Genomic DNA, 288,358 nt, shown 5'->3' with positions numbered 1-288,358 from the left:
GAAGGCTTGTGGCTGACTGACTGGCAGCTGGGATCCGAGCTTTAAAAAGCCGGTTGTTCTTTGCTACCTCCTTGAGAAATCCTGACATCTATGGCTGCTAAAGGGATGAATCTGTGTAACGTGTGCTGCCTGCTTCTTTATGCTACTACGGCGGTGCTTGCCGGGTAAGTGGTGTTCGCTCGGACAGCGGCGAAACAGCATCGCCAGCTGGTACACATGTTTCACTGTGATTGGTCTAGACGTGCTCTCCATGCGTGGAACAGTCTGACACACAGAGCTAACTTGCTAATAAGTGCTTTCGTTGTCTTTTCCCCACTCAGTAAAAAGTGTATCCACCACTTGTAAGGGCCGTGTTTTAAGTGACTACCTAGCTTAGTTAGCTTGGAGCTAGCCATTACGACAGATGAAGCTGCTGCATACTGTCTATGGAAGCCACACTGGCTTACCCCCCCGGAGATTGTAAAACACCGAGTTAGCTACAATCTAAAAGTAGCATCATTGCCATTTGATAACGGTTTCCCGTTTTTCTTCTACCTCTGTGCCTCCTGTGTCTGCCTCATTTGTGCCATCTTCCTCTCTCCTGTAGGCGAGATTTCTATAAAATCTTGGGGGTGAGCAAGAGTGCATCAATCAGGGACATCAAGAAGGCCTACAGAAAGCTGGCTTTGCAGTTACACCCCGACAGAAACCAAGACGACCCGCAAGCCCAGGACAAGTTCGCAGACTTGGGGGCAGCCTATGAGGTAGATGTGTAGCCATTGTTGTGTTCTTGATGCTAGTGATATCCGAGATGAGCAACAATGAAATTGTTTTTGAGTTAAAAGACTGTTATATTTTCATAGTATCAGCTGTGTTCGGGGACAGTAGCGCAGATTTAATCCTATGTGAGTATAAAAGCGCCCAAGACGCCGATACAACTGTTTTATAAGCCTGAAATTTGGTTGTTGTTGGTAAGATCTCTGCGATTGGACGATTAGACCGTGTGGCTGAATCTGATTGGCTGTCAGGCAGCACAGCTGGTGTATTGAAAATTCAGACGTGGATGAGTGGGAGTGGATTCGGATAAGCGCTGCAGGTGTTTCCGTGTCAAACGTTCACGTTTCTTTTAAAAACGGAAGGATGCCGCAGCGAGTTCACTGATTTGTAACACAAAACTGAAATTGGTTATTAATCGAGTTTCATTAGTCGAGGTGGGTCTATAAATGTATCTCTAAATGAATGACAATATAATAAAAATAATAGAAAATAATTGACAAGATCTACATAAATTCTTTTGAGTTTTTTTTTTTTTTTTTTTTTTTTAGTTTTTAGTTTTTTTAGTTTTTTTTTTTATTGTTATTGTTGCTATTGAGGTACCTCAGGCACCAAAACGATAACAATCTCAACCATAAAGTTCAGTAGGTATTTGTTTAAAGAAATCTAAAGTGGTGGTACAATATATAACAAATAAAAATATTTCAAAACCAGAGTTTGAAATGGCTTACTAAATGTAGGAACAGCAACATATCCAACATGCTTTGGTAGTCTCTTCAGGTGCTCACCTTGAAGTTGAGAAAAGTTTAACTTGGGACCTCCCCACTTGGATTTTTTGCCTGTTGTTGCTGAATGAGGGAAGAGCGCTCTCTGTCACCTCAGTAAACACCTTCTTCGTTGGTTGAGGAGCTCACTTACTAGTTTCAAGTCCTGTTACAACATAATCTTCATGTTGTAAATTATGCTCACTGTTAGTCAAGAAGATTATTTCCCAGTACAGTCTGATCTGCCTCTCACTTATATCTAGTTTCAAAAAGGTTGACAAAAAGAAATGAGGTTCAGCTTGATGCTTAATGATGCGAGATAATCTTTTATCTATAGTCTGTGGTTGAAACAACGGGAGATAATGACAAACTGATTAGCAGTAGTAACAGCCGTAAAAGTTTTCTATGAATTTCCAAAATCTCATCATCTTCTAAGAATGGAGCCATTGCTGCTTTTCTCAGGTGAAGGCACTTCTAGAGCCACAATGTAATTGCTGGCTGTTCCTTCTAATGGGTCAACTGTTTGTATTCTCATATTTGAAAAAGTATATATTTTATACGTAAGCTTTAAGATTGTTTCAGTAGTAACAGTTCACTGACTTTTCATTTCATTCTTTAATGAATCAGTCAATTTCAAAAACTAACACAGCTTTCAAGAGCCCATCGACTTTTTTTTTTTCTTGTGTTTTTTTTACATTGAATTATGACACTCACACGTTGTATCAGCGGAGAGAACAAAGACTGCGGCATGTGGCCATTGTGTGATTGACAGGTTGTCTGTTTGTAGGTCCTCTCAGATGAGGAGAAAAGGAAACAATATGACATGTATGGAGAGGACGGGCTCAAAGAGGGTCACCACAGCTCTCACAACGATATCTTCTCCAGGTTGGTTTCATGAGCTCAGCTGGATTTTATGCCAGGTTCAGCTAAATGCATGTATAATGTCCACTCATGCTACTGTTCCTCCCTCTGTAGCTTCTTTGGTGACTTTGGGTTCATGTTTGGTGGCAACCGACAGCAGCAGGACAGGAATATTCCCAGAGGAAATGACATAGTACTGGACCTGGAGGTTACACTGGAAGAAGTTTACTCTGGGAACTTTGTGGAGGTGTGGAGAAACTCCTGGTTTCCAAACGAACAGTCTTTACCGTCCTTTATTCACATTTCAAGTTTGTTCCACAAATAGGAGCTAGCTATAGTGTCACTTCATTCAGTCATCAAACTGCAAGGCTTACCGATGAATCGTCTAATTTACTACCTGTAGATTTTCATGTTATCAACACTTATTTTTCCCGCTGTATGCAGGTTGTACGTAACAAGCCTGTAGCTAAAGAAGCTCCTGGTAAAAGGAAGTGTAATTGCAGACAGGAAATGAGGACGACCCAGCTTGGACCTGGACGTTTCCAGATGACTCAGGAAATGGTGTGCGATGAGTGTCCCAATGTGAAGTAAGTCAGCTCCTGTTGTCATCATTAAATGGGGCCTATTATGCTTTTCCTTATTTTCTATGCTACATGGCTGTGACATCATAGAAAATGTCCCTAATGTGGTCATCTCAGGCACACAGCTCTGGTGCAGAAGCCCCACCCACCTGCTGTTTGTGAGGCATTATGAGGAATATGTTGAACTCTCAATCAAACAAAGCAACTCTGCTGCACCAGTAAAACAAATGGACTGATATTGAGCAACACAAGTCCACAGTACAGATGTTACTACTCAATTTTATAAATGATAACCCCATTTTGGACACCAATGAAAATGAGATGAAGCATCTGAAGTCGTAAATTTGAATGTCTCTAACCCAAGTTTGGACTTGGCCACCGATTGTACAGCTACAGGGTTTGAATCTGCGATGCTTCCATTTTAATTTTTGATAACTGCTTCAGGTTGTATGTTGGTCTAGCTCTCTCAGAATGACATTGATCTGTTGCTGCAGATGTCAGGTGTGTTTATTACATGTATCAAAGTCAGTACTGATTTTTAGATCATGTATTGCTTCTCGTTTCAAGCACTTCTGGTTCTTATTTCCTGATGTGCGAAGTTTCTGGCAGAGTTGATCTTCTTTCTCCATCAGGGTGTGTTTTAGTTGCCAAGACCTTATGATTGGATTTGAAATGAACCCGAGAATACAGATCCAGATCTCAAGATAGACGATCAAGCTACATTATTACACTGTTACCAACAAAACCTGTTAATGTGATGTAAACAAATATGCCACCCACCCATCCATTTTCTTCCATGTATCCGTGACTGGGTTGTGGGGGCAGGAGTCTAGGCAGAGAACCCTGGACCTTCCTCTCCCTAGCCAACTGCTCCTGCTTATCCAGGGGAGCTTCAGCATGTCCTCCTCCCCATGGGCATGCCCAAACCACCTCAACTTGCACCTTTCGATGTGGAGGTGTAGCAGCTCTGCTCTTAGCCCCTCTTCAATTATTGGCTTTCTCACACTCTAAGGCAGTGGTTCCCAACCTTTTTTGCGCCACGGACCGGCCTTTAAGGTGTCGCGGATAAATACAACAAAATAAAACCAGTACCAAAAAAAAAGATTTATTCATAACACACGGGAAGAGACCCAGGGACACCGAATTAACGATAAAAAATGATAAAAAAAATAATGCTAAAAACTGTGAATTTCACACCCGAGCCTCTACTCTCACAGTCTAGTACCAAACGACTCACAGCGGTTCCCAGCGGTTGGGGACCGCTGCTCTAAGGGACAGGCCAGATGATCTTTGGAAAGCTCATTTCTGCCACTTGTGTCTTGTTCTTTCAATCACTGCTAAGTTTATGACCATAGGCGAGGGTAGGCACGTAGATCAACTAGTAAACTGAGATCTTTGCTTTTACACTCGGCTCTCCCTTCACCATGATGGACTGGTACAGCGTCCACATGACTGCATTCCACTAGAACAAGTTCTGAGTCACAAAGTTCAACAGCAGACTGAAAGAAATGGGGGGGGGGGGATGCTTATGGGATATTTTGAAAAACACATCAGGAATCCTAGATTTCATCTTAACGTACTTAATAAATTGACCAATAAATTGTATTAACAAATACATCCTCTGATGTTATCTTATCTGCAGGCTGGTGAATGAAGAGAGGACCTTAGAGGTAGAGATCGAGCAAGGAGTGAGAGATGAGATGGAGTACCCTTTTATTGGAGAAGGTAACTGCTTTGTAAATCTTAATTTGTTAGCTTTTTGTCACTCCCTGTTTCTAACATTTTACTCTGACCACAGGGGAACCTCACATCGATGGAGAGCCTGGAGACCTTCGATTTCGCATCAAAGTGTTGAAGTATGAACAGATTTCTGTGTGTGAGAGAGAGAGAGAGGCGTGCACCAATTAGAATATAAGTATAGTGACAGACAAGTGATGTGGGGATGTTTCTACTTTATAGACATCCTGTGTTTGAGCGCAGAGGAGATGATCTCTACACTAATGTCACCATCTCTCTGGTGGAGGCACTGGTTGGCTTTGAGATGGATATAGTACATTTGGATGGACACAAGGTTCTGTATATGCTTCTTGTTTTGAAAGATTAGATTATTTGGGGAAAAATAAAAACATGTATAAGATTGATAGTAAATGTTTGTCTGTCTTTGCCTGGCAGGTCCACATAGTGAGGGATAAGATCACAAAGCCCGGTGCTCGAATGTGGAAGAAAGGAGAGGGACTGCCCAACTTTGACAACGTCAACATTCGAGGTTCCCTCATCATCACCTTCGATGTAGACTTTCCTCAGACACAGCTCGACGACCAGCAGAGAGAAGGTCAGCGTGTGGCAGTGTTAAAGGGTGGTCTGGGAGAAGTTAAGGACACGTCATATCTTAAGGGGACCTACTGTATTCTGCTCATTTAGTCCTTATTTATCTTACAAGGCTTTCCTGCTTCTCTTTTAAACGAGGCATGTTAGCTCTTTCAAGTTCTTCTGATTGGCTGCCCCTCCTAAGCAAAAGATTTGAAGAGCAGGTGACTGAATGTCTGAGTTGACCAAACTTGGGCCGTGTCAACCATAAGAACACTACGTACATAACAGAAAATAAGGATTGGTCCCCTGTCAGTGATTCAAATTTACAAAGAGAGATGCCAAAAACAAATAGTTGAATTTAGAGTTTATAAATTAAAGTTATACCTTTTTTTTTTTATTTTTTAAAGTTTGTCTTCAGAAAAGGTTTATATGCCAAGTAGTTATTCTATATGCATTTTAATTTAATTGAATGGGACAGAAGAACAGTCTTTGTTACATGTTCTCATTTCTGAACAGGATCAATGATGTTGTAGTTCGATCTGCTCGCGGGGAAAGGTTTTTAACAGCAGCTGTCACCGTGTCGTTGCAGGTATTCGGAATCTTCTGAAACAGGGATCTGTACAGAAGGTTTACAACGGACTACAAGGATACTAACGCACCGAGCAACAGCGCCTGAACTGATTCACATACCACCCAAACACACACACACACACACAGACACACTTGTTCAGTCAGCAGGAGCGTGATCTGTAATCCTAGCCAGGGTGTATTTATTATTTTTCAGATTTGTCTCAGGATGGCTTGAATCCAATTTGTTTTTACTTTTTAAATGTTCTACATCTTCTCAGCAGTAGCACAACAGCAGATGTTTTATGTGAGGTGTAAAAATGGACACTCTGAACCTTTTCATTCCCTGCATTACCCTGTAACAGTAGGTCTTTTTGTCCATATTTGTATGTCAAGTTTACTTCTTTGTATCTGAAAGCACCTACACATGTGTCAACCGCTGCTCCTTTGTGGAGAGGACACCGTTACAGCCCTCTGCGTCTGCTGAAGGATGAGCTACTGACAAACTGGATATCTGAAGAATGTTCAACCTGTGCAAGAGCAGAAGTTTCTCCATTTCTGGTCTTTTTGTTTTAGATGAGTTTTATGAATGTAACAGCATCACTTGTTGAGTGATGGAACTGTTGTTGCTCTGGCCTGACTCCTGTTCAATAATACTCTGTCAATAGGAAAGAACAAATCCAAACCTGTTTGTTGTGTTTGAGTTTTCCTAACTTATGTTGGCGCGTTTCTGTTTGACATGATGTGACTGAAGAACTGTCAGCATTGCACAGCCCCACGTTCACTGTGACAGGAGTTGACCTCTTAAGTTAAACAGTGAAGGCAGTTTGCTCCAGCGTGTATTTTCCACACCTCTGACACTCTATAGCTCAAAGGGACTTCACTCTATGAAGTAACAGCGTCCCTGTTGACTATAATGGGCTTTTCTGATTTACCTTGACTCTTAAGCCTGATGCTGCCTCCCACTTCTGAGTGTCGTGGCCTTAAATGTAAATTATTTGGCAGTTTTTACATTTCCTAGGGGATATTGTACTTTTGATTGACAATATAAATAAAGATTTCTACAAATTCTGTTGGCATGTTGTACCCCAGATTCACCAGTAGATGATGTCAGAGTCAAGTAAATAACAAGCTTAGAAAGCCTAAAAGTTAAAGCTCTAAAGTTACAAGGAAGGAGGAAAAACTAAAAGGTTTTTGTTTTTTTTCCACACACAAGAATTGGATGTATTGGATGTACTGATGTGTAGAAATGGTTGCATCTTTGGGTGCTTTGGGAGAATTTGGTGCTGACATGAATTTACATATGGGGGTAAGTTGCATTACAGGGCAATGGGTTTGTAAAAATAATCAGTTTGTATTGTGGTCGTAATTCTGAGATCTTGGTGAGATAATCGCATAAATTTGGGAAATCACAATTGATAATAAAACATGTTAAAATACAAGTCTTGATATGTAGAATTGATAATGAGATTTTAAAGTCTAGAGTCAAACTAAAGTAATAATGTTAACACCTTCATAAAAAAGACCTGTGTCTAATAGACACATAAATCAACCTGTTCACTTGTTATAAGGCTGTGGTTCAAGTTTTTAACAGGACATTGCTGTCAAGTTCCACTGTGATGGTGACAAATACAGCATCGTTTTTCATCTACTATTCTGAAGTATTTATCGTATTCAAAAAGTAGTTTTCTCAGCATAAAACTATGCATGCACTGGAAGTCTGCTGTGGCAGACGGTTCCTCGATGAGGAAACTGGCGGGTTGGTTAGTCGCTACTTTGGACAAATGGACTAAACCCTGATCAAACACTCAATTCTTTTTTTAGATTGGTTTTCATCTGATTAGGAAGATTCATACTGCAGTAGGATAATACATCCATCAATTCTCTTCTGCCTATCCAATCCAGCTTGGAGTGGGAGGTGGGGCACACCCTGGACAGGTTAGGATAATACAGCCATGTGAAAAAGAAAGTTTTAAAAATGCACCCGTGACTCGAAATGTTGTAGAAGCACCTTCAGGAATAATAACTGCAGTTCTTTTCTGAATGACTTTATCGCTGTGGAGGAATTTTCTTTACAGCGTTGCTTCAGTTGAGATTTGCAGACATTCATTTATGAAAGCTCTCTTAAGGTCCCAGCATAGCATTTCAGTCAGGTTCAACAGCTTCTTTTCTTTTTCAGCCACCTTATTGTAGATGTGCTGCTGTACTTGGGATCACTGTCTTGTTGTATGACCCAATTTGAGGAAAGTTGGCCTCAGATTTGATCTACAATACTTTGGTACACAGAGAAGTGAATTTGGTGCGATGTCCACTTCTAGGAAGATTATGTTAACACACACCTGAATGCTTCAAACTGGCAAACCGCCAAAAGTTCACCTTTTATAGGTGCTGACACACAGGACTTCTTGGAGTCCCGTAAAAAGTTTCTTTTCCACACGACTGTCTAAATGCACTCTGTTAAATTACAGTGAAATACCACCAGACTGATTTACTAACATTAAACAGTTTTTTTTTCATAGCATTTTTGATTGTTTAGTACAGTTTTTTTTAGTATTCTTACTGCAATTGCCACAAACAATTTATTGCTGTAAGACACAACAGCAGGCATGTAGCCTAAATTCACCGTCTTCATTTAGTCATTAGACAACTTAAGTTACTGGAACAGTGCTGTATTCAATGATAATAAGCAGCCCGACGATGAATGCTGCTTTAGCTAAACGTTAACACTCAGTCTAACATACACTGAAACACTGCAGCCCACAATCAGCAGCAGAACTAGAGATAACTATTTTACTAACTATACCAGCACGACTAAGTTAAGGATTTAAAGTCAAAGGGTTTGTTTTTTTTGCTGAAGAGAAACTACTGTATGATACTGTAAAATTACACAGTAGCTTCTTGGTAATATTTACATTAATCATGAGAATTTGAAGCAGTCACATGTATTCATAAAAGGCAGGAAATAACTGTATAGGTTTCCTGTATTTGTACAGCAGTTTGTTTTAGTGTAGTGAAGAACTTTTCATTATAAAGGCAACGTTTGAGTCACTCTAGCATTGGAAGCATGAAGGTCCCCACATCTGTACAGATGTGCATGTATGTGTGGTCCATGTGACATATTCTCACCCTATGACCCCTCTACGGCTTTACTATAACGGCTTCCACGTTCACCCCTTTATCCCACAGCCGCTGACCTTGTGGGTGGAACTCTGCAGGGGAGTCTGCCTGCATGGGTGGGGCAGGGGATGCCCACAGAATCATATTTATAATGTGGTGAATGGTGTACACATCTGCCCCACAGGGTTCACATCTCAGACTGCATGTGTGTAATAGTCTCCCACAGTGGATATTGCATGCATATGAATGACTGTGTGTATGCGTGTGTGCTCATGTGTGTGGCCAGTCTGTGTGTATAATGAACTCCCACAGAGATAGCAGGGCTGTGGTAAAGGGAGTTTCCTCTTCAGCCCACCACACATCCCTTAGTCATTTTCAGAGTGATGAGGCTCTGGAGAGGAGACGAGAAGCTTTGACATCAGGCTCAGATAAAACATCTCACTGTTTCACCTCAACACTGCCTCCTTCTGCAACATCCTGATAGCACCACTGAGGCTCAGGTCATTTAAGGAACCATAGCAGACGAAGAAATTGTTTCTCAGTTGGATCAGTTGCTGCAGTTGGGTTTTCACAGCAATATCAAGTAGCTCCTGTTGTCATAATTGTTCAGGACTGAAAAGAAGTGAAAGAGTGAAAAGTAGCATGAGGTAACTTTTGGTCACCCACTTTGTGAGATGTGGTTCTGAGAGGAGATGCCTGAGTGAGTTATGTTGGGGATTTACCATCCATCCACAAATAATCAGTTTTAACCACTTGTAATTACAAATTGCAGAGCACATGAGGGCAGCATTGCCTCTTCAATCACATCCTTCACTAAATCACTTTTTATTACTCCCAGTGCTCACCAGAGGCCTGTAAGATTTGTGTGTAAAATGTGTGTGCATGCAAAAGCACGCCTACACTTGCCAGTTGTTGATGCAGATAAGCACAGGGATCACACTTGACCCTGAGTGTAATGGCTTCTAAGCGTAGCTGCAGGGTTAAGAGAGGCACAGGCTAAAGGAGGGCTAATTGAGCAATCTGTTCTGCGTGTGTGTCTGTGTGTGTGTGTGTGGTGGCGCCAACGGGTGTTGTGACCTGCTCTGACTCGGCAGTGTGCTTGGTTAATGGTGCCTGACCTGTCAGACGCAGGGTTTGTAAAAAGGCTTAAAATGACGCCGAGGCATTACTCAGAGCAGAACATGAAACTTTTCTTCTAAAAAATGATTCTGTCTCTGAAAGCATTTTAAACACAGCATGAAACTGGAATCGGCTGAGGAGTATGAAAGCTTTGTGGTGTATTAACAACTCCGCTGTGATTTGATGCTTTGGTGCTTCGCTGTAAAAACCATAAACTGTATATAAAAAACGGATGTAGCCATCTGACATCACCCAAGGATTTGTGGAGTGGCAGTACGAAGCCTTCGACAGCATTACTTTGTGCAGACAGGATTAGGATGGATGATCTGATATCCTCGTGTTGGTGTTGTTCCCAGATCATCATGAAAATGTTGTTCCAGGTTCAACATTGCAAGTGACCAATCACATTGTTGTGACGTTATTCTTTTGCGCGCCAAGCCATTCGTGCATTTATGAAATTCCAATGTTGCAAGGACAATATCAATTCTGCTTACTGTTTATTAAAGGGTTACGGTTAGGGTTAGGGTTAGGGTCAGAGTCCGTTGATCGGCGGACAGAGGCGGTTTCACGCAGCTTTAGTACAGTTTTTTGTTTTACGCCGGTTTTTTCCGAAGTCGCAAAAGTATGACGTCACAACATTCTGATTGGTCACTTGCAATGTTGATCCTGGAACCGGATTGGATGGGATGGAGAGCTAATGCTAACTAGTTTGGTTAGCAAGCTGCATCCATAAGCTGTGCAGGCGCAACACAGAGACACAGATATCGGCTAATTAGTGCTAAACAACATATAAATAAAAGCTATCCAGCTACTATTGAGCGGGTCGTACACCCTAGACAGGTCACCAGGGCTATTATTTGACCAGCAAATGAAAGTATTGAGCAAAGTTGCCAGAAGCACAGGAAATAATTGGAGCCATAGCTGAATACATTTCTATGAACCAGTGTTGTTTTGATTTTTCTTTAACAAAAAAACCTTTTGAAACCTTAAAAGAGTAAAAGGGTATGTGATAGAAAATTCACCCTACAAAATATTCATGAAGGCAGAAATGACCGATAAATAAGGTTTTTATCTTGGGTATTTTAGCATTGGAGGCTATGAAGATTGAATCAATTCACATGAATCATATCTTCTGAAATGTATAAATTCCCATCAATACAACTTGAAAAACAAACAAACAAAAAAAACCCCAAAAGAATAAATGATCCATCCTGTATTTATTTTTGGTTAACTGTTTGAAAGTAGTCATGTTTTAATGCTAGGTTATTTTCTTACACGCCTTACAAATCCTGCCCAAACCAGAATAGTTTACACCTGTTAATAAAAAAGGTCAGCAGGAAGGTTATGTGTCATCTACATTTGACCTGTGTGAACGGATCGCAGACTGACAACAAAAAAAGGTCAGTGGACTTGTTCTTTTTACAGTGTCATTGTTTTAAGTGTGCGTGTGTTTTTGGCGTTATCAATGCAGTAAAGCACAAACACATGCCAAGGCCAGGAAGGACAGCAGGAGGGGGGCTGGGGGGGGCAAGGAGGAGAAAAAAGGACTGAAATAAGAAATGTTGACGGACGAAGCCTACAATTTGTGGGATCTGAGCGTAAAGCAAACAAAGGGCAGCTTTTGTAAGGAATAATGCATGTCAGCCGTGTCCTTATCCCGCCACAGCTTTGAACACTGCTGGGGATGTCCATTGCTCCACTGTGTATGCCGTGTTTCTATATTAAAGCCAGTCACCTCAAAGGCAAAAGCCTCAACTATTCAACAATTGAATGTTGGGGCTCTCATTATGGCTGATGTGGGCAGGAAAAAGTGGCTTTGGGGGTTTCAATTCAGCGACTTAAAGCCGTCCTGTTAGCTAGGACAAGCTGCTGTTTATCCCAGTGCCTTTCTGGGGGCTAAACATAGTCAACTGTCATTATGGATCTCACTCTCTCTCCTCTTCTGTCTGTCTGTCTCTCTCTTTCTCTGTCCTCCCCTCACTAACATTTATTTATTTCAATCCCAATTTTGTCTTCTAATGACCCGTGTTGTGTTGTTGTTTGAAGGGGTGATGACTCTCCCCTCTCCCACATCCTGTGAGGAAGAGAAGGGGCAGCCGGCACATAGGAGGGTGAGTGCAGGACAAACAATGCTGCGGACCACCTATATGGATGAAAGCCACAAGTCTATGGATGACGTTCCATAAGCTGATGAAGTAGCGCTGTATGTCCTGTGGTTGTGAGTTTGACTGGATTGTATGTGATCCCAGATACGCTTTCATAAAATAACCTTCTTCACAGATATTTTTTAAAATAAAATTCCATGCACCAAATCAGGTCAGGTTCCCAGCAGCTCCGGGCTAACACAGACAGCAAATATTAGGAAAGAGTGCACGTAGTGCATATTAAATTATGTGAATATGTATTAGCGAGTGCGGGAAGGGTATAGGCTCTACGGTGGAGTGCAGAGGAAACTGAGAGCAAAGTGAAAGCAGTCTTTGTGTTTAGAGCAGAGCCCTCTGGTGGACCCTCCCCTCGGCGCAGGGTTGCCCAGGCCCCGTGGTGGCGGATCACAGTTAATAACTGTGTGGTGGGCTGTCAGAGGCACTTAGCCTGACGCTGGGCAGGCCGGGGCCAGGCTGGGCCCACATACACAGCCGAATCTGCCTCTTGAGCTTGGACTGAAGCACTCAGCCAGAGGGGTAGACAGAAAAAGAGAAAGAGAGAGATAGTCAGAGAAAACATGCAAAAGAAAGAAATATTACAGAAAAAAATTGATGGTTTTCAAAAGGCATGAAAAGGGTAAACAACTGAGGTAACTGAGGTAAGTTTTCAACACTGAACTTTGGATGCAGGACTTTGCGCCGGGAGGAAAGCTCAGCCTATTTTATCCCAACTCACAAAGAAAAACAGCATCAAAAACTTGGATTAAAAACAGTGAAAAGACAGTAAAGATGACTTTGCCAGATGTCTAAAGAACATTGAGATGTGGCTAAAAAGTGAGAGGTGACAAGCAGTCTCCTTGGGTTCTTGAAAAGACGTCTAAAAAAAGCCCAGTTTGGTTCAAAACAAACAATTCCCACAACAAGAGAATAATTCTCCTCAGACAAGCAGCACATCTGAAACCCCTGCAAAACCACTCCATCACCGTGCCACCCTAGCATGTGGGAACAATACGTTTCAACTGTCCAGAGACTCATAAGTAAGCTCACTAGTACACAACACAATGGGATATAACCCCATGAGAATCATCATTTACATGGCACAAACATGCCATTTTTAAAAACTGCTGTCTGGCAATACTAGTTTGTGTCTGTCAGATTACAAAACAACCAAAAATGTCAGTCAAATGTCATAAAAATAGAATTAAAAAAAGGGCTGCATGTGATTTGAACCCATTTTAGACATTTTCATGACAGCTGTATGTACTGTTTGCATAATTTCCAAACCCCTAATAAGCAGAATATTGCTGAGGATGAATGTGAATTGGTGAATGACTGACACTGGGTTGAATTCAAGTCTTTCCAATAGCAGAAAAGGCAGGGCCATGATTGGCCAGCACAGATGGATGTAGCCGCTGTGACATCACCAACTGGTCAGTGAAGTCTCACTGGGAAGTGTTTTTCAGTTTTTGCTGTCACTGTGTTCGTGTTCATCAGTTTGCTTGCTATGTGTTGCAGGAAAGGGTTCAGCCATGCCGCTCTGCTCCTGTGTTTCCTCACAGAGCAGAAAATGCGCATATTTGCCTGAAATATCACACCACCGCTAGTCGCTACTGGCAACAATTCCACACTGATGTGTCCTGATAAACGTGGCTGCAGAAATTTCACACAGAATAATCATATATTCAAACTCAACAATAGTTTGTGTGTACTCTCTATATATTTTAGTGCAAAAAAGAAAGCTAGCAGCCCACTTTGATGCAGTCTTCACCAGCCTTCATATTTCAGCCAGTACAGACAATATAATAGCTGTAATTAAGGCAACATATTTATTGCAGTCCATTTTAAGCAAAGAAGCTGATATTTATCCAGTAATTACAGGTACTAAAGCTCAGCCCAGCTTTGTTTCCCTGTGTTGTTTGGCCATTGCCATGACACTGCGTGGGCCTCCACTGTCAACAAGCAGGTCGCAATCTCCCATTAGATCAGATGCTATTAGTGCAGAGAGGAGTCACTGAGCAAACAGTATCCCTGCCTTTAAAACCAGGTTATCTAATCTAGTGAACGGGGATGAACTGGACTTTGGAGTTCACAGACAGAAAGGGCAGTTTGTCCACAAGGATTGTTTGGCTCGGGAATGAAAACGCCACTCAAGATCAGACAGGTCCTCATTGGTCGATACCCGTGACAGCACTCATTCGAAGCTTTACGAGAGAGGATCAGATAAGAGGTTGTGGAGATTCTTTGTTGAAGGTCAGAAAATGTCTGGTGCTGATGATCGGAGATGGTGCTGAGGTCCGAGCTGCGTTAGCTGAGCTTCAGCGGAAGGTGGTCATAAAGGCCGGATAGCTGCCTTTATTTTATGTTTACATTTCTTATGTGGAACAAAAGGAACAGCATTTGTTCTCCTTTTTTGTTACATTGTATATCACAAACAGTTAGAATTTTTAATGTAAAAAAAATTAAAAAAAATCCCACTTCTGTGCTGTGATGGAGACATAGACACTTGGGGTGGGAATTTTAAACATAGCTGAAATTTTAAGAACCTTCAAAGGCTAAAAACAATGTTAGAATTCAGGCCACCTAATAAGTCCAATATTTACTCACGTCTCTGCCAACGTGTGAGGCAAACATCTGCTTTAGGTGCTAAATGTTGCAGTAATTATCAGGTAGTTGATGACGTCCTGTGCAGATAGAGGCACTATCAAGCAGCAACCTTGAGGGCTTGCAAATTAAGCCAATGTGCAAGGTCCAAAAACTTGCTGTACTTTAAGTGGACAAATGAGGTCAACTTCAAAACCAAGTCAAGTCTTAGCCCTTCATAGCAACTGTGCAGCAGGTAAATATTTGATAAGTGTTTTAGATTTTATTACAGTTTGAATTATTGGGGGTGTGACTTCTTTCACTGACAGCATCTGTAGCTGACTGCTGTCTGCTGAGCCTCTCCTATTCTCAGGGGAGTGAATGAAGCAACCCTCTGGGGTCTGATTTAGAGTTCTGCTGTGAATCTTTGTAGAGTGTACCACGTAATCTACGTAAATGCCGACATTGTTCCCAGCATTTATGCTTGTGCTGGTGCATTATGCGTCAATTACCTTGTGGTCATGTCCTGGTGTTTTATATGTGGTGCCAGTCGACAGAAACAAATAAAAAACTGGGACTTTTTTCCCTCCCGGGTACCCGCTCTTTGTTGTGGTCAGCTTTTTGTTTTTTTTCCAGGGGCAAACATATTTGTCGCTCAAGATTTTCCACTTCTTTCTACATTCCCTCATGTCTCTCCAATCTTGCCCCAGGAATTTTATTTTTACATTTGTGAGTCCCTTTATTGATGCTATGATTGTTATTCCTTATACTGAGACAACGATTGTTATTCTCTCACTGGTACAAAAAAATAAAAAATGGCCAGAAATGTACAGCAGAAGTCAACAGGCTAATCACAATAGTAAGTAAGTAAAATTAAGTAATTAAAGTAAGTAACATTTTATTTATATAGGACCTTTCAAGATAAAAATCACAAAGTGCTTCACAGAAGCTAAAACATTAAAAAGATGAGTTTTTAGCTGCTTTTATAAAAGCGACCACTGAGTCCACAGATCTCAGGCTCAAAGGGAGAGACTTCACAGTCTGGGGGCCACAGTTACAAAAGCTTTGTCGCCTTTTGTTTTCAGCCTCGTGTGTTGGACAACCAGCAAGCCCTGATCACATGACCTCAGGGACCTGCTGGGAATGTATGGATGTAAAAGGTCACTGATATATGTTGGTGCTTGTCCTTGCAGAGCTCTGAATGTCAAAGTCAAAACCTTAAAGTGGATTCTGAATTTAATAGGGAGGCAGTGCAGCTGAATCAGTAGGGGTGTGACATGGGAATATTTGGAGGACTTAGTCAGAAGCTTTGCAGCAGCAACAACTTGCAGAGGCTTTACATAAACAAGTAAACAAAGAATTACAATAATCCAGACGAGATGAAACAAATGCATGAATGCCAATTTCTAATTCGGAGTGCGATACAATGGGACTCCGCTTAGCAATGTTTCTCAAGTGATAAAAACAGGAGCGGACCAGAGATTTAGCGTCCAAAGTCAGAGCTGAGTCAAAAGTTACACTGAGGTTCCTGATAAAAGGTTTGTCAAAAGTAGCAAGTGGACCCAAGTTTTCCATAACACTAGGCACAAGTTTTTAGGAGCACAAACGAGGACTTCAGTCTTCTCCTCATTTAGTTGAAGAAAGTTTTCAGCCATCCAACCTGTAATGGAGTCTATGCACCTATGCAAAATCTGTAGCTTGGAAACATCTTGGGGCTTAAAGGAGATATATAGCTGAATATCATCTGCATAGCAGTGATAAGTAGTGTAGGTTACAGCGTAGGGTTTCAAAGGGCTTTGTGATTACAATGTAACTATGGCATAGATTTCCTGCTGAAGAATGACTCCTAGAAAGTCATCTTCAATGATGATCCTAACCCTATGTTCTCAGTTTAAAAAAAACATTCTTGAAGGTCCTAGCAATCAGGGGAGAAGCAAGTAATCTAGGCTAGCAATGACTAAGACTACTTAGGATTCAGGACTGGAGTTGGGGTCATTGGAATGATGGCTGCAATATGGAAATGTCCTCATGAGGAGTCTGTGCTTCAGTTTTGGTGAGTGAAATTCTAATATTTTATTTGTATATTAATCAGTTAGGTGCTAACTAATTAGCATGTATTTGTGCAAGTGCAGTGTGCCCGCACAGTCCATGATGGCTGCTTCCAAACCAGTCTTTGTAGTGTTAGCCAATAGCTTAGCACTCTCATCCAAACATGGCCATTCCAGGCTCCAGCATAGTGGTGGAGGGGTCATGATCGTTTTGTTGTGTCACACCAAACTCCTGTGTATGTGGAGTTTACCTCCGTACATCCTGCAGACTCCCTCACCTGTCTGTCACCTTCATGTAATGCCCACCTTAAACTGTGACTAGCACCAGTTAACGTGGGCGTGTTTCCTAAATCAGCTGCCAGTGAAGGCGAAGCCGTGAACAGGATGCATGGAGATGTTTTGTGAACTGATTAGTGGTGTTGTGGGGAAAATATCAGCTCATGATTTAGATTACAGAATCACAGGTGAAAGGCTTTTTTGTTTTTTTAATACAAATAATTTTATCATCAGATAAAATGCATTTGCACGAGCTGGAGATGGAAACTTTTTTTTATGTTGTCTTTAATCTTGTCAAACCGTGTGACACACTGGCAAACAGAGTGAAAGTGACAAATCTGTGGATGTAACATCTGGAACAAGGAGAGTGGAATATGTAAACAAGTCTAACCAGTTAATGTAAAAACTAGCTAACACCAGCTAAACAACAACATAGCATCACAAGCTAATGTAATGTCAGTTAATTTTATACTCTAGCATCCTAAAACTCTTTCCTCTGATCAATAGTTTAAATTACTTTCCCATTTTGCGTCAATATCAAAATGTGTTAAAATCAGGTCCGCTGACTCTTTCTTACAAAAACTACTGATAAGTTTCCAAACCTTTGTAGGGCTTCAGGTCCAGCATAATTTAAAGGGGGTTGCTGATAGCATAATGAGTGGTACCAGAGTCGCACTTCACAGCATCAACAAAGTTGGGGGGAGTAAGTAAGCATCCATCTCCAGGCCTAATTTCCCCATATAACGAACAAGATGTTTGCCATTAAAGTGTTTTAATTCCTCCGACAGAGTATAAACACTTGTTTGTTTGCTCATAGTTGCTATAGTTTATCTCATCAATGTAATGTTTAGTAGGTTTTTCACTGAATTGATGTGCCAAGTTTGTTATATGTCCAAAATGGCCGACAAATTAATGTCACGCGGTAAGCGGTCACGGCTGCAAAACATCAATAAACAAATGCTTGCAAACCAACGAACCTCCGCAATCAATGAACTGAAACAGCGTACAGAAGAGAGGGCCAGAAATCCTACTCATGGGGTGAGAAACTGATAAAATCGTACAAAACACTTTGTGATTTAAGTGCAAAATTCCCAGTAATTAATTGTAATTCCAATATACTTTATTTGAAATTACAATATAATTATTTTTAACTTCATATATTTATACTGCATATACTACATAAAGATAGGTACACTGGAACGAAGCAGTAACAAGTCAAGTAATTAAGTAAATATACCGTAAGAACCATTGAATAATATGTAAATCATTTTTTCATGATGCATGAGCAATTTTAGGTGTCGCATAACTAAGGAAATGTGACACAAATGCTACTGTAAGCAATTTTAAGTACAGCTTAAGTCATTTTAAGCAGTGTGTTAATTCAATTCAATTTTAATTTATATAGCGCCATATAACAACAACAGATGCCTCAATGTCTTTATACTGTAAGGTAAAGACCTTACAATGATGCAAGGAAAACAGAGGAAACCCCAACAATCACATGACCCCTATGAGCAAGCACTTTGGTGACACTGGAAGGAAAAACTCCAGTTTAACAGGAAGAAACCTCCAGCAGAACTGGGCTCAGCGATGGGCGGCCATCCATTTGGTAATATGTCCCCATCTTATATTGTAAATATGCTGTACTTTTCAGAGCATGGAGAATATAGAGTAGAGTGTACAAAAGTCTTTGTTCTTATATCAAACCATAGGCTCATTTTTTTGTACTTAAAATTACTTGCAGTATAATTTCGGTCTCATTTTCTGTAAAATACCCAGAAGTCGGGCACTATATAAAATTACACTACTTAAATCTACATACAATGTAATTCGTTCTTCTTTCACTGTAAAATACAGGAAGCTATGCATTACTTAAAATTGCTTACAGAATCATTTATCTCCTTTCCAGTAAAATACTTGATGTTTTACAATACTTAAATTTACTCATGCACTAACTTCACCCTGTCCTGTTGGCTTGTGTCTTTCTTAGAACTTTGCATACATGAAAACCTCCCGAATGGTTCAAAGAGTGCAGATTTAAGAAGAAGACTGCTCTGCAGCATATGACTGATTTTTAGGTTTTTAAAGCCTTAAAGTAAAGGCACTTACCAAATTAGAAAACAGTATCAAGTATAATAGCAAAGTGGGACAAAAATCAAACAATTAGCTGAAATATGCTAAAAGAAAAAAACAGGAGAACTGCAGACTTGAGCAGTCATGTGATATGCTGTTGATCCAATGGTACATTGATGACTTTGTACTGACGACATGTCTGTGAAACATATATCTCAGCGCTTACCTTTTCCTTCCACATTCATGTTTCTTACTTAGTGGAGAGGGTAGAGTTCAGTCACTGGCATAGCTGTTTAAATCATCACTTCCTGTTCTCAATCCCCACGTCTGCTTATCCATCACTCCATAGGCACGCATGTTAATGTGTGTGTGTGTGTGTGTGTGTGTGTGTGTGTGTGTGTGTGTGTGTGTTGATATGCCCGGGGTCTTATTGCACCGACTCCAGCTCCTCCCAGGGGTGGCGGTGGTAGGTGCAAAGGGGACTGCTCCAACAAGATACCCCTGAAATTATGGCCTAATCAGTTAGCCCCAAGAGCAGAGTCTTCCACAGCTTCCAGACACTCACACACACACACACACACACACACACACACACACACAGACAAACAGACGAGCCCTCAGGCCGACAACAGCTTTACCCTCCCTCCTCCTCTACCCACCACACAACCCTAGACCTGGCCTTGTCCCTGCAAGGACCCTTCTCCCTCTTTCTCTCATCACGATGAGATAAAACAGGTCCAGCTCCAGTTTAAGAAAAGTGTCAGCTCTTAACTTCCCTAAACATTGCTCTTGTCTAGTCTGCCTGGCCAACTGCTCTCTCTTCACATGCACACACTTTTTCCTGTATTTGCAGACACAGTATAGAAGATGTAGTTTCATGCTCTTTACAGACTGAACCAGCATATTTTATCCAGAAAAAGGACTCAGCTACCAACTGGAGTGGATTTACACACTTTTAAGAGCTGAGTAAGGTCCATAAACTTGAAGTACATGAAACCATTTCCAGCTGCACCGTAGAATAAAAAGAAAGGCACGTCTCCCTGGGTGGAAAATAGAAAGTTCTCTTGTTGTTTCTGACACTGACACTAGTGGCACGACACTAATCAGCTGAATTATATTAGGCTTCTATTGCAGTTACCACACTTTCTATCAAAATGACCAAACATGCCAGTTTCCTGATTTCTGTTTTAATATTTATTGTTGCTGCAAAGTGTTTTTGCATAAATCATCACAAAAGTATTGCAGCCGTTCCCCCAGTTATAAAAGACGAATAGCACCGTGAGAAATAAAACAATGGCATGATATCACTTTGGCACCTCATTTTATTTCAACAAGTATCTGGTTTTCCCTGGATCATTAATCTAAACACACACACACTCACACACACACACATATTTGGATCCATAGCACTAATGTGATGCTTTGTCAACTAAATCATTGCAACTCTGCGTGGTTAATCAATGACACATGGCAGGTTCTGGCAGCGTCAGACTTTCACCATTCCCCTCATCTGCCTTGTCATTCCAACTCCTCCACTACCAGCCCCCTGACACACACACACACACACACACACACACACACACACACACACACACACACACACACACACACACACACACATACACGCTCACGTGCCAAACCAGACCGCTCGGCATACATATTAATGCTTCTGTTTCCTTTGAGCAGCTCCATCAGTCATTATCGCCTCACTCAGGATTCCCATTTCTTTTCATTTCACAGCTTTTGCAAAACATTTCACACACTCATGCAAATATTTGTGTGCACGCGTGTGTATATACACACAGATTTACACAAGCAAAGAATTTTATTAAATGTAACCGTTTTTCTTGAACATTTATGTGAGCTTATAAAGTCTGTCATATGTAAAAGAGGCAAAGAAAAGCAGGTGCTGCATCCACTCAGAAAAGGAACTGCACACGATAAATCGTTTTATTAGTTGGGAGGGACATTAGAAAATAACCTGAAGGGCGTGGCTGAGGAAAGGAGGTGAAGGAGGCAGGAGTTGAGGAGGAATTATCCGTATCTGGTATCTGTGTTGTGATTATTTGAACAGCAGTTATAAAGCCATAAGGTCTGGCCCTGGTTCCTGAACATGTTGATTTTAAACCTCCCTGGACTGTAAATAATGACTGATTAAGTGGATACTCTCTTTTTCTTTCAATCTCTCATACATGTTCACCTCTGTGGTCCACCACACCCCCCTAAATATGTTCTGTATTAGAGGGTACTTGTTGAGTGATTGAAGTATGAAAATGGAAGAGGTGGGTGGCCAGCCGACCACCACACTCAGAGGAGACCTGTGACGCACACAGAACTATCCTCTGACACCACTAGCATACCTCTGCTGGCACAGCTACAGTCAGCACCACGGCCTCCACAGCTCTCTAATGTGGCTGCACCACAGAAGGGTCTGGAGGCCAAAGCTGATAGACACAGCAGATCAGTGGACATGTTTAATACACGTCCACATCATTCATACAACCTGAAATATCGCTGTGCTGAAAATAAAATAACTGATAGATGAAATTCGCATTCTATGTGCTTAATTTGCATGTTTCACCTGTGAGACATCTGAGGACCAAATATACATAAATGTAAGTTTACCACATGTATAATAAGTGTTATGTACGTGTATGTGTTATGTGTTATTACATTTTGTAATAAATACAAATTCAATTAAAATGAATTTGACCTCATAAGAGGTCAAACTCTTAACATCGACCAGCTCACTGGTGACCTGGCTTTTATAGATTTCAATATTTCGCTAACTACGAGATGTTACATTTGAAATAATAATCACAAACATTTTGGCATCACAGTATTTCTGTTAAAGGGATTTCCACCACTTTTTATAGGATGTCAGTCAAACTCAAATCCAAACTGGATCATCACAATCCCAGTAGTCCAGTTCCTTGGATTGTTAGCTGCTTGCCTGTCGATCCCTCTTATCGTTTCCACTCACACTTGAGCTACAATCAGCTGATTTCAGTTTGTATGTTGGAGGAATAGCTGTACTATGCTGCTAACACAACTTTGGCTCATTGCAAGCACCTGCACACACAGCATGCTAACGCTAACAATATAGCTGAGTAAATATCAACCCAGCAACCAGACCCAGAACTTCAAAGGTAACAATCAGCCTCTGTTTCTACCTGTTCATGTTTCTAAAGTAGACTCACTGTGGCACTCACCTTAGTATGTTTGTGCTGGTTTTCATCTTTGATGCAGGTTTTGTGAAATATAACAGATAGGACTGTATCTTCATTTTCTTGGAATAACATGGGGCATTTTGGGTTAAATATTACTTCAGCTATTTAAGCCTCTGAGTTTTATCTGTTTCATTTTAATGATTTCATCAATTTTAGCTTTTTTAGCATTAGAGGATTTTTGTTATCGTGGTTTGAAATTCCCCTGTGTGACAGTAATAAAGTATCTATCTGTTTTTAAAAAGAATATAAATAGCTGTTGACGTGTGTCAATTAGAATGATTATTTTAAGACTTAGGAGAACGATTAAAAAAACACACATTACATGTTCTAATGAGTTAGAGTTGGAGTTTGGGGTCATCGCTAAGTCTTTAACTCCTCTTCTGCTGCCGCCAGTTTGAACCTGCTCACTCATAGAAACCAATGACACGAAGCTCCCAGGACACAGTTTTGGTGCTTGGAACTCTGCAGCTCCGCTCTGTAATGATGTGGTCAAAGTACTGTGGTTCCTCAACACGTCCACTTTGCAATCTCACCAAAATTTCGCTAGCTGAGCTGGTGAAATGGGGGCATCCTGTTAACAGTACCACACTTAAATTCAATGATCCTTTTAGAATGAGCCAATTCTTTCGAAACTAACTGTAAAGACATTTCTAAGGGACTGAAAATCAGAATCACAATACTTTATTAAGGAAATTATGTGGTTAGAGCTGCTCCAACACAAGAAGAACAGTAACAGACAGAACTATATTAAATAATACAATATATTACAAAGTTACAAAATATGAGAAATAGCTCTAATATAGTCAAATAGCTTAATTATAAATATCCAGAATAATACAGAGATTAAACATGTACCACTGACATTTTACTTTAACCTGTAAAATGTTGTTATTTGTTTTTTCCCTGTATAGTTTGTGCAAAAGGGTGTAACTATCACAGTGTGGAAGGTGCATTAGATGGAGGAGTTGTACAGGATGATGATTTCCTGCCTGTGGCTGATTTTCCTCTCACTGAACGCGCTCCTGAAAACACCAGAATTCAAAGATTAAGAGAAGTAAGTTTTACTTTACACACTTTTATCCATGTGATATATTTAACAAAGATTTAATTAATAAATACATTTGCTTTTCATTTTTTGAAAATGTGACAGAATCACAGGCAATGGCAGAAGATAAGTGTAGGACTGGGGTGTGGAGTGGCACACTGAATCACATAGATTTTATTATTAGAGCCTGATTTTTGATTTATTCGTGAAATAATAAATAATATTAATTGTTTAATGAAGTACAAATGCAGCATAGCAAAAACAATACAAATTAATAAATAAATGAAATCAGGAAATAACTTTCAAGTGTATTAAAACTGTACTTCAGTAAAGTGCACGAGAAGCCCTCCTCTGTGGTCTCAGATCAAACTGCAGCCACTCGCTTGAGATTCCACCAAACACAAAAACAGTCACAGAAGTGACTTTCCACTCTGTCTATTTTTTTTTACTGAAGCCGCTTCGAGCTGCATAACTCAGGTAAGCATGGCAGGAAGTCAGGGACAGAAAAAGGACACCAGGAGTGTTTTGCTGGTGTGAATTAAAGCTGCACAAAGAATGGAACAAATATAATTCCAGGTAGCAACATGCAAACAGTGAATTTCAGATGTATTTATTTAAAATAATGTCAGGCATTTAAATACTTTTATCCTAAAAAAAAAAGTCAGGCATTGACAACACATTTTTAAAGTGAAGTTAAATATTTCTTAATAAATGTTTTTATTTCCTGCATGTCATTTGCTAGTTGCCCAGCCCTAACCCTGCCTCTTAACCTGCATAACTAGTAATATGTAATTTTAGTTTTTAGTAAATTGTTCTGCCAAGTTTTGGAAGTGAGGGAGCAATGAAAAAAATCATGTCAGCGGACACGCGTCCACATTTACACGCAAAAAACCCTCCCCTCCAAAATATGGGTTTATGGTAAAATCGCCTAATTACACTTCAGAGAATTAATTCAGGAAAAACACATTTAAAAAAAAAAATCAAATAAAAATAAACAATAAAACAAATAAACTGATGTTGATATCTAATTAAAAGATAAATTCCTTTCATTTACACACGGTGCTTTTAAAAAGGATTTGGCTTTTGGGAGGTGTGTTTATTTACTGCATTATCACACACCTGTTGCTTATAGTTAAATGCAAAATACTGTGTAATGGTCACGCTGTAGATGCTGGTGTCCACATGTGCCCAGGAACTGCTGCAGACAGGTGACTAAAATATTGGGTTTGTTTTGTTACATTAAAGAAATTAAAGGTAAAAATGTTCCAACAAACCAACAAAATCTAAGATTTTAAAATGAAAGAGTAAGAGGAAGCAGTCCATGTCCCAGTTAGCTCAAACTAGCAACTATGGATCCAAACCTGTGTTTTCTGGAAAATATCTTAAATGAAAATGTAAAAAAAGTGACAAGGTAAAATATTCCACTGAACCACAGTAACATGCATAACTAAATCTCTCCATGTTCTCCTGCACATTAGAGGATGAAGAGAGCAGCAGTGGGGGCCAGCTGAGCTCCTGTCCTCCCTGTAGTAGGATAACATTTCACCAGTTTAGATTAGCTCACTCAGGGCCCATCAACACATGTGGAAGTGACCCTCAGACGGCTCTCACAGGCCTTGTGGCTGAGCAGTGTGTGTGTGTGTGTGTGTGTGTGTGTGTGTGTGTGTGTGTGTGTGTGTGAGCGAGACAGGAAGTGCACAGACCAGCTGATGCAGTGTGTGCTATGTTAACCCGTCCAAGGGCAGCACAGCAATAACAAACACAAGATCACAGCACCGAGGTCACCTCTGACCCCGCAGACTCGGCGCAGCCAGGCTGATCGCTCTGACGGCCGCTCAGGAATCCCACAGAACACACACAGACACACACATTTGCGTATTTACACACACTAAATACTCGACGGCCCAGTATAGGTTTCCTTCGGTGCGTGTTTTCAATCATTGACTTCCTTTAGACAAATCAAAGGGATTTACTCTAAGAGACAAAAGCTTCTCTGCTGGTGTCTGACAGTAAATGATTGACATTTACTTTGAATGCAGTGGCTCCACCCACCCAGGGGGGAGACCTGCAAAGTGAAACCATCCACTACACTATACCCCACACACCCTTGTTTACCCGCAAGGCTGTTTGCTCGTCTGTGTCCTGGTGGTCGAGGAGTCAGAGACGAGATGTGTGGGAAAGCTGTGACAGGGACCGTGGAGCACGCATGTCCAGCAGCCTCCGAGGACCAGCATGCTTCATGGTAAGAGCCCGTATGCGTGTTTTGTGGGCGGGCTTTTCGTATGTACAGTTTTACCCCCAACCCTGTTGTTTCAGTTGGTAGCAGTGTGACCTGTGACCTCTCTCTGATTCCATTTTTCACTCTCTCCTCTGCCCCAGCAGACACTTTTAAAGCATATCCATTTCCTGCACACATCAGGCCGCTCTGGACACGGGGCTCGCAGGAATACGAGGCCGACCGCCTTGTTTATTAGTACAGACAGCTTGACGTGGGGAGTGTTTGCCAGCGTGATTGTGTCAGCCTTAGAGCGACGCAGAAACGCAGCTGAAGTTAAAGTGGTTTTACGAGTCAGTGTGAGTGCAAGGACAAATGATCTTAGAGGCAGAGAGCATTTTGTTTTACTGGCGTGGCTGTCCTGTATGTTGGGTGTCTCAATCTAGGGGCTACAAGGGATACATTTCATGGTGGGGGGAAAACAAAAAGGCAGCGAGAGGGCTTAATTTTTTATTTCACCGAGGCTAAATATTAAGGGCCAAGCTGCAGGAGGAATTAGGCTCACCTTTTTTGATGAGTCCACCTCATTTGTCTGCGGCCCTTAGAGAAGCTCGGGTACTCTTTCCCATATTTCCTAACAGATTTAGTGTAGCTGGTGGTGAACGCCTGGACAGCTGAGCTCTGCGTCTGGCTCTCTGTCCATTTTGGAAGAGAATCCCTCTGGCAGGTCAAGTAAACCCTGGCCCCTCAAACACTGAACACACTTTCCAAACCTCATTACAGAGACCCCATGTTTTGTTGCTCATGGGCGCCAATCAAACCCCCCTCTCCTCCTCCTCCTCCAATTCTTTTCAAATGAGAATTGAATTTCTTTTTCTTTTTTTTGTTTATGTTATCATTTGTAAATCTTACCAGAAGTGGACCATGAGGCACAAGAGAAGGGAGCTCGTACACACTTTAATGAAGTATTTATAGATCATTCCAGCTGTCAAATACTTGTGCCCAATGACATAGTGCAGAGTGCTGACGCTCACAATTGCCTTTCTCCCTCCAACTCGCTCTCCCCTCGTTAAGCAGCCGGATTTGATTTCAGGTAAGAACTTATTGGGAGGAAAAGAGGTGGCGGGGGCTGCCAGCGAGGGCCACGGCTTTTACCGAAAGGAAAACAGTCCTCTGTGTTGCATATCGGAGCTCAAGGAGCCCAGACGCTGAGACCCCGAGATAGGCATGAGGGCATTATAGCTGGTGTAGCTGATAGATGCAATTTGCTCCCACGACGAACCTCCTGCACTTTGTTTTGTAATCTAAAGGTCAACCTGTTACTGCCAAGTCTGTTAAATGATTCTGACTTGATTTTCCTTGGATATGTGTGCCTCAAAGGAAAATAAAAAGTTGAATCTGCTGTTGAATTCCTTAATAATACTGGAAAAGGTAAAATCTGCAAAGGGTTTCTATGTTTGGATGTCATTTTCTAAAGCTGGTCAGTGCAAAAGCATTTTAGCCACTTTCAGTAGAAATAGCAGCATTGACAGCAGTGATTATGCTTAATCAGCTGCTATTAGGAAGATTTTGTTCCTCTGATCCTTCTGCAACACTTTTCCATCATCATAAGATCTAATCAGCCCAGGATTCTTAGAAGTTATTAGAGCTTTTCTCATTTTTATAATGTTCATAATATGACAGTATATAGTATAAAATAATCATATTACATATATAATATGACACTAGCTGTTCTATCTATCTAATTGGTTATTAATATTAAAGAGTCGGCATTTTTTAATATATGTATTTTTATTTTAAAAGAATCCCCCCCCCCCCCTCCAAACTGGTGTTTGTGGTGCTAATGCTTTCAGAGTAAAAGCAGTGATCCAGTGAGAAATGGTGTGAAGGTGCAATAATGGACTCGTGAGTCGTGACCTCTGCATGGAAGCAATTTGGAAAAAAGGGTTGAAAGTGCCGTAAAAGACAAATTAATCCTCGACGGAAAGGAGATACATCCTTAAAAATAAGCCATTTGGGCCTCATTGGCTCATACTTTACGCTTTAAATCTCACAGCATTTTTGGAGCTGACGTATTAGACAGAGTCAAAAAAAAAGTAAAACAAAAACAACCCAAACTTAAATACTCCGTTCATTAAGTGTCTTAACGGGATACTGTTGGAGCAGTGAGGAGGTGGCCTGCTTTAAGCTTCAGGCCCGTACCTTTCATTTCCCCTCATTCGCTCCAATCAAGCAAAGCGCAAACAAACAAATGTGAAATGGGTGTTTGTGAAAAACGTATTTATGTTCGCTCGGAGCTTTTTGTTTAATGGTCTGCTTCGGGTCACAGGCCTGCTGTTCGTTAGGGCTGACTTACTTTCGTTTTCAATTAGCGCTGATTCGAAACATGGCCGCTTAATTTAGCGGAAAAACTGGAAAACGCAAGTTACAACACGTTTGAGTCGGCCCTAACAGAACGCCGCAATGTAGTAATAATACTAATACTACAACTATTCCCACTAATAATAATAAATCCAAATAACATTCAGCAAAACAAGCGAGTTTATAAATATTTTTAAATGATATTAATGACGCAATATTAGTTTGGACTTTTACATTTTATTATTGTTATTAACAACAACAACAACAACAACAATAAGAATAATAATTATTATTCTTATTGTTATTATTATTAGTATCGTCAATATTATTACTTATACTACTGTTCCAGTTAATATTATTATTATTATTATTATTATTATTATTATTATTATTATTATTATTATTATTAAATACTATGCCGGTTCGATTTTGTTGTCATAAAATGAGCAATTCCGGCATTTTGGAATTTTAACTTTAATATTTCCGACATCATTTCTGCCTCTTAAATTCACAATTTTTCTTCTCTTTTTAATTTTGGGGTCAGTTTATATCTGAGAGAATTATTTCCACCCTTCTTTCACCATTCACGTCAATAAATGATCTTTTCTGTGGAGTTAAGAAACACGTGGTCTCATCAGGAAGTCCAGAAGAAGCTCCAGTCAAGAGTTTCCCTTATGTTTTGTATATATTTTCTAAAAACTTATATTTTATTTATTCGTTTTATGTTTTTAAGAAAAGAATGTACGACAGCCTGATAGGTGATCAGCGTCATGCTGTCAGTCAGTTCGTACTCCGTGTTGCTTTTGTGTGTATTGATCCTAATTTGTCATTATGGCAGTACTTTCTATTAAGGATCAGACAGTTACATTTAAATATTAGTGTTTGTCTTGCAAACGGTTTTTTTTAAACAATTAAAGCAAATCTTTATTTCAAAAGAAAAAAAAAGAATTTAAAACTATTTCAGATTTATTTGTTTTTCAGAAAGAAAAAAAAGTCAGTATCCAGTCAGTGTTTGGCGCTTAGTTCTAACAATTTTTTTAAGCGTTTCTAAACTAGCTGAAATCCATCTCACGACTCAACCGCGACACATAACCGCTGACGGCTTCCCATCAGGACTCGAGCCTCTGCTGCGTCTCTTTTCTTCTTCGCCACACAGCTGCGCTGTTCGCACAAATGACGCCTCCGCTCCCCTCTGGCCCGCACTTAACAAGGTGACAACAGGCGGCTGGAAAGCCATACGGAACCAGATGGCAAATGCACGGCACAGCCTGAGTGGTGCACGAAGAGCGATGTGAAACATGCACTCGTGATCAAACACAGAAATATGACTACGTCTAAGCAAAACAGCTCAGAGGAGCACTTAGATGCTGTCACTGAGCTTAAGGGCAAGAAACGGCTTTGTATTTGGTTGCGCAGGGGCGTTTCCAGAATATTTTGAAATGGGGTGACACGGGTGGGGGCCAATAACAAAACATTTGATAAGGAATAAATACAATGCCAAGAACTGGAAGGCAGTGGGCTTTATATTGAGTATTTGTTTTACAAAGTGATTGTTCAATTTTGATTGAACAATTTTCTCAAGCAAAACCATCATCCTGCTTAAGCTCCATAATAATGGAACGCTACAGGCTTCAAATATATAAATATACTGCAAGTACCTAAAGTAGAAGTGCTCATTAAATCATATGTGTATTATTTCATCATGAATATTGATTCATCAATGTATAGAAGTTTTTATATAGTTGTTGGCAGCTTCATCTCTACATGTATTACACATATTAGCATATTTACTCTTTGAAATGTGTAAACATAATCTGTGAATAAAGCTATAAAAATAATAAATGATATTAAGTACACAGTAGAACATTAGAATCCAAAAATAGATGAGTGGGAGTATAAAGCCGCAGTAATGTGAGTAACTGTCCGCCGATACATTCCATCAGCGGCTCTTTGTGCGCGCTCATCAGGTGGCACCGGACACTGTGAGATTAATGACGCTCTGGTGCAAGGCCCTTGCTAACCCCACTGTCCCCACAGCGGACATGCTCCTGCGCCTATAAGCTTCCACTGTGTAAACTCGAGGCTGAAACAAACCGCGCTTATTTATTAATGCGTCATTTTCGCCTGATCCAAGCCAGACGCATTCTTCTCCAAATGATTCCGCTGACTTCTTGAATTTGAAATGAGTTTTGTGCCGGAGGTCTGCTCTGTTTAAAATCACAAGATCACTTTCTATAAATTGCTCTGCTCCCTAGATGTGAAACAAGGAAAATGCATATATTTATTTATTTATTTATTTTGGGGTGGGTGTGGGGATCCTCGGGGCCTTTACCTGCCCGACAGATGCGCTCTCGCTCAGTAATGATACCTGCAGCACATTAGTCTCTAATCACTCGCGTTCTTCTTGAGCTTTTCGATCTGCGGAATCAATTATTCACTCCAGTCCCTTGAATTCGTTTCCATCAGGAATATTTCAGGGATCAATTTTTCATACTATTCCACATATTTTTTTATTTTATTTTTTGCGCTTGTTTGGCTTCGTTCCTAGATTCCCAGTTCCCCGAGAAGTGGAAAACAGATAGAGGGAAGAATCTGAGTGAGTGATGCAGCGGAGAGTCTCTGTCCCCACGGCCTTTAATAATTCAGAGCGCCTGCTCCAGCCCGGTGTCTTCGCATGAGGAGGTGAAAGCCACATGATGCGGCTTATTAACGGGACAGTTCTTTGGGTAAACACAACACGCTCGGGCCCCGTTTAACTGCGGAAAAAAACTCGGAATTTAACTACACAATAAGGACCCATTATATCTGTTTTGTTTTTTTCTTGAGCCAAACGAAGTACTTTAAATATTTAGATACGCGGAGAACTCTGACTCTATTCTGGTGATCCTTGTTCCACATCTGCAGTGATTACACATTATATTTTGTTTTATGCAACTTTCCTTTGAACAGCCTGGTTCAAAGGATGGATTTTTAAAAAACTGCGAACACGACACTGCTCACATCAGCGATTAAAAAAACAAAAACAAAAAATAGCTGACAAAGGGGAATAAAAATCGAAAAACGAAGAGAAATTCAGACGAAGTTCGTCGTGTATCCAAGACTTTAATTAATTTCAAAATAACATTCTGACATAAATAAAGATAATAGCTCAGGGCGCATGCGTTTTTTTTGGTATTGAGGGGAAAGTTTGGAGCGCGTTATTATCCAAAACCGCGCTCACTCTGCATCCAGCAGCCTGCATGTCTGGTAAGAAACAAAGCTTTAAACGGACTTTAACGCTCCTGTTTTGAACGTCTAACGAGCTCTGCGAGAATCCAGCACACCCAGTATAAACCAACAAATGTGCTCGTTTTCAACAACCGTCTGACATTTCATGAAATGTTCAATAAGCTCTTATCACTCTCGCTTTTATGCACACACGTTTTGTCATATCGCCTCTAAGAGGCCTGCATTTCTTGCAGTCCCACGCTGTTGCCGGCTACTCCCCCCCCATCGCGAGCGCAGACATCACCGTCATTATCATATTTAATATTATTGACGAATGAGCGCCGAGAAGCGGACTGGCTCTCTGCCACTTAATTCTCGCTTCGCTTCTCTGGTCCCGCTTAATTCTCGCTGCGCGTCGGCGGGAGCTGGCGGTGCTGCCAGGTGTCTTCACGTTCCCGTCGAGGTCTCGGAGGAAAGGTGAGTGAAAGGATGTGTCTGTTGTTGTTTTATGGTTTTTGGGAGAGTGTTAAAGATAATCGCCCTCTTGATGGAGAGTGGGGAAGAACCAACCGGCGTCTCTCTCTTAATGAAGCCCTGCGGGGTTTAGTGTCTTTTCCACGATTGATCTTCGCTATAAATCTGTGGTCACGCGCCACTTTTTACCTGTTACTAACAGATCTCCAGTATGCAGGCCCGTGCCGTCTCCTTTCCCCAGCAGGCAGGCGTACTGCTTGCGCACACTTTATGTCTGTTTTTTTCGTGTTGTTGTTGGACCCCGCTGCCTCCCCCAGTACTGAACCCATAGGCCGAGAGTGAGAGAGAGCAGTAAATGCGTGACCCCGCCTCCCCTTCTCCTCACCCACTTCTTCTCCTCACCGGTGCCGCACGGTTACTTGCTCCATGAAAAAGCTGCAGCCAGCAGTGCGTTCCTGTTGCAGATGTTGTAAACCGATGGCTTCATTTCTCTCAGTTCGAATGGGCTTGCAACAATGTGCGCGAGAGCCTCGACATGTTTGCAGTTTACAGTGAGGCTGCATGCAAATGTGCGCGCACGCAGGCCGGATAGGACGCGGAGAGCAGAAACAGTAGTGCCTTTAAAATAGTTCAAAAACAGCATTAATATAAACATCAGAAATACAATCTTGAAGGTTTTCACGCAGAACTTCAGCACAGCTAAAACAAACAAAAAACAAATCTCATTCTCACCTACATTTGTTCCACATTTTTTTTGTCTTGCGTGACTTCGTGACAACGATATTTTCAAAACAAAGGTTAAAAAAAAAGCCTTTAGGCCATTTGACCCTAGCTGGCTCCCTTATCTATTAGACAGGGCGCAGTGGCATCTGTCTGTCAAGTCGCAGGTTTATCATTAACAGGGATCCCACAGCACTGCCCACTGCTGTTCTATTGAGCCATCTAATAAGAACAGAGAGAGAGGGAGAGAGCTCATCCTTGACTTATTATTAGGCTACTTATTAACATGTATCAGCACATGGACTTCAGCTCGGATGATACTGACATGCCTGAGGGTATTAGAGGAAAGCTGCGGCGCTGATAGCAGCGCGATAAGTTACTGCTGCGTGAGGCACAATCATTCTAATCGAAGAAAAGGTGACAGCAGAGCGCACGCGTCAAGGTCGCTCTGATAGGTGTGCGCTTGTTATGGCACAGAGATCTGAGGGAGATATGAGTCAGGAAAACTCAGCTGCTCCTCTTTGCAAGGAGAGATCATAAAGTCCGAACAACCCCACCCCCTTCCCTTCATCTGAATCTCCAAATACTTCAAATATGAAGGAGGAAGAAGAAGAAGAAGAGCTGTATGTCCTGTGAGAGAGATCCGGCCCACAAAACGCGTTCATGGGTTAGATTAGCCGCTTTTGACGCCCCCTCTCCACCCTCCCTCGCTTCCCTCCGCTTTTGTCTCTCCTCCCTTCTCTCCTCCCTCTTACAAGTCAGCGCGCCCGTTGGCACAGGAAAGATTGAAAGTGACATACACTGATTAGAAACCGGTCCTCTGCGTTGTTAAACCCCGCTGTGACACCGCAACTCGAACTTCGCTGGTTGTTTTCTTTTCTTGCTTTTCGGTCAGATTGCTTTTCTTTGCCCGGACTGTATAGCGTTTTTTTCGCGGTGCGTCGCGCTGTTTGTGAACATTTTCTCTCTCTCTCTCTTCCGAGGATGATGCCATGAGTTTAAAGGAGAGCACACTTGTGCCACAGAGACTCCTTTTGAGCTAAAAGGCGGGCAGACGCTTTAAAGAGGGGACGAAGATTTACAAAAAGAGCCGAACACATTTACGTGTGTGCGCTGCTGTCCACAAACTCTCCCTTTTCTTTCCTTCTCATCTCCGCTCGCTCCGCTGCTTTGGGCGCTATCCACACACACACACACACACACACACTCAAACCCTTCAGCCTTCACTACCAATAAATCAACTTTTCTTCTCTGTGGATCTCCTGCGCGGTCTCGACTCCAGACCCAGCAGCACAGGACCCGCGTGACCCAGGAGTCGAATCAAAGCCCAGCCCTGGATTCAATACTCCTGATCAATGGACAAAGCCTCCTCAGCGGGCAGCAGCGCTACAGACACGTCGTAAACAGTGAGTACACACACACACACACACACACACACACACACACACACACACACACACACACACACACACACACGGACTGTCAGCAGCAAGTCTGTACTGAAGACTGTAAGATCATGTAGAGATTTCTCTGCAAAGTCCAAACAAATGCTACACAATCCAACCAGCCGACAGGAAACTCCAGGGACTTTGATTTTATGCTTCCTTGCGAAAAGTGAGTGATTCATAATAACATAATAAAAATAGCTATGATAATTAGTAAAAGTTGTACTTGTAATCATTCCATTTAAGGACTAATAATGTACTAATTATTGCATACTCAAGGCTATTGGCATTACGTTATCTTTAACAGTATTTATAGTAATAATTAAGTAGAAGTAAGTATAATAAGTAAATAAAATTAGAGAGTGAAAATCATATTTCTGCCTCAAAAAGTGTCGAAAATTACAGCTCACGGCTTCCTATAATTTCCTTAATGTAGAAAAACGCTCTGCTTTCTAATTACATACGGGTTATTTCTCCTAATTAGTCTTCGTGTTTGACGGGAGGTCACTTTCATAAGAAGTGTTTGAAATATTATCCATAGAGAAATATTATATATGTCTATAAAATTACGTACTATTATTTTATATTTTCATTTTTGAACGAGCTATTCTTCAAACATATTTAGATATTAAAAAAAAAATGTTTGCCTTTAGTTCACATCTTCCCTTTATTAATTAATTAATTGGCGCTTAGATAAAAACACAAACAGCGTGAAAATAACGCAATGTTTAATTTTATTTTTAAAGTAAAGGATCAGGATAACTCACCCCTGTGTGTGTGTGTGTGTGTGTGTGTGTGTGTGTGTGTGTGTGTGTGTGTGTGTGTTTAAGTGTGCTCAGGTTTAAAATACACAGACAAAAAATGAAGTTATATTTTCAGTAAACTAGAGAGAAGGAAAATAGAATGCGTCACAGGATTTCTTCACTTTGTAACTTTTTAACCTCTAAAAAATATAATTCATGACGAATTACTTTGAGAGGTGTTACAAATTAACACGTGCTGAGCTTAAATAACCCCTTACCACCACCCCTCGTTAGTTTTACACTGTTTCGTTTGCAGAGAGACACATATTCACCAGAAAACGGGACGAGTGATGAATAAAACATAGCGAGGGGAGCAGAGAGGTGTACGACAGCGTCCAAGTGTTTCCTGCTGCTACAGGGGCCTTCTAACCTCTGCGACACATCGCACACTCAGAATCTAAAAGTTACCTGCTGCTTTAGAGGTCTGTAAAATATTGGGGGGGGATTCAGATTCAAGTATTCAGATATAGGAAGAGGTTTGGGAGTAAAAGGCCTCCATGTCTGCTGCGCGTAATCAGAAGAAACCAGAGCCAAATGCGTTTGGCTCCAAATGAGAAACAGTCCCTCTGCAGACCGTCATGTCAGGAGCAATAGTTTGTCCTGCTAAACACAAACGCTTTTTAAAAAGCTTTTCCCCCCCAAGACAAAGCCACACTTCTTCTGTTTCCACGTCACAGTTAACAGTGTTGTGTATGTGTTGTTAATAAAGCAAAGTTCATATCTAAAAGAAAGGCAGTGCTCTGTCCCCCTTTCCCCTCGCTTGATTTTAAAGTGATTCCTTTTATTTCGGCTCTGTGCGTAAAAGCCGAGGTTCCTCATGCTGGAGTCTGTCCGTCCTCTCTGACCTTTAAGAAACTGCAGGCTGACTCAGTTCCTTCTTCGTCTCCAAACCACCAAGAATCCAAAGCAGCGCTCGTGTTTAGAGTGTTTTTCTCATGGAGTTTGACTCGCGTGAAGTGCCAGCTTCCCTTCGCACACACGTCAGGTTTTCTTTTTTAATATATATATGTATACACACACACACACACACACACACACATATATGTATGTGTGTGTGTGTGTGTGTGTGTGTGATCTACGTTTTCTTATTTTGTTGTTTTGGTTGGTCAAGCTAACTAATATTAATATTAATATTTAGAATATTTACATTTTATGAGTTGCAGTTTCTAATTATGAAATAACGAAAACTGCCGACAGCAAGGTGCGCGCAAGCTGCACCTCAGTGTCCACCTTTTCTCATTCTCTCAAGACAGCAGAGCTCCTTTAAAATATGTGTATGTGAAAGGGGGAAAGGGGGGGGGGGGAATGCAGGATTTTATATATTTATTTATATATTTTAGCCAACCGCGAGGAAAAATGAATTCGTTTCGGCTGCAGTGATGGCCGCTTTCTGGGGCTGCCTGTCTGCTCAGAGTTTACTCACAGGTTCAAAAAGTTGAAGAGAGAGGAGGAGATAGTGTGGAACTCTAACTCTGTTTTTGTATATTTAAAAAATAAAAATAAAAACCTGATGGTGATGCTTTTTAAAGCTTGGCCCGAACACCTAAAAATAGCCATTCTTTCATTTATTGAGAAGTCTTTATTTCTCTTAACTTTAATATCTGGATATACTTTGGGCTTTCAGGAGTTATCCAGCTATAAGAAACTGAAGTTTCATCTACCCTTAAATGGTCCACTGGAAATATTTCAGGGACTCTCTTTCTCCATGAACCCGACTATCTGTTCACATATATTATAGGTGTGCTATTGAACCGTAGATTAGATTAGAAAATGTGTGTGGGCGCTGATGATGATGCTATGGGCGTCACTGCTGCTCTGTGCGCTCACATATACACTGTTATATCTCCCATTCAGCCTGTTTCATAATGGTCTCACTGACCTGGTGATCATAAATGAAGCTCTTAAAGCCTGAGGAACCCCCCACCCCCTAAAGTAATACCTACAGTTATTCTCATTCTGGTGAGGCCTGCGTGAGCTGTGGTGAATGGTTTGGCATCAGTGTGTGTGTGGATGTCACAGTAAAATTTTACCATTTCCCTCCAGCTACTTCTCTCCTCTGCGGGCAAAGTAACAGTAACTTTTTTTTTATGATGTAGTGCAGTTTGAATCTACACCTCCTCACTGTTACAAGAACCTGGTTGTGTCCAGCATCGTCGTTTTGGATGAGCACGCGCATGTGTTTGCGTCTCGTGCACCGCATTCGTCCCCGCTGTGAGTGGCTGTGCTCTGAGTCAGTGTGTGGTCCCTGGATGTGTTAAAGCAGAGTCTGTGTAGCACGCTGGCTGTGGTTTGTGTGGCTCCGCGTCTGTCTTTACGCGGAAGAGCGTGCGCATCCTCCCAAATGGAAGGGCGAGGCAGTAAATGCTCGCTCTTCATCCTCGCGTTATCGAATGAGATGTTTACGAGAGAGCCAAAAATGTTTGCCAGAAGGGCCATCGTCTCGCCCCCTCACTCTGCTTGCTTTCTTCACTCCGTCTGCGCGGATGTGAGTTTGCGTGTGTCTGAGTGCGTGGAACCACCTCAGAGCTTCAAAATAGTTGTGTTTCTCTTAAAGGTCCGCCTCCCCCCTCACACCAATGCTCTCCACATCACAGTAACACATCTGATGGCCATAAACAGCAAATTCTGCACTAATGTAACCTTCCCGAACAGCAATCATTCCTCATAATCCGCCACATAAAAATGTTCATGTAGTTCCTCATGTTGCTTTCAGACTTTCAAAAACACATTTAGAAAGTGACACTTTTTAAACTTCCCCCTCAGTGTATTTTTTATTCCTTTGCATTGTCTCACGTATTAATTATTAGTGTCAGTAAAAGTGATGCAAAATTAACAGATTGACTTCCTAATGCCGGTGCCGTCATTTAGGGATGCACTGATACATCAGTGAAGAAAACACTAGCCATGTTTACTGATAAATAAGATAATATTTACTGATATCTGTAGTCGATATTTAGCTGTTGTGTTACATCAACTTTTATTTCGGCCAAATAATCCAAAACTCTTTAATAAAGAGCTGAAAATCTACAAAAAAATTCTGTTACTTTTTCAACATGAACATTTTCTTTTGTCTCCAGGGAGCAAAGTAGAAAATAACAAACCACAAAAAATAAGTAATAGGTAAATAAAAAGTCTCTATGGGTATTTATAATCCATGCTTCACAATAGGTCTAGCTCTAATTTAATTATTTCTGCAGACATCCAGGAACCAGATTGATTAATAAATAAATATCTGGCCACATGGATCTGAATACATTTCTGCAGCACTGTCTGTTGGTAGTTTCAGCTGGGATACTGGTCTAACTGATTGATATTGACATCGACATTTCCCACCATCACTGGCTGATATTTATCTGCTGTGTTGCATAAATTTTGAGCTCACTAAATTATTTTTAAAACTGTGTAACAAAGAGCCAGAAGACTTTAATACAGTTTGGTTACTTTTTAAATGAAAGATTTTTCAATTTCCTTCAAACAAAGAGGGGGAAGAAATGACGTGAAAGATGTGTTCTATTTAGTGTCAGTGCCGGGTTACAATCCCAGATTCACTGCATCCCTGTAGTTTCATTAATTCCACAGACATTCAGAATGTAAGCTGATAACTTGAGCTAAAATGATCTGTTCATTGATCAACGATAAATAAATAAATACTTTGAATAAATTGGCAACAATTCTAGTCATTGATTTATTTCATTTTTTTTTAAAGGCGTGAACTAATTCAGCTCAGTTTTATTTTTTATAGCAACAATCCACAACAACAGTTGCCTCAAAGTGTGACTAAGGACTCGAGAGTATCAGAAAGATAAGTAACCCTATATTTTGGGGAAAGGGAAAACTTTTTCTCTAACAATTTAAAACATAAAAGACACTCTGAGGGCCTCGGATTAGGGTTAGGGTAAGGTCGTCATAGATTAGTTGTCACATTGGCAGCAACCTCGGCCGGTGTACCTCTGTGTTGGAACAATGTTACTTTACCCAAATCAGAATCTCAGAAGTTCTTTAAGGAAACACAACTTTGACTACAATATGTCACTTCAAGGCACTTTCTATTGTAAGGTAAAGACCCTACAACATTAGAAAGAAAACCAGACTCAGGGAGGGGCGGCCATCTGCCGAGACAGGCTGAGGGCGAGGGAGACGGGACAAAAGTAACACCATGAAGTCAAACAGTTCAGACGTTTAAAATCCGAGTCGGTGGATCCACAGGATCAGATCCACATCAATCCACTTGAACCGAACCAAACTGGCTTTTTGGGGGGAGTGGCTCGCTTCTCTCTGTGGGTAATGTTCAGGCAGTCTTTGCGTCACATGCCGTGTTCATGCCTCCCTGCATATACGTGTGTGTACATTCTGAACATCTTTGACGACAGGGCTTTTAATTTTGCCCCCTCCTCTTCCTACTCCTCCTCCTCCTCCTGCCTGCTTGCCTTCTTTTATCTGTGCTGCAGAGCCAAGCATTAACCAATAGCTTGATAGCCCTGCTATAAAACTGGATGTCAAACGGGAAGAACAGCCGTATCTGTGGATATTTCCCTATAGGTGACGCCTCTCTCTTTCTCCCCTGTTATCATTGCTAATAATGCCCTCATAGGTCACTTTTTCTCTTCCTCCCTCTTGCTCTCTCTCTCTCTCTGGCTGGTTTTGCATGTTGAAGGCAGAAACCTTCATTAGCAGACACATATCATAACGGTAAAGAGAGATATCGGACAGGCAGTTACAGGAGAGACTCGCAAGTCTGTGTAAGTTTGGCTTCTCTTCTATAAGCGTCTCTACGACGGCAGTCTTAGAGGTCAGGAGGATTTCCTGCTAATGCTTTCATACGCGTACGGAGGACTGAGCAGCTTATCCCGCTGCTTGGCTCACTCTGTAACTTTTTAACAACTTTTTGCCTTTGTTTAAAATCTCAACGTGTGCATGTGTGTGTGTATGTGTGAGTGAGTGAGTGAGTGCTGGGGCTGTGGTGTTTACTGCCCTGTTTCCTGTAACACTTATCACAATGGGATTAACTGTGTGTGTGTGTGTGTGTGTGTGTGTGTGTGTGTGTGTGTGTGTGAAGGTGGGAGGCAGGAGGTTCCTTCTTTTGGTCCATCTTCTAAACATTCGTTGCTCTGACATTTTGAGCACGCGTCCACACTTTTAAACAAGCCTTACAATCCAGGTGAGACAAAAATAAAAACCCACATGATGCAGCGATCATCTTTAAAAAGTAGAATTAAACGGTGACCAGAGGCTCCCGGCTTACCCCAGCCACCCTTCGGTGTGTGTTTCACATGGACGGGACTACCAGTCAGTGTTTGTCATCTGTCTTGATTTGCAGAGTTTAGGCTGGCTTTGAATTACACGTTAGCCTCTGTTTGTGTGTGTTTACGTCTTTGAGCTGGACACATTGTTTATAGGTGTGTTTGTTGTCGTGTCCTACTCTTCTATTTCTCTGGGTGTGTCCTCATTTTTGCTCTGCAATCTCGTCCTTGGCCTCCAGTATGTATTTGTTATGTCTAGAACAGAGTAATAATGTGGAATTTGATAGTGGCTTATCATCAAAACATGAGGTTGTCCCACTATCAAAGATTACGCGGGACAAACAGAACTCTTTCTGACACTCTCAGAGCACGCATTAAAGGGTGAGATTAAAAAAAGAAGGAGAAATACTTACGTCTGCTAAAATAAAATCAGCTGTTATAAAAACAAGTCATTTTACAGTTTTCCAAGAGCTCTGACAGTTGGCCAGAGAAGCAGTAAATTGGTAAATGTGTCATGACCCTCTCCTTATCAAAAAGACATTACATTTGATCCTTGTCTCCATAGCAGAAAGATGTAACAGCCCATCTTATCGCCTCTTTATTAACTGCTTTAACTATCACACACCTTATCACACAATGCACCGCAGATGAATTTAGGATGCGGATGATAACGATCTGACTTTCTGAAGGCTAAATCCATGATTTTAATGACAGTCTAAGCCATTAACATGTGATGCATTGTAAAGACACTCACTTAAAGACATTCTTCAGAATAAAAGGCTATTGTGAAACCAGCCTGTAATAATTGCATAAAATAGATTAGCATTTATCAGTCTGTTGCAGGATGTTTACGTGATACAGTGACACAAACACACACACACACACACACACACACACACACACACACACACACACACACACACACACACACACACACACACACACACACACCCAAGTTATTTTCACCACTTGACACAGTTTTAGGGTTTTTACAAGGAAGACAGCTGAAATAAAAACTGAGGGAACAGTGTGTTAATGATGAACATCGCTGTCTGCTCCAGTTTGGTGCTTTGAGTACATTTAGATTGAAATACTATTAAATTAAGCAAGTATGGAGTGTTTTCACACAGTGGAGCTTTACCTAGGATACACCCAGCATATCATCTGCAGTCTTTCTGCACGATGCCTCAATTAAAATCTAAATACCTAAATATAATTGCACATTTGCTCTACATATATTATAAAGTAGATTACCCTGCACAAAGCTTTACTGCTGATATGAGCTGCAGCTGTCATAAATTTGCAAGTTAGATTTTTTTTTATCCTAAAAGAAATGAATAAACCGAATTATTCAAACTCATAGCAGCTACTATAATATAGGAGCATACAAACATATATATATATATATATATTGTTTTAAAAGGTGCTTACAGTGTCACTGTCATTGTGTAACAGTTCTGCATTTAACCCTCAAACTGTTGACAACGAGAATATTGATTTTTTTCTTATCTTGGGTTTTGGCAAGCACGCAACAAAGAAAGTGATCAGTCTAACTGAGACATATCAAAATCTATTCACACTTTTCCAAAAACTCTTCTGCAGAATGCAAAAGGGCAAAAGGGTTAGAGCCCCTCGATGACTTAGATCTCATAAGATTGAAACTCCTGGTCTTGCTTATCTCAGCAGGACAATGTCGAACCACACGATGCACTTATTACAGAAACATCTGGATCTGGGACCAGAGCATAAGTGTGAGGGCTAAACTGGCATGTATCTGTCATCTGTTTAAAACACTCAGTGCATTATGAAATGATGACAAAGGAGGGCTTGAAGGGCTGAATTGCTGAAACACTATATCAAGCCTTTCAAAACTACTTAGCGCTGAGTTGATGGAAGACAACTCCACCAACCCCACCCTAAATCTGTATTTTGGTAGAAGGCAAAACTGAGTATTCGGTGCAAAAAAAAAAAAAAGTTGGATTAAAGAATTGAGAGAAAAGTTTGTTTCTGGTCTTCAATAACATTGACTCAGACCCTAAATGTATCATTTAAATGACTTGTAGTCATTACACTCTGTTAGTAAGACTAATATTTAGTTATTTTTTGGCTAACAGAGTTGTGGAAAAGTTGAACTCTCTCAGAAATACAACTCAGTGTAATGCTATATTCCTAAAAGACATTCTGCTGTCGTCCTAACGGGAGTGTCTTATCTCAGGCACGCCACCAAGTGAGTGAGTAAGGTTAACAAGAAAGAAAAAAATGCATGGCTCAGTAACATTATCTCCTGCATCAAATGAAGTATAATTGAGGCAGAATGCATTTAGAGATTAAGAAACTGGTCATAGATTGTGTGTTCTTGCATGTAAGTCTTAGGTGAGATGGTGAGATGTCGGCATGTGCAGGTCTCGATAGAGATCACTAGTAGCAGTGTGGGGAGCTTAAGCAGGATGGGACCTGTTGGTGATGAAATCAGACTCTTTGGAGGATTATTTGTAAATGAGAGGCAGAACAAGTGAAATGAAATAGTTTCATCCTTCGAACCCTCTGACGTCAAAGACAAAAACACCAACAAGCCCTAGCTCCAAAACAATAAGTCAGACGCACAATCACACCTCATAAATGAATGAATGAGAAAAAAAAGCCAAAAAATAGAAATGACATATTGTGATAGCCTCTGTGTCACGGTTAGGACCAGCACCCACGATCCTTATAAGGTGTGGGTGTGCACTCCTATGGCTAGAATTTCTACATACTTTTCTACCTAAAGCCAAGCTTAATGTGATAATTAATGTATGAGAGTTGGATTAAAAGGTAACGTTTTCACATTTTCTACTTTCTGAAATGTTGCTTGTCTCTCAGAATATCAACAATCACAGAATCCCAAACCCTAAACTCTTGACCCCCACCATTCAAAATACATTTCCACTCAGGATAAAATATTTGCCTATAACCTAACCTATGATCAGTGACACAGATACTGCAGCAACTAAATAAATAGATAAAACAGTTGACTTCATTATTTGTTGCACTTTGTGACCAAATAGGAGAGATAAATGTGCTAAATGTGACAAATTACTTGTGCTGTTGGAGGTCTGCAAGGTGGAGTAAACAGTATGAAAATCCCGTCGGATGCACGTGACTTGAATCAAACCAAACCCCTGCCATTCAGACGGCACTTCCACTCAGGACGTGTAGGTGCAAACCGATCAAACGGGTGAATGGAAAAAATTGCATCATTAATGATTTTGATAAGTACAGTAACACTTATCATCTGCAGCTGCCAGCAGCCACTGAATTGATCTCAGTCTTGTGTTATATTCAGTTGTTTTTCATCGCTGGTAGTGGTTAGATTTATTTGCAAAGCCTCTTGTTTTTCTCAGGAAGCCTCACACTGAGAATTACAGCTACCATTGTACTCGTATTTAAACCCACTGCTTTCCACTCTGTGTAACTCTCTGAACTTGTCTTTCTCTTTCTTTTTTTTGTTGTCCTTTAAGCCACTTTTATTGAACTCTGCCGCTTACATTTTTGGCCTCTGTGCCTCCCACCCACACTTTTTAATCACTCCAAAGCTAATGTTTTTAATTTATTATTCATTTTGAAATTTAGCCCAGGCTCTTAAAACGTCTCAGATTGTCAGTATGTTTACTTTTTTTTCTTCTTCTTGTGGTGGTTGCTTGTTTTCTTTTCAGCTGTTGTTGTGTAAGAAGGAAAGCTTGGTAGTGAAGGTAGAGAAAAGACGAGGCGGAACGAAAGAGGAGGAAGAAGAGTGAGTGACACCACCACAATAAAAACAGCGCCAGTAAAGCCTGCAGAAATATTAAGAAATTCAAACAATAATCATGGATTCTCCCTCATTTGTTCTGGTGAATTTCTGTCCAGTGTCCAAAAACCAAAGACCCTGTGTTTCTGTTGGGCTTGCAAATCTGCCCACAGCATAGTTACAGTATGGAAAATAGTGCAGTAAATTAAAAAAAAGCCTCACGTTTGCCTTTTTCTACTGACAGTTTCTAATCTCTGTGTTCACTGAGGGTCACACATGCCGGCTGATAGTGTCCAGGGCTCTTATGTAAATAAAAGCAGTCCATTTGGCCTGAGTGAGCTGGCTGCTCTTTGATACTTTGGCATGTGTCCCCTGTCAGGCTTGGAAGCAGAGCTAATGGCATTATCCTATATTAGACTTTTGGCTGACACGCGCTCATCAGGGGATGGAAGCCCACGAGGCTCACGCTCTCATCAGTATATCAGCACATGGAGGCCTACATGTTAAAGGTAGCAATGTTATGAGGTACTGACCATGTGATAGCACGGGTAGTGTGAAGCTCCCAGATATACAATCTGCCCATCTCTCTTTTCCTTTGTTTATTCGTTTGCTTTTAAATATAATTTATGAATATATTTATTACATTATTTACTGCAACATGGAATGGGAAATTTAATTAGTTCATTGTGTAATACAAAAAGTTTACAGTTTACCTTTAAAATGACATCTGTTCTCTTGGCTAGAGTTTTATTTCTGCTGATAAAAGCTTTATACTGTAAGCTAAAGGCCACGGGGAGGACTCTCCTTTAAGAGCAACCGACCTCCGGCAGAACCAAGTTCAGGGAGGGGCAGCCACCCCATCAGGTGAGGGGTGAGGGGAAAGAGGAGCACGGGGAAACTATGACAACAAACGGGATAAAAAAAGGATCTATGAGATAGATAGTAAGCAAAAGATAACGTTGTGGCATAAAAATCCATGAAGAGTTCAAACGGGTGGTGGAGAGGAGGTGCTGTGTGCATCACAGGAGGCCACCCAACAGCCTGAGATAACATTCAACATAAATAGGTGCTGTGAACTGCCTCTTAGAGCTTCCTGACTTCTTTGTTTTCCTGCCCGTAGCGCTCAGTCCCAAGCCCTTTAATTACTGAAGATATAAATCTTTGAAAATGGTTGACAAATATTTAACACTCACACAGCACTAAATTGTGCATTTGTTAGCCACAAATCAATATAGATTTAGTGTAGCAGTGTGTGTTTACAGCAGCAGGAAAGTGGATTTCTATGGCACAAAGAAACATGATACATCAGGCTTTGACTTGTATATACACAAACTTGCAGGAGAACAAACTCCTCGTTTTGCCCGTCTGAAAAATACAGATATCAATGTCTTATTTTTGAAATTCTGCTAATCATACTGTAAAACTTTTTTTTTGCAGACTCATTCTCTCTGGCTGGAGATCCTCTGGGAGCCTGGAGGAGGATGGAGCGAGGAGGGGAGAGTCCCATCACCCAGGACAGTCCCGAGCAGAGGGGGGGCAGCCCAGATCTCAGCGGCCTCCCGCCACCGGGGAAGAAAGGCCGGTTGGAGCTCAACGGGAGTCCCACTGGGCCACGAATACGCCACAACGGAGCCCCACTGAGACCCCTCGGAGGTAAGGCTCATATTGATCACGAGGCGTGAATAAAAGAAAGCAAATTTCTATCAGAAGATAGATTTTTCAAAAAACAAACACTACTTCTAGAGTCTTGGCAATCAGGCAACAAAGAAAGTAACTTGTACTGATGCATAAATTATTAGCACGTTACCCCCAAAATTGGCTTTTCCTTTTTCAAAATATAGAAATAGAAGTCATAGAAATACATTAATTAGTTTGGATTAAACTGTCAAAGTTAAACGCTGTCATCTTTTATTTAATGAAAACAAATGATCATCAAGCTATTGATTACTGCAATTATTTAAAATCCATAAATCCCTGAGTTTGTGGATCATTCGATTATAAAAAAATATATATCAGAGAAAGCTGTGTGATCACGGTGTCAGAGGTTTTAAAGCGCTTACGTTAATCAAACCCCAAAAGCAGCTTTTGGCTTTACAGTGAACCACATCCCGCCCATGAGTGGAGTTTGGCACAGTGTGCCATGTAGTAATGTGGCGGTGCTGAGGGGAGATGCTCAAGCTGCTTCTGTCCAGTTAATGTATAAGTCTGGGGGGAACGGTATAACACAGGCTTACCAAATAAAGGAGATTGCTCCATATAAACAAGATTTATACAAGTCACCGTGGCTTATTGATCCCTGCATTCATTGTCAAAGTTGGTTCTTGTTAATGTGCAGCTGCACGAGGGGATGCAGTTCCCCGTCTGTGTTTTGGGGTTTCATGTTGCCGGGTGTTTGCAGTTTTTTTAATCTCTTAAACTCACTTTTACACACTTTGTCTGGTTGAGATTTTAAAACATTTGCACATCATGAATTTCAATTTACTCCTTTTATTCATTACTCGTTTTATGTTAACTGAAAATTCTAATGACCAAGATATTATTTGAAGTGTGCACTTTGATATCAAATGAAGGTATTTAGTTGAAAACAGGCTGGATGAGATTTGGTGGTGTACTTGAATGAAAATGTAAAATTGTCAGATTGCAAAGCTGCTCTGGAGCATAGAGATAAGTAAGTGAAAGAGCAGCTCCTCGTGGACTACAGAGCTTAGTCTAGACAAAACATTCAGAACAATCAGCCTGATCTTTGCATCTTTGGGACGCCCCACACCGTTAGTTATTTAGGTCACGATGTGTACCCTCTTACTCGCTCTGGGAAAATTCAGGTCAGAGAATTATTTTCTTTTTTTAGAGTCTCTGTATTAATGTTTAAATGATACATGTTATGAGAATTGTGAGAATTACTTTTTGAGTACCACTAAAGGGAAAAATGGAAACACTGTTTAATTTTAGGGTCTACATAGTGGACCTTATTTGCTTTTACTTATTTTCTGCCATGTATAATATAATTCAAGTGTAATTCTATTTTATTTATATAAATAAATAATGAGCAATTAGTAATGTAGAATGCAAAAGTGAAAATTTGCTAGACTTTATGCAAATTTGCATCAAAAGTCATGCTGCATATTTCTGCAAAACTCTAGGATCCAGCATAAATATCTGTGGCTTTGAGCAGTGCTTGGCTACAAACTGTGAGTTAGTAGCGATGAATCTGCGTGAGGTTTTTGGAAGAGCAGCTAACAAATCAACAAGAAGCTCAGGTTTGACCACAGTAAGAAGAGAAGAAGAAAGAAAGTGTTGAAGCAAGAATGGATGATAAAGTGTAAAAAAGGAAGGAGACAGGGGGCGGGCTTTTCTGAGCTGAACGGATGGATGGTTGGTTGGACTGCAGTAATGATGGGTTGTTTTCAAAGACAGGAAACTCAACGTGTCTCCTCCAAACCACTGCTGCCATGAGGAGGGGGCCACACACACACAAACACCATATGTCCACCAACTTCCAGGCTGCGACACTCACAACAAAGAAAAGCTGCCAAGATACACACACCCCCTTCCACTGCTTGCATACACATATCTTATTTTAATATCCCTGTTCACTCATCCCTATACATATTAGAGGGATTAGAGGTTTGAGGCTACATCACATCGTCCAAACCAGATCATACAGTCGGCGGGCAAATCACAGGACACTGCATATGAGAGAAGACAGATTGAGGTGGAGACGGAGGAAAGAGCGAGATAGAGGCAGAGAGAGAGGGAGAGAGGAGTGCTGGTCGGAGGGAGCTGCTCTGTGTTGACAGTTATATTTCCCTGTTGGGGGAAATTCACTTACTTGAATTGGCATGGTGCTCCAGTGTGTAATTCACTCCATGAGAGCCTGGAGGACTGGGAGCAGAGTGATTAATGAGGAGGAAATAGAAATATAGAAATTGACTGATTAAAACAACGGGTGGGATGGATCGGGGTGCAGGGGGAGCTAATGCTGCATGCACCCTAAAGTGTTTGTATGGATGTGTGTGTGTGCCGGGAAAAGGAGACAAGCATGCCTCCGTGTGTCTGTGTGTGTTATTGTGTGGTATTCATGCAGTAAAACACACGCCATGCTGAGCATTATTAGTGCTGGGACGCTGCCTAATGCCACAGTCCGTCATTTCTTCAGAGGGCTTTAATTAATTGCTGGTTGACAGGTGGTTGACAAAACCAAAAGCCTTTTAGGAAAAAGGCGGATATTGGAGAGGACGGATTGATATTCCACTAAAGAGCTGAGAGGAAGAAATTTTGGGATTGGATTCTTACCTTAAGCAGATAATGAAGAAAGAGGAAGAAGCACATGAATAATCAAGACCTGGATGACAGTGTTACAGGGGCGTCAGACAAAAAGTTTGAGAGGAAACAAAATAAAAGAGAACTACAGGATTTTAAAATAAAAGGCATCCACCAATTAGCCGTGGAGTAAGAGAGACATCAGCTGTTATCGTCAGAAGCTATAGATGTTGTCATAAGTCACTCAGACCTGTAAGGCTTATATTTTTCTGTCTTTAAGCCTTTTCTCCAAGCTATTTAAAAATAAAATCCATTTGGTTTAATGCAATCCAGTTCAGATTACAACATTTCTCACCTTAGAGCCCCTTTAACCTACTAAAATTGAAACATGGCAGTATTACAGAAGAAAACTAACAAGTTCTCCTTCAGCAGATCTTTTTCTTTAGTGAGAAAAATCCAAATCTTGCCTACTGAACTTCAGCTCTTTCACATGCATGAACTGCTGCTCAGTGAAGTAGGTGTGAGTGTTGAATTGTTGGTTTTAGACAACAGACAACCCCAGCTCAGTTCTGAAGAGAATGTGACAGATGAAAATCATGCAGATGCTGTTAGTCTGTCACTGTCTCTATCTATCTATGTGTATATATGATGTGATAAAAACTTTAAACTTGCACATGTATTGCAGCGATGTGGTTCAAAGCATTGCTGCTGATGGCATTAAAACCAAGTCAAGGATTTTGCTTTCATGAATGCATGCATGCGCGTCTGTGTATGCGTGTGTGGTATTAATGAGGGACAAGAACTTCTTCACTTGATGTGTGTGTGTGTGTGTGTGTGTGTGTGTGTGTGTGTGTGTGTGTGTGTGTGTGTGTGTGTGTGTGTGTGTGTGTGTGTGTGTGGTAGAATTTTCCAGAGAATCTGGTTTGAGTTTTTCACCTGGTTTAAATTTGCATACTCGAGTAAGACTTATCATGTTAATTCAAGAAGCTGTGACCCTACACCTCTCTTTTACCATATATTAATCATCTTTTGCCACAGCTCTTCCACTTTTTCTGGTTGCGACACTGTTGTCACATTTTTATTTTTATGTTATTAATAAACTAAGATAAGCAGCTGCTGCTTTCACCCTTAAGTCTTTTGTATATTGGTTTTGCATACGTGCTATGGGAACCATTATTATGACTACTTATCTAATAGTCCGTTAGATGCAATGCCTGTGAGCGTGCAGCGTGCAGGGAACAACACTGTTAGAGTCTATGTAAGATTGCATATCATTTTCCATTCCTAGCTGGTTGCCGCATATTGAGAGTTTCAGGTGTTGCAATACTCAACAGTGTGAAAGAAAAAGGATGAATTGATTACAAGCTTAACCCGCAGTGAATATAATCCACATGTTTTCTATCTATGAGGGATGAAATGCCATGTGATCGCAGACAATTAAAGCCAGGCATTAAAAAATCTTCCTGTTGCTTTTCTCCTTCTTCTTTTTATTGTCCTCCACAACAGGTCTGATGATTCCAGTCTTCTGTGTGGTGGAGCAGTCAGATGGAGGGATCCAGACAGACGGATGTGAGGGACGAGAGGAGCACGCAGAGTTTGTCCTGGTCAGGAAGGATATACTCTTCTCTCAGCTGGTGGAGACAGCTCTGCTGGCCCTCGGGTACTCCCACAGCTCTGCAGCACAAGCCCACGGTCAGTCAAAGACATGCTGTTACATCTGTAATGCGCCTATTCTCTCCATGTTTTAAAAGACACACGTTCTTACACTGAGACAAATTCTTGAAAGTGAACGGTGTAATTGTATAAGACACTTGTCAGAATATCTACATGCTACACTGTATAAATGTGACTGTGCTAACGCTAACAGGTTTGCTGTCCTCTCAAAGACCAAAACCCCCAAACTAAAGTATAACTACGCAGCAAATGATTATTTGTTTGTCAGCCAAGACGCAGACAAACCATCAAAGTTTGAGAGCATGAATGGGCAGAGTATGAGTTTGGTAAGCCTCAGGCTGCAGTAGGTTCATACGTAAAATACACCTGTTCATGTGTGTAAAACTAGATTATATATTACAAATATGCTGCAAACAGCTATCTCAAAGGCAAACCTACATCTGTTTCCAGTCTTTATGCGAGGCTAACTAGCAGCTAGGTAGCTGCTAACTAACTAGCAGCTAGTTAGCCTTTCATGTAGCCTGAGATTAATACTTGTAAATGAGTATTCCTCCTTAACTAAGGGTTAGAAACTAAATAAGAGTGATGATTATCAGTCATTTTTAGTCTATTTGAAAAGCTACAACAAGCAGCCTATTAGCTTAGCTTAACGTAAAGACTGGAAAGCTCAAAGGTAGCCTAAAATGAGTGTAACTTAGATTATTAATAGTGTTATAACAGTTGAACCAAAAAACCCCTCCTTTATCAAATTCAAAATCAAACTCCAGACATTAAGTCAACATCAAAAGGAACCCAAACGCAACAACAACGATGCTGCTAAACAAAGTAAAACACTAGGTAAATACAGAAAGACTAATCCTGTCACTATACTATTACTTAGATTCTTAACATGCTATGTCATGCTGACTCTTGTTGATAGCATGACAAAAGTTTCACTGAGGCTCACAGTGTAAACTATAATACTGTGTCAGAGTTAAATGTCCTGCAGCTCAAAGGTCAAGACAAGAATGAAAGAAGACTCTCCCTCTAATCAGTGGTCTGAGAACAAAAGTGGATGTGAGGTTGCCTATTTGGAGCAGACACTGAACTATTACAGTGGCAATAAGCTAAAGAATGCTTCAAAAACACAACTGAAGCACAGACAGAGCCTGTAAAACTCATTAAAGACACAACAAAGAGCTGGACAGGAATGTCTCCCGAGACAAAAATATATTGTCTATGTGTGTGTGTGCGTGTGTGTGTGTGTGTGTGTGCGTACAGTATGTGTGAGAATGTTTATGAAGCAGAGAAAAAGAAAAAAAACTATAATTTATTGTTGCACACATGGTAGTCATCTGAAACAGGACAGTGTCATTTACTGCTGTCTTTTCTCAAGTATGCAGAATATTCCATCTGCGGGAGTTGCCTCACATCACTATAAAATGGTAACAACAGAGTGACAGTGAGCAACACAGCTATTGCAATACTTTGAAAATGGTGGGAGATCCCCATCTGTTTGAAATCTCGATTGTTTGTGTGTGTATGCATCTGCCATATAAGGTCCTGGTATTCAGGACAAAAAGAAATCTTGTTTTGCATATCGTCCTAAATATGATACATCATCTGGTGACCGCATATGCTACTGTTTGTGCAGTAGCATATGCAGCAATGCATGCAATATTAATAATATAGTATAATACGTTTTTTTCTTTTAAGCTGACCTTCCTGTAGGAGTTTAATTTAAATGATCTGATTTGCTCCACTGTACATGTTTGGAAATCACTGTCCTATAATATGTCTACTATAGATTTCTGTGATTTAACTGACTGTGCCTGCTAAGGTAGCTCACAGCACCAAAAAACCAGATGAGGATAAGTCTATACAGGAAGTACTGCTGCATATTCAGGTTAAAAAAGATGACATTAAATAAAGAAAACTAAAAAACGGCTTATGTGAGTTGTGGAAATCTGGATCTAATGTTTACAGTGTTGCAAGTAGCCATCTCTAAGCTGGTTTATTGCTAGCTGATGCTCCAGGCTGTGGTTGTTCAGGTACAGCTGTGGTCTAAAGCAGCAGTCCCCAACCTTTTTTGCGCCACGGACCGGTTTATGCCCGACAATATTTTCACGGACCGGCCTTTAAGGTGTCGCGGATAAATACAACAAAATAAAATGGTAAATGGCCTGTATTTATATAGCGCTTTACTAGTCCCTAAGGACCCCAAAGCGCTTTACATATCCAGTCATCCACCCATTCACACACACATTCACACACACATTCACACACTGGTGATGGCAAGCTACATTGTAGTACCGGTACTGAAAAAAAGAAGATTTATTCATAACACACGTGAAAAGACCCAGGAAAACAGAGTTAACGCTAAAAACGATAACAAAATAACGCTGAAAACCGATAAAAACCCTGGAAACTATACATTTCACACCTGAGCCTCAACTCTCGCGGCCCGGTACCGGTCCGAGGCCCGGGGGTTGGGGACCGCTGGTCTAAAGCTTACATACGCTCATCACAGTAATTTGGGGATTTTAATGATTTCTTTGAACGCTTCTTTTTCTTGGTGGTATAATTTTACAACATACATCTTTAATGACTTGGGTGCATAAGTTAGAATTTATTTGGGGTTTTCTTTAAAAGTATGCATATAGGCTCAAATAAACACACTCACTTGAATCTTTTAATAAATGGCTGAAGTGACTTGTATTTTCACGAGGCCAAGTCCAATTAAATAGTGATTATGAGTGACTAAAACTGGTAGTTTCTCTTTGCCAACAAAAAAAAAGAGATTTGTTTGCTAGTACTCACTGGATTAATCAATACACAAAACAATGGGAAAATCACTGGAACTTGGTATATGGACTGGTTCTCATATACTGCTTTACTGCTCCACTTGAACACTTTATACAACATATCTCATCCACTCAGTCACACTTTCATTCATAGAAGCACTTTTTTGTGTAATTTCTTTCTATCTAACGCTCACACTCTGATGGTGAAGATGCTGAACTGCCGATTTGCACAAGTTGGAGCAATTTCTAAACAATGCCAATTCCATGATGATCACTTCAAACAGCTGCATGTACGTACATGTCATTTGGATGTGTTGCCACTTTGCCAAGGTCTTGAAAAAGACGAAAAACGAAAAGTAACTGGCAACCCAGAAAACCCCAAGATGCAATGAAGTCGACACTGCTGGAACACCAGTATCACCAGTATCACTGACCACAGTGAAGCATGTTTTGTGCCATGTATAAGTACATGACACAAAGTAGATGGAATATTGAAGGTGAAGAAGGAATGCCTCCAAATTCTTCAACTTAACAGGTAGAAAGTTGAAACTTTGACTGGAATTATGCTAGAAGATTGTTAATAGCTATCAAGAGAGGTGGAATTTGAAAAGGAAATATTAGTGTGAGCCTGTATGCAAACCCAAAATAAATTCAAACTTCTGCACCCAATCCTTGATTTTTCAAGTCACTATAGATGAATACTTTTTTGAGTGTGAGTGAACTTCTGACCACGGCTGTGACCCTCTAATGTCATATGTCAGTCAACAGTAACCTTTGCTCTCATTGGAAGTTGGTTCAATTGCTCACCTCAAAGTCAGATGAAGTCACTGACTGTCACTGACATCTCTGTGTTAAAGCCTGCTAAGATGTTTCCATCAGCTCAATTAGTTATAATTGCAATAGCTTTCTTTGGTGAGAAAAAATAACAATGGAAAAATGGAACATCTTAATCCCGCTGTGTATTATTAGTGGTACTGTCTATGCCAAAGCATAAAATGAAATCATATAGAAAGGCCCAGGTGATTTGAGAGTGTAGAAAATATTTTATTTCCTTTATAAGATAATAGTGAGGTGATCTTAAACCAATTGGCCAATCTGCTTCACTGATATTAGTCTGTTTGTATTCAAAGTGTAAAGAAGAGCATTTATAAACTGATTGTTGTGAGCTGCTTATGCTGCTCGTCTTTTGTTCTTCTGGTTGGAAAGATTCAGAGCTACAATTGAAGCCTTGTTAAATTAGTTAGAAAAATAAACTTTACTCACATGCACATCATCCAACACTGATGCACTGAAATAGCACGCTAACTGCTATACCAAGTGTTTGCTGTGGTCTGCAGATGAATGCCATTAGTAGCATCAGGGGAGTAGTATCAGGGGAGGTCTCTCTCTGTCTGTCTCATCAGTGTGCATGGAAAACAGTGAGACCACATTGGTCTCCTGTCCACATCAATGAACAAACAACAATAAAAAAAAAAAAGCTAGACTGAATGGGACATCCCAACTCCACACAAACTAAACTCCTGCAGCTGACTTGAGCAACGTTCACGTGTTACTTGTAAACTCTCTTTAACCCCTGCAAGGATCCACTGGCATAGAATCGCACTTAAACTGGCATGCACGCTTGGCATGGAATACCATGTAGTCATGCAGTATCACAGACACAACACACTCTCTCTGTTAGACACACACACACACACACACACACACACACACACACACACACACACACACACACACACACACACACACACACACACTTCTCCTCAGCTTCTCTCAAATGAATACTTTTTGTTTTTTAAAACAAGCGTTTATGTTAAATGAATAATTTCTGGCTTAAATTATACATTTTTTCCCCTGCGGTCCACAACCAAAATTACACAGAGTCCCAGCTATTTTCTCCCTGTTTGAATTGTGTCCTGCATTCTTGCGTCCCGGCGTTGTATTTAAAGTCCCCGGCAAGGACCACGGCCTTTCTTTAATTAGCTTAGCCCAGTAATTAACTGGGAGATATTGTTTATTTCAATTATAAGGGTTTGAAGGCTTTTATAGATTGGATGAGAGCAGACCTGTATTTTAAGGATTTAGTGAGCAAACAGTTAACAGTGGTCACTGAGAGAGAGCGAGAGAGAGAGCATTGTTGCTGTGCCACGTCTAACAGGCCAAAAAGGGTCAGTGCTGCAGAGCTGCAGTTTACTGGACATATGACTTTAAACTGGCTGTGAATTGCTTCTGACAGCATGTCGTTACATTTTGGACACCACTTTGTTATAACACATTCTTATCAGTTAAAAGCTAAGCTTTACTGCTTAATAAATTACTTATTAGTGCTTTGTGAATCTGTGAAAAGCAATTATTAAGGACACCTTTTGATTTGTAGGTTTGCCAGGTCTATTTTCGACCCTTTTATTAGAAATGATCATAGCAGCCCTTGCAAAAAATGTTTGATTTACCGAAATGAGAAAATTTTGCTTTTTGCAGCTGGCGAGTCACAGACAGGATCATAATAAAATCAGCGTATTAGTCAAAATTCACAAGTACAATATGTATCTTTAAAGAAACTTTTCAAAGGTTTTACTGCAACTGTGAGTTGAGGTTAAGAAAAGATCCTGTTGAGTTTAAACACACAGAGAGCCCACAGTGACCTGAGACACAACGTGTTTATTTACATAAAACCAAAATCATCGTCTTTTTTTAACTGAAACCAAACCGAGTCTTTCCATTCGAGAGCTCCATCCCAAACACCATCTAGCTTTAAAGTCATGTCTGTGAACATCACTCTAAAACTGGACTCACTGCTTCATAAAGGCAGATGATCAAAATCAGTTTTTAACTTGTTAGTATTTATCAGGCTAGCAGTGAAACACTCGGGGTAGTGTTAGGGTCATGGTTGTATTTTAGCCACACAGTCCATAACCAGTTTGCCCAAATATTCCACATAAATGGAAATTTATGTATCCAGCACCATCTCGACCTCTAACTAGGTCACAGGCAACCTATAGGATTGTAAGAGGAACACAGAGATAGAAGTCAGCGTACTACCTACAGACGACTGAGTGTATGCTGTGTTTGAACAGTTGCAACTTGCAGTCAGGATTGTCTTTACAACCAAACCTGAAGCCTTTATATCACTGGCTTGTTGACAGAAATAATAATTTTACCTCATAGAATATGTAAGTTTAGATATCTTTCAATTTGAATGCCAAGACTTTGGAGAACGATAAAGAGCCTGGTGCCTCATAAGAGTTCATGATTGTATATACTCAATCAGTGGCACTGGCAATAACCCAAATCCTAGTTGTGAACTAAAACCCCAAATTTTTTGGAAAAAAAATATAACTTTTGAGAGTGACTACTTTGTGGTTCCCAATTTTCAATACTTGGGGGAGTGAAAAGGAAAAAAAATACATCCTCTGATTTCAAAGGGTTAGGATTAGGGTCATCACTGGTGAGAACGTAGAGCTCAGAGAGTTCTGTATCCAGTGAGTTGCATCATAAGACCAACTGGTGCCGTTACTGAAGCTTTCGCTCCCGCTGGGCCGTTAGAGTAGACAGAAGACGTGTTTCACTCCCTGAAATGACAGCCTGATGGATTTTTATTTAGAGGAGTACCTCAAATGATAGACATCAGAGTCTGACGTGTGCGGTTTCAGTCAGTGTGTTTCCAGGGGCAGAACCTGGAACCATTTTCGAGGTCTCACATGTGTGTGCCGGCTTCGGCCTCTCTAAAATGCCGAATTGGATTAACATGTGTATATCTGAGTGTGCGCGCGCATAGTGGCATCCAGTGGCGTGCAGGGCTGTACGGGTGTCGACACAAGGAGTCAGAGACATTAAGTGTGTGTTTGGATTTGCATTTGTGTGGATGGGCACCCTTAGACATGAGCCAAGCCACCAGCCGACCACATAAAAGCGTGTCTCTGGGAGGCGGAATTTTAATGTGGAAATGGGAACAATGATTTCTACTTTTAAATGTAGACGAGAAGCAGAGCCCATTGAACAGCAGACCAAAAAAAAGAAAAGATGAATCAATTATTAATGTATTTACCGTCACACTGAGCGTGAGTGTGTGAGTGTTTGCATGTGAACTGCTGCATGCATGCGTCCACGTCTCTGCATGCTGTCATGTGTCCTGTGTGAGTTTGTGTTTGTCTGCTTATTCACCCGTTTGCTTCCACCCAACTTGGCATCAGTGGAATTGTTGGCTTGTTCTCAGATGTGCTGATGCTACATGCAGAAAATTAGTAGCCAGGGGGTGAGGCTGTTCTCTGCTGCTGTTGTTGTTTGGGTTTTAGAAAAGAACATGTCACATATTATATAGTGCTGCATTATTTCCGGTTTGATTTCCTCCCTTAGCTCGTTTTCCCTCTTCTTTATTGCGTGCCACACCCTCATTAGTCTCACCTGTTTTCTTCCACACCTGTTCCCTGCCTGTGTCCAGTGAGTTGATCGCATACCTCTCTGTATAAACTCTGCAGTTTCTTTCTCCTAACAGATCACCTTGTCTGTTTAATTGGGTCTTCGAGCAATCCCTGTATTCCTGATGCATTTCTTATTTTTCCCATGATCCTTTTGGGCTGTGAAATGGAGATTGCCCTTTGCCTGCTCCCTCACTGCCAGCCTTTCTCTACTTCTGACTAAAGATTTGGATTTTAGACTTCTGTGTATCTTGCATTTAGCTCCTCTGCCTTGCCTTCCTTATACATGTATTTTTATAGGCGCACAATATACATGCGATTGCATGATTGATGAGTGCAGATTTTAAAAGCGTGATTGTTCATTTCTTTTAACGTTGCATTAACATTTTCCGTTAGAAGCACCGTAAGCCTCCCTCATCCGAACTGTGCGTGCACGTGTGGGAAGTGAGAGCACGCCAATCTTTTTAACCTTCTTTATTGCTTCTGTCTGCATATGTAAACATGTTCTTAGCAGATTCAAAGCCGTATGACCATGAGGCAGTTTTAACTTCCATCTTTACGCCTTTTCCTCTTATTTACATCTTTGTTCTCGTTCCTCTAATTCCACGTCCGATGATGGCAGGTGGCTGCTCTTTCCCAGGCCTGCTTCTGCAGACGTCTCTTGCTATCATCACCAAGTGCTGCTCACGGGATTGGCTGATTGTTGGAACTTTCTCTAATATCATAGGGCCTCTACTTACAATATAAGGCACCTTAAGATGACTGTTGTTGTAATTAGCACTATATTGATGAGACTATTTTGAACGAGGGAAGCTTTCAGATAAGATAGTCATTGATTGGCCTGTTAGGAATATTAGCTTGGATGCCATAATTGAAGAAATCCAAACATATGGATGCGTGGCATTTCTGATACATTTGATTAAAACTTGGTTTATTGTACGTGAAATAACTCAAGAAAAAAGCATTTTAGAAATACAATTAAAGCTTTCATATAGAAAAAGAAGCTTTTTCATGTGCTGCAGATTCACTTTAGCTCACTGTGCTGCTAAAATCTAACTATTTAGTTCTGTTTGAGTCCTTAAATGTCTCCATGCTGGTCTTTAGCTCCTCTAGGGCAGCGGTCCCCAACCCCCGGGCCTCGGACCGGTACCGGTCCGTGAGTCGTTTGGTGCCGGGCCGCGAGAGTTGAAGCTCAGGTGTGAAATGTATGGTTTTCAGGGTTTTTATCGGTTTTCAGGGTTATTTTGTTATCGTTTTTAATGTTAACTCGGTTTTCCTGGGTCTTTTCAGGTGCGTTATGAATAAATCTTCTTTTTTTCGGTACCGGTACTAGTTTTATTTTGTTGTATTTATCCGCGACACCTTAAAGGCCGGTCCGTGAAAATAATGTCGGGCATAAACCGGTCCGTGGCGCAAAAAAGGTTGGGGACTGCTGCTCTAGGGTTCTTTTCCTCCCTTAAGGGGGTTCAGACTTTTTTGTGCATAGGGTTTTAATGATGCTCTCTCTGTATGACCAAATAATTAACAACACAGCTCTGCCTGAGTGGAATCAAAGATATAACTGAGCTGTAATCACAGCTAAAGGAGAGAGGGAGATCAGAGAGGACAACTCAGAGAAAGGCGGGAGGAAAGGACAGGGGGAGATATGGAGGAGAGGTGGGAGGGAATAAGGGGATGAAAAAAGAGAGCGAGAGAGCGAGGGAGCTTCTCAGGACCCGTCTGGATCTCATTTAGAGGATAGTAATGCGATTAGCTTTGTTTAGTTTTCACAGCTCCAGCCAGTCCGCATGAAAAACCCATGTGAGTGAGTGCGGTACTGTGTGTGTCTGCTCGTGTGTTCTGGTAAAGGTGAAATGCTCGTGTGACTGTGCGTATTACGCTAATATTCTTAAAGAGATTCAACTAGATTGTCATGGTCGGCTGTGTGGCAGGCAGGATGAGGACCCAATCGCAAAACTCACGGACTCAAGGGATGAACTCAAAAGGCAGCTTTATTGCTGACAGGATGACATCGATTCCTTAAATCAAGAGATCAACAGTATCGTGGCAGTGCAGACCCGCAGAAACACGAGTGCCTCATAATTCAAAAAGAAAAAGCATGTTTCTGTTTGCGCTGACAAAGACCCCAGAATGTTTCAAACATCAGCCGAAATCCAATTTAGCCCAGTCCGGCAGCAGAATTTCTCACAGATCTATTTGCAGAGGGGTTTATGATGTTGTGTCTCTTGACTCTGTATCCATGTAACCAGAACACTGAGAGATGGTGATGTGTAGATTTGAAAAAATAATTGCAATTTTTGAGCAACAGAAATAAAATCAACATGTAGGGATAAATATTGCATGGCCTGAATGATCTAAACTGGCTGTTTAGATCATATGCTTAGCTTCTGGGTGGGAAAATGATGCCTGTGTGAAAGTACCTTAAAAATGCTTCTTTCTCATGGCCAGCAGAAGAGACTCCTTTGGTTGGGAAAAGAAATTTGGAAATCTAAAAGAAAATTGTCATTTTGTAAACGATGGTCTCCATTAAGTTGTACAGGAAGATCAATCGGGCTATACTTTTGATTTCTCAGTCAGAGCCACTTGGCAAGGCAGGACTTTCCTAACTAGTGGGTGTCTCCAGAGCATTTTAAATGTACATTATCCCAGTCTTCAAAGTGTCTGTTAACATTCCCATCCATCTAACATTCTCAGAATAAAACAAGGGCAATAAACAGTAAATTGAACAGTAGGTGAAGGTGGTGTGTTCAATTCAATTCAATTTTATTTGCACAGCACCAAATCACAAGAACAGTCACCTCAAGGTGCTTTATATTGTAAGGTAGACCCTAGAATAATACATACAGAGAAAAAACCAACAATCATATGACCCCTTATGAGCAAACACTTTGGTGACAGTGGGAAGGAAAAACTCCCTTTTAACAGGAAGAAACCTCCGTCAGAACCAGGCTCAGGGAGGGGCGGGGCCATCTGCTCCGACTGGTTGGGGAGAGAGAAGGAAGACAGGATAAAGACATGCTGTGGACGAGAGACAGTCTTTTCAATCTGACTGCAACTGCTGTCTTTAAAGAAAAACACCAGTCAATAGAGTGATGGCCATCCAACACTCAGGAGGCCACTCTTTATTTAAACACCACTTCTCATGGTTAATAACAATCAAAGCCAAGCCGTCTAAAATGTACAACACTTTTCTAAGCTACAGTTAGCGTGCAGCACTGTAGAGATGAAACACTTTACTAGTCACAGTGAGTGCTTGGGTGAAAATCTCTTTTGCTGCTTTCCATCATAGTCTGCTGAGTTTTGTACTTCCTCTGTTGTGTGATGTCAAAAGGTTGTTTAACAATGATTGAAAATTGACAGAAGTATGTGCTCTCTCTTTTCAGGCATCATAAAGGTGGGAAAGTGGAATCCTCTTCCCATTCACTTTTTGACTGATGCTCCAGAAGCAACAGTTGCTGACATGTTGATGGAGGTTTACCACATGGTCACATTACGCATTCAACTACAAAGGTCAGACTGTGTTTTGAAAGACAGATGTGAGAGGATGTTTTTTTTTCTCATTCATTAGACTTTAGAACAAACTGTGTGCAGCACTGTAGCAGAGACTTGTAAGTCTGTATTTTATGGGTACAGTGTGTATGTGTGTGTGTGTGTGTGTGTGTGTTAGATCAGATACTTGGTCCACTGGGCTGCTGATGTCATTGCAGCTGATTGCAGTTCAGGAATTTACCATATATATCAAATTTGAAAGCAACAATATTGAAACACTAAAGTTCTATTTAAACAACCCGGTAGGGAATTATCTATTATCTGTCTCCGTCAGGGAGAGCCCGCGTGCCAGGAACTGTCGGTTCCCGAGAAATGGTGAAGCAGAATCTTGATGGGTAGATAAAACCAGATAAACTCCAGATGAGAGGGTTATTATTGTTATTGTCTTGGCGCATACCAGCCAGGTTTGTTTACATGTTTATTCATGTATCCATGGCAAAGGCAGACGTTTCACATGCTTCGTGCTCCGAGTTGAAATTATTTATTTGAGGTTAAAATTAAATAAAACCAGAAAGATTAAAAGGAGATAGACCCTAGATGGGAAGTAGTGGTTTGTGGTTGATGTTAATACATGATGCTTGGATTATGGTTGGGGTTATGTGTTCATTCCGGTTTACATTTCTTTTCTTGCTTAGAGTTACATGAGCAAATATGAATCTAATGGTGGCTTAGTTTAACATTAAACTACTTTTTAAACTTAAATAAACCTTGTAGGATTTAAACCAACCAGTCGTTGGCGATAAGTAATCTAACCCCTGACCTTATGTGTCAAAAGAGGTGACTGTGACAGAATAAAATATGCTAACTGATACAAGTGCAAAACTACTTTTGTCTCCCTCTATAACCTACAGGTAGATGTGGAGGTAGGTTAGTGGTTGTGCTCCTGTCCAAAAATGAGCCTAACAAACTGATGTGTGGTTTTGGTTTGTATAGTTTTTCAAAGCTGGAGGATCTGCCCTGCGAACAGTGGAACCATGCAACTGTCAGGAATGCTCTCAAAGAGCTTCTAAAGGAAATGAACCAAAGTACTCTGGCCAGAGAGTGTCCTCTATCACAGGTATGACTCACCAGAATGTAGCATCTCTACTGCGTCTTCATATCAAGGAGTTAATCTGCATGCAAAAAGTGCTCTAAGTACAATGATCCTCTACAAGAGATATCTTTACACATGTATTTTAGTGACAAGCTCTTCACACACCCTGGCTACAGACAGCCCTCACGAGATCCATTTGGGCACATTTAGAAACAGCCACGAGCTATTGTTGCAAGCTTTTAATCAAACTCCACCCCAAAAGTTTAAGTGCCGTGTTAAAGTCCTCAGCTGTATGTTTGGCCCTCTAGCCTGGTCCTATTCTCACTCGTGTCTGAGAAGTGTTTGCATACTGTGTCTAAATGGATCTCTGGTGGGGGTGTCGATCACTGCATCAATTGCAAGCATATGTGTATGTGGCTGGAGATTCCCTCGCTGCACCGTACTGGCTCGAGTTTCCATGGGTGGCTTCCAGTCATGATTAATGTTTGTCTGTTTCTATTGTGTGCGCGCAAGAGTGCATGTTGTATGTGTTTATGTGTGCATGCCATGTGGTTGTTGCGTGAGTCTAAGCATTTCATATTATGCTGGTTATTAATTATCTTTCCCCTCTTGTTCCCTCTCAGAGCATGATTTCCTCCATAGTGAACAGTTCCTACTATGCCAACGTATCCACTGCCAAATGTCAAGAATTCGGTCGTTGGTACAAGAAGTATAAAAAAATCAAAGGTGAGGCTAATAGAGTTTGAGCCAGAGTTCTTAAATCATCTGGTAGTTGGACCAGTGGCCAAGGAGTTGTAAAATGATTTCTGGAGTAAAATAATAAAAACATACAAATCTGTCTACTTTTCTGGTGAAATGATAACACAGTTTTACTTCTTCTGCAATATACTTTGAAATAAGTCACACAAGATTATCTGAGAGTGCAAACTCTTGAGCGAGAGCTGCAATGAAGAGCATTAAATGAGTGCTCCACTGATGCAACACTGCACTCCTATAACATTAAATGGACAAAAGATGATCGAAACCATTTTTTCAACATCTAATCCCACATTGTCTATAATGCAGCTCTGAAGACAGCAGAATTTTATAACTAGCTACTAAAAGGCCCAACTCACTTTTATTTTAGCCATGCAGCTACAACATATGTGAGCTACATGTAACCACACATCTTTATGGCAACCCTTGATACACCACATGAGGAGTGCAAGAAGCGTGACTGGTCAGCTTGGGCTGAGTTTCGTAAGCCATAGAGAGGGACAGTAGCATAGGTGGGCGAAAAGGTTCAGTGGTTTATTCCAGAATGTACTTCTAGCAAAGACTTAACACTGCAAGCCATCCAGGTGCCACTTGCCCTCTATGTGAATAAACAAACACTCACACAAGCCCTGAATATTGAGAGCTTGCTCAGTATTCCAGCTGCTGGTGTATCCAGCAAAAACTAATAAATAAAATAAAATATTGGATACAAGTCAGAGCAAAACCTTAGATTTGAGAAAGGATGAAGCCCTCAGTAACTCTGTCACTCTCTCGGTCAGGGTGTTGCAGGTTTGAAGTCACTCACAAGAGCCATTTTCAGCCTCTCACTTTCCAGAAAGATGCTCACAGGTTAGATTGTCGTAGCTAAAAGGTCCAGTTGACTGATTAGAAGCAGTAGATTAGTTCCATCCATGAGGTCTGCCTTGGTAATGGGACCTATGCTAATGTTAAGTGTTAAATGTCAAGTCATTGTTACTATTATTTTGTCTCACAGTTATTAAAACAATTGTTGCTGCTATATCCAATATATATATAAAAGTATCACTTTTAATTGTTACAGCCTGACTTAGAGTTATACATGCGTATCTGTGTTTAATATCTACAACTGGAGTCCAGTCCAACTTGTGAATCATGCATCTTAGAAGATGTGGAGGAGTAGAAATCAGGATGGCTTTATGTAAATGGTTACAGTGACACTGATTGGATGTGATATTCAGTCATATAGTCCCCATAATATCCCTTCTTTTACTTAACCACACCAGCTTGTCCCACTCCCAAAAGCTACATTATAATAATGTAATAATAACAGAATAAACACTAGGCCAGAAGAGGAGAGAGGATGTAAGAAGAAAGTGAGAGAGGATGGAGTTATGCCGGAGCCTGCTGCGCTCCTGCTACGAGCTGGTGTTAAGTTACATTCAACATTTCCTCCATCAGTCCTGCTCCACAGATGTTGACATGACAGTTTCTTCAGAGCTGTTGTGGAGCTTTCAGCCGAGAACCCATGACACAATCAGCATCAGCATATGTAAATGTATATACTTACATTGATTTTTGGACACGTTAGGAACTTTAACTTTGGCTCAAAAGCTTAGCTCTCTTCTTTAAATGGATGCTGACGCAAAGTCATAGCTTTACACCAGCAGCATCATGTCACTCTTCTGATCTTCCGTTTGTTTTGTTGAGCAGGAGATTACTTGGAGAAGATGTGGTCTGGACGAGATGCTGCTGACATAAAAAGTAAGGAATATAATCCATTTTTCTGATACTGTGCTTAAATGAAGATATTTATTTGAACACACTCTCTGATTATCTCCAGTTGAGAGAGACAACATGGCCGACTTCTGTGTGTTGGGCCAGAGACCTCCACCTCATCTGGCTGGCCTGGCACAGCTTGGTCACCTGGGAGCCAGCAGTCCCCTCCTCAAATCTCCAGATTCGCAGGCACCCTCCCAGACACCTCAGCAACCACCTCCTCCTCCTCCTCAGCAGCAGCCCTCACCTCATGGTCCCCTCCATCACAGCCCTCCTCTCCGTACAGGGCAGGTGCCTCCTCCTCCCCCACCTCCACCGCCTGGTGCCCTGCAGCCCCTGCTGGGCCCAGGTGGCCTGCTCTCTCCTCAACTCTCCCCGCAGCTGGTACGGCAACAGCTCGCCATGGCCCACCTCATCAACCAGCAGCTAGCCGTGAGCCGCCTGCTGGCTCACCAGCACCCTCAAGCTCTCAACCAACAGTTTCTGAACCACCCGCCGATCCCACGTGGTCCATCCAAAGCTGGCGGTGACCACCCTGGAAGCAACCCCTCTGCTTCTGAAGTCTCCTCTGAAATCTACCAGCAGGTCAGGGATGAGCTGAAGAGAGCTAGCGTGTCCCAGGCTGTGTTCGCCCGTGTGGCTTTCAACCGTACACAGGTAGGAACGCAGAGAAAGGTCAAGGCTAAGGCGTCAGGAGAGGAAGTTGTAAGGGGAAAATGAGAGGAAGAGGAGGAAGGCGATGTGACAGAGAAAGGAAATCAAGTTTCTAGTTGAATAAAACGTATGCAGAGGTTTTTAAATCTAAAAACTGAAATATGGCATTCAATGGCGTTAATCCGTCAGACGAGACCAAAAATACCCACACACGTTTCTTACATTATATGGATCATATCAGGTGAGAAGAGGTTTACTGGGTAGAAACAAATGCCAGTTGCCCTTACTGGTCTGATTTTCACAAACACACACACTCAGAAAAACAACTCGGCTAATTTATGGTCACCCACCTTTTGGTATTTTTGGTGGGCTTATCAGAAGCGTGGCTGGGTTGCTCGCTGCGTCATTCAGTCTCCTCCTCCACCATCGCAGCAGCACAAACACCTGATGCATTCAGGCTGTGCTAAACTGGTTACTGCACGGCCCATTAGATCAAAGTAATGGGAGGTGGCTGATAGACCTATTGGTCTAGAGGCCAGGTGTTTTTCACTGGTGCATCACTTTGTGGTCGGTAGCCTCTGTATTTGAGAAGCTCAAACCAATATGCAAATACTTTTAAGTGTCTAGTTGTACGTTTATACGAGAAAACGAGCAGCTTCAAAGTGATTTACATTTGACAAAATCTATTTTTCAAGTCAAAATGATAAACATGTCTTTGTGTCAGCTTAATAAAAGTGAGGATTGTCTAGTTTTGAACATTTGGTTTAGAGGTTTTAAAAAAAAAAAAAAATTCTGGATACTTTTGATATGCATTTGTGAAATGAAAGGAAAAAGCAAATTGCCAGTCTGGGTTTAAACAAAGAAGCCAAACGAGTCCAAGAATAGCATTAATGGAGCTTCAACAGTACACTTGAAGCATGGGAAAGGGACCATATATTTCAATTTTCCATGCTAGGGAGATGCAATAACATATCCTGCTGTGTGCGTTTGTGTTGGTCAGGGCCTGCTCTCAGAGATCCTGAGGAAGGAGGAGGACCCTCGCACGGCCTCGCAGTCTCTGCTGGTGAATTTGAAGGCCATGCAGAACTTCCTCAACCTGCCTGAGAGCGAGCGAGACCGAATCTACCAGGAAGAGAGAGAGCGCACTATGAACCCTTCAGTCGGCCTTCCCCCCTCCAACTCCTCCAACCCCGGCGCACCACGCCTTTCACAGGTTAGTGTGCCCAACGGGCCATAAACTGCGGTTGCCATAGCAGTGCATCGAGCGAGAAAACAGCGGTGTTTTGTATGAGTAATCATATGTGATGCTAACATGCCTTGTGTCATGTATGAGCTTAGAAAGTGTGGGAGAGGAGCTTGGAGGACCAGAAAATCCCAGATACCTGGGCCTCAATCTGGAAGAACAAGGCCAAGATCTGTAACTCTGTGAGTTATCTACCATCTTTAACTTGCCCTCACAAAGTAGACTGCAGCATGTCATGTGCTTCATCCTAAAACCTGCGCTGGGATTTGAAAGTTTTTATCTTAACAAATTCCATTTATAATGGAAAACAGCTTCAAAGCCATCAGAGGGACATATTGTAAACATAAAGGACATTATACAGTATTTGGAAATTTCCTTCCACAAGCACGTGGAGCAACATCAGTGATAAGAAGTACCCCTGATGTCAGGACAAATGCCCATTCATGGATCTGGGTGAATTGGTGCGCTATTCTTATTATGGCTATGTAAAATTATCTCAGCATCGTTTACACTGGGGGAATGTAAGCTAGCTGGTCTCTACATGTCTTGTGGATGACTTCAAACGCTGTGTATACAAGCTTTCTGAGAGCCAATACATGTTCATTCAAACAGAAACAACAAAGAAAGACAAAAGAGGAGGACTTAATGACTTTGATCTGTAAACACAACTCATGTGGGGACATGCGCTGCAGATGTGCAGCTGATGCTTGTACTGGGAACACTGCATGTCTGTTCTCAGAGCGACTTGGCCTGATCATCAGCTGATAACCTCTCCTCATATGTGTTTGTTTTTGTGGTTAAATTTCATAGTAGATTCATAAAGTAAATAACAAGCCTTAAACAATACGCGGTACGCCTCTGTGACTGTTTATCACTCATCTTGTTCTGTCGAAGCACAATAAAGTTCCTTTTTAAAAAATTGTGCTCTGCATTACATCATTATCCTGTCTCCCAGCCCAAGCCGTCTGGCCCGCCCTCCGACCTCCCACTGAAGCTGGAGTCACTGGTCAACATTACATCAGGCATCTATGATGAAATTCAGCAAGAGATGAAGCGAGCCAAAGTGTCCCAAGCTCTGTTCGCAAAGGTGGCGGCCAACAAAAGCCAGGTGAGGAGACTGTTGGGGAAAACAAGCCTACAAAATGACTTAAAGTGTTTGTTTTTCAGGTCAGATTCCAAGTGCAGTCACATATTTATATGTACTGCGATAGCGTAGCTGATATTTTTTGTACCCTGTGAGTTAGATAGTCAACTTGTTAGTGAGCATCACGATTGAACCAAAATCATTTGAATTAATAATGATTTATTACAAACTACAAAAGTTGTGGGACTGAGTAGAGCCAGCAAAGCTGGTACTCTGCCGGTAACACGATCTAAATGTTCATCAGCTGTTTCACCATCACTTCAAACCGGACGTGTGTGATCAGTTATGCTCTTAAAGCTCTGGTGACATAATGTTTGACATTAACACTGGCTGCAATTATTTATACCTCTATTGTTTTTTTTTAATTTTGAATCTTGGCCGCACGCATTAAGACATTATTTATATTTATATGTATTTACTTCTAATTTTTGGATAAAAATGAAAAAGGAAACACTTCAGTTTTTGCTTCTTGGTCTTAATTTCAGACCACGATGACTGAAACAATAATAGGAATTCTTTAAAAAAATAGTTTTTTAAATTTGTAGCAACTTGATGTTGCAGGATGTGACTCACATGGGATGTAGGTGGTCTATAAAGAAGGCTTGACAACATGTATACAGTATGTGCGTTGCTTTTGTGTGTATTTAGCGAGGTACCCCTGGTTGGTGGGTCTGGGGGTGGCTGAGGGTCATGGCTCACTGCACCCATCTGCTGCAGCTGGCCAGCAAGCAAGGACAGCAAGCAAGCGGGGGAGAGAGAGAGAGCGAGAGATGATCAGGCGATTAGCGGTGCATGCTGCCCGAGGTGGCTGGTTGAACACAACAGCTGGTGTCACAAACTGAACCAGTCTAGCAGATATAATTGAATCTTCTCCGTCTCTCCTTCCTCCGTCTTCCTTTACCTCACACATCCTGCATCCTTCCAACTTTTACAACTTTTTATTTTAATTTGAGCTTCCCTCCCCGGGGTGGAGGGTGTCAGGTTAGGTGGTCTCACGATCTTGTCTGTGCTTGTCGCAGATGATGTGGTTGTGTCAGCCTCGTTGAGCCGTGACTCTCAATGGGGGGGTGGGATGAGAATGCTATAGATCTCAGCCAAGGACGAGGTGCTGCCCCAAGTGGACAAGTTTAAGTATCTTTGATTCTCGTTCATGATCGAGTGGAGTGGAGCACATTGACAGACGGATTGGCGCAGCTTCACCACTCTGTTGTGAAGAGAGCTGGCTGTGAAAGCAATGCTGTTAGTTTATGGGTGAATTTGCATTCCCACCTTCATCTTAGCCGTAAGCTCTGCATACTAATCAAAAGAATTAGATTGTAGATGTAAGCAGATGAAATACGTTTCCTCTAAAGGGTACCTGGGCTCTTCTTTAGGGATAGGGTGAGGAGCTTGGGGTTCAAAACACACATCAAAAGGAACCAACAGATTTAGTTCAGGCATCTGATCAGGAGGTCTTCTGGGCACTTGCTGAGTGAGGTGTTTCCAATTTGTCCTGCCAGGAGGAGGCCCTAGGGCTGAGAGAGATGCTGGAGAGATTATGTCTCTCAGTTGGCTTGGGAACACATAGGAGTTGGAGGTGGTGGCTGTGGAGAGGCAGATCTGCTTCCACTGCTGTAACACAGACTCAGATAATGGATGAATAAACTCATTCATGTCTATCTCAGTTGCCACTTGTCATGCTCATCCCTGCTGCCACTTTCCAAACAGAGTAGATGCAGAGTCATCTGCTCTGCATGCACGTGTGTGAGAGAGAAAGGTCATAAAAAATTGCATAACAATTCTTTCTCACTGTGTATGACACAGTAGCAGAAGTCACCCATTAACATCCCTGTCAGCTATCGCACAGTCCACACTTCCTTTCTTTTTAACCTCACCTTTCCCCCCCCCCACGCATACATCTTTGTCTCCTCTTCAGGGCTGGCTGTGCGAGCTACTTCGGTGGAAGGAGAACCCCAGCCCTGAGAACCGCACTCTGTGGGAGAACCTGTGCACCATCAGGAGGTTCCTGACGCTGCCGCAGGCCGACAGAGATCTTGCGTACGAGGAGGAGTCCAGACACCATCATAGCGAGAGGCTGCACACCGTCCTCCACATGCCACAGGACACACAGGTAAGTGTTTGCATGTGGAGGTAACGTGCACCTCGACACTCCATATCCAGATGCGGTATACAATGGGTGGATTTTATTTACAGCTGGCACAAAGACGGTGTCTCTAGTAAACACACTGAACAGATTTCCTGCACATCACCTCATCTCATAATATTTACAACTTGAAATCGGGAGAAAGTGCTTGGTCTTCATACCTACAAACACGTGTGTCCTAAAATCTATTTTTGATGGATTACTCGATTATTTCAGAACTGTTTCTTTAAAACATGGCCACCCCTTCTAATTACAATCTCCTAAAAAGTACGCAGATATGAATGTGCTGAACACACAGTACGGTATAAACACTGACTGATAAGGATGACTAAGATGCTGTAAAGAATGATATTAGAAATAGTTGTTACTGAGCTCCATTTTCATGGCACTTCTCACGTATTAAAACAGATGGAAGTGTATTCCTCTACCTTCAGAGACCAAATCTGTCATTATTATTGAGTCATTATATTTATTTAATCTAAGTTTGCGCAGTGCTGTTTGATCTTGTGGTGGGTGCACATGTGTTTGTGTGTCCCTGTGTGCCCCAGTGGAATGAAGAGTAAACAGAGTTGCTGGGTGGTGTGGCACTGGAGGAAATGCCCCATTAGTTTTTGAGGAGGGAGGCAGAGGCTGAAGGAGGCTTGAGAGAGAAGGGAGATCGATGGAGGAAGCACAGAAACGTGTTGGCATCTTTGGTTACTGTGAGCGCTCCAGTTGGACACACGCTGAAGCCGCCCCACCTAACTTTATCTGCATGCCTGGGTTTTGCTTTTTCTTCTAGTGCAAAGCTTAAATAAATTAGAAATGTAAGTCAAGTCCAATTAAAAAGTAGGATAGCACTTTATAATACGGCCCGTGACAAAGGTCTTTATTTCTCTGCAATTAAATTGAATTTAGGTGTATTTTATTTGAAAGAATAATGCAGTTATATTAACATGCAGATGCTTAAAGGTAGAATAAAGGGGTAACAAAGCAACAGTTATGCTCTAAATCAATTTAAGTAGTCCTCAGTAATTTTAAGTATTTTACAGGAAGGAGACAGAAATTATACGGAAAGCAATTTCAAGTATTTACTTTTAATTTTAGGTATAGCATAACAAATTTCACTGGTGTGTAATGAACAGGTAATGTTGTGCAATATTTTTCGTATTATGGTGTGAGTTAAACGTGCCTTCATTATTAAATCTTTTTTAATCCATGAAGGATTTTCCATTCATCAGTTGTCATTTTACACTCAGGCTGTTTTGTACATTACTTACAGTACAATTATTCTCTTCTTTCCTGTAAAATACCCAGTTATGCGAGGTAAAGTCACAGCATGACAAGACCCACGCCCTGAAAAGAACTGTGTACTTATGGTGTCAGATAAAATGCACTTATAGCTTAATTATTTCCTGACTTGTAGCCCCCCCCCCCATTGTAATTATGCATTAAGTTGCAGGCCTTCCACAGCATGTCTTTATCCTGTCTTCCTTCTCTCTCCCCAACCAGTCGGAGCAGATGGCCCCGCCCCTCCCTGAGCCTGGTTCTGCTGGAGGTTTCTTCCTGTTAAAAGGGAGTTTTTCCTTCCCACTGTCACCAAAGTGCTTGCTCATAAGGGGTCATATGATTGTTTGGTTTTTCTCTGTATCTATTATTGTAGGGTCTACTGTACAATATAAAGCGCCCTGAGGCAACTGTTGTTGTGATTTGGTGCTATATAAATAAAATTGAATTGAATTGAAAGTATCGATAAAAAATTTTTTTTTTATAAATAGTGCCATGATCCAGTGGCGACAGCCTCTATCAGTTATATAGTTATATTTAATGTAGGAGTGCTGCCACAGCATGCAAACCCTGTATACATGCCTGTGGTTTACCATACTTGACTCCAGAGGAGGAGCTTGTTGGTACATGAAGGTATCTGTGTTTATGTTAATGTTGAACCTGCCTAACACAAACACCCCCGTTCCCCTTCTCTTGCTTGAGGTAGAAACATCAAGCAGCTGATTATAGTTTAATTTTAAAATGCAAACATGAAAAGGTTCAAATTCCCCAAAATGTTAAATCGGTGTAATGTCCAGAGAAGCAACAGGAAGTGTGTCACTTCTTCATCTCCTGACCTCGCTGAAAAGAGGTGGAAGATCAGGTTCGACGGTAGAAACAGCATTCACTGCTTGGACTGAGTCTAGGTCCTCTGGTTGAACCCGCCAGCTTACTCTGCCCACAGCCCCCGTCACCCCCAGCTCCAAAGCTATTATAGCCCACATATAGTACATACCATATGCCATAAATCAAAAACAGGCCAATGCTCAGACTTCCCATTTGGTATTGTGACATGAATCCTACACGGCTTGCTTTGCAGCTCCACCCACCTTCACTCTACCACCAAGCCTTTTTTCTCTCCTCCCAATTCAGAGCTTTGTATTAAAGACTGATGGGAAGATGCAAAGGAAGCTGTGGTGGCACCATTAACACATTCCTCTACTCCTCTCGCCAAAGTCTAAAAATAAAATTTACACTCATAAACGCCTGTGTAATAACCCTCCCACCCCCCACACACCCCCAACCCACCCTCACTCCCACCCCAAGAGACACAGGGAGAAGAACTGTGGTGAAACGCTGGTGATTTATTAATCGGAAATGAGGTGTGTGTGTTCATGTTGCTGTCTTGAGAGCCCCCCCCTTCCCTGCTCTGTCCCAGATGAAGCCCTCCACCAACCTCAGGCTCCAGCCAGCCTGCCACCACAGACCACACATGTGTCCCATCTGCCACACATACACACAATCTCATACTGATAGTTGGTAATGTGAGCACTCTGTTGTGTTTGGACAATAAGAAGGTCTCTAAAACTGTAACAACCAACCCCGGGATACACATGAAAAATGAACGCAGTGCTGCTCTCTGAAGCAAATGTTCACATACCACTGATGTGTGTGTGTGTTTGTGTGTGTGTGTGTGCTTTGTACTGGACTGTATGTGCGGTACCATGCTAGCGGCTCTGTGTGAGCGTGTCTATGAAGTGTGTAGGTGCTGTAAGAGTGTATTTGTAACTTCAGTGAGCATCACATTTCTTCATGACTGACACAGCCCCAGCGTTGGCTCTACAGCTCTCACTCACATGGCTCGAGCAGTTAAGTGCGTCCCACAGCTAATTTGGCAGAGTCTGCCCTTATAAATAATTACTTTATTGTTTTTGCTAAATTGACTTCTGCTGCAAGTCTGGAGGTGTTTATGTGTGTGCATGTATGACCGCTCACAGTGGCCGAGACCCCAGGAGTGGTGGACTAGAATCAGAAGTTACAAGCCTTACTCCACTCATTGTGTCTCGCTTTAGCCCAGCGGTGCTTAATTCCAAACCCCCAAAACAAATCGCTCCTGTTTTCTGTCTCGTCAAAGCAGGGCCACTTCATAGAATGTGTCAAATGCCACGAGTCTGGCAAATGTTTGAAAAATATATACAAAAGTATTTTTTTGAAGAAAACATCATAAATGCTCCAGACTTATCAAAGTTAAGATCATGTCATTATGTTTTAAACTTGCAGTTATTATCACAATCTTTTGAGAGTGAAAAAAAGATTTTTGAATATTCTATAACAAACTGCCCATTTCTTTCTCCAGTCCTCAACTGAAACCTGAGTGTCAATGTTCTTTGCAAAGAAGTGATCATAATGTGACACAGCTTCCAAAAAAGGAGGTCAAAGTTCATCTTCAGCATCTTAATTATTTTGTACTTTTTTATGTTTTCTAAAATTTCCAGACGTGTAGATTAACAGTTTATTTTCTATCACTTTTGAACTTGAGTTGGTCAAACTCTGTCTGTTCTTTGAATGATTGTGGTTCATTAACAATGCAAATAGATAAATAGTCACTTGTAGGACAAAGGCTGACTTGCGCTTCAGACAAAGCCTCAATTTTTTATCCAGGTTTTCACTTAAATCTTTCAAAGACTCAGGTTTGCTACACTGGCTCTGCTGTAATTATAAAAAATATAACAGTGAACACTTCTGTGTGAAATCCTCCAAACAATACTTAACTGTGAGATTTCAGGCCAGCAAAGCTGCAAGAACTGAAATCTTCCCACATAAGCTCTGGGGCAGGAGTGTCAAACATAAGGCCCGGGGGCCAAAATCTGTCCATTGGATTACTGTGAAAAATGTAAAGGACAACGTAAATCTTAGACTTTTAACTGGATTTTCACAATTTTCACAGCTTTTCCTGCTGATGGCATTTCATACCACACAAAATTATTAAATTATTTCTGTAATAATATTTGTTTCTGTAATGATAATATTTCTATAATAATACAATTTAAGGCCAAAGTGTTGTGACAGATTTCTTTACTACAACAAACATGTCTTTATCATGTGGAAATCTTATATTAAGATATCTCATTGATTAAATGTGTAGTTAGATTTGTGTACAGTGACTGTGGCCCACGATGTAAAATGAGTTTGACGTTCTGAATCAGAGCTATTTTTGAGCTGTCTTTGCACACAGATCTATGCAGGGAATCATATGCATTCTGATTGTTGAAAGAAATGAACGCTTTTTGGGGGGAAATGATTGATGAACTCATTACCATATTATGAAAGATATCATGCACATTCTTAACTCACTTGTTTTACTAGTAGGACAAATTGTTTTGCAAAAAAAATTGTGAAAATATGAGCATTAGATAAGAAAAACACAGGGCCCATTCCTGGGTTGTCACGGTGATTTAGTACTGCAGAGCCATTGAAACCGAGGGTCTCGAGGTGATGTAGGTATGTGGTGTTTAAAACAATAGTGATCTAAATGGGGACACTAGACAAATACAAACTGACTTATGGGTCAAGCCTGTTCACTGGACTGTATGCTGTCTTTAATGAAACATCAATCTTCATTGGACCCTCCCTGCCTGATAAACGCCCCCCATTTTTCTAAACTCCACACCCTTATTTTGTAACACAAGTTTTCTGTAAAAATAAATAAATAAATAAATAAAAATCTCCAAACCCAACCCAATGCCAAAACAACCTCAATGACATCACCAGGCATTATTTTTCCTAGAGCTGGGAAAGTTCCCACCAGAGCCGTTACACAACTGATTTCACCAGCCGAGCAGTGCTGATGATGAGTAAACTGATCTCAGTGTGTGAAACAATAGATTCTCTGGACCGTAAAAAGCAATGGTACCCATACCTTCCTTTGGTGTAGACAATAAAATAGCAGCATTTCCTTTAGCTGCCTCAGTTTTAAGCGACAGCTAAATTACTTAGCATGCTGGCTCACTGTTACGACTTACTGGAAATAAAACAGAACCACCTTTGACATAATTTCCTATTATAGAAAGTCAAAATGTGTCCTGTCAGCGAGTTGTGTAAGCTTTTATATTTCTGACTTCCATTGGACAGCACATGCTGCTGTTCACTGACACCAACTGTTGTGATCAGCTCTCACAGAGTTGATCACAACTAACAGCAGGAAAAAAAACTGCCAAGAGATTAAAAAAAAGGACTGTACAAATAAAGCGTAGGTCTATAGTCGACTCTATTTGCTTGTTTTTACTCTGTTTCGCTTAATGCCATTTAATGTCTGCTAAAAAATAACACTAGAGCTTTGAAGCAAAGTCTAGCATCTTATGTCTAAAATCTTACTGAGCTTCCATAACAATTTAATGCAATAAAAATTAATGTGAAATGATTTCATCATGTTGTTTTGCTTTTGGTAAATGTAGTTATAAGTCTTTTCCCCACTGATAGAATCCAGCTTAGATGTCTTAAAGGAAACAGTTAAATGACCTCTGCGTAACTTCCAGAGAAAATACTCTTATTATCAGTTATCACTTAATGATTGTTTTGGCCTCTAGCAGATGAGTTTGACTCCACGACCTGGCCAGGGATGAGCTCCAGCCCCCACACGACCGTGATAAGTGGAGGAAAATGGATAGATGGATTAGTGGTTAGTTAGACAACGTTTGCAGAACAGTTTGTGTCATCTAACTGTGGGCGACCGCAGCCAACTGTTAGCGACAAAGACAAACATCAGAAAGTTTTGGGGCAGCACCCACTCTCCCACTGATTTCACCCAGCAACAGCTAGTGGCCTCTGGCACCCACTCACCAACATGTCAGGGAATATACTTTTTCCCCCAGTAAACAGATGATGCTGAGGGTCGTCAGGTGATCAATTTCTAGGCCTGTATGACCTGTACTGTTATGGAGAAAATCAATAGCATTTGTCATACACAAGTCAGATTACACAGGTTTACTTTGTTATACAAGTTAGCATCATGGATCAGGGATTTGACGAGGTAGCCAGCTAGCATTTCTGCTCAGATATGATTCTATTACCATTAATGTAAACAAGCAAAAGCTACCTAGGTAGCCCACTAGTAAGTGGCACATCTGTTCCATCCATGGTGATGGTTAATTCATAACATTAGTAATTAGTAATTAGTAACAAGTAATTTTATAACGACAGTTTTCATGACTAAACTAGTCTCACAAATCATGTTACAATCTTTCAAACACTGTCAATAAAAACGGCTTAATAATAGAAAAAAACACAACCAAACACACATTCATGCAGATCTAGCGCTGCAAAATATGAAAATAATTGTACGATAAATGATAAAGCAGCATTTTTCAGTTTCAGTTTGTGTAGTCTATCCATTTCACTTCCAGACAACATATCTGCCTCTCTCTTTTCCTCCTGGTTTGTCTCTCAGTCTTCAGTGCATCCCGGTGGCCTCACTCACTGTTGCAGGGTGGAGTTTGGGCTTTTTGGCAAACCACAATTAAGTTAATTGTTTAATTGCAGATAAATGGAATGAATACCACACACACAGTTTGAATGAAAAAAAGATGCGACAATGCAAGTGCGTGCATGTGTATACACACATGACCCCAGCGCTCAGTGACATTACGTGTATACAGTTTTTCATCAAAGAAACATTATTATACCAAAAAAAAGTTATGTGCAGTGACTCATCTACTCCATTAGTCCGGATCCAGTCTCCATGAATCGCAACCACACACACTTCTTTAAATGCAAGAGTGAAAGAGACAGACAGAGACAGAGATGGAGGGAAAAGGGGGAAAATAAAAAACACACTGATTAACAGGAAAGGTGAAGTCATGCAAAAAACCAACAGAAAAGTGATTTTTCCTTCATTACATATTTATCTCTGTGTTAATGCCGTCTCTTGTGGTCACCCCCCCCCCCCCCCACCCGCAACCAAACACACACACACGCATACACAACAAAACACACACAGACAGAGAGCGAGAGTTAGAGGTCCTGCAGGACCAGAGCTCATTAAGGGGAAGATGAATATTTCATGTTCTATAATTCTTTCATAGTTCTGCGTCGTGATTTGCCTTGATTTACGTTTTTAAAGAAAACTTTTTCATTTCACTGCAGTGCACTCACGGCGCTGCCAGAAGAGTGAGAGAAAGACAGAGAGAGGGAGGGGAGAAGTGAGAAGGAAAGAGAGAGAGGGGGGGATGTTTTTCAGGAATATTGAATCATGCCACAAGAAGAGCTGGTCTGGCGCTGGGCTCCAGTGCTTGTGGTTTTGGGAGAGCAGGGCTGTATTGTGTTGCTCTGAAGTGACATGTAGTCCTTTCCAACGTTTAATGGTGAGAAGTAGGCAAGCTGGACTGCATGGGAAGGGGGACTAAAGGTGAAACAGGCCAAATAAACTGTAAACGTTTAAGAATAATTGTAGCATAATCGAGATCACGTCTGACATGTTACGTTTGGTGAATATTTCTGTAAATTTGCTCATTCGAAAATGGGACAGCAACTCCAATACTTTATGACCCGAGTAAAGGCTTCTCTGGTGAGTTTATACTCTCGCTTGTGAATTTCAAGTCTTTTTTAAATACTGTATCATGTTCAATATGTCAATTATGTTCCCCATTAGAAAAACAGGAAGGATAAACCAGTGCACGTTACTGAGCATGCAGTATACGCTGGTTTCTCGGTCAGATCATAAAACACAATTTTTTAATAGTCTATATTCAGAATGATGCTACAGTGGTCGCGTTAACAGCTAAATTGCTCACGTTTAAAAAATGCAAACTAAAGCCGGGTTCATGTTGCACTCCTCGGTACCACTGAATGCATGCATCTTAGCATTTTGGTTCCTTTTCATGTACTTTTTCATATGTTGCATACTGAATTTTTCCGACACTGAATAGTAGCCAAGTTGATATCTACAACATCAGACTTCTGGATGTCACAGTGGGTGTTTTCCTAAAAACAGGATCAGGATGCCGTATCAACACGTCACGTTCTCCACTGGAGACCATGTTCGTATGTTTCTGTTTCTTACATGTATGAACTGCTGCTGTTTTCTTTGAGCCTGTGACCACCACAGTCTTTTCCTGACCTTAACAGAGTACAGCAAGTCCTCATTTAGTTATGACCATGATCTTTCCCTGCCCTTAGACATATGGGTTTTAAACCCAAACCATGATCTTTCCCAAACTGTAACCCAGCACTTTTGGTCCCTAAACTTAACCAGATCATTACCAGAGAGGTGGCTGCCTTATGAATCATTATTGTGAACTTCATATGGCAATGAAAAATGATGGGTAGTTGGGCAATGAAAAGCATTTTAGCAGAACTTCTTTGCCTGTGATCTACAACGATTCCAGCTTGCCCAGTTAGTCTAGGTAACTAACCCCAGACTGTAGGTCAGCCCCCTATGACACATGACCACGGCTTGCTGTTTTGATTTTCTTTTCAGTTTTAGCTTTTAATTACCTTCGCCAAAAATTGGTTTCATGATTTTTTTACTTTCTCACACACCCAGAGTTTGCCGTACTGGATTCTGTAAGATGACAGAATCCAGTATGGTGACGGTGATTAACAAAGTGATTAATTGAGAAATAGTGGAGCTCAAGAAGCAAAGACACAGAGGGTTAGACTGAAGTCGTAAAAAGTGGAAAATGCAAAAGGCAATCAAAACAAATCGAGTCGAAACTAGTTTTTAGGAAAAATATACAACAAAAGTGTTTGATCATGATGCTGAACTGCTCAAAATTCAACTAGGATCCTAATTTATTATAAATGGTAAATCAAATTTGGTGTGGTACAAACATTTATTTTAAATACTGAATCAGGGCTTGCAGAAAGTAGTTAGAGAGTGGTGTAGGTAGAGGACACGGGGAGGTGGGAGCAGGGGTTCCTGGCATCTATGAATTTTTGGAGTCGTGTTGGGTTGGCCGGGACTCGCTTCATTAGTGTCCTGAAGCATTAGAAGTGAGTACAGACGTGGAAAGGAGGTAGAGACAGAAAAGCTTCAGGTATGGCAGAATAAGACAACAGATAAGAAGCATTTGGAGGTGAACTTTGAAGGAGCCCTGTGTGCTCGCCTCTGCTTTCAAACATATCCGTTATAACATGTAGGAGTCCAGGCTCCTCTGTCGATGCATGCATGTGCGGCCCCTGATCCGAGAGTCCCTGCCGTCAGCTCAAATAAGCATTGAAATGATGAAGGTCTGTGTGGGAGTGTGTTTGGGGTGGTAGGTTTCACAATCCCCTCTATGGTTTACCCTCAATTTAGCTATTAAGTGTCTCAGTATGTTTGTATGGGGGATATTTGTGGCTGTGTGGTCCTCATTAGAACAGGGATAGACTCTTTTTTTTCCTCTCTTTTCGGTCTTTGCCTCTAACTTTGTATTGCTAGTCTGTCGCATTCTTACAGTCTTCTGTTTTTTTCTTCAATATCTAAAACCGTCAATTTGAAAAATGGCAAAATAAGGAAAAACCTACAGAATTCCTGTAAATGCCCCCCCCCCCTGCAGAAATAAAGCCCCAGAAATGAAATTGGAGCAATTTCATGGTCTGGCCTGCCCTCGATATTATTTAAGTAATACCCTGTTATTATTGAAAAGAGGGAGAGAAAAGTGAATGACTATTATCTTTATGTGGGTCCTTTAATTTTAATGCGCCACAGATTTATAGCTGGGCATTCCAGTGGGGAGGCCCCTCCCTGCTCTTAAAGTGAGCGGGCGGGACAGAACCGCAACGCTCTCACAACAGCCACTACCTTCTGACAAACAACCAAAGTCCCCACGTTCCCTCCGAACACTTCATCCGGCCCTCCTCAGTGCTGTCACACGGCCATCAGGCCCATCCTGACAGCCAGAGGATCCTCTCGGCACAAGCTCCGCTTTTCTATGTATTTCTATTGCAGCTCTCTGTACACATAAATCCTGCTAAACTTTGAGCTCTTTGTGTCATAACCTGGATTACTGAATAATCTGAGTTGATAAAAACCCAGGTACACTTGCACCAGCTGTTCAAGCAGCAATAGTAGAAGTTTTGTTTTTGTTTTTCTTAAACTAAGTTTTGGTTCATCAGGCTGCGTTTGACACAATGTCTTCATTTTATATGAAAGTAAAAATCAACCAGATCAGATTTAAGAACAGATCAATAACCAGCCAGCCAGTCTGGAGGCTTCTCCTGACGAGTAACTATAACAAGGAAAAATTTGTTTTTAGCATGATGTGTATGAAATACTCCTAAAAATAGCCTCTATGATCAAATGAGCACAAAAGCAGTGCTAATGTACTTTGATCTTACAGTGACTAAGTTAATGTGCTGAAGTAGTTTACAATGAATATGCTTTTTTAAACTCCTGTTTACCCCTTTATTAAAAGAGAAGTTCTAAAAGAGAGCCAGCGTATATTGTATATGAAATATTGATTAATTATTGAATACTTGTTATAAATACAAGTCTAATCAAGTAAAAGATAACATGAAGTTTTTCAGTTTCTCGATTCTGGAGCTCTTTTGTTCATAAATATGGTGATGATACCAATTCCCTATGTTATCAAGTAACAGCAGTTCTGTTGGTGTGTCCGTTTAATAGAGTGTCAGTTACAGTCTAATGAAGTTAATTGTTTTGATTCTGCTCTATCTCTATCTGCTGGTTTTTTGGTACCTTATATGTTCTTCTGTTGTGTTTTTGTTCATTTACTCTCACAAGTTTTCCTCCTTGTGTTTCCTGTCCTCTACTATCAAACTACAACAATAGCTGCTTTCTGCTGACCTTATCTAAGCACCAATTGCAGATGATGACTCCTTTGTCCTCATTCCCCCTCTACCCTCTGCCCCTCTGAGGCTTTGAATTTGCTGGTTAAATAGTGATTGGGTCTCATAAGTTTGTAAATAAGAGACTTCCTGGCAAACAGGTGGTTGGCGTTTTACTAGAGCTAATCTTACACACATTAGGTCAAAGGTAACCAGGATGCATTGGTGTTTGAATGCCAGCCTTGGAGCAGCTTAATAGACCATGACACTGTGAGCACTTGTTCTCACCCTGTGTTCACCTTGCAGCCCTGGCTACTGTGTACTGCAGGTGGAGGGCGGTATACTGGATGATTTATAAGATGTTATGTAACATACAGGGTTTTGTAAACTGAATATAACACTTATCAGGTGCAAAACTGTATTTCTGATCAAATGTGAGGCATAAAGTGCAAAAACCCACGGTCACATAAATGCTCATTTATATACATTTAGATCAAATAGTGTGCACTCTCGCTCCTGGCTGCAGTCTTGATCAGGGGTCACTGTGCCCCATTAATCAGCTCTTTTGCCTTTCTCGCCAGGCACTTCACAGGCCACCCCCAGGCCCCATGAAGGAGCATCACCTGTCTCCAATGCGTGAAGAACCATTGTCTGCCCCAGCGAATGAAGAGAGGTCACAGAATATGGGTGGAGGACCTACAGGTGTTGCATCTGGCACTGTTGGCGGTGCTGGAAGCAACAAGAAGCCCCGATCGCGCACCAAGGTACCGATGGTTATCGTGTTTTCCCATTCTGCATTTTGTTATGTGGGTTTGTTCATTTCTTTATCTAGTTTTTGACACTTGGCTGTGTGTATTCTAGATTTCTCTAGAGGCCCTGGGTATCCTGCAGAGCTTCATCCAGGATGTTGGCCTGTACCCAGACCAGGAGGCTATTCATACTTTGTCCGCACAGCTTGACCTACCCAAACACACCATCATTAAGTTCTTCCAGAACCAGCGGTATCACGTCAAGCACCACGGCCGCCTCAAAGACCTGGGCGAGGGTGCTGCCGCCACTGGAGGGGTTGATGTCAGCGAGTACAGGGAAGAGGAGTTGCTTTCGGGCTCAGAGGACCCAGAGTCGAGCGAGGATGGGGCTGAGGAGATCTACCAGTCCACTGAGGGGAACAGTGGGAGCAGTGGGGGGCTGAACCAGCCTCCGACATCCTCCAGCTCCAACTCCAGCCAGTTGTCTTTAGGGTCCAATGCGGCTCAGGAGGATTGCAAGGACAAGGGGCAAGGCAGGCTTAGTGGACCTCTTGCACCCGGGAGCTCCTCATCCAGTCCTCGAGAGCAGGCTGACTACCAGAGGTAGAGACTGACGAACAGAGAGGACAGAGATAAAGAGAGAAGCACGAGAAACGTATGTTCTGTGATAGGAAGTGAGGAATTACTCAAGAAATTATGGAGGGTGGCAGCAAAGGAAGGTTAACGTCTACCCAGGCACATTAACCAAGACAGCATTGGGCTGAAACACTGTACATCTGAAATGATCAGACAGACTGTGTACAGTACCAAACGCAGATTTGTAGAGTGAAATTACCTCAGTAGAAGAAAACAGGTTATTGGTGTGCTGTGATACGGCAGTAGTTGTATAAATGTGAAAGAATACTCCCCCGAGGAACGTTTAAATAATTCACCCCAGATTTTCATTCGTAGGAAATACTTTTTCTACTCTGACCTCGAAACAATCGCACCAATTTATCCTAATCAGCCAGGAAAGCCACGCTCCTCCTCTTTAAAGACAGAGCACAGTCATATAGAACTTAATTGGTGGGCTGGGTCCTCGACAAAAACGACGAAATCCTCAGGACACACGCTGATGTTGCTAATACTTTTGCCTGCCTGAGACCGCAGGTACACAGCACTCTCTGTGCATCTTCAAGCTTTATTTCATTGTGGTAAAGGCCGACATACACACACACACATACTCCCTGCCTCTGCCTCACAGTCACACTCCAGAATAGTCCAATCTAGCACTTACTGATCACAAGGACCCTGATATTTAGTGGATGTGCTGTATTCTCGTCCCCCTTCTCCCATCCATCTGTCTCGCCGCTCAAAGCTGCAAAAGACAAACTGTTTAAAACTGAGTGTGGAGAGGAGCAGTGGACAGTTTGGCAGGAGGACAGCGAAGAGGATGTGGCGTGGAGGGACCCTCACATTCGTGTGCAAGAGGGAAAAAATGTTAGGAAAGAAGAGACAGAGCAGCAAACAATCAGTCTTTCTCTATGTGGTAGTCCACCCCTTCCACTCTTCCTCTCCATCTCACTCTCTCCCTCCCGCCTCCTCTCCTCTCTCTAATTGGTGCCCACAGTCTTGTGTTTCACCACACCTACCCGCACTTAAACTTCACCAACCCTATTTATTGCTATCTTTATCCATGATTATTATTATCATTATTGTTATTATTGTTGTTATTATGGTTAGAGATGCTGTCATTGCGTGCTATTTTTAGTTTTTATTTCCATGGTTTTAAATATTGGTTTGCAGAACTGGGCGGTTGTTTGGATAACAAGAGACATTAAGAGTGCCCTGCCCTACAAGAAGAGGAAGAAGAGGAGCGGAGAGAGCGAAAGAAAATAAAAGAAGCAGTTACTGAGTGTTATTGGGTGAAAAAAAAAAGCCCTGTCAAGTCGTATTATGCCAGTTTTCTTTGAGTTTTTTTATAGTTCTTTTTCACATAAATAGAAAATTTGCTGGAAAAAGAAGAAAGTAAAAATGTGCTTTTTTCTGCAGTTGATGACAATCTACTTTTATGAGCCATTAAAGAAATGTGGCAGGTTTTACTCTGTTCTTCACTTTTAATGTCTGTAAATACCCGACATGGGATAAATTGTTGTTGATATACTTTTATTTTGCTGAGTGAGTTTAATTGTTTGAGCCAGTTTGGAGATTTTTTTTTCCTTAAGACAACTCAGTGGAATCGGTTCATTTTATTGTGAAAAGCAAATTCAGTCACAAGACTATTTAAAAAGAAAGCAAATATCTTTTTCTTTTTCTTTCTTTGTTTGGTGTCTCTTGCAGATGTGTAAGTAAATAGTATGTTGGAAACAATATCTGAGCATGGATAGTGTCTCGTTTGACTATCCCGATCGGCTGCTACACTCAGAAAGACGACCTGCCTTTTTAATTTTTACGTCAATCACTCTATATCATTACGTTGTGCTTTTCTGTATGACAGGAATCAGGGTTAGACTCAAATGCAGTTCTGATGAAATCTTAGTTCAGTTCAGTGTTGAAGTGAATTAAAACTTGTGAATTCAAAAAGTGTCTGTTTTTACTTCTATTTTATACATCCTCTCAAACACCCCAGCGCATAAAGACACACAGATTGTCACTGGGCTAAACCTTTTGCTAGACCAATCAATTAAAGGTCTGTGTAAAGCCTCTGGGGCTGGTTTTTCTAATAAGCCAGAGAGAGTGACAATAATTTAGACAGAAAGGCTGCCAGCACTCTCAGCTCACATTTTTTCTCTCTGCTGTGCCACACGATTAGAGCTGCTGGAAGCTGACATAAAAACAAACTGAGCCTGTCCTGTGAACATGACCACTGCCAATATTATTACTTCCCTTGCTCTTTTATTAGATTGTTTGAAAAAGAAATGTACAAGAAGCAGTAGAATTAATGAATCTCTCTAGGTTCAAGTAAACTGGCACAAATATTATTTTGGTTATTATCAACTTATCAAATGTAATGACCATTCATATTATAAAAATTTTGCTGCCACCATTGGTGTAACTTTACTTCAAAAATTTACTTTTTATTCACATTACAGGATTAACTTTAAAGGAAATGAAATCAGTGGAATATATTTGTATTAGCGTAAAACAAATACATATTTGTAATTAGCTGTATGTGTAGATTATATGGTTTAGTGTAGTCTTGTGCATATTTATGTTATTAATGTTATTATTATATATCACTTATATTGATTTTGCTGTGTTACACAACAAGATCATAATGGTCCCTCCACAACATGACCAGCATCAAGCTCATTCATTTCTCTTGGAGGGACAGCTTTAGCTAAAAGCTAGCTGCTGCACTTTGTAGCCTATAACATTTACGTGAAATGACTTTCTTTATTCTTATTTAGATCTCCATTAGCTGTTACTGTAGCAGGAACTATTCTTCCTGGGGTCCACATCCACAACCTCTCAGAGTACAACAAGTTGATAGTGGTATCATGTCTTTCACCAAATAACCAACAATAAGCTTAGCTAGCTGTTAAGCTAGCCTAAAGATTAGCCATTGCAGTATAGATGCAGCATTGTTCTCCAGCATTGTCCAGCAGCTGAAAGGCACAAAATAATGTAAATTAGGTCACAAAAAAAAGGTTGTCCTCTCTGCCATCTTGTTAGCTATCCTTAACGGGCTCTTTAATAGACTTTTATATCATTTAAAAAAGCAGAGAGATTGCCTGCTTGTTGCAATCAATCTGAGGCTGTCTGCACGGGTGAATGTAACTTTTTTTAAAATAGATAGTAATAATAATGTCAAATTCACCCACTGCAACTGCATGGGGAGAGATATAGCAGACTGACTCCATCTTATTGCCATTTTGCACCAAAGTTGCTTTGAAGATGTCAACTTATTGTGAGTGGCCTAAGACCTGGTCTGCAGCTTCAAAGTAACCATTTCAAAGGCAACAAGATCGCAAGTTTATCGCACACAGATGCAGTCGTTTTGGTCATGCTGCAGTCTCAAAGCACTGTTTTCCATTGCATGACTCTAGCAGCTGTAACACAAAACAACAATGGTCCCGATAATCCCAAGTTTTTGCTTTTATGTAAATCTAAATTATTTGCTTTGCTTTGGAAAGCATTTGTCATCATAAAAAAATGAAATAAACAAAAAAAAAAAAAACCCAAATATCCACCAAGGAGTTTTTAAGAAGTGACGCCTACAGCACATTTTGTTCATTTCATTAGTTGTATTTGTTTGACTCGTCTATAAAATAAAATAATGTAAAATCAGTCAACATCAGTCAAGGAAAAAAGTATAGAAAGTTCTTAAACTTGAAAGAAAACTTTTGTACTAAGTAAAGAAAAAAATTTGCGAGTAGTCTTGTAAAAAAAAATATGATTAATAGATTATTAATAATTTGTAGGTAGGTTTGGAGATTTTCCAAGTTTAACATGAACTAATTAGTATCATCAAATGCACATAAAAAAGAAACACTGAGGTGTCTTATTATGGCATATTGATTGTAATTTTGTGTGTATCTGTAACATTACAGTTTTTTACAGACGCTAGGACACATTTCCCAATACTTAGGTCACTTTTGCAAAACACTTCACACAATCCTCCTAACTGACCATCAGCTTGGCAAAGCAGTTCATTTCACATTCAAAATGCACTACAACTACCAAAACACTTTATTCAGGTCTCAAATAAACTCATTCTTCCAGAACACTAGCAAAGGTTGACAGCCGACAAACACACTTTGTCACCCACAAAACAATGACCTAAAAAACACTAACAACATGTAGCATTACACAGTGTTTTCTTGTGTAAAACAAGGACACATCTCTGTTTATAATTTCAATATATGTTACTGGAATGAATCAGACATCATGTATTTATGTTTATGTATTTTTATTTTTTTGCACTAAGTAATCCCAAAACACAAGAATTTGTATACACACCATCCACTGATACACATACAATAGTAATGCTAATCTACTCATCCACATCACATCTTATGTCATCTAGGGTAATACACCTAGGAAAGAATCTTCTGGCATGCCAGAATTGAAGGAGTTGAAAAATTGAAGGAGTAACACCTGTGTAGATGTTCATCTACAATGGGAATAAGCTGTGGCTGGTTAAACTGCATTGTTAGATTTAAAATATGTTTCAATAAAATATTGCTGTTGAATTTTGCCGTCTTTTCAAGTTTTGCATTGTGTTATTGTTTTGACCATAAGTTTAACAGTTTTGAAAACAGTATGTAAGCACATGCAAAATGTCCTGTACGTACAAAGGTTTTTGGCAGTTGTTGTGTCTGAGTGAGAAGATGATTCATGAAATCTGAGAGATGTAGTCATTGAATGCATTTTGTGCCAAAACAATGATAACTGGTCCTCAGTTTAGCCCACATAGACTTCTGTTGTGCTCACTGTGTGAGGAGTTTTGCAAAAGTGACCTAAGTATTGGGAAATGTGTCCTAGCGTCTGTAAAAAACTGTAAGATACTTCAGGCGACTTCAGACTGGCAGCATTACAAACACGACAGGCTTTCACACAGCAGTTGATTAATCAGGAACCGTGTGGCATCCTGAATACTGACTTGAAGAAATGAGTAAAATAAAATAGCTCATTTGTCAGGCAACCTAAGGACAATCAGCTATAGCAGCAGAAAACACACACACACCCATACATGCACATTTTCTTTAAATTGCCTCACTAACGAGTTTTAAGTCTGATGAGGTGTGACAGGGCATAACAATCTTAGTGTTTAACCTGCAAGCAGGGGTTGGGTCAAATCTGTGTGTGTGTGTGTGTGTGTGTGTGTGTGTGTGTGTGTGTGCGTGTGTGTGTGTGTGTGTGTGTGTGTGTGTGTGTGTGTGTGTGTGTGTGTGTGTGTGTGAGTCGGTCTGTTGGATCCTTCAGTAAACAATGGAGCCTAAGTGTTGATGATGAGCTGGAGGGCCAAGGTCTCCTTGCAGAAGCGTTTCCACTCAGCTTGTCTTCTCAGAGTGAGGACAATCAGCTCACGCTGTGACTCTGCCTCTGTAGGATAATTATACCTGCTGAGGTACACCGATGTCTCTGCGCTCTCCCCTTAAAATAGCCCGTCTGTCCTTTTTTCCTGGTCTATGCTGCAGGAGGCTGACAGTTCTGACAGATCTGAAGAAGCTGCCTCATAAATGTGAGAATTCACTGATACTTTGTTCAAGTTTGCCTTTGACTGTTGAAGCTGGTATGACCATTAGCCATCAGATAGAAACCTGTCATCTATTTCTTTATTTCAGCATGACTCACTCGTTTATGTTTAGCTGCTCAAGTTAACTTTGCAACGACTCGTTTGATGATGTTCAAAGGCTTCAAAGACCATTTTGCAGCGCTTTGTCTTTTGAACAATGTTGTGCATTGTGTATAAACTTGAAGAGGGCTTGGCTTGAGGGAGGATGGTGGGGGAGCAGGCTGGGCCGAGTCAACTGTGTGGCCACAGGAACCAAATATTGCTTCATTTGTTCATGTTCACAATCAAAGAAAACCAAGACTGGGGAAAAAAATACAACCCAAGAGGCTGTTTTGGGTGGAATTTACTGGAAATTGTGGATGACAATGCAGCTTCCTGTGTTTATATAGTGAAACAATACACTTTTAAAAGCACCATTACTAAAGGCTGTATGGATGTTTAAGGAAATTTAAGCAAATATGCTCTGACAAGGCATTCCCTTCTAGTCAAAGTTCTGAGATTTCATTTAAACTAATCAGACTCAAACTAAATAAAACAGGACATTATGCGAGATAAAGCTAATAAGTGGCCAACGGTGCGATCTGAAAGGTAATGTTATTCAAACCTGTCAATTCTTCTTCGAGCAAACCTGGACTCAGAATTGTATTAGTAAGGAGGTCTCTGTGGATATTTTAGGGAATAAAAAAAATAAACTTTATCAAACTGTCGCCTGGCTTAAACACGGAGACACACGGTTTCCGTTTAATGCTCCAAAATCCATCAGCCCAAAATGCACCAGCAAATATTATGCAAAATACGGCTTTTAAAGGGACAGCAACTTAATCTGAATGGAAATGCTGTATTCCGCCACGTTATTTCATCTCAGTGATGACATTTATTCCAGTAATAGTATTTGTGGCCTGCGTCTCCTCTTTCTTCTCGTGGTAAGTGCTAAAATGGAGATTACATCTCAAAATGTGTTTGTCAGGGCGTTTGGGGAAGCAGGCGCGTCTCACCGCTGCTGTACCCATCCGTTCTAATCCAACACACGGTCTGACTGCTTCCTCTGCTTTGCGGTAAGCACCTCTGGTTTTCATTCAGCACCACCCGTTCCCTTCTCCTTCCACCTCGTCCTTAAATCTCCTAATTCAACTCATTATTCGCTCAATTGGTGGGCTTTAACCCCCCTGCCTCAGGTCCTAAAGAGCTGGTAGTCATTAGGAGCCAGGATTTGTGATGGAGCGGAGCAGGCGGCAGTAGGCCCAAATCCTCTCTTGCACATATGTAGTATCATAAAGCTCCTCGAGAGCCTGCGGGGTGTCGCTGCAGTTTTATCAGCCTCCTGTGTTAAAGAGCGGGGCTGTCAGAAGTTGGAAGAGAGTCAGCTCTGCTCGGCTGGAACAGAGTCGCAGACAGACAGCGACGTACGCGGCGAGACCACCCACAGGTCTGTGGTTCTCTGAGATGCTAGCTGCAGTCTGTGTGCTTATGGCTAATAGGAGCTATGCATCTGCACGGTGATGACTCCTGGGAAGCCTCTGGGGAAACGGGGGATGATCATTTGACCTCCCATTTTAAAAACATTTGACACTTCCAGGCCTAATGTGTTAGTAGTTTCTACTTACTTTTCTCTACAAGATAACATTATCAAAATGATCAAATTTTAATGATTTCATTTATATAGCATCAAGATTCTTTTCCCTCATAAACATGAAGCAATGCTTCAAATAATTAATCATTGTCTTGGTGCAAATTGAACGTATTTCATTCGACCAGATTTCATTAAATGTCACATTTTACTTTGTACACGTGTAACAAAATTTACATGAAATTTAAATGACATAAATTCAGCTGTGCCCCACCCATACTCACCTCCTGTCCAAACCTTCTGTTTCTGAGGGACAGTCAAAAGAAAGCTGCCTTAAAAGGAGAGAGACAAGCTAGCTTCAGAGGATAAACTGGGCTGCACCGAGGCCCAGTGTAAGATAAGTAAGTATTATTAGGACTCGAGCAATGCCTAACTCAAACCCCTGGTGCTTGCTTTTCACAAGTGTGCAATCCAGTGGTCGCTGAATTTTTCTTAGATGAGATATTTTTGTTTGCGGCGTCTGACTGTTTGTGTGTTTTTGCATATTAGGGGGAGAGAGAGATTGACAGGTGTCTCGATACCCAGAGTCCCTCAGACAGCTGTGAGGGCACCACTGTGGGATATTAGGCCTGATAGAGGGATGATTAGAGAGCATTAGAGGTGAAGGCGGGAGACAGGGCACAGCTGTTGCTGCTAACTATTATTACCCACATTGCAGCATCTGAGAGGAGTTTCTCTGCCGAATAGGCTCCCACACCTGTGGCCTCCCGCTGCGCTCAGCAGAAGTGCATGGATACACTCAGAGAGCACGTGTGGGTCATACCTGGCAGTCCCTTCAGCTGTTACACACCACAGAATCTCAGGAAAAGAGCTTTTCTTGTGACACGCTGCTATTAAATATTTTGTCAGCGTGTTTTTTGATCCATGACAGCAAACTGCACACAACTGAATAAGACAGGGGGGTAATGTGATTTTACATGGAACAATCTCCTCTGGGAGCTTTGACGTAGCGCTGCAGAGAGGGTTGGGGCAGCTGCTGGGTTTGTGGCGTGGCAACACTGTAGATCAGTACTAATGCACTGAAGAAACAGAAGGCAGCGGTGGTAGTCACTTGAGGGGCAACATGGAAACAAACAATAAACAACAGCAGACATTCAATTAGCCAAATGTTACGGTGAGATTAACAACTGCTTGTCAGGGCTGAGCCTTTCATCGTATTCTTGCTGAATATATGGCTTGTGACATTTCGAGCTGATCAGAATACTTTCAGATGTTGCTTTGGGACAGAGCGAGGACGACTGGAAACCACAGTTGTGTTTGTTTGATTGGATGTGTGTTTGAGAGAGGGGATTTATTTGGCATGAGGCGCAGACAAAAACTCAAACATGGCTATTTTGTCAGTAAGATGCTGAATGCTGTTTGAATTAAAAATGAAGCAGGTCGCGTAGGGTCACATTTGTCTCTTACAATCTGGGTCTTTGTCAGGCAACATCTTCAATACGAGAAGGCTAACAGCTGCTGTGATTAAAAATAAATTGCACTCAGCACTTCTTGAAACCCTGGAATAACTAATCTGGACTGGGGCATAAAATATAGATGAGGGCAAATGTAATAATTTCATTCATCAAAGGATTTACTTAAACACTTTAAACCAAAGTACTGGATACACATAGAGCGAGGATTGTTCCACCACAGCAGCAGTAGCTATGCCATAATGAAGACAATATTAGTTTGAAGCATCAGCTGGGAAAATAACATGTTTAAAGCATTAATTTATAAAACTGCTGTATTTGTGATTACAATTCAAGGGAAACTTGAAAACTCACTTTCCTCTGAGTACATGGAGGCAGTACGTCCTTTTTTTAAGGTAGTACACGCTTGTGAAGGATGCGGTTTAACTGTACTGTAAGGAATCCCATCTTAAACTGGAAACTTTTAATTTTTTAATCTATCATTAAACCTCCCAAAGTCAGCAATGATATGGAGTTTGGGATTGTTTGGAATGATTCTATGGTTGTGTTTGAAACGGATCACCAGTCAATTCAGTTTTTTATATAGTGCCACTTCACAACAACAATCAACTCAAGAATCTCCATATTGTAAAGTAAAGACCCCACAATATTTGAAAGAAATCCCACCAATCACACAACCCCAAGCATTTGGCGACAGTGGGAAGGAAAAACTCGCCTTTAAAAAGAAGAAGCCTTTGGCAGAACCAGGATACAGACATCCAAACACTCTCAGCCAATGTGGAATCACCAGTTAACTGAACACGCATGTCTTTGGATTCTCACTGATCAGCTTTGCCTAAAATAATAGATATCAACATGCATATTTGTGAGAACCACATGTTTCACCCAGCAAGGATTCTCAAATATAAAATAAAAAGGACTTATTTGGCTGTTTTCAGGTTGTTTTACAAAATAAAATTAGTGGTTTAAAAGTAGTGTTTGCAGAGATTATTCAGCTTTTTAAAAACATGTAAACAAGTATCAAAAACGTTTATTATCAAAATTAAGAATCTAAATTTTGTATGTTGTCTGTGAAACAATCTAACTTTTTGTTAGAGGACTAGGGTCCGGCTAACTTCAGAGCTGCCTTACAACAACAGCATCAACCACAGCTACAGAAAGTCGCCCCTGCAGCACTCTGCTTTTGTCACTGGCCTAAAGATCCCTGAGCAAACTCTTCTATGCAAAAGTAGGTGAGGTAGTGGAGTTATAACCTACTGTAGTTTGATCCACAAGTCTGCAGGATGAGTTTTCCACTTAGTTTCGTATGAGTAAAACTACTCAGGCACGCTTAGAAAAAGATCAAGGTTGTGTTCAAAATATACTCTTTTGCACCAATAACCACAATAAAGGGTTCTTCTAAAAAAGCAGGCTACCTGGCAAGAAGCAAAACTAGGAAAGCATGAAATGTCAAAACTTAGGTTAGTCACCCATGTATGTATCACAAATCTGGGAGAAAATCTATTTCTCTTGAAATATAAATGCAAAAAATTTTTTTAGAGGATGGGGCAAGAGTGTGCCCGCCATTCATAGGATATAAGATATGAGTTTGTTAAAGAAGAGCTGCTGCGAGTGTTTCCCACAGCAGTAGACTCGCTTGTTCTCTTCAGGTAGAAGATCAGGCATAGAGGTTCAGATCAGCTCTCTCATCCCCGATACCCTCCACCTCTCCCCCAGGCACGACTCAGGCTCTGAGGCTGGGTGGGTAAGAGGTCTGGCATGCTGGGTAAGGGGAAGCAGGTGTGTGCAGGGCAGTGCAGCCTCAGGCCGTCCCCAGGTATCAGCCTTCATCTCAGCTGCCACTCATGCTTCCTGACAGAGAATATGAAACAACTACTAAAATGAGGCAGTGATGGGAACAGTAAAGTGGACATAGTGAGCTGTTGAGTTACTTGTTGAATTTAATTCAAAAAGGTAAATTTTGTGTATTCTGTATTCATGTGAAATGAAAAAACTCAAGCCAAAGTCCTCTTTTCAAAGAAAGAAAATGTTGCATTTCATTTAGAAATCAGCATCCAAGAAGCAAAAAGGACAGAGGAAGTTTCCACAGTCTGATTTAGGATGCCATGTCATCAGCTGCTTCTGCTGCTTTTGGTCCAAAGTCACCAGGATCTGACGACAAGCTTCATGGAGATGTCCATTTCTTGGTCCAGCAGGATTTAGCACCTGCCCACAGCGCCTGAACTACTACTAAATGCTTTGCTAACCATGGTATTACTGTGCTTGATTGGCCAGCAAATTCACCTGGCCTGAACTCCACAAAGGTTCTGTGGGGTAATGTCATGAGGAAGATGAGAAACACCAGACCCAAAAACACAGATGAGCTGCAGGTCGCTATCAACACAACCTAAGCCTGAGTAACGCCTCAGCAGTGACACAAGCTCATCACCTTCATGGAGCCAATGCAGTAATTCTGAGTGCATAAAAGAATATACTTTTCATAAGCTGGGTATATCTAAATCCTTTTTTTAATCACTCTTTAGAAATATTCTAATAATATGAGATACTGGATTTATGACTTTTATGAGCCATGGTTATCAAAAATTAGTTTAAAAGGGAGCTTTAAATATTTGCCTTTATGTGTAATCACCTTAGTCTTTTGACTATATTAAATTTTTTAAAGATACTCCAGCACATAAAATATATATGTCAGTGATTACATGTATAGATGAATGTATTTATTTATATTTCCAGGCCTGGCAGATATATTATATCTTCACACTGTCATCTGTAGCTTCTCACCTATCAAACCCAATTCAGTCAGCACTGATCACTAATCGCAGTCACATGCTCGTTTTTATTGCAGTCTGGTTATTGCACAAAGATGCACTGTTGCAGGCAGATGATTCATCACCAGTGTTTTTATGGGAGTTTTTAGCTGAAGGAAAGCTGATTCTGGACAAGTTCAACACTTTTAGAACCTTCATCAGCTTTTGGCTCTCGGAGCTCTTTCCTTTTCCCCAGTTGTGGCCAAAGCAGCTGAAGGCCAACATTTTCCTGGGGTTTCCATGATCTTCTGTCTTCCCATTAAAGTTGAAATTTCTTCTGGTAAAGGCTGCTCCAGTTACTATTATTTCATTCCTTCATTAGCGTAAACTTCTCTTGGGAAGCAAACTTTATGCATTTAACTAAAGAGCTCTGACATGTTCATGCAGGCATCCCCAGCAGTTTCAGGTGGTTTCTCATTTGCAGATCTCTTGCCTCAGAAGCTGTTCAATCTCAAACAAAGTGTAACCTCAGCCTCCAGGACTGAAAATTAGGGAAGCTTTGATTTGCCCCCCAGAAAAACTTGCAGTAGCACAAACAGCTACTTGAGGCTGGCTCAAAAAGGGATTATTCCCACAGAGTCCAAACCTAAAATGGCCGAATACAAATAAAAGGAAGTAGTTACTTTTTTTACACAGGCTCACAAGGGTTTGGTTTTTTCTCTTAATAAATGAAATCCTAAATTTAAAACTGTTTTACCTACTCAAGTTATATTAAAAACATGTAACACATATGAAGAAAGGGGGTGAATACTATACTAATATATAGATACAGTGGCTTGTCTATGGAATATAATGGTGAGTGCCACTGTAGTTACCTGTCAGTGCATATCTCCTTTACTCATGTCAACAACAAAGCTAATGGGTTACAGAAACAATGAATACATTCAAACTAAATTTTCCCGTGATCATTCTGAGCACAGATAGCAGCACTGGAAGCTCGAGTTCCCTTCAGTAGCTGGTGTGGTCATTTCATTTAACTGAAGTTAACAATTAACTCAGAGTTAGCTAACTTCACATGCAGCTGTTTTACTGGGCTGAAATGACACAGCATGAATGGATGTGACATGAATAAAGTGAGTCTGAGTCACACTATGCAAAATATGGGTGAAGACAACAACTCCCCAAATTTCACACTATTTTACAGGCCTCAACAACTACACACACATCAGGTAACACTCATACAACTTAATGCTATAATTATATTTAGAGGTTCTTTGATTGTATTAGTTTGGATAATAGCCGGTCTACTAACACAGAGGGAAGGAGGTGATGACCTGTGCTGCGTTCAGCCTCCAGGGGGTGATTAATATATTTAGGATATATCGTGTCATCCAACAGCACTCAAAGCTCTTTATACAACATGCCTCATTCATTCATACAAACACTATTTCTATGCAGAAGTGCTTCCTATGCTGCTCTACCTTCTCACCTGCGGCCACCCAATGTCTCCTAAAACACTGTGAGTTGCATCATGCTGTCAGTTAGTAACTATTCTTTTTATCATTTGCAAATGTTAGTGGTGAATTCTCATTAGGCATTAACTGTATCAGTCGTCTATTGAGTAGTATGTCCTGCTTGAATGGACACTGTCACTTATTCTCTCTGTTTGTTTTATCTTAATACACCCAAACGAACATTCTGTAGATTGGAGGAACATTCGCTCCCTCCATGTTTGCTTTCCATCTATTCAATCAGAACAAAAATAGGATGATTTAAATATTTACTGTTGTTAACATAAATAATAAGTCTGGGTCTATAAATTAAAATCAGGATCAGCATGTGACTTGCACAAATTTTCCTTCCTGAATTATCACATATTTTAGAAACGCAGACACTAACATGGGAACACAGTGTATTCAATATTCATCACCACAAGCTGGGCTCCAGCTGAAATAGTTACACAGCTGACAGAGCAGTGCTGTAGTTAATGCACACACAGAAACAAACAACACATGGATGCACTGGATTTCTCTGCAATGTGCTATAATAAAATGAGAGGACAGAAGTGAAGAGAAGTGCATATAGCAATAAAGCATTACATGGATCCACTGCCATACTGGCAGCTGGTAGCACGCTAATCTTCACTGATTAACAGAAATGGCAAAGCACAGCTGGGGTTGATGGATTTGCAGATATTATTTTTGTGGGATGTTAATTTGTGGAAAATTTTCACACTTTGACTGTGAAGGTGCTGGGTTAAAAAGTCAGTGGATCAACGAATTATAGAACGAAATGTGTCTATCCCTCCATCTTGGTCGAGGAGCAGCAATCGAAGCACACATGCCCACATCTCCCACTTCCCGCCACCACCTCGTGTTCTTCATGAAGGTAGATGTGTGAAATGTAAGTGCTGCTGAAAGAATTCAACCAACAACTGCTGATACGTCGTACTCAGAATCTCAAGGCTTGACCTTGAATACCAAACAAAAATCAATTAGACTGTACACCATACAGTATTAGTTTCAGTGACTAAGAGCAAATCTAGCACTCCTTCAGTATACTCCAAACCAGAGAAAAGTATACAACTAAGTAAATTAAATACATAATATATAAATAGCGTGGATAATGAACCAAACTTATTGAATTTTGGTTCAGACAGAACCAAACAACTGCAGGAAACAACTTGAGGAAAACAAACAAACAATACTTGATGAGAGATATTGACTGTCCAAACTCGGATGGATAAAAACATGGTATACCTCATAGAGACTCTCCCCCGTCTATTTGCTCTTTCATTGACCCACTTGCTATAAAAATAAGGAAAAGCAATAAAATCAAAGGAATTTGTGTCACAGACATTGAACATAAAGTCAGTTTGTATGCAGATGATATTTTGTCATCCTTAAAAGATCCACATAATTCCCTTCAGGAAACTGTCAATATCAATAACAACTTTTCCAAAATCTCAGACTACACCATGAACTGGAAAAATGGACTATCCCTGCACTCTCTGACAGGGATTCGGATTCTGCATCTCAAAATACTCCACAGTCTCTTACAACTGGAAATATAATATATTTAGGAATAAATATTTCACCCAAGCTGTCAGAATGATTTATTCTTAACTACACCCCACTACTTTAAAAGGTTAAAGATGACCTTAAGCCCTGTACAAACCTTCCACTTTCCTTATCAGCCGTATATCCACAGTTAAAATGAAGATACTTCCATAACGTAATTACCTGTTTTCAGTGTTTCCAATTGCCCGCACAGACAACTGGTTTAAATCTATTGACACATGCATTTCCCACTTCTGTTGGAAAAATAAAAAACCTAAAATATCCCCATCAACCCTGCAAGAGAAAAAATCTTTTGCCTGCCTGGACGAAAGTGATCAGAATCATCAAAACATCACTAGAACCTTGTTAACAAACTCTAATCTGGCACAAAACTGATTTTAAGGCACTTAATAACAAGGTCCACTATTCATCCTGGGAATCAAAGGGAATCACTCATCTCCAACACCTATTTCAAATTTATATATATTTATATACATATTCAATTTATATCATTCTGTGCACTGACCCAGAGGTATAGAGTTGGGAGAGATGAGTTCCTCTGCTACTAACAACTGAAATCCATCATTGAATCTAAAACTAACTCAGCTAATAACTCATGGGAACAACTTAAATTAAAAACTCCTTGGAAATGACAACAGCAACTTCACAGTGGGAAAAAGATCTGGCCTTCTCTCCCAGCTCTTACTTCTGGGTTAAAACCTGCAATATGTATTTTCCCCTACAAGTAACACAAACCTACAATTTATACAGTAAAGTCATTCACAGATTACACATTACTCAAAGTAAAAAATGTAATCAGTACCTGATTTTCATATTTATTTATCTTCTATTGGTCTTTTAATTTTATTCATTATTAATTAAATAATCATATTTAATGAATTTAATTATTTTATATGTCCTTCTAAATCAGTGTCTGGATACTAACTACAAATAATAGACAACTGCCTAACTAAGCATACAAACAAGAAGGTACACACACACACACACACACACACACACACACACACACACACTTCTAGCAGTTGCACTTACATGGTATTTATCATTGTTGTTGTTGTTATTATTGAGGATAATAACAACATTGTCTTTTAATGCACACATTAGGAAACAAAGAATAAAACAAAGGATTAAAGAAGAAAAAATAATAATATAAAAAACTGTAATACACATAAAAGGATAGTATGAGCATGATTTATGAAGTCCTTTTAATGCATCACTAAGGTTAGGGCCACCAGAAGTATAACAAGCTTTTAATATAACAACAAGGCAGACATGTCAGTGTTGGCTGGTATGGGTTGAATAGGTGCCTCTGGACTGGGGGGTGAATGGGGCGTGCCCTGGGGTATCCTCACCCTCCGCACCTGTGGTGGCTTGCTCTAAGGGCGACACTTACAAGTGGTTAAAAGAGAAATTATAATTTTAAAAAATCGCCCATCCCCTTTCCTAACCATTTACTTATTTGTTTACTTAATCGATTGATTTATTCTTTCATCTATTTTTGCTACTTATACATTGTAATGACACTACTATAACTGTTATTTTATATCATCATTATTATTGCTATTATTAATATTATAGGGCATTATTGCATTTCAGAGCATTTTATTTTGTATTATTTTCTTACATAGTTTATTCATGACTATCAAATTATTTTATTTGCCATTTCAATCAACACACATACTGCACTGTGCATAGCTGATGGACTACACTGGACTAATATTTTTGAACAACCAAACTCAGAATGTTGGGTATGAGAATGCTGAGATTCAAGATTTTAAAAAGCGAAGAACCATAAATACATTGAAGAAGAGATTTTACAGGCTACAGAGTTTTCCTGCCTCTTCAGACGGGGAAATGCTCAATTATAAGGTCTGAACTGCAAAGGCTCAGTCACCTTTAGTGTCATGATGCATGCTTTGGAAATCCCCAAAAGTTTATTCTGTTCATCTGGATGTAGCGTTTTCAGTTGGAGAAGCATTTCATCACTCGTTTAAAGTGACTCTTTCAGTCTTAGCTACAAGTTTCCCCAACCTTATAAACAGTACCTTTGCACAATGACTAAAGCACCACTGAATGAACAATTGGCTGTGAGGTCAGTTTCTTGATCATTAGTATCCAAATTCTCATGACCATTGATCAAAGCCCACCAATCAATGGTTCCATTCACAGAGAGTTGGGGAATGGCTGCAATCACAGCATTGTAAGATGCATTGGCTCCGCTTTGAGAGTCACCACCAGCTCTAAGCAGCTTATTAAAAACATTACATTCATGCAAATGAATTACATGCACATTGGTTTTTCCCCTGTTTGTTGTGGTCACTGTTGGGGTCATTACTCAAAAAAATAATCATTGCTCCTATTACACAGAACACCTTTCTTACTGCCTAACGGAAGAACGTATAATGTAAACAGAATTTGTCCTGTGGAACTTCAAAACATTTGAGGAACACAAAAAGCAAAAATATTCATTGAGACTAACAAGTTGACGTTTCAGTCAGTAATGAGCGAAAAGTTAAAGGCAATCGAAATCCTGATTTAAAAAAGCCACTGAACTTTTTAAATGGAAAGCGTTACACTTAACTATACGTAATAACTATGTTTGCACCCTAAAACGGTAACTGCTACATCTGTTGACACGATGCTCTATCCAAATCCAGAACCAATCAGTCGGTACTAAAAATACAACCTGAGACTTTCTGACCTGCAACTTATGTCTAGTCCAGTTTGTATCCTGCCAGCTCTTTCCATTTTCTCTACCATAAGAAATTTGGCTTTGTGTACGTGTTGCATCTCAGGTCTCAAATCTGCGTAACAGAGGTGTATTAGCTCACCTGCTCGGGAACAATACCAGCCATCTCTGCTGACACGCTAAATTAGGCTTCACTGGACACGTGTACACATAAACGTGCATCCACACACTGGCGATATCAGTGATTGGGTGATGGCAGTGGCGATATGACTGCACCCCTGTCTGCTAGGTAACGATGCCTGTCTGTTGATGCCAGCATAGATAACATTCACAGCTCTGCTCAGAAGTCTTTCATCCACTCCCATCTGGAGCAGGACACATACAAACACACACATGCAATCCACAGATTTCCTCTCACGTTGTTTATGTGTTTGACACTGTTAACATGTAGCTCATTTTACTGGAATGGCTGTCCCAGAAATAAAACCAGAAGAAACATACCAGTGCAGTTTCACAGAGAGGATCGAGAATCTTCCAAAGGCCACATGCGTTTACCAAAGTGTGAATGAGAATGAGCCATTATGTCACACATCAGACTTGCTCTAGAGTGCAGCTCTACTTGTCTGGATCTGGAAAAGACTGCAGACTGGAAGGCCAGATGATATCATGGGCTGGAGTGATGTGTTATGACTGCTGGAACTTGGCCATATGTGACATTTAGTATAAGCTAAAAGGTGAGGATGGAAGGCAAAGAAAGGGAAAACATTTTATTATTTTCATGGTTCATTGTATGGTGATGATGCAGTTTTACTGTACAAATACACAGTTTATTATCCTGCTGATAATTTATTTATTAATCTGTCCAATTCCCTGAACAGTGCGCAGTCTTGGATGTATTAGGAGAATTGCATATCACCACATCTCATTATTGTTTCCTTGCTGGTCCCACCTGCAGGTTCCAGCATGGCCCTTAGATTTCACATTGTGCTGCTATCATAATAATTTGAATTCAGGGTACGTTTTACAAATATTAAACCTCTGTTTAAACCTCAACACTTTTATAGATGCCTCTGTTTCCATGAGGAAAATCTGTTTTGGCTAGGAAAAGGTTTGCATTGTGCCACATCAATGGTCTTAATACTCCTTGAATGCTGCTGAGTAAACCAACCAAGCATGTCCCAGCAACACATCCACTCTTATTTCTGTTTTCCTTTTTTTTTTTCTCTCGGGGTACACCCACTATGTTTTATCTTATCTTCCTCCTCACCCGTTCGCTCTTTTACTCTCCTCCCTTAGTCTTCCTGCATTTCTCCTTCTCTTACTCCTCCCTCCCACTCTTTCCTTTAACTGGGCTGTGCCAGTCAGTGGGATCAGGCCCGGGCCTCCTAGCCTTGCCTCCCAGACAACTGCAAACAATTAGGGAAATTAGTGGCTCCAGCATCACCATCAGGAGGCCTGCTTGTTTATAATTTAATCGGGGCGCATGTCAAAACAGTCAGGGTTTGAGAGAAACAAGATGCGTCGGCAAGATGAAATTCAAACTGCCAGCCAGCTCAAAATATTAGGACTGTTTGTTTAATAGCGTGCGACCAACTGGGTAAGAGCAAAAAGTAGAGGGAACCCAGGGGAGGAAGGAGAGAGGGAGAGGCAGAGCACTAATGAAGAAATGTGGAAAGAAAACAGCATGGGAAAAAATTTAAAATTGTTTTAATTCCACTGAACATTTTCAGTTAATGCACACAATGTTTTTGGCCTCCCTCGTTCGCTCTCTGCCCCCACTGCAGCCACCCTCCGTATTTCACTTAGCAGTGCTCTGGGAATTTCAAATGCTTGGATCTGTGCCGCCTTTCAAATTCATTATAAAAGCTTTTTGCTAACTAAATAGAGAGCAAGGGGGAGAGCAAAAAAAAAAACCTGCCACATTCATCTCTTAGCCCCCATGCTCCCTCCCCCCTGCCCCTTGACAATATATAAATAAACTAGAGTGACCTGATTGAGATGTAAAAGGCAGGGAGTTAGCACTGGGACCCATATATTACTTCCCAACATTAACAGTAGTCTACTCAGCTGACACATGGTGGTGGGACTGCAGCCCCTGGGCAAATGCTGAGGTTAGAACTGATGCCCCCCTCTTTTAACCACTCTTCTGTTCACACACCCTTGGAAAGCGTGGTTGGCAGCATGATGATACCACTACAGGGCTCACATTTTTCATATCCATGCTCCCGGATTGTGGTATCCGTTAATGTAAAGAGTTATCATACTCAGACCGCTTGCCCATTTTTCCTGCTGCCTTTACCCCCAAAAAGCACTCAAGTAGCAGTTTGGCACATGAGGGAAATCCAAAAATTAGAAATTTAAAGACCTCTAGAATCAGAAACCATCCCCTGTGCTCTGTGCTGTATTGTGTAGTGAAGTAAACATACACCAAAGGGAAACCGGAGCCTTCATATTTTAATGGCAATGGAAAACTAAAAAGCTCCACCACCCAAACAATAAAGAGTGTTTAAAATTGCCAGGCCACATTTATGATAAGCAAAAGAAGAGCAGTAAGAACTATATATGCTATTAGGCCCTTCTCTGCTATAATTTAAATTTATAGCTTTGGCCATTGCATCTTTTTATATGCAGATGACACTCAGCTTTTTAAGACTTCTTTAGTTTTTTTTAATCTGTTTTAATTTTTTAAAATTTATTTTAGATGAAGACATAACATTTTACTCAATTACTGTCACGGAGTGTGATGAGGAGAGGACCCAAACACATGATCCTAAAAAAGAATGAGCAAAGACAAGATCACCAGCACAGGGAACACAAAGGGCATTAACACAGAAACACAGAGAGGACAGAGGCAAACAGACGACTCACTCCAGGTGGGTGCAGCCGAGTGCATGGCTGCCAGAGCTGATCGCACACAGTCAGAACACTGAAAGAACTAACTCTTTTACTTCATATCACTTGAAACAGTGTTGGGTTCACTTTTGATGGGAGCTTCACCAAGCTGCACAAAGCAGATGAGGATAGCAAGAAGACACAAACCAGAAACACGAATGGTCAATTTCCAGTCTGTGTTGACTAATTGCTCTGCATCTGAAGTCATCCCAAGAACATAACAAGACTACATTAAAGAATAATTTTAAAAAAAGATCACAAAATCTCAAATTCATCACTAGAATAATAAAGACAAGACAGAACTAAAAATTCGAAATGACAACAAAAGCAGAAATCAAAACAAGAACATCAAAAACCAGAACCATGATAACGGCTTTACTGAAACACTTTAATTTTTTATTAAATTTTAATTTATTGCTTATTTTCACTTACTTATTATTAACTTATGAATCATCTATTACATTGTGGATTGTGTTAGAAACAGCTCCCCAGTGGCATATAGGAAATTCAAACCATCTTTAGCTTCAACATTAAACTCCACTATATAAGATTCTCAGAAATATGAATTTCAAAGCATCTAAATATTTGTTTTGCGACTTTGTAAAGCAGCTATTTGACACAAAACCATTACCAAAAATATTTTCAGGCTCATGTACAGTGTAACCGCTGTAAACTGTAAAAGCACTTTTACATTTTTACATTGTATTTATTTCTGTTTGAATATTACAGTTTCCTGTAAGGGCCCTGATTCGCTTTAAACACCCCCACCACCCCACCCCCCCTTAAAAATCCTGGAAAAGCCCTTTCTTTAAGAGAATCCTGAGCTGACAGTCGAATATAGCTGTAGAGCGAGGGGTGAGGCTGATAGAGCCCCGCTGATGATGGTCTCTGTGGAGCATCATTAAGCTGATGAGAATCACAACAAGACAGTAATTGGTGATAAGCTGATGCATGGTGAAAGTGATCCAGAGCCAGAGATGGTGATAGCAGAAATACAGACCAACACACACACACAGAGCACACCTCAGTGACAGACAGCGCAGCGAGCAGACTGCAAGGCTGGCAGACATGCAGGGTCCTGGTCAAAGAGCATTATTTAGAGTACATGACTGCATACAGCACGGCACCAAACAGCTTTCATTACGCTAGTCAGCTAGCTCGCTAATGCACGCTCCCCCAGCTACCTTGGTCGGCCAGTCAGACAGGCACACAGGCCCTGACCATCAGCCGCCAGTCCGCGCAATCAGCCGCCTACTATCAGCTCTCTAATTGGATCAGTGGCACGAATGTGATTACAGCAGGCGTATTTATTTACATAATAATTATTACTGCCCTCCCCAGAGGAGCCAGGGGAGAACGCCAGGGTCTGGGGAGAGATGAAGGTTGGGATAGAAGGGGGTAGGAAGTGAGGGAGGAGGTGGACAGTGAAAACAGCAGGAAGGGTGAAGAGTTTTCCTGTTGAGGGAGAGAGAGAGAAAGACAGATGGGCCAAAAGACAAACATTTAAAGAATGAAAGCGATTCAGAAGAGATACAAAACCATGAAAGGTAAGACAGTGCGCTTTTTTGGTAAGACCATGTTCAAAAGATAATGTACGTCATAATGGTGCAGCGTTTAAGGAACTGACGCAAGGAGATAAAATGACTGTCATTTCCTTATGACATGAACGGGCATTATGATGCAAGGTTTTTGTACTTTTACTTCAAAGTAAAACTGTTAGAAATAAAGACCTCACAATAATTACTTACCACCATGTAGTCATAGAAAATCACCTGTAAATTTGCCTCTGGAAGGCACTACATCAGGGTGCAAGGTCACATTAGCAGCTCAGTTTTTTTTAATTGGATTTTGAGACTCCCACAACCTGAGCCAAGCCTGCCTCATCATCATATCTGTTTATCAGTAAAAGTCAAGTGTTATGGTTAAATAGTCATGTCACTCTTGATAGTTAGCTTTACAGCATGATATCATAGATTTTGATGTGTTTTATCGTTGTTCCCTTTGACTCTGATGAAAGTACAGTAGTGTGAAAACTGTAGTTTATCTGCACAGTTAAAAGTTGTTATTTTATCAGCCATCCATCGTCTTAATTGTTTGAAACCTCGAAACCTAATTACTGAAACCTGGCTCATATTCAGCCACCCAGGGTCGTGGAAGTCCAGAAACGAGAAACTTGTTTTGTTTTTTTCTGTCTAAAAACATAAAGAACAAATTATTTCCAACATTACTCGGGATTTGGGAAGCTAATCTCTCCCTGTTACTGTTTTGCAGTTCAGTTAGTATTAATACAGTATTACTAGTATGTTATTGTTATTATTCTTGTTGGTGTTACTATCATAATGATTTTTTGTTATTATTATTTTTGGCACTTTCAATAAAATTTCAACACTTTCTGTAGGCAGCTGATTCACTGTCAACATCAACATCCTAGTCTAAATAAATATATTCAATTCCTCAACCTTGATGTGTTTTTGCACATTTTTAATCTTTTTAAGGTTGTTTTCTAAGTTAGTCATTTCCAAAAAATAAATTCTAGTATATTTTTCAGTTAACTTAAATATATTTTTGGTAGTTTTTAGTTTAATTTAGCTCATTTTTACATATTACCTATACATATTAGAATAACTCTCAGGGCGCTTTATATTACCAAGTAACAAAGTAATAATACTCTATGAGCAAGCACTTGGTGACAGCGGGGAGAAAGAACTTCCTTTTAAAAGGAGCCATAATTGGTCAAGAAAGCTGATTCTGATTATGAAATGGTAGCATATGAGGATGGAAAAGTGGGGAGAGAAGAGAAGAAGTGTTAAGTACACCATTAAAATTCCACCAGGAGCCTAGTGTAATCTTAAAAGAAGAGAAGGTGTTGATCTTGTCAACTGAGAGGAAAGTATTTTATTGCATGAATTTGGTGTGCCAGGGTGGGGTTGGTGGCGTTCTAGTAGATGAGTGGAGCAGTGGGTTCAGGGCGTGGTGGTAGGGAAGGCAAAGCTTCGCAGCTGGTGAGCATCTTCTAATCATGCCTTCATTATTTCAGAAGCGGCTGGGCCGAAGAGGAGGAGAGCTGCTGGAGCAGAGGGGCTGCCTGAGCAGTGAGCACGGTAAAATGGAAGATGGACCCTTTGCGTGCACCAGCAGGTTGCACATCGCCACGGACAGGTGGCTACAGCCTGCACCTATGCCACGGGAGACGCAACTGTTCAACACAGTGGTGCTGGAGCAATTCGTGGAGGGGCTCCCGGTCGGGATGGTGGAGTAGGTCCACTGCCTCGAGGCTGCGGTGACGGTGGCTGACGATTACCTGGCGATGCGAATGGAACGCCTGTGGGAACACCTAAGGCCAGAAATGATGGGCTGACTGGTCCCAGTCCTGTGAAAGAGCCCTGGGGCCACCTCCAACAGCCTGCCCCATATGCCGTGGAGCAGAGGCCATTTCCACCAACTAACCCCTTCTCATCTGTGTTTTCTCCGCAGGTCCTGGAAGTTACGGACGCCACGTCCAGCTCGCTTCGGGGCAGGAGTGCTGGAGGTGTGGGCAACCGGGATATCTCCACCGGGACTGGCTATTAATAATAATAATAATAATAATGGATTGGATTTATATAGCGCTTTTCTAGGCACCCAAAGCGCTTTACAATGCCACTATTCATTCACTCTCACATTCATACACTGGTGGAGGCAAGCTACAGTTGTAGCCACAGCTGCCCTGGGGCAGACTGACAGAAGCGAGGCTGCCAGTAGGCAAGTAGGGTAAAGTGTCTTGCCCAAGGACACAACGACCAGGACAGAGAGCCCAGGGATTGAACCGGCGACCTTCCGGTTACAGATACGCTTCCCAACCCCCTGAGCCACGGTCGCCTGGAGCTGTGGCTCCAGTTTAAGAGAGACATACTGGTGAGGTGCCAAGGGGGTACACACCAGGCTCTGGTGGATTTGGGATGTTCGCAGACCCTGGTCCACTAAACCCTGGTTGGACCTGGGGCATTGCTGGAGGCAGAGTGGGTGGAGGTGAAGTGTGTGCATGGGGACATTCATAAATATCTCTTTGTGCCGGTGGAAATCAGATATCGGCAAAAACCGCATAGACTGCGGCTGCGGTTAGTTCGTACCAGGGAACAAATTGGCCCTGATTCAGTAGATTAATGGGGCAATGTGTCGTGGCCTGTAGGGACAAGCGGGGCCAGTTCTGCGCACAGCGGGGATGCAGGGTCATCTGATACCGGCTCTGGGGAGGAGGAGGAGCTGGCGGAGCCTTCTCAGGCGGTCCACCGCTCCAGTAATTCACTCTATGGAAGATTTTTCACTGGAGCAGTTTCGTGATGACACCCTATGCTCAGCCTTTGACCAGGTGATAAGAATTGATGGTCAGACAGTGCGCCCTGAAGCAGCACTGTTATTTCTGCATTTTGTATTGATAAGGGACAGATTGTATCGAGTGAGTCATGACATTCACACACTGGAGGAGCACACCCAGTAGTTGGTGCCAAGAAGCCACCGGGAAATGATTTTCCAGGCGGCTCATTACAACCCAATGGCCAATCACATGGTGTATGACAAAACTCTGGATTGAATAATGGCTCAATTTTATTGGCCAGGCATCCAGGCAGGTGTGTGCCAGTGGTGCATGTACTGCCCAGAGTGTCAGCTGGTTAACCAGCCGGCCATCCCAAAAGCACCTTTGCGCCCTTTACCATTAATGGAGGTCCTGTTTGAGCGCATTGGCATGGACCTCATCAGGGGTGTTGTACGTGATTAAAGAAAACTGGGAGAAAGGTCCGAGCCCGGCGAAAAATTAGATTCAATAAGTCCTGGACCTGAGAGCAAAGCTGCACATGCTGGGGAGGATAGAATTTGCTCCAGGCCCAGGAACGTCAGCAGCACGTGTGCAACAGAGGGAGTAGACTCAGGCACGAGGAGATAAAGTACTTTAAAGCACTTCTTCTAGCTCAAAGTTACTCACCAAGTGGCAAGGACCCACACGGTGAGTGGGGGACGTAGACTGTAAGGTGGTACGGTCAGACAGGAGCCACACAGATATATCACCTTAACCTCCTAAAAGCATGGATAAACCACTTCTCTGGTGAGGATGCTTAAGGAGAGAGATGAGTTGGGGCCGGAGGTGCCAAATTCCACCATTCCCACCTCCTTCCTTTGTAATGACCATCTCACACAGGCCCAGAGAGCGGATGTTGCTGCATTGCAACGGCATTTTGCTGATGTGTTGTCCCCCCTGCTCGGCCGTATGAATCGCATGGAGCATGACAGTGGTACCACTTGGGAGGCTGGCAGCTGCGTCCACAGATAGATAAAACAGCAGCTATTGCATCCTGCCCACATGCCAAGATGAAAATAGAGGTGAGGCGGTTCTTGGGTTGGCCGGTTACTACCATTGGTTCCTGCCCGGCTTCACAGATCTGACCCGCCCCTGGACCGACCTCACCCGAAAGTGTGTCCCAGCATCTGGTCCAGTGGACGGTGGTATCTGGCTTTACAGCCTTTTAAGTTTATAGTGGTCCATAGCCGGGGGCGCAGATGGTTGTGGCCGATTTCCTCTTCCCACGAGCAGGAGAGGAAAATGTAGCAAACGGGCCAGAGAGGAGAGCTGCTGGAGCAGTGAGCATGGCAAAGTGAGTACGGCAAAGTGCTGAAGTGACATTGTGAATAAAATAAAATGCCAAACACTAGTTGCTGAGTTGTGTTGGGTCCTTTGGGGTTACCATTGTTACTATAAGATCTTTAAAAAACGATGAGTCTGATATTCATGACTTTAGAAGCCAGAATTTTAAATTCAGTTCAAAATTTGACAGGTTGTCAATGAAGATAGTTAATATGGGAGGAATATGGCCTGTCTTGGGCCAACTAATAATATCAGTTAATAATTATAATATAATAACATAATATAATTCCAGTAATAATGGATTGTAGTAGTCCAACCTTGAAGTAACAAATGCATAAGGTAGTTTTTCAGCATCTGAGTTACTGGTTGTTAGGATGTTACTGGTTTTGACTGACCAAATGAAAGGTGACAGACTTAAATATTTATTGACAGAACTGAATATCCTGGTCAAAAATAGCTCTATAGTAGTGTTGAAAGCCAAGACAACGTCTCCCAGGTAAAGCATCTATGTTTTTCAGACCAAATACAAGTCGACTATAATAACTCTGGTGTTGTGCAATAACAGAAGGCTAACTAACTTAACAAACATTAAACTGAACTTTTATTAAGAAAGAGGCTTTCTGTTGGAGTTTACTGTATTCGTGGCTGACTGTGTGGTCTTTGGCTAAACAGCTCAGCATGTAGATTCAGACAACACAGCAGCAGGTAAGGATTTAGTGTGCTGATTGCACGGACTTTAGTTATTGCAGTCTCTGTCTGGGGATACTGTTTTGCCCAGCAGCAAATTATTAACTCATTCTAAACCTTCATGCTAACATATAGCATACATAATAGCATACAGTAAACGTCACAAACTCACAAATGCATGAACAGATTTATTCAGCCTCAATAAATTTACAGAGTGGGAACCGAGTTCCTCTACAACATGGGCTTCTCATTTTACCAGTGGCCAGCGACATAATATGTCTTTACTGTTTGGACAAATTTTAGATAAATTTTGGCCCCTTGAGGATCCTTCTCTAAACTAAATATAAATGCAGCTCTCTATTTCAATAACAGACGGAGAAAGACAGACAGACAGACGGGGTGAGACAGGCAGAGAGGGTTGGAGGGGCTCTGGGGACACAGTTGCGTTTACGTTTGCTGCCATTGAAGTTGTCCAAAGCCAGGCTTTGCTTACCGCTTAATGGTGCTTAATCACGGAGCTCCTAAAATAGGCCATTATATCAGCACTGAGTTCTAGAATTACACAGAGCCCTCAGGGCCTGAACAACAGAGCTTTTGTTAATAAGCTGCCATTAATCAGATCCATTACGGAAGCCATTGGTCCAACGGGCGGCACCGCGGTTGATAAATACCTCAAGAATAAAAAACAATTTACTCACCTAGTCTAAACCGCACTTGATATATGTAAACGTGTGTGCGGTGCTGTCTGTGTGTGTTAACATAGAGGCTGGGTGGGACAGGAAGCACGCAGACTGACTAAAGACACCCAGAGGACTGGTAGCAGAGCTGTTCATTGGCGAGCTGAAGATAGAGATTAATACTGTTCTCATTATTACAGAGCTGGAGCAGCAAATATCTGCTAACCTCTTGAAGCAACTGTGCAGGGCTGAAGCCTGTACTATGTAAGTGATGGACACCCATCAGGCGATCACTGTCATCACAAGAGCTCCTCTGGGGGCAAACACAAGTTCACGCTAATGGGGGTTAATCAAATATCTGGCAACCCTGCACATACTAACAGCCAAAATCGCTTTTGCACTGTAAGTCGTTCATCTGTTCTTTTCAATAATTAACTCACTGCTCAGAAAAACCACACAAAACCATAAAGCAGTATTTTGTGTTTTAACATTGATGGACACGCAAACTTTCCTCCAACCCTTCTCTCCATGCTTCAGTTGTCACATTGCGCACTCTTTTAGCTCACAGCTCTCTCTACTCATTACTGCCACTCCTGTTAATCACTTGTGTCTTTCTCATCAATCTCTCCCTCCTTGCCCTCCGCTTTGTGCCCTCCTCCCTAGACATCTCCCTACCCTATCTGTCTCCCTCCAGTTATCCAGAGACAGACGTGGGGCTCTTCATAGTAGTTAAAGCCACTAATTTCATTAATTATGAACCGATGTGTGTGTGTGTGTGTGTGTGTGTGTGTGTGTGTGTGTGTGTGTGTGTGTGTGTGTGTGTGTGTGTGGAGCTGTGGTGGGGGGATATGCGGGTCCCTTGAATTGGCATCTGGTCCATTCTGGCATCCTGGGAACAAGAAAATAGAAAAGAAATAGGGAGAAAAGAGAGCAGAAGGGTGGTGAGGAAGACAAGTGAGTATAAACTCACATCCAAGTGGATGATTTCTCTCACCATTAGAAAACACACTGGTGCTTATAGGCCTGTCTTGGAAGAAAACCTTTGAGATCTTTATTTAGGTTAGAGGTTAGATAAAAGGCAAATAAATTTAGCTAAGAAAAGCAGGAAAGTAAGAAGCATATATCGAACAGCAAATAATCTGTTAAACTTACGTAGACTATGAAAATTTCCTCTACATACTCATGTTATTTTACGTAGTTCTATCTAATGTTTAATCTCTTTAATTCAATTGACTAAAATGTATTTTCTCAAAGATCTTAATACTATTATATATAGATTATGAATATACTCCAACGATCATATAATCCCCTGTGAGCAGTAGCCTGAAGAGTGATGTCCAGAACAAAGCTCAGGAATAGACGCCTTCTAGGTTAATGTTGAAGGACACCAGATCCTTAGTCATACCTCAGTGGGATAACCCTTTTCCACATACAGATATGTGAAAAGAAAGATTTCACAAATGCATCTGATTAACAGATCATCAGCAAGTGTGAGCACTCCTGAAACAAGTTTTGTCACTTTGTTAACCTGGAATATTTAGCTGTGACAAATTCATCTCAGACTCTATCCGGTCTTTAAGTCTGATGCCATTAGCTGTGCCTGGGCCCAAACACTGCAGGTCCCTAAGTCACCCGATCAGTGCGGCATCACTGAGAGTTAAAAAATGTCTAAATTCTTTCATCTTTAATAAAATGATCAGCGTTGCTGCTCTACCAGGTGTAACCATTAAGTTTAACATCCAGACATCCATGTCTGTGAAGGTTCTCAGTCATCCAGGTCATCGTAGTCAAAGGAGCTTGCAAAGAAAAGCATCTGGACTTCTTTAAGTTGCTTGAAGACGTTTCACCTCTCATCCGAGAAGCTTCTTCGAAGCTGAAGAAGCTTCTCGGATGAGAGGTGAAACGTCTTCAAGCAACTTAAAGAAGTCCAGACGCTTTTCTTTGCAAGCTCCTTTGATCCAGACATCCATGAAAACAGAATTTATTAAGTTAGCAGGAAGTCTAAACATGATATACCATGCTCTGAGTGAGAGATTTCAGAAACCAATTAAGACGTACAGCTCTGCTATCACTTCCAACATAAATGAAGACAGGAAACTAAACAGCAGTGACGTTTGCAGGGTTACTGAAGTTGGGCTAGCTGGTATATAATGATGTGCTACGTGATCGCTAGCTACACAGCTATGTTAGCATAACATAAAAGCAGTGAAGTTGGAGGATGAACGCTAACTTTTTTCCACTTGATAACAGTTAACGCGAGGGTTCCCGATGATTAGGGACAAATGCAATTGCATGGCAGGATGCTGTAAATGGACCAAATTTCAGTCAGGAGAACAACTGAGATAATCCATCCAAAATACGAGGTTAGTCATTAATATACTGCTGCATGGACTGGGCTGTAGTTACATCTAAGGTTTTGAAAACTGAGCTTTAAAAATTATTAGTGGTAATAAAAACCAAGAGCGGCCGACAGTGATCACTGACTGTTTTTAAGGGCTTGTTGAGATTAAATAGAACAAGATATAAAACATTAAAACATGTTAAAAACACAACAGCCTTATTAAACGCAGAGTAGTTTGGGCCCGGAAGCAGGATTCAGACTGGATAACTCTCAGTTACTATATTAAGTGTTAAAGTTCAATTACAATTAGAAAATAACTGAACAAATATGGCTTATTTAGAAGAAATATGTATCCATTTTCATCCGTGTTCTTTAACTTGATGATAGTGCATCCCACCAAACTGCACCTTTTACATATTTTTCCGTTTTCAGCTAAGAGACAGCGTTAACAAGAGGCACCTTCACGCAGTTGAAAACAACCAGAGAGCTGTGAATTGTTTTCCCCTCCAGTGTGAGCAGGACTTAATATTGCTATGCCTCTATAGAACATTGACATTTATTTATTTTGTTTCCACACAGAGACTAAACCAAAGCAAGACCGAACCTTTACTTCTCCCTGTCATTACCTCACGCTCATCTTGGAGGGTCACTAAATGCTTGCTAGTGAGACTGTTGGTGCTAGCGCTTGTTCATGTCTATGCTTACTCCTGTGTGTCCCTAACAGGTGTGCCCCTCACGCTACACTGCCTCCTGCCTCTTAGCGCCGTCTTTCGCTCTCCAATGTACTTGCACACATACTCACACGCACACAAACACTCATGCATACACAGAGCGGCCTAATCAGTCACGCTTCAGATCCAAAAGATGGCACAATGCAAGCAGAGGCGCATGTGTCTTTGGTATTAATAGTAATTGTGTGTGTAAACTGTTTCACATCAACCCGCTCTATTACAACAGCTGCCCCGCAAATCAGCACAGGCTGTGGCAGCTGATCACTTTGTGTGTGTGTGTGTGTGTGTGTGTGTGTGTGTGTGTGTGTGTGTGTGTGTGTGTGTGTGTGTGTGTGTGTATCAGGGAAAAGAAGCCTCCATATGCATGTTCCTGATTTTACTAAGGTTCAAGGATTCATGTGAGACATGAGTTTTATTTGACAAGGGTGACCAAGTACACTTATATCTGAGGATTATTACCATTTCATTGGTTGATAAATAGTGGTTTAACAGTCCGGATATTGGAGGGAAGCAACGGTAGTGGATGGGTGTGTTGTGTGACTTACACCCAAGAGGACAGCCCAGGTCGTTAAATTGTACTCATAAGCCAGCAGTTAAATGTTGGTTAATGATGCTCCCAGAAACCGGGAGAGACAGACAGCAAAGCAACCTTTGGACTCAACCTAGTGTCCTCAGGATAATGCCTGGTCATAAATATCACCCTATTCATTCTGCACGTACACACATTCATGCTCTAGCACACTATAAAGTAACTGAACACACTCACACACCCACAAAGCCTTTGGGTTTTTTTGCCCTATCGTGAAAGGTCCTTTGGTCCATAAGGGTCAGTAGTGGTTGTTACAGTTGTTGCAGCACACAAACACACACGCACACCATCTCCGCTGCCATGGCCGCAGACGCCTAGCCATGCCTCATGATTAACATTGCCTTCTCCATGCTTTTGTTTTTCCCTTTGTTTGTTTGCCACTGTGCAGAAATATTTCAGTGGAATCTAGCGTGATTGCACCATAGGTTAGCGACACCCAGCTATTACAGCAAATAAGAGCCTTGTATTTAGACTGCCTCAGCGGCAACTATATTTATCAGCGCATGCATAGTCGGGGCCAGACGCAGGCCTGGTGGACTGGTTTTACTGCTGAGCTTTCCCCGCACATTCCAACGGCCATCACGATACACATCTAAAACTGGCTCGAAGATGAACACTGAATCAACAAATCAGTGTGAGTCATAGTTTTATTCTAATAATTTTATCTTGAAACAAACTAGTAAAGCATTTACATTTTGTGCAAATCCTTTCTACTACCTTCCAACAGCAGCATTTACTGGTAGCTTTGCAGATTTTATGAGTTTATAGGTTACTTTTGTGTGGATTTAAATTTGTATTGATATTGACGCTGTACTTTCGCAATGCTTGACCCCAATACAATACATCTATATACATCAAAAACTGAACTAGGGTTGCCACGGTATCCCATTTTCACCTCACAATTATCTTGGCATCTTGTATAATATTGCCCATATCGCTTTATCAAGAGTATTTTTAATGCTATTAGTAAAACTTTTTATTTCCACGTTTGGTAAATCAAGATTTCTTTCATATAAGGGGAATTTTTACCAGTTGGATGCAGGGTAGTGGTTTAAAGCACAATAATACTTTCAATAGGTTTCAACAAGCATTCAACAAACAATATAAACAACCTTTATTTTAGGTGGAGTATTGAAATCCATCAAAATCCAGAATAAAAGAGGAAATTCAAAAGTCTGCATGAAAGAACCCAGGTGGATGACAACAAAAAGAATTACACTAACCAAACGCAGGGAGCAGGAGAGTCCAGAGAAAATTTTGCAGAAGTTCTGCAGATTTTAGGCAGAGGAGTAGTTATGAAGATCAGCCCATTTGCAGGGCAGGGCAGAGTACAGAGGAGAAGCTAGTCTGAGAGACCCTTCACAGGCTGTCTTGGAGGCTTAGCAGACCTCGCCAGAGGTAATGCAGACAGTGAAAATCCTCCAAAAAGCAGCCAGGAGACCAGCAGAAAGTAAGGAGCCTCTCTGGAGGCCAGCGAGCATGGAGGTGGCTCTGGATCCACAGGCTCAGGCTCAGGCAGCACAGGGGACACGGCTTCTGGATCTGGCAGGATCAGCTTAAGATGCACAGGATATGCAGGATGCACAATGTTAGCAGGTCACCCAACACAGTATTTGGGTTCACCTGATTAGGTTGCTCAGGCCTGGGGTACAATCCCTAAGACAGCTTCCACTAGCTCAAACTGCACTGCCGAAGTCTCTGGGGAGGCTCCAGGCTGACCAGTCTTTGGCTGAGGCCCAGTATTGACAGGCATGGCTGAGATACAGGAGGGAACCTGCCAATCTTCATCCTTGGCACAGGAACTGGCCTGGACCTAACCAACCTCATCCTGGGACCAGATGGGAGCTGAGGGAGAACCATGCGTCTTCCTGTACGAAGGTGGCTGCAGCATTGGCAAGATTGCTGCCAAATGCATTGAGAATGTGGACAAAACAAAGTCTCCTAGAAAATCAGGCAAGTAGTCAACAAAACATGGATTGGAGCAAATTACCCACTTAATCTGACAGACTCTGAAAGAAATCTTAAACTTCATACTGTGTGAGGAATACAGGAACTACACAGGAACAAGCAGGACACAAACGAAGACACTACACAGAACAACACAGCAAACTGAGGATTTAAATACACAAGAGGGAAGAGGACAGAAGAGGGAAACTGAACACAGTTGAAGATGACAAGACAAGGGAAGTAAAACCAGGAACAAGACACAGAAGACAACAGCATTCAAAATAAAACAGGAACTAATTCAATTCAATTTTATTTATGCAGTACTAAATCACAACAACAGTCACCTCAAGGCTCTTTATATTGTAAGGTAGACCCTACAATAATACATATAGAGAAAAACCCAACAATTATACGACCCTCTGAGCAAGAACTTTGGCGACAGTGGGAAGGAAAAACTGTCATGGTCCTGCAACCATGACTCAGTGACTTTGTGTTTATGTTCTTTATTGTTATTACTTTCATTATTATTCGTGGCTGTTTTGGGATGGTTTGTGTCTGGGATTTTAGACACTGGGTTCTGGGTTTGTGCTCCCTCTATTGGTCCCTGGTGTTAGTGTTCCCCTGTCTCGTCAGGTTAATCAGGTCCAGCTGTTTCCCCCACGTGTGTGTGATTTCCCAGTGTCTCTTTGTGTACTTATAGTGTGTGTTTTCCTCTGCTCCTCGTCGCGTCGTCTGTGTTCTCACCTTGTGAAATCCCCTGCGTGCTCTCCCTGCTGTTCTCTCTTCATGTTCAGGTTTGCCACTCCTTTGTGTAGTTTCTTCCAGTTTAGTTCGTCCTTAGTTCAGTTTTGCCATCTCCACTTTATGTTGGTATTATCAATAAATCACCCTCACATCTGAATAAGTGCTGCATTTTGAGTCCTCCTTCCACTCTTCACACGGCCGCTGCCCCAAACCGTGACAAAAACTCCCTTTTAACAGGAAGAAACCTCCAGCAGAACCAGGCTCAGGGAGGGGCGGGGCCATCTGCTGCAACCATGCCAAGGCAACACCTAGCATCGAGACAGAGACAACAAGATACAAAGGGATACAGTGGAGGCACACGAACTTAAGGAGTTGAATATATACTAGAATTATAACAAAAAAACAGAAACGAGATTGCAAGAGGTAGCTAAACTAAAACTGACAAACCTAAAGAAAACCTAAACTGAGAAACTAATCATAAAAAACAACCAGGAAATATCTGCAATGAAGAGAATACAAACTTCAAGGATGTCAAAACACCATAAAAACAGTAATCCAAATATTTATATGAAAACTCGGGCAAAAACCCAGGCACATGACATAAACAGACTGCATCTAATTATCATCGCAAATGAGGTTAATAGTTTGAAAAAAAAATCACTTACATTGTTTAAAGTACTCCAAGCTACCCAGTCGTACCAGTCACAAACTATAGGCCCAAAGGGTTCAGTTTTAATGAAGCAGCTAGTGTTAGCTTAGCGAGAAAAGGCAAAGCTGCAGGAAGAGCATGCAATTCTGTTACTTAATCAAGAATTAACTTTTCACCCATCTGCACTGATTCATTCAGCACAGTGACAAAGACTAACTGCACCTGTGTAATTTTATCTAATTTGCAGGTTTGTTGTGGGAAGTGAGTCTCTGCTGGCGCATGACAGAGTTTGCTGCAGCAATAGAAAAGTGTATGCCATTAGCGATAGTTAATTTGGTCAGCTATAATGACAGGCTGAGGCTGCACTACAGTAGAGAGTCAGTTACAGAAACAGAACACAGAAACAGAGTTTAACCTTGACTATACTGGCACTGTATTGTTTATTGCATTACCATATGTGCGTTTTTGATGTGATATCATCAGTCTTAGTAGTTTGATGTTAATTGCAAATGCATTCCAATCAAATAAAGTTTCCATCAGCCCAATAAAGGTTTATCTTAAATATTCACCTGTGAGTCCACGTATGCCTCAAATAATTACAGTGCTGTGAAAAAGTGTTGTTCCTGATTTCCTCATATTTGTTACATATAACTGCTTCAAATCATCATGTTTAACTGTTGTTTTTATGTAATGCAGTGTTAGTTTTATTTATACACCATATAGTATTGTGAAAAAGAAGGTTTTCACAGGATTCTGTGCAGTCCTGTATATAAATTACACACTGATTCAATAGTTTGTAGAACCTGTAGCAGCAATGACTCAAAGTAACGGTTTTCTGTATTTATCAGTCTCTCACATCATTATGGAGAAATTGTTTCATTTAATTTCATTGAGATTTGTTTATGCATGACTGTCTTAATGTCCTGGCCCAACATTTCAGGGACTGGACCATTTCAGTTAGATTTTTTTTCCTCTGTCAGCCTTTCTGTTGTAGATTGATTGGTGTGTTTGTGCTCACTGTCCTGTTGCATGACCCCATTTTGGCCAAGCTTTAGCCGTCAGATAGATGGCCTCACATTTGACTCTAGTATGCTCTTGTATACAGAGGAACTCTATATCAACTCAGTGACTTCACGGTGACCAGGTTCTGTGACTACAAGGCAGGTCCAAGTCAGTACACCACCACATGTTTGGTTCTTGTCAAATGTGGTGGCCAACCATCTCTACTTTGGTCTCATGTTAGCAAAGGACATTGTTCCAGAGGTCTTGTTTCTTCAGATGCAATTTTGCAAACCTACACAGTGGTGACATCTTCTTTTTAGAAAGGAGGAGCTTTTTCATGCCAAACCTTCCAAACAAGCCTTACATGTTCATGTTTTTCTGATTGTACTGTCATGAACATTTAGGATGCTAACTGATACCCTTTGAGTCTCTGGGATTTTTAGTTTCTCTGAACATTGAAAAGTCTGACCCTGGGTACTCGGACTACTCTTGGAGCACTGTGGCACACCTGAATGCTTAAAACTAAAAAACTTTCTGTTTTCATTTCATTAAGATTTGTTGTCTGGCTGTCTTAATGTCCAATTAAGCACAGTTCCTGAGAGTCCCACCCATCCTCTAACCTATCAAGCGGTATATTACGATCAACCGTATCAAATGCAACACTGAGATCAAGCAATACTAAGACTGTAACTTCTGATGCATCATTATTAAGCTAAATATTAATTAAGACTTTGATAAGAGCGGTCTCAGTACTATGATATGGAGGAAATCCAGATTGAAAGGCACTGAATGAGAAACAAATTAAGTTTCTGATACACAAATCAAAAATGTTAAATTAGATATGAGTCGATAATTACTGAAGTATCAGAGTTGGAGTTTTTAAAAAGAGGTTTAATAACTGCAGTTTTCAGGGCCCTAGGAAAATGCCCTGATTGAAGAGATGTAACTATCTGCAGTATTTCTGAAGCTACACAATTAAAAATGTTTTTTCTTTTAAAGAAATAGTGGGAAACATATTTTGTTGTAGGATTCATCTGTTGAACTATTTCTGTCAAAGGTCTAAAGGTTTAAAATTTCTTAAATTCTTAATAGAATAAAAAGGCACAGGTTGTTGGTATTGTTATTGATGACCTTTGACTGTCTTACCCATTTTGACTTTTGATTAAAGACTTATTATATAAATATTGTAAGGACCCTTATGTTCAGCCTGTCTACACTCCGTTTCTGAGTTCTAACCATCAAATTATTCCTCCAAGGTCATTTTTTGGTCTTAATTGGAGCAATAGAATTCATAACAGTCAATACACTGAGATTAAAACCATTTACAAGATTATCAACAGAATCCGAAAGTAGAGATGATTGTGGTTTATAAGCCTGAATAAACTGTAGACAGGTCTAATCAATGATTTTTTTGATCATTTTAACTTTACCTGTACTAATGGAGATGGTGATTTTAATTATATACAAAGGCTGCATCGTTGACCACAACATCAATTACTTTTAAACCGTTACAGATAGATACATCCATCCAGACCTTTATTATGTGTTTCATCTGTAAAATATTGAGAACATTATCAAATTATCAAAATATCTTCATTAGCATATCTATCTTTTGCATTATTTACATGAATATTAAAATCTGCAACTAAAACAACACAATCAAAATTAATACAGATAATATACAGAAGTTTATAGAACTCATCAAAAAACTTTTTTATTATATTTAGGCTTCTATAAATACTTAACACTTGACAGGAGAAACTGAACTGTAGACCAAGATTTTTGAAGGAAAAATCTATATTATCTTCATATTCTGAAAAGCTTCATTAAATAAAACAGCTATTCCACCTCCTTTCTCATGCATGCTTGTTTCACTTATAAAACTATAATCAGGAGGAGCCGCTCTACTGGGTCCTGGCTGCCGAACATGCAGTCACATGGTCAGATATGGCATCGAAGCCAGGACCGAGAACACATCAGTTATTGATCAAAGCAGCACAAGTTACTGTCCTTTTATGAGTTTGGAGAAGATGATGATTACTCTGATTTCTATACAAAGGAGATAGGTTCGGGAATTTCCTAGATTCCAAATGCAATGGTGAGGATCGCTCTTTAGGTCGCAATGGGATAATAGGAGAGAGAGCTGAAGTAGGACGAGGGGTAAATGAGACCCAAGTTGTCAACTTCAGATGAGAAGGAATTCATTAGGAAGTCCAGGAACAAACCTGGAACCATCAAGGCTCAAGCAACAGTTTCCAGTATCACTATCAACCATGAAGTGAGTTTCACATAGCCACGGGCAGAGAAGGAACTTAACAAGAACAAAGCTACTGCTTTAAAATTGAAACTTTCAGGCTTGACTGAAATTTGCAGCTGCCCACATGGACAAGCCAAATGAGACAAAGACTGAACTGTTTGGCCACAATGACGAGAAATTATATATATATATATATATATATATATATATATATATATATAGATAGATAGATAGATAGATAGATAGATAGATAGATAGATAGATAGATAGATAGATAGATAGATAGATAGATAGATAGATAGATAGATAGATAGATAGATAGATAGATAGATAGATAGATGGAAAAGTAAAGATGAAGTTTTCAACTGTAAGAACACTGTACTAACTCAGGCATGATGGTGGTAGCATCATGCTCTACCTCGGTACTGCACAAAGTGGAGTAATGAAGGAGGAGGACTGCAGGTCAAACTGGGTGTTCAGGGTAGTGGAACAAAGCAACAGGGCAATCATCCCAAACACACATCACTACAGGTTTTGGAATGGATAAAGCAGAGTAACATTAGGTCCATGAAAGGGCTTCCCAAAGCCCCGACTCTAACCCTACTGAAGTTTTGTGAATTATGGTTAAAAGTTGGGTCCGTGGGTCAATCCATTTAAATGAACAAAGAAAACATCAGTAAAGATGTTCATGCTGCAAAAAAGAGATAAATGTCACTGAAAATGTCAGTTTTAGAATCTTTTAGCACCATATCAGTCCTTCGATCTGCCACCAAGTGAAACCACACCTGGTTTTGAAATCCATTCATAGCAACACAGACAGCCCGCTGCGGTGTTAGGTACTATAATTCTGCTTTCACTTTTGTTGTGTCTTTGCTGTGTATTCAAATTCTTCCTTTTTGTGTGTTTATTACCAGCATGTAAATGTTGAACCTACAGTAGCAGTAACATGTGTGTAAATTGGATAAGTTGTCAAGGTAATGAATAAAAAAGAACATCGACTCCAGAGCAGTTTGTAACACCGTTCCTGTGTTCCAGCGTGAATCAAGTGGCCTGCCCTTTATCGCCTCACACACCCCACCACATTTCTTGTTTTCCAGGTTTGCAGGCGCTGATTCCCTGAATAATGCAGGGTAAGAGGGGGGTTAGGGAATGACTGTGTGGGTTTGTTTATGAATGCATTTTTCTGCATTTGTGTTAAGGTGCAGGTGTTCCATGTGCATGTGTGTGTGTTTCTAAAGCCAGGTGTGAGCACATGGCAACATGTCCATAAAAAAGAAGTACAGAAAGAGGATGGGTAGAAAAAGAGAGAGGGAGCAGAAGACGCAGAGGTGAATCAAGCAAATCATCACTTTGACTTAAAACGGACTCATTATGTGCAGTCATGAATAATTTTGCACAAAAACACTAATTTTGCATTAGACGTACAGTATGATGATTCTGCAGCTCAGGAATATTCATACACTCGTGGGGATTTTTAATCCACCAGACTGGGTTTTTTCCTACCATTTAATGGCGCTTCTTTGGCACAGAGAGAACCACGGTAAATATAGGTCATATTCACACTGGGCTCACTGGTGGCACTAAGGATGGTGCTGCAGGTCTCTAAGCGACAGCACCAGTGTCGAGGGAGTTCCCTCCCTGCCACAGCTTGGCTGGTGTTTACACACATACACACACATGCATGCACTGTGGCTAGCACGCCGTGTTGCTATTAATACAGCCACAGTCATTTTAATATTTAATTGCGTTGATGGACTGCATCTGTGCTGCTCTGTGATGCAAACATTATTATACATACTAAGTGGCTTAATTGTAATTAGAGCTGAAAATTTAATTAAACTCAACAATAAAGGAGATCACAGGATTTTTTTTTTTCCAGAGCAGACCTTTTCTTTCCCCTCACTGAGTTTTAACTCCTTCTGTGCTGCATGCCTCAGCTCAGTCTGCTACTGTCGTCACAGTCAAACAGAGAGATTCAGTGTTTCTCCTGTAATATTCTGAATGAATTTTAAAAGTATAGCCTAATTGGAGCTGGATGGTTTGTCCTCAAAAAGATAAGGAACACTTCATATGTCTCGGTTCCTTATCTACATCAGAGTGCCTTTACTTTTCAGACTGATGATTTTGAAAATTTTTTACAAAAATAACATTTAGATAGTCATATATCAGTCACTGGTTTATTATATGTTCCCATATAAACTTTTTTAAAGATAAGCAAGGTGTGTGTCCATCACAGAGACACAGATGCCTGTTATTTAGTTGGCTACAGTATCTATTAGAGAAACTGAAGTTTTCTGCATTGGATTTTTTCATCCCCTAAAGAGCTGCCACTTGGATATCATGAGAACTGAATGTGAAACCATCACGTGTGAATATACTGAATGTCTGAGTCAACGATGAGGGAGAAGTTATTATTCAAATGCCAGCATATGCATCTCAAAGTGAGGAAACAAAGAGGAAACATCTGAAAGTGTTCAAAAAGAATACTGAAAATAAATTGCAGCCATGGAAACAAAAATGTATCAAATACATTCATAAATATTAGGGTGGCTCATATTTCTCATCAAAACGGCCATTATGAGCAAACACACATGCACACAGAGATGCATGCAGCAGTGCCCGTCTGGTGGTGCGTGTATTATTCATCAGGCGGGAGGTGAGTCGGTGCGGAGTGTTTGCGGCCTGGTGTGTAAACATCTGTGTGTTCCTTGACATGCTTTTGCACTCTCGGCTCAGCACTAAACGGGTCTGTTTGGTGCTGATCAGACCAGAGCCGAGGCGACAGGACCGCTGCCAAACACCAAGTACTGGGCCGGCCTGTCCTGCCCCACCTCCTTCTAAACACACACGCACACACAAGGCTACAGGCACTTAAATTGTCACATAAATTGACAGACTCTCATATGGACACACACACACAAGCTAAGCCCCAGTAACAAATCAACACAGCTTTGCACTAATACATGAATAAATGAACAGACCTGCAATGTGTCTTGGTTTTTCTTTCAAGTTACACTGCCTTCTTCAGCTGCTGGCTCCATGTCTGCAGATAATAGTTGGGTGGAGACCAGAGGATACTTTCTTCAATAAACCAAGAACAAAGACATGGCAAGGAGCAAATAATGTGTAGTGTATAAACAAGGTGTGAATGAATGAATTAGAAGGCACAGTGCTGTTGTGTCCTTTTGGTGAAAACTTCTTCTCTTCTTTTTACATGTATTTTCCCTTTTTTGTCATATGAAGAAGACAGAGTCAACAGTTTGTCATTAGACCTTTAAATGCTGTATTGGCACTTCCATTTTGGTGAATGTGTGTGTGCTTATGTGAATATTCAGCCCATTTGCACTGCTGCTACAAAGATTACTGCAATTAGGCCAAGCAGGCAATCAGCATGGACACCGCCAAACAACTAGGACCCCCAAGTAGGAGTGCCTTCTTACATGAAGGTCAGCTCATCACACCCACCTTCTTTTAGATTATATTTACAGGAATCTGCCTCCAATGAACTGTACTTAAAATCATGTGGTGAGCACTGTTGCATCATCATCTGAAGTATTTCAGAGCAAGGAAAAAAAGAATAAGGGATGATCGACACTGAGAGACAAAGAAGAGAAGATTAAAGAGTGAAAGGGAAGTTAAATTGAGAAACAGAGTAAAGGCGGGAGGCGGCGTTTGGAGGGAAAGGTTCAAATCAATGTAGGGCCTAATGTATTCAGTGCCCGCTCTGTTTACGGAGCATGTGGCTGGCCTGATGATATCCAGACTTTTGGCCACAATCGAATGAAAACCTTCCACCAACTGCTGTTTGTGTCTCAGCCCCACATGAACAAGCTGCTATACTAACCCTGCCACACTAAAGTGGATCCGTCTTTACTGTTAATAAACAGGTAGGTAGTCTAATTAACTCTCAAAGATCCAAGTCATTTGTGATAATTCTACTCTAACCCGACATTTTTAGAGAAAGGCAAAATAGACTTTTGTGAAAACATAATGAAGATGATTTTCTTTGTTACTTGATTGCCAACACTTAGGAGAACAAGTTAGAGTTGGGGTTACCACAGATAATGACTTCAGACTTCAGAGAGTTAAAGAGGGGAAAACATGCAGTAGCTCTGACACTGTTTTAAAACCAGTTATTGAGAATTCTAATCATCTAGAAGGTGTGGATGAACTTTGACAATGATGCAGGTATTTAACACTCTGAGGTCAAAGTAAAAAACTCTACTGTAACCCTATATTTTAAACACAAGTGTAATCAACTTTTTTGTGGGGAAAATGACTAAAAAAATCATCTTCTTGTTGCCTAGTAGTTGGGGTTGGGGTCATCACTGATGATGACTTTATTTAAATTCCAGGTAAGGACAGCAGCAGAATGTCAAAGATGGTAAATGGACTGGTTCTTCCATAGTGTTTTTGTACTTGAGCTCTCAAGTTGCTTTATAAAAACATGTCTAACTCACCCAGTCACACTTTTATTCTAAATATAAGTGCTTTCTCTTAAACATTCACACTCGGGAGCAGCCAGGACTCAAACCACCAAACTTCCCATTAGTAGACAACCTGAGTCATAGCCAACCGAAAACTGTGGACGTTATAATCCAGTCATAAATTTTTACGGGTTATTTGTGAGAGTGCATGGTTCTTTGTCACTTTGTATTAGGTCTTAGGACAGGAGTTCCTGTCCAGGATGTGGGTAAACTTCACCTTTGCCAGCATTTAAATATTTCTGAGAGCTTGAGGAAAAATATTTGTCCGTCTGTACTACAAGTATTCTATCTGGTAACATGGACCAGCTCAAATACAGAGAGGTCCTTGAAGACAATCTGCTGGAGGCTGCAGGGACCAGAGACTGGTCCCAGGGTGGTTTCAGGACAAGTTCCTGACTGCCCTCCGGTGACCCAACCAAGGTCCAGACTCAAACCCAAACATCTGTGGAGAGACATGAAGACGGCGCTAAACCAACCAGTCGTAAACTTCAGACTGCCACACATTTCAAAATCTGAAAATCATTTGCTGCCCACCCAAATCTTTAATCACATGAGCAAAAGATTAGGTATTTCCTTTTTTGTGTTTTCTCTGACTCTGTTTGATCTTCTGACGATTTGCTTGTTGAGGCTGATTCCCAGCTTTACATGTGGTTCCTGACAGCCACTGCTCCATTTGCGGCTCTTTCCTGCTAATGACTAAAGAGGACAAATAACAAGAGGAGTTCATGATTAAAAATAGTTCCAACAATGTAGAATAAAGTTTCATTTATAAATCCCATGACGGTTTAATTACTCCCGCTTCTTTTTCCATGTAGACATTAAACTTTAAAATAGAAAACATTAGCAAAATAGAACATTTTGTTTATTGTAAATCACTTCTCACAGCCCACCTGCAGACAACAGGCATATACAGTAGGATATCAAATACGTGGTGATTTTAGTTTTAATTTTCTTTACAGGTAGACAAGAGAAAAATGCTGTCTGGACAGCAGTTTTGTGCAGTAGCATGAGTAAAACAAATAACAAGAGAAAAAAGTAAATGACATTCAAAAGGAAAATACTCAAAACAACATTCAATCAAAGGTGAGTCCACGAACAAAGCCCCATAATCCGAATGGATCCAGGAAGTACCTTTCAGCATCATTAGCTAATTGAATCCGGTATTGATTCCATATCAGTAATAAGTGATATATGGAGCTCATATTAGTTATATTAGGTTAAATAGGCAGACATAAGGTCATGTGCACAAGACATTTCGGATTCAGTCATAAATTGATCTGCCATGTTTTATTAGATTGGTGTGTTGCAGTGGCCATGTGGGGTACTTATTAAAAGTATAGTGCGGTTGATGCGGTTCTGCACGAATAAATGCATTTGGAGATATGTTCTCACTCTGTCACACTTTGGCATTTTTAAAAACGCAGGAGATTTTTAGAGGTACAGTGAAACTGAAATCCAGGCATTCAATTACTGGCCAATTAGAGCTGCTGGAAATAACTGACATGTCAATAAACAGAAAATTAATCGATAACTAAACAAATTAGCCATGACATTAAAACCGCTGGCCTAATATTGTGTGTGGCAACCTCATGCCAAAAACAAACAAAACACTGGCCTGTCAGTGTCATGTTCCTGGGTCTGTTGACCCAGCGTTTTAAGTTTTAGTTTATTTGGATGTTGTTTATGTTTAAGTTCATTAGATTAGCAATACATACAGTCTGCCTCTGCCAGACTGTGACAGTCAGAGCACTGGAAACAACCTAGAGCCACCTAGACCCAGACAGCCGGACACCTCAGGACGCCCACAGATGATAAATTAAGAGACACCATAATGAAAGAATCCTGGATAGAAATCTACAGATAAGATGTTGTTTGAAATTCAGTTGCTCCCCCCACCTCACCCCTAAAGATCATACCTAATGGTGTTATTTTGTTGACACAATTGATGAGACATCTTAAGCCCTGACAGCTGAAATTATAGTGCTCTCAACATTTATTTACAGTAAATGGGAACTTCAGAATAAGGACCTGGATGAGAGATGGCTGACTAATCACAGCTTCTTTTCCTTGTAGGACTTTGGTTGTGGGGTCAGTGGATTGTACTTTTTTCATTGCATGCTACAAGTGCTTGATACTCCTGGGATCTGGGAACCCTGGAGGTCAGGTCGGGTGTACTGCTGGGGGAGACTGCAGCCAAAAGGGAGTGCCACTGTTAAGAGACGTGCTTGGCGTATGGCCCTGTGAGTTGTACCGTATGCATCAGTAATGGATGCCATGTTCCAAGGTTGCTCAACAGAGCATTGCATTATAACAAGAAGAATAATATTATTAACTTCATCTGTCAGTGGACTGAAAGCTGTGACTGGTGTGTGCTGCGTTAGGAGAGTGAAAAATAATATGTAACCACATACAATTTCCAGTGTATTCCTTTCTTATTTTGATAATGTGCCGAGGATTTTTTTTTTTTTAATACTATGAGTCAAATTAAATCCAAGATCAACCCAAGATCTTTAGTTGCTTATCTACTATCTATTTGTTAAATCTTTACAGTGAATCAGCAAGATCTGCAGCTTTGATCGAGTTGTTTTGAAGGCTCCCTGGTCAGGAGAGAATAAGTTGCCCATTTTAATAGTTAAGGCTAGCAAAAAATCTCATAAAAAATTACTGGGCTGATACTCTTCTTGTAATTTCATCCAATTTTTATAGGCTGGTCAAGGTTTAAAGTGCATAACAACCACTGCGGCAATGTGTTTTCCATGTTTTTATGATGGTCGAGTGTGATGTATTGGCAAACGATGCTGCAGTTAATGACAGTGCTGTTTTATGAGTGGTGTCACTTGTCAATGCAGTGTGTAACCAAACCCACACTTTGACCCTTGATGTTGTGACACAAATGGTGGGCGAAAGTGTGTGTGTGTGTGTGTGTGTGTGTGTATGTGAGTATGTGAGTATGCATGAATAAGCATGCATCGCTGTGCACATGTGCCTGTAATGTTCAACACTGCACCTTAATCAGCCTTGCTCAATGTAATTTGACCATTTGTAAGCATTACCGGATTAGTGCGTCCAATTATCTGCCATCCTCAACGCTGATATGAACAAATGCCATATCCATAACCTGGACTTAATAGACGTATGTTAGGTTGATGTATCGCATAGCTAATTTCGTGATTACATTTTCAGTGACCAGACCTTTTCCTGTCTGCTAATTGCTGCAGGTTAAGTAGCAAGCAAGGCAATACGAAATCTATTGGGTCATGTTCCCAACACAGGTCTGTTCTCTGTGTCTACTGGCTGCCATCAATCAGGGATGTGTACGTATATCTTGTGTGTGTGTGTCTGGGAGTGGGTGTGTATTTGTACATCCATTCCCTGTGAACTCTCGCCTCGTCCTATTGATGGCTCTCATATGATCACCCTCAATAAAGCAGCATCTCCATTAAAATGAAATACATGTTCAGCAGGTACTTTTTTACAACTCCAGTAAAAATAGAAGTGTTTTACAGCGTTATTGTTTTCAGGCAGTGGGTAATGATAGTGATGAGGAGGTATTTTATGGAGATTTTATGGAGAATCTGGTGATTATAGATATAATAAAGGGACCGATTCTCACGCTATGTAACAACGTGACCCAGGGCACCGCAAACTTTGTTCGAAACTTGATCGAATTCAGGTAGAAACATTTTCCCTATGCAATCTTTCTTTCAGCATCCACCAGGTTGCCACAGATTAGGTGTATGCCTAGGTGGTGCCACGGTAAAGCCATGTCACAGCCTGCCCTAAGCATGAGGTTCCTGCCTCCTGGGTTAGGGTGAAGTTAACGGCCATTAATCTCCTGTTTTCAGCTATGTGAATTTATATATATGAATATATCATAGCAGAAGAAGTATAATAGCAAAAGAAGAAACGTAACTTGAAAGGTAACATCATCTAGTTTCCACAACCCTAAGCTTCAGGGATTGGCTGGTTGATGTTGATCCACTCTGGCTTTGACAGAAATTCATTTACTTCGCCTTGTTCAAACTTTATTTTCACAAGTTGAGGTTTTGAAGAGACTCTGTGATCTCCTTTTTCCAAACATTCTTTCACTAGATTTCCAGGTAGCTATCTGATGTTTTCTATTGTTCCAGGGGGAGATGAAATATCAATAAGTCCAATGCCTGAGCAAGTGATTTTCAAAAGGAATGAATGAACCCCCTGCTTCTATTAATGCCTTTATGTATATTTTAGAAGAACATACAGTATTTAAATAACTGTGGTAAATAAGTGGCTCGGCATCTGCATAAATTAAAGACAAGCATCAGTGATCAAAAACCAAATTCAAAGAGAATGCATTAATCGCTATTATTTAATTTATATTCATTTAAAATGTAGAACACCAATAGCATATTATGAATGTCTTTCATTAGCTGATTTTTCTTAAATGTGATCGACAGTTATTCATTAGAAATGAGAGATGGATGAAAATCAGTTTAAAATTCTGAAAAGATTCCAAACATCACTCACTGGCTTCAACTTTAAAGATAAAGCATTTTTATGCATTCAGGTTCTTATGTCAGTGAAAGTCAATTTAACACCTAAAGTTATCTGTAAAACAATCTTACTTGAGCAAGCTGAACAATATTATTAAGATGAATATCAGACAAAGTCTAAGATTCAGTGTTTGATGCAACCTTTTAATATCCACCTATTTAGTGTTAGCAATAGGTAAGCTTTAGTTCACACGTGCATCCTTATATATATCCAAAATTTGTCAGATGAGAATTGCAAGTACAAAACAACAACAAGCTCAATCCAAGTATCGATAGTATCGATACCTGGTATCACTGGTATCGGTGTCGATCGATAATAGCGCGATGGGATCGATACTTTGTCTCTATCCTCTAAGTTCAGCATGTAGCCTACTGGACTGTGTTAAATAAATGATTCTTTGAAAATGGAAAAAAAAAAAACCTGAAAAGTGTTTTTTGTGTTGATTGTCACGTCTATTTAATTTATAGTCTATAGCACATTTAAACAACAGGAGCCGAACCAAAGTGCTTTACAGACGGGCATGTTTACGTTCCAGGTCAGGTGACTGGTCAGTCATGGGGTTTAAAATAACATCCATGTATGTCCTGATAGCAAGAAGGTTCCAGATTCAAATCTGCTGGCCGTCTCAGGAGACTGCTAATTAAAAAACTGCTCAAACAGTTTTACACATCAACTGACTTTTTTTTGCTACACAGCTACACAAGTGCTTAACTCCACCTTGTTTAATTATTAGAATGTAGAAGATGTCAGAATAAATAGTTTTAGCTTTAGCTTCTTCTAAGTCTTGGAAATCAGGGAAATAAAAGAAGATGATTTTTTCCCCCCAAAATAAATAAATAAAATAAAAAAAAGTCTGATTTGTCTTTCTCCAAAATATAGGGTTGGGTTATGAGCTACTGTAACTTTTCAATAAGTTTTGGCTGGTTGGGTTGATTCAGTTCAGTTTTATTTATGTAGCTCAAAATGACAGTTGCCTCAAAGGTGCTTAAAGGTTAAGACGACAGATCTTTCAGAGGATTATTCCAGATATTTAAAGTTTTTATCCCATGTGGGTTTTTTAACACTGAAGAAGTCTGGAAGGTTAATAACACTAAACCAAACCAGAGAATCGTCATTTTAAACTCATTCAGTGACATAGCAGCGGCCAGCAGTGATCTCAGAACTGGAACAATGTGCTCCACTTACTTGCTTAGACATAAATCATTTTGATTCTCATAACATTTTAATACAGCTGTAGGCTACATGAAAAATATGTGTTGGATTATTTGGAGTCATCTGACAAGTAATTATGTTATAGTAATAGATATTGTGTGAATTTGACATTCCAATGAAAATCTGTGTATTGTTCAAGCATGAAGTCTGTAGGAAGTAAAAATAAAACAGTTTTCAGGGTGACCACTCTGTGTTTTTCCAGCTGAAATCCGAGTGGTTGGGGATTTTTTTCCCCCTCTGCTTACAGACAAGTATATAATGCTAAAGCTGAAAATGATCACGGCTGGTGTTGGTGTGAGGTTTTCACAGGGCATCGGTGATTTGTGTGTTCTTGTGAAGTGGTGGACTCTCCGCTCGCAGCTCATTTCTCTTTGGGTGTGAGCAGATGCCAAGCAGCTCTGTGGTCAGCCCTGCTCACTCTCTCTGTGTTGTTGTCCAGTGTGTTTACAGTCCATGGGCTGCTGCTGGCCAGAAAAGGCCTTCCTTTGGCCCGGACTAAAGGCGCCTTTGTGGGTCAATAATAGTTCCTGCCCCCCCTTCATCATCTTGACCACAGCTTCAAGCCCTGCCCAGGCCAGCCTCAGCCACAGGACAAAGTGACCAGAGCCTGAGAAAAAAACCTTTGCTGGTCACTCCCTTGACAGAAAGCTGACACAAGTCAATATAGCAGGTAAAGGTATAGGTCTCTGGATGTGCCAGCTCAGAACTACTTTGTTAAATTTAATTTTTATCCTATTACATCCTAACATAAAAACTTCAATTAACTTGTATGTACGTTTTTATGGATGGATGGATGGATGGATGGATGGATGGATGGATGGATGGATGGATGGATAGATAGATAGATAGATAGATAGATAGATAGATAGATAGATAGATAGATAGATAGATAGATAGATAGATAGATAGATAGATAGATAGATAGATAGATAGAGAGTGATTACTGGGGTAATCGCTACTATCATTACCCTGGACATCTCAACCTTGTCTCTCAGCCCAGATGTCTCCAGATGTTGCTATCATTCAGCAGTCCTCGGCTTCTTTTTGCTTAGTATACAGTCTCGGGGTGGTGGATTTGGCTCTCAGTGGCTTCTATCTCCTCCTTTGGCCGGCTCATTATCCCAGCAGGGTACCTGATCACGGGCAGGGTGTAGATGTTGATAGCCCGGATCTTGTGCTTCCCATTCAACTGACTCCTCAGGACTTGCCTTACTCTCTGCAGCTGTTTGGTGGTTGCAGCTTTCCTAGCTGTCTCCTCATGATTCCCACTTGCCTCTGGGATTCCCAAATACTTACAGCTATCCTCTATGTCTGCAGTGTTGCCAGAACTGAGTGCAATTCCCTCAGTTCTGACTAATGTCTTTGTCCTCGTTACCATCTGACTACACTTGTCTAGTCCATTTCAATATGGTTGCTGCAGATCCTAGTAGTGTGGATCAATGAATCGGTGTCTCGTTCACTCTTGGCACACAGCTTGATCCCATCCGTGTACAGGAGGTGGCTGATGATTGCTCCACTTGGTGTCCGTAGTCAGTCCTGTCAATGACCCCCCTGAGGGGGCCTCTGCTATTCTGCAGAGGCCTAATCCCGCATTTGATGGTAACTTTTGCTACTGGCTTGAAGTTGTCCTCTAGTGTTGTTCACCACACCGCCATTGAGTTCTTGATGAGTCCATGTGTGAGGCCATGAAGGGGGGGGGGGGGGGGGGGGGCAGGTAGATATTTGGAGAAATATGGATTATTTTAATCTTTGAATCATAAAAAACTACACTAGTTGAGTCCAAGAGTTAAAATATCAGGCTGAAATGAGTAAGATAAATATAGACAATGGGTTAAAATGAGTATTGTGGCTTGTGAATATTTTCATTTATTATTTTAATTTAATGATTTAAATGTGATATTTTTTTGTTTTCTCTTCAGTAGAAAAAACATACATAACAGTGACATTTCATGTAATATCACACCCTCGAATCTACTACTACATTCCACTACATCAGGCAAAACTTTTTCATTTTTAACATGTTTACCTGGGCATATCAATGACAATAATTGATTTTTGTAAAGCGAAAATTAAACATGAGGTCCTGAAACAATAAGTCTTTCCATATTGGCATTTATTGGAATAATCAATTTGGAATTTACTCTGTAAGTTTTCTAAATATGGTCTGATCCTACGAACATGTACAAGCAGCAAAGTCATTGACTGAAAACCTTGAAGGAGAAAATGTTTGACATTGAATGTTCTGCCAGGTCGATTAATGACTAACTATCTGAAAAAATGACAATGAATTATCAGCCTACCGGGGCCCATAATACATAACATATCACGATTCATCACGTAGAAAGGAGCCATTCTGAGTGACGACTGCAAACTTTAAAAACTTTAATTCCTTCTGTTGTGCTAGGAGCCAAAATGACCCCTTTGGCCTGTTTGCGAAATGGGTCATTGTGCCATAGAACAACTTATGAAGTGAAACCACCCACTTTCACAAGAAAATAGTGTCCCATAAATGTGAACATTCTGATCAGGGCACCGTGACATCTCCTGGCACTCAGCCCCGACAGATAAATTCCCTCAGGACACAAATTATAACACACAGCGGTTATCATAGAACATATGGCCAAGCAAAGCAGCAATCCTATACTTAGTGGAGCAACGGCTGGTGCCTTTTTACACGGACGTGTATTCTGATTAGGCTGTCATTTGGAGGGATGTCTGCGGCAGCCTCAAGGCCACTGGTTACAGTTCACATGGAAAAAACAACAGAAAAACAACGAGCCTGCCCCCATGCAGTCATGCTCACTGTCACTCACTTTCTCCTGCGTCCACAGACACATGCACACACCCCTACGTCCATCAGTCACATTTGTTTCAGACTGACTGTATATGCAGTGTTGCTGAGAGACATTTTACAGTCCCGTTTTCTCCCTCTTGACACACACACATACACAAACACACACTAGGGAGGCAGAGTGAGACTCAGAGGTGAGGAGAGCGATTCATGTAGAGTGCAGGGTCAGTAATAAAAGAGAACTGCTGGTAGATTTTTAGTCTTTACCAGGCCTCTACTGCTCCCTCTTGGCCACAGGGGAAACTTCCACCTTCTCACACACTTTTCACTCATGTCACCACTACATACACTCCATACACTCTTTTTTTAAAGAATGAACACTACACATGGGGTGCAACTGTGCACAAAGAGCCACAGTTCCTCGATTCTAGGGTTCGCTTGGTTTTGGCACAAAATAAAAAATAAGAGAAATGCACTTTTTATTTATTGTGGCAAAATGTAGGCTTTCAAAAGTGTCTCATTCTTAGCTTAATTCTTCAGCATTCAATCTCACACCAAGCTGAACGCACCAAACGTGACAGTGTGGGGTGAATGAACATGCCGTAAGAGCTGTACTGTCTAAAGCACTCTCGTGTTCATTTATATCCCCACTAAAGTGCCTTCAAATTCAAAACCTGCGGCTCTTTGGCATCAAAGGCCCCCCCAAGAACCCGAGACAGAGTTTATTTGATTGCTGGTCAAAATATGTGGTGTCGCTATGGGACAACAAAGCTGTGCATTGCAAAAAGCTGCATAACACTCCATATGCATCCACACAAGCAGCTAGAGTTACAGCCGCTGACCGCCACAACCTGTTATTCAAGCTCCTCTCCTGTAAACACGCCATGTCTCTATGGCTTTGCTTGCTTTCATCTCATCTTCGTTCTGATTGTTGTGGAGAGGTGCTCTTGAGAGAATATACCCCCCTGCCCCATCATCCCCCAAACACACTCGCAGCAAGTCACTTATTCCTCTCTGTGTAAAGCAGTACAGAAATATATACAGTACACTTGCAGGCATGCAAACTTAGTCCAGTTTAAATATAAGCAGCAGACAAAAAACTGCACCGTGCAGAAGTTTTAAGCACTTTAGATGTTTAGATTGTTATCTATCAAGCAATCAGAGGTGTTTGATTGCAACAGGACAACAAGCCTAAACATAAACTCCAGCCAGAGTCATAAAAAGCTACGTTCAGCCACAAGGAGATCAAGCAGTCCTGCAGCAGACCGTTTATGGCCCCCCTGATCTCCTCGAGTCAGTGTGGGATTACACGATCTCAGAAGAACTGTGGCGAATTCTCTGCGCTGTTTGGAGTGTTTACATAAACTGCGTCCTGAGACGGCACGCTGGTGCTGTTTTTCAAGGCAAATATGGATTTAGGGTTTAGTATTTTTCATTTTTGGTTGTTTTTTAGCATCATGTTTTAAAAACAATGTATGCCTAAAACCTTCCACAGCACTGCAGAGGTGCATGAACTATATCCCAACAATGATTAGTTGCAGACCTTTAACAAGTAATTGATAATGACAGCCAATTTTCAAGCAATACACATGAAATATTTCATTATACATTAATGTGTAATTATAATTTTGAAAGCTTTGGTACAGTTATTGTAACACTGATTATCAAATAAGACAAAAAACACAAAGAAAGTTATCAATGAATTTGACTGATTCATGATCAACATGCTTGAGCTATCATAGTAACTATCCTTTCAGTAAACTAGATCAGGAAAGGCGCATAAATTGATAATAATTACAAAAATGTGTAAATAAAACCCTTTAAAATCAGTTTGCTGCCCACAAAAGGTGAATAACTTTTGTTAAATTTAGATTTTTATTTTTAGATTTCAGGTTCGTTTCTCAGTCTTCAACTTGAAATTACTCTCATCGCAGATTTTCACATTTTGACTCATGGAACTGAAATTATTAGTCACACTTTCATCATCATTTTTTTTTCTTTCATGTCTGATTTTTGAATGCTGAGTTGTATTTCCAAATCCATTATCAGGCTTTGAATGTGTTTTTCACAGCTGGCGAGTGTCAGCGTCTCATTGGACCCGACTCCTCGTAAGAAGTCCCAATCTTATCTGAGGAGGCTCCCCGAGCACCGCGTGCCCACGAGAAGAGGCGCAGAGGTGGTGGGAGGGGGCGATCGTGGACAGTATGACAAACTGCCTGGTCTGCCCAAGCACAATAGAGGTGGCAGGAGGGAGCGTGGGAGTACGAGCTGTGTGTAAACTTTTTTGTAGATTTGTGGATGCGTTCAAGACTGATTACCTCCTGCACAGTTAACAGCCATCTCTCTTTCGCTTGGCTTTCTCTTTCACTCCTTTGGAGAGTTAGCCTGTTTTTCTTTTTGGTTTGCGGCTGACACTGAAGGCGGCTGTTTGCATGCATCGTATGTGGATATACATACATACATAGCGTGTAATGTGTGTCGCTAGATCTTGCTGTCATGATTGACATACTACAGCCTCTGGGTGTCCAAGAAGGCATGCCCCTCATTTGTATGTCACTTGCTTTCTATGTCTCCTCTTACAAATTGCTCCAACTGCGCTAAAAATCTGCATTTGAACTCAAAGCCACTTTAAGTTGTAAGAAAACCATCAAAGGGCAGCGAAGCAGTTGGAAAGCAGTGACAGTTAAAAGAAAGAGAAGAGAGGGGAGGGAGAGAACAAGGGAGCAAGACGCTGAGAAAGAAGGCTGAGCTGGAGGAGAAAGAAGATGTTGAATCAGAGCTGCTCGGCGACATGTGTTATTTATTTCCCTCATGTAAACAGAGAGAGAAGGCAGACATAATCAATAGGAAACTCCAGATTGTAAATAGACGGCTCTAATAGCCTAAACACTGGCCGCTATAGTTACACTCACACACATATCAGCAGCACTTAGACTCCACACACAGACGGGGAGGGGGGATGAGTATACGGAGTAAAGAGGAGATGTAAGGACGTAAGGAGCGAGAGAAAAAGGAGAAAAAGAAAGGGCCCAGCTCGGCTGGGCAGGCCACCCTTATTTACCAATAAAGAGCCCTGATGAGAAGATAAACACACAGGAGACAGTCTGGGCAGGAGGAGGGGGCAGCGAGAGAGGGAGGTGGGAAGGAGAGGGGGGATCTGAGCCTTTATCCTCCACTTTGGTTCAACAATAAATAAGCAGCAGTGACGAGCTGAGAGAGACGAGGTGTGAAGGTATAGACGGCTAAACGTAGTTTTCGGCTTCCATTTCCCAAAAGTGTGCACTGCCAAACCAAGTTGCACTAATCAATGTTCTTAGAATAATCAAAACGTACGTGTGTGTGTGTGTGTGTGTGTGTGTGTGTCTGAAAACGCAAAAGTAGCTGACACGTAGTTGCGTCCTTAAAATGCTGCAGCAGTGAGCATCTCCCATTTGTGTTTGTGTGATAGCAAGCGTGGCGTGCTCCACCACCTCAACCACCCAAATATAATCACACACACCTGATGTACTCTACACAACCACGAAAACGCACAAACCTCCTGCCTCCTACAGGTTTTCTCTGCAGAGAGTCTGTCACATGAAAACTATAATATCCCTTGAAAGCCATAAGAATTATCAGCAGCCCCTCACTGCTCTACGTTTGTGAATAATGACAATTTTTTCATGTCAGTGAGACAAACTTGTACGTAATACATTTTATTAGGAAATACAAACAGAATGCAGTGATTTGCACTTCTCATAAACCCATATTTTATTTACAATAGAACACAAAAATATTAGCCGAGTTTGAATTTGATGGCAGCGACACATCTGAAAAAAGTTGAGACGGGGTCAATAAAAGCCTGGAAAAGTAAGTGGTACTAAAAAGAAACAGCTGGAGAAGCATTTTGTAACTAATTAGATCAACTGGGAACTGGTCAGGGATGGGACTAGTTACAAAAAAGAGTTTCAAAATAACATTTCACACAAAACTGCAACAATTCTTGGATAATGTTCCTCACAGTGAAACTGTGATGAATATCTGTTCATCCAAAGTACATCATATGAAAGATTCTGACACTCTGTAGTTTGTGTGTTAGGGACACAATCAGTATTGTGCATACCAAATATCTCCTGACCCCCAGGCAGATCTGTATTACAAACAAAAAACAACTGTGTGAATTTTGTGTTGAGGATCATAAAATAATAGATGAAAGGTTGTGACTTTATTGCAAACTGCCATTAGATGAGGTTGTCTTTAAAGCAGCAGGCAAGTGATTTCAGGCTCTAATAAAGCGCCAGCTGTACACCACAAGCCCAGAACCAAAGTTGCTTTGCAGCTAGCTTCTGAACATTGAGGATCCTTCAGTGGCCAATGAGGTTGTTGCTGGGTTTTACGCATTTTGCTTTGTTTTTTTAATGAGTTTTGGTTATCATCAAGTAACCAGAAGTCAGGAAGCTGATTACTTAAAGTTTAAATCAACATAAAGCCAGGCTCCAGCCCACTCACGACCGTGAACTGGATAAGCAGAAAAGGAGGGATGGATGGTCCCACTATTGTCAAAAAGATGGTCAAATATCTACCATGTAAATGTGCAGTGTCAGCCAAAATGCTCAAGTTTTCCTAAAAGGAATTTACTTTCATCAGATGATTTAAACATGGCTCTGTCCATCTTTGTGATGTCACTAAAGTGGGGTTCAGTGTTCCTGTCCTTCTGTTCAAGTCATTCAGCTAGCAAACTCCCCTCAGCAAGTCCAGGTACTTTGGAAGCTGCTATAAAAATAAAAGTTTGCGCTCCTCAGAAGGGCCATGGTTGACTCATTAGAACTGATTCTGTCCTATTGGGTAAAATGTTCATGGACATCTGGAATGCTCTGTTCTAATAAGTGAAAGAAACCAGACAGATTGAAGATTATGACAGAACTGAATACATTTAATTAAAGGCAGTCTTTCACAACTAAAGCAAATGTAACGCCGACATTTGTGAAGATATTTAGGATATGGTGCATGAGACACTCAGATTTTAACTTGATGGACCACTGAAGACATACAATCTGAGAGTTGTATATGTTCCTAAAGGCAAATTTCATGTCTAGTTGTATGAACAACATGGAATATACAAAATACCACAAGTGAGGATCAACTTTCCAAAGCCTGAAGTTATGAAGAGAAAAATAAAAAGGGGAGACCTGGATTTTAAGTTGAGTAGTCACATTTTCCCACAAATGCAGCATTGTGTGGATCAGCATTGTATTTGAGTAGCTAATCGTTCTAATGTTTCCTCCTTTCAGTTATCAGTTGACAGGTACGTGCAGCAAATGTTGCCCAGTCATTTTAATATCTCCTGAGGATGGAAAGCAACTTTAAGCACTCCCCCTTATTTTGTTTGTGGCTCTGTTTTTCCACCAAGAATCAGACAGTGGAAAAGTCTGGAGTACTGTTAAAAACATGTATTATATGTGATTACATTTCATTTTTAATTACAACATGTCTGAGACTGGTACGTTTAGACATAACTAGTGAGTAAAATGAGACGAGTCTCACTCAGAACCCCAAATTACAGCTAATTTGGTGATGTGATTAAAGGCGAAACTTCCCGTAAACATCGGCCACAAGTCTGATGTGGACCCATTAATTGTTTGCAACAGCTGCTTAAAAATAGCTTATCAGTCCATATTTTCTAAAAACATGTGTAGGAATAAACTGTAGTGGGTTTGAGTGTTTTGTTTTGAGGTTGCCGTTTTAATGTGAATAAATTCTGGAAGGATATTTAGTATACTTGATTTAATTGTATCAGTGCTTCACCAATCCCTAAGGATGTGGCTTTGTGTGTTCATGAAATTGTGTGTGTGTGTGGTTTTGGTTGCTCATGCAGTGTCAGAAGTCATCAGGGTGAGGCTGAGCGGCGACCCCATGACCCCCATCAGAGATCTGAAGTGAGGCACTTAGCGGGCGTCCCCCCCCACCCCACCCCGTGCCTTCCTCCATGATCCACACAGACAGGCTTCTCTGATTCCACCGCTGCTGCTAATAAAGGCAGCAGAAGGCTAATTCAACTGAGCAGTTGAAGGGAAGTCCTTGAGAGGGGAAGAAAAGTTAAGGGCTTGGCTGTCACTCAGCTAGTGGCTCTGCCTTCTTTAAACGACTGATATTATACTCAAACTGAAACAGGAAATTCACTCCAACTGCGCAAATGTGAAATAGAAGCCACAGAATAGTGTTGGGCATGATTTTTATATTTCTGCCATGGTGTTAGTTTCTGAATTCTGAAAGCCAGAGTTAAAGATTTTGATGCGGTTTTTCTTCTTTTTCTTCTTCTTTTTTGGAGTTTGCTTATTGTTATCTTTTAGCTTTAGCATGTTAGCAGGGTAGGCTTACAGGCAATGTTCCCTCTAACCTGAACTGAAATTAAAATTAAAACTTTAACAATTCTGTTTTGCAGTGTTAGTCAGTAAGTGACTGGCGGCTCCGGCATAGGATTAGAACGATGCCACCTTATCCCATAGTCCAGCCAATGATGGATTCACATTCATATATACGCAGCTAATCAAGGTCGTTGACAGGCTATGACAGCGTCCTTATGTGTCGACACCGATTTTTTAGCTAGCAAAGCGGCGTGGCTGATGCAGTGTTGCCAACTTAGCGACTTTGTTGCTATATTTAGCGAGTTTTCAGACCCCCTTAGCGACTTTTTTTCTAAAAAGCGACTAGCGACAAATCTGGCGACTTTTTCTGGTGTTATTGGAGACTTATTTATGACAACTTTTTGACGTGAAAGCAGGTATCACTTTTACTCTCAACAAGCAGCGGGTGCTACCGGGGGCACCTCACCCGTGCTAAAGCGCTCATGGGCAGAGGATAGTCCTCCCCCAGCTACTATCAGGGCAGAAGATGTTCACACCTGTGCGTCCGAACTGCAAATGAATCGCGCATGAGCTGCGCACTGACAGTAACGCAGTCAGTTCTTCTTTTACTGTTATGCTGTTTTGTGGATCAGGTTTAAAACTACTTATAAACACACACACACACACAAAGTAACTCCACCAGAGTGCCTATTTCGGGTCACTTTTGCCGGTCCAAGCCCGGGTAAAGGAGCAGGGTTGGAATTGTGACATTAAAAAACAATAATTGCTAAAATAAATTTAATTTGTAGTTCTAAATAAATTCTAAATGCATTTAGGACGTTTTTTACTCACTTTATGTCTCTTCCACGATGTTATTTCTCTCTCCAACAACGTAGGTTACAATTATATTAGCATGACCAATTATGCAAATTAGGCGGTGACGTCATTTAGAAACTTCTTTTTTTTTCTTTTTTCTTTTTTTTTTTCTTTTTCTTTTTCTTTCTTCTCTATAATGATGCACAGAGGAGAGAATAGCTGCACTTCTTGTTAGCAGAAAGACACCCTCCACTTATTCAAGATATTGGTTGGATTAAGGCCTTTAGCCCAGTCTGGTATTATCAACACTGGAATGTGCTAGAACAATACCATATTGTAAGCTTCTCGCTGCTGCTGGGAAACCCCGTTTTTGTTTGCTTGTCATCACACTGATATTACCAACATTTTAACTGGATACCTCCTGAATGAATTTTGTTGTTAGTGCTAGCATGTCTTAATCAAACCCACACAATCACGCTGTTCTTCTTTTTTATAGGTGTGGAATGGCGGCACAGAGTACTGTATTTATTGGTTTGTGTGAGTATAAAAGCTGGGATCTATGGGAAGTGTCACGCCGGGGTGCGCCGATGTGAATGGAAACAGGACCCAAAGGCAGATGAAGACGAGGAGTTGTAAGTTTAAACAGAAAGCGATCCTTTATTTGGATGATTGCAGGGCTAAAACCAGGAACCTAAAGCAAACTGACAAAAAAACCCACTAAGAAACAAAGACTATGACATACAAAGACTGTAACTATGACTATGGTGGAAAAACAGGCGAAGACTATGACTGTAACTCTGGTAAGATAAACAGACGACCCAACAATGACATGCAGAAAACAGAAGGCTTAAATACACACATGAGGTGATCAGGGGAAGTGGAGACACATGAGGAAACAGCTGACTGACATGAATCTAATGACAGGACCAGGAGGAGTGAAACTAAATACAATGACCAAAGAACACATGACACTGTCAGAATAAAACAGGAAACACTAAAACTAGACATGACAACACAAACTTAACATACAAAATACGTGATGAATAATGCAAGAACTCAAACATAGAAAACCCAGGAACAATAACTGCCTAAACTAAAGGCAAATAGGAAATAACACAAAACTAACAACATATCAAAAAATAAGAACAATACAAAGAAAACTCAAAGTTATGAATTATTTTGCATAAATAGGCTGTTAATGTCTTTACTCATTTCAAGTATTACCAGCAAAATAGTTGCACTTTTAGCATTTAGCAACTTCTAGCGACTTTTAGGACAGCCAATAGCGATTTTCCTTACTGAGGAGTTGGCAACACTGGGCTGATGTGGAGTGAAGCCACGTTAATGACAACGAGTACAACCATTGGAGATGTGAGCAGGACAGACGGAACAATTGACGGAAAAAGTGTGGACTTTATACCAGTTTTTAAATTGTGTTGATAGGCCACGTAAAACCAGAGTTATGATAAAAATATATGCAATGTTTGGTTTTCTTCCTGAATGCTATCATTGTTTATATTTACTGCAGGAGGAAACGGTAAAAACTGTGTTTTATAAGGAAAACCTCTCAAAACCAAAAAAAAAAAAAACACCCTTTCCTATTGGTCGAAAAAAAAGTACCATGTGGACCAATCAAAAAATAATATGGCAACATGGCATTTAGTTGTTTAGGAAGGGAGGAGGTTTTAGGAGTGACGGCAGTGTTTTGAGATGTGAGAAATTTGCCACGTTTAGCACAAATCCTGTGTAGTTAGTGTGTAGTGTAGTCAATAGTTTTGTTGTGTGTGTCAGAACAATGAGGCGACTGCTGAATGTTACAGGTGTTACAGGAGTGATACATCTCCTGTTGTCAGCCCAGATAGCAAGGAGACATTGAAATAATGTTTAGTCAATATCAGGTGATTCTATTGAATCAGCGTTTAAATCTGACGTTGACCTAACATCACTCTTGCACCCTTTTTTAATATTGAAACAACGTCAGGTTTTGATACTGAATCAATGTTGAATGCTGACATTGATTGGACGTCAAATTTTCAAACACTGTTAATGTTGAAACAATGTCAGATTCTGATATTGAATCACTGTGTATCATTGTGAATCATTGTGTATGATCCACAAATAGGAAACCCATTATATGCTGGACATAGTCTTACAATTTGTCATGTTCATAATAATATCCCAATAATATGAAGCATCTGGCATTAAATAATAAAAAAAAAGACAAGACATCTCTGTATCACTAACAAAGTAATTTATTATATTAAAAAACGTTTCTTTGTTACATGTATTGGTTACAGGTCACTTGTTTTTTTTTTATTTACTCGGGGATCGAGCTGGATATCGGGCATCCTGCACCAACCATGTGATCTGGAGCGTAGCGGAGACATTTCTGCACTGCTTGGGCGAAAACTCAGAAACAGCGTTTACCCCCACCTGCTGAGTCAGGCCATCTAGGACACAAACAAACAAAAAAAGAAGAAAGGAGAAAAAAAAGGCCAAATTAGAGCTTAAATATGAATAACCTCTTGTCAATTGTCTTCAGCAGGGAGAAATTATGGGATTAATATGAAAGTCACAAGGCAGAAATCAGCAAACTGCTGCCTCACTTTGATTCTCAAAGAGACTAATTTTCTAGAGATAAAATGAATAAACCAAACTATTTGCAGGTATCAGGCTGTTGTTCTCCTTTATCTCATAGTGGACAGAAATTATTTTTTGGAGTGGCACAAATAATTTTTGTGGCATCAAATTTGAAGCAGAACAGCTGATTGTTCTGTAAATAGTTTGAAATGTTTATTTTTAAAAACGCCTTAGCTGCATTTTCAGGTAAATAGCTGCAAAAAACTTAGTTTTTTGCATAACTCAGTTACTTTTTTTGAAGAAGTAACTATATAATTAATTGCCCAACATTGGGCATTATATACTGTATTTTGCAGACAAAGAGTTACAGGACTCTCTCCCAGACCACAGACTCATACTCATAATACAAGTCAGAGCTTTACTAAAAAAAAAAGAAGAAGAAGAAGAAGAAGAAAGTTTTGTTTTCAAAATTGGAGTTAAAGTTATTTTTACTTCCAATAGTGTTAACACACTACACAGGTCATGAACAAGATTTTTTTAAATTTTCATTGTAAGTGGGCTAAAACAGTTAATTAAAAGTAGTCTAACATAAATGCTGTAATTTGATTATTTTAATAAACCATGTAACTTGGATGGATTCGATGCTGGCGTGACCACCGTGCACACGTCTGCTGTTGCTCACAGTGGTCCAAGGGAGTTTGTGCGTTCACTCAGACACATGAAAAATAAGAGGGAACATTGCTTATGTATAACTTGCATATTATAAGCTGTACATGTTAACCTCCTATCATGTGGCCAATCTGAAAGTAAGCATCAGCTCCTCACCTATTCAATTTTGAAAGGAGAGGTCCACAAGTGTTAGAGGGAAAGTATTAGTCATTAATGAAACACAAACGATGGATGTATCCTTTGGGTCAGTTCAGCTGTATTGTATTTATATAACACCAAATCACAGCAGTCACCTCAAGGCACAATATATAGAGAAAAAATAGAGAAAACCCCAACAATCAGACAGTCCCAATGAGGAAGCACTTGGCAACAGCTGGAAAAAAACTCCCTTTAAACAGGAAGAGACCTCTGGGCAGGCTCAGGGAGGTGGCTGATGGCCATTTGTTTTGCAAGTTCTGGTTACAAAACAAAGTTAGAATGTATAGAAGTCCATAAAAGGACTTCAATGCTCTTTATTTATTACCTTGTAAACATTTTCCTGGTAAAGTCTCTCTGTAAAGTTTCAATGGTTTCTCTTGGGTGGAGGCATGGGCAGATTATCTGTGCTGCCGACCAAAGGCGGGGCTGCCCTTTCCTGGGCTTGCTTTCACACATTTGCGAATCACTGCCTTCCTCAGTGCTGTGTATTTGAAGACCGTTAATGGTAGTGCAACTCTGCAAGATCACTGCGTTCACTATGGAAATCAGTCGGCCTAATTTAAACTCTGACTTTTGCAAGTTCCAATCTTCCTGGTTACGTTGATGATATTCTGATTTTTTGTCCCATGTGACCATATCAGGCAAGTATTGCAGAGTCTCCTACAGAAAAAGTTGATTGTGAAACCTGAAATATGTGAAGTCCAAGCTGAGTGACCTTTGTTCCTTAGCCGTATCTTAGAAAGTGGACAAGTGAACACAGGCCAGAGAAAGTGAAATCCATAACAGACTGGCCCATCCCAGAAACAACAATAGTTTCTTGGTTTGGCATATTTCTATCATCGAATCTTTAGAAATTACAGTTAGATTGCTTTGCTTCTAATCCAACTCACCTCGTCTTCCAGGCCCGTTATACAGTCATCAGAAGCAAACAATTGTAAATGAGCTAGGTTTGCTATTTTTCAGTCACTTCAGCATCATCATTACTTACTGCCCAGGCTCCCACAAACCAGCTCTGTTGAACGTGTCTATGTCATCTTTTTTTAGCAGACTCCGACCCGGATGAACTGGAACCCATCCTGCCGCATTCCTACGTCATCAAGCCATTACCTGGGAGACTGAAAATCAGATCCACCAAGCTCTACAATCTGATCCTGGCTCCCCTAACTGATTGTATGTCTCATTTTCCATGTTTCCATGTTCCATGCTAGAAATAAGAGCACCTGATCACCGGCTAGTCAATTGTAAGCATCCTCAAGAGCTAGAAGTAGCTCTTTGTGGTGGCTTCCCTTCCTAGGACCCATTTAATATGAGTGGAATATACTTGTAACACTCACACACACACACACACACACACACACACTAACCTCCTCCTCAGCAAAAAGGAGAACCCCAGCCCAACAATATTCTCCAGGTCAGAAAGTCTGTCTGAGATATTCGCTTAAAATTCTTGTCTAAGAAGCTAGCTCCCAAGTGCTTTGGACCCTTTGAGGTGGAGAGAAGTATCAATCCATCTGCTGTATGTCTGAAGATACCTGCTTCTATGAAGAGCCATCCCACCTTTCATGTTTCTCAGTTGAAGCCAAAGTTGTCCAGTCCTCTTGGAGCCCAAGGCCCACAGCTGAGTTGGTACAGGAACAGCATTTGGGTTCTGTGATTCTCTGCAATTCAATGGCAATATTAACAGTCACTTTGTAACTTTGCATTTGTACCCTCCTAGGACCTGGCGTCCACATATGTGGACATCACATTTGGGTTATTTAGACCAAAATACTAAATTTTGCTCTATAAGGGCCTGATATCCACTTACGAGGACATTATACTGCTACTGTTCTATCAACATTTTAAACGAATATCCTCATATGTGGCTTTTATTTTTCTTAAAAACACAAATAAGGTAAAAAAAATAATAATCAGGTAATTCCTTGTATTTACATTCATCGGGCCGCAATCAGCCCAAATAGCAAAGAGAAATTAAAAATGCATGCTGTGGAAGAGTTCGGGTCTTAGGAGGTTATAGTATTATAACCAGAATACACTCAAAGGGCAGCCAAGTTAAGCCCGATGTTGCAAAGAGAGGATGATACATTTATAAATTAGACACCAGTTACATGCAAACCTTTGCCAATCTATCTGAGAGTGATTGCAGTCAGTCCGAGTTGGATCTTGATGTTAAAACCCAGCAGTCACTTCAACTACTTGCAAATGGATGCCATCCCAGTTTTACTCTAGTGTGAATGAGCTATTATGTAGCTTGTGATGTCAGGTTAAAAAGTCCAAGATGACAATGTTCAAAATACTGAAACACCACTGGGTAATGTTGTGACTTCAGAGCTATTGTTACTTTGTAGTAGAATTAAATACTTCTCGACATTAATACAAATATTTGTCAGAAATTGCACAATAAGCTTACCTGTTATATTACTTTTTTCTTTAAAATAAGGACAAACCTATTTGCTGGAAGAAAAGCCCTCTCTCTGTCCCAGAGGTTGTTGTCTTGAACCATTAATTGCTGGTGCAGCATGGGACTGTGGGAGCTGTTGCTCATTTCCCTTTGTTGGAATGCCTGGTTCATTAAATTGACTGAGCAGGATGGTTTTGAGGAGAAAAAGATGATAGTTTCTCAGGGTAATAACAGGCCTCAGGATAAGCTATGTTTAAAAGGCTACCGCAATGGCTACCCAGCGCTCCCATGACCCTAGCTGCTGGGGACGGCACTGGCCAGACACAATTAGTGGTCACAGATACCTAGGTGCTTGTGTGTTTGTATGTGTGGGTGGGTGGATGCTTGCATGCTTGGATGGATGGGCGTGTATGAAAATGTGTGTGCACATATACTGTGTGTGTGTGTGTGTGTGTTTATTTGTAAGCCCATAAAACCCACATTCCAGATTCAGTATCAGTGTCAGTGGGTGTGTTCACCCTGTCTGTCTGTTGATGATGGCTGTGCTTACTGTCAACGTGTCCCTGAAAAACAACTGGCTAGTCTGTGGGTCAGTGGGAATCCATCTGCCACCTAAAGCTAAAACACAAGGAGATGTGTGAACAATTTAATGCATTACATTTTCTTTGCTACGCGCCTTACTTCAAGGAATATACAGTCCAGAGGAAAACAGGGCTCTTTCCTTATGATTGTACACCAGTACCCCAAAGAATATTTGTCCACTGGACTAGTTTTCGGACACTGTCTGACTGTGTGTGGGTCTTTAAGAGCTTATTCTCTGGTTCATTTCTCTCAGATTAACAAAAGAAGAACATTTCACTTTATCGCAGTGGAACAAAAGCAGATATGGAGCCAAGTGTGCGCAGTGAATGCGGGGTTGATCTAACCAATTTGGCCTCGTGGGAGATGGGAAAACTGTGTTTGTGCATAGATGAGTTAGTCTATTTATTTATTTTTTACAAGTTAACTTAAACTAAAGAATCAGGATTTAAAAAACAGAAACATATGGAAGTTTGTCTCGTAGTTTGTCCACTCTGCTCGCCGAGGGTTATTTAAGAAGTTATACTTACTACATGTTGAGTTCAAGTTAAACATGAACAGAGAAAGCATGAGTTCTTACATTTTTGATTATTGAGTGTCAATGTAATCATAATCATCATTTGTCCTTTTCTTTCACAGGAACAGAGAGGTGGAGGGACAAACATATTTATACGATTATGATTAAGCAGTCAGAAAGCTGCATTGCATTCCTAACTGACACACATTAGGCAGAACCATTGCTGCAGGAATCACAGGCTGTAGTGACGGCCCTTGTTTCAAACCAAATTAAATAGTAACATTTTTAGTGTGTTTAGCTTGTTTTGTTTAAACTGTAGTTTCTTTTGTAAATGCTTTCTATGCTTAACAATTTACCCTCCCAGCTGCAAATCATTTTTAGTTTAACTGATAGATGTCCTAAAATATCCACAGACTTCAGGACTTGACTGGATTTGCATTTGTGTGGGTTTTTTTCTTGTTTTTACAAAATGTGATGTTCACTTCAGTTGCTCAGCGAACCGTGTCGAGGCTCACGAAAGCCTCTGGTTAGCTTCACTGTACCTGCTCGGGACTTCGTACACACAAACAGCCCAGCCCGACCGCTCGCTCCCTCTCACACACACAAACAGTTCTGTATGGCAGTTCTATTGGGGCTCTTCACATTGTCCAGACGGCCCAGTGTCAGGCAGTGAAATGAATGGCTGTTTATATTAGAAGGCTGGTTTAATGAATTAGACCCACAGCTCCTCTGTGTCAGCACCAGGAACACAGAGACCAGACCCTCTCCCTTCCTTACCCCTTATACACGGCAGGGGGCGGGGACACCCTGATTGCATCCTGTGGGACGGGTGACTCAGGGCGCCCGACGGTGCCCCTCTAAGGGCTCCCTGCTTATTTACAAAAGGCATCTGGCAGAAGCTGTGCATGGACCCTTCTCTTGTTCCACATCCCCCTTTTTGTTAAGCTCACCTATCACATCTCCCCCATAGTAGCTGAGATGGGCAGAGGCTTGCACGTTTATATACACGTGTGGGAGGGTGAACCAAGTGGAGAGGATTACTGAGCAGCTCGCACATGTTTGAACAAATATGTATACAACATGAGGTTTGCCACCCAGCCGTACATATATACAGGCCTCCAATGAGACCCACCTCTGTTTCTACTCACTCTGCCGAAAAAAGAGAGAAAGGTGGATGTCACCCCACATCCTCATCAGCCCACTGAGGAGAGGAGTTCCTGACTCTGTGCCTCGGGATAGACAAAGACTAACAGATGGAGAGGAGAGGAAGAAAAGAACACAGGAGAGGAGGCAGGAGGCAAGTGAAAAGGAGAGGAGGAAGAGACTATAAGAAGGGAGCTGGATGGGAAATGGGGAGATGAGGAAAGGGGGAAAAGGGAAATGACCAGAGAATACAAGGGCCAAGGGTGTGAGGGAAGGAAACTAGGAACAAATGTGAAAGGAAAGCAAATCAGGAAAAGAAAAGAAAGGGCTATGAATGAAAAATGGAAAAAGACAACTGAGGAGAGGAGGAAAAAAGTAAAGGAAGCAAAAAAAAGGAACAGCAGAAAATAAAAGAGTTGACAATAAAAGAAAAAATAATAACAAAAGACAACAAAGGGAAACAAGTAAAAGAGGAGTATGAACAAGGACACCCGAGGAGATAAGAAAGCAAGAGGGGGGAAAAAACTTTTAGAAAACAAATGATGGGCAAAGAAAAGAGGAGAAACTCAGAGACAGGAAGGTAGGATGAGAAAGAACAAAAACAGAGAGCAGGATAGATGCAGACAGAGGGAACAAATGAAGGAAAGGAAAAATGCAGTGCAAATTTGTAGAAAAAACACACAAGGATCAAACACAATCACAACATGGAGTCAGAGACACATTTTATAATCAGCAAAGCTTTTTCTCCCCACACACTCCAGCCTGCACAGTAGTAACATGCTTACTGGTCATACACGTGAGCGCTGAAATGATTCCACCTCTTCTTGGCTTAAAAAAAACAGTAATTATTTTTTTGGGAGGGGGGGTCTCATCTCCTCTCATTTTCTTTTGTGTTCACCCTCGTCTGGTCCCTCTCTCCTTCTCATCCCCGTCTTTAAATTGCCCAGCATCCTGCAGAGCTGAGGAGCCTCTCAAATTGCCTTTGTCCATTTGCTTACGACAAGACCCAGGGACCGTGTGTGTGTGTGTGTGTGTGTGTAGGTTTGCATGTATGTATGTGTGAAGGGAGTCTGTAGCAGCGGGGTGGTGGGTTGAGATTACTGTAATCATGGGGTGCTACCTGTTCATTAAACACACAGTGGGAACTCTGCTTACAGCGTTTAGGAACCAATTAAAGCAGAACAAGCTATTAACATTAGCAGCATTAGCCAGAGGAGTGTATGCATGTGTGTGAGTGAGAAAGAGGAAGAAAAAAAGAGTCACTACAATTCAGTATGCAAGTGTTTCAATCACTTGTAAAGGACTATGTGACTAACAGTGACTGATGAGCCCGAAAACGTGCAATCAAGAGAGAAAATAAATGAAAAGAGTAGAGGAGGAGGGATGATTCAGGAGGATAATGGGAAGTGGTAAATTCAAACTTTAGCAAGTTGTGAATGGCCGTGATTATAATACAATATCTGTGAAGATGGTGTGTGATTGCTCAGGTAGGGGAGGAGGAACTTGTCCTCCTTGAGAAAGGGAGGGTATAGAGAGGTGCGACATGGACTCTGGTGAGCGTAATTATCCGTATCTCCAAGCTCCTCTCCAGCTGGCACAATAGAGAGTGATTTGATAGAGACGAAATGCCTTGATGGGGCCTCGATCTTCATCTCCTCAGTTCATGAAACTCATTTCTGGGATTCATCCAATTAGAGACAGTTTCTGTCTGTGACTTTGGAACTTGGGCAAAAGCAAAGGATTCATTTGTAATGCTTATCAGGCTGCAGTCAAGAGCATCGGGGATGATATTAAAAGTAAGTATTTGGCTGACAAAGTTGTAACAGTGTTTACTTCTGTTGTGCGCTTTGTTTGGCTTTTAGGTCGTAATGATGCTTATGACTTCTTACAGGGTTATTTTGTATTTGGTATGTCTCTTCCTCATTCAGTTTACTTCCTGTTTTATTTTAGAAGTTAGTTCCTCGTGTGGCTTTCTGTGTTTTTACTTTCTTTCTTTGTTCTTTTTCTGAACTCTTTAGTGTCCCCTGAGTACAGGGGCCTGTACTCAGCAGTGACACTGAGGCTATTTTCACCTTGATAAGTCAAACCAGGGGTTCCCAGCCTGGCTGTACGTGAGCTCACATGATAAGGGAGGGGCTGTCAGCATCTGACCAATCACAAACATGAACAGGTTAATGAGAGCAAGAGAACATAAAACTGTTATGTTTAAATAATATAAAGAGGTTAAAAAAAATAGTAGTCTGAAAGCAACAACTATGTTAGGTACACCTGTTCAACTGCTTGTTGATGCATATATCTAATCAGCCACATGGCAGGAACTTAATGGTCCAAACAGCTCGCTGAACTTCAAACCGATCAGATCAGAACAGTGAATAAACCTTATGTGATTTGAATATGTCACTGTTGTTGGTGCCAAAGGGGTTTGTGTGAGTATTTCCTGGAATTTTCCCACACAGCCACCTCTGAAGTTAACAGAGAAAGTTCAGAAAAAGAGAAAATATTCAGTGAGCAGCAGGTCTCTGGGCAAAAATACCTTACGGATGCTAGAGGGCTGAGAAGAGTGGTTCGACGATGATAGGAAGAAAACAGTAACTCAAATAACCATTTATTACAACCAAAGTATGCGGACGAGCATCCCTGAACTCAAAACATATCAAATCTTGAAGCAGATGAGCTACATCAGCAGAAGACCACATCGACTCCTGTTAGATAACGAGTTGAACTTTAGGCTACATTAGTGCGGAGAATATCTTTTTGACACATTTTGATCCCTTAGTACCATCTGAGTGTTGTTGCCGTTTGTCCATTTATGAATCTTCTTCCTGCTTCCTGATGCTTTATCAATAAAATTGACTCAGTAGCTCCTAAAAATAAAGTAAGCATTCTCTGTGGATTGACCTCTCCCAATCCTTTTCCTCATTGTTTAGCTTCTCTTTGTATTGTGTTGTGTCACGGGTCATTTGGATGCTTTTTTCATGCATTCATTATTCTGTTTTCCTCCCTATCACCTGCTAGGGTCTGACTTTGTTTTGGTTCTGGTTTTGTATGAAAAACAACACGGCGGTGACAACCCAGAATGCATAGCAATTCCTGAGCTGACATATGTTTATGTACATACAAGTCGGCCAGTTTGACTGGTGCAACTTTGTTTTTTTTTAAATGAAAAGGAGCAGTTGGTAGCATTGAGTTTAGTTAGAGTTTGTACTACTAAACAAATTGCACCCAAGCAGTCGCTTAAAATGGCCAGGCCTTTGATTATGCAATAAATCACAAACCTGACACGGGATAAAGGTTACACAAAAAATAAACAATTAAAAAATACACTACACTAAAAATTGAAACCAGAGCTCGTGTTTAGATCAGGCAGATTGAATTTGATCTGAGGAAAGAAAGAAAAAACACTCAAAACTAATAAATTCAAGTTGTTGTTTTTTCATCTAATTTCTCTCATCTTAACTTTTCCATCAAAGCTTTACTCTGTCATATCTCCTGGGTGCCATATTTAATACCCATCTAACAATGGACCAGATAATGTCTCAAGTATAATTGTTCACCAGGAGAGGTAGAAACATGCAGTGCCATTGTCTGTCTTCCTTTTGTAGTTAGTTAAAAGGTGGATAAATAAGATGCAATTTAGAGACTTTTAAGACATAATTTTTTTCCTCTTGCCTTAATCACTGTGAAATTACCTCTGGGTGAGGGCTGTCATTAAAATAGAAGAGGCACTTGCTTCTTGGATGCTCGAGGCAAGCATGAAGCGCTAATAGCATAGTGCCTCGATGGCACTGACGATTTTAACGGGCTCTGTATTATCCTGCTGTGCCTATAGCCGTGGCTACACCACCCGCTCGCCGAGGATGTCTTATGATGGTCTATTTGTAGATTGTGCCAGCTGTTTCCTGTGATAAATACACTGTAAAAGCTGCTTCATGATATATGCAGAGCCATGTAGTTTCATACTAAATGTATTTTTCTGAGAACCTTTACTTTGATGGCCCACTTAAACTAGTTACTGCTCCGTCACACTGTACTGGAGCTCAGTTAGTATTACCCCCTAGTACAATCTAAATCTTAATCTCTCACTTTCCTTATGAAGTCAAAGGCAAGCTGACTCCCATCGTCGACAGTTCCTTGTCAAAAGAGCCCAGCTCTGGCCCTGGGTTTATGTCCCACAGGGTGGCTTCTCGCCCTGGGCTAGAGGACCCCGAAGTGACATGGACAACAACCTCCAGATGTTAGCCTGCATTAGGACCTGACAGCTTGCCATGTCACTGCCTACAGTACCACGCAGTTCCATCACTTCCCATCTGCTGCCCAACACCTCTCGAGGGAGAGAAAGTGGGTGGGGATGGGAAAAGACTGAGACTTTGCTGCCCTTCATTCTAGATTAGGAGACTAAACATCACAACACTGACAGATCGTGCTGGGAGGGAGGCAGGCATCTGATTTGTCCCAGCATCCAGCCAGAGTTATGAAGAACCATCTTCGGCCCAGAAGACCAAGTCCCTGCAACACGTACGGGCTCAGCACCATGGAGCTGAATCAGGCTGAGGCAGGCTGACTCCAAGTTATTTAAGAAACTTCCATTTACATGGGTCAATATGAATCTGACCCCAATATTACATGAGTCACTAGAGTCCTGTTGGATATTTGGAGACCAAGAAGATGGAAGCATGGACATTTCTAATTACTTTTATTTTATGTTTGTTTTTACAATTTTTAAAAATATTTATCACTTTTGACTAATGATAGAACTAATCAGCAGATTAAATAAACAAATGTAATAACTGTTTGTTGTGTCCCTAATATGAACCTTTGATATATAAGTCATAATAAACAGAACATCTGTGTGTGTTTGGATTCTATGCAGTGTTGCACCATGAAATTAGAAAGGCTCAACAACATATATGCACAAAAATCAAAGATGTGAAAAAAAAAACCCTAAAGTCATAAAGTGGACATTAAAATAAACCATTGAATGGTGGGATAAGTTTTGCCCAATGAGAAAATAGCCTGATGTTTGGCTCCCCCTCCTGGAAACATGGACTAACATCATGCACAGGACATGAACCTCTCAGTATCTCAGGCCTGCTACTGAAAAGCAGTTACTGAGGACTCACCACAGCCATGCTGGCACAGCTACACCTGCTACTGTACTAACATCTGATTTGGAAAACAAACGGTGCATTCATGTGTTCAACATGTATTTTAAAATGGCATCATACGTTGTATAAGTTATACATTTACTGTTTTTCCTGTGTTTCTTTATCTGTGTCTCTATTTGTCCTTAAGTTAATGTCTCCTTTGGTCATTTCCTGTTGTACTTTGTTAGTCACTTTTATGTGTCTCCCCCCCCCCCCTTCCTCCAAACACACACACACACCAATCACCTGCCACATCCTCACTGATTTTACTAATTCAATAAGACTTTGCTGTCAGTAAGCTCTAGTGTTTTTGCTGCTAACTTGTCTTTAAATCTGTCAGAAACTACACTTCCATCTTACAGCCATGGTGTTTGTCTGTGTGCATACCAGCAAGCAAGTATAATCCAAGGAGAAACCTCTGGAGCCGTCCTGACTTTACAGCATTAGAAAAGACTTGCATGACACCATGCCAAGCCCTATGACAGTTATATGTTAGAGGTGCATATATTGTAAACATACCTGCAGCAGGACGAGATCAAGTATGCACGACCAGAAGATTTGGTCAGGAAAAGAAGTCTTTATTTAGCTGGGATACATACTGTTATATTTGATTATTAGTCAGATAGAAAACACAGTAGCTTTTCAAAATAAAAGCAAGGTCCATTTAATTAATTATATATATTTATAGCTTTAAAACACACTTCAATAAATATTTTTCTTCTTTTGGTCTTTATTTCTCCTGTCAGCTTTACAAAAACACACAATGGACTATGAGAACAGTTGAGGGAACTGCACTGGTTTAAAAGGTCAGTGGTGCAGATACAGGCCAATACACACATTGTAGATGCCACAGATATTAGCCTACGAAACCTAAAACACCTTTACACATTTCCAAGTGTTTCACATGTTTGTCCACGTCACTACGGCAGGTATAAACAACTCTCCGATTATTCACATGAACGTTAAGCACTATTTGACCACTGGTAGCATCACACACGCTGAAGAGTACAGGGAGGGTTAGCTCTAAGTTAAGACACATGGATTAACAGGTACATTGCAGTACAATTGTAGCACCCATCTTTTACATGGCTAGTCTACCACTCCCACACCTCAAACTCACACCTTATGGGTGAATGGTGGCTTATTTTAACCTTGCATATTTCCCATTATTGTGTTTCAATCAGACAGACTCAAGTAAGAACACTTTTTGTTGATATTGTTTTGTACTGAATCATTACAGTGGAGGGGAGGGCAGAGTAAGCACGATTCATGGAGCAGCAATTGGCACAATAATGGGAAATATCTGAAACAAACCAGAATTCTGCTTAAATATTGAATCACAGTGAGAGAGAAATCTTTCCGTGGATGTGTTCCCACTTTTGAAGTCATAAAGGGAAATAGCTTCAAGGATCCGGGAGCAGCAGTGGGTTACCAATGGGATGCAATGCACTGAATGTAAAGCATTGTACTGAATGGTGACTGCAGTACCTTTGGCAGAGGTAAACACTGAAGGTTTAATACTGCAAAACATCTGACATTGGCCATCATCACACGAGGTGACGTGAAGACAAAACGTACGAGTGCTGGATTAGCTGAACCCTGCTTTTCTTCCCAGGATAATGCCACTCTTTCTGCGAGCTGAATTCAGTGACTACAGATCTTCATGACTGACCTCACCCTTGCTTGAAACAAACTACAGTGAACGACATGCTCAGCTTTATTAACTTGTGCGCAACAAAAGCACAATTTAGTTTTTTTTAATTAGCCCCTTCTAAATGTACTTCAAGCTTTCACCAGCAGGTGGGAGCATTTTACCAGCGGGTAAACACAACAGTAATAGATGGTTAAAGACTGAAAGGTTGTTTCTTTAAAATCTGCTCAAACCTTTGGTTATTTTTTGAAAAAAAAAATTTAAATAACAAAGTACTTGTTAAGTACCTTTAACAAAAAAGAAAATGTTTTTGTGAGAAAACCGTGTGCTACTGAGAAGTCCCAAGATGGTTTTGATTGTTGCACAGTGTTGCACTGATCACATTAATCACAATGCACGTAGTGATGTTGGTTTGGTAGCTTCTTGAACAAAAAGGGTTTTGAGAAAGGGAACTTTCTCTGTTGTGTTGATGAAAATATTGCTTGTTTTCTGTCTGCTTGCATCTGTAGAATAATATCACTGATAAAATAAACCTGAGCAGGATGTTCACTGAACTGGTTTAACCTGGAAGCTGACTTTCATACCATACAGATACCAAATGAAAGCAATAGCTGCCTGGAAGGTATAAAAGGACACTCATTGGAAAATTTCTCATATGTTTTGCTATTATAGAAGTAAATGGGTTCGATCAAGCGACAAAAAGAAACAAAGATCTGGTTCATTTGATTCATCCAGCTACACATTTGGGTTCAGGTGCAGATTCCTGACACGCCACAGAGGTCGAATTCCAAAAAAGAGATCAAGCAGCCATTTTTCTTGGCTTACACACTGCCTTTGTTCAATGCATCAGCTCAGTGATCACGAGCTTTATAAATAGAGCATAAAACTCATTACGTCAAAGAGAAGTTTATGATCTTCATAAAAGTTTCTTGATATATTTGGACAAGCAAACATTTGAAGGTGAAACAGTAAAAATAATAATACAGGGCCTATTTTAAAAGAAGTAAAACTTAAAATTATTATTTTCTTTTTGGTTTTTGTCAGTTCCATCATAGAAAACGTAATGTCCATAACATTAGGGGCTCCCATTTTTATCGTTCTGCTGTTCTCTGTGCTCCTGAAGACTTTGCCATCATACTCACAGCTGTGAATGTCTACAAATCTGGTAATTGATTTCATATGTTTTCCAACTTATATGATATGATATTATGATATTATATACACCATTTGATGCAAAGACAAACCAGAATTTTAAGTCTTGCAACTAACGGTGCCACAAAAAGGGTTTACTGTTTGAAAAAGAAGCTCAGAACAAAACTGGCTGAGTTGCTCAGTCATTATATCAGGAATGACCAAAGGCAGCTTCGGAAGAAGAACCTCATGAGAACTATGGAGGTGGAAATAATCGGTTTGGGGTTGCTTCACTACCTTAGGGACTGTCGATTCCAGACACTGATTCAGCTATTAATTATGTGTGAGATCAGAGACTGATTGGAATGTATGCAAGGCCCTTTTGATGAGGTGATGATGTAAAGACTAGAAAATCAACAGGGGGTGGTTAAAAAAGAAGGAATGGAGGGTTATGGAATGAGCTAGCAGACAAGAGTGTTTTGTGCACAGAGTAGCGAAGTACCACCCCATTTATCATTTATCAATACTAACTTCAGATGTCAAAGTTTACATACTTTATGTTGAATAAAAAGCGTTAATTTTCACCGTGGAGTCCTCTAAGACAGAAACATCATCTGTGCACAAACTCATCAGCAAACAGCCTAATAAGTTTTTAAACCCTGTGTTTTTCTCACACCCTGCCTTTAGGCACTGTTTCAAAGCTCATCTAGTGTTTACTTGTCCAAATATTTTTTAAAAAAAAATTTCCGTGGGATGCTAATACTTTTTCACATGATGAGTTATTCCAAGGATAAGCTTAACTTAACACAGAAAAGCTAGTACTGTGGTTTGTTTACCTGCAGCTCACAGACCATTAATGCAGAGAGATCCTCCCTGCAGTCCTGGAGAGCTCTAGGCAGTCAACACCTCCTATGACCCGATGAAAGCATTCACAAACTTGCCTCTTGGGGGCAGTAATCCTCCACAGAGGACCCGAAACACCAGCGACCGAAATCCAGCATCATCGAGTGAGGAATTAGGGCACCGTTGTATGGTGACAAACATAAGCGCTCCAGCACAAACTCACATCTTGAAGCCTCCAGTGAGTCAGAGTGTTATTAATAGACCCAAACAGCAGGCGCTGTCACCACGTCTACTGCTCCCGGCCAATTATGAAGCTCTGCAGGTGTGCCCACCGACCCACACATGCAGCCAATATCAGACACTTCTTCTATTCTGCAACCTTTGCTCTCTCGCCATTATTTGTTTTCTACTTTGTGAAGCCCTTTCACAGACACGCACACACTCACACACACCCAAAGAAAAACATGGAAATGTTATTAGGTCAGCTTCCTCCTGTGGCTATGACTCAGTACACCAGCTCTGTCACTGCCCACCTGGAGTCTCGGGAAGAGCAGCAGGAACAAGAGGATGGAGAGAAGTAGGGGGTAAGAAGGAGGTTATTACAAAACACGGCAGACTCATTCAGAAGATACAGTAGCTTTGCACATACACGTCTGCACAGGACTAAGTCAGTTAGTAAACCCTGTGCTTCTCATTATATCTTGTCTACTCTAAAAATGCCACTGGCTGTTAAGCTCCAATATTTAGCCGTGGCCCACGTACCTGCTCTCCTGAAAGGGCAAAAGAAACATTCAAAATGTCTTTTAGTCTTAAGTTAGGTTAAGATGCCTCCTCCTTCAAACACGGAGGTGGAACTTAAGTTGGTCGGCACTGGATTACAATCACAAGTCAATCCAGCAGAACTAAGATGCGATTTTTATTGTATCTCAAACAAAATTAAGAAAACAGTGTTGTTTGCAAAGGTACCTATTTTCTGTCATTATGGTCCCAGCGGTGGCTGCTCTTATTAAACGTGGCCAAATATTCAAATGAGTGAGTAAGCGTCTGCTTCTAACTGCTCTGTTTCACACAGTTTTTCTACTCTTGGCTCTGTATGACAGGCTATCAGACAGGACAGGATTTACCTAATATGGTCATTTGAGGCACACAGCTCTTTGAGCAGAGAAGCCCCAAATCTGCAAAGGGCAGCTGGTCGGAAGAAGTAAAACAACTTTATAAGACAAATAAGGAATATTTTTATTTACCATAAATCACGAAAGCCACTCTACTAGAGTTCTGGAGTGGAACAGGCCCACTTTAAGACATGTCACCCTTAAAAAGCTTGAGCTGAGAGTTTCTGGAGTCATGCTAGATTGGCCCCAATCAGCAGAGTTTAAGAACAGGTTTCCCCGTGTTAAAAAGAAGCACACGTTAATGCTCAGACACAGAAGAACACCATCACTGACACAACCATGAACAGCCCCTGCCACACATCATATCACATGTGTTTTAGTTGATTTCTTTTATAACTGAGTTGCACAGTTCATTCTATTGTTGAGTTATACAGTCTTTGTGTATTACTTTAGTTGAAATTATTGCTACACCAGTGTAGTCAACTTCATCTAAACTGCAGGAAGCCGCTCTTCCTCCACAGACTCTGAGCTTTCATTACACCGCATGTCAGCATAGTGAGGTGGTAACAAGATCCACACAGCAGACATGCAGTACTACATACACATCCTCTCCAATTACCACACTAACAAACAACAAATGCCAACAGCCCCACAGGCCATTGCGTGGAGATAATAAGAACCTGCGTGTGTGTGTGTGTGTGTGTGTGTGTGTGTGTGTGCAAGCTTCTGGTGCTTTCTTTGCACAAACACACAAACCAGAAGGAGAAATGTGTGAGTGTACTCGGAGATACAAGGGCATCTAGTAAGTGCATTAATCCTCAAACAGGGCAGATAAGGCCTACAGAGGTTAAGAGATTGCAGTCTGGAAAGAAGCGATACATTACACAAACGGCTGGATTGATTTGACCTGCAACCTTTCCAAACTCTCAAACCTCATTAATAAGCCTTCATATTTGAGATAAGATCCTTTTTCTCCATCTGAAGCTCATTTTGTTCGAAAGCTGTGAAGAAATTAGGCAGACACTGCTATGCTTTAAGGAGAACGAGTCAGAAAAAGGATACTTCCACTATTCAGGTGAAAGGACAGAGGTTAGTGATCATAACACTAACTGTCAGTCATGTTAGTATATACTCTACTTGATCGGTGGTCATCCTAACTGGATTAAACCTCAGTTTTCCTTTTAAATATTAAGCAACTGCAAACGTTTCTGCAGCTACGTCTAAAATACTAAAATTCTAGGCTAACGTAATCAGCAACTCTCCACCTGTGAGGTTTTCTCAATCTGTTATTGCACCTTTCCACCATTTCCAACACACACAGGCAATTTTGCTGCCTTCCCAAGGGACAGGCCAAACTAACAGCTCTACATTCGCTCCTTTCCAAAACTTCACCTCTGAAACGAAACACCAGTAATATGACGGTCATCATCTGGGGCTCCAGTGTCACAAACTACTAAGTTGTCTCTGATTTCCTCATTAATGAGGAAGAAACTATTGACTTTTAAATGCTGATTTAAGCTCTCAGAAAATTAAGTTCCTGTGTTTAACGTCTTTCTTCCACCGGCAGACATTCATGAGGAGCCTCTCTGCAGGCTGGACTCACCGTAAGGCTTTAGTCTACACATTTACTGCACTGTATACAGGAATACACTCTAGCATAGAGAAATCTATGTCTAATCTGTTGCTTTACACACCCAGGTCCAGGTTTTTCTTTTCTTTTTCTGTCTGCTATCCTCTGTAATTACTCTTTTCAATCCCTTTTCATCTTTGGCAGTGTGTTGGACCCGGGGGGTGGGGGGGGGGTGGGCAGGTGGGTCTCAGATGCGTCCGTTGCCGTGTGTGCTGCTTCGGCGGCCGGACAGGGGGTGGGAGGAGTAGTGCAGCTCAACTGTGGAGAAATTGGAGGATGAGGAATTGGAGGAAGAAGAGGAGGAGGTGAGTCCACAGGCTTCACAGGCCAGAGCCAGCTGCCTCAGGGCATCCAGAGAATCCATCTTAGCCCCACGTAACAGATCGCTCTGTCCCTGCAGCACAAAGGAAGACGCGTGAGTCTGACTCATACCTGCAAAGTCATGAACTTCAATGAAAGCAAAAGGTAACATTTAAATAGTTTTATAGTCTTTTGTTATTAGGGACGGGTGTATGCAGGAGGTGTTGGGGGGAATTCTCCTCGTATGTAAAAAGCTGAAATTCTGCTCATTTCAGGCTCCATATGTTTATTCTTGTTCTCCCCTGTAGCAGCTCTGCACGATCCCAGCTCCAAACAAGATTAGGGCTGCCACGATTAGTCAACTAGTCACGATTACGTCGACTATCAAAATCGTCGACGACGTCGTTTGAAGCTTTGTTAGAGCACAAAAGACGCAAGAATAAGTAGTAGGATTTAAGACTGAAACAGAAGATGGCAGCACTGCATGTACAAGGATGCCAGCTGCCGTTAAACCCCGAAGAAGAAGAAGCAGCTCTGTCCCAGAATTCATAGCGCGGCCCAGCTCAGTTTCCAACAATGGCGGCAGCTAGTTAGTTTTAATATTACTCTTATTATTCTTTCTGGGTCACAAAATAAACGTTTAACATATTTTCAGAGGAGAATGTAGCTGTGTAAACCTCAAATATCTGCTCAGTTTATCAAGACACCACATATTTTCAAAAGCGCTCCGACGTTTTCGGAGACGTCTGTTACCCACTAGCTCGATAGCGAGCCGGGGGCTAGGCTCACTAGAGCCGTGAGAACACCGGACTCCCGGCAAATCGTTTTCAAACCCACAGCTGTCTTTCGCTACTCAGGTTAAACATACATAAGTCACTTAGATAACTTAAAAATGTTATTGTATTGTTTTTACACAGCTGAATAAACGTCAAGCAGACAACTGATTATCAGAAGTGTGAGATCCTCGAGAATATACTGCAGTGTCCCGTTATATTTTAGATAGCAAGGAGCAGACGGCTGAGTTTATTAAACTCCAACGAAACAATCTGCAAATTTCATTAAAATTTAAGAAACTATCATCTTGTCTTTATTTTTAGTTAGCACAGACCTTAAACACTTCTAGCTGTAAGCTAATGATAGTTATATAAGAGCAGATGCATGCTGGTGCAATAAGCTGTACGTTTTACATCCAATGGATGCATGATCTGATTAGTCGACTAATCGCAAAAATAATCGGTGACTAGTCGACTATCAAAATAATCGTTTGTGGCAGCCCTAAACAAGATGAATCCTTATTTATCTCGTTCTTGGCGTTGGTTCGGCTCTGTCTAAAACAAGCTGCCTTATGGCTCAGCAAGAGTGAAAATAGGACAGAAGCCTCCTTGCAACAAGGAAAATGTGGAGTTTGCCCAATGATTGCATTACTTTTTTTAATTCAATGATTGATTGCTCATAGTCATGCTAAGACATGCCCTCAACCGCATGCTCAACCTCTTGGACTGCTTCAGATTGCAAGGCGATTGCACACAGGTCTCAAAGTGGGAGCCAACCTGTCTACAGTTACAGTCCGACTCAAACCGACTGCAGCCAATTCTTAAACGCAGAGAGATTGTCGACACATTTGTAATCGAGGACTCGACTCAGTTTGTTCTATTCTGGTTCTATTGCTTTATGAAAAGTGTCATGAAACTGATGTCCTGCAGCAACTACATCAGGGGTGGGCAACTCCAGGCCTTGAGGGCCGGTGTCCTGCAGGTTTTAGATCTCACCCTGGGTCAAAACACCTCAATCAAATGATTAGTTCTGGAGAACTTAAAGGCATGCTGAGGAGGTCATTTAGCCATTTGAATCAGCTGTGTTGGATCAAGGACACATCTGAAACCTGCAGGACACGGGCCCTCGAGGCCTGGAGTTCCCCACCCCTGAATTACATCATTAATTGTGGAGGAATTGGTGTTTCGAATCTATGAGGTTGTGGCTCAACTTTGAATGTAAATAATGAAAGAGAATTTCTGCTTAACCCTTTATAGACCAACCACTGCCTGACCGAGTGTGACTGTAAAATTAACTCCCTTCCTCTTTCTTTACGTCAACTTTCTTCTGATTGGCTGCCTCTGATTGACATCATGCAGAAACAAACTGAGCCAAGAGTCTTTGAGGACCTAAGGCCGAGACCGAGCGCGCTGTGAAAAAGCAACAGCAAATTATGAATTTTTGGTAACATATATACATACGTGTTCAGTGTATATACGCACACTGAACTAATTGCATTGTTACAGGAAATATGTCCTTAAAAAATTTAAAAAAAGAAGTCGACATCTAGCCACGATGACCTGGCCCTGATGTTTTTAAACAAGAAAAGTACGGCACAGATATTCTGCATTTATCCAATCCTCATGAGAAGAAGCTGATCCAGGAGCTGAAGCTGCATCTATCTGTGTGCCTGAGCTAAAATAGTATAATTATAGTATAAATAAATAATAATAATAATAATACTATAAAACAGTATTATTTCCACATCATTGTACATGTTATGTTATTGTTATTTAGTACCAATGTTTGTTCTGAGCTACAAGCGTACTTTCACCAAATGCCGAGGTCTGATCGGTCAGATCCGTTTATTCGTATCCAAAAAAATCGTCAAAAATTATGTTAAAAGTTTAAAAGTTTATTATGATTGGTCTTTTGTTTGCTTCAGGTTGACGATTTTTGTCCAATGACTGACAACTTTTACAATGAGTAACATTAAAATTATAACTCTCAATGTCAAGGGAATTAATCACTTTTTTAAGAGACACAAAATACTTTCCTCACTCAAAAAAGATAGAGTGCAGATTGCATTACTGCAAGAGACTCACCTCACAGATTCTGAACACTTAAAACTCAAGCGTGATTGGGTGGGACAAATTTACTATTCCTCTTTTAACTCTAAAAGTAGGCGTTGCAATATTGATCCATAAAAATCTACCATTCACTCTAAATACTATTGTAAGGGATACGGACAGACGATTTATTCTGATTACTGGGCTTTTATATGGGGAGCAAATTCTATTAGGAAGTGTTTATGCACCAAACACTTTTGATAGATTGTTTTATTCAAACCTTCTGGCAAAAACCTCCTCTGTGTGTCCGAATCACGTAATAATTGGTGGGGATTTTAACTGTGGTTTGAGTCCTGAAACTGATTATAATCCACCAAAATCTCAACCACCTTCAAAAATGGCAAAGGCTGCAATGGACTTCTGCTCAGATCTTGGTCTTTTTGATGCCTGGAGAGTTTGTAATCCACATGTGAAAGACTTTACATTTTTCTCACACCCCCATTTTTCTTTTTCCAGAATTGATTACATGTTTGTTTCTAGATCTGTCCTTGACAGAACTCGGGGTTGTTTGATCAACACATGCGCTCTCTCAGACCACTCATCAGTCTCAATGGAGTTATTACCACCTTATTATGATCCCTTGTCTAGACACTGGCCCGGCTAAACCCAGCTCTCCTTAGTGACCCTGAATTTGTAAAATATTTAGAAGATCAGTGGGAACTTTTTCTTTCTACAAATGACTTACCGGGGGTTAGTGCTTCTACTCTATGGGAGGCGGGTAAGGCATTTCTCAGGGGATTATCTCTTTCACCTCAGCGAAAAAGAAGAGCACCTTAGCCAAACAATTAGTACTTGAACGCAACATTACTAACTTGGAGAGGGAGTTTAAGAAATCCTCGTCTGTTTCTGTGCTTAAAAAACTGGATGCAGCCAGATCAGCCCTGGACCAACTACTAACTCAGAAAGCGGAAACTGCAATATTCTATGCAAAGCATAGATTATTTGAATCGGGCAACAAACCTGGACGCTTACTTGCCCGACTTGCCCAGGGGAAAAAGGGCTCTTATGCAATATCCTCTCTAAAAGATAAGAAAGGTGTTTTACAATTCGAGGCTAAACTTATCAGCAAAATAATGAAAGAGTTCTATCAGGACTTATATTCCCCTGAGTGTCAAAATACTGTAGACGCTAGAAAATTGTTTCTTGATAATGTTAATCTCCCTATACAATCAGAGGAAAGTCGATTAGATCTTTGCAGTCCTATTAGGGCGCAGGAAATTTTAGATGCAATCAAATCCTTACAGAGTGGAAAAGCTCCAGGCCCTGACGGGTTTGGGCCAGAGTTTTATGGTGGGTCCTTTATTAAAAATTTATGTAGAATCTCGTGAGAGGGGCACACTTCCACCCACCTTAAACCTTGCCCATATATCCCTGATCTTAAAGAAGGATAAACCTGCAGATCTGTGTACATCTTACGGACCTATAAGTTTACTCGGTGTAGATTGCAAGATTTGCAATTATAGGGCTCTTGCAATTTCACTGGATGCTGAGAAAGCATTTGATCGGGTGGAGTGGGAGTATCTATTTGATGTTTTGGAAAGATTTGGTTTGGGATCTGAATTTGTCAAGTGGGTCAAACTGTTGTATGGGGCCCCAGCTGCAAGGGTGTTGGTTAACGGCTCGGTCTCAGATGTTTTTCCACTGGGTAGAGGAACGCGTCAGGGATGCCCCCTTTCTCCCATACTGTTTGCACTTGCATTGGAGCCACTGGCAGAGGCTGTAAGAACTGACCCTGAGATCTGTGGGGTAACCTTGTTGAATACTGAATACAGAATTTCCCTTTACGCAGATGACGTGTTGCTCTTTCTCACTAAGCCAGAAACTAAGAAACTAAGCCACTAAGAATCTATTCCTGCACTGACACATATCATTAATCAATTTGGCCTTTTTTCAGGGTATAAAATAAATTATGATAAATCTGAAGCTTTGCCACTGGGTGATGGGGGGAGGTGGGACACTCCTCCTAATTTTCCTTTCAGGTGGTCAACCACTGGTTTTACATATTTAGGTATTAGGCTGTCCGCAGACACAACAGAGTTGTACAAGTTGAACTTTAAACCAATTGTGGGCTCAATCAAGAATGACCTCAATAGATGGTTTGACCTCCTCCTGTCTTGGATGGGTAGAATAAGTTTAATCAAAATGAATGTTTTACCCAGAATATTATATCCCATACAAATGTTGCCTGTCAGGATCAACAGAAAAACATTCTCAGAGATTGAGGGATATCTTTCTAAATTTATATGGCATGGGAAGAAATCTAGACTAAAGATACAGATTTTACAACTGCAGATGAGGGGGGGCAGGCACTTCCTAACCTTTTATATTATTACTGGGCTTGCCATGCACAAATAATCTCAGGGTGGTTACATTCCTTTCTGTACCAAGGCGAGCCACCGGTAGATACTTGGTGCTGTGACCCTCTTTCGCTTCTTAGTCTTTTATCTATTGATCTGGCTGACCTTCCTCTTGGTGTCAGAAATAATTTCATTTTGATGCCTACACTTAAGGTTTGGCATAATATTGTTGTCCACGTCGGAAGAAGAGGTTTTTCTAGTGCACTACAACCTCTAATTAGGAATAAAGCTTTCCTCCCAGGTATTGACCTGGGAGGAAAGTATAGTATATTTGATGATTGGTGTTCTAAAAATATAAGATTTATTTGCGATCTGCTTGAAAGGGGTGGTTTTATGGCCTTTAATCAAGTTCAAATTAAATATAATTTACCACAGAAACACTTCTTTGGGTTCCTACAAGTAAGGCACTTTGTAAATTCCCTTAAATTTCCAGCCAATTAACCAGTTTTGAATCCTGTTGAAAGCTTTCTTCTTAAATTTAATGAGGAAATAATCACAAAAAAGAAATTTATCTCTCTTTGTTATGGGAAGTTATTGTCTTTGAATTTTGTAACCACTGATAAGGCCAGGGTTCGGTGGGAAACCGACCTGGAAGTTCAGCTTAGTGCAGAAGCATGGTCCAAAACTTTTAGATCTGCCAAGAAATTGTTTTCCTGTAACAGACTCCAGGAAAGCCATTACAGAATCTTACATAGACTGCAGCGTACGCCAGAGTTTCTAAATAAAATTCATCCTCAGATTTCTCCTCTTTGTGTAAAGTGCAATACGGATGTGGGGACCTACTACCATTGCATATGGCAATGTCCTTTAATTACTAGATTTTGGAAAAATATTGCTATAGAGCTTCGCTCAATCCTTCTCCAGTCGATCCCACTGAACCCTGGGCTGTTCATTCTGGGTCTATCTATAGAAGGGCTCTCTCTGTCTTCTGTACAGATGCTTTTGTTAGGTAAACTTTTACATTTAGCGAGGCGATGTGTACTGTTTCAATGGATTCAGAGACAGCCCCCCACTGTTACACAATGGTACAGAGAAATGTTCAAGGTGTGACAATGGAGCGCCTTAGTGCCATCATAAAGGGCAATTGTAATGCATTCTGTAGGACATGTAGCCTTTGCCTGATCACCTACCTCGTGACCTTGCTGTGCTATTACATAAAGGGGGATCACATTTTGTTTTTAAACACAATAATTAATGTCTGTATTCCCTTTTTTTTCTCTCCCCTTTTTTTCTTTTCTTTTTTCTTTCCCTTGACTTCAAATGTGAAACGCTGTACATATTTTGACCCAGACATGTATATCTGTAACTCATGTACCTGTATTTGTTTTTTCTTCTCTTTTTCTTATTTGTATTTGGCTGTGCTGATTTGTTGCTGTTTGTGTTGTTCCAAAAATCAATAAATCATTGTTTTAAAAAATAATGCTGAAAATTCTTCCTGTGAAATTACATGCTCGGTGTCAATGGCTGCATTAGGAAGTGAGCCCAGAAATATTTTCAACAAACAAAATATCTGCACGAATTTGACGCGTCCGGTCTGTAAAGGCCTCGTCCAGCCTGAAGCTATTGTCACTGTTTGTCTTCTGAAATTACAGATACATTTTTCAAAGTTCATCCTACAAAATGTTTATATTTATTTATGTTCTGCCTTCCTTTACCTTAAGTACAGTAATGTTCCAGGTGAAACTCTCCACGGCTTTGTTAAGCTTGCGACCCTTTAGTCCTTCCTTCTCTCCAAGCCGAGAGAGATCCTCGTGGAAGTCCATTCCTGTGAAGCACGAAAGCAGGAGCATTATTGAGGCAGAGCAGCTTGGGAATCGGCAAATCAAATTCAGGTGAAATATAGCTGTCAAGCGTATGGATGATTTCCCTCAGCTATCCCAGTTGCAGTTACATGTGTGTTGTCGTATAAACCAGACTGACATGTTTACGTAAAAGCAAAAGCACTGACACATAAAGGTCAATCATCCAAAGGCAAAAACACGCTGGAAAATAAGCTGTTCAGAAAATCCAGTACAAATGTGACAGAGAACAGCTGACTTATTGTAAACAACATTTCAAACAGAGATACTTTTGTAAACATGTGCCTCATGGGAACCCAATTTAGAGAGTGCTACAGCCACCACATGCAAAGCTGTTTACTCGCAGAGCCATTCTCTGAGGAGTCACCCTAATTAAGCTCTACTGTTAGATGTTTCAGTCAGACTTGCTTATTTGATGATTTGTTAGAATTTGGGAATATCCCATGCTGCAGATCTTTTATTCATGAGACCTGATCAAAACGACACTCACACCAGCCACGCAGCCTTTCATCCATCTCTGCATACTTTACCTTCCCTCTGCACCTGAGCGATCCTCTCCTGTACTGCATCAGCATTCTCGATCAGCTGTTTCTGGGCAGCAATCATCTGAACAAACAGGAAGACAATTTCTATGTTCACTTTTTGGTCCTTTTATATGTTCAAGGTTTATGAAAAATACTATGTCAAGTATTCAGAAGGCAGTACAATATATGGACAAAAGTAATGAATGTTATTGCTACTGCATCTACTGCAGTGATATGCAGAGGCACCACTGTGTTGAGACTCAAGTACAGACTTTCAGCTTAAATGCAAGAGGTTTTACAAACTGTGCCCCGTCTTCCATTTTCAGAGGTTCAAATTAATTGGACAATTGACTGACAAGTAGTTTTGCGGCCATGTGGCCATGTGAGGCCCTTTGCCTCGTATTTCATGTCAAATGAAGTGGACATAATATCTGAAGTTGATTCACAATGTTCAATTTGTATTTTAAAGATTGTCACAGTAACATTAATGTCATTTTAAAGGTGATGCCCAAAGAGATGTGAGGGCAGGTGAAGGAGGCCATCATTAGAGACAAAACAAATCTTTCAGAGAGAGAGATTAGGCTAAATCATCAGTGTGGTGCACCAAAAGGTCTGAAGCTGCTTGTAGACAGAATTATTTCCATGGTTGAGAAAAAGAACTTCACAACATCAAAGCATTTCACGGGAGGAAACAGAATATTTGACTTCAGGTGGACATCGGCTTTTTCTCCAAGTATTAAAACCTTTTTATATTGAAATTTATGTTAGATTCTCTCATTAATTTTGAACATCTGAAACTGGGGGACTGGGGATAAAATTGGCTGTAATCTTGAAACTGTGCATGTAAAACCCCTTAAATTAACGCCCAAAGTCTGAACTTATCACATACTGATTGTTTGATTTACAATCCAATGTGATGATGTACAGAGAAAAAACAAAAATGATCTTTGTCCCAAACTTTATGGATGGCACAAGTTATTTAAGATGAGACACTGATTGTACCAACCGAATGGTAAAAGGACGTTTGTGCAACAGCGTTGGGGATAAAAGACTAAATGCATGCTGCCGGGTGTAGCAAAATACACTGTTCCAAAAAATAGTAATGTCAAAGTATCTTACTGTATATTTTACAGTTTTGTACTGTCTTTCTAGAATATCATTAAATTTACATAAGTAGACTGTGATCTTACATGTCAAAAGTAAAATAACATAACATCACTGTACATATAGTAAAACACAATTTACTTGTTTTTTAAATATATTTTTTTGTACATATGCATATTTAGATTGTAAAAATATATTCAGAAATGTATCATGATTTCACAAATATCTGTCCGTTATTGGAAAGATCGAACTGTTGAATTCAAATGTAATGCTATGGATGTTATTTTACGGTAGTATTTTGGCGCCCCAGCTGCCGGAATATTACCATTTTTTTAAGACGTTTTTTTAACAGTGTAGCAGTACGATTACCCTGTCTGCACTCAACAAAGTGTCATGAATAACTCTAAGTAACACTTTTTCTCAAATGTGTTTGGGTTTTTCTAAAGCCAGACTGAAATTTAGTTCCCGTCCATTACCTCTAGGAGTCTGTGGAAGTCTTTAAGCGAACCCTTTGCAAGCACATTGGAAGTAAATGAGGGAAAAGTATCATGCTGGATATCTGGACTCATATGGACTCAATAATGTGTTAGGCCACATCGCTTCATGGAAATGAAAATTATCAACTTGCAGAGGGCTGAATTCAAAGACACCCCGAAAAGTGAAAAAAATTATGCAGCAGACTAGTTGATTTTGTCAAAATCTCACTATTTTCACCATTTTCGCTTAAAATGGTAATTTGTATGGCCAACATGTGGTTTTATGCATGCCTGAAAATATCAGGGCATGCTCCAAACGAGACAACAGATGGTGTCCAGGGGTCTCCTCCCAGATCTGCACCAGGCTGGCCAGTCAATGGAGGAACTGCCTGTATACTCTCACCACATGAGGCCGAGCATTGTTGGAGGAACCCATGCGTCAGCACGGGTTCTGACAATGAGTCCAAGGATTATATCTGGATATCAAAACTCAGTCAAGGTGCTGTTGCCTAGTGTGTAGAGAACTAAGCAATCCCTCCATGGATATGCCTGCCAAGACCATCACTGACGCACCACCAAACCAGTCATGCTGAACAACATCACAGGCAGGATAATGTTCGAAGCTCCCCCAGACCCTTCCACGTTTGTCACATGTGCTCAGGATGAACCTGCTGTCTGTGAAAGACACAGGGACCCAGTGGTGGACCTGCCAATTCTTGCATTCTATGGCAAATACCAACTGGGCTCCACGGTGCCAGGCGTCGAGTTCAGCGCTCACTTAAGAGTGCCTGGGCCCCAGGCCAACCTCTTCAAGTCTGTTTCTGATTGTCATAGCAGGTTTGGCAAACATTGTTCTGCCTGTGACCAAACACTCATACCTGTGGCCAGCTCAAGGTCATTTTGTAGCTCTGGGAGTGCTCTTACTTGTACAAACTAGCAGAATGCTCCAGTTGATGCAATAATACCACTGATCATGGACTATTTACGGAAGAAATTTCACAAACTGACTTTTTGCAACGGTAGCATCCCAGACTCTTTACAACAATCCATTTATTCATAAATGTTTATAAAGGAAGATTGCATTGCTCAGTGTTTGACTTTGTGCAGATATAAGGATATAAGGGCCTAAAAACACCTGAATTCAAAGATTAAGAGGTGTGGCCCAATATTTTAGTGTAGTGTATTTGAAAATGTGACATATCACATAGTCTGGGCCATACAAGATCTAACCTTTACCTGATTTAAATGTGACCATTTTCTTCTTCCAGATACTCTCCTGGGAATCTCAGGGCTACAGATTAAGGTTTTGAATCTCAAGGTTTCCTGGAAGTCCCATTATGACTATTAGGAAACGATGTAAAATAGCACTGTGCACTCTGAACCAGACAGAGAGCAAAAATCATCGTGAAGGATCATCGTTGGCGTTGAGAGGCGTGCCTCCAGCTGTTTTCCCCCAAAGGTGGCACATAAAGTCAAGAGCGTGTCCACAGCCATGCTAATATTATTTGAGACATTCACGAGGTTGTTCTTCCCTCAGAGTCACAATGTCCAGGCATCAGTTCTACTGTAATGTCATGAGGGTTCTGAGGGATAGCTTTCAATGTAAATGACCAGAACCTTTCTGGTACTTTGTTCTTGTTCCTTAAGTTTAAAATCAAGTCAAAGTGCAGCTGTTTTTACACACTGGAGGAGATTAAAAATGTAACGGAAAAGAATGGGACTTCCAGAGAGCAATCTAAATATAGTAGAACAAGTCCAGAGATGGAGAGATCAGCTAAATGGGCAACTTATTATCAAGTATTAAAAGCCCCGGTCATCTGGGCCTTTCTGTGTGGAATTTGGATATTCGTGCTACACCTCTCTGAGTGGGCATACTCCAGATTCCTCCCACAGTCTAAAGACATGCATATAAAATTAACGATAGGTAATAAGTTAATAGGCTCTCTTTATACATGGCTAAATCACCTGGTCGGGTACAGATTATGCCCAGAGATTTTGTTTACAAAATGTCTTTCTTTGTTTACAAAATGTAGTATGGATACTCTTTAGGGGGTATATCGTTTATATGTGCAGGGTGTTACGCAGTACGTTAAAAAAAACACTGAATGAAGCAAAAAAGTGTGTTGATGTAACTGCTGATGTAACATTGGTTGCCTGTCACTTCCAAGTCAACTCTCTCACCATTACACTGATACTCAGGCGTACAGTACGTACTCTAATCTCTCAGTTACTTATATACATGATACAAAACTGAGAGCAAAATGACATACAGGCATGTACTGTAGCTTAAATACAAGCAAAATAACTTTTTAACAGTGTACTTAATCTCTTGATATTAAGAATCTCTTTTGTCAGTGTGTCCTGGGCTGAGACAATATACAACTTTCTGATCACAGCTTGTGCAGATATGAAATACAACAGAGCTGAAAATATTAGACTATGGTAATGAACTGATCACTCTTAAGTAGGTTTTGAGCAGGTTCCATCTTCCTTGATGTAAACAGGTACTGTTTTTCTTTGTTTTAAAATAACCTAACCTAAATCATTGGGTGAAACAAATGATGACATTTTACATTAAACTTATATAAAATCAAGTAACTGATCCTCGATTTTCTTCTAATTACATCAGTGTTCTGCTGGAACACTCTGGGTCCTGGTATCCCTGTGGATGACACGTACCACCCACTTAAACAGCACTGCAGACCAAGCAGCTTGGGTTAGTACGGCAAAGTTCTGCAACATAGGAACATACTGATGTCATTGCTATCTCTAAATAATGAAGAATTTGCTAAACTAACTATAGCAAGAGTTGTAACTATATTTTCTCATTTAAATCAGTCAGGTTGCCTCAAATCACTGAAAGAAATAAAAAGGGAAAAAAGGGCTAAATACAGGAAGAGAGAGGGAGCTTTTTGTGTGGTGACTGAGCGCTGTGTGTTTGTGCTCAGAAAGGCTGAAGAGGTGTGATGTTTGATTGGAGATCACACCAACTATGGCATCATGACACTGACCTGCTGGGCTGCATTTGCTGGGTTTTGCCGCAAACATCATCAGCTGCACTCACATACGTAAATAACCACATTGTTCTGAGGTATGTGTAGGAGTAAATAGCTGAGCACTAAAAGAGGTGGGAGAGTCTCGTCCTGATCTAATGCAAGAGGAGATTGAGTAGGAGGTGTGTGTGTGTGTGTGTGCGTGCTCGTGGGTGACGGTTTCATGCATGTCACCACAGAGCTGCTGTATAATTAATGCCTATAGACGATGCAAATGTACGTAAGCAAAGGTCTGCACACTCAGTGATGCAGTGTTAGATGTCAAAAAAAAACTTCACAAACTGTGGAAAAGTTTCTGATGCTAAAGGTTTCAGCCAAAGGAGCAAAATTAGCAAGAGCAGCATAATGAGGAGCTCGTAAGTGACACAGAGCTCAGGAAGATACATATCATGGTCTAACTACATATACGTAGGTCTCACAAAGCACAGTTAAAATTAGCACTGCAAACACCTAGCATGTCAAGTCTCATAATCATTATATTTATGATTTCATTGGCTAAATTCACTCTTTCTGATTGGTGCAGATGGTTGTTTTGAAAAAAAAAACAACTACTGAAAATTAGGTTGACATTTGACCTCAAAGAAAGCTATGTCTGAGACTGGGTGTGGTTTAACTGACATTCTAGGTCCTGGTGACTGAGAAACCACCAGGTGGAAGCTAACCAGGAGCATTATTCAAACCTAAACTTCAGTCCCCAGCTTATGGTTTGATCCAGACCTGGAGATTACTAATGATTATTAGTCTAACCCCCTCCGTGAATCGCTACCTTATCGTGGTGGTGGGGTTTGTGTGTCCCAGGGATCCCAGGGGCTATGTTGTCCGGGGGCTTCTGTCCCCTGGTAGGGTCTTCCATGTCAAGACCCTACGGAAGACCCTACTATCCTGAAGGTTCGGGATGTTGTAGGGCTTTCCTGGTTGACAAGCCTTTACAATGTTTTGTGGAGATCAGGGGGGCACCTCTGGATTGGCAAACCGGGGTGGTGGTTCCCATCTTTAAGAAGGCGGACCGGAGGGTGTGTTCCAACTACAGTGGCATCACACTCCTCAGCCTCCCTGGGAAAGTCTATGCCAGGGTGCTAGAGAGGAGAGTCCGTCTGTTAGTCGAACCTCGGATACAGGAGGAACAATGTGGTTTTCGTCCTGGTCGTGGAACACTGGACCAGCTCTTGATCCTCTCAAGGATACTTGAGGGAGCATGGGAGTTTGCCCAACCAGACTACATGTGTTTTGTGGACTTGGAGAAGGCATTCGTAGCAAGAGCTTGGTCCGCATAGCCGGCAACAAGTCAGACTCACACCCGGTGGGTGATGGGCTCTGCCAGGGCTGCCCTTTGTCACCGATTCTGTTCATACTTTTTATGGAAAGAATTTCTAGGCGTAGCCAAGTGGCAGAAGGCTTTCACTTGGGTGGTCTCAGGAGCTCATCTCTGCTTTTTGCAGATGATGTGGCTCTGTTGGCTTCATCGGGTGATGGCCTCCAGCTCGCACTGCAACGTTTCACAGCCAAGTGTGAAGCAGTGAAAATGAGAATCAGCACCTCCAAATCTGAGGCCATGGTCCTCAGCCGGAAAAGGGTGGAGTGCCCACTCCGGGTCAGGGACGAGTTCTTGCCCCAAGTGGAGGAGTTTAAGTATCTCAGGGTCTTGTTCACGAGTGACGGGAGAAGGGAGATGGATTGGTGCTGCGGCTGCAGTGATGTGGACGCTGCACCGGTCCGTCATAGTGAAGAGAGAGTAAAGCCCTATAAGCCCCCAACTGAGTTCATATTTTTTGGCATATTTATCACACTTCCATGCTTCAGCTCATTAAACTAATTTTAATATTGGACCACGATAATCCAAGAAAATGCAAAATCCAAGTTTTAAATAATGATTGCCTTTGTTAAAAGACCACGTGAAAAAGTAATGTCCCCTAAACCTAATAACTAGTTGTGGTGGAATTTTGGCCCACTCTTTTGCAGAGGATTGTCTTAATTCGTCTGTTTAAGCGCCTTAAGATCAGAATAAACGGTGAGTCTGGACTTGTTTTGTTTTGGGGGGGTTTAGAGCCATCGAGAGGTGGACTTGCTGGTTTGTTTCAGACCTTTCTCCTGCTGCATAACATAAACATGCATGAGCGTCAGGGCATGAAATGACTGGGAATTATCCTTGCAGATTTTCTAGCAGAGAGCAGAATGGTTCATGGTTGGGCAAAGTGTGACAAATATGCAAAAATCTAAGAAATCAGGAAAAAGGGCAAATACTTTTTGACTCATGACCTCCAGCTTGCAGCAAAAACGTAGGTTACACCACTATGACGAGTGCAAGCTGATGGTCTAAAAAGTGTTGCATCATAAACAGGATTGGCCAGTTACAATCATTTTCCTAGAGCAACTACGATGCAGTTCACAGCGATATTTGTCTGTGCAGTTCGTCAGAAATTTTTCTTCATGTTTGCACAAGACAGGAATTAATGCAACTTTCTTTTTTAAGGAAGCAGTTAGCTCAATGAATGTGTCTTACTGACCGTTTCATAAGCAGCGAGCAGTTTGCGAGTTGGTTCCGAGAGGCCGACCAGGGGCTCCAGACATGGATAGCCATCCTTCAGAACCATGGTGGCCCCCATAGTGCCCTCAGGACTCTGTAGCCTCGTGCCCAAGGTCTGGATGCACTGCTTCAGTTTGGCCACAGTGGGGAGCCCACACTGCTCTTTGAAACTGGCTGTGGTGCTCTGGAAATGGTGTGAAGGTAAACAGACAGAGAAGAGAGGGAAAATAGTGTTAGATCTGATGTACAGTTCCGGCTGTAAGATTAAGCTGGGAAAAGCCAAAAATCATGACACGGCCCGCTCACTTCCCCTCCGTTCCCCTGTCATCTGCTGTCTCCCTTGTGAATTAAATCAATATGGCACTCACTGCTGCCTTTAATCCAGTGAAATCAGTCTAAGCTTAAGCGCATTTAGCAAAAAAAGGAGACAATATGGCATAAATCTGGAACAGGAAATCAAAGCAATTAGAGTGTGTGTTGGATGGGGGGACGCAAGATCGGGATGGTTCACAGATTTGAGTGTGACAGATTAAAGGACTCATTTGCTGAACTGCCATTCAGGGTCACTTCATAACAAAGGTAAAAGGTTTATTTCTGCATGTATGAGCACTAGAATATACCCATACAGAAAAGAAATAGTAAAAACTTATATGTGATTACTCATGAAAGTGGCCACTTTCATGAGTAAATCATATAAGGCTTACATGATTTACTCATGAAAGTGGCCACTTTCGCATTACTTTCATACATTGTTTTAGTAAGTATCCAAAACATACAAGTTTCATTATATAATTTTTCAAGGGATCTTATATCTGTTTTCACACTTATATGCTTTTCATGCAAGTTTCACACAAGACAGATACAAACTTTATAAGATTTATATATATCTTTTCCATATGGGTAAAGCCTCTGCTGTTGCACTGAATGCCATTTGCCACTTGCCACATCCCCAACTGGACTAGCAATTATCATGCTCCACCTGTGTGTAAGTGCATCTGTGTCTGTGAATGTGACAGACACAGAGAAGCATGATGAATAATATCTGTGGCAGATGAGCCCACAGCTGGACTCATGGCAGAGAGACAGAGAGAAGCAGGGTGTACAATGAGACTGAAGCAGGAGGATTAAAAGCAGTTTCTGAGTGAGTAAAAAGTGTTTCTGCGTAGCACTCGGTGTGTGTGCGTGGGTTTGTGTGGGAGTGTGTCTGACAGACTGACTGGGTGGGATTGGATGATCAATGAGATGGCAGGAAATTTGCTCTCTGCTTTCCACTGAAAAGGATTGACATTTTTCAACCAGAGATTCATTCCAGTTTTTAAATTCACAGACCTACACTACATGGATGAAACCGTGCAGTCACCCAAACATTACACACAAGCAGACATTTCTGTCGCATCATAGCAGGAAAATCATGTGTGTGTTCATAATAGCCGCATTTATCGTGGGCACTCTGATTCCTCCATCATTAATGTGGCTGATTGTCCTCCTGGACATTTTTTAAAAACTGTGGTTGTTCTATTAGGAAGCTGAAGATATTAGAGGATAGTTTGAACCAACAGAAACACGTTGGGACTCTGACATCTGAGAAGATTTTAAATTGATATTGTGAACTTAACAGCAGTTACAAACAGACTGTATATAAAGGATACAGCTGCCATGAAGTCACCAACTGGTTAGTGAAGTGGTTTTGCCATCTCCATCTTGGTATTTTGAAACCAGGTCTAAGCCAATAAACATATCATAGACTGGGCCCCATCTTAAGAAGCTCATAGTATCATATCACCCCAACAGGGCACTTCATTATCAGCCTGCTGGTTTACTTGTGGTTCCTATGATATTTAAAAGTGGAATGGGAGGCAGAGCCTTCAGCTTTCAGACTCCTCTTGTGTGAAACCAGCCTTCAGTTTGGATTCAGGAAACAGACATGCTCTCTAGTTTTAAATCTCTCTAAGTCTTTGGCAACTGGAGGCTTTCAATGATGCACTGAGTGTTTTTTAACTCTGCTTTTAATCATTAGTTGTTACTAATCTCTGGCTGTCTTCCACAGTGTATCTTTTGTCTCGTCGTCCACAGCTCACCAAAAACCGGTCGTGGCTGATGGCTGCCCCTCCCTGAGCCTGATTCTGACAGAGGTTTCTTCGCGTTCAAAGGGATTTTTTCGTTCCCACTGTCGCCATTTCCATGCTCACAGGGGGTTGTCTAATTTTGTGGGTTTTCTCTGTATTATTGTAGGGTCTTTCCCTTACACTATAAAGCTCACTGAGGCAGCTATTGTTGTGATTTGATGCAATGTAAATAAAATTGAACTGAATTGCTGTAACTAGTGATTAAGACTATAACATCACCTGCTAAGTTTATACTGTAGGTCACACAGCAAAGTAGGCGAGGGCTGTTCGTCCTTAAACTTCTACACAATTGGAAGTCTTTTTGTTTGGCTTCAGACCAAGAAGTTACATCGTTTAGGTCTTTTAAGTCCAATACTGACTCTTTTAACTGCATGGGTGGTCTCCACGAACTCCTGGCTGTATCTTATCTTATACAGTAATGCCTAAATACTGACTTATCTGTCTTATCCTGCTTTGTGCTTTTAAACATTCCCAGTTAATTTCTTTCTATTTTACATTGTAAAATTATATTTAGCAAGTATTTCATATCAAAACTTTTTAGTGAATGAAAGAAGAAAAGCACAAGTATTTCTGTCCCCTGCCTTCTGCTATACTTTAAAGTTGCTATTCCAGGTCATCTGAATCACGTAGTCAGGTGAATTGATTAAGGCCTGGTGTGGCCACACTTCACTGTGGCTCACTAACAGTGTTCAGAGGGACTGTGTATTATGTGTGTGAGTATCAGTTTGGACACTACATACGCCTCGTTCGTTTTCAGCACCTGGGCTTTGGCCAGTGTAACTGGGCTGATTCTGGATTATCGTTCACATAAGGTCACGTCATGCCTTCTGGGATTTAGCCTATCATTGGGTCAAACCAGTTTTGGTAAATGGTATAGAGGCATTGGATTGTATTGGAGTACCTAAACAACTGGTTTTATGCACAGAGCCGCTACCTCCAGGAACAAGAAAGTCCTAGTTTCAACACATATATGGGTATAAGGTATATATTAACATCACAATATACCTCTCTAAAAACAGATCCAGTGCAAAAAAGGATTCTTTTCACATTGCCCACCCATACATGTTGGTGTTCAGTGATAAGATGGTGGGAGCTGAGCGACCAGGTTCTATTTTCGCTGGTATTTATAATCCTCCTCCACTCTTCTCACTGACTCCTTTGTCGCTGCCTCGTCCTCCTCCTCCTCCTCCCCCACTCTCTTATTCACTCTACAGACAAGTCTAATTCTACCTGAGAGCTGAGCTCCAAAAAACTGGACTTCTTACTGCTCACTGAAACCTGGCAGCACGACTCAGATTATGCATCCCTCATTGAGCTGTGCCCGGAGGGTTATTCTTTAATCAGCCAGCCACGGACGTCGGGCTGAGGAGAAGGCCTTGCTGCGGTGTTTCCCAGCCATTCATCCAAAGTCAGTCACTTCTCTTCGTTTGAGCTGCTGCTCTTTAAAGTTCGAGAATTTTATTTCATGCGCTATAGTGTACCAACGACGCGGTCAAATCAAAGTATTTTCAAATTACTTTTTGTCTTTCACCCTGAATCTGTCCAGACTAGTTATTTCTGGTGATTTTAATATTCATATCGATGACGACTCTTTCTGCGAGGAGTTTCATCAACCTTATGAACTCTTTTCATTTTACCCAGCATGTATCTGGCCTCTTTTACACAAAAGGACACCCTCTTGTTTTAACCTTGGGCTTTAACATGGATCTTATCTGCCCCTGTTGTTATTTCTAATCATTACTGTGTTGCTTTTAATTTACTGTTATCTCCTGTTAGTGATGTAAATGTCTTGACTAACCACTATTGCCTTTCTATTTTAGACAGTGTCTGTCCTTTTTACAAAGAGATCAGCATCTGTTTTAAAATCCTCACCGTGGATTAATGGCCTTATCCACTCTTTAAAGCGTTCTTGCCGGAAACCTGAACACTTGTGGAGGAAAAGTCGTTTGCAAGTTCATTTAATTTATGTCAAAGATATTTTGGTGTCTTTTACTAATTCTGTTAGAGAAACGAGGGCTGCCTGTTCTCCAGTCTGGTTTCTAAAAGCACAGGCAATCCTAAGGTTCTGTTTAACACTATTAATAACATTGTTACCCCTGCTTCACCTGCTGTTCCCATGTCATCTGACATCGACTGTGAAAATTTAAAAAAAAATCACTCATATTAGAAATAACCTTTCTCTGTCAGCTGTCCATTTCTGCCCCAGCTCAGCTTGTAAATTTAGATCATTTTATACTTGTTTCTCTTCCTGAACCAACCCAGTTGGCTCTGTGAAAGTCTGTTGTTGTTTAGACATTTTACCTGCTTCCCTGTTTAAAGATGTTTTTCGCTCCATCAGCCCTCATATTGTTAATTCCTCTCTGGCCTCGAGTCAAGTCCCGATTTACTTTAAGAATGCGGTTAGTCACCCTATCCTAAAAAAGCCACACTAGACCCTTCTCTCTTGGGCAGCTATAGACCAATTATTATTGAGAAAAATGTTGCTAAGCAGCTAACTGCTGTTTTAAAGAACATTAACAGAGATAGCTCTTCTCTTATCTTTAATGGTGTTTTGGTGCAAAGTGACACAGGAAACTGTCCTGTCCTCCTTATGTTGGACCTAACCTCAGTCTTTGATACAGTTGATCCCCAGGTCTTGCTTGACAGGTTGAGGTATTGGGCCAGTATAATGGGATCTGCCTTACAGTGGTTTACTTCATATCTTTCTGATCATTCTTTTTGTGTAGCTACTTCAAATTATAGGTCTTCTTTAAGCCATCTTCGTTTTGGTGTACCTCAGGGTTCGGTTTTGGGGCCCTTATTATTTCTGTTTTTTAGCACACTTTGAGCACTTTTAAAGATATCTCATATCACTGCTGATGATATTCAGTTATACATCCTTTTAAGCTGCACAAGGTATCAAAACTGCATCTCTTACACAAGGATAAAAATTTTCTCCAACTTAATGAGGAAAAAAAATGAAATTCTAGTTTTTGCTCCAGAAAAGCATACAACTCTAATAATGGAAACTCTTGATCTATTAGCCTCTTATGCCAAGCCTTTTATCGGGAACCTTGGGGTAAATTATGACTCTGGTTTTACTTTAGATGGTCACATTCAGACTCTGGTTTGTTCATGTTTTTATCACTTAAAAAGTATTGCCTAGCTAAATAGTATTATCTCAAAAACAGAATTGGAAACTGTTATTCATGCTTTTGTTTTTCAAGACTAGATTACTGTAACTCATTATTCAGCTGCCTAAACAAAGCATCACTGGACCATCTGCAGACTGTACAAACGCTGCTGCCAAAACACCAACGTTTTCTCACCTCACACCGCTACTCGCCCGACTCTGTTGGCATTCAATCCAGAATACATTTCAAGATCTTGGTTCTCACTTACAGGACTCTGAATGGTCAAGCACCAGCTTACGTCAAAGAACTTTTACATCTGTATGTTCCTAGCAGGTCCCTAAGGTGACCAAAGCCTGCTATTTGTGCCATGTACGAAGCTGAAAACCAAAGGTGACTAAAGGTGACTGAGCCCTCTCAGTAGTAGCACCAGGACTCTGGAACTCTTTCCTCTTTAGTTTGTGTCTGCAGACATCACAAACCTCTTGAGCTTTTTAAAAATCAATTAAAAACACACCTTTTTACAACTGACTGATTTGATGTACTGATGTCTAATGTTTTTGTTTTCCTTTGCACAGCACTTTGTGATCAATAGCTTGAAAGGCGCTAAATAAATAAAGTTTTACTATTTACTAATTTCAGAACATTCATAAAATCCTACACCATTCACCCTTTTTAAGCATCCTATCAACATTGGGTCAGTTCACAAGCCTATTTCACCTCTGAGGCCATCCAGTGAACATAATTTTACCAAAGTTTGGATGTCATTTATATATATTTATATAAAAATAAATATTTATATTATTTACATTATATATTTATATATTCATAAATAAATATTTATATTTGCTTATTTTTCATTTATGAAATGTAAATGAACCTTGGGTCTGTCACAAGCCTGTCGCACATATTATCAAAAGTCAGTCCACATCCAGTCTCACCTGAGCATCCTCCCGCAGGTCCGTCGCTTCTTTGAGAGGGCCACTGGCTGACTTAAAAGTCTCATCCACTACCTTGATACCAGTGTGCCTCACTGTGACGTACTCTCTCCCCCGTCTCCCCACCCTCCGCACCGAAAGACCTCGCCGCTGGGCCTTCCCGCCTCCTCGTCGGTTGGTGATTGCCACGTGGACAAACAGGCTGGTGTGAGGTAAGGGGTCTCCTGCCAGGCCCAGCAGGGGCACATTACGGTAGCCAGGCTGAAGGCACTCGAAGGCCACGCTGTACTGGCCGATGAAATCATCTCCGATGTAGTCATCGTCTAATACCACAAAACGCAGCAAGGCCAGCTCGGGCATATTTACCTGGGGACAGGAAATGAACAAAAGAGATGAAATCCATTCTGCTGTGCACCAGAGCAAAAATAAAACCACGGCCAGTGAACACTTTGCAGAGTACTGACCTACATTAATGCAACACACCTCGTCTGCCTCAAAAGACTTTCTGGGGGAAAATCTCGGATAATTTAAATGTTATTATTCCAAGTCTAATTCTGGTTATTGATCCATGCTCTTACTGAAACACAGTTTTATTCATACTTGAGGGAGAGAAGAAGAAAAAAATTTACCCTGGTTTTCAGAGCAGATATCTGCTATGAATTTTTGGTTGAAATGAGATCTGAGATCTGTTTAGGGTCAGGGGTATAGGGTTAATGTTAGATTTAAACCCTTTACATGGAATTTCTACCTATATTGGCATTCTGAATTGGAAACCTTATGACAGAAGATTTCCAAGGCCAAAATGCATGTAACAGATTTTCATTTTCTTGTAATATCTGAAAAACGGCTTGTTTAGCATGTGGCTTCAATGTAACATATGCTAACATTATCCCCTGTGAGGTCTAAGGTCAAAATTGAACTTTGGGAAATAATGGGAAGTTTTTCATGTGTGCCATCTTCTTTGTTTCCTGGTTGCCAGGACTTGAGAGAACCATTTAATATAAACAAAAACCCTTTTTGAATAGTTTTAGTGGTAGGGCTTGGGTTGGGATTAGAGTCATCATAACTAAGAAGCTACTCTCAGAATATTAAAATGTTAATAATGAACGGAGACAGGACTCACATATTCCCATATCATGCCTGATCCTTCTCACTTCATAGCAGCAAATGTCACTTTAACACCCCACTCACACAATATTCATTCCCAAATTTTGACCTGTAAATTTCCAGATTGTTTTATTCTATTTAACTTAATGTATATAATTCACTCACTTATTGCACATAATGTCCTCTTTGTATATATGTACTTACTTACTGTATATAATGTTTTTCCCTCACTATTTTGCACAGTCGAGGAGCGTATCAGGTCACATTTCACTGCGTGTTATACTTGTATAACTGTGTATGTGACAAATAAAAAGATCTTGAATCTTGAATCTAATGTGTTTATTCAATAATGGCATTCCACCAAGACAAGCAAGGCAAGCAGTGTTTGCCTAGTTAAATCTAAAAACATGATCTGTATCCTTTTATCTCAAACACTAGAAAGTATTTCACCTATACGCATACATCCTTTACATTACTGCGATCTTATTGCTGTAATAGTAATAAGCTCCACTTTGGCGAGTAGAACAGATGCAGCCATCAATTTCACATTAGAAATCAGTAATTATGTGAGTGACCAAATGTGCAATGATCAAACAGCCAATACACACCCTCATTTTTAAATAATATTTTTAACTCACTGTAGATATTGACAGTTAGGCATGTCCCACAGTGCTCAAGCCTTTGAATAATAACAGTGGCAAAGTGATTTTTTTGTTAATAATATACTATTACAGTATACATGTTCTGAAAGTCAAGATTTAGAACATGATGTATTGCTGTAGATTAAGCAAAGTATGAGCCCTTTGAAATAATTACATTCCATATGTCTGTGAAGGTTCTCAGTCATCCAGGTCATCGTAGTCAAAGGAGCTCAGACCTCTACATTGGAGAGACCAAACAGCCACTTCACAAGCGCATGGCACAACACAGAAGAGCCACCTCCACAGGACAAGACTCAGCAGTCCATCTGCATCTTAAGGATAAAGGACACTCTTTCGAGGATGCCAATGTTCACATTTTGGACAGAGAGGACAGATGGTTTGAAAGAGGAGTGAAAGAAGCCATCTATGTCCACTGTGAGCGACCATCTTTGAACAGAGGCGGGGGTTTATGACACCAACTCTCTGCCATCTATAATCCAGTTTTGAGATCCCTTCCCAGACGCCTTAACGCCCACTCACATCCTGGGCCATCTGACCTCAGGAATTCGCATGATAAGGTGGGGCCAGGTTTCACAATGAACACACCCGAAACTCTGGCTGATTGGGACCCACGCCCAGTTTCCCACCTTGGCTCAGGCGATTAGAGGATCATCAGGGGGTCCTTTTGTCCCTCTGTGGGGGGATACTCCCACTAGGTTTATATCTGGGACTCTCCACCATTTGACCTTAGAACTGAAGAAGCTTCTCGGATGAGAGGTGAAACGTCTTCAAGCAACTTAAAGAAGTCCAGACGCTTTTCTTTGCAAGCTCCTTTGACTACAGTCCATATTTTTCAGACCATAAGGCTCACAGCTAGGGCTGCTCGATTATGGCAAAAATGATAATCACGATTATTTTCACTGAAATTGAGATCACGATTATTTGACGATATTTATTTAACCCTTTAAGACCTACTATAGAACCAAGTCCACCAGAGCTTATATTATTTTTTTACATGTTGTAGTGCCATTTGTGGGAGCATTTCAAGTTGCTATACATCAATACAACTGTTATAGCCCATATTTTAATAATATGTATGCATTAAGTGCATAGTAATTACATAAATTGCAAAAAAGTGCAATAAACTACAAAAAAAATTGAAAATCGCTTTTGTTTTGTTTACATATATTTCTACTTGGAGAAGTTTAAGAGGTTTATCCCTCAAAACTTTAAATACAATAAAGTTGCAAAAAATAGTTTCCCACCACAGGAAATTTATTTTGAGTGTCTTCATAGTTTTATTTTGGAGATACAGCAATTTTTATATACTGCAGGAAAAACAAAAAACAATCCTATGATGCAAATTTGCAAAGAAAACAGCATGTGCATCATTTCACTGTGGGAAGTGTTACGAACAGCTGATAGGAAGGCAAAGCGTGTTTCTGGAATATTATGTTTTTGTTCCTGCAAGCGCTTTTTATGCAGTTTTTGCAAAGCTATATGTGGAACGAAACCGTGACCGAGGACAAGCTGATGGCATCAGATGTAAGTACAACTCCTCCGGTTTCATATGCAAAACAAATTATTGCGCTAGCTTACACGGTTCAGGTTCTACAGGGGTTTAAAAATAGTTACACAAAACGGAGCATGCTGCTCTGACCGGCTTTAAAGGGTTAACAATGACTTTAAAAAAATAATATAAAATAGTGTGCAACACCACTGAAGTTTTTTTTTTTTTTTTTTTAACTCTTTTCAACCAACGGCAGTCACTCTCCAAATAACTTCTGCTTAGCTTTCCGAGCTTCCCTCGGGTCCTCTTAATCAGCGGTCTCCAACCTTTTTTGCGCCACGGACCGGTTTATGCCCGACAATATTTTCACGGACCGGCCTTTAAGGTGTCGCGGATAAATGAGGGAGGGGCTAATAATCGGCTCAGTCATTTTTAATGATCGTTGAAAGCCCAGATCGTAATCGTGATTAAAATTCGATTAATTGAGCAGCCCTACTCACAGCATTTTAAGGCGCACTGTCGATGAACGGGTCAGTTTTCATACATAAGGCACATTAAGCGAAACAAAACAGTCAGATAAGTCAAACTTTACCCAACTCATTCTTCTTGCTTCCTCCACTTCCTTAACATTGATTCATTAATGTTGAATTCTCTCCAGCTGCTTGATTCCCATGTTGTTGCAGTATATTAATGACTAACCTCGTATTGTAGATGGATTATCTCAGTTGTTGTCCTGACTGAAGTTTGGTCCGTTTACAGCTGCCTGCCATGTGATTGCATTTGTCCCTAACCATCGGGAACCCTCACAGCAGGCACGTGCAGAGGGGGGGGCTAGAGGGGCTTGAGCACCCGCCCCTTTCCTGATGGGTGCCCAAAGTGCCCCTTTGTTGAGGCAACTTTTAAAAAAAAATTATTATTATCATTTTTTTTAATGTGTGTGTGCGTGCGGAGTCCTGTCTGTGCCCCTCAACAATAATATTTAACTATTAATCACAGTTTTGCTAAATAAAAGGATCTGGCTTGCATCAGTCACATGATCACATTTAACCAATGGTCGCCCTTGACGGCAGAACGCGCTGGTTACGAGCCGGGAACGAGCTCACAAAGAGCACGCGCATTTTTTGCGGTCCGGAGCTGTAGGAGAAACACAAGTTAACTCAGAGACACAGACTGATGCGACAAACCAGTAAGTAGGTGTACAGCGTACACTGTAGTGTGTAGCACCCAGGAGTATTAGCTTATTACGTACACGTTGGTAAGCTGTCTTGTTGCAACTGACGAACTGAAACAAACGAGCGTGCTGTGTGTGCAACAGCGCGACAAACATCACCTGTCCTTTTATTAACTGCACAAGTAGTGCTGGTCATAGCTGCTGGCTTCCTGTGTAAGGCTGTCATGGGTCTGTAGCTCTGTCACCGTTTTAGGGAACATATTTAGTTTTAAAGTATTTAGAACATATTTAGTTTTAAAGTAAGTTTCCGGGCTTTTCCTGCCTTTCTGGAGGGATTATATTTCACTAAAAAACTATCTAATATGCATGTCCACATAATAATGATTATAATTATAATATATTAAAAAACACACGCTGTATTTTAAAGAACATACATTAAGAAGCAGATTATATTAGATTTATATTTTAAATAAGACAAAATTTGGATTTTACAGCAGTAAAATTATTGTATCTCTACAGTTTAAACATGTAATAAGCTTTGCCCCTGCACAGAGTGGATAGTGAAACAAATGGAATCATCATAATGACATTATCCATCCATCCTCATCCGCTTTGTCCGGGGCCGGGTCGCGGGGGCAGCAGCCTAAGCAAAGAGGCCCAGACCTCCCTCTCCCCAGCCACCTCCTCCAGCTTATCCGGGGGAATACCAAGGCGTTCCCAGGCCAGCCGAGAGATATAATCTCTCCAGCGTGTCCTGGGTCTGCCCCGGGGCCTCCTCCCGGTGGGACATGCCTGGAACACCTCACCCAGGAGGCGCCCAGGGGGCATCCTTGTCAGATGCCCGAACCACCTCAGCTGGCTCCTTTCGATGTGGAGCAGCAGCTGCTCTACTCTGAGCCCCTCCCGGATGGCCGAACTTCTCACCCTATCTCTAAGGGAGAGGCCAGCCACCCTTCGGAGGAAGCTCATTTCTGCCGTTTGTATCCGCGATCTCGTTCTTTCGGTCACTACCCACAGCTCGTGGCCATAGGTGAGGGTAGGGACGTAGACCGACCGGTAAATTGAGAGCTTCACTTTTACACTCAGCTCCCTCTTCACCACGACGGACCGGTGCAGCGTCCGCATTACTGCAGCTGCAGCCCCAATCCGTCTGTCGATCTCCGGCTCCCTTCTCCCATCACTCGCGAACAAGACCCCGAGATACTTGAACTCCTCCACTTGGGGCAGGAACTCATCCCCGACCCGGAGTGGGCACTCCACCCTTTTCCGGCTGAGAACCATGGCCTCAGATTTGGAGGTGCTGATCCTCATTCCCGCTGCTTCACACTCGGCTGCGAACCGCTCCAGTGCGAGCTGGAGGCCCTCACCCGATGAAGCCAACAGAGCCACATCATGTGCAAAAATCAGAGATGAGATTCTGAGGCCACCAAAGCGAAAGCCCTCCGCCACTTGGCTGCGCCTAGAAATCCTGTCCATAAAAATTATGAACAGAACCGGTGACAAAGGGCAGCCCTGGCAGAGCCCATCACCCACCGGGAATGAGTCCGACTTATTGCCGGCAATGCGAACCAAGCTCTTGCAACGGTTGTATAGGGATCGAATGGCCCGTAGCAATGGGCCAGACACCCCATATTCCCGCAACACCTCCCACAGGACACCCCGAGGGACACGGTCGAATGCCTTCTCCAAGTCCACAAAACACATGTAGACTGGTTGGGCAAACTCCCATGCACCCTCAAGTATCCTGGAGAGGATAAAGAGCTGGTCCAGTGTTCCGCGACCAGGACGAAAACCGCATTGTTCCTCCTGTATCCGAGGTTCGACTAATGGACGAACTCTCCTTTCCAGCACCCTGGCATAGACTTTCCCAGGGAGGCATAATGACATTATTTCATATTTATTACTTCCCCCTTCTCATTGCTTTATTATTGTAGCTGTAGTAATAAATAATAATGTAAGGATTCTGGATCAGCACCATGATGCCCATAGTATATACAGTATTCTGAAGAAGGTCTAAAATGTCCCTGTGTGTGCGTGCATGTGTGTGTTTTATTTAGATGGATTTTTAAAAAAAATATTACTCATGATATAACATTGTCCAGACGAATTAGCGCTTCCAGTCAGAGACTGAGGCTACGTCCACACGTACGCGGGTGTTTTTGAAAACGGAGATTTTCCGTTTTCGTTTTAAAAAATAATCCCGTCCACACATAAAGGCAGAAATGAAGGAAAACGCTGCCATGAACATGCCAAAGCAGCAGGTGGAGCTAGATTCCTAATCGTGCAGAAATGTTGGCCAATCAGAAGTCTAGAAGCCTCGGTGGGAAAAAGTAAACAAAGCTGGGGCATAGAAGCAGAACCAAGTCGTATGTGTGGAGGGACAGTAACTGTGTGTATATGTAAGCATTTAAACACTGCAGAGAGTAGAATTAACAGTAACAGTATTGTAGAAATTCATTTCACCGAAACAATAACGTGGCGCACAGTGTGACGTCAAAAAATGCGCACATCTTTGACGATGCGTTTTCTCCTGTTTTCTAGTCCACACGTAAATGCAAAAACGGAGTTTTTAAAAATCTTCGTTTTCAGTGACCAAAAACGCCGTTTACATGTGGACGAAAGGTGCAAACGCATAGAAAAATCTGCGTTTTCAAAAATACCCGGGTACGTGTGGACGTAGCGCATGCACCAGTTTATTGTATTTCCAGACTTGCTTTCGGCACAATTTACAGTGCACGCTACTCTGTTTTTTGTCAGACTTGAAATAGCCGAAATACCTTCACACTACGGAACTTCTATGGCTCTTCCGTTCGACAATCTCTCCGGCATTGGAACCATCATCTGTTTTCTCTTCGGTCACGCTCGGTTGATTTTTCTAGTCGGCACACTTATTTCCTCCATTACCCGGGCGGTACGATGGCTGGCTGCTTCCCAAACAAATACACATGTGCGGCTTGGCACTTGTGCTGTACGTAACAAGTCACGTGACGTGACGCTGCGGCTGTGATTGGTTCGGCTCTGCGCTACTTAATTTGGATTGGCTGTTCTTTTTTTTTCTTCTTTTTTTTTTTTAAAGAGGACAAGAGCGGCGAGGTCTATCGCGATAGTTGAATTTTTCTATCGCGATACATATCGTTATCGTTCTATCGCCCAGCTCTAGCAGAGCCTAAATTATTTCTCACAGTTTTTTGTTACCTTATGGTTCCAAGTGCTGTCACCAATCTTTGCATTTTGTTATTATCTCATGACACTTGTTTAATCAGCTACCATCTCTCCTATGGACTTTTTAATGTTTACAGTCTCAGATCAACACAGCCCTGCCCTCCAGCACTATCAGCAGCAGGAGCAGCAGCAACCCCTCAACAGCAACATTGTACCATCAGGTAAAACATCGGCTACGTTTGCTTTGCCTTGTTGCCCATATTAGATTCTTGATGAATGTGTGTTGTTGTTATTCAGCCTGGTTCAATGTGCCCCTTTTTAACTTTGAGCACCCGCCCCTTTAAACCTCTCTGCACGGCCCTGCCTCACAGTGGGAAAAAGTTAGCGTTCATCCTCCAGCTTCACTGTGTTTATGTTATTCTAACATAGCTGTGTCAAAAAAAACAAACAAACAAACAAAAAAACATAGCTGTGTCGCTACCATGTAGCACATCCTTATATACCAGCTAGCCCAACTTCAGTAACCCTACCAACGTCACTGCTGTTTAGTTTTCTGTCTTCATTTATGTTGGAAGTGATAGCAGAGCTGTACGTTTTAATTTTTTCAGAAATCTCTCAGTGAGAACATGCTATATCATGTTTAGGTGGAAACTAGCGAGCTAACTTCCTGCTAACTTCTAACTCTGTTAAAGTTAATAAATCCTGTTTTCATGGACGTCTGGATGTTAAACTTAATTGTTGCACCTGGTAAAGCAGCAACGCTGATCATTTTATTAAAGATGAAAGAATTTAGACAGTTTTTAACTCTCAGTGGTGCCACAGTGATCGTTTGACTTTGGGACCTGAAGCAGATGGAGTTTTGGACCCAGATTACTCCGAGAGGCTCCTGACGACAATCCATCAAGCAGTGCGGCTTCATAGCTTATCAAAGTCTGACTAAAACATTTTTGACAGATTTTTGAGCGCCGTGTACCACATAAAATCGGTTCGAGGTCAGTAAGAACAACCAGAATTCATACATAAGGCGCACTCTCGATTTTTGAGAAATTTAAAGGATTTTAAGTGTGTCTTATAGTGCCTCCAATCCCAAATCACTTGACAAAATATTTTTGCAATGAAAATGAGACAAAACGTAAATAAAAAAATAAAATTAAAAAAAAGTTTGGTCACTCTTGAATCACACATTTTTGGTTTACACATTTAGTAAGATTTCTAAAATTATATTATGAATTTAGTGTGAACTAAATACACTTTCAATAATGTTTACTGGTTTTTATATCAATAATTCAGCACACCTTTACATTTTCTCACCTCAGTTATTTGTACAGAAATACAGCATCATCTGTACAATATGTATTTGCTCCCAATTTAGAATCCTTAATTCATCTCTTATTAGGTGTAAAAGATGGGCATCATAAAATGTTTACAACAGATAAAAACAATCACTTAGTCAAAGTATTCATCCAATATCATTTCCCATTATAAAGCATCACTCAAAAAGCTACGGAAGCACTACATCAGCATTCACAACACAATAGCAGAAGCATCACAGCAATGCTGCAGAGGGGAGCTGTTTGAAATATTGCACTTCAGATCACACCTTCAGGGGACTTTCGTTCCCCCTCAGTTAATAAGGATATAAGCACACACACACAAACACAAATGAACAAATGAAGCTGGAAGCGAGTCTCTGAATATTCATTCAATGTGCAGGGTAAACACGCTTCACAATAAAACATTATCAGCTTTATCTTGACAAGGCCGGGTACACTGAAACACAAACGAATGCATGCCCCTCTATCTTTGATTGAGAAGGAAACAGAATAAATACCTGCAAGTGCTTTTCCACCAAAGTTTTTTTTTTTCATATCTGCCTTCCATTTTCATGTTTTACACTTGCCTTGTTACCATTTTACTACTTTTCTACCTCCACTTGGAGAAAAAAAGGAAATCGGCTGACTTCTAGAGAACGAAAACTGTTCTATGGTAGCTGCAATTTTGACTATCCTGGTGTATATCATCATTATATGACTGTTTAAAAAAAGAAATTGAAAAACATTGTAAGACTAGTGTGAATAACCCCAGACCAGTTTCCATTGCATTTATAAAACATAGTTAAAGAAGCCGTGCCTAAATGAAGGACGCAAACTGTGCCTGACTATAGTCATGTGCCTCAAACTGAAAAAGATTCACTTATTATCAAATTTCCCTCTAAGATGCGCGCGTGCGCAGAAAAAAATCTGCGTTGCGCACAAAAAAAATTCTAACCTGTATTGAAATTAAAGTAAATACGTTAACAATTCTGTTTTGCAGTGTTAGTCAGTGAGTGACTGGCTGCTCCAGTATGGGATTAGAACGATGCCACCTTATCCCATAGTCCAGCCAATCACGCGATTCACATTCGTATACGCAGCTAATCAACGTCGTTGACAGGCTATGACAGCGTCCTTATGTGCCGACACCGATGTTTTAGCTAGCAAAGCTGCGTGGCTGATGTGGAGTGAAGCCACATTAATGACAACGTGTACAGCCATTGGAGATGTGAGCAGGACAGACGGAACAATTGAAAAAGTGTGGACTTTATACCAGTTTTTAAATTGTGTTGATAGGCCACGTAAAACCAGAGTTATGATAAAAATATCTGCAATGTTTAGTTTTCTTCCTGAATACTATCGTTGTTTACATTTACTGCGGGAAGAAACGGTAAAAACGGCGTTTTATAAGGAAAACGCTCGAAAGCACTCTCCGCCTGTGAGCAAAGATGAAACCAAAACACCCCCCACCCTTTCCCATTGGTCGAAAAATGTACCATGTGGACCAATCAAAACATGGCATTTAGTTGTTAAGAAACGGGAAGAAATTTTAGGAGTGACTGCGGTTTTGAGATGAGAGATTTGCAACACAACAAAACTATTCACTATTCATGCTAGTGAATAGTTTTGTTGTGTGTGTCAGAACAACGAGGCGGCTACTGAATGTTACAGGTGTTACAGGAGTGACACATCTCCTGTTGTCAGGCCTGCAGGTATCAGGCTGTTGTTCTCCTTTATCTCATAGTGGACAGAAATTATTTTTTGGAGTGGCACAAATAATTTGTGTGGCATCAAATTTGATGCAGAACAGCTGATTGTTCTGTAAATAGTTTGAAATGTTTATTTAAAAAAACGCCTTGGCTGCATTTTTAGTTAAACAGCTGCAAAAAACTTTGTTGTTTGCATTACTTAGTTACTTTTTTAAAATAAGTAACTATATAAATAATTGTCCAACATTGGTCATTATATACTGTATTTTGCAGACAGAGAGTTACAGGACTCTCTCCCAGACCACAGACTCAAACTCATAATACAAGTCAGAGCTTTACTAAAAAAAATAAAAGATAAAGTTGTGTTTTCAAAATCGTCGGAGTTCAAGTTATTTTTACTTCCAATAGTGTTAACACACTACACAGGTCATGAACAAGATTTTTTTTTCATCTTCATTGTAAGTGGGCTAAAGCAGTTAATTAAAAGTAGTCTAACATAAATGCTGTAATTTGATTATTTTAATAAACCATGTAAGTTGGATGGATTCGATGCGGGCGTGACCACAGTGCACACGTCTGCTGTTGCTCACAGTGGTCCAAGGGACCGCTCAGGGAGTTTGTGCGTTCACTCAGACACATGAAAAATTAGAGGGAACATTGCTTATTATGTAGTTAAAGGTGCTAATAGGGGCTCATCGCTGATGATGTGGTACTTGTATTTTTATTGTATTGTAGTTCTGGTATGTGTGTCATATTTATTATTCAGTGGAGTGTGTTATATCAGAATGAAGTCGCAGCTATGGCAAAGCAAAACAGAGTTGACCTCTATCAATACATTCCCAGGCCCTTGAGCCTTTCTAATATTAACCCCAAGTTTCAAACATCAAACAGGCCTTTAAAAGTTCAATGACTGTCCAAAATGCAGTTTCCAAAATTGTCTCTGTTAGGCTGGTTTTAAAGCCAACATTTCACAAAAAGATAGACATATGCAGTATGTGTGTAGCTTAACGCCATCATTAGAGGCTAGTAAACATTGTTCAGAAAGAAAATTAGTTTGCATCAATAAGAAGCAGGCACTTTATCTAAAGACATAACTGAGACAAACATCACAGTGCAGGAAAAAGTCTCTAAGGAAGAAACGAGCAAAGAGCCTCTTTAGGATGTGACGCTGCAACCGAGGTAGCAAGAGACAGCTCGAGTTATTTGTCACCCGGCTCATGGTAAAAGTAATGAATAAATGTCACGCTATCCAGATTCGTAGCCAGGAAGAAGGGGTTGTTCACATGGCTGGTCACCCACATGATGGAAAGACTTGCTGTCCCTGGAAACTTGTGCCCAGACATAATAGACACCAAAAAGTTTTGCAAAGCTATACTGAAGTTCAGGAGTTGACGATTTTATAACAAGAACTACTTGCAGGACACAGTCATCATCCACTATTGGAAAGGTCACTTCTAAGAGGGTTTCCACCTCATCTTATGGAAGAAATGTCCTAAATATCTTACATTTCTTTACCTTTCTTTTATGTCATAAGTTTATTTCAAATGAATCCTTTTTGATTTCTGTATGTTTTCAATATGCTTTTTTTGTTGACCGAGAGTCCCTAAATGCTGATTTATCAGATTGTTAGGTTCTATGATTCTCAAATATCATAGGGTTTCCAGTACAGTCTGTGTTTTACAGTTCTGAAATTTGTGTACTGTGTTTAAAAAACAGGTCTATGCCATTTAAATAAACTCTACCAATTCTGCCAAGAGGAGCGGTCACATAGCCGCCAGAATTGTCCCAGAAACGTGTTGATGGCTAGCTAAAGTGTGTGATCGATATGCACCTTGGTCAGGGCCATTTAACCAAATCTTAATGGGGGTGTATGTATTCTTTTTCCCAGTAGGTATACTTTTGTCCCTGTGTGTATTAGAGAAAAACCTAAAAAAAAACATCTAATTTGTTCATTCAAGTCTTGTTTTTGAAAGTCATTAAAGCATGCATGCATCATGTACAGTCATTCAACCTTGGAACTTTTGACCACAGCATCAAGACTAATTGGTTCCCAATTCATTCTTCTGCCCAACAGCAACCCTGAACAAAACATTTTGAGTCATCCTTATCTGCCTACGTCTCTAAAAGTATCTACTTAATTGGGTCACAGACAGGAGGGCTGGATGGGTATGATGATGCTGAGGTAGAAAAGTTGCATTTCATGAAAACAACAGAACTGGTCGGCAACACAATGTGGGAGCAATAATGTGATATTTGCTCTTAAATGTATATGTGTATATGTATATAAAGGAGCAGTGAAAAAGTCACTAGATCTTGGCTGCTCTTAAGCTTTGACTGCACTGTTATAAAGAATATACAGTTTTGCTTGTGTGCGTACTTGCAGATCTATCTTTGTGGGGACAAATATAGTTTGTACTCTTTAAGATGATTCTGATTTTAAGAAAAGTTTCTTTGGGAGCTTGCAAAGAAAAGCGTCTGGACTTCTTTAAGTTACTTGAAGATGTTTCACCTCTCATCCGAGAAGCTTCTTCAGTTCTACGGTCAAATGGTGGAGAGTAGGGCTGGGCGATATGACCCAAAATTCATATCTCGATATTTTTTAGCTGGATGGCGATATAAGATATATATCTCGATTTTTTTTTTTAAAGCCATAAGTTAAGAACAAAAAGAGAGTTCTTAGTCACACTGTGTCCCAGATGTCACACGGGCACTTTTATTTACATACAGCATAGATGTACATGAAGAAATTACTCAAAAATAAATTATCAGCATTTATTAAATAATCATGGTCCATAAATAAAAGAAAATGTTGTTTTTGTGCATAACAAAAAGCTCACAATTGTGCAGTCAAAATGTAAACTAATAGACGCTGAGCATAATAACAAAGAGACAGATTTCACAGCTGCACCACGTCTCTGAACAGGTGCCATTTGTGGTCCTTATACACACACAGTACGTATCACTCCGCGAGGCTCCTCCCCGGTAGCCGTAATCCTCCGACATCGAGCCGTGCAGCTCCGTAGCTTAGCAAAGTCATATTAAAACATTTTTTGACAGATTGCTGAGCGCTGTGTACCACATAAAATCGGTTCGTGGTCAGTAAGCACAACCAGAATTTATACATAAGGCGCACTGTCGAGTTTTGAGAAAATGAAAGGATTTTAGGCCGTGCAGCCCCTCCGGGCTGCATGTCGTTAGCGCAGTTAGCTCGTTAGCGCGGTTAGCTCGCTAACACGTTGACGCCGTCCAGCCCCACGCACGGGGCCATCTGCGGTAACTCGCTAACGGAGATTTTCCGCTTTCATCTTGTCATTGCCTTGTCATTGTCAGGTGAAGCTATGGGGGAGGCGGAGTTGTGTTCAGTGAAGGAGTCCACAAAAGTGGACGAAAGAGAGGCAAATCTGCGGCTCCACAAGTATAATTATAACGTAACATAGACTATATCGATATAAACGATATTGTCACATCTTATATCTCGTATGAAAATATATCGATATTTTTAAAAAACTCGATATATCGCCCAGCCCTAGTGGAGAGTCCCAGATTTAAACCTAGTGGGAGTATCCCCCCACAGAGGGACAAAAGGACCCCCTGATGATCCTCTAATCGCCTGAGCCAAGGTGGGACACTGGGCGTGGGTCCCAATCAGCCAGAGTTTCGGGTGTGTTCATTGTGAAACCTGGCCCCACCTTATCATGTGAATTCCTGAGGTCAGATGGCCCAGGATGTGAGTGGGCGTTAAGGCGTCTGGGAAGGGATCTCAAAACTGGATTATAGATGGCAGAGAGTTGGTGTCGTAAACCCCCGCCTCTGTTCAAAGATGGTCGCTCACAGTGGACATAGATGGCTTCTTTCACTCCTCTTTCAAACCATCTGTCCTCTCTGTCCCAAATGTGAACATTGGCATCCTCGAAAGAGTGTCCTTTATCCTTAAGATGCAGATGGACTGCTGAGTCTTGTCCTGTGGAGGTGGCTCTTCTATGTAGCATAGCATAGAAGAGCCACCTCCACAGGACAAGACTCAGCATCAGGGGGTCCTTTTGTCCCTCTGTGGGGGGATACTCCCACTAGGTTTAAATCTGGGACTCCCCACCATTTGACCGTAGAACTGAAGAAGCTTCTCGGATGAGAGGTGAAACGTCTTCAAGCAACTTAAAGAAGTCCAGACGCTTTTCTTTAGCGTCTTTAGAAAAAGCTAAAACTAAGAGGCTTTAGGATCACCTATGTCAGAATGGAAACTGTGTGTTAAGAACTCTTTAATAAGATACCAAATAGCAACTATTAGATAATGAAATAACTTGTCTACTGACATCAAGACAACATTCTGAATTAAATCACTAAAGACAACGAAAAACCATAAAACAGTATAGAGCACTTTTAATGCATTCACTCTCCTTGCTGTGAATAGAACTGCCTAAAAATGTTTTCTTTGCAACATTTAGAATAATTTAGAATCATTTAGGATGAAGGAACTCAACTACAAAATGACCAAACTGTTTATGAATGTGTCTCTTTTGCTTTGATCTGGGAGTTACTATGTCTCAGTGGTGTAAATAAAAGAACTAGTTTTATGCATAGACAAGCAGCACAGTGTTTGCATGTCTGTGTGCACGTGTGTGCACGTGTGTGCGCATGCACGTGTGCATGAAACGATGACTCTAATCCCGTTCGCTCTGATTTCAACTTTCTCAATTTTTCAGCAGCATGCCTGTGGCTGAGCAGAGCTTTGACAGTTAATTCAATCAGTTTCAAACCAAATGCTCTTCTTCAAAGCCAGACAATAAGACACAGGACAGTATCTCAACGCAAGACTCAGTGTCCATGCTTACATTATGCTCGCAATAATGCATTCATATTTCTTTTAGTTAGATTTTTTTATACCATATAAGTCATATTTCAGGCCTGGAAATAGTTTTTAAATGAAATGAACAAATCTTTTCTAATTTTCTGCTGAAATAATGTTACAATGTTTTCATAACAATCATGGGAAAAAATTAGGCATTGAGTTGAGGTGAGGGTAAGGTGTGTGCTTTGCAGTGTTGGTTTGTAAGGTATGCCCCTCAGCAAGCTTCTGGAAGCTGGCCAATCAGAAAAAAGTTTAAGTTTAAGAGTGCAGGGTCTTAAAGGGCAGGAGCATAGATCAGTGTTTCCCAACCTTTTTCAGCCACAGCACATATTTCACATTAGAAAAATCACAAGGCACAACACCAAACAAAAATGTCACAAAAGCATATTGATTATTTTCCCCCAAACACCAGGTAAAGTAGAATTGGCTCGGTTTGTCCCCAGTATACCTTTTTTGCTTTCTTCTGATCACCACTCATGCTAGGGCCTTCATCTGGGTCGGAGTTTTCTCCAGGATCCAGGTCAGACTGACTACTTTTTCTTTTAAAATATTTATCTATTGCTATTATGCGCTGCGTTGTCTCACTCGCAGCATGACTATTATGTAATTTCTTCTTCGTCTTCTTCTATTTTACTGGCAGTTGGCAACCAATTTAATTAGAGCAGGTAGTTGTACTGCCCTCTAGTGGAAGAGAATGTAATTGTTCTGCCCGTTACTCACCCCGATCGCTTAGATTACTAGTCAGGAGGAACCAGAGCACACCTATGTGCCGCTGCACAGTGGTTGGGAAACACCACCCGGCTCCCTCCCACAGTCCAAAGACATGCACCTAGTGAGTATAGGTTAACTGGAGACTCTAAATTGCCCATAGGTGAATGTGAGTGCAAATAGTTGTCTGTGTCTATATGTTAGCCTGCGACAGACTGGCGACCTGACCAGGGTGTACCCCGGGATAGGCTCCAGCGCCCCCACGACCATGAAAAGCATAAGTGGAAGAAAATGGGTGGATGAAGTATGGGTAACTGATGACCTAAGCCTCACAGGGTTAACAGAAAGCTACTGATACAACAGCCCCCACAGGAGGTTCTTCCAGCCCTGCAGATGACGTCTACAGCTTTGTTAGAGCCTTTTCACATGGAGTTACTCACTTTGCCTGCATTGGCCATCCTATGAGAATAAATTTCAGTGGGTTGATTTTATAGAAATTGTCTAGTTTCTCAAATAATGCATGCTTAGCTTGTGGCTAAAATGCAGACACCAAGGACAAATGGTTACTTATGTTATACTTCTTTGAATTCCACTTTCCTGAAGGGTGCGCGTGTAGCTGGTGCATTATAGAGTAGTAACACAAAAACAGGGCACGCTGAGAGCCTTGTGCTCATCATCTGATAATTAAATTTACATCACTTATACACAGTTAGGCACTAGCTAGCTATAAACAGCTACAACAATGTACTGTACATTACTACTTTTTAAAATGAGAGGGTTCAAGTTTTGAATTTTTTTTTTTAAAAAGCTTCTACCAACATGTTTTCACTTGTTGGATTTCTGACAAATGAAACGCACCCCAGTACTCACGACTGGTGAATGTCAGCCTGAAATTTTCTATTAAGACATACGAGAGCAAAGGGCTGACACCACACTTAACCACACACCATGAAATCAACTGTGTCTGATTGTGAGCAGCTGCTCTTGAAGGCCAGCTTGCATGTTAGTAGGGTCCTGAATTTCTTATGTGTGTTACATGGCGCACTGCCCTTCAGTTCCTTGCTTAGTTTTGGGTTACAGTCTCTAATGCTAATGAGACTAAAGACTCTGGCAGTGTACACTGTAAGCATAGAGCCCCTGGTCAGTTTTGTCCAGTGACAAATCCAATAAAGTCTTTAGCAGTGATGACAAAAAGGGAAAAGCCACTGTGAGTAATTTCATCGTGGACAGAAAGCAAGAAAAATCAAGAAAGAGTGTAATCTCAAGTACAGCTTTATTTCATTGCCCAGCTCTGGTTTTACAGACAGCTACGGTGTAACATGTCAAATGCTATTCCAACATTATTCAAACCAGCTGACCTCAGTTTTTAGCAAACCTTTTGACAGTTGCTACATGGACAAATCAGACAAATAAAAGAACTGCTCAAAACAGAGTCAAACAACTATGTGGACATTTCAGAATCCAGCACCAGATCAACATTCCCCAACACATTTTGCCAACATACAGCTTGTTTCTATGGTCAGGCGTGATCCATGTGGGCATCAGATAAGATGATTTTCGATACTGTTTGCCTTGCGTGACTCTCTAACAGGCTCCTTTTCCTAGTTTTGTTCCCCTTAGGTGGTTTAAACCACCTTATCTGTCATTCACTGTCAAAATCAGCTGGCAACAATAGGCTTATCATGGCAATACTGGCCCAGATAAGTATGGCATCTCCTCTATTTATTTCAGTTTGTTCATGTTTTTGTGAACACTGTCATTTCATGAAGAAAACCGTGAGAAAAGGAATATATAAGAAATCAATCCAAACAAGCCGACTCACATGATTTCAGCCAAGATCAGGTTAGTGTGTGGTAAGACACTGATACTGGCGTTGTAGGTATGTCGTAGTACACATGCAGCACTTACTAAAATGTAGTAACAAAACTGAGTTAAGACTGGAGTCAGACTTTTGTCTCACCTGGCCATGAAATGCAGATATGAGTATGCAGAAGATCCAAAAATAGCTCAATTCAGGCTTAAGAACACTAAGGCTTCATAATGCTGCATTTTCTATTATAGATATGACATATAACAATTTTAGATGGCAAAATTAAAGGCAAATTGCAGTTGAGCTAAGAGTAGTCGCTGCTTTATTGTTCTTGGCAGCACATGGGGACATGGGGAAGTGGTTTTCTCTAACAATTCTGGTTAACCTTTTGCTTCATTTAGCAACCATAGCAACATATTTTGTTTGCAAAAGCAAAGCAACACTTACACTCTCACCAATGTCGGTGCAGGAGGGGGCTTCATTTGATTCCTGAAGACCTGAATCTAAGCTCATTTTAACTTGACACCGATGTGTAGCCATGTCGGCATGGTGATTTCCCTTAATTAAAGACTTGTTACTGAATCATAAATCGTCTGTCGATATTTATGATAAATAAAGTCCAGCTGAAGACCTGATATATAGATATATAGATGTTGATATACTCACCATTTATCTGTCAGCTCACTGTGCGCAGCAAAGAGAGAAACTGAAGCTGTTCGTAGCCTCGTTGTGAAGAATGATCTCTTGTCGATCACCAGAATGAACTTTGGTCTAAGCGTTAAACTAACAGGATAATAACATTGTGTACGGCTGGCCCACCACCAAAGTTGCCTAATGTAGCACTCAGATGAAGGTATCATTTTAAATGGGACACAGCTACATCTCATGCATATGCGTTCTCAAATCTCATTTTATGTCATCTCCTGCCAAAGAGAGTGCAATTGCTGTCTCTTGATTACAGGTATTATGTCCTTCTTTTTCAGTCCTTAAGGACGTACATTATGTCTGCAGGGAGCTACATACACATGTGAATATCGTGTGATTGCAGAGCACATATCCGTGGCGACAGCTTATGATTATAGCTCAGACACAGTAATGCAAGCCGCTGTCAGCAAAAGGTACCAAAAAAGCGCCATCAGCCAGTCATCAAGTACCATCTCCCATGATAAATTCACTGCATGCATAAGTGCATAATACATAATATTATCTCATTTATATCTTGATCTTGACTCTCCTCCAATTAAGCACGCTGGACTTTAGTTTTAAGCAGGTGCAGTCCAAATAAGAACAGACATAAACCTCTCTGAAATCATATGAGACTCCTTCATGTGTTGACATTTTCCTCTTCATATCAATGCATAATCTAGGACACACCACATCGCACATTAAAATGCAACTTTATGCAATAAAATCGGAGTCTGGACAGGACCAGATTAGTGGATGATTCTTGATCATGTCATGCTTCAAACTCCTTTTCTTTCTCACTGTAATCTCACTGAATTGAAACCTCTGAAGCATCCTGCGCTCCATTAAACGTCTCCAGGCTTACTTTCTTTTTTTAGGAAAAACCAACCCAAACAATCTTCTCTACAAAATCAAAATAATATTATGCAGTCTATAAGCAGGATTATTATAAGGCGCTGAAGCGGTTATGTAAATGGCTTAAACTATGGCTTTCTCAGTGTTTGCTGTATAGTCAATGGTGTGCAACTCTCAATATACTCAAATAATGTGACCTGGGAGAAGGTCTGTTATCCTAATGGTGCACCAAAATCTTTTTAAAATATCAGTGAAAAGGTCACTCCAACTGTATGATTTTTATTCCACCCAGCAAAAACTAACTGAAAAGACAACTTTACCAACATCATTAGAGGGATATCAGGATTTTGTCGCTGTTTTGCATCGGCTTCATTTTTTTAGGCACAGAGGTCACAGAGGTCATGCTGCTTCATCATGGTGAAAAAAAATTGCCTGGTTGAAAGTGTAAGCCATATGACGAAGTGAATAACATCCATTTCCAAACAGCAGGTAATCGTTTTAAGCACTAAACTGCCAGTCATGGATGCAATGCCAGCCTGGAAATGCTGACTTTTTGCTTTGAGTATGGCTCTGTAGATGTGTTTAGATGTCAATTAAATTAAAGAATCCCAATTTTAGCCTACATACCTGCTATCGAGACATTGTTTGGACAACAGAAAGTTACCCAGAGGAAACATGAAGTTTAGGTTAAAATGCAGCTGATTCACATCAAGAGGTAAATGCAGTTCAATAAAAATGGGAACTATCTATTAATGATCTTAATTACATGAATTATATATAATATTGTTGTTGTTATTAATGAAGCCGCTCACTCCTATTATATTCCCAAAAAATGTAATAAATAGAGAGCAGCAGCAAACATTTCAGCCAGTTTCATAATGTAGTAACATAACTTACTTGAAACTCGAACGTCTCATCAAACAGTGGGTCATCCTGGTTCTGAGCAGCAGTGCGAGTCCGCTGCTCAGCACAGTCAGCTGGTACTCCATGCAGCTCCAGAACCACATATGGGTCAATAACCTCTCCTTTAGCCCCTGAACCCTGGGGCTTGGGTAGGTTATGGGCACTGATAATCTGCAGAGTAAAACACAAGCAGCTTATGTTAAATTTGTTTTACACTTTTGCGTTTTAGTGTATTTAGAGCAGGGATCTCAAACTCACGGCCCAGGGGCCACGTCACCCCTGCTTGTATATTGACCTGAAGAAATATAATGCAATTTGGCCCTTGAAGTGACTTTTTCTGTGAGGGAGGATTTGTTTGTTGTTGAGTCCAATGTTAAAATAAGTTCTTTAAAAAGCAAAAAATGATTTAATGTTAAGGCAACATGAGGACAAACTTGTTGTTAGTTATTTGTAGAGAAAACAGTTTTCACTGGCAGTCACAAACTAATGTGTACACTTATGTCTGCATTTTTATTTTGTTAAATACAAACAAAATTATAATTATATAATTATAGTGCTGCCACGTGTCCGGCCAGAAAGAGGGTACCAATTTGTTTATCTGGTAGTTCAATGAAAGGCTTCAGTTGAGAGTGAGAAGAAAAAATGCTTTCACGTTTGCAGTTTTGTCTTGTTATAGAATATCTGAAACTTACAAAAAAACAAACAAAACACTGCATTTTCAGAAATATTTGTGGATGTCTTCTTTGTTTGCTTGTTTTTTTGTACTACTTGAACACTAAAGTGGCTCTCACATGAGGATGACAGTGCCAGCAGTGTCCCACAGCTCTTTGACGTTTGAGACCCCTGATTTAGAGGGTTGAACAATGTAATGTAATCTAGTTTATTTTAATTTAATCTCTGTTACAATGCTCATAAAAAAGGGTTTTGCTTGTGGCAAACATTGCTCCTATGGGCAATTTAGGATCATCAACAAACTTAACCCCACTAACTGCCTGCATTCCAGCTACCATAGGGCGAGAGGCAGGGTACACACTAATGCAGGGCTAACACAGGATACTGAATCGAATAGAGAGCAAAAGTACATATCCCGATTGCCACAGGTTAGAGTCATCTCATCACCTCAGAGGGTTAGTGCGACAGAATGAAAAATGTAATGTTGGGGAAAAACAGAGTAACATCTAGACCTTAATACGAAGGGTCTGAGGTGGGACACCTGGCACGCAGCCCTGCGTGTGGGCACTGAAATACGACACTTCATCCCGCATCACGGCAGGTCGGAGAACATAACCACAGCCTCCGTTCTGTGTGAAGCGGCCTCGGTGAAGGTCCAACATTGCGCCAGGGGTCTGTTGATTTAAGGCCACAAGTTGGACTCCTCCTTTCCAGTACCCTTGTGGGTTAGGGTTGCTGGAGTCCAGACGCACGGAGCTGGGTCGTACTCTGGTTAGGGTGCGCTTGGTAAACATAACAAGGTCCTCTGGGCTTTCACTGGTCAGCCGTCCAGCTTCTCCTTCGCCTAAAGAGCACAGTGTCCAGTAAGGCAGCTCGGGAGCCACCGGTGTGCTGGGAGAGGATGGACTACTGGGGGGAGTCTGCTGCTGAGCCTGCTTGTGACTGGCTCGCTGGGCATAGAAGCTACGACTTCCAGTTCGAGCAATAGCCACCAGGTCTGACAGCTCTTTGTGGAGACGGAGCTTCCTAGGTTGAGAGGGTGGAGGCACCACCAAGACCACACCCAGTTCCTCCTCACCGGGTATTGTCATTCTTCTTCCTGCCAGAGGTCCACCTCCGCCTATCTCCTCATCTTCCTCAGACACTTCCCCATCACAGCCTTCATGGTCTGGAGGGAGTTTCTTCCCCACTATAACAATGCGTCCCTTAAGTTGTTCAGGCGAGGGTAAGGTTGTAGCTCGTCCTCCCAGGCTGACCGGCAGGGCTTCTGGAGTGTAAAGGCGTGATCCAAACACCTTCCTCAAGCTCTGTGCCATGGTGTGCTGCTGGTCTGGGGAGCAACGGTGACACAGGTACAACAAAAGAGGGTACTGAGAGGTCAGGAAGGCGTATTTATTGACCACCTCCAGAGCAGAGCGGATAGTGACTGGTGCATGGTGGTGGTGATGATGATGGTGATGATGATGGTGTCGTGGGATATCAGGCCCACAGTCAACCCCGAGCAAAGGCTCCCCCTCTGGGCCATCAGTTACTCCCAACTCCAGGCATCTGCAACCAGACTGCAAGGCTTTGATCAGTCCTCCAAGATCTGCTCTTCCATGGACCTGGTCATCCAACAGGTAGGAGCGGTATGAGGTGCTGAGGGTGAAAAACAAATCAACAATAAATCATTCAGCAACACAAATCATGTGTCATTTTAATATTACTAACATTTAATTCAATGTTCAATGATCTTTTTCTTGAAAAATATAGGCAAGAGGGAAAAATATACAGAAATCAATAAACTTTCTAAAGGCTTAACAGGCAGTCATGATTTCGGAGCGTTAACGCTACTCCATTACTGGGACGCTTAGCAAGTGCAGTGTTTCCACCAGCACCAGGTCCTTGCCAATAGAGCCATAGACCAGGGATTTAAAACCTGTCAGACCAACCTGAGCACCACCTAGGAAAGTCTATAATTTAATGTCCCACACACGGATGCTGGAGTGCTCATCAGGAACTCAAAAGGAGACAACGCTGGAGGCCAACTCCAAGGCAGTCTCACAAGTTACCATCAAGTGTTAAATATACCAAGGTGATGGACTGTCCCACTGCTGTTGTGCATTTGCCTCTGTGGCAGGGTGTGTGGCTCATCTGCATGGGAGGGGTGGAGCAGTCGAGGCTGAACCACACAGCTGTTCTTCATCACCTGGTCATGCCTTTCCTATTATTTGCCAAGACCTGTGGTGTGGAGGGAAGAAGGCAACTGGAAAGCTGCTCTGATAAAAGCATGAAGGACACTGAAAATAAAGACTTGCAACGCAGTGTGCTTCGGGTCCTTATGTTGTAATCCCCTCAATCAGCTCTTTTCAAAAAGTTGATAGGGATATAAATTAAGAAGTTTAGTGTCCATTAGACACTTCTGGGACATGGATGGCATCAAGCTGCATGCCAGGAGTGACTGATCCACCTCACCAGGATCTACAGTGAGGACATTTGGATGTCATTTGGACTGGATAAGTGTAGCTGAATGGCTGCAAATAGAGGGAAGGTAAAGGGTTGGAGCTGTCCATAAGAAGACTTATGGAGCTACAAGTACCTGGGTGTCTCACAGACCCACGGGAAGCATGATGAAGGTGCAAGGTCAGCACAGCCAAATACCTCCAGAAGGAAAGACAGGTACTGGAAAGCTAGCTGAATGGTAGAAATAAGAGCCAAGGAGGCAGAGGAGGAGATGGATGCCATCAGTGGCATCTATTTCCTCAAAAGAACTCCTTACAATGCGTGGAGCTCCACACGAAGTCCAAGACCTCAAGAGCAAGGATTAGAGCCAAAACATGAAACATCCACAAATACATCACCCCCAAGGTGAGCCATTCCAAGAGTGCCTCAGGCAACTGAAAACAGCGGGTGATGAGAAAGAGGAAGAGGAATGACCAATCCCCTGCATGGGATGTACCATCGACAGACAAAGGAAGTGCCTGACATTCTACCAGTGGCTAGAAAAGGCAGAGCACCTGATCCACAGAAGCAGGAGTCTACCACAGCCAACAGGACCCAAGTTGCAGGTTGTGCAAAGGTGCCCAGAGAATATCCAGCACATGGTAGCAGGATGTAGGATGCAAGCTGGGATAGTGTCTCCACTCAACAGCAGCAACCGGGCCTTGCTGAAGAGTGTGTTTATTGAAGGACAAGCACTGTGGAATTCCCAGTACCAGTGTCATTGTGAGTTTTTGACTGTCCTGCTGAGTTTTCTGCCTCCTCCTCTCAGCCACTGAATACAACCCACATTACAGCAGCCAGCCTTGAAAAAGCAACCAGTCCCTGAATTAATTCAGAGTGGCATACAGACATGATGTAATAGTGTAACAATGTGGCTTTAACTGGTTTTAAATGAAAATTTAAAGTAGTATACATGATAATGTGTTAAAATATGCAGTCTACAACATTTTTACAACGCACATTTTGCTCTATGGTGTTATTAAAGGCCATTTCTAGATCTTCAAACTGGCTGCTCATTTTATACACTCTGACTAGTTCTGACTAGCTTCACCTCAGAGGTGGGGACACTTGTTTCATTCGTCTAAAAACATAACAAATATGTAATTCCACAAAAACATATAGCATGTAAGCCCCTTGGCCTTAAAGTAATGTTTACTTGCTTTCTCACCAGGTGTTTTGACCTGTAATGGCAATGTACATTTCCAGTAGAAAATCACCTGCAATCCCACTGAAATTGTGACAACATGCTAATTTGCGTCAAATCGCCTTTGCTAACCTTTTAGCAAAATACGAGTCTTCATCGCCTGTGACATCCAGAACACAAAAACTAATTACAATCAAGAAAGCACTGGAACACACTAGGAGCATGACACAACTGACCTTAAAGCTGAACACAATTCAAACTGAGCACACTGCAAGTAAGACTTTGTAAAACAGGAAACAGACAGAATTACATCACCTCTAATAAAAACAGAAGCTGGAACTAAGCACTAAAGACTCACAATACTAAAGAAGCACATGAAGTAAAAGTAAATCAAACAGAATACTTCGATGTAAAAGACCCAGAACCATGACAGCTGCGAGTTTTACACTGGACAGAGTAATGTTGAAATGTTTTGCGCACCTGTAACTAAAACGCGTTCCTTGTGGTATTTGTTTGGTGTTGAGATGTACTCTTAAGCCCATCAGATTTGCAGGGGGTTTGCATAACTATACTTATATATACAGTACATTTAACAGCTCACCTCATTTTCTGGTGTAGAAATCATTTCTGGTTTGTTTGTTTGTTTGTTTGTTTGTTTGTTTGTTTGTTTGTTTGTTTGTTTGTTTGTTTGTTTGTTTGTTTGTTTGTTTGTTTGTTTGTTTGTTTGTGCACTCCTAGTTTTTTCTTTAACTGGTTCAGAAAAAGAACCCTTTTAATTTTGTTTGTTTTTTTAAAAGATGTCATGTTGATCTGTTTGACTCACCTGATGTAGTAGTGGGACAGAGGCATGTTCATATCCTGGCAAACCCCTAGTTGCTCTGGGTCAAGCAGCTGGCATTCTGGAGACTGCAGGTAGCGGGCAAATCCATCCAGACCCAGCAGCCCTCTCTCCTTGCCTTGAGCAGAGGGCTCATAACGCCTCAATAGTTCCCAGCAGCCCTCAGTGGTAGCCAGAGACAAACCCTGCTCTGTCTCCAAGAAGAGCCGGAGGTCCTGAGGGTCCAGACACTCGCGGTCTTTGGACAGTTGCACCATTAGGAAGTAGACATCTGGCCGTGTGCAAAGCTCGCAGAAGGCTTCCTCAAATTCCTCACGTGTCACGTGGGAGGTCAGCTTTTCCTTGCTGCGCTGGATCTCCTTGAAACGGAGACGCACCTGAGGAAAAACAAAGCGGAAGTGGATGAAAATAGGAAAGTGTGGACAGTTAATTAAGCAAGAACTTCAGTTATTATGTCTCATTCATTCAGTGAAGTTGGCAAAGAGGATTACATTTTACTTGTCTTTTTTCATTAAGGATATTAAAGCGAGCCACATTCAATTATATAACACAATGTAGCCATCGTTTCTGTCTACTCTGAATTCTCCTTTCTGTATCTTCTGTGTTCTCGCCCATGTGTGCCAGTGCAGACATTTATATTCTCCAAGTTTCCTAGCTTAGTCTGTGTGTAAGCAAATAAGGCACGAGGCAGGGAAAGGGAGAAGGAGCGGTCCTGCGTGAGGCAACAGCAATCCAAAAGAGAAAAGCAGAACAGCCACAAATCCGTCATCAAGAGGGATTAAATGTCCTATTGCTCCAATCAATGTTATTTGGAAACACATCACTTAGCTGTGATTGTAGCTGAACATGTCGTTCTGAAATGCAGTCCTGATTGCAAAGAGCTTAAATGATGATGCTGTTTTTTACAATGTGTAAGTTCTGTTAATGCACAATATCTCAGCAGCTCTGGGGGTTAGCATTATGGGTATAAAACCTAGAGCAAATCGTTATGACAGAACTCAAATGTTCCAGTTATTTCTGAGTCAGTAAGCTTTGTGTGACAGCCTCCTTCTCAACTTTCTCTGTTCAAAGATTTAAAGATCATCAGGCTCCATATTTTCTGTTTAATTCTGCAGATTTAATGTGCAACACAAACACACTAGAGTTTCAGTTTTAGTGAACAGCAGCTGTGGTTTTTCTACAGTTTTGACCCTCACTTTCCTAATAGTATAGCCAACAGTTATGGAGCAATATTAGCAGTCATCTGATATCATATCCTTGATTATAGAACCAAAATAATTCTCTTTTTGCTAGGTTTTTGGTCTCCACCAACTTCCAAAGGAAATCTGGCTTGTGCTGCTCTGATAATGTCTGAAGGCAGTCTCTAACTCTGTCTGTGTAGCTGGAGCTTACTGTTACTCTTAAGTCAAAGAAAATACAGCTTCAGATAAGAATACATTTATGCACTGGTGGTGCTTCATATCTAATACTGCAAGTCAAGTTTCTGTGGTATTACATATTTGTCACCTTGGCCTCCTTGATACCAGGGCACAGTTTGCAGATGGTGGCGACTGCTACGTCCTCTGACACGATCCCGTAGCCATCTTCATCGACCTGGGCAAACTCTGCTGTCAGCCACTCGCTCCTCATCTTGCTTCCCAGGCTTCCTTCAACGGCCACCCCCCCTCCTTCACCTGGTCCTCCTCCTGCTACACCTCCCCCAGCCCCTCCTACGATGGAAGGATGAGCCAGCAGGTAACGAAGGCCTGTTACCCAGATGTTGGCCACATCAGCTGACAATGCCACCAAGTCTAGAGACTGTAGGGAAACATGGATAACTGGTTTAATGGCTGGGTGTACACTAGTGATTTTCTTCGTTTATATGTTTATACACAGATGTTTTGACACTATTCTTCTGCTGACACACATTTCTTTTTCCATTCTTACCTGGTAGTCATCTCCATGTATGATAGAGAAGGCTGCTTCTTCAGCCAGATGTTCGGAGAGAGGGCCATTGTGGAGGAAGGTCTCGGTGCTCTTCCCAGTGCGGACCTCACGAATGCTGGAAACGTCAAGCCGAGCCCGGTCTCCATCTTTCTTGGATGGCTCCCAGCGTAAGCAGCTCAAGTCTGGATCCAGCGTGTAAAAACGACAGTAAACCCTAGAATTGGGCCGGATCTTCTTCAGTTCACACCCTCCCTGCATGAACGCCAAACAGTCAGCTGCACTGCTGACCTGGAAATTAAAATCACCAAAAACACGTTACTGTCCACACGTGAATTTTCTTTATTCCAGACAAAATATACTTTCAATTTATTGGAATATGTCCTATTAATGTCTCTGTGTCGGATATTAATCTGGTAAGGAAAAGGAAGAAATTGTTAAACAGGAATGGTTTTACAGGTGGAGACAGCTGACATTTATTCCCCCTCGACTTTTATGTTTCTTCACTGGTTTTGCATTTAGCTGGGTTAGTTTCGCTATTGGTAGAATGAGGCCATACCTAGACCCTACAGAGGTTGCAGCTCCTTTCTCCTTTGGCAGGTTTGCTGTGTCTCCTAGCACAGTCAAAAGAGCATGGAGGCTATAGTAGGAGGCAGCCAGTTACTCTAGGAGAGCTGGACAGATAGGAGACTGGTCCTGCTCAAGGGTTATGGACGTATCAGCAGCACCAGTATCAGCTGCTTTGTGCAAGGAGGAACAGGAAGAGCACCGCCTGAGCTAAGTTCAATAAGGTCTCACATCTGTCCGCTCCCAGGTGCTGCCAGCTAAATCTAAGCCTTATCACTCCCACTTTCCCACGCTGTAAAGTTGTTTGTGTCCAATCACCTTCTCCCGGCCTTGCTCTCCCTGCTCTAATCCCTTTCACAGCTGGGATTCTGTTCCCCTGAGATGGGCCAAACACCTATCTATACTCTGTCTCTTAATAAATCATGTTCATTCTTTGTAATGATCTCTCCTTACTGAAATGACCTCCAGCAGGACACTGGTGTGAAAGTCTGTGACCAGACAATCAAAAAAGACTTCATGATGTCCTCTACTGGGCCGTGTGTCTCATCTATGAACTTTGTCTGTTGTCTTCCTTTTTCATCCTGCCTCCCAGCTCCATCGAGGGAGCCTCGACCCTCACATACATCCCTGCCTCCTGGATTTATTCAGCAGTACTACAGTTGGTACCGTATCATATGCTTTCTGCAAAAAGACAGTGCAACACCTTCTGAACTTCTTTCCTTCTTGATCAAAAGTTGGATATGTAATGCTCTTTCTTGGCATAACCTTCATGATTTAACATGAAATCATTTCTAAATGTAATACTAATACAGTACAGTAGCCTAACACATTTTTCTGCTTCCCTACAGAGCAGCAGCATACCCCCCCCCCCCCCTTTTTTTTTTCAAATGGTACCCACATCTGTAAGTCTCTTTACAGGGAGGGACACATCTTTTTTCATTTTCATTCATCTACAGTAACATCTTCTAACTGTGGGTGATGCAGTTGACGACAGCCAGGTTAGTTTTGATGTTTTCACAGAGGAGTGTCGCTGCTTCCTTCTATCGGCTCATCATAACAGCTACAACATCAGTTGCAACACCAGCAAATTTATGGCCCAGTGTGTGGCTGAGAGTCACTAGTGGCAACACGCCCTTGGTTCTGGTACAGCACCATGTGTCTCATGTAGACGGCAATAGATTTGATATTTATCACCATTATTGCAAACAGGTGGCATATAAGTGCCTACTTGAGCCAGTTCAAGGGAAAACTAATAGCCATCTGACTGTCTGATTGCTGTATAATCCCTGTTTTATCGTGGTCTTGGCACACCAAAGTAAATGTGAAGACAGTGACTGGACTGAGTGGTCAGGCAAGGAGATCACAAGTTGACTGCAGTCTACAGGCATTGTTTTCCCTAATGTAACTGTAATGTAACTTCCCTTGAGATAATCAGAATTCCCTTTAAGATTCTGCTTAATCTATGTGAAACTGATTTTGATCATTTATTTCCAGTTTACCTTCTTTTCAGAGGGCATACTACTGAAGGACACCGTCTTCTTCCTGCCTCCGCCCACCTTTTGCACTGAGGGGTCCTGAAGAAAGACAAAGACAGATGGGCTGAAGGTCAAAATGAGAAGCATCAACATGCAGGATGTACACAGTCATAACAGTCATAAGTCAACCTGGAAAATTAGGATTGGGAGAAAAGTCCCTCCTGGTACTCCTGATATTCCAGGGAAAGGTGGAAAATCTGTTTTCCTTTCAACAAATCTGAGGCATGGCTTAAGAAAGACCTGGGACATGAAAAATATTCACTGGTAGGAAAATATTCAACGTTTTGAGCATTTTGAGCAGTGGAGAGGCCGAGGGCAGCAGAACTAACATAGAAATACTGTTATTTCCCTTTTGTTACAACACACACACACACACACACACACACACACACACACACACACACTTTCTGGACAATGTTTTTGCACAACACTGGTCACTATATTCTTCATTTCCAGTTAATACTTATACAGCTGCTGTTATTGTGTATATATTTATTTATATTTAGATTTCTTCATACATTCTTATATAGTTCTATATTGTGTATTTTGTTGTACAGTTATTTTATTTTCAACTTTAATTTATATATTTTATCTTATTCTTCCCAGTTAAATTTACCCTTCATTCTAATTTGTGTTGTACAGTTATTTCATTTTTAACCTTAATTTATATTCTATTCCTTCCTAGTTAAATTTACCCTTTTTAATTTTTCATATTTATTTCCTATCTTATTCATAGCCTTTTCCTTTTTTGTTTTCTTTAGGTCACGAGCAGTTGTCCAAGCATTTCACTACATATCGTACTGTGTATGACTGTGTACGTGACAAATAAAATTTGAATTTGAATTTGAAAAACACACACACCTGTTTTGAGCCCTGCTGGGATTTTGAATTCCTGCCTCTGTCTTTGTGTCAGACTGATTGGCAAGTTCATGTGCAAATGTCATTGTTTACTTTCATTAGAGCTACTACAAGGAATTTTTAACGAAGGTCCCGACAATGGCTTGTCTCTGATTTCTAATGAGCTCTAACCACTGGAGCTAAAATGATAGCAGTAATTGCAACTGGCATGGAGTGCAGAGTTGGCCACCTCTCTGCTGTACACTCCTTTACTTTGGTGCTCAACCAGCAAGTAGTGCTTCATTTGTACACATATAATATACTGTAACAGAAGTCTGCTAATAGTAACTGTTCTCCTCCTTAAATATTGGAAATACACTCGCTTCATTGGGTAAGCCTATTCTACTGCTCGTTGCCTGCTCATCAACATCGCATGGCAGCAATTCTCTGACTTTAATAATAATAATAATAATACAATTTATTTGAGAGCGCCTTTCAAAAATCCAAGGTCACCTTACAAAAGAACAACATTAATAAGATAAGATACCTTTATTAGTCCCACAAGGGGAAATTTCATAAAAGAAGCAATAGTCATAAAATACATAAAATAAGTTAAAATTGCAAAGCAGAACTTGACAACAGGTAAAATCAGCACTAAAGCGAATAAGGCAGTGTGAACAGATGTGTTCAAACAGGTTGTGTTGACTTCAGTGTTGACTTTAGTCAACACGACCGCTAAATTTCAAACCCAGCATCAGAATGGGAAAGAAAGGTGATTTAAGCCAGCGGTCCCCAACCTTTTCTGTTCCACAGACCGGTTTAATGTCAGAGAATATTTTCACGGACAAGCCTTTAAGGTGTCACTGATAAATACAACAAAATAAATGATACGACCAAGACAAAAACTGTGGTATATTGTAAATATAACAATAAACGCAAATTCACTGTGTGGTTGTGTAACTTTATTAGCAGCGCCCTCCTGAGATGCACCAACAACATTGAGAGTAACATCCTCCTCTCTGCCCCTTAATGCTCTCTGGTCGCTATGGTAACACGTAAATGTTTCTTTCAAAGTAAGACACAAAACTACAACACGGGAAAAGACCCAGGGAAACCGAGTTAACGATAAAAACCCTGAAAACCATAAATTTCACATCTGAGCCTCATCTCTCGCGGCCCGGTACCAAACGACTCACAGACGCTTATTTAAGCGACTTTCATATGAAAGTAAAACTGAATTGAACTCAACTGTCACGGTCCTGGGTCGGTGACCCAGTGCTTTGAGTTTCTTGTGTCTCTGAGTTTTTGTATTATGATCTTAGTTCTCTTTGTTGCCCCAGTTTATTCTATAGTCTAGCGCTTTGGCTTTCTTGTATTCTGTTTAGTTTTCTGAGTATTTAGTAGCTGTCTGTGTCTCTTTGTTGTTGTTCTGTGTTTCTTAGTTGCTCTGTCTCCCCTAGTCAAGTCTGCACGCCGGAGGCCCAGCTGTTTTCGCCCACTTCCCCTTCCCGTAGGAAGCGGCGCAGATGCCGCCATAAAATGGACGATGTTAAGCAACTCCCGGTGGTGAGTTACAATGATTATTTTTCTCCCGCTTCTATGGACATTAAAAACAATAGACTCACTCCTGATCCTGTCGATGTGTCAGTTCACATCAAAAGTTCAATCCTGTTTCTAGTGATTTTGCGTTTGGGTCCGTTTCCTCCCTGCACGCAGCCGGATCATGACATCAACATCACAAAGAAATAGCAGATCCTAGACTTTACTCAGTAGCAACTGATTTAGAAACCCTGATCCTAACAGTGTGTAGCTGAAGAATGGAAAATATCACAGTGTAGCTACAGTCAGCTTTATGTAATATTTCACTATGTCATCTTTACCTGTAAGCACCCTTTAAAAATGTTTATTATTATTATTATTATTATTATTGTTAATACTGAAATATAAAAGTCATCAACTATCATATGAAGCACCTTTTCAAATAATTGTAGCAGTCAAGAAATCCTTTGCATGCTCTTGTCTCAAAAAGAAACTGTACTTTTACTTGAGTGTTTCTTTTGAAATATTGCTCTGATTTTTACAAATGATTTTTTTCTTTGCAGGGAAAAAAAACAGGAGGCCTACACAACAGAGACAAGGACAGGACAAACAGAGCAGTGATTGCCTCTGAACAAAAGAAAGGGAACAAGGCAAAAAAAGAGGAAGAGTTGAAATCGTTGCCTCGTCCTATTCGGTACATTGATTTCCAATTCCCATATCCGTACACCTCCCAGTACACAGAGACACGGATAAGCAGCAAGGTCAGAGTTTTAAATGAGAGCTTGTTTGTCTTTATTCACTTTACTGTGCCACAGAATGTCTTTTTCATTACATTGGTCAGCAGAGGCCGGACAGAAGAGCTTACAGAAAACAGGTCAGTGGGTATTTAGGTGGACAGATCAGAGTGGGGAGTGGCCATAAACTGCGTCTCTTTGACTGTGCTAGTGATGCTCTGGGGCAGTATGGACAGTTGAGAACATTGATGTTGGTAGCTGTCGTTACTGATCCGGCATGTGCACGTTGCGAGACTACATGTTTCCACTGTCACTGCATGACACAGGCCGTCCAGGAAAGTAAGGCCACGTCCTTAAAAAAGCCTTTAGTGCAAAGTCCTGTTTCCAGCTATAATCCACCGTCTGCATTAAGCTCTCCCCTTTGTTTGACTTCACCACACTTTTTAACTCTGATATGATCACGCTCACACTCATTGTTGAGTAACTGCCAGGGGAAAGAAAAAATCAGCACGGATGGAGAAACAGTCCAGAGAAATGGAACCAAAAGCTGGAGGCAAGAGGAGATGTAATAAAGGTCAGGCTGGACAAATTAAGAGAATGGATTGGACTTAAGTGGATATGCAAGAAACAAGTAAAATGGAAGGATTGGTTTGCAAACAAGCACAAATAAAATATTCAGCACAAAGAAGCAAAGACGGGAGATGAAAGAAGGACTGTGATGCAACAAGTGCAGACACAAAATGCAGACTAGTAGGAGACGGGACAAAAGTAGAATACATGGTTAGAGAACAATAGCTCATTGTGTTGGAAAGCCTTGGACAGCAGATAAAGTGGTTACAGCAGCTGGCTCTTCACTAAGGACTGCCACACTATTTCTATACCTGGTTATATCAAATGGGCACAGAAGACAAGCCTCAGGCTCGTATGAGCACCTGCACACAGCGAGGAGACTGGTGCAAAATTGTAGCTAATATCAGTCTTGTCACAGTAACTGAGAGCTACCAATGAACAAGAAATCTCTTTCCAGACTGTTTTCTATATCCAAACAATGAACAAATAAAGAAAATATCTCCGTATACTTCAATCTAGTGTGACTCCATCAACAGTTTTGTTTTAATCTTCTAAAATCCAAAAATGTCATGATTCTTTTTTGACGTAAAACAAGAAACATCTATGCATTCTCTAAATCAGTGGTCCCCAACCCCCGGGTCACGGACCGGTACCGGGCCGTGAGAGTTGAGCCTCGGGTGTGAAATTTATGTTTTCCAGGGGTTTATTTATATTTGTTTTGTAGTTTTGTCTTATTTTGAAAGAAATATTTACGCGTTACCATAGTGACCAGAGAGCATTAAGGGCAGAGAGGAGGACGTTACTCTCAATGTTGTCGGCGCACTTCAGGCGGTCGCTGCTAATAATGAATTTGTGTTTATTATTATATTTACAAAATACCACAGTTGTCTTGCTCATATCATTTTATTTTGTTGTATTTATCCGGCACACCTTAAAGGCCGGTCCGTGACATGGAAAAATGGTCCGTGGAGCAAAAAAGGTTGGGGACCACAGGTCTAAATAGAAAACCTACTTTATTGACTCTTCTTTTTTTTTGTAACAAATGTAAAACTGCATTCACAGGAGGAAAAAAACTGCTCTGAGTAACATCTGAAATGGACCTTTAGCACAGAATGATGACAGAATGATATCCAATTCATTTTTATTTTATTTAGCGCCAAATTACAACAACAGTCACCTCAAGGCACTTTATATTGTAAGGTGCAGTGCCAGCAACAATAGAGAAGACAACAATCAGATGAACCCCTTTGAGCAACACTTTGTGACACCGGGGAAGAAAAACTCAATTTTCACAGGAAGAACCTCTGTGCTGAAGGAGGGGCAGCCATCTGCCACAGGAAGCAAACCAGAGGCAAATATGAAGCCTCTTCATCTTAAAACTATGTCAACTCCATGAGCCAAAAAAACATTTGATAATCAACAGTTAAAGAAGTGCCATGCATGCAATATTTTCAAACATAAATGTTAGCATGGTATGAACAGCAAAATTGCCTGACATTAGAGCTGCATCAGCATAAAGGCATAACACAGGAATCCTTCCCAGGAGGAGGCTAACAGCTGAGGGCTAATCTGCGTAGCCGCTGGTCGTGTTGTATTATGTCTTACTTTGTTATATTTCCTTAAAATATTAATGCAGCCTCTGGGGAAGAGTACATTCTGCTAATGCCTGATGAGTATAATTAATGGGTTTATTTTTTTAATAAAAATACTAAACTTTAATTGTGTCATTCTGGAGTTATTGCTCTGTAACCATAATTCTTTTGTGTTCACTGTATATGTAAAAGTGCTGTGTGGATTGTTTGTATAATGGCGGGTTAAATGTCACTTTTCATCTGTTCTACAAAGCTGCTCAAAACTGTTACTTAACTGTTACTTCTATTTTTATAACACACAAATTTGGATCGCTGTAGCCAAACTAGATATGGTATGATTCAACGACCTCATCTTTTTCATTAATCTTGCCACCGGTCTGAAACCAGCTAAAAGCATTTACTCTATGGCAGACAACAAGGTCTTTCTAGCAGTGTTACAGTTTATCCCAGAGGGAATGCAGGCATGTCACGTTTATTCCCACACCAAATTGGGAAAACAATTTTGCATTAAGCTGGTTTGATGACCAGAGGGCACTGTTATGTTGAGTCAGTAAAAGGAAAACAACAAGAGCGCTGTAGCATGTGAAAGGAGAACTACAAAGCACAAGCTGGTATTAATAACAAAACTAACTTATGATTTTAATTGTAATCTTCTTGAGCAAAATCACAGAACTACTAAACGAAATGTTTAAAAAAAAAACATGAACTGTCTTCTCCTACTCGACAGGCAAACGTACAGGAAGCTCTATACGATGTAAATAAACCTAAAGTGCATTCCATAAGTTAAGTTAAACACAATAGGTATGGAATATATTAAACATATTTTGGTCTGACAAGTACACAGACTAGTGGCACTGATGGTATATTTAGACTTTTGTTCTTGTGGGTCTGTAATGTGGTTTCCAGTGTAAAGATTTGGCTGGCAAAAGGTCAGTATGAAACCTGTGTAAGAATTAATGACTCCATGTTTGGCTTTTCCAATCTGGATAAAAACTAATGTTCCCGCAACTGTACATTGTATGGGGCACAGGCAAGTCATTCAAGTGGGGCTCACTGCTCCTCCACATCTAAAGCCTCCAGCTGAGGTGGTTTTGGCATCTGAGCAAGATGTCTCCAGAACAAACCCTAGGCGAGGTGTTTGGGCATGTCCAACTGGGAGGAGGCCAGGTGTGACCAGTGGAGAGATTATGTCTCCAGCTGGTCTGGCGATGTCTTGGTGTCGTCCCAGAAGAGCTGGAGAACCAATATGATGTTAGGCTTAGTGCATGTTTAATCAATAAACTCAAGGGGGGTTTTGTGATAGAAAATATTTGAACCCCCCACAATAACTCATGTCACTCATGTTACCGTCTTATATGTAACATTTAATGATTTGTGAACCAAACAAAGGTGGAGGCAGTAATCAATCCCTGCAACTTTACAAACCACTAAAAGAAACAACAGCCTTCATTCAAGTTCTCTCTCCTGCACAGCGACCTTCTGTGTTGAATGACCTTGGACATTAACATGAATTTCCTTTTAAAACACTCAAACGCATACAAAGTGCCATTCATCAATGCCTATGCTGTGCCTGCAGACTGCTTCAGTGTTTCCATATATTGACTAAATTGTTAGCCTCATTTATAAAGCTCTGTGTCTTGCACACACAGAGACACAAACACTGACCAGACAACACCTGGCACTTGCATAAATCCAGCCCCAATCTGATGGCACGATCTGGCTAATTATCCCTCAGCACACTGGCAGGAGATTATCAAAATAGATTACTGTGCTGCCAGTGCGTCCACAGTCTTACATCCACTGCAACCCACAATTTGCTATGTGTCACAATGACCCGCAACTGTTCCACTGTGTTGCACTTAAAGTCAAGCTGTAACACTTTCCAATATGTATCCAAATTAAGATCAATGAGCTCCATGAATGCAAAGTAAAACTGCTGACCTCTTAGATTTGTATAAATACATTTGCCAATGTTCTAGTTGACTGAGTTTAAATAGTTGCAGACAACCGAGGCTTGTTTTTAGTAAGTTATTCCCTTTTAAAAATGTAGTTTTAAAAGGCAAAGCTAAAACAGCCACTACCAAAGCATTAACAACCTGATTTCAACAGCTGCGTAAAATGTGAATAAAAACAGAACGCAATTATTTGTAAATCACATAAGCCCAAATCTTATTCACGATAGAAAATGCAGTCACATTCCAGCACCGCAAGCCCAGCAGAGCTCATCGAGTAAAATGTAAAAAATATACGTCAGTGAAGAATACCAAAAGAAAGCAATCTCTCTCCCTTTATTTAAGTTAACACAGTTAACCATGTCACACGCTGGCCAAGCTTTTTAATTCAGCCATTTACTTTGTTATTAGAATATTTTAATGTCATGTTTCAAATCAAGAGGCTTCTGTTCCTGAGCTCATGAGCAACTGTTTCTGTTTTTCTCAGGACAGCAACTACAGACACAACTGTCTTTGCGTGCCTTTCAGTGAGTCCCTGCAGGCCACTGGTTTGAATATAATGTAAGTCTTTTTTGTTTAATGATGTGAGAAAATGCAGCCTGTACATGTGTTTATTACAAAAGTGGGTGTTGGCCATGGTTAGGCCAGTGCTGATCTGTCATATTATAATTGTGTGTCATAAATAGCAACATTGAGAAAAAGATCAGAATAGTTTCCAGAAGACTTTGTTTCTTCATTGTTTTTTATTTTGCTGATAAATGTACTCCTTACTTCTGTACATATCACTCCTTGTACAGGAAGTAGGGATTGTCCAAAAACAACCTCAGCACTGTCTAACACATCCGTCCAAAGCTCCAGTCATTATCCTCAATAAGTGAGGACAGAAACAGCATAAAGGTCAACAGTCGGAATATTCTCATGTCTATATGCAATGACCTTTATCTTTGAAGCAGTGGTTTCAAATTTCAGAGTTATGTTTGTAATGTGTCATTTTGGACATAATGGTGTATGATAGCAATTAGTGATGTGCCATTTCACATCAATCACAATAATATCAGCATCAATTTTTACATGCTGTAAAAATGTCCAAACACGATGTCACAATGCTAAACTTTTACATTTTGTAGCGCACAATAACTGCTGCTTTAAAAACCACAAATAACAGCGTCAAGTACAACCAGGTGTTGATGGAACGCGAGGAGGCGATACTACTGGTTGGTGATGAGCGACTCAACTAAGCACTGCTGGAGAACTCGCCAGTTGCGCTCCGTGTGACAGGAAAAGCAGACGGGGGATGGAAATTACTGATGTGGTTACATGGCTTTAAGCAGCTGATTAAGAAGCTGCTTAAAGCCAGGTAGAAAATATTTGTCCACTTACATTTTATCATGTGACAGGTTACTGAAGAGTTACAAGGTGACATTATTTAGCTATTGGTATACTAAAGTGCTAAGCAGCCATGTTATACTTTACTTACATTACGTTTCCTTTGCAACTGCCTTCTTAACTATTTTTCTGCTTGTGTTTGACCTATGCTGTGTCGTTACTACTGCATTATTATGCATGGCATCAGATTCACATTTTGAATTAGGTAGTTTGTCTTCAGTGGCAGATCACTAGAAAAGAAGGACGGAAAAGCAGATAAGATGTTCAGTGTTCTTTGTTCACTATTCTAACAACATTATCACATTATTCCTTTAAATATTGTGATATAATTCTGAGGCCACATCACACACCTCCACTAATAACTGCCATTCCTAATGTGTATTTAGTTAACCATTCATGTATTTTTCAGTGATAGGAAAATTAGGTCTGCTATGATAACTAGAACAGAAGAGATGAAATGCTTCCTTGATCTCTGAGCTGCTACATCATAGTAAGACATGAGCTTGATGAGGGAAATCTTTTGTAAAGAATCTGCCTAAGGCCACATTTACCAGCAGCAGAACGCTCCTACAGAAAACGACAGCTTAAGGATTCAGGTATTACTTGTCATCTGTCTGTGTGTGTCCGACATTAAGCTTAAAGTCTTAACACTTCTGTCATAATATCATATTTTCAACAATATGTGCAACTGTAACCATGGGTCCAATAAGACTGGTGGAGAAGGAATATCGAGTGGTGTATGAAGAGAGCTCTGTAGGCCACAAACTGCTCTACAGAGCATTTGAAACAAAAGGAGAAGACACCTTAAACTTATCTAAGCAGCTCAATGTCAGGCAGATGTGTTGACAAGATGAAAGAGCCTCAACTGTCACTTTTTCTTGACAATATTCATGCAGAAATATTACAGTTTGTAAACAGTATCAGGCTTTATAGTTTACAAAGGCTTTGGCACCTTCTCCCACATCTCTGCAGGTCTTTTTTCCCTGAGCTCATGAGTCTTGTTCACTGTGATTTTTTTTTTTGCTAAATTGTATTTGGAGCGCTGGCGAAACTTATTGAAAGATGATACGGACAGAGAGTGCAGAGAAAGAGATGGAGTGTGAAGGTGGTGAAAGAGTCGAAGATGATAAAAATCTGATTAGCACTCTGAGGGAGTTGTAAAAAACCAGAATGATTAATTGATGTCCGTGACCAGAAGTGCCTGTGTTTGAGTCTGTGGGTGGGAGTGTGTGCAGATATTTCAGTACATACCCACGACTGTGTTTGGGTGAGTCACAAAATCAAAGGTGTTAGAATTCTGATTCCTACCAGTGTTAAGCTAATATTTGTTGTTTCCTGCACAGTAAGGATTCTGTGCTGCACACTTTGGCAAACAACACAGTCAGCTCCATTTTAATCATTATAAATGCCTTACAAACATCTCTGACTGGTAAAAATGACATTGAGTCTGACAGAGCATACGTTTCAGGCTTTTGACAATGCAAGTACAAAGAGGCTCCAACAACACCTGGGTAAGTGACCTGGGTATTGTGACCATGTGGATAATAATTATGGTTTAGCTAGTGTGTGTGTGTGTGTGTGTGTGTGTGTGTGTGTGTGTGTGTGTGTGTGTGTGTGTGTGTGTGTGTGTGTGATGCGCACATGTGTAAAATGTAGCATTTGGTATTTTGGGGGGATTCAAATTTAGAATTTTGCAAATTTTGCATGCACAGAAAGCATGTGCATGCAAATGTGGCCAAATAAGCAGGAATTATTCTTTAATAAAGCTGCAATTTGAAATAATAATTTAATTGAATAATTTGAAAAATATATTTTTAAACTTTTTAATTTGTCTGTAATTTTTTCCTACCAAAAAAAAACCAAGGGGACATCTTAAAATATCAAAACTTAAATCCAGGACGCAGACCAAATATTCCCATTAAGCTCTGGAATTATATTTACATGAATGGCAGCAAAAAACTGATGTATGACATGTTTTTTTGAAGAATTTCGGATTCTATTTCGATGTCTTTTCAGAATGGTAAACTTCAGCGTCTGTTTCATTGTATTATTTAAGTACAGGTGTCTGTTTTTATGGACTGTTGGGTGTCTTTTGAGGTGTTTTGGTAAGTAAGCATTCTTTGTCTTTAAAAAAGCAATCAAAAGAATAAACATCTAAAAAAAATTCTTCATAGAAGTATCAATGTCAAATAGCGCAATTTGCACAACCTGTAAATACCAACTTGTTTTAAATTCTCTAAATATTTAATACTTTTTTCTCTTTTATCATCATCATTATTATTATTATCATTATTATTATTATTACTGCTATTTTCTGTTATTTTCTTCTTAATATAACTGCACACTTTTATATGCTCGTGTAAAGCTGAGGAGCACGAGCCAAAGAATTTCATTATGGGTAAATGTGGCTACACTGTTTATCTGTACGTGACAATAAAACTTGAAACCTGAAACTTGGACACACTCAAATCGAGCAAAACAACACATAATTCAAGCACCGCCTGAATGCCTGTGTAAATAGATGAGTTTTAACCTTCCTGCCTTCTTGGGACCTTTTTGTGCCACTGCTATGTGTTAAATGGCTGCCATTTCCACTGTGTTCAGTGGAATATAACCAAACTTGCCACAGGATAGTTTTTACCTGTCAATGTTAATATTCCAGTGTGAATTCCTTAAATCAGCCTAAAATGGCTGAGCAGCAGAAATCCCCACACCCATCACCCTGGGGACCATTTTCTGCCCATTGACTTCCATTATAAACGCTATTTTTCAACCCCAAATTATCATCATATGATTTTATTTTTTCTTCTTTTCTTGGATGTCAATGAAGACTCAGGGCCTTGAAGTTTTAATTTTTAAATTGCAAAAAAAATGCAAAAAAAATAATGGCAGGTCAAAATGTATGTTGGTGCCAATCTTTGGTCCATCTAAAGGCCTACTTATAATGACAATCACATATTACTTCAACTGGTTTTTTGTGGAAATATTTAGTTTCGTTTTTTGGTTTTTGGGGCTTATAACACAGGGCGCTCATGTAATAACACTGGGATTTGAAGGGTTAAAACAACGAAAATATAATTAAAACTTTACATGAATATTTCAGGGAGAAGTAGTTTTACAAGGTTGGCTAATTTAAAGTGGAATAAAATATGGATATATGGTCTTTTTATGGCGTGGCTGAGAATGGTCCCTAGGGTGATGGGTGTGAGTTTTTTAAAGGATGGCAGGAGGGTTAAGTTGAGGCCACAGAGACAAGGACATGACGAGAGAGCGGTTTGGAACAGTTTCCTTCTCAGTTTTCAGACAGGTACATGGAATCACAAGGAAACCTTTTCTGAGAACCGAAGAGCCCATCTTGTCGGGTAGGGATGGAGCAAAATTTTCTAGTGTTAATTTTCAATTCTTGTTGTTCATTAAACTTCAGAGTTTGGAGTGGAGTCGTAGTCTCGTGTATTTAGTTCTCTCAGTGTTTCCTGTCTGTTCCTCTTGCTGTGTTTATGTCTTTGTCCTGCAGTGTTCTCTGCCTTTATGTTCAGTGCAGGTCTTACTCACTCCACGTTTAGTTGTTTCTTGTTTTACTTTGATATGTCTTCTTTGGACTTGTTTTATTTCCTGTATAACTGGCTTGCTCAGTATATCAATAGTTCTGTCCTCTTCCTTTGTCTTTGATGTGTCAGCCGTGAGTGTAGCTGTGTGTGTTCAAGTCTGGCTCGTTGTATGCAACTCTCTGTGACTGAACTTCATTAAACTGTTAAAATGTGTTTCTGCTACTCAGTCATGAACTGCAAGGCTTCTCACTGTTGCGTAAATAAATGACTAGGATTAGGGTGAGATCTAATTACCGAGGACCTGCATGTAATTGCAGGCTGTAGTTAATCACAGCATTTTATTGCAATGCAACGCATTCTCTGACTTCCTGCATTAACCTGGTTACTCACAGCAACCTCGACCCCTGTCCAGCTCGGCTGTTGTTGAAGCATCTTACTGTTTGGATGATTGTGAAGGGCAGGAGAGTTGATGGAGACATTTCAATCAAAGCCCTTTGCACCACAGGTCTGCACACACAGAGACCATTAAGAGGGTCTGGCTACTCTCTGGCTGTCTGCGCTTGTTTAACGAAGGGAATCTCTGATGGATTTCAACAACACTTTCATCCTCACCTTGACTGATTACTTCTATAGATACAAAAAGGCTCACACACACACACACAAACACACAATAAATAAAAGCCACTGGTTAAACTGTGATACTTGAATATGTCAACTGCTTGAGCATGGAAACATGACCATTTCAGTCGTGGATTCAGCTTTATGTTGACTTTTACAGTAATGTTTCTATTTGTCATTTTAAGTTCAAATAAGTGAATAATTTCAGACATTTTCTTCTTCATATATATAAAAACTTTCCACCTTCTGTCTCTTTAGCATCTCTTTAGCATTATTCGGGATGTGCCTGTCTCGTTAAAACAAACTCTGCTCTAAGTTGGCAAAACACATTATTACAGGACAATTCCAGTTGATTTCTTCTGGGCACATTGTTCATTGATGTATCTACTGTGTCACAAACCTTGGACTCTCAACCTGAGCTGGAAAGTGTCAGGAAAACAAGAAATCCAGAAACCAAGCCAGAATAAACAAAGCCTGCTGCTCTGAAAGAACTGCTCATCTGCTGCTCACCCACTGTTACAATTAACTGATTACTAGTCAACAGGAACAACTATTTTTTATTCCCTTGCAGTGTTACAGTGTGATAGTTTTGGCATCATGTAAAATATTCTCAGTGCACCAAAGGAGCATAATCTTGCCCAGTACAGTAAAAAGCAGACAACCGATTGGAGTGTCTGTTGTTTCTCCTGTGCCGACACACCTCCTGTCTCTGCATTCTGCAACACAGCACATAAATTAAAGCACTGTGGCACGAGAGGACATACCAAACCCACTCAGACAGGCAGAAAGGCAACCTCTCCTTTGAGTCTAGGCGATTTCCCAGTTTCACCTCTAAACCTGCCTCTCTGCCTTTTTGCTGCTTCATCTCCATTCCTTCAATTTCTCTTAACTCCCACCAGCGTTTGACCTTCTAAGTGATGCACCTCCTCGCTCTCTCTTGCTTGTTGTCGATCACCTCAGGTTGTTTTATTCTCTCTCTCTCTTCCCTCGTTTCTTGACTTGTTCCATCACTCCCATCCTTTTCTGTTGCTTGCCCTTAATCCCTACCCTTCTTTTGTCTTCCATCGTCCCTTCATCCAGACATTAGTACTATCAAGGGAGGTCTGGAAGGGTCTTAAGGCAGTGGCCGCACAAGGCCCTTATCCAAAGCAATGACACACTTCCAAGTCAAGAAGAATTTGTTATGTAACAGCTTAAAGCTTCCTGGCTTCTCTGGTGGGCCTCACAACCAGCTGATATCTACGAATGTGCACACGCATGCACAGATAAACACACACACATACACACACACACACACTCAGAATGCAAGAGACAGAGAGACACAGAGAGAGATGAGGGACAAAAGATTAAGCTGGAGCTGAGATCAAGAGGATGGAGACGCAACAGAAGGAAAAGGAGGAGGGAGAGAAGAACAAAAAGAAGAGCAGATGGGAAGCTGAAAAATTCGAGCTCAACCATTTAGCGAAATAAAACAAATGAAAGAATTACAGAAGTAAAGATAAGATAAGATAAGATAAGATAACTCTTTATTGTCATTGCACAGTCATACATAGTACAGTAGTACAATGAAATTGGAAAAACTGTCCTACGTCGGCACTACATATAACACAACACGACACAATATGACACATCACAACGTAACAAACAACACAACACAGTATATTAACTTAGTATAAAAAAGAAGAATAAGTGTATGTGTATTGCACACTGTTATTATTGCACATTAATTATTATTGCACCTTGTTATAAATATAAATATTATTGTTATCGTTTTAAACATTGTTACCTCCCCCTAAAAAGTCCAGGGAGGTATCCAGTCAGGTCAGCTATTTACATTGATCAGGGCTATTGCCCTGTTGTAAAAGCTGTCCTTGAGTCTATTTGTTCGGGACCTCAGCAGCCTGAACCTCCTGCCAGACGGCAGCAGCTTAAACACCCGGTGTCCTGGGTGTGTGCAGTCCCGTAGGATGCTGCGTGCCCTCTTGAGACAGCGAGTGCTGTACAGGTCCTTCAGGGAGGGAAGAGGATGTCCAATGATTTTTTGGGCCATGTTGATGACCCTCTGGAGTGCCTTTCTGTGTGCTGTGGTGCAGCTGGAGAACCACACACCGATGCAATATGTCAGCACACTTTCAATGGAGCAGTGGTAGAAGACGGTCAGCAGCTCCTTCTTCAGGTCCATTTTTCTGAGGATTCTCAGAAAGTGGAGACGCTGTTGGGCCTTCTTTAAGACCGCAGAGGTGTTAGAGCTCCATTGGAGGTCTGTGTCTATGTGCACACCCAGAAACTTGAAACTGGAGACCCTTTCCACGCACTCCCCGTTGATGCTGACAGGCTGCAGCTCGGACTTCCTCCTTCTGAAGTCAACTACCAGTTCTTTTGTTTTGGTGGTATTGAGGTCCAGGTTGTTGTCTGCACACCAATCTGACAGCCTCTGAACTTCAGCTCTGTATGCAGTCTCATCTCCCCCTGAGATGAGCCCCACCACAGTGGTATCATCTGCAAACTTGATGACTGTGTTGTCTGGGTGGGAACTAACACAGTCATGTGTGTACAGAGTGTACAGTAGGGGACTCAGTACACAGCCTTGTGGAGAGCCGGTGTTGAGGCTGAGGGCTGAGGAAAGATGAGGCCCCACTCTAACTCTCTGTACACGGTCTGAGAGGAAGTCTCTGATCCAGCGGCAGGTGGTGGGAAAATTAGAAAATTTTACCTCAAAGAAAGAAGAAGTGGTCATGCTAATAAACACAAAGCACATTCATATTTAAAAACAGAAGCATTCACCCATATCAATGCTCCCCAGAGACATAAACATGAAGATGGGGTCAAAGCAAGGGACACAGTCGGATGGCATCCTCTGAAAAGATGATGTTTGGTAAATGGCTTGATGAATCTTTCAGAGAAACAACGAGGGGAGTAGGAGGATGGAAGAAGAAAAAGAAGATGAGGGAAAACTTATTTTAAATAATTGACTATAAAAGCTACCGCACCAAGTCAGAACATCTCAGGTGGTTTATCCTGATGCATAATAAATCTGAACAATATATATGCACTTATCATGAGGCCTTTCTGATTTTGCATGGACCATTCTTGGAAAACCATCACAGAGAGGACATTTGACCATTTGACATAATTCTGTCATGAAAATCACTGGATGAGCTCAGGAACACGCCAAGAAATCAGTGTCAGAGAACACAGTTCACCATGTCATCCACAAATGCAGGTTCAAGCTCTAACATGCCATGCAAAGAAGAATGGTAAATGGCCTGTATTTGTATAGGGCCTTACTAGTCCCTAAGGACCCCAAAGCACTTTACACATCCAGTCATCCACCCATTCACACACACATTCACACACTGGTGATGGCAAGCTACATTGTAGCCACAGCCACCCTGGGGTGCACTGACAGAGGCGAGGCTGCCGGACACTGGCGCCACCGGGCCCTCTGACCACCACCAGTAGGCAACGGGTGAAGTGTCTTGCCCAAGGACACAACGACCGAGACTGTCCAACCGGCAACCTTCCAATTACAAGGCGAACTCCCAACTCTTGAGCCACGATCGCCCCTATGTGAACAGGATCCAATAATGCCACTGTCTTCTTTGTGTCAATGTTCATCAAAACTGGTTCTGCGATCATTTAAAAGTTTGAAATTCTTTTTGGGAAACATGAACACTGTGTCCTTCAAACTGAGTCACCATCATCGTTAGAGATCAGCGTTTAGTGAACGCGTTTTAGAAACACCATCAGTAAAGGAAACTACATACAGAGTTTTAAAAAATGGCAATTTATATGTCTGTTGTCTCTCAGTATGTCTGTTTGTCTGTCTGTGGACTGATTTTGTCAACATTAAAGCTCCTGGGAAGCATAAAGTCTTGGAATTTTACAGGTCTGGAGTTATAATTATAATGAAGGTGAGGTCAGAGAAGGCAAAGACGCATGTAGGACAGTAGAGGTACCTCGGGAACAGCACTTTAGTCTTTTGTTAAAAAAAACTGATTCCAAGTAGAGTTGCCTAGCAACAAAAGGGACATGTTGGGTCATTGATGTCAATGACTTTTTCAGGAGGAAAATAAGTCTTTTAAATATCACACAAAATATGACTTTTGTCAGCAGACTAGATTAGATTTCGCCAATTTGTATTTACCAAATCATATTCAATCCATCAAATATGTGTGTCCCTACCTTAAGGGGCCCTTTGGAAATAACGCTTATCCTGGACTTGACAAATGCAAATATGCTTGCCAGAAGAAGAAAAGGCTTAATTTAGATGGGAGATAAGTGTCAAAAAGGCAGTTTTCCCATATATATATATATATAGTTAAAATAATAGGATATAATACTTCTTTAGATCTGTGAACCACAAAATATGACACTACATATCAGTATGTGGTATCGTCATCGACCACCTTTCCCTTTATGCAGTTTAACAGATTATGTTTTTCACAAAATTAGGCTAAGAAAGTCATTTTTAAATATACAACTATAGATTTAACTACTTCACGATTCAGAATTACATATCATTACCTGTCTACCCATAAACTCTATGTCAGCTACGTCTGGAAAAGTGAAAAAGCCAAGGACCTGGCGCCCACATATTTTGGGTTGTCTAGACCAAAATACTAATTTTTGCTCTACAAGGGCCTGATATCCAATCACGAGGACATTATACTGCCACTCTTCTATCAAAATTTTAAACAAATGTCCTCATATGTGGCTCTCATTTTTCTTAAAAACAAAAATCAGGTTAAAAAAAATAAAAAAATCTGGTAATTCTTTGTTTTTACATTCATCCATCCATCCATCCATCCATCCATTCGCTTCCGCTTATCCTTTTCAGGGTCGCGGGGGGCGCTGGAGCCTATCCCAGCTGTCATAGGGCGAGAGGCGGGGTACACCCTGGACAGGTCGCCAGTCTGTCACAGGGCCAACACACAGGGACAGACAACCATTTGCACTCACATTCCTTCGAACATTCACACCTAGTGACAATTTGGATTAATCAATTAACCTATCCCCACAAGCTGCATGTCTTTGGACGGTGGGAGGAAGCCGGAGTACCCGGAGGGAACCCACGCAAACACGGGGAGAACATGCAAACTCCACACAGAAAGACCCCGGCCTGATGGTGGAATTGAACTCAGGACCTTCTTGCTGTGCGGCAACAGTGCTAACCACCGTGCCACCGTGCTGCCTTTTTTTACATTCATTGGGTCCCAATATGCCCAAATATCAAAGATAAATTAAAAATATATGCCATGGAAGAGCTCGGGTCTTAGGAGGTTAAACTTGCATTCTGTCTCACTTCCAGTAGGGGGATCTATGGTTGCAAAAAGAAGCCTGGTTTTGTAGAAATTTGTAGGGAAACAACGCTTCATCTTCCTTTTCTATAAATTAAAATTAAAATTAAAATTAAAATTTTCAAATTCAAATTCAAATTTTATTTGTCACGTACACAGTCATACGCAGTACGATATGCAGTGAAATGCTTAGACAACTGCTCGTGACCTAAAAAATAAAAGGCTATGAATAAGATAGGAAATAAATATGAAAAATTAAAAAGGGTAAATTTAACTAGGAAGGAATAAAATATAAATTAAGGTTAAAAATGAAATAACTGTACAACACAAATTAGAATGAAGGGTAAATTTAACTGGGAAAGAATAAGATAAAATATATAAATTAAAGTTGAAAATAAAATAACTGTACAACAAAATACACAATACACAGTATAGAACTATATAAGAATGTATGAAGAAATATAAATAAATAAATATATATATACACACAATAACAGCAGCTGTACAAGTATTAACTGGAAATGAAGAATATAATGTCCAGTGTTGTGCAATCCACATTATGTCTTGTGCAGTGCAGATATGCTTAAAGTGATTTAAGTGATGAAGTGAAAACAATGTCCAGAATATCCAGTGTGTGTGTAAGAACTATATGTGTGGGTCAGTACTGTGTGGTGGTGTGATTGAGAGACCGTATCGCCTGCGGGAAGAAGCTCCTCCTCAGTCTCTCTGTGTTGGTCTTCAGGGAGCGGAATCGCTTTCCTGACCTCAACAGAGAGAACAGTCTGTTGTTGGGATGGCTGAGGTCCTTCACGATCTTCCTGGCCTTGGTCCAGCACCGCCTGCTGTAGATTGAGTGCAGGTCAGGGAGCTCGGAGCGGATGGTGCAACCAGTGAGCTCACTGTATTATTCAGCTATTCAAATATTAATTAACAAGTTATCACCTAGTTACTGAACAAAGGGGATTTCATAGAATAGTAAATAGACTGCTTCTTATGCAGCACTTTTCTAAGTAAAGCGCTATACAAACACAGGACATTTACCATTTTCTACTCTACCTGAGCACTCAGAGCATTTTATGCAACTTGCCACATTTACCCATTCATACCAGACAGAGCTTTGGATTGAGTGCTTTTCTGTAGCCTTTCTTTTTTAGCTCCTACTGAACTAGACAGCAAGCATAAAGCATATAGTTTAAGCATATAGTTAGGGCTGGAAACAGGTGATCCTCCCTTAGTTGTGCTGCATTAGCTCAAGGCTGCTAGGGGATTCCCATGATGCATTCATTGTTTCTTCTTCAGTCACCTTTTTCTCTCACTATGTGTTTATACAACTCTTTGGATTTTATTATTTGTTATTATTGACTCTGTCTCTCTTCCACAGCATGTCTTTTGTCCTGTCCTCATCCACTCACCCCCCACTGGTTGCAGCAGATGGCCGCCCCTCCCTGAGCCTGGTTCTGCCATAGTGTCATTTCTTCCTGTTAAAAGGGAGTTTTTCCTTCCCACTGTCGCCAAGGTGCTTGCTCATAGTGGGTCATATGATTGTTGGGGTGTTCTTTGTATTATTGTAGGGTCTTTACCTTGCAATATCAAGTCCCTTGAGGCAACTGTTGTTGTGATTTGGTGCTCTATAAATAAAACTAAATTGAATCAAGTGAGTTTGAGCTGTTAAGGAGAAGCTTGCTTTATAACACAAAGTGGACAAAATGATGCCTTGTAGCAAAACTGAATCAGAACAATCATTTTATCCCTATTATTCTGTCTTCATAATCATCGAAAGCCAAAATTGTATTTGAAATTGACTTTTGATTAACTAATCAGGCTCAACGTCTAAAAGGGGTCTGCTCTGTTTTAATGTGAGAGGATCTAAATTTGTGCCGTCACAACTATAGAGAATAGTATGTGTGTGTGTGTAGCAAATGTCTGTGTGAGCTGGAGGAAACTCCTAAAGCAGCACTGATGTCTGCAGAAGGCTCCACAGCAGACAGTCAAACAGTGCGTCTGACAGACAAGTCCAGCACTGCCCCAGACAGCAGTTATGCAACGCCCTCCAAAACCAGTGTACACACAGCGACATGTCAGAGCAGTGACTGGATTGCACGCACACACACACACGCACGCTTATAGAAAACAATTGCTGTTGCTCCTTTTAATTTAAATATGATGTCAGCTGCTGCCTAGCAACCTCAGGTGAAGGACACTGGATGGGATAGTGAAATTGAAATGCTCCCAGTCTTTCTTTTGTGTGTCTGTGTGTGTGTGTGAACAATCAGGAGGAGGAAAGTAATTTGTGTGTGCACTACTGTTAAGTGTACAACACCCCAGTGTCACACCCATTTCCTGTGTGAGTGGCTGAGCCCGAGAGGATTTCCGCAACTAAACTTGTGTATTTAGGCTGCACTGATGTGTACTACAGAAAACAGCACTTTCAAGTCAAAAGTCTTTCTTCCCCACTGCCACCGAGCGTTTTCTCCAGAGGCCACAGCTATGTTTCTATTTTGTGTTTTTTATGTGGTCTTTAGACTTTGAAAAGACTAACAGCACAATACTGTTTGATGCTATGAAAATCAAATAGAATTGATTTGAATTGATCTGTTTTATGACCAGCCCTGTTCTCACGTCATACTTGCGTGGGTTCCCAGAGTCAGAGTCGTGATGGCTTTGTTTCTTTACACAGCAGATAAATAATTCCCTCGAGCTTTAAAACCAGCCCTCTCTACGTGTGAACCCACTCAATTCACGTCTGAGCATAAGAGTGCATTCCTGCCTGCCAAAGAAGTATGTTTTGTGGAACTGCATAGGCACAAATTGTACTGTATATATGAGCTACACTGATAAAGGTTTGGGACACCAACCCCCAAAAGATCATAAGCCAGATGTGCTTTGGATGACCTTCTCTTCAAGGTTGTCTTCTTGTGCACCTCGCGATTGCTTCCACTGTGGATTCTATTTTTAGACTGTTCTGCAAATCTTGTTGTTGTTATTACTCACAGCTGTGCGTCTGTGGTTTCATCACAGACATCCAACCTTTATGTCAAACTGACCCGACATTCAAATCAAGCCTCGCCACTCAGCTTATAGCTGTAGAAGCCAGAAAGAGCTGCATCAGATCAAGATTTCTTTTAACAGAAACAGGGTTGTGTGTGAATGTGAGCATGAACACACTGTTTTGTGTTGAGCGGTAATGACCTGAAATGTAGTACATGCCATTATATTCACAATCACAGAAGTGTTTTGGCAACGCCACACACCGCCACCACTCACCACCTGCCCCACTCTTCAGATTTGTCTCCCTGCACTGTCGTCCTTTTTCCACAAAAGCAAGTTGAAGACTTGCTATTTTGACAGACTGGAGGAGATCCTGCTTTACTGAAGCACACGAACAAGTCGTAGCAAACTAAAAATAGCAACAGCAATGAATAAAGTTTTTGCCTTTTTTAGTACAAAACTGTATGCCTTGCATTTGGTGCAATGAATTTAGGTCAAAATTATAACTAAAAGGTCACGCTGCACAGTGGTGCTGTGGTTAGATATGCTGCCTCACAGTGAGAAGGTCCTGGGTTTGAACTGACGGGCTGGAGTATTGCTCATAACTGTGAACGTGGACGAGAATGGTCTCTCTGTGTTAGCCCTGCAAGCAGATTATCTCCTAAGAATAGCTACGTTACATATACATTGTTGACATTATGTGTATGTTTACATGTGTGTGTGTTCTTGCTAAACAGGAACAAAGCAAACAGGCACCAAAAAACACTTCTGTTGTTTTGGGGGGGTTTTCTACTTCTGTTGTGTTTTGAACTCTCAGGGCCACCGTAGTTGTTTGCTTGTGTTTCTGAAGGGGAGATGGTTAGAAATTCTTTTTATATCAAAGTTAAACAAGTGAAGCCTGCGATCATTTAAAAAGAAAGAGTGAAATACATGAAATCCAAGTGAGGCAGATGGATAGAAATTATGTAGAATGCAATAAACCCTCCATGAAACAACAGGATTTCCTCACAGCTGAGCTGCTGCTGGATACACAGCAACATATTAACCAAATTGTACAGAACACAGAAAAAGATTTTCAGAATTAGAACTGAATCACATCTAAATCCCTATTTATAGGGGACAAATCTGCTTGACAAGAAAATTACACTCAATACACCAACTACACCGTGAAGACAAAAAACATGAGTAAGGCGAGGCCTTGGAGGATGAGCAGGAGAGTAATGAGAGGACAGCCTTTCTGTTATTTAGTAAAAGTAAAAGGGAAAAAAAGAAAATGGCCTTAAGAGAGTTGAAGAGAAACAGGAAGCAGCTGGACTCAGAAACAAGCAAAACAAGAGAAAGACTGGGATGAAGGTCTCAGGAGGAAACAAAATGGCAAGACTAATATTTTATTTTTAAAAGCATAAATTTGTTAGTTTCAGAAGAAACATAATAAAGGACGAGGTGTCATTTTTTCAGATCTCATCCTGGACTGATGATGGAGGAGACTTCCTGTATCAGTGTTTTCTGACAAACCTCTTCTTTTGAGACATTGGGGAAAGACAGCTGCATTACTTGGCCTAATCAGTGGAGGTGCAATGTAGATGCAGACTATAGAGATATGATGTTAATTTTGGCAATAAAAACAATTATATATTTTGATTGCCTGAGGTTCGGGTTGGGTTATCACCAATGATGTCTTAGCAATCAGACGGGTTAAACATTTTTTGTCACTGATAATATTCTAGATCAGCGGCCCCCAACCCCTGGGCTGGTCCGTGAGTTGTGCAGCGAAAGTTGAGGCTCAGGTGTGAAATTGATGGTTTTCAGGGGTTTTATCGTTTTTTTATCATTATTTTTTATCATTTTTATCGTTAACTCGGTTTCGCTGGGTTTTTTCCCGTGTGTTATGAATAAATCTTCATTTTTTTGTACTGGTACTGGTTTTATTTTGTTGTATTTATCCACGACACCTTAAAGGCCGGTCCGTGAAGATATTGTGGGACATAAACCGGTTAATCTTCTATTGTTGGTGGGGGGGTTTTCTTGTCAGCAAAAATGTCAAAAATCCAACAATTAAAATCTGACTCCATTTAAATGAATACAGTCAGGATATCCCTCTTTCAGCTCAGAGCTTGTCTTTACCATCCTGCAAAGAACTGAACTTTGCATCCAGTTGTCTCAAACAGTCTCAAGGTTCAGTTTTGTTTTACTCAGCAGTGACACACAGGCTCAGGTCTGAAAGCCGCAGGTATGACCTAGGCCAAGGATCATACCTGCGGCTTTTTAGCATTTGTTCAGAATTATCATTTAACGAGTATCCACCAGAAACAAAAGACAAAAGATGAAAGAAGCTTAAAGCCGTGTGCACCGTGTCAGCTATCAGGCAATGACAGCTGATGAATTGTTAGGTGAACATAATGTACTGTATGTTCATATTGAGCTGTAAGCTGTCAAGAAAAGCTTGAATATGAAATCTCGCACTCCTACCATCATTCACACTCCTACACTTATAATATGGTGTCCTAAATGACCTCATAAAAGCATCAATTTATCTAACACCTCTGCTACAATACATAATAAAGAAAGTACTTGTATTAAATATTTCCATGTTTTGTATTTTTAAATCTTGTACCTAAACAGGGGTGTCGAACTCCAGGCCTCGAGGGCCGCTGTCCTGCAGGTTTTAGATGTGTCCTTGATCCAACACAGCTGATTTAAATGCCAAATGACTGCTCAACATGTCTTGAAGTTCTCCAGAGGCCTGGTAATGATTCATTTGATTCAGGTGTGTTGACCCAGGACACCGGCCCTCGAGGCCTGGGGTTCAACATCTCTGATCTAAAAGGAGCTTCTTAATTTATATTTCAAGTTTTGTGTCACAAATTTCTTCATTGTATTTCAGGGACATTAAACCCTAAATTGGCTTTGACATCTGTTGTTTTTCAAATGTATTAAGCACAGAAAGTATTTTTTTCTTCTGACGTTGCCATGATTAATTAGAAGAGAGTTCCAAATCTGAACTATAATCTGGACTAGGCAGTATTTCTTTATTTTTTTCCCTTTATTTTTTTGCCTGCCCCATTTGGTTCTTTAGCCGTCAGAATTGTTGTCTGAAGACCAACAAGGATACCCAATGGATTTACTACGGCCAACACCTCCTCCCAGCCCCCCCGCCCCGATGGCCAGCAGAGAACGGGGGTGTGTGAAGACCCCAAACCTCCCTCCTCTCGCTCATGTGTAGTGTTGCTGTGTGTTGTTCTAAGGTTCATTTAAAACACGGGCGAGCATGGTGCTGCTGCCAGAGAGCAGCAGGTGTTAGCATGAGAACCCTCAATGTCTACATGGATTTAAAATTGAGAGGTGGGCACCAGCGCCAGAGGTGGGGTTGAATACACAGACCGTCCACTGGACGCCGTTAACATGCCCACCCTCAAGGCCCTATATGTATATGTTATGAGAGTGTGAGTAATGTTGATGTCTAAGTTGTGGAATAAAATTGAGGCACAGGCAGCCAGAAGGGGACAGAGGGGGGGGAATGCCTCCCTTGCATCCTGGGGACACACCCACACCCTAGGCCCTACTTGTGTGGGTGGGTGTGTTGGAGCGGGAAGAGGGAGGCAGCCGGCGATGGGGAGGAAAAGAAGACAGGGGCAAGATGCCTCCCTGGGGCCAGCTCCCCCGCTGACCCCAGTAGGCACCCCCATCCTCCGGCACCCACCAAGGCAAGGGAGCCCAGGCCCATCCAGACCGGGGCTAGAGCAGGGCGATATGGCCAAAAATATTTATCACGATATATATTTGAAAATTTGCGATAACAATATAACCGACGATATAATTGATGCGAGACAAAATACAACTCCACAACATTACTAGCGCAAAAAGACAACCTTCCATTTATTTTCACTTAAACAAGAAGCTGGTTTTTATGTACATTAAAGCTTTATAAAAATGTAACAGTGCAAATGCAAATTCCTTGCTGAAAGTTTAACCAAAAGGCATTTCCAGTAGAAATGGGCTGACATATCCTGAGCATAACCATGTATAATATCCACTGAAGTTAAAAAGAGGTGCTTTGCAACATTAAACTGCAGTGTGCAGTACGTATTTTTCGGACCATAAGGTGCACGGGATTATAAGGCACATTAAGCGAAACAAAGCAGTCAGATAAATCAAACTTTATTAAACTCATTCTTCTTGCTTCCTCCACTTCTGTACCATTGATTCATTAATGTTGAATTCTCTGGCAGCTGCTCTATTCCCATGTTGTTGCAGTCTATTAATGACTAACCTCATATTGTGGATGGATTATCTCAGTTGTTCTCCTGACTGAAGTTTGGTCCGTTTACAACATCCTGCCATGCGATTGCATTTGTCTCTAACCATGAAGAACCTTCACGTTAACTTTTATAAGTGGAAAAGTGTTAGTGTTCGTCCTCCAGCTTCACTGTTTATGTTATGCTAACATAGCTGTGTCGCTAGCGATCACGTAGCACATCATTATATACCAGCTAGCCCAACTTCAGTAACCCTACAAACGTCACTGCTGTTTAGTTTCCTGTCTTCATTTATGTTGGAAGTGATAGCAGAACTGTACGTTTGATTTTTTTCAGAAATCTCTCAGTCAGAACATGCTATATCATGCTTAGGTAACTAGCGAAACTAGCGAGCTAACTTCCGCTAGCTTCCTGCTAATGTCTAACTCCGTTAAATGTAATAACTTTAGTTTTCATGGATGCCTGGAAGTTAAACTTCATAGTTACACCTGGTAAAGCAGCAATGCTGATCATTTTATTAAAGATGAAAGAATTTAGACAGTTTTTAACTCTAAGTGATGCTGCAGTGTTGTTTGACCTGAAGAATACGGAGTTTAGGACCCAGATTACTCCCAGATTTAAGAGCATCTTAGTCCGACAAATATGACAATAACAACGGCCGCTTGCATGTTCTGCAAAAAAATGTGCTTTGTCGTGTATCTGACGGACAAACACCAAACCAGTTCCACATCACGGAAGTTGCACCATTTTTACAAACCAATTCTGGTTCATCTGTTTCACTCAACAATCGGCCATGTGCGTATGAAAACAAAGGCACTGCGCATGCGCGTTTTACTCCCATTCTATCGCGATATTTCATTTTCCTATCGTTGCCTAACATTATACCGGTATTACCGTGAACGGTATAATATGGCCCAGCCCTAACCGGGGCCTATGGCAGCAGGACCGCCCAGCCCCACAGGACCCAGGGCAGCCCACCCGACCCCACCGCAGAGGAAACTGTACCCACCCTAACATTCAATCATCTCCCAGACTGCACAAGACAATAGACACACAGGTTAAGTTTATTCTCCACCTCTCCTATGACGCTCCCCCACCTGCAGAGTGGACTCCTGCAAGGATGGAACAACCTCCCTGCCAGTTGAAGAGCCCCCAGTTAGGCCGATGCACCAGGGCTGAGCCCCCGTGCACCCACCCACCCACAACCTCGGCGACACACCAACGAGGACCGAAGCCCCCAAGGCCCAGCCAGAGCCCTAGCACGGAGGCGAAGCACCCCCGAACCCCAAGCCCCCACGCCTGCCCCGGATCCACTCAGGGGCAGCCAGGCTACCAGGCCAGTAACCTACGTCCGCCAGCGCAGACCCTCCCCCAGCCCTACTGCACACAGCCACGAGGAGAACAACCTCTAAGAGCAACCAGAGCCACTAACCAGGTTATGTCCAAAACCCCTGGGTTAAGCCCTCCAGGGATAACGTCCCTAGGGATTCTCCAGACGCCCTAAGCCCGTCCCAACCTTCACATCAACCACAATGGCGAAGGCGGGACCAAACCACAACCCCCCACCCCCGCTAGGTGATGGAGCCGATCAAAGGAGCCCAGAGGGAGTGATCTAATGTGGTGGCAGAGGCTGTCTCGAGACTAATGTGATCTATTAGATGGTTTCTATATTGGCTAGAATTAAGATTATTTTTATTTTTCCAGTTCATGAGGACCGTTTTCTTGGCGATGCATAGGGCAGTAAAAATCATGTGGACTGCATTAGTTTCTGTAGTGACATCATCCAATTTTGCCCAACAAGCACACTAAAGGGGAGGTTGGAATTTTACATTTCAGACACTTTGATAAGTCTTCACATATCCCGCGCCAAAACATCTGCACTGGTGGACAGAACCAAAGAGCATGGATGTAATTGCCTGGGCCCTATTTCAGGAAGCCGGTTTAGAGCAAAATCTGAGTAAGTATACCCTGAGTTAACGAAAACTCTGGGTTTTCGGTTTCACAAAGCGAGTTTAGATTAATTCTGAGCGAGTTACTATGACAACACACTCCGTGAAGCTAACCTGCCCCCTAGCAGGTTTACTTCAACTAACCCTGACTTTCTCTGCCTCTTTGTCGGAAACCTGACTGTAGGAAGTGTCAGACATGGCGTGTCCCTTCCTTGAAGAGCCAGTAGATGTTGAAGCCCAAATTCTCCGCAGAGCTCTCCGCCGGGAGAGAGTGATTAGAGCGCGTTTGGACATTTTATCATTTCCTGATGATTTCCTGTGTGAACGTTACCGTTTTTCAGCACAATCTATAATTTATTTGAATAACATCCTCAGGCCTAATATTGCTCATGTGACACATCGTGGACATTCTTTCAGTTCTGTACATATTATTTGTATTGCACTTCGGTTTTTTGCAAACGGGAGCTTTCTGTATAATATTGGTGACGCTGAGCACGTTTCCAAGGCTACCGTCTGTCGGGCAGTCAGGAATGTTACAGTTGCACTGAAACGTCTCCTGTACTCGTTTGTGGTGTTCCCCGGTCATAGACCCACAAGATTTATCAAAGAGGGATGCCACAAAATTGCAGGTATCAGGATGAACAAAACTTAATTCATGATGTGGTGATACTTGAACTACTACTTAAATTTTACATTTATTCCCACGGTTCCCAGGCGTGATTGGCTGTATAGATGGCACTCACATTCCAATCATTGCTCCTTCAGTAAATGAAGGAGACTATGTGAACAGGAAGTCTTTCCACAGCATTAATGTACAGGTACATAGTTCCCTGTAGCATTTCAAACTAACAAATTATTTCATTATAGTAATGGATGCTAATTTGTGTTCTCTGCACTGTGAAGATCATATGTGATGCTGCCAACATTATCACAAATGTGGAAGCCAACTGCTCAGCCTCTGTGAGTGGTGGTGGTGGAGGACCCCCACCTGTTTTTCAGGCCTCCGCTTTTTTTCTGTTGGCTATAACGGGTCACATTTGAGCATACAGAGTAAGCAAATATGTACTTGTAATGTGCTCAGATAATTTCAATAAGTGCTTACAGAGGGGAAATTAATGTAGCCTCTAACTGCAATTGATTTACATCGGACAAACAGACCAAGCACTATGGCTCATAATACAATTACACCTTACCTGTTTGGACTATATTTTTATATTTCATTTTTACTTGCTGCCAGGAACGTTTGGGGCCTGTTGGGTTGCACCTGCGCTCACATCACATCACAAAATAAAATGTATGAAATAAAAAATAAAATAAAATATAATAAAATAACGTGTTAAATGGGTGGAAATCCCTAGATCAATGTTTAAATTAACACTCATGCATTGACTCTGTCGGCAATGTTTTGCCATGCATGCTCCCTTTCTTTTGCAGCTGAGGCTGTGTTACTTTTTTTCCGCAAAATTTGCATGTTATCGCCCACCCCCGTGACATCACGCTCCAAAGCCCTATACTGCCATCAGAATTTCGGCCTCAAGCGCTGTAAAATACATTGACCGCGCCTTCTTTCCCTCCGTCTCCATGGTGACTCGCTTAATCTGTGCTCCACTAATCAGGGCTTTATGTATCCTCGTGCGCGCGCTTAACTTGGGGTTAAAGCAACTCCGCGTTGATTGAACTAATTGTTATCAGCCTATCTCCCCCTACCACCACTTCCCCTGCCAGTGGCGGACTCCCTCAGACATCGGTGCATTGGTGGTTCTTTGTGTCTGGGGATGGGCGTCCAGGTACACACCGGCTCACTCCTTGCCAGCCGCTTATCGGGGCCTGGAGCCTGGGGCTCGCTCGGGCCACTTCGGAGGTGGGGTGCCCCCGGCCTCTCGGCCTGGGGGCTCGGTCACTCAGGCACGGCTGGCTGCCGGCGGAGCTCACGGGCGCGTCACTGCAACTCCCCCTGGCTTCTGCTCCGCGGCTGCTGAGTGACCCCTCATCTGGGACTCTCCTCAGCTCTTTCTGGGACAGTCTTTTTTTCTGCCCGTTCTGTTGGTTTTTGTCTTTTGCCCTTCTCCCCCGTCCCTCTTCTCAGCTGTTTCTCTTTCCCTCTTTCTTTCTCCCCTTCTTTCCCCCAGTCAAGTCTGTCCCGTATTCAGTAAGTGAAAATAAAATAAACAATAAAAGGTGAATCAAATGGACCATTACGGCAAGGCCGGGATGGTCAATTTGGTAAAGTAAATCCGTTGGGCATCTTTCTTTGCCTTTAGACAACAATTCTGATGGCAAAAGAGCCAAACGGGACAGGCAAAAGGAAAAATAAATAAATAAAAATTAGGCAGATCTAATCCTCCTTTATCCTTGGTTTGTAGCGTTTTAAGCTGATACGCGGGGGTTTATCTTTCCAAAGGAATTTAGAAATATACGAATCCAGAGATCTGAACCAATCTTGTGATGGTTTGTTTGGGATCATTAAAAATAAGTAATTTACTTTTGGCAAGATCATCATTTTTATAGTGGCGACCCTTCCCATGAGTGATATGGGTAGAGATTTCCATCTAGTCAGATCGCCTTCTACTTTCTTTAGAAGTGGGGTGTGGTTTAATTTAGTTAAGTCTGAAAGCTTAGGAGAGACATTAATACCTAAATATTTAATATTTCCAGATTGTAGTGGGGCAGAAGAAGAATTATGGAAGGAGCAGTTAATTGGAAGAACTGTAGATTTTGACCAGTTAATTGAATAATCTGAAACTCTTGAAAACCAGTTTATTAGAGTAATTACCTCAGAAAGGTTGATTTGTAAGTTTTGGAGAAAAAGCAACACATCATCCGCATAGAGACTGGTTTTATGTTCTACGTTCTTACATTTTATGCCCTTAATTGTTGTAGCTTGTCTAAGTGCTGTTGCTAGTGGTTCGATAAATAAATTGTAAACAGTGAAGGGGAGAGTGGGCATCCCTGCTTGGTGCCCCTCAGGAGACAGAAGCTGGAGGATGTTTGGTCATTTGTTCTGACACAAGCTGTTGGAGAATTATATAATATTCTTAGCCAGTTTATGAAAGAGTTTCCAAAACCAAATTTGTGTAAAGTTGCAAATAAAATTTTCCAGTTAACTCTGTCAAACGCTTTTTCTGCATCTGGAGATAATATTGTGGTTTCAATGTTTTTCCTGTGTGAGTAGTCTATTAAATTAAGTAATCTACGTGTGTTTGTTGATGAGTGCCTACCTTTTATGAAACCAGTTTGGTCAGGATGAATTAAAAGTATTTCCTTATGCTTGGAGAGTGTAAACATGACCCACCAGCAAACTGGACCAGTTTTCAAAGGGACAAACAGTTAATACAGTACAATGTAGATATGAATCTTTGTGGATTATAGAATCAGAAGTGCCAAAAACTGCAGTTAATACCACGACATCCTGATGTTAAAATGTCCCGCCTTACAGTGGAAATCAAACTATTTACAGTCTCAAACAAAAAACATCTTTTAATCTCTGTAGTTATTGTTTTGCCCATTTGTAGTAACTATGTTACCCATTCATTTACCCATTTGGGTCTAGCTGTCACTGTCCAAAGTATCTTTGGATAAGACTCTACCCTCTTTATTTTTAAGATTAGGATTAAGATTTTCTTTTTTAAGGGTTAGGCTTATAGTTAGGACTGGATCAAGAGACCTCCTCCCTTAGATTGCTGCAAAGACGGGGGTTTCCCATGATGCACTGAGCACTTCTCCTTTTCTCACCGCTTTTCACTCACCATGTGTTTATACACCACTCTGAATTTAATTATGAGTTATTATTAATCTCTGTCTTTTGTCTTGTCTTCCTCCCGTCATCTCCAGCCCGTCACAGATATGGCTGCCACTCCCTGAGCCTGGTTCTGCCAGAAGTTTCTTCCTATTAAAAGGGAGTTTTTCCTTCCCACTATCGCCAAAGTGCTTGCTCATGGTGGGTTGTCTTTGGGCGTAGTATTGTAGGGTCTTTATCTTAAAATATAAAGCTCCTTGTAATGGCTACTGTTGTGATCTGACTACTATATAAAAAATTGAATTTAATTGAATCAAGGTTTAATTAAGTGCATTTTATATTCACGTTGTTATGAAAACATAAAGTCTACTGGCCAAGCAGAAACCGGTGGCAGTAACATTTGGGATAACACTAATGAGCATGCGCAGCTGTTCCCATTTGTGCCAAGAGAACAGTTTTCATTCAACTGACCTATTGTTAAGCTCTGGTATCCAGTTCTCATTAATGTATTTATAGCAGTGACTCATCCACCACACCCTACATAGTAAATGCAGTAGAGTGAGTAACACGTTTCGTTTTTATTTCACCTGACATTAGCAGAGTCGCACATCGGTTTCGTAAATAGAAAGTACCTTACGTCACATCGTCATCACAGCTGTGTTTCACTTTAGCAGCACAACGTTGCATGCATTTAGTCTAGTGCTCTGCAGCACCTTACATAGGATTATTCAGGCACAGTCAGACAAACCAAGATTTAACATTTTTAAATATGTTTGGCCTTTGCAACAGAAAAGCTTCAAGGATTACTGGTGATTCACTTTAACCCCTTCACTGAGCTATTTAGAGGTAGGCAACCAGGCTTATGTCCACACAGAGGAAGACGCATGTCCAGGCAAGCAGATATAATTGTGAATGATGTATAACGTCCTCTTGAACAGAAACCTTGCAAAGAGCGCACAGGCAAAATCAAGAGTCATGCTCATTGACATGAATTTGCTCCCATAGTCTGTGTGTGTGGGAATCAGACTAACCAGACAGTATTCCCATGTTGCTTTCAACAGCAACACAAACACACAAAGATATCCGGTGGGCTGCTGGGGTCACAATGTGTGTGTGCGCAGGCCTGTTGCTTACTATGAAAATGACATAAATGCATAAGTGCTGCACGTAATAGAGCTCCTGTTTATTTTAAATGTGTTTATGTCTCAGTGTGAACGCGTGTGTTTACCTCTTCTTCATATGACCATGCGACCTGCATTTGTTTCTCATGTGCATTTGTCTAAGTAAATGTGTGTGTCTGTGTGTGTGTGTGTGTGTGTGTGTGTGTGTGTGTGTGTGTAGGCATACTTATTTCTATGTGTAGCGACTTCACTTTGTTACATAAGCCAATTACGTTACATAATGTTTATTTTTTCTTAAGAATAAAAACAACTGTAGTGTTCCATAGAGCATGCTAGTTAGTATATATATATATATGTAAGTGTTAGCTTAGCTTGACTCTTTAGCTGGAAAACCTGTCCTGTGCCTCCTGTCCTGTGCCTCCTCCAACACACATACACAATCGTCTTGCAGTTAGCCCATGCTGGCAGCATGGTGAGGGCCTCACAGCTGGGCAAGTCTTCTGTGTCTTACTTTCACTGTTTTCTATTTTTAATCAAGCACACAGAACCTCAAGTCAGTACCAGTTAACACACATCTCAGCTCACCTAATGTCAACTACCAACATAACTTTGTTTCCTTTAGACATATTTAGCTTGTTGGCCGAGTTTCACTTTCTTCAGATAGACCAAAAAAGCCTGCATAGCGAGCATGCAAGTTCAGCAACAAGCAAGTCTTGCAAACGCCTATTCTCTTTATGTTTTTCATCATTCTTCTTATTTATACTAGCAAACCCTCCCACTGGTGGGAGACAGGGTACATAAATAAAATCCTTGGAGTATGATGCCATACTGCATTGCTTTGACATTTCATTCTATACTAAAGCATTCATTTTGTATTATGACATTACCTTCTGTACTGTTACATTAAATTCTATACTCACATTCTATTCCATAAAAAATAAGATGAGAGACGAGTTGAATACATTCATATAGTTTAAAAAGCATAAAAATATAAATAATTTAATATTTATGTCTTGATGCATGCTCAATCATCCAGGAAAGTAAAGCTCCAAAAGTTGATTCTGGATTATATTTATACAGGATTTATACATCGGGGAAACCAATCAACCTCTGGCGAAGTGGATGGCACAACACAGAAAAGCTACCTCGTCAGGCCAGGTTACACATACAGGCCAGTGGACACTCTTTCAAGGATGAGGATGTACACATCCTGGACAGGGAAGAACGCTGGTTTGAGCGCGGAGTCAAGGAGGCCATTTACGTGAAAAGGGAAAGACCATCTCTGAATCGAGGAGGGGGCCTAAGGGTACATCTTTCACCATCTTACAATGATGTGATTGCAGCCATTCCCCAACTCTCTGTGAATGGTACTCATGGCCATTGATCAGTGGTCTTTGATCAGTGGGTTTTGGTCAGTGGTTGTTGATCAATGGTCATGAGAATTTGCATAATTATAATGAAGGAACTGACCTCCCAGCCCATTGTTCCCTCAGTGGGCTGGTTTCAGTCATTATGCAAATGTACTGTTTATAAGCTGCAGTCAGCTGAGACTGAAGAAGTCACTTGGATGAGTGACGAAACGTTTCTCCCACAAAACGGTACGTCCAGATGAACAGAATCAACTTTTGGAGTATTAATATTTATGTTATGGCGTTCCAATTTCCATCCATCCATCCATTTGCTTCCGCTTATCCTTTTCAGGGTCGCGGGGGGCGCTGGAGCCTATCCCAGCTGTCATAGGGCGAGAGGCAGGGTACACCCTGGACAGGTCGCCAGTCTGTCGCAGGGCCAACACACAGGGACAGACAACCATTCGCACTCACATTCACTCGCACATTCACACCTAATGGCAATTTGGATTTTCCAATTAACCTATCCCCACAAGCTGCATGTCTTTGGACGGTGGGAGGAAGCCGGAGTACCCGGAGGGAACCCACGCAAACACGGGGAGAACATACAAACTCCACACAGAAAGACCCCGGCCTGATGTTGGAATTGAACTCAGGACCTTCTTGCTGTGCGGCAACAGTGCTAACCACCGTGCCACCGTGCTGCCTCGTTGGCGTTCCAATTTGTATTACAAAATTTGATTCTACGTCATGACATTCCATTCTATACTATGACATTCCAGGTGGTATTATGAGAGTCCATTCTATACTGATATTCCATTTAGTGTTATCAAATTTGAATTTGTATTTTAGCTCTCCATTCTATGCTACGACATTACAGTCGATTCTGCTGTGTCATGACAATCCATTCTGTACTAAGAGTTTCCATCCTGGGCCCCCTTTCCCTGGCGGGTTGCGGAGTATGGGGGTGCCTACTGGGGTCAGTGGGGGAGCTGGCCCCAGGGAGGGGTCACTTGCCCCTCCCTTCCTTCCCTCCCCATCTCCAGCTGCCTCCCTCTTCCCGCTCCACCACAATCACCCACACATGCAGGGCCTTGGGGTGCAGGCCCTGCATGTGCTGTCCCCTTCTGGCTGCCTGTGCCTCAATTTTATCCCACAACTTAGACATTCACATTACTCACACTCTCATAACACATACATATAGGATCTTGGGGGTGGGCACGCTACACGGGCTCCAAAAGACCATCAGGGTGTACACCTCACCCCTGGCATCATTGCCCACCTCTCAATTTTAAATACACATAGACACTGAGGGCTATCAGGAGGGGCTATGCGCTTACCTACTGCTCTCTGGCAGGTAGCTCCATGCCCTCCTGGGTTTTAAATGCACCTTAGAACACACATGCATCAACACTACATATGAGCGGGCGGAGGGAGGTTTGGAGTCTTCTCACACTCCCGTTCTCTGCAACCTGCTGGAGCGGGGGGCCAGGAGGAGGAGTTGGTCGTCCGACTGGGGTCTGGAGCCTCCCTGCTGCTGCAGAGTCGAGGCAGTCTGCTTCTCCCCACCGCAGGGAAAAGGGTAACACCACCTGGGTCTGGGTGCAGTTTCCCCCTCCAGGGGCAAGGGTACCTAGACCCGGTTCTTAGAGTACGCTTGGGGAGTGTGATTGTGTGTACAGTGTCTCTCTATGTCTGTCTCCACGTTGGTTGAGTGTGGAGTAAGTGCATATGAGAGCATGACGGTGGGAATGGATGTTTGTATCTGTGTGTGCCTGTATGTCTGTGTCTATATGTCAGGTTGGGTATCAGACGCCACCTCTCTGGGGACATCTCAGGACCTCTGAGGTATGGAGGCCTATCTCCCCCCACCACTTCCCCTGCCGGTGGCAGACGCCCTCAGACATTGGTGCGTTGGTGGTTCTTTGTGTCTGGGGGTGGGCGCCCAGGTACACACCGGCTCACTCCTGCTGAGTGACCTCTCATCTGGGACTCTCCTCAGCTCTTTCTGGGATAGTGGTGCAGCTGCCCCTCTGTTGGTCTTCCTTGGTCTCTTGTGCTCTGAGGGCCTCTAGATGTCTGGAGTCTTGATCTCCTCCATACCTGCTTCATGCCCTGGAGGACGGGGCTGTGGCTCCCCACACCCTCTAGCAGATCATTACATGAAGGAACCTTTTAAAAACAAGCGCGTTCATGCTCACAGGTGTACACGACACCCTTTTTGGCTCCTACCTCAAAGCACACTGTGCGCTGTCGATATTACGTGCTGCACAATAATGTTTAATATTTTGTATTTGTTGTTTATTGTATTGCTCTCGAGTTTCCATCCTTTACTATGAAATTCTATTATTCATTATTAGATTCTACTCTCATGACATTCCAATTAGGGCTAGGCGATATGAAGAAATCTAATATCGCGATATTTTTGGGCTATATCATGATACACAATATATATCACGATATGTTTAAATAACATCCAAAAATAAATGTTATTTTCAATCACATAGTGCCTAAATTTCTTTGAATACAAAATATCTGAATGAATTGAAACTTTTATTTAACCCACTTTTTTAAACCATCGGTTGCACACAGAGGCTTTTCAGAAATGACATCTGTCTCTGTGGTCAACACCAGATCTTTACCAAACAAAAGATCACAGCAATAAAAAAGTACATCAGGGAAGAGTTCACGGGACAAAATAAAACAACTGAAATTAAAAAGGTGCTCTTTTGTGCTTATAACATATACAAGTTGTAAAATAAAAATTGTCATGACCTCAAATTACAGAAACAAGAGTCTAGATAGTGACTATAAAAACCACTGACCAAGAACAGTCACAGGTATCATAGCTGGTTAATTTAAGTTTTCGTTGGCGTGCAGGGAGACGCTGACCTGTGCAGTTTAAAGTATTCCTAATTTTGCAGTGGTTGGCTGACTGGTGGAATAAATCCATGGCATTGCTACCTTTTACGGCATGTTTTGCAAACAAGTCTTTATATTAAGGGTAGAGCTGGGCGATAGAACGATAACGATATGTATCGCGATATAACTTTTACTCGATAGAGAAATTAAGCTATCGCGATAGACCTCGCCGCTCTTGTCCTCAAAGAAAAAAAAAAAAAAAAAGGTCAGCCAATCCAAATTAAGTAGCGCAGAGCCGAACCAATCACAGCCGCAGCGTCACGTCGCGTGGCTTGTTACATACAGCACAAGTGCCAAGCCGCACGTGTGTTTGTTTGGGAAGCAGCCAGCGGGTAATGGAGGAAATGAGTGTGCCGACTAGAAAAATCAACCGAGCGTGACCGAAGAGAAAAAAGATGATGGTTCCAATGCCGGAGAGATTGTCGAACGGAAGAGCCATAGAAGTTCCGTAGTGTGAAGGTATTTCGGCTATTTCAAGTCTGACAAAAAACAGAGTAGCGTGCACTGTAAATTGTGCCGAAAGCAAGTCTGGAAATACAATAAACTGGAGCATGCGTCACACTGTGCGCCACGTTATTGTTTCGGTGAAATGAATTTCTACAATACTGTTAATTCTACTCTCTGCAGTGTTTAAATGCTTACATATACACACAGTTACTGTCCCTCCACACATACGACTCGGTTCTGCTTCTATGCCCCAGCTTTGTTTACTTTTTCCCACCGAGGCTTCTAGACTTCTGATTGGCCAACATTTCTGCACGGTTAGGAATCTAGCGCCACCTGCTGCTTTGGCATGTTCATAGCAGCGTTTTCCTTCATTTCTGCCTTTATGTGTGGACGGGATTATTTTTTTAAACGAAAACGGAAAATCTCCGTTTTCAAAAATACCCGTGTACGTGTGGACGTAGCCTCAGTCTCTGACTGGAAGCGCTAATTCGTCATTCGGCTTTTGTCAGACTAAAGTAACTGTTACAACTGTTTGAAAAGCTCAGCTATACAACAAGGAGAGATTGAGAATTTCCTTTTAGTTCTCAGTTTATTTGATATTGACAAAAGTTAGTCAGTTTTGTCTGTTCTTCTGTAAAACAAACTAAGATTTATTTTTAGAATTAATATTTTGTTTCTAAGTGGAATTGACAATTTAGTCTGTTTCATTTGTTCTATTTTGAAACTTAAACGCTTTAGCGGCTGCCTTTTGTGTAGTTTGCAATATTTGCCTTTATTTATCTGAAAAAGTCTCATGTTCCTTAAGTACATCTACCCTGTTGAACTTATTATGGGAAATAAATATTTAAATAAAAACAAGCTGCTGATTATTTCACATTTTACTTGTGAGCAACGGCACATTTAAATCTTACAAATATAGTTATTTGGCTTATATCGTGATAGATATCGTTATCGCCTGAAATGAAAAAAACATATCGTGATATGAAAAAATCTCATATCGCCCAGCTCTAATTAAGGGCCATCAGTCAAACAATACTGTTTGGTCTGGATCTAAACAGAGCACGTTGTGTGTGACGTCTTCTTTTGCACATGTGGGCTGCTTTGAGGGTTCACACTAGAGCGCGTTTGCTGTCACATTTTATTTGTAGACAGACAAAAAAATTGGATTTGATCAAAAAATTGGAATTGAGCATTAAGACCTTCAGTGTGAACGTAGCCTAACCGCATGGATGGATTGTTGGAGCATTACGGCTACCGTAGTCTGGAGCCTCGCAGAGTGATACATACTGTGCTTCAATGTAATATTACCGTATTGTGTGCGTATAAGGACGACAAATGGCACCTGTAAGAGACATGGTTACGAAGTGGATTTCACACTCAAGGTCACGCAGTAGAACTTGGGAACAGAGCAGCTGCGAAATCTGTCTTTGTTATTATGCTCAACGTCTTTTAGTTTACAGTTTGACTGCACAATTGTGAGCTTTTTGTTATGCACAAAAACAACATTGTTTTATTGTATTTATGGAGAATTATCATTGAATAAATGCTGATAATTCTGAGTAATTTTTTCTTGTTATTGTTAATAAAAGGGTCTGTGTGAGATCTGGGACACAGCTCTGACTAAGAACTCTCTTTTTGTTCTTACTTTATGGCTTTAAAAAATATCAAGATATATATCGTATATCGCCATCCAGCTAAAGAATATCGAGATATGAATTTTAGGCCATTTCGCCCAGCCCTAATCTCTCTCATAGCTCATATAACATATCAATATACAACTCTTGTTACTATGCAGTGAAGTACAAACAAAATACAACATTTAATGTGAAATGTATTGTAGCTGATAAAATAAGAGAATAACAGACGGCACAATGAAAGATTACCACAGCTTTGTGGTTCACAGGACTTTCATTTCAATATGAGCGTCTTCCATTTATAGGAACTACTGTAACACTTTATATAACACATAAAACAAGGACAAGAAGGAGACTACCTCATTAATACTACAACAAGTCTTATGTCATTAGCCATTTCCCGGTCCAAACATATTTGGTTCCCAAACTCAAACACTAGCATTGCTGAGAGATAAAATTCTTTCATCTCCAATATGTTCAGTGTAGCTGCTCACTCAGGTGTTACAATAAAATTCTAGGCATCAAAAGAAGAGGATTTACTCAGTTTAACAGAGAAAAGTTAGAGAAGTTAGAATGCCTGATTGAGAGATTTAATAAACATATATCAACAGAGCTATTGTTAAGATAACGTAAACACATTAGCACAGCAAAGATCCACAACATGAGATTAGTAATTAATCTGCTGCTGCGTGGTTTGGATGACTTGCTATGAAGAAATTTCTAGTCCTATGTACCCCTTGGAATCTTAATTAGCCTCAGAGTAATTCTTATCTGAAGCCTTTAAATATACTGGTGTCCAACTGTTTGCCCATTGGCTATAGTTACACTGAAAGGTTATAAAATGATCACAGGCTTTGGATTGAGTTGTATATATTAAACTTGTCTCAAATACTTTTTCACAGCAAACATTTTTTGCTTCTTACAGTAGGAGAAACACTCTAAGCAGCGTGTCACGGTGTGTGTACAGGTGTTGCAAAATGTCCTGACACACTTCTGGACTTACCGTTCTACTAACCGCCAACACACTTCTTCTCGCTTCAGCTGCTCAATTTCTCTCAGTCTTCCTCTGTCTCGCCGTCCCTCCCTCTGCTGTCCTAAATTCTATTCAGGCAATAATAGAATGACATTTATCATAATCTGTTTCTGGCTAGCTGTATCTTTCCCGCCAGCTCTCTTGTCTCAGTGTTGCCACCCATCTTTTCTTAGTCAATCATCAACTCCTTCGTTCTCCGCTTTTTCTCGTCCATCCATCCACATCTCTGTTCCTCAGTATGACCCCATCCTTGTTACATGCTGTGGTTTAAGGTGCAGAGTATTTGTGTGATTCGTGCTTCTTATTAATGAAATCCCTTATAGCACAAAACAGCTTTTGTGGTTCAAGTACTATACAGAAAAGCACACAGGGTGTTGGTATAAACCAAAATCCCCTGTAACTCTGAAAAATACTTTTAGTCACTACCCAAAGATATTTATTCTGTATTTTTTAAAATACAAAGGATATGTTATTATGTCAAGGTTGAATTATAGAGTATATACTTCCTCTAAAAACTTCACTTTTTGCTCATATAATACTGTAGTACACATAATTTACACACCTCAGATCATTCATTGATCATGCAGCATATTGGAAAGACATCTGATCAGTCCAGCATCATTATTGGGGTTAACTTCAGAAAGAATAAAATGACACCTAAAGATGAACTATGACAAGTTTTCCAAGAGTCAGATCAAAAACCAGTCTTAAAGTACTAAATTATTTAAGTCCAAAACCAGTCCAACCAGTAAAACTAAAACCAGCGTAAAATAGAGTTTTAGCCTCTTAACAGTATAAACTGTCCGACATTCATATTTTCAAGTTTAAGTTTGAAATCATGATTCCAGTTCAAAACCAAGTCAAAAGACTAGCTGATACCCAAGTTCAAAGCACATCCAAAAGCAGTCTAAGAACCTGAGACAGTCTGAATGCAGGGCTGTGATTTCTTGGCCTACCTGCCAATTACTTGAAGAAACAGTGCTAATCAAAAACAGAACTAACCTAATAACTGCTGACACTCCAGAAAAAGTATTCAAACAAAACAAAATCCATCTCTGATGAGTTCAGTCCTGCCTTGTATTGCTAAAGGTGCTGAGACTATTTTTTTTCCTCAAATGGATTCAAGAGGTGTAAAATCTTTTGTATCGTTGGATTCCTCACTGTGGTTTCAGTTATGAATCATTTTCTCTGCCTTGTTTTCCATTCTCTGATTTTATTCATGTGACAGTTTACTTCCTGTTTTATTTTGATGGTTAGCTCCTCGTGTGGCTTTCTGTGTGTTTACTTCCTTCGTTCTCCTTGCCTGTCTTGTTAGCGTTTGTATTTAGAATGGTTAAAAAGCTTACTTGCAAGTGGTAGTGGCTACAATCTCTTTTAACTGGGTTGGTCGATACTCAGAACAATAGAAAAGTCCAAAAAACTCAGTGAAGATCTAAGTAAGAGTACAGTAGAAATCTTCTGGAGCTATTTCCAAACAACTGCAGATTCCAAGATCATTAGTTTCAGCATTTTATGTAAGTAAAAGTTATTCAGATGTGTCACCACTTTGTCAGGATCTGAAAGAAGAAGAGGTTTTTAAATCTAAGAACACTGCACCATCTCGCAAATATGGTAATAGCATCATGCATCATGCTCTGGGGCTACTGGTACATTACACAAAGTGGATGGAATAATGAAGGAGGGCTATCCCCCAGTTTTTGAACTTCAAATCAAGCACTAGATGGTCCAAATTTGGACACTGTTTCGACCAGTGACTGTAGACTGATTTCTACAGTCACTGATGTAAACACACATCAAAACTTGTTTTGACATGAATGAAGTCATCTAGGCTTAAGTTTCTGGAATGGCCTTCCCAAACCAATTTAAATGAACACATATCCATCCAGCAGAAGCTTGTTCATGGCTATCAACAGTGTCGCCTTTCGCTAATACCTACTAAGGGACAATTAACCAAATATTATTGGGGGAAAGTGTATTTGAGACTTTATGTATACTTTTATTATTGTATATTACAGAAAATCCCAAGTAGCTTGTGTTTTTTTTTTTAACTTATTAAGATATGTGCTGTAAAATCATTCCAGACTAACATTTTCTGAGATTACAGATTTATCACCTAAAGTCATCTGCAAATTACAAAAGACAAACAAAGTAGTGCCTTCCATGCATTTGTCAGGAAAAAGTTAAAATTATAAAGTTAGTCAGCACCTTTAAGTTTATCCTAATAGTTAGCTGTTTAGTACTAGCATTATTTTAGTTGGGCTAAACTGGGGCTTGTCTTACTGAGTCAAATGTCTGGATAAGACTATGCAGCAGATTAAGCTTGTTTGTTAAAGATAACATATGAGCTAACACTGGCCTGTGTAGGCTAAATTATCAGCTAAAGATCATTTGTTTAGACTAACATAGGCCTTATAACCTATTATTAATATTATATAAGGGCCATAGTGGACAGTCTTATCCTGTTTAGCGTAATGGACCAGTAAGTCATAAAATAACCTATGTGTGGTAATAGTAGCCACCACCAGTATATCTCAGTCTGTTGAAACAACCTGTAACAGCTTTTTTGGGGGTGTTTTTTGGATGCAGCATGTTCATTGACCTATAGTGTTCACAGATTTCTCTGCTCTTATATTAATATGGTCAGAAACATTACAAGAATAATAACAAATACTTGTCAAGTTGGCAGGCATACTTGTGGAAGGACTTTAATCATATGGAGACTTGTGGAACTCCAAGGGTCCTGGTACCGACCTGCGGTGGTGTGCAAAAAAAATTTACTTTTAGAAGGAAAAGTTCTACTGAAAAAATATTGGAAAATATTGCGACATTTACTGTGCAGCTGTGCATCACACCACACCAGATATACAACAGAGGAAATGCTTTTGGGTGCATTATTAATAATCTCATGGGAACATGACATGATTCACATAGTATGCAGCTTTTAATGCTGTTAGGTTTAAACCCTTAATTCATTGTGATTAGCACTAATAACTGGAAGGATCCCCAGTGACAGTCCCCATCACGACTATCACAGCTTTAGTTGCTGTTTCATTTTCTTCATCTCTCAGCATCAATCTGTGTTCTCCATTGTTGTGTCAAGAGTCTCTCTTGAGAAGTTTTTATTGTTTTATTACTCCCATACTACTAGGACCTTTTTCTCCCACAAGCTTTGCTTTTGCCCTCCGTCACTCTTCTCCTTACCCATCTCTCAGCTGGAAAGGACACACACTGCGCTGTAATGAGAGCACACACCAATGTCTGCAGGAGGCAAGCTTTCATAGGCCATCCTGGATCACTGTAACCATGGAAATAAGTGCCACTACGGTGACAGGCACGCTCGTACAGATGTGAAGCTCTAGACTCCTCAACAAATGGATTCATTCTGAAAAATCTTTACTGTAAGCAATGTGGCACCACAGGGGCAGCTAGGACCCCCAACAACACCGTAATGCCATCAGGGACACAAATGCCAACAATAAATAACACAGAAATACAGTGAGAACGTCATGTACACACTAACATGTCACATATATCCAAATAGAACATGGGGTATGTAATTTAAAGAACTAATGAGCTACAAGACAAACACTCAATCCTATGTACTCTATGTACTCTTTTACTGAGTGTAAGGAGAGGCCTGATTTTTCATTGCCACGACATGATTAATGTTTACAACGACTGAAAGTGTGTTGTCATTTTGATGCCTGTAGCCACACACTAGCAGGCATTTACAGAGAACAGAGGCTTTGCTGGACTAAAGAGGCGTGCGACTACACTTCTTTGGTTCAAATTTCAAAGTGATGAAGTTTTGTACAAGTCTCTCAAAAGGCTATGAGAGGCTTGTACAAATATATGCAAGAGCAAAATTAAAGAGTCATTATTTTGTTTTCACATCAGGATGTAATTTGGTTAGTCAAATACCTCCCGGTACCAGTAGCTCGTGAATCAGGTTTTCTTTGGCTTTGGATGTCGAAACACCCTTTTTGTTAACTTCTGGCAGGCTGCCTCGGGAGAACATGTGGGCCAAAGTGTGTGTCAGAAAGTTATGTGGAACATGCAAACTGACCCTGGATCTGATTCTTACTTATATCTTATTTGCAGTAGTGAGGCTGAGTTTTACACCATTACAATAACTTCCACAAAAGATCCCACACAAACAAAGTTTGTTTGAATGGTGCAGCTGTGAAGATAACAAGTTTCCAGAGTTCTCAAGTGAACAATGAATAATAAAGTTTGCAGTGATGTCCAGAACCATCTGTTTTAAATGGCAATGAATAGACAAATGGCAACAGTAGCTGCTGTTCGGAGTACTTTGTAAAAGTTTAGAACTACCAAGGCAGTTTTTAAAAGTTCACCCACGCTGCAATTTACCTGAAAGAGCTATGCAAATGTGCTTAACCTCATCATTTACCTTGCAATGAACAGATTTCACAGAGATAAGCATGCCTTACATGGTTGTAATATCACTTTGTAGCTCAGGCTGGCAATAGTGAGAGTGTCTCACTATTGCCAGCCTGAAGATCAACTGGTTATAGCATATTGCTAACTATATAATGTTATAGACGGTGTTAATGCGTTTGCTGTTTGCTGATCAGTGTTGGCTGTAACGTGTTAAAGAGTTAGAAAAGGCTCTTCAGTTATCTGCACAAGTGGATAGAAATAGAAAAAAACATCAAACAGTGGTTTACAGCCTTTCAGTTGTGGACATGGATTTTTATCTTGATTACACAAAAGGAAAAGAGCGTGGTGGTGAGTAGTGCAAACCACTCCCAGGACAGAAACAACTGTATTATACTGATGACACAGTTTTGTCTTTTTGCAAGCTTCCTGGGCAGACAGCATGCTAACACAACATTAGCCGGGACCCAGAGTGATGATAGAGCCAAGTGAAAGCCCAGCCCAGCAGCCAGAGGCTGAACTTCAGCTGGTAGTAAAAGCAGTTATGAGCAGTCAGGCTGCTCATCACTGTCTGAAGCCATTTTGGACCAACTTTGCTTTGTGTTGTTGGCTTTGTCTTCATACCGAAACGCTAAAAGAAAAACGTGTCCTCATCAGGACAGGGATTGATGTTGGTGTGTGGAACTGTTGCCTATGGTTTTTATTTTAAATGATAATTATGAGATAAAAAAATAAAATAAATGTCACTGTAAGTCTGCTCGATTATGGAAAAAATGATAATCACGATTATTTCACTGAAAATTGTTATCTCCTTGTGTCTCTGGGAGCTGATGGGATATTTAGTGGCGTTGTACAGGGTAGCGTGCGTGAATGGAGGTCTGTGAGGATGAAGCAGGTGTTGTTGAGAGTTTTTCTCTATGCTCCTTCATTGTTTGATCGTATGTCACTTTGTGTCTGTGCCTTGTGTCTTCAAATGATTGAATAAATTTGTAGTGTTGCTCTGTGGTGCAGCTACGACACCGTAGCAAAGTTTACACATTATGTCTACTTGATCCACGTCTGACTCCGCGAACCGATAATGTTTCCACACCACTGAAGCTCTTTTACCTCTCTCTTCAACCAACGGCATTCTTTCTTCAGCAGCCATTATCCTCTCCTCCCCAAATAACTTCTGCTTAGCTTTCCCGAAGCTCGGGTCCTCTTAATTGTTGTGAGGCATGTTCGAAACGCAGAGAGGTGCGCTCGATTTGCCACACGGAGCAGCGCGAGAGTAAAGCTCGAGGGAGGTGCTAATAATCGGCTCAGTCATTTTTAATGATCGTTGAAAGCCCAGATCGTAATTTAGATTAAAATTTGATTAATTGAGCAGCGCTATGTCACTGTTTTATTTATAGCCTATAGCACATTTAAACAGCAAAACTTGACCCAATGTGTTTCATGTATAGTACATGAAAAGCTGACGTGTGTTTTTGCGTTGACTAATTATTGTGGACAGTAAAAATCAGTGATTTAGTGATCATTAAAATCTGTTCAGAATTTACAAATTGATGATGATTCATCTCATAAGTCATAAAATACTATTGCCTTCATAGGTAACAGTATTGAACTAGTGTTGCCCACTAGTGTTGTGTGCAGTCCTATTTTTTCTCTAGTGTGATGGAGCGATTGAACAGGCAGGTTGTTATCAAGAATAATTAAAGAGTAAGATAAGACATCTGTGAATTTACATAGTATACTATTTCACATTATATCATCAAACTTACTTTACGTAGAATCCACATTATAAAAAACAACTACTGGTCATATGTCCACTGTCCACTATCTATGAAGTGCCTGGTGGGCTATAGCAGAGCTGGTTGCACAGTTTGACAGCAGCAGGATTGCATAATAAGATGCTAAAAGCTTGCAAATACGAGGTCGGCCAACTACCTTAGTTTCTCTGACCTACATTTGCTGCTGCCGCCGCTGTTGCTGCAGGAAAAGAGAAAAGTATAACATCTATCTTTATGATGCTGCTGCAGTCGTGGCATAAATTAGTGAAAGCGAGGGTTGGTTTCTGACATGTTTCTAATTCTGTGGTTCCACAATCAGAACTTTGTTCTGGAAAAGCTCCATCAGTAGCTGATTTTTCATGTGGATCTCCAAAAACCTCCTTAAGGCAGTATTTTGAGGGGAGAGCTCTCCACACAATGACAGTCGTATACAGGTGATCAAATCAGAAAACTGGTCATGGATGAGCCCATTTAAGCAACAAGCCTTGCAACTAAAGGCTTGTTGTGCCAGAATTATCGATAAACTACATTTAAAAAAAAAACGATGCAGTTTTGATGATTATTGGGAGCTGTCCCAGAAGAAAAGGAAAAATGGGATCTGCCCTTCCAGTTTATTGAAGATTGAGTTTCTTTTTCTATTGCAGGTACACTGCAGTCAGTGGATATGAGGCTGACACGCGCTGCTGCACAACTAATGGTTTAGTTTGTGGATATAGTGGGTCATGCCTTTCCGAATTTCAATTACATCAGGTGAAAGCACACAAGAGCACACAAATACACACACTATCAGCCTCATGCTGCTCTCAGGTGTGCAATAAGAGTATCTGCATTTGGTCCAGTTTCATGCTTCACTGGTAGCTCAGATAAGACCTGCCTTCTCTCAGCAGGTAATTTTACAAAACAGATAACTAAAAACAAAAGTTATACGTGCATGTAGGGCTACCTGCACATTTCTTGGCACAAAGGCTTAAAGGAGAAAAGTTGCCCGAAGGCATCTCTGTTATACACTCTCTCCCACCAGGTCCACGTTATTGACTTTAATAAGACGTCTAGAAAAGACATTTGCAAGACCCCAAAAATACGCCATATACTGATATAAATAGATAAACATACTCTAAAGAAAAGTAGAGGAAATACAGACAGTGACAGACCAAATAATGTTTTATTAGAGACTCAAATTGTATAAATTGTAGATAAAATATTATTTAGTTGTAGCTAGAGCCGATATTGTTATCAGTATTTGAATATTATCTATTGCGCATTGGGTCAGTAGTGGGTGTCAAAATAACTTTGATTTAAAAATGAAGTATTAATATTGTGTCAATGATGCACGTTTGATAATCTCACAAGAAACTTTCTCATTGTTCTTTTTGTATATTTGTACAGTTGTAGTTACATACTCTCCTGCTAACCCTGTGCACTTGCACAGAGTTAGCAAGTTGAAATCACAAGCCAAAAAGACAAAAAAGTTATAAAAGAATTTGAATGACGCCTCCAGTTTTCCCCTCTGTGAATCGCTACCTTGTGGTGGAGGGGTTTGTGTGTCCCAGGAATGTTGACTGGGGGACTTTTGCCCCCTTGTAGTCTCCCATGGCAAACTGATTTTAGGTGATGTACCAGACAAAGAACGATTCAAAAGACCCCTATGAGCGCACGGTCAAGCCTATTCCTTCCTGGGACAGGGTTACCGGGGCCCCGCCCTGGAGCCAGGCCCGGGGAGGGTGCCCGAGGGCGAGCGCCTGGTGGCCTGGCCTTACTCCTGGGGGCCTGGCCAGGCACAGCCTGAAAAAGGGACATGGGCCCATCTTCTGATTTATCCATCCATCCATCCATTCACTTCCGCTTATCCTTTTTCAGGGTCGCGGGGGTCGCTGGAGCCTATCCCAGCCGTCATGGGGCGAGGTACACCCTGGACAGGTCGCCAGTCTGTCGCAGGGCTAACACACAGAGACAGACAACCATTCGCACTCACATTCACACCTAGTGGCAATTTGGATTATCCAATTAACCTATCCCCACAAGCTGCATGTCTTTGGACGGTGGGAGGAGTACCCGGAGAGAACCCACGCAAACACGGGGAGAACATGCAAACTCCACACAGAAAGACCCCGGCCTGATGGTGGAATTGAACTCAGGACCTTCTTGCTGTGCGGCAACAGTGCTAACCACCGTGCCACCGTGTCTCTTCTGATTTAGTGATCATTAAAATCTGTTCAGAATTTGCAAATTGATGATGATTCATCTCGTCAGTCATAAAATACTACAGCCTTCATAGGTAACAGTATTGAACTGGCAATACTGTCCCAAAATTTGCAATATCGCACAACACTAGTGAGCAACCAAGGCTGCAGTCCTATTTTTTCTCTAGTGTGATGGAGCGATTGAATAGGTAGGTTGTTATCAAGCATAATTAAAGAATAAGATAAGACATCTGTGAATTTACATACCGTACTATTTCACATTACTGCATATGCCCATCACCTACAGGAGCCACTGTAGGGGTTGGGTGCTATGTGTGTTGGGTGGCAGCCAGGAGCAGAGGTCCTGGCAGACCGATCACCGGCTACCAAGACTAGCAATTGGGATATGGAATGTCACCTCTCTCAGATGGGGAAGGAGCTTGAGGTAGTGCTTGAGGTTATCGGCTAGATATAGTCAGGCTCACCTGAACACAGGGCTTGGGCTCTGGAACCAGCCTCCTAGAGAGGAGCTGGACTCTGTCTTCGTCTAGAGTTGCCCCTGGTGAGAGGCAGCGGGCTGGGGTGGGTATCCTAGTATCCCCTCGGCTTGCTGCCTGTACATTGAGGTCTCTCCCAGTGGACGAGAGGGTTTGTTCCCTGTGCCTTTAGGTCGGAGAACCAGTCCTGACTGTCATCTGCACTTAGGCGCCAAGCACCCCAGGCTTTGCAAATACCGCCCGTGTCACATTCAGAAATAAAACTAATGAAACTAATAAAAACTAATGTCTACATTCGTTTTGAAAATATTGGTGCATTAGGTGGCATTTTACTTTACACAGTGATTTATTTTCAATTTTGGCAGTTTCGGTCCCCCAAATTGTTTCCTACATGATAAATTTTCTACCCATTTGCCAAGTTGATTCCTTCTTGGCTTGGCTGCAAATGATCTTTGGGGAAAACAGATGCCATACTTGAGGGCTTACATGACCTATAATCTTTTTTCAAAATTGTGCTACTAAGTAGAAGTGCTTTTAAAATGCTTTAAAGAGTCAAAGTTCTGTTCCTGCTTCATCACAAGCTTAAGAACCCTGAGTATATGAAGTATCTGTTCTCCATTTGCCACAGGCAAGAGAAAGAATGCAACATGTGTGGCGAGAAAACCCACTGTGAAGAGGGTGCCATTCATCAGTGTGAGTCCAAACAGCTGAGAGGAAAGTATGATGGACAGGGGCTCCTGATAGGGCGCTGAGACTGAAAGAGCAATGTGGGACACAATGGGAGCAGGACAGAAGAGCAATGAATTGAAGACAGAAGAAGAGTGAGTGTACGTTTCTACATTCATGCTAGAAGGCAGTTGAAGCGAGCTGTGCTGACAGGTGGGGATAGAGAGGACAGCTTTGTGCACAGGCTGATACAGAGAAGTGCTAAATAAATCAGCCAGCGCTGCAACTAAGTGTGACTGAAATGTTTACGATATGCCAGCAGCAGAGACAGACAGGCCACGGGAGGAGGGAGAGCGAGGGGAATCCTAAATGCCCATCATCCCGCAATCGAAACTTTAAATGCTGCTTCTATAAATAGCTATGTCACCAGGTGAAGATGTGTGTCAGCGCTGTACAAACACTTATTCAGCTCATTATTAAGACTGTAGGAATTCACATTTTAATGACTAATGATTGTTAATAACTTAACTAATTAACCCTAACAGAGAAGATGTGGGATGCATAGATACACCACTATACAGACTCTTGTTCTTTAATGCGGTATCAGCTGTACAGTGAAGATTTTGTTTTTTATTGTACTGGTATTAGTCTTAAAAATCCAATATTGCTCGGGTTCTAGTCACTGCAGCTTCAACACGGGTAGCTCTAAAAACCACGTATATTTCAGCAAGCACTAGAAATGGTATCTGCATTTCAGCCATCACAAATTTTGGCGCCTTATAAAAACTGATATGTGGGGAGAAGTTGTCAAAGTGAGAAAGTAAGATGCAGCGTGAGAGTACTGTTGTTAACAGTGAAGGTGAAGTCACACACGAGCCGGCTAATTACTGCTAATTGTTGACATTCAATCACCAAGACTTGTGTTTAATCTCTGAATAGTGACCTTAACACCGCATGTCATCAATGTTTAAATTTATCCCAATTAGTGTCTCGTATCTCTGTGGAGTCAAACCACAACAGGCTCAAAACACAAGCATGTACGTGCACGATCTGCTCACATCCACAGCTGGCAGTTCATCAGGATTTAATGATCTTATTAAACACTAGCTGACGGTTCTCACACTCACATATATACATATACATATACACACATATTTATAATTTTAATCACGTGGGAACTAAGAACAGGGCATATCAAAGGATTTCTAGTTGTTACAGTTGCTCCCTGGAGCAACTGTAACCCACATAATTTCCTCAGGGATTAATAAAGTATGCGGATTCTGATTCTGATAGTCAAACAGTGGATATTAGTTTAACTAGCTCTTGATTAGCTAACTTCTCCTTGAACATCTCTTTAGTGGTTTCTTTATCAAAATATATAATTTTGGAGGGCACAGGGGCAGAGATAGCTCAGTAGGTGGAGTGTTCATCCACCAAACGGAAGGTCGGGGGTTCAAATCTGCTAAACGGCTGCTCAGAGGTACTGTCTCTACACACTGCTCCCTGGGTGCTGGATTGGTAGCTGCCCACTGCTTCACTGACTGAATGGGTTAAATGCAGAGGACTAAGGAATTTCCTATGGGAATATTAAAGTATACATTATTATTAAATATGGTTTGAATTTCAGGGCTACTATGAAAGTACCTGTAATTCCTTTAGTGGCAATTCAGGCTGCCTCTAAAGTCACTCCCCACTGACTGCATTCTTAAAACTTAACAGTTAATGGCATGCTACAAATAAAAGCTTTTTGTTACCATTCAGATTTTGTAATCAAATGCCGAGCAACCAGCTGACATTTACTTGTCTGTCATTTTGGACTTGTGACAATGTAGGACCCCTACATTGTCACAAGTACTACATGACCATCTGGCACCAACAGGCAAATCTGGTTATACTGTATATACTGTTTGGTTAGCAAGTGGTTGCAGGAATTTGGCTGTAGTTTACAAACCACCACACTACCACTAACTACTAGTTAATGAGTGTTAGCAGACAAGTCAGTGTTTTACATGCAAACTGTGACAGCTGCAATTTGCTGGGGACTGAAGAAAACACAAGGAGGCTTTTAGTGCAGCATCCCTTTACCTAGGAGGACCCACTCACCTACCAGTTAAGGATACACATTTTTCCTTCATCACAGTGGTTGTGTCACACCCTAAATGATGAACAAAGTGGCTCACTTAGCTACTTCCTGCAGATTTTCTTGTTTTTTTGACAACAAAGAGCTAAAAAAAATCACAAAACTTGGATTAACATTTATTCCGCTACTGGTGCACCCTCGTTGGGCGCATACATTCCTACAGTATCCACTGTGAAAGCATTGGGCATAATTTGGAAGCAGTCTAGAAACAGTGTTAATAAGCAGTTATATGTTAGCTGCTTGTAAAATGCCGACCTCCCACCCCACATTTGCATTCCCTGAATAGGAATAAGAACGAAACTGAACGGAGGTATGGGATAGCTCGGCTTCGTAGTAATCCTGTCAGACTTTGCAGCAGCAGATTATCTCTACAAAACCATGACAAATCATCAGTAAATACTCCTGAGGTCAAAGTGTCACAGGAGAAAGGAGACTAATAGGATTGGAAAGTCACAGTCTGTTGTCGTACTTAGCCCACTAATATAGAGTCTCTAATAACAGAGCCTATTACAGTGAAGTGATGTGCAGCGAGTCCTGTTTGCATCTGAAATCATTCCAAGCCTCCAGATACTCTGAGCAATATGTCTGCCTGACTTGGTGTCAGATGAATTTCACTGATGGATTAATCCTCATGTCTGTCAATCTGTCACACAGGAAAACAAACAAACACACACATTTAGATATACATCTACAGCACAGGAAGCCCCAGCTCTGTTGGCCCCACCTGAACGCCACAACAGACTGATACAGAGACTGAAACAAAAATAAATTCTGTCCGACATACTGGATGTGGTGCCTGCTATGAAGCCTGGGAGCTGTGTACAAATGTGTGACAGACTGTATATAAAGATGGACGACACATCACAGAGTCCACCTCCTGTAGAAAACCGAAAACACTGTGGAAATGGATGCTATTATATCACACTGATGATTTACAACCAGAGAGTGGATTGGGGGATGGTCCTACCTCCTGAGAAAAATGAGGCACTTTGTGGAGCCAGAAAAAAATGAAAGAGAAAAAAAAAAGTAAAAATTATTTATTGATTTATAATACACTCATGGTAAAAATAATATTTAGTCCTTACTAGTTTTTAAAATGAGGTAACATCAGGCGACAACAAAACGTTACATTTGTAACCATTTCATTGTTTGTTAAGAAAAACTAAACAGGAAAAATGCAAGTAATCACTTTCTTATGACTGCTGAGTTCACTGAGATTTGTGAGCATTCATTTAGTAGATAAACGTTATTAAATAAACATTAGTTACATCCAGTAACTAATATTGTTTTGTCAGCAAACCAGTAGGATGAACTGGTTGTGTTTCGTTGGAGGGAGGTACTGAATGTGACTGCGCAAACTTTGCAAGAACACTGATGCATCTCTGCAAGGATTTAGTGAATTCAGTGTACTTTCTTCCTTCAAAACACAAATGATATTCAGATAAACTTTACCTGGGATGAGCTCAGCTGGACAGGAAATGAGAAAAATCGCTCGACCTGCCACATGTGAGAAGTGAACGTATATAACCAACTATTGAATGAATGACGTTTTCTTGCTTCACTGACAATGACAGGGAAGAAAAAGTGCAACTTGAAAATACAACTCGTACAGAAATCCCCTCAAAGCTAATGTTGGCAATTATGACTTAATAAGAGGAAAAGAAAACGCTGACAGATGAACGAGAAAGACAAAAAATGAGGGATGTTCGTACGGCGAGGCGAAGACTATTTCAGGAGTGAATAGACTCCTAATGACGCCTCCATCCCTGCAGCAGCAACAAAAACTGCAGGGGGGGGCGGTGTTGGGGAGAACATCTCTTCATGCTTCAAGAGCGGTAATTATTTTAATTAGCCCCTGTTTAAATGTGAATAGAGGCCCAAACTGGGCTTTGCAGCATAGATGTGTGTGCAGTATAAGTGTCCCACATGTCTTTCTGTCCTCAAGTGGAATGCCTGCTTTGCAAAAATCTGTTTATGTCTGGCTGTCTGTGCACCAGCTCGTCTTCTCACGGATGCTCATTAACGAGGTCTGATCAGCATCTGCACAAATGTCAAAACTAAATCAGAGACATCACAGAATCATGTCTAGAAGTTAAGTTATGGATCATCAGTTTGAGAATGCTGATGCATGAGTGGAGTCTAAATCCAAATGCAGTTTATTACTTCAAGTCAAAACATCAGGCACACCTGCTCATTAAAGGCTTTTCTTTACTGTTATTGCACAACTAGACTGAAGACATGAAAGCTATGAAACACCATATAAAACTATGCAGAGAACAAAAAAAGTGGTAAACAAACCAAAATTATTAAAGTTGTTTGTCAGGATGACAGCGCTGCAGACTGCTTCACTAGAATCATTTCTACTTTATAGGTTTCACTATTTCATGAAAATATGAGCTCATTTTGAGTTTGATGGAAGCAACAACTGTCCAGAAAGTTGAGACGGGGCAACAAAAGGTGACAAAAGGAAAAGCAAGTGTTGCTAAAAAGAAACAGCTGGAGGAACATTTTGCAGCTAACTGGGTTCACTGGCAACAGGTCAGTAACGTGATTGGGTATAAAACGAGAGATCAGTATTGAATGACCACGATCTCCAAGCCCTCAGGCAGCACTGCATTACAAAAAGGCCACGATTCTGTCATGTAAACCATTGTATGGGTTAAGGAACACTTCCAGAAAATCACTCTGTGAACACAGTTCACTGTGCCATCAACAGATAGGGATTAAAGCTCCATCATGCAAAGAAGAAGCCATATGTGAACATGATGCAGAAACGCTGTTTCTCTTCTCTGGGCCAAAGCTCATTTAAAACGGGCCGAGGCAAAGTGGAAACTGTTCTGTGAACAGACAAATTGAAATCTGAAATTAATAATAGAAAACGCCACATGCTCCTGACTAAAGAGGAGAGGGCGCATCCTGCTTGTTATCGGCACTCAGTCTGCATCTCCAATGGTATGGGGGGTGCATCGGTGGAATCAGCAGGTTCCATATCTGAAAAGGCAACATCAATTCTGAAATGTAATACAACATTTAGAGCACATATGGTGTCATGCTTCAGGGAAGGCCTTCCAAACTTCAGCAAGACAATGCTAAACTGTGCACAGGAGCTATTACAAAAACATGGCTCTGTAGTAGAAGCTACACTGGTCTACCTGTGCTCCAGACCTCTCAGCAACTGAAAACATGAAAGTGAAAAATACAACAAAGAAGTCAGTCAGGAAGTCAAGAATGAGAACATTCTTCTCACAAAGTCCAGAAACTGGTCTCCACAGTTCCCACACATGGTCCTGTCCCAACTTTCCTTAGATGTGTTGCACCAGACGACTCTACAAAAACTCTTTTCTGGCCATTATTTCTTAGTGCCACTCAGGAGGATTTAAGTGACACTGTGACCATATGTGACAAAAGGCCAAACACTGGTGTGGTGAACATGTGAACGCTGCATCTGTATTTGTAGCTCTGTCTACTACCAAGCCTCAGGCTTCTTCTTTTATTAAAATCTCCTGCTTTAGAACGTGAACAGCTCAACATGCTCTCGACAGTTGTTTGCCAATTACACAATCATATCTGTTGTTGTGCAATGTTGCAAAAACTCAAACTCAAAGGCATGGTGTTCAGGGCTCATATGCCAAAGCATCAGCAGAACTGAGATGCCATTACAACAACAGAGTCTTAAGGTCAACAATGGCTATGCTGACATTTCCCTGTTGACTAGGTAACGTCAGGTAATGGAAAGGTGGTTAACCACAGAGTACCTCTGTATCTCCTCCTCATGTGCCTTAGTTGTACTTGACAATGTGTTTTTTTCTCGAGTGGTAAAACCAGTTTTCTGTTTCCACCTTTACCAAGAACAGCTCTCTCGCATATTTTGCAAAAAAAATGTTCCTGTGCATCACTGATATTGTGATGTGACAGTTTTATGCCATGTTCTATGGACAATATAATATGACACAGCCAGATTAGGATCTGCTTCATTAGGCACACATGTGAACAACTCAACAAGCAATTTGATTATGTTCTCGATACTTCTTTGCTAATTAAAGGACCATAGGCGTCAAACAACCCCTTAATGTAACGGCATAGTGTGGAGGGCTAGCAGTGTAGTGAACAGGGCATAGAAAAAAGTACTAATGTTAACATTCAGAGCTCATGTGCCACAGCATTAGCAGGGCTGAGATGCCATCACAACAGCAGGGTTTCAAGGTCAATGAGTAGCTGTGATCATATAGTGGTTAGGACTCCACTCTGCATTGTGGTTACAGCAAACCTGTTCAAATCTGGGTCACAGCAGCTGCAGTTAGTGTTCCTAACTACTGATGCATGACTTGTTCCAGGATCTGCTGCGTTTTACATGGACTGAAGTTAGGTATATTTTCCAGTATGCGCTCTCTCATAGCATCACATTCACAAGTGAGTTTTGAAGATATGTTTTTATAAATCAATCCTGATAGATCTTAAAAATCTGATTCAGTTGTGATTTTGAACCTGAAAAGGGACACATGAACTAATAGATGTAGGTTTTGTGTCAGGAAAATGTCTGGTGGCTGATGTCTCACTACTGTCTCACCAGTTTATTGAGTATTTATTATTGGGGTGCTGACTTTTCTACGTTGACTAATCATGAGATTAGTGAAAGATGGTTAATCACCACAGAATCCATTGTACATGCTTTTACAGCTTACTGAGCTCCATTAGTGTGGTACGCAGCGTGAGCAAGGTCATGAGCTTGACCCTCATACAGGGCATTTGTTTTGTTAATAAACCTGTTAAGGAGAACTGCTACAGAAACAAAGGAGTTACAAAAGGCCAGGCCACAAAGGGATAGTGGTGCAATAGATAACACATCCAACTATGGATGAGAAGATTCAAGGTTTGCCTCCCGAGTAGCTCAAGGAGACTTGACCTTTACCTGCTACATGCATCGCTTCTTCACTTTCTTTGGCATTAAAAATGAAACGTTACTGTCCTTTCAGCATGCTCGGTGCACCTGTCAACTTATGTCTGTCCCAGTCCTGTGAATGCAATGTGTCAGGAATGCTTTAAAATGCCCATTCGAGGGCAGTACAATGGAACTGGAATTTTAACTTATGTATACCAAGCATAAAACTTAGTCTGTAAAAAGAAACAGCCACCCAGCTGCAAAAGTTTTCTAAGTCAAGTAAAAACCCAATTCTGAAAAAGCTGAGACTTTAATATTTACTATAAATATTTCATCCATCCATTTGCTTATCCTTTTCAGGGTCGCAGGAGCCTATCCCAGCTGTCATAGGACGAGAGGCGGGGTACACCCTGGACAGGTCGCCGGTCTGTCGCAGGGCTAACACACATAGAAACAGACAACCATTCGTGCTCACATTCACACCTATGGGATTAATCAATTAAAGTCCAAAGACTGTAATTGGGAGGAAGCCGGAGTACACCGAGGGAACCCACGCAAAGACAGGGAGAACATGCGAACTCCACACCTGGCCTGATGGTGGAATTGAACTCAAGACCTTCTTGCTGTGCGGCAACAGTGCTAACCACCGTGCCACCGTGCTGCCCTTAAACAAATCAATTCAATAAATAATAAATAAACACTTATAAATGAAGGCAGAATCCAACGATTTCCAAATCTCATGCACCCATATTTTATTTATAATAGAACATAAAAACTAAGGAACTGTACCATTTTTTTAAATTATTGGCTCATTTTTCATTTCGTTAGAGTAACACATGTCAAAAACGTTGGGATGGGGCCCTCTTCTTCCCCTCTTCTTTTGCAAACATCTGGGAACTGAACTGAGACCAGTTGTTGGGCAATTGGGAGAAGAATGTTATCTGGTTCTTGTCTGATAGAGGTCGGGCATCTTCTCTGGTGTATTTTTTTGACTGATGATGTGTCAAATCAGAGGTCTGGAGCACAGACAGGACAGTTCAGACTCTACTACTACAACGCCATGCTTTTCTAAAAGGCAACGTATGTAGTTTAACATTATCTTGTTGAAATGTGCATGGGTGTCCCTGAAAAAGACAGAACCTGGATGACAGCATATGTTGCTGCAGGCCTCAGAACTGAGTGCTGATAACAAGCTGGATGGTGCCTCCCTTATTTACTCTGGAGGACATGGTGTCCAGGTTTTTCAAAAATAATTTGAATTTTGATTGAATCTGAATGACAGAATTATGCCCATTTTTAATGTAGTGATGCCTGGAGACCAGAAGCTCACGCAAATCCAATATTCATTTTGGCTTTGTACAATGGGCGCTGACATTTTTCCAGATTCCCAGAATATTTTAATGATATTTTGAGGAGCATTATTTTAAACCAGTTCCACAATTTGTTTGTTTTTTGCAGACTGGAACCTCTGCCCATCTTTACTTCTGACAAACTCTGCGTCTCTGAGATGCTCCTTTTAAACCCAGGTATGTTACTGATTTTTGACCCACTTTGTTGCTCCAGCTGTTTTGTACCATTTGCTTTTCCAGCCTTTTGTTATCCTGTCCCAACTTTCTCGAGAGGTGTTGATGCCATCAAATTAAAAATGATCTTTCTTTTCTTAAAACTGTTAATTTTCCTGGTCCAAAACTTTTATATATTTTGTCTTCTTTTGTTAGTAAAATTTGGGTTTATGGATATTTATTTTTGTATTTGGGTGTGTAGAACAGACGAGAACCCAAAAGCAGACTCTCAGACAGATGGGATGAAACATAAACGTGCCGTCTACTGAGGTGGCTGTCCAGAGTACAAAAACACAAAGAACCAAAACATAAAAGGAAGACAGAAACTTACTGAACCTAAAGTAGAAATAAATGAGGACTGGGACACACAGCACTGTGAGCAGACATTCTCTCCAAGGGACAAAGGGAGTCTGAGACAAGATATACACAGGAGGGTGATTAACGGTGTGCAGACAGCTGGGGAACACAGCAGGAACAAATTAGACATAACAGGACAGGGGAAGGAAAAGTCAACATAATGCAAAAGAGATGAGAGACTATCAAAATAAAACAGGAAGCAGCTTATACAACACAGACTAAAAGGTAAACAATAATGGAGACATGACTCACTAGCACAGGAGATGCTGATGACAAGACACAAAAGCAAGACTAGGAACACTGGACATAAAAGGGTACTAACACAATCCAACAGAACCAAGAGCTAGAAATATACATAACGAAACTCACAGGACTGAACAGCAATATTTCTTAAATCCAAAAGAACGAATCATTAGTCCACAGCAGAGATGTCCATTAAAGACTCAGGACCATGTCATTGGGTTTGTAGTTGTTTAAGAAAATATTTAACATTAAACAGTTTTTAACTGGCTCTCAAGAGTTCAAGGAAACATTTAGCCACATGGGTACTATAAAGTCACATGACACACTGAGCTAAAATCTTCATCATTATTTATGAAGGGACAAAATGCTCCTCTAGGATCTTTAAGGACTGTTAGGTAATGTGATGGATGATAGTGATGGAAAAGCAGCCAATTAGTATATCAACTCCAAATCACTTGTTGTTATTTCAGAAAACGCTCCAGGTGGAGATCAATCCTGGAATGATGAGGTGTGTCCAACCTTTCGGGTGGTACTGCATCACCCGGCTTTTACTAAATTCTTACATCATTGCTTTTGAATTAAAGGTGAGCCAACTGTCATCAGTAATGGCAATCGTGCTTTCTTATATAGTTGCAAAATTAGCTTTGCTGTTTCACGGTCTCATGCTAGCTGTCATGTGCTGCACTATCATTCAAACGGATCAATTTCCAAAAGGTCACAAGACAAAGGCCCAAGTGGGAGAGAATCCAAGCTGATCATAACGACTGGAGCCACAATAGGTTTCAGGCTGAAATCCAGCAGAATTCTCCTGGTGTACAATACGGTCACATTTTCATGAACATCTTGGTTATTGCTAAGCTAAGCCATGGAAATGTTTTGTGGTATTTCTCTTTTTCTCTCCACACTGACTTAAAGCTCCACTGAAAACAAGAGCCTGATCCACCCTACAGTTTCATCTCAGAGGATTGTATTCACAGCTGAGACCCTCCAAAAATCTGTTGGCATAAAGAAATGGGTGTGTGCATTAGAAAAGAGCCAAAGAGTCCAGGAAGTCAGTGTTTTTATTCTCCTTTTGGTAGCCAAGGAAACAAACCAAAGATGACCTCATTCAAGGTTACAAGTCATGGATGGCGTCTATGAAACAGAGAGATCTGACTTACATTTAAACTCAGGTTAGTGTGCCAGAGACAAAGAGGAGTGCCTGGTTTTTCCACGTATGTGAGATTGTCCACCAGCCAGCACACAGAGCAGTCACCTCAGCAGCTAAGTCACTGTACATGTATGTGTGAGTGTGAAATGAGGAAGCCTTAGTCTTCAGATGTCTTTACGTCTTTTATTATATAGTTTCCACTTAAACCTTGTATAAACCTGCAACAAATGTTACAGCTTTGTAGACATTTTATTTGCAGCTATCACAATAAAACTTGTTTTTCGGTGAGAATTGCCTAATTTTCAAATATGTGTTAGATTTATCAAGCTATTTCCTATTTGCCAACATTTTCAGAGATGTCCATTCCCTCTAGTATGACAGCCAGTATCCCTCGCCAGCCATCCGCTAACTGGGCAGTCAGGATTTGTGATACCCGCTTAGAACAGCCTGCTCCCAGCACACTGCCTTCAAAACCCTCGGTGGCATTTGCCTGTCAGTGGAGCGATAACTCACTTAGGTTATATCTGTTTCATGTTCTGGAGCAAATCCATCATGCTGAAATTAAAGTTAAACCTCCATAACTGGATCCTTTTATTCAACTTTATCTATTTTGAACTGAATCTTTCACTCATCTTTGATTTAACATCTTATTTTGAATTAAAACCTGTTTTGATTTAATCCAGAAAGGAAGGCAAGAGCATTTTCAGAAGAAGAAGACTGATGTGAAGTCAGTTCCAGAAATCATCAAATTATGTGTTTTGAACTCGATTCTGAACACCATCTGGCTGTTGTTAGTTGTGAGAGAGACTAGAATAAAATAAAATAATTGTAACGTCTGACCTTTGTTATTTGTTCAATAAGCAATGTGAGTTCTGTTTATATGTCAAATGTTGAAAAGAGATAAAGTGTGTGCTTCAGTCATTGCTTGTTGAGTTCTGTATGAGGCTGAACTGTCGTAATGTAACATTGCAATAATGGTCATGAATAAGATTAAGGACTATACATAAGATTAATATAATACTGGTTGTTACCTGTAGGTTTATATATTCTAGTCTATTCAGTATGTTATTGAAATGTTACAAATCTGTCAGTTATTCAGTATTTACTTCAGTATAATGGTACACTCTTCTTTCCAACATTCAAAGATCATTCCAGTATGCAAATAATGAACAAATCAATCCAGCGTCTTCCACAATTTTTCCAAATTGTTTCACATTGATATAGCCGACCTGAGCTGTGATGTCAGGTCAGCCTGACATCACAGCCTGACATTGGTAGCCGTTTGCATACTACGCATACTCTCTCTCTCTTCATATGTGTGTGTGTACAACAGCTTTATGTTAATGTACAATCCTTAATATGTTTTGTTTGTGTGTGTGTGTGTGGGGGGGGGGTGGGGGGGGGGGGGGGTTTACAGAGGGAGTGTTCGCCCAGGGCGCCAAACAAGCTAGGACCACCACTGCTCGGAAGTCTGGACTCCCGAGTGAACCAGCCTACGAGCTTCTACTAGCTAATGCAAAAACTAACAATATCTATTTTTGGCTAATTTAGTAGCAAACGTTAATGCTAACCTACAAAGTAAAAATAAAAACTACTTAAATACACATTCAACCTTATCTATGAAATTGTGCTGATTCCTGGGTTTTTGGGGGTTTTTTGTTTGGGGGGGTTTTGGACAGGGACGGGGGGGACGGGGGGGGGGTGTTGGTTTTTTTAAACAGCCCTTCGTAGTCCTACCATTCAATCAGTACATTCTTCCCCTCATCAACCAGGAAGTGGATCACTAGGAACATCCAGTAAATTTCACCAATGTAATTATAATTTACACAGCAGCAAAAACATAATAGTATAAAACCCACTGAAACGTGAGGAGAGTACTTGAGAGTGCAAAATTTGTATAACTGCACACAGAACAACAAGACAATCAACCTTAGGCAATATCAACACCTGGAGAAAAAGAGAAGAGATGAAATGTTACCGTCTGGGGCAAAAACAACCTAACAGAGGCAGCAGAATGTTATTTTGTGAGGGACAGAAGCAATATTGTGACAATATATTGCTGCGGGCTGACAAACACCTGCACTGTTTGCTTGTTTGTTTGTTTGCACATTTCTGCACGTTCCACCCTTGGATCTATTTCTTCTGCTCTAGCCTTTTCTGCTTAATAACTCCATATGACGTGTCCCAACAAATTGTGCCTTCAAAACACCTGACTGTCCTTCTGTACCTGTGCCTGGCTCACTGTGAAGCTGCCACCCTTTGTGTCGTTTACCATTTTTCCTCTGTTGCTATCCAAGGCTGAATAAAGCTGATACAGGAGAGAGTGCACCAGTGTAACAACAGAATCATCTGAAGGAAGGAAACCTTGACAAATGTGAGAATTTGAAGGCAAAATCAAAAATAATACAAATTCTAATATCAGTAAAGGTTGAAAAACACTAGAACAGCTTTGTCATGATCCTGGGTCTTTTGACCCAGCGTTTTGTGTTTTCTATTATTGTGATGTATTTTGGTTCTGTTTTTCTATTTCTTTGGGTTTTAGTTCTGTTCTTCCGCAGTTCAGTGTTTAGTCTTTTCTGCCTGTGTATTCCTGTGTCAAGTCTGCATTTCTTAGTCTGTGTCTTTGCATGTGTGAGTTCCTGTTTTATTTTGTAGGTCCGTGTCTCTCGTCAGTGTTTCTAGTTTCTCTCCCCTTGTCTCGTTATGTCCAATTATTCCCAGCCGTGCCTCCCTCCTGTTTCCCATTCCCTGATTACTCCCCTGTGTATATAAGCCCTGTGTTTGCCCTTGCTCTCTGTTGTGTTGTACTGTCATGCTGTGCGGATTGCCCTGTGGTTTCCCTGTGAGTTTCAGTTGTTTCCAGTTTAGTTTGCTTTGTATGTTCATTTTTCCCATGCCAGCAAACAAAGCTGTGGTTTTGAGTTCATCCCTCGTGTCTAAGGGCCTGCATTTTGGGTCCAATTCCTGCCTGCCACACAGCGATTCATGACAAGCTTTAAAATTGGAATTTCACATGAGAGTAGAAAATTTTAAAAGTTACATTGAAACTAAGCACACCATTGATTTTCTTGTGACATTATCTATAAGTTTGTGTCACATGGCCCTCTTCCTATTGAAAAAACAAAAGTTGTATCCAAGATGACCGACTTCTAAATGGTCACCACCCATCTTGAGCAGTTTGCCCCCTCACATATACTAATGTGCCACAAACAGGACTTTATCACCAACCATTCCCATTTTATTACGGTGTATCCATATAAATGGCCCACCCTGTATATGAGTGCTTGTGTATAAATACACAAGCACTCATATATGCTTTCAGTCGTGTAATTTAAGTGATCTAGGCAGCTCTGTTTTGGAAGTTCAGTTAACGCTAGAGATGTGTTTTGGAGTTTGTACATGCTTTGTCTCTAGGGGCCACTGCATATATTTCTGTATAAACATATATAAATAAAACCACTTTTTTTTACATTAGTAATTCCTTTTGTACATAATTTTATATTGTTGTTAATAATAAATTAATTAAAGCAACAAAACAACCTAAAGAGCCGGTTCGGAGCCGAAAGAGCCAGAAATCCCATCACTAATAGACATCTTAATCTTTGAATTCAGGTGTTTTCAATCCAATCTTAACAACATACACATACATCAAAAAAAAATTATATATATATATATATATATATATATATATATATATATATATATATATATAAACAAAGCACCTAGCCATCAAGCCTGCCTTGACAAACATTTCTGAAAGAATGGTTTGTTCTAAAGAGCTTACTGAATTTCATATTTTAACAGAATGGCGCTGTTACAACAAGCAGATTTGTGTATTTTCTTCCCTCTTGAATATCCTACAGCCATCTGCAAGTAACTGAGCCACAAAGTGGCAGAATGCATAAAGTTACAGAGTGTACAGAGTGAGGTTGCCAAGTGCTGAGGCACATAGTGAACAAAAGTTGCCAAAGCTCTTCTGATTCAATCACTCAGACTTCAAAACCTCTTTTGGGATTAACATCAGCACCAACACTGTGCACCGGGAGATTTACGGCATGGCCCAGCTGCTCCTGTAGGTGGCCCAGTACTTTGTCCATATATTGTATGTTTCCCACTATCAAAATGCTACCAGTGCTCTGTTATTGAGAAATTATGGTTCAGTGGTGGTGGCACATTGGCAGACCAGTCTGTGGGTCTGTGTCAGATGGGTACAGTATCAATAATATGTGGTTCAACTAGTCTGCAGGTAAACTCTGCTGTAGCTTCCTTCCCTTTTCAAGTTCACTTATCAACCAGTAAGCATTTGACCATCATCCACATCAAGCAGCATGCCATTCGGACTCCACAGGAGCAATGTTTGAAAACCCATCTTAGTACACTCGCAGTACACTCTTCAAATGGACATAACCATGGTACCATAAGATTCAGAAACTTGAGGTTGACACAGGAGAATAATAGCTGCCACTTGACAGTTTAAATACAAAATAGTTAAAACAGTCGATGACATTAACCTGCCTCAGTTTGATTGCTGACTTCTGCCTTGATTATACTCTGGTCCTGACATGGACATGGACAGCTGGGGACACCATGGCCGAGTACTCATTGGTATTATATCACTACTGCCGGAGGTGCATGTGTAGTTAGTGTGTTGTAATGTAAATTTCCACAGATGCACAGGCGCAGGCACATAGATGTTTGTTGCATGACAAAATGTATGTGATTCTGGCAGCAAAAGTCAAATCAAGGCACTAAAATATTTTACATGAAAGAATTTCTTGTTCATAAACATTTGTAGGTACTTAAAATGTAATATTTTTAGCTTTACGGGAAAGCTTTACATGGGCGCCTCCTAGGTGAGATGTTCCAGGCATATATTCTAGAGCAGCGGCCCCAACCCCCGGGCCTCGGACTGGTACCGGTCTGTGAGTCGTTTGGTACCGGGCCGCGAGAGTTGAGGCTCAGGTGTGAAATGTATGGTTTTCAGGGTTTTTATCGGTTTTCAGCGTTATTTTGTTGTTGTTTTTATCGTTAACTCGGTTTTCCCGGGTCTTTTCACGTGTGTTATGAATAAATCTTCTTTTTTTTCGGTACCGGTACTAGTTTTATTTTGTCGTATTTATCCGCGACACCTTAAAGGCTGGTCCGTGAAAATATTGTCGGGCATAAACCGGTCCGTGGCGCAAAAAAGGTTGGAGACCGCTCTTCTAGAGCAGACCCAGGACACGCTGGAGAGATTATATCTGTCAGCTGGCAGGAAGCACATCAGTATTCCCCCAAATGAGCTGGAGGAATTGGCCACCGAGAGGGAGGTCTGCTTAGATTGCTGCCCCTGTGACCTGGACCCAGATAAGCAGCAGAGAATATGACACATTTTCAGGGCTAACAGACTAGCATGTACATGACGTTACAGGCAGTAGCAGATCAGCTTGTCATATAGCAGCAATGGTAGCTGTTTATTCGGGATTCTTTTGTCATGCTAAGCTAATCTACAGCCAACCACAGAGCTTATCGCAAAACAGCAAAGTTAGCTGTCTGATTACTGTCGTAATGCCAAGCTAATCTACAAGCATCAGCAAAAAAGCACCAAATATGTTTTTGTTAGCTTAACATAAAGACTGGAAATGGGAAAGGATCTATCTAACATCTACAAATGGACCCACCACAGCACTGGGCATGGGTAGACTTATCAAGAACATTCCTAGACTGTTTGATTTGATGTGCTGCAGTGACAAAGAAACGTGTTCATTCTAAGACCTGCTTGGTCTCGATGAGCAACACAGGACTGCCAACACATTTCTTCAGCACAGTTGTGTTTCCATCCTTTAAAAGGACTCTAGTGAGAACAGTAACCCAAACACTTCAACCAGATCTTCACTTTAAAATCAATTATTTAGCTTATGGGGATTTGCCTTGTGTCAGAAAAACTAATTGATAACCCACAATGAACCTGTGTAAACAGAAACCACAAACTGAGTACTACAGGTCAACACCACAGAGAGCGGAAGGGGTAGGTTAGAATGTGGAGGGAGTTTGTCATATGTGGTTACCATGGCAGCAGGTGTATGTGCTGCCAGGGATCTGTGCTAGTCCAAGTGAAGTCACAGAGGCCAACCCTGGCAGCCGCGCACATTCCTCCTCTCTGAAAAAAATGAAACATGTCCTGCAAACACAAACTCACTGACAGACACTCACTCATACATGCTTACAGAGAAAAGCTCACAATCACGTGACAGCTGTTTATTCTTCAGACAGCAACAAACATTTGTAAATGACACACACACACGACCAGATACAAGTTTCTGGTAAGTCAGGACACACCCACTGTCTTTGTCAAGCAACATGTCAGCTGGACCGAACACACTGTAATGATGCAGCACTGCTGCAGAAAACATGCTACAGAGCAACAGGCCAGACAAAAGACCAGAGCTACAATCCAGAGACAGTTACACTGAAATGTGCACATTTTTACCCCCAAACCAAGTCCATGACGATTAGCTGGTCTAGGTCAGTGGAATCACAGTTCATACAAATAAAGTTCATGACTGCATCACGATAACATCACAAACGACATTCCTGCACTGCCAGCAAAAAGAAAACAACAGACAAAAATGTTTTACGTTGTCTTGTTCTGACATTATTAAAGAAACATTCGTCGTCGTTCTCAGTCTACTGTGATTGGGTTGTGATTCATAGACAGTACCTGGTGTCACTACAAAGATGATAAATATTTTCTTATACAACTTTGATGTTTGTGCAACTCAATTAAGATAAGCTTAACTTAGCATAATGACAGGAAACTGAAATCAACAGCTACATTTGCTGTCTTTATGTTTGGTAATCGGCTGTACATTGGCTTAATTTCAGAGCATTGGTCAGACAAAACTTGAAATTTATAAAAGTATTTTTGAGGTTTTGGAAAGTTTTAATTTTTACAACATAAAAAGAGGAATTTGTGTTTGTGGGCCTTAAGCAAATCTTTTGTGCATCTTGTTAAGGTCTTATATAAAAAGGGAACATTGATAGGCTGATAAATGCAGCCAGTACCGATAGATCAGCAAATAGCTAATAACCGGTCATTAATATTGGCTCGCTGATAAATTGTTTAGGCTCTAATGGATATAGCCATCATAACATCACATTCACCTGGAACCTACACCTGTCTCTTACATACACTTTATGCTTTGGATTAATTTAGTATGTTATCTCCCAATGCTAACAGCAGCAGCTCGAAATATAAATAGAGTCATACCATGTGCATATGCTTTAGTGCAGTATGTTTGTAGTGCATTATTAATGTGGTGGAAATTCAGTGGTATTGGGATCAAATTCCATGTCATCCCAAAGAAGCAGTGTTTTTGAGCAAGGGATTCAAACTAGCAAGCACAGTGAGAAAATGGCCTTTGTTGTAACATTTAGGATCTGAATGTCTGTTGGTGTGTCTGTGCACTGCTCTCCAGGCTGAAGCCCAACACAGCAAAACAAGCTGACATGCAGTCTCTAGAGTTTTCAGATACATCCACCCTGAGGTTAACGCCACACACTACTGCGCTGACACTCAGACAAACACACACACACTGCAAACTACATCTGCCTGGATGACACTAATTTTCCTTCGCTCCTTTTTCAGTACCCTCCCTCACATTTATTTCTTGGCGCTTCGCTTTCTACAACGCGTCAAAACACACTGAGCAGTTTTCCGTGTGTGTATCTCAACATCCCTCTGCTCTCTTTGCTTCCTGACATTTCTTTTTCCTCTTTGTCCCTCTCTTTTTCACAGGGAAAAACCCAAAGACTGACAGTGACAGAAAGACAGCTGTGCATGTGTTTATGCGGATGGATGCATCAGAGAGCTTTAAACAGGAAGTGATTTGTAGATATAAACAACTCTCCTCTATCCTTGCCCACAGTCACCCTGCATGGCACCCACTCAACTTTAAACTACTCTGTGTTTTCACTTATTCAAATCCAAAATCCTCTCCACGCTCTAGCGTCTGCAGTTCCAGCACCAAAGACCTTGTCGACTTTGCAGTGAAGTTCACCGTTAAAATCCCATATTGGTCGCATTAACTCTGACAACAAATACGAGCACACTCTCACGTGCTTTAAGCAAATGCGTCTTTTTTCCAAGGTCATCATTTACTACCTTTAACTGATACAGACCCTTTATTCAGCTGCTCACTTCTACGCCTCTTTCTCTGATGTTTTAGCTCCTGTCTCTTTAAGACCTTTTGTAAAATTCTACTTTCCTCAGATTGGCCTGGAAGCCTTCTGATGTGCATCATGTGCACATCAGTGATGTGCACTCCTTGCTTGTGAGCTGTATTTCCCGTACTTACAACAAACTTGATTATAGCTCCTTATAAAATACATCCTCAAGTATCAGTCAAGTGATTGCTTCTGATTATAGTCAGATTATTCAAGTTAAACACGATCCATTAAATGTACATACACTAACCTACAAAGCCATGTGACCTTAATACTTTACCGTGACACACGTGGGACCTTTACTTTGTATAACCTTGTGAAATACAAAGAGAACTACACACCACATTGTTACAAGCAGCGTCGCAATAGCATAGCCAAAAATACCTTTTTTCCTTTCTTGTACAAAAAGCTCATTCTGATGCATGTTTGCAATTGACAGAAATCAATGTAGGCGCTCCATTTAATAATAAAAAATCCTTGTGCTGCTCAATGCCTACTAGCCTAGTTTAGCAAAATAGCTAAATGCATTCTCTATTACCTGTGACACTAGTAACATTTTATTTGATTGAGATGCCTTTAGATTATATATGTAAACTAACAGTTGTCAAAAGCTTCTTGCATCCACATTACCAACAATTATTCAACCAAAGAACTTCTATATAAAGAAAAGGAAAGCATGTCTTTTCCCCGGTTCAGGGGTTTTTGCACACTGCTCCTTGCCACAGCCTTCTGATCACATACTCTGACATGGCTAATGCAGACTGTCAATTAGTCTTTTTCCGCCTTGATTATTTTGCTGGAATGCTTTGGGCCATTTTCTTGATGAATGACCCATTTTCAGTCAGGCTTCAAACCCATATCCAACAACATGACATTCTACTGAAGAATGTCTCGATAAGCCTGATTCGTTGGTTCCTTTCATTATGCAAAGTCCTCAATGTTCTAATAGTTAATATCGGTCAATAATGTTAGTGTTAGAAAAAAGTTTCTTTTAGTTGGATGCAGTGTTGCCTTTTCACCAAATATGGTTATTTTAGTGGTAACAAAACAGCTCCACTGTTGGCTCATCTGTTTGGAGAATAGATTTCCAGAACGCTGAAACTGTCCAGAGGTAAAGTTGACACAGTAAGTGGACATTCCCAATAATGTTAACTCTATTAAATTTGCCTTTCATGTGTGAAGTATCCACGTGTATCAGATCAGGAAGGCAGATGAGCAGATGTTGTGATGTTATGGTACCTAGCTTTTACCTGATCTATTTGTTTCACTGTGTTCAGAAGATACTCTATTTCTTGCCTCATAGTAGATAGATGGGCTTTCAGATAGATTTCAGAGATTGCTTTATAGCTTTCTCCAATAATGTGCTGAGACCAAAGTGCTCTCACTTTTCCTTTTCCCGACACTCTCTGAGATCCCATTCCCTCTTATATGGTTCATTTTTATAGGTACACCTTCATAAGACTAAATTAGCCTTCTTCTTCTGGCTATTGCAGGTGGCTCCCGAGCTCTTTTCTAACTGTTTTTGCATCAAGTGAAACCCCAGCTGTGTTGAGCAGGTAGCCATATAAGGCTAATGCAGGCTTTGGACCCTTGAATGTCTTCCCCTTGCTCGTTCTCCCATCTCTTCTTTACCATTTTAATTTTCGTTTATTGGTAAATGGACTAGTTCCTTAATAGTACTTCTCTTCTCTACTTGAGCACTCAATGTGTGTTATAGAACTTGCCTAATTCAACCATTTATACAAGCACATACAAGCTTTCTTTCACATGCATTCATACCCTGATCAACATATTGGAGAGCAACTTGGGCTTTAGTATCTTGTCTGGAAACTGGAGCAGCCAAAGACTGAACCATTAACCTTTTGATGAGTGGATGACCTCCTCTGCCTCCTGAGCTACAGCCACCACTATTGATCATTCAAATACCAATATATCGGCAAATGTATAGTATTGGCCTACTGATCAATCAGTCAGGCTCTAACAGTTACTTTTTGTACCTATGCTAATTCTCTTTGCATTCAGCTTTTTACTACTTCCTACAATTACATGGATCAGATTTTTTTAAATATTATAGAAATGGATCTGTTATTTTCACACAACACTGCGCTGTAAAGGCAGGCACCATAATACATTCTTCCTGTATTAGCTGTTTTTTTATTACTACAAAATTTCACGTTATACTCTGAGGTGAAGAGACATAACTTTTGCCGTCTCTCTATTTTTGAACCCTCCAAGGCCAAAAGACGCACAAGTGTGGAGAAATGATAACAATAACAAGTGTGTGTACAGAGCCACATGTGCTTTGTCTCTTTCGCTCTCACTCACACAAACTCCTGACCAGCAGCTGTGATGAGGTCTGTACTCGGAGAGATGTGGCACCAGTGGCTGAATGATACTGGAAGACAGAGGGCCCTTAGTGGTTAGCAACTGATCACACACAAAATCCACATAACCACAAGGGATGCTTTGTTATTACTCTTGACGGGTTTCCAGGAGTACAGTGCAAGCAAATCATTGTTCACATCTCGGCACAGCAGGGGGTGGCCGAAAATTAGAGTGAAGTCAGAACAATGATGCCTTGGAAAACAACAAAAATCAAAGTGGTGGCAAATGGAAGAAAGTTGCCGGGACTGGCAAGGTTAAGATGCAGAACAAGGAGAGCGGATTGCAGGAGGGCAAGAGGCAGACTGGGATAATGGATGAGAGCCACATTCCTGTGCACTTCTAAACCTTTATGTTTTCACCTCATTATGATTTTAAAAGGCTTTTAAAAGGAGACCTATTATTATTTCCAGCTCTATGTTTTTATTATGATACTCCAGCTACTCAAGTAGCTTTGCATAATTCAGCTTAAAAGAATCCTACTGACGCTTTATACAGTCCCTCGTTTTAACCTGACACAAGCCATTTTAGGCTCGTTTCACTGCTAATCATTTAGCATCAGACCTTTCCAGACAGCTATTATGTAGCAATTGTTGTTGTATATGGTTCAACTAATATCCCGGGTGTTCTCTTATCCAAGTTTGGGCCAGATAGAAACGTTAGTTTTCCTCTCTGCAGGACTGTCTAATCCCTGCAATGCTGGCCAGTAACAACGTTGGCTACTTCACATCTCAGTCAATTCACCATGGCTGAACTCAGGCCATCCACAGGACAGCACACTCACTGGGGATGTTACATTTCATGATGTTCCCCAAATATTTGTCACAAAGTATAAAGTATTACTTACACGGTCGGAATCTATGATAAACACTTCTTGATGAATATCTTCAGATGTAGAAAATCAGAAAGCCAGCCAAAGGGTCTTTACAAACATTGACATAACTGGGTGTCATTACTGCCGACGTGAATTATAATTTTACTGAATGTACGTTTACCCTTAGCCAGCAGTTTTAAATTTCCCTCAGTGTCGCCTGCTCTGGCCCCTGGAAGACAATTGACTATGGTTGCTGGAGTCTCCAGCTTCGCATGTCTCAGAACAGAATCGCCAATTACCAGAGTTTGATTCCCGACGGGTGTGTCGCAGAGTGGGGAAAAGCGGTTAGACACATGAACAGGTTGGGGGTGTACCTGGAGCTTCTGTTTAAGACTATGCTTCCTCCTCACCATCACCCAGCCATCCTGTTTCCCCGGCTGCTCAGGGTCCTTCCGGAGCCTACGCTACCTTTGGATGCACCGGCTACAGAGGCCTGGGTAGCTACAGGTTCTTCAAGGGTACGAAGCCGAGTCTCCAATGCAGTAATCCTGGCCTCCAGAGCTCGAATAGCATAGTGGTTACATTATTTGTTTCAGACAGAGCCAGATGAATATATCTCCATCAAGTTGCTTGTGAAAAAGAATTAGATAATGCATTAATTCCTGTCTCACTTCTTAAACATCTGTGATGTTTAGGAAACTCGATGGCTCCTGGAAACGCTGCTGCAATTTTAATTTTAGTCAACTTGTGAGGCATCAAGGCTCTACGCTCAAAACACTACAGCAACAGAGATGGAGAGAGATGGTGTCCTTCAGCACTCCAGCAGTGAGCAGTCAGCCAACACGCAGGCCTGTCAGGGAGACATCCAACCAAGCCTTCCCCTGAGCTCGATCCTGAAAACCTGTGTGTCTGCGTGTGTGTGAGTCTGCGTGTGTTTGTTTTCATTCACTGCTAATCCTACACCCCACTCCCCAGCCTGACTGGCATGTCTACCACAGAGTGCATGTTTTGCCTTCTGGTCTGTTACACAGTAATGTCGTAAGCTAATTTCTGATGGTTTGCTAGGGAAAATTGATATTACAGCCTGAGCCTAATGTGTTTAACTTGATTGAGATTAACGTCCCCTTTGCTCACTCTTTATACGTGATGAAGCAGCGTCTGGCAGCTGCCTCAGCAACTACAACCTGAATTATAACTCATGAATGAGCCTGAATGATGAGGTGGGAACAGTTTAAGACTTTCAAGTTTTGCTGTGTATTCAGGCGTCTTTCTGCTGATTCTTTTTTTGAAAGATACTCTGGTCTTCAACCAATTTTGTTACTTAATTTGTATTAGCGAGAAAAAAATTAAAGCGAATGAACTAACAAGCAAGTTTGTGCATTTTAAACCAGCTCACATTGCTCTTACTACACTCTTCTCTGTGCCCCTCCACCCTTAAAAAGCAACAGAGGGCTTTTCTCTGAGGCCCTACACATACAATTATTTGCTTATTAAACTGGAAAAGGAGGACAAGCTATTTCTGGCAACAGGGGTCAAGAGGTGACTGGCTGCTGGAAGGTTTTCAGGGTTTGGATGGGCGTGAAACTCTCCCAGATAGATTGTGAGGGGAAAAGATGAACAACAGCGGTTCAGAGGTAACAGACATACACTTGTGTAATCCTGTCAGCCATGACTCCAAAACATTTGATCACCAGAGATCCCAACACTTGTTGTAGTTGCTTAATAAAAATGTTGTTGCAAATGTGCATGAGTTCTCGAGGTCTGCTAATAAGGTTGCTGTTCTTTGAGAACAGGTTCAGTACTGACAGATTACCAGGAACTGCGACACAGACTAGAACAACACGATTTTTTTGACTGGATAAAAATTGGACCAAAAAACTCAAGAATACCCAGGTCCAAAACAAACATTTGTCCAGTGACTTGTTTTGCAGGTCATACCTGTCACCATCTCCCCTCACTCCCTGTCTGTACTCAGTGTTCTCACACATATCTAGAGTGACGCCACAAACTCCTCCTATGCAGCCGAATATTGTTTGGAACCCATGGGCATTACTTTATATTCTAGTGGACACAGCAAATTTTTCAAACATATTAAATATGTAAGGTACGGAGAAAGGTGACAGATTTAATGAAAGTGTTACGATACTAATGTTTCCGTGTACATATATACATATAATTTCATATAAGAGCCATTTGATGAATTCAACGCCCTTTAAAGCTTCTTAGAGGAGAACAAACTGATATAATGATCTCTGCTGTTAGCTACATTTAAGGTCCTGAGCTAAAAGCTAAAAGGTGCAACTGCTGCATCAGTGCAAAAGTTTGGACAAGGAGTGACTTAGGTGTGTGTGTGTGTGTGTGTGTGTGTGTGTGTGTGTGTGTGTGTGTGTGTGTGTGTGTGTGTGTGTGTGTGTGTTTTGATGTGGTGTTCTGCAATAACAGGGGTGTGTGTACCCACAGACATGTAACTTGTGTGGGTGTTGCAGGCACGTGAGCATTTGTTGTCATAGTAATGTGAGATGTGAAGGAAGCAGCCGCGTCCTTTCACTTCACTTTCACTGAAGGTAAAGGGTAACATATTTCAAGTAAAAAGCTCTGTTGGTTTCATCTCAAGAGATCCCAGTTTGTGTGTGTAGACGGAGGGAAAATGTGTGACTCCTTCACTTTGAACACTATGTCACTCCTGCTTTGTATTTATAAATTAAAAGTGCAATCCTACTAGAAAATGATGCATAAATCAGACTTTATCAGTTTTTACATCTCTTTGTATGTTTGAGTCTCTCTGTGGTGGTTTTGAGCTTTGAGGTCAGCTTTAGTGTCTCTGTGGTTGTTTTGTTCATCTTCTTTTAAACTTTGACGAACTTGTAACTTAAAAAACATCAGAGCAGTCATTTCAAATTTCTTAAGACGCTTTAGTTCTTAATGAATCTGGTTGCTGGTGGGGATGATTTCCTAAGAAGTAACACAACAACCCCCACATTCAATTAATTCACAATAACTGTCATTGTCCATATAGTTATAGCCACATATTTCTATATGGTTTCACTACACCAAAAGGTAAGACTATAGCTTTGATATTAACAAACTTTCTTATTATCAGAGGATGTGAAAGGTCTTTTCCTCCTAAACACAGGTCAACAATGAGCAGTGCATCACAGTCACTTTATGAATCAGGGAAAGTTGGGGTTTTCGGTGGATCATAATCCAATTTGTTTTTGATTGTTAGCAGTAATTGACATCCTGACACATTTCCATTAATTACAGTGGCTGTCACCGACATCACGCTTCTCATCCGTCCATCTTTTTATCTACTTCCTCTGCCGGCAGCTGTCAAAGGACTCTGTGTTCAGCTGGGTCACCCAGATGGGGCTGACTCTCTCTGCCTGTGTACACCCCTGATGAGGGCCAGAAACGTCACCATCCCATGTGACTTGACTGCTGACATGAAATATGGGAATGACCTGATAGCATCAGATGGGAAGCGGACTCAGAAGGTCATAAACCTCAGTGTTTGCCTCTAATGTGAAGGAAGGACTACAGCACAAACATCACAATATAGAAACTGGGAGCAAAATTTTGTCTTCACAAACTGAAAGCACTCACAGTTACAGAAAAAACTAATAATAACTAATATATTACACTGTCTGAGACGCGCATAAAGATGTTGATTTAGGGGCGTCGATGTAATGTGCATATATATCTCCACATTTAGTCCACAGTTAGAGAAGCCCTAGCACTGAAAAAGGGTAACTGACCTGCTGCAAGCACATGCTGCAAGAAACAGTGAAATTATAGGATTTATTTTGGGGGGGGGGGCTTTCTTGAGACACAACACTGGAGAGTAAGACAGGAACAGACAGAGGTAAATGACCCCAAGGCAGATTTGAACCCAGACCTCACAACAGCAATAGCCTAAAAGTATATGAGTCACCTGCCCACCCAGGTGGGCTACACCAGTGATACACAAACTACGAAATTTTAGTGACGTTTGATCTCATTTATTCATTTCTTGCATTGTGAATTTTTCATACAGGCAGGAGAAGAAGCTTAAACTTTGTAATGTCCTCCTGATTGCCACACTCCTTTTGTCCTCTGGGGTAAAAAATGACCCCAGGACAACAGGAGGGTTAAAATTGTACTTAAGTAGCTCGGTACCTGGAGTTTTATTAACATACACTGCTGCTACAAGTCAAGTGACATGTGAGCCGAGGTGGAGAGGATCCTGCTGAGCAGATATGTTAGACATCCCTCAAACACGATCCTCCTCACTCAGCTCCTTGTGAAAGTTTAGTGACCTGCAACCCGAGCACAGGTGAGGCTGGAGCAGCATGTCAGAGGTCAGGGGGCCAGCAGGTGAGGGGTCGTTCCAGCGTAAGCCGAGGTGAGTTTGAGTTTAGAGACGAGGGTGAACCAGGTAACATTTATTTACAGTGTGAGCCAGGATGGAAGTACGCATAGTGCAGGGAAGCACAGTGAAGAAGATCTTATCAGAGCATTTCATCCATAAACAACTCGCATTCTTTCACCCTTGCTGTGCACGATCCTCTCCCTGCAGCTGGCTCAGAACTGTGCACATTTTGCTCAGCTCATTTGTTTGTTCAAATGATAAAGACACAAACTGTGGACTTATCTTTTAGGTACATGTTACCTAAAAGATAAAATACACTACAGGCATTATAAGCTGGAAGTGTGCTATGACATGCGTGGGTGCTGGCATGCATCCGCGCCATGAAAATTCTTGGATGGCACTGGGAAGGTGCAGTGGTCCGTGAACCCTGGCGTCACAGGGACTGGAAAGTCAAAACATTTAAAAGCAAGCTGTGACATTTTATTCCCAAAATTTTCGTCCCTGCAGCTTCACTGGCTTCCTCCTGAGGAGGCGTGTCACTTGTTGAGCCATTTCCCAACCGTGAATGAATCAAAGTGGATCCAACGGATCCAGTGTTTGGCGTTCGGGCTCATGTTCTCATGACTTAACGGGAAAACTGAGCCAGAACAACAAGTAATAAATGAATAAATAAACAGTGTGGCAGGCTGGGTTGGCGTTACACTACCTTAATGATGCTGCTCCGGCGAGGTGCCGCCTTCACCGACTCCAGCAGGATGGTATCAGTGTCCTGGCCGCCGCCGCCGCCGCCGGGGAGGATGACACCGCTGCGCCGACCGCGGGGCGCTCTCTGTGGAATATAGTCGGGCGCTTCGTCGCTGCACAGCCCATCTCCACATCCATCACGCTCAGACATGTCGACGAGGATACGGAGGAGTTGATTTAAAAGTAATTTGAGAGGGAAAATTAATCAACTCGTCGGATCTGACCCGAATAAAGTTTGCCTCTGCTGTGCCTGGATGCCATTTAAAGATGAAACGAGTCCTGTCTTCAGCACCGACAGCAGCAGCAGCTCTGTCCGCCTGGAGGAAACTAAGCACCCCGGTTTCCTTGATTGTGAGCAGACTCTCTCAGTCGCTGAGCACAAATCCGCGCTGACTTCAGGCTGTTAGTCGGAGCTGATCTCCACAGTCCATGTCCGCTCCAATCAGAGCATCACATGCGCGCGCAGACACACTTGGATGAAAGCTGAACTGATGCGTCCCCCGGAGACGCGCAACAAGTCCTCTCCGTCTCCCGTCCGCCTCCTCTGCTGCTCGAACAGCGGGACTACATGGGAGCGCGCGTAAAGCTTCGGGGAGCGCCTTTTCTTTCTTCCTTTCTTTTTTTTCTGCTGCTGAAGAGAAAATGTTGGAGGACACTTCAGAGTAGAGCCTGCGTGGCTGCGCAGCTCCCCTGCCTTCTTCCCACAGCGCGAGGACGTCAAAGTGCGGAGAGGAGCAAACCTAAGCCTCCTGGCAGCGCGTCGCTCTCACTGAAACAGCCGCTCCGGCTGTGCTGGCTGCACTCAGACCAACAAGAGCCCACTTTTGACGAGGACGCGGAACACAACTGACAGTCGCGCCGCCTCTCGCCCGCGAACCCCTCCCTTCACCGCTTCCACCCAGCTCCTCCCACACGCCGGCCAAAAAGCACGAATGACGCGCGGAGCAGCCAGTGCGCGCGGTGGCTGGGGAGATCCGAGCCACTCAGAGCCTCCGATAGGTGGACGACCGAGTTCACGGGACCGAGAGAGACTCCTAACACTTCGTGGGGAGGAGCTGACAGGACATTATGTGGGCTAATGTATTGGTTGTATTTCCCAGCTGAGCCTAAATTTAAACCATTTTATCCGCACAGAGTTAGCAAATCATGTCCGATGTGCTGAAATGGATCATATATTTGATTCTAATTAAGCTCAGCTCCTGGATTAGAGGAGGAACAGATTTTACGCATTCAGTTTAGGCAGGTTTTCAGTGTAAATGAATGCTTTTATCAAAATGTTGTTTCTGGTGTTTTTCTTCGCTTACCTCAAAACTAGATGCAAGCAGAGCAAAAGAAAAGTGATGTGTTAACTCTGACTATAGTCTGATGTTTTATTGGCAAAGAATTCATAAATAAACTGGCCAAACAATAACAATGAATAATAAAAGTAACATTTAGGTTCAGGTCTGATATGACGGGAAAAAAAGCCTTTATACCTAATGCTGTTAGACATCCCAGGTTACACATATAAGTCCCAAATATTGTAGAACATAGCCTGAAAACCAGATAATGAAACTAAAAAAAATCCACTGAGCCTCTCACATCGAATCTGAACTTCTTTTTTTAGTGTAAAACATATTTTTGACCCACTGAGAGGAATGCGGGGAAATGGGAATTTCCCATCAAAACAAGCCATTTCATCAAACTACCCAGGAGGACCAACCCGTCTTCTGGGTTTCATGGTCAGGCAACTGAGAACTGAGACAGATGTGCTTCAAGCCTGACCTATGACCTCTGACCTTTTCAGTGGATGCTGATTTAGAGTGACAGGCAACCAGTAATGACTAGTGCAGAGGTGCAATAAAAGTGTGTTACATTATTCATTCATTACAGCAGCAGCCTCTTCCAGGGAGGTCAGAGATCAGGGTCAAGAGGCAGCAACAGGGATTTACTGCTCTCTCAGTGACGTATAAACAGGGTGAACTGATGCAGACAGATGCCACAAAGTATTGGGAAAGACGGATGCAAAACACCCATCCATTTATTGTCTCGGGCGAGGTAAACCCCGGACAGCTGACAGCCTAACACACACGTCCTTGGACTGTGGAAGGAAGCCGGAACCCCAGCCAACCACATTATTCAAAGCAGGTGACAGGTGCTGACCATCTGATTTAGATACTACAGACAGAAATCATCAAGTTGGAAGCTTAAAGAAAGGGTAGAATTTATCTGGGAGAAAAATTAACAAGTCTTCATTTCATTAAAAACAAAAGGTATGATCAGTGTCTACATAATTCATCCTCTGGGGAACAAGAATATCTGAGACATCTCAGGGCTCTCACTGCCTCGACATTTTATTAATAACCTAACATAAACCACCATGAGGTGCTGAAGAAAAGTCAGGAGATCCTCATAATCCATAGGATTCATCCTCTGGGGAACGTGGCTATCATGTCATTAAAAGCAGCACTGCTAAGCAAAGGGATTATCATCATACATCGAAAGTGTTTGCTCGTCGTTTCCTTTTTTACCTACCACGTGGAAAATCCCTGGTTCAATCCTGGTAGGAGACACAAATCTCTCTGGAGTTGTGGCAGGAAGGCTATCTGGTGTTAAAAAAAAGAAAGAAAATCTGTTGGTTCAAACATGTGAAGCTACCTGCTGTGAGTAAGGGAGCAGCTGAAAGTCACTTTATCGGATTCATCCTCTGGGAGTCATGAATATATGTGTTAAGTGTCATGGCAGTCAACTCCAAATACTTTCAAAAATTATTTTTAATTCGAACTCATCATGAAATCCAAACAGTCTTATTCGAGGAGCCTAAAAATCCCAGTTTAAATAATAAATAATGTGAAATTTGACTGCGTTTAAACAGGTGTGACTGTGAGCCTCTGCCATTATATATCAACAATATTCCTGTTTAAGCAGATCCTGCAGAGAGAGTATACTTACAATGCTCATGTGAAATAATATACCTTTATGCCACAAAGCCAACATGAAAGAGTCCTAAATCCCAGCTGAACTTCAGCACCTTTCTCATGTAGTGGAAACACTTTGAAGCTGGTCGAGATTTGGCTTAAACTCACTGAATCCCCTGAATTATTATTTGAAGGTGTTCCCAACTGAGTAGATATGAATGTGTGTGTGTGTGTATGGCTGGACCTTTAGCCACACAGCTGTGGAATTTGGTCAGTGGGTGAGGCCTATTAGTGCATAAAGCTGGCCAG

The 288,358-nt window shown here is 41.1% G+C and overlaps 4 protein-coding genes across 6 annotated transcripts in view; 2 read left to right on the top strand and 2 right to left on the bottom strand.

The window, feature by feature from the left end:
* Positions 1 to 45, bottom strand: part of tbccd1 (TBCC domain containing 1) — an 8,067-nt gene extending 8,022 nt beyond the window's left edge. The window contains exon 1 of the mRNA XM_085249151.1: positions 1 to 45. This exon is cut by the window's left edge and continues 504 nt beyond it. The gene's annotated coding sequence lies outside the window, so the exon portion shown is untranslated.
* Positions 1 to 7,278, top strand: part of dnajb11 (DnaJ heat shock protein family (Hsp40) member B11) — a 7,313-nt gene extending 35 nt beyond the window's left edge. The window contains exons 1-10 of the mRNA XM_085249153.1: positions 1 to 164; positions 587 to 743; positions 2,305 to 2,402; positions 2,493 to 2,625; positions 2,823 to 2,965; positions 4,602 to 4,684; positions 4,758 to 4,815; positions 4,919 to 5,030; positions 5,132 to 5,291; positions 5,859 to 7,278. The exon at positions 1 to 164 is cut by the window's left edge and continues 35 nt beyond it. Of these exons, the coding sequence (XP_085105279.1) occupies positions 91 to 164; positions 587 to 743; positions 2,305 to 2,402; positions 2,493 to 2,625; positions 2,823 to 2,965; positions 4,602 to 4,684; positions 4,758 to 4,815; positions 4,919 to 5,030; positions 5,132 to 5,291; positions 5,859 to 5,923 (1,083 nt within the window). The 5' untranslated portion in view covers positions 1 to 90 and the 3' untranslated portion in view covers positions 5,924 to 7,278. The remainder of the gene's footprint in view (positions 165 to 586; positions 744 to 2,304; positions 2,403 to 2,492; positions 2,626 to 2,822; positions 2,966 to 4,601; positions 4,685 to 4,757; positions 4,816 to 4,918; positions 5,031 to 5,131; positions 5,292 to 5,858) is intronic.
* Positions 7,279 to 33,215: 25,937 nt separating this feature from the next.
* Positions 33,216 to 83,417, top strand: satb2 (SATB homeobox 2). 3 transcript variants are annotated; one of them, XM_085249716.1, is made up of 14 exons: positions 33,216 to 33,851; positions 45,134 to 45,349; positions 49,463 to 49,648; positions 60,212 to 60,338; positions 61,311 to 61,434; positions 62,034 to 62,136; positions 63,856 to 63,906; positions 63,986 to 64,578; positions 65,576 to 65,788; positions 65,914 to 66,000; positions 66,774 to 66,926; positions 68,878 to 69,072; positions 80,697 to 80,879; positions 80,977 to 83,417. In XM_085249716.1, the coding sequence occupies exons 2-14, from the start codon at positions 45,178 to 45,180 to the stop codon at positions 81,469 to 81,471; spliced, it is 2,682 nt and encodes an 893-aa protein (XP_085105842.1). In that variant the 5' UTR covers positions 33,216 to 33,851; positions 45,134 to 45,177; the 3' UTR covers positions 81,472 to 83,417. The 3 variants fall into 3 exon arrangements, with proteins under 3 accessions (XP_085105842.1, XP_085105840.1, XP_085105841.1); XM_085249714.1 differs by having other exon boundaries at positions 80,676 to 80,879; XM_085249715.1 differs by lacking the exon at positions 33,216 to 33,851 and adding an exon at positions 35,034 to 35,115 and having other exon boundaries at positions 80,676 to 80,879.
* Positions 83,418 to 158,713: 75,296 nt separating this feature from the next.
* plcl1 (phospholipase C like 1) lies at positions 158,714 to 285,968 on the bottom strand. Its single transcript, XM_085248944.1, has 12 exons — positions 285,115 to 285,968; positions 209,269 to 209,343; positions 207,206 to 207,493; positions 206,786 to 207,076; positions 205,265 to 205,656; positions 201,329 to 202,454; positions 200,139 to 200,315; positions 179,729 to 180,091; positions 173,532 to 173,735; positions 166,401 to 166,476; positions 165,727 to 165,836; positions 158,714 to 158,926 (listed from the first exon to the last, which is right to left on the bottom strand). The coding sequence occupies exons 1-12, from the start codon at positions 285,301 to 285,303 to the stop codon at positions 158,720 to 158,722; spliced, it is 3,498 nt and encodes a 1,165-aa protein (XP_085105070.1). The 5' UTR covers positions 285,304 to 285,968; the 3' UTR covers positions 158,714 to 158,719.
* Between the last annotated feature and the right edge of the window lie 2,390 nt (positions 285,969 to 288,358).

The sequence above is a fragment of the Mchenga conophoros genome, linkage group LG16 (genome assembly GCF_057382185.1).
Source record: "Mchenga conophoros isolate Kocher_MC1m ecotype Shallow Benthic linkage group LG16, M_conophoros_male_GT1.1, whole genome shotgun sequence".
NCBI classification, from domain to species: domain Eukaryota; kingdom Metazoa; phylum Chordata; class Actinopteri; order Cichliformes; family Cichlidae; genus Mchenga; species Mchenga conophoros.
The sequence above is the reverse complement of the archived record's forward strand: the minus strand, read 5'-3'. Positions and strand labels throughout refer to the sequence as shown.

What these genes read in the sequence shown, in the direction of transcription:
- satb2 (XM_085249714.1), top strand. Translation starts at nt 45,178, where the DNA reads ATGGAGCGAGGAGGGGAGAGTCCCATCACCCAGGACAGTCCCGAGCAG. An exon ending in GAAGTATAAAAAAATCAAAG is followed by an intron (nt 62,137 to 63,855) that starts GTGAGGCTAATA and finishes TTTGTTGAGCAG; the next exon opens with GAGATTACTTGGAGAAGATG. An exon ending in AGATGCTGCTGACATAAAAA is followed by an intron (nt 63,907 to 63,985) that starts GTAAGGAATATA and finishes GATTATCTCCAG; the next exon opens with TTGAGAGAGACAACATGGCC.
- plcl1 (XM_085248944.1), bottom strand. Translation starts at nt 285,303, where the DNA reads ATGTCTGAGCGTGATGGATGTGGAGATGGGCTGTGCAGCGACGAAGCG. An exon ending in GTATGCCCTCTGAAAAGAAG is followed by an intron (nt 207,494 to 209,268) that starts GTAAACTGGAAA and finishes TTTAATTTCCAG; the next exon opens with GTCAGCAGTGCAGCTGACTG. An exon ending in GGAACATTACTGTACTTAAG is followed by an intron (nt 158,927 to 165,726) that starts GTAAAGGAAGGC and finishes TTTGTGCTGCAG; the next exon opens with GGACAGAGCGATCTGTTACG.